Source organism: Halichoeres trimaculatus, unplaced genomic scaffold, assembly GCF_033239565.1.
Source record: "Halichoeres trimaculatus isolate MK-OKI-2021-1 unplaced genomic scaffold, fHalTri1.1 fHalTri1_scaffold_11, whole genome shotgun sequence".
In the NCBI taxonomy this organism is placed as follows: domain Eukaryota; kingdom Metazoa; phylum Chordata; class Actinopteri; order Labriformes; family Labridae; genus Halichoeres; species Halichoeres trimaculatus.
This window is the reverse complement of record NW_027437189.1, coordinates 10,758,463-10,991,026: the sequence shown is the minus strand read 5'-3', so window position 1 is coordinate 10,991,026 and position 232,564 is coordinate 10,758,463. Positions and strand designations below refer to the sequence as shown.

Genomic DNA, 232,564 nt, shown 5'->3' with positions numbered 1-232,564 from the left:
GAGAGGATAGACTATGATGGCAGTGCAGAAGTGCACCATCATGGTCTTTGGTGGGTTGAACTACTTCGGCTGCCGCAGGAAGTACATCCTCTGCTGGGCCTTTTTGGTGAGGGAGGTGATGTTGAGCTCCACTTGAGGTCTTGAGTGATGATAGACAGCATGGAGCATGCTGATCAGCTGTTTACGTCAACTGGCTTTGATAAGACAATAAACCAAACTGACATTTTTAAGCAGTGCGAACACCTCTTGGACATATGTTTACAGGTGAGAAGCGATTCAGTGCAGTGCAGCAAAGGAAAGGTGGAGAAATTTTTATATTTTAACTGGAGAACAGGAAACATCTTTTCTTACCTGCTGGTGCAGGTGTGTAAAATGCAAGCTAATGCCTGCAAACAGAAAAGACGACAGTACCTCTGAACCTTTTGGAATCAAAATGTACCAATAGTTAAAGGTCCCATATTATGCAAAAATCACTTTATTTAGTCTTTTAGTTAAATTTGTGGGTCTTTAGCTTTCCTCCCAGCCCACAAAATGTGACATTTAATTACAGAACCTGTACTCAGTAGTGCTTGTGAAAGTAAAATCCTGACCTAAAACAAGCTGTTTGGAATTTGGGGATTTGCTGACGTCAGTGATTCCCTTTTTTGACCAATCAGGAGCAAGTCTGACCTGATTGGTCCACCTGAACAGATACCCCTGCCCCCTCCCCGCCCACTCCTCTCCCCGCTGCTGGAGGAGAATGCTGAAGTTGAAGGGCCATCAATATTCTGTTTTTGAGATTGCTGAAGTTGAAGGGCCATCACTGCTCTGTTTTTGGCTGTAAACAGCCACAAAGTTCCATGCTCAAGCTTCCCATCTCGGAAGAAGACAAGGCTAAGTGGCTAGAGTTCATTTATCAAGGAAATGTGCCAGCTACACTCAGTAAAACTGTGCATGTGTGTGCTTGTCACTTCACAGCCGTCTGCTTTTCCAGCTTTGGACAGTACAACAGAGCCAGCCAATAGACTGGTCCTGAATCCAGGCACATTACCAATCATCCGCCAACAAACCTCAGACCCAGGAAATGTGAGTATTTTAAATGCTGTGTGCTGTGGAGCAGATATAAGAGCTTTGCCTCAGTGTCCCCCCTGATGTGTGTTAGCTTCAGGATGCTAACTTTAGCTGCGGTTAGCCTGTTGTTTTAGCCCGTAATTTTACGCTAAACAAGCTTCACTGTTTTCTAAACATTGTGCACTCGGACCTCAGTAGTCATGGATGTGGCGCTGCTCTCAGTGACGCTGAAGAGCGGGGCAGTATCAGCGGTGGCTCATTTACAGTTGAAGGTCATGCCCACTGAAATAGAGCGTTCTGAACAGAGGGGCTATGAGAGCCTGGAAACAATGCTGCTGTGCTCTTATTGGCTTTTTCGACCAAAACTTGTTACTACCATGAAGACATCAATGATCCATATTAAACTGCAGAAAAAGAGCAGAATATGGGACCTTTGAGGCTTCAGTGTAAAATGTTCACTGCCAAGATGTTGTGAATTGTTAGACATGAAACATTCAGAGTACAATGGTGAACCCAGAGAGGGAATATTAAAACACTGCAGTATATTCAGCCTGTATGGAAACAACACTGTGTGGTTATGTAGAAGTCTGAGTTCAGGCTTGGTTTGTAGATGAATGGAATAAGATTACCTTCTATATGTGGTTCACTGTTAATCTGGGTAAAGATCTTTTGAACTTGTCCCCCTTGGTTGAAAACATACTGCAATGCACAAAGGGTAATACAGACAACACACGTTTAATTCATGCTGCCCGAAACTTTATCTGCAGCAACACCCAAATGAAGATGCTGAAACCTATCAGTGTTCACCACAGTGAAGCAAGTGACTAGTTCTCTATTCCTGTACAGGAAGTGGTCGCGACTGTTTCCTGACATGTTTGTGACTTGTAGTCGGCACGTCTTAAGGGTTTCTGTCCCCCAGTTTCATAGCCTGTGTTTGTTGGCTTGTTTTCTTTTAAAGCTGTCTCTAACGAATGAAGAGAGAGATTACTTTCAGAGCCATTTTTCTGAATGGTATGTGAACATGTCACACCCTGGACTCACTGAGATAAAAATTCTTTGAGTCACCTCAGAGAGAATTTCATCACAGAATCAGTGGATGCATGATAAAGATTATGCACTTCACTGCACCATAAACAATGCATTACCAGGGATATCATCACACAAAAGAAGAAAAAGAGGTCAGATTCAACTGAGAGGACTGATTATCCACTCATTACATCAATTAGAATCGTTGAGCTGGATATAATGACATGATTTCAGGTCTGTAAGAGTGGAAGACTGTAATGGCCTCAGAGTTTTATCGTCTTTGGAGCTATTAGTGTGAGGAAAACCCCTGACTTTTCCCTCTCCCTGAATTCTTCTAGCACACCCTAAGAGAGGACATAATAGTGTTAGATTACAGATCTGTGGAAGCTGCAGTGATCTCGAAGGCCAAGGTAAAGTTAAACATGAAAGCACATTTGTTTTTAAGCGTTTAACAATAATCCTGTGATCTCAATAACTCTGCATTCAACTAAAAGATCAGGGAACAAATTATCTCAAAAACATGCTGAATAAATCCCAAGAGACCTGTTTTTATGCTGACAGAGATGTAAATATACTCTGAACGCTAAACTGAATAATGTTCCAACCTGATAAACTGAACACTGTCTACTCTGAACCACCTGAATATGCCATTAAACAGAGCATCTAACCCTCTCATCCTCTTGTATGGGAAAATGTGATGCGATATAATGTGACCTGGCAGCATCTAAACTGAAGGGAACACAGAGCAGTTTGGTATAACTGCATTCACAACAGAGTGAGTCATTTGGCTGGTGCATAAAAATAAAAGGTCAAGTGAAATGCAGCAAAATAAAACCCTCGGTGTGCAAACATTACTTAGAAAAGCACTGTTTATGTAAGATGCACAAACATGTCTGTGATAGAACAGCATCCAGTCATTTTTCAGCAATGCAGTTAAAAAGCTGCTGAACCTCAGAACACTTTTTGTTTTATAAAAGATGTTCTGAGGTAAATAATAAATACTGAGGCCCATCTTGTTTAGTTTGTCCTATCTTTTCTTTTACTGGTGCCTTTCTATCTCAAAACTCTTGGAAACTCATACAGCTTCTATACACTTTGTAAATTTAACACCACAGCCCACTATCTTCCCACTTAACCTTAGATGAGCCAGTATCTCTCTTTCTCTCTATTCTCTTGCATTTCCACTCTTATATGTTCAAGCTCAGTCACCTATCACCTCCATTTCTATCTTATTATTTTCCCATCATCCTTTTCTACCACCCTCTGGATTCTCATCTTTCACGTTGTCTTCAGCACCATCCAGATGCCCTGCTGTTAGCCCTCTGTCGATACCTCAATAGGCGTTCTCTCTACAGCAGTCAAATATGGATGTCTCTCACTGTTTCTTTATTTTTTATATGTTTCCTTCTTTGTTGTTTTTTGTTGTCTCGACTGTAGTAACAAGAGTTGTGAAATGATCTGGGTGTTTGGGTTGAGGGATGTAGGAAGCTGTGAAAGTATTGCAGCAATGACTCTGAACAGCTGGCTGGTCACTCTCACCTCTCTGTGGAGTGTGTCAAAAGCGAAAACTCCTCCTCAGGGGTCACTGCAGCAATAAATCATTTAGATTCTGAGCTTCTAGCAGTGAGGTATTAGGCTTGCAAAGGGCTTTGTCCAACACTCTAGCTTGAACTAAAGTAGTAGCAGGATGATTAAATTGTATTAAAAAGATTTCATTTCTGTTGTGACTGACTCTAGCACTTCTGGTTAGCCTTTAGCTCCAGCTTGAAACAGCTTAGAATTTGCCTCAGACGGCAGGCTCATGATCTGACCGCTTAGGTGCTTTGAGACTGATGGATCCTCTTGAACTTATTTTTCAGGATGATAAATAGAAATATATTTAACCTCTTAAACCCAAAGGTCCCCCAATTCAGGAACTTATAGGTCACTCTGCAACAAAAGAAATAAAAAGCACTTATATACAAAGTTAGTCACACTGCACATTAGATTTAATGGGAGACACTCAGCTACAAACACCATCAAGTCATACTTCAACCAAACTTTCTGTTCGTTTCAGTAATACATGAGTTTTCACTCTGAGCCAATGATACTGACACCTCTGAACAAATTTCACAAGTTTTCCCTTTATTGTGACACCAGAATGATTCAAATAGACCTTGTAGATTCAGTGATGTGCTCTTTTCAGTTTGAAAAAATCATTTTTCTAGTACAGACCCAAAAAGAGGCCAGGGCTTAAGTGGTTAAAGCTAAGGACAGACAGTCAATTCAGTCTCAATAATTAGTGGGAACATAACAGCAAAAAGTCAGAGAATTTAAAACATTACTTTCACCTACAGTTAGTATACTAGAGTTACCCAGCTGCAATTGAAAACATCAGTCCCCTCTAAAGTTAGCATAGTAGCTTACAAAGAAAACTCATCTTAAAACATTAACCATCACTTCCAAATACAGTTCACCTACAGTTTGCATTTTTGCTTATAAGAATTACCCACATCAAAGTAGTAAACATTACTTTCACCTACACTAAGCAAACTAGCTTACAAAGAAAACTCAGCTTAAAACATTTAATGTCACTTGGAAATACAGTTTACCTACAGTTGGCATACTAGCTTGGCATACTAGCTTATGATGATAACATACCTCAAAGTGGTTAACACTACTTTCACCTGCAGTTAGCAAACTATCTTTTAAGATGTACCCAGCTCAAAGTAGTAAACATTTCTTTCACCTACTTTTAGCATAGAAGCTCACAAAGATAACACACCTTAAAACATTAACCATCACATTCAACTACAGTTCACCTACAGTTAGCATCCTAGCTTATAGGAATTACTCACCTCAAAGTAGTAAACATTACTTTCACCTACATTTAGCATACCAGCTTACAAAGAAAACTCACCTGAAAACATTAAATGTCACTTTGGAATAAAGTTTATCTACAGTTAGCATACTAGCTTATGAGGACGACCCTACCATAAAGTACTATTCACTACTTTCACCTGCAGTTAGCAAACTAGCTTGTAAAAATTACCTAGCTCAAAGTAGTAAACATTTCTCTTACCTACTTTTAGCATAGTAGCTTACAAAGATAACCTCCCTCAAAACATTAACCACCACATTTAACTACAGTTCACCTACAGTTAGCATTCTAGCTTATGAGAACTATCCACCTCAAAGTAGTCAACATTACTTTCACTTACATGTAGCATACTAGCTTACAAAGAAAACTCACCTGAAAACATTAAATGTCACTTAAAAACACAGTTTATCTACAGGTGTCGTACTAGCTTCTGAGAACAACCCTACCATAAAGTACTACTCACTACTTTCACCTGCAGTTAGCAAACTAGCTTATAAGAATTACCCAGCTCAAAATAGTAAACACTAGGGTGGCTGACAGTTAGTGTACTAGTTTAAAAATCTTGCCCAACCATATATGTTAAACATTACTTCACCAAAAGGTAGCATTCCAGCTTACATAAGTTACCCAACAACAAGTCTAAAACATTTGTCACCACAGCTGTTAGCGTACTATTTATAATAGTTGTGCTCATAGAGAGCTTTTAATCAAAGTACTCTAAAAAATAAAATCCAAAGTTACCCTACCAAAGAATACATCCCACAGAGTAGAAACCTCAATTTTAACCTATAGTTAGCATTCAGTCCTTCTAGCTTATAAAGGTTACCCAATAGCACTAGGCTGAGCTAACTTTCAGTTTTCAGTGTTACTAGAATAGCTCTGTCTTTGTTTTGTTTCTCCTTCAGTTGCTTGAGCAAAATGTATTTCACTGGTGACAAATAATGAGAGGGGTATCCTCTATCACCTATAGGAATTATAAACAACTAAATCAAAGATGGTATTCAGTCTGGTTTACTGATAAAACATAACTGTAGAGAAAGTTTGCTGAGATGACTCACTGTCTCTCACATCCTCTGAGGTGGGGGGAGAAACGCTGTGCATCCGAAACTTTGTGCACTGCAAGCTGTGCACATCTGGAATGGCAAGGTGGGAAAGATATGCTTGATTAACTCAACTTCCTGCTAAAATCTCATTCTTCTTACCTGCCATCCATTTCCTATCTCCTCCTATGAGCTACAGGACCAAGATGGGAAACCTCTTGCAACAGAACAGCGCAAGGGATGTCTGGAGAGGCCTGAAAGCCATCTCAGGTCACAGCAGGGGCCCCGGGTGGGGACCTGAGGCAGGAGATCAGGAGTGGGCCAATGAGTTGAATTTGTTTTTCAATAGATTAGACTCTGCTCCCACTCATTACCCCATTCTTCTGAGAAATGACCAGTCTGCTTCTTCTTCTTTACACCATCTCAGCTCTTCATCACCCTCACCCCTCACATCCTCCACCACCACCCTTGCCCCCGGTCTCTCCATAACTGCAGACCAGGGCAGAAGTGAGCTGAGGAAGATCAAGGCGAGGAAGGCCATGGGTCCTGACGGCATCAGCACTAGACTCCTGAAGGACTGTGCAGACCAGCTCTGTCAGGTGCTGCTGCACATCTTCAACCTTGTTTGTGTCTTTAAGGGAAAGACAGAATGTGGGGGTGGAAGCTACCATGTGAAGTTCTCAGAGCTATTGATAGACTAGATTTAAAGATCTTAATATAAACAGACTGTTTCAGGGGCGTGTAAATGCCTAAAAATGGTTTTGTTTAAGGATATTTTCTTTGTTTAGTTTCCAAAATGGAGCTTGTTTTGCAGGTTTTGAATGACTCATCTAACTGTGTTTCAGTGGGCTTTAGAATAAAAAGAACAGAGGGGATGAAAATAATTACCAAGCATGACTGGTGCTGTGCAGCAAAACAACTTGCATCAAAAACCCCACTGCATGTTTGTTTGTATCACAACAGGAACTTACCAAGGACACTTAAGAGAGGACACCTTCAGTGTCCTCCACTCAGACCTGCAGCCATATGTGGCCTGGTTGGAGCGGTGGAGTTGATGGGGCCCTCCTGCTTTACTTAATTACCTGCATGATGGAGTGGTTCCCCCCAGCAGAGCTGCCGTGGCATACTGTGTCAGGGGCAGTGCGGACACACAAAGCTGACCGGTCACACCTGCATCACCTTTCTCTGTTTCACTTGTCAGGTCAGATAGAAATAAAATAGCACAGCCCTGTATTTTTTTCATCACCTCATCATTGAGGATGATGTCATTCTGCAAGCAACTTTTTTTTTTATCCCTTTTTATTGTAGAGGCACTATTGACAGGCCTTTGTTATTGAGCTTTTGGGTTGTTTATTCGATAGTACAGAGTGCTCAGGCCTGGGCAGAGGATTAAGTGGGAGGAACTGAGAGTCCTAACTGTTCAAGCCTTTTACCAAGCCAGACCATATTAACTGTTGCTGTAGCAACAGGAGAGAAAACCTGAACACTTTAGACGGAATATTTTTTCAAAATACCCTAAAACACTCTGTATCTCGTCCTTTGTTTCCCTCCTTCTTGCCCACATTTAAGTGGAATCAAAAAAGTTCTTGGACATTGATATTAAAGAATCAGAAGAGGTAACATTTGGCATTTCACTATTAGGAAAAAAAACCCCACAAAGCTACTGTGAGGAGTTTTAGCTGACACAGAGAAAGGTGTTTACCAGTTAACTGTTAGAGGACAGCAGACAGGAGTATCAGGTGATTCGTATTATTCTGATAAAAAGATAAAGAGGTCAGCTAACTCGTTTATTAGGTAGCTGATTCTATCATCTTGGAGAGGTAGTTCATTCAGTTGGGAAAGGGATATTATATCAGGTAACTTACTAATGTGAAGTAGGTGCCTCACACTGTTAGACAGTTTACTCTGTTTATTTTGTCAGGTGGGTACTTAATATACACCAACTGAAGCTCATTCTGCCAGGTAAGGCAGCTAATCGTGTCAGTTTAGGTAGCTCATACTGTCATGAAAGTTGCTCATTCTGTCAGGTAAGGGATTGAGGTAGCTCATTGTGTCAGATAAAGCAACTACTCTGTCAGGTAGGGTGGTGACTTTTTCAGGTAAGGTAGCTCATTATGTCAGTTAAGACAGTACATTGTGTCAGATAAGGTAGCTCATTCAGTTAGGTAAGGTGGTAGTGCATTCCTTCAGGTAAGGTAGCTCATTCTGTCGAGTAGCTTTTGTGAGATCGTTCGTGTTCTTGAATAGGTTTTTTGTATAGCTGAGTACAACATGTATAACATACGTACATGTTCATATGTATATTTTTTATGTCCAGGAAATGCTTCACACATTCTCCTTTTGTTAAAAAAAATTCAGACCGGTGATTCTGATTTCATCATTACTAATATTGAAACTCCGTTAAACCCTGTGGTAATACAAGCTGGTGTTTCCTGCTTAGCTTTCTTGTGAAACTTTTCTGGGAAACAGAGCTGTTTTAATTATATTCAAATCATCAAGGCCAACATCTAGTATCTTTACCACGAACCATGCCAACCTGTGACACAGAAACAGAAAGGGAAGTGAAAAAGTACACTTAGGAGCAACAGGACTTGAGACAAAGTCAAAAATAAAATTATCTACACAGAACATCAATGAAATGAGGTTTGTGATGCAAAACCACCCCTTATACAACAATCCCCTATCATGAAGTGTCAGTCTGACTCATTTTCCACTGGTGTGGCTCAGACAAACATCCTGTATCCCTTCACATGAGCTGCACTGCCTTTCTAAACCAGCAGTTATTTATTCAAAATTCTCTTTTTGACAATATTTAATGCCTCGTTTGTTCTTGTGTAAACACAAACTGTCTACTTACAAAGCTAGAGGTCTATAAGATCCAGGGGTGACCAGGGGTGATCATGCCACCCTAATGTTCTGATATGTGCTAGTGGCCAACCCAAAATCTTAAACTATGATGAGTCCTGTGTCTAAATGTAGTCAATTCTTAAACTCATATAACTTCTTATTAATTTTAGTTGCAACAAGTGGAAGCAGCAAATTTTAATGCTACTATTTGTTTGTGTTTATTTCATTTTATTTCATTTTACTTGTTTATTACCTCCTCCAAGGAGGTTATGTTTTTGGGAGAGTTTGTTTGCCTGCAAACAACATATCACCATCTGGATCCAGGATTTTTTTAAAGGAGTCTTTATGATTGTGAGATAGGGCCATATGTGTATATAACTCCACGATAAATGGTCAGGTTGCTTTGCAAAAGAAAACAAGACAAGATCACCATAATTTCTGACAGATGTAAAAGTAGGATCCAGATCCTGCCATTCTGGATACTAAGATCCAGAATATGAAATATGTACTGGGTTATCATGATTTTCAACACTGTCAGGTAACAAATTATCGTACAAACCTGCAGCTAACACCAAATCGTAGCAGAGAGTCTGCTGAAAGGGAGTATAACATTTAAGTAGGACTAAAGTGTATGCAATTGTGCTACAGTCACAATATGCTTGGCGGAGATGCTTTTCTATTTTTTTTTTTTTTTTTTTTAAGTTAAAAAAGAAAAAAAATATAAGTATAAAACATGTTTTGGTTACTTTCATGGCAGAAAGCCTTGTTAAAGTCTGATCACGTGATTAAGGAAACTAATAGACATTTTACTTCATGTGCTTGTACAGCCACCCCTGCAAGTCAGTACCAAGTTTTGGCCACCCCACTTAAAGTAGTTTGGCTCCGCTCCTGTTATCAATCAGACACTCTACGTCACTGATCTGTTTTTTTTTTTTTTTTTTTTTTTTGCATGTTTTTCACCCTATTAGAAGTACCACTTCCTTTTAGGATCTAACAGCTGTGTGGAGTCCTGCTCACACGAAGGCTACTTCACTGCTGCTGTGGTTACATCGCCCTGCTCACAGAGCGCAGCTGTGGTATGTCACTCGACCTGACCTGGTGTAATCCACAAAGTCATTGGTGCTTTTGTCGACAAGGTCTCGGCCGACCACTTTATCTCTCTATCCTCTAAAGGGCTCATCCGTCTCTCGCGCCAGAGCAGCCACCACCACAGCGCGCTGTCTGAGGGCTCACCGAAGAAGTAAACGATATGGTGAGAAAAGCATTGTGGGAGGATTCCGTGCATGACAAGCTGCACCCGGAGAGATAGAGGGGCGCACACACACACACACACAACGCACGAGGCTCACTCACGCAGGATTTCAGTTGCCGGAATCCCGACGTGTTGTTTACCCTGTACCGGGCACAGAGGAGCACCGTTGCGCAGTCTTTACGCACATCCAAAGAGCGGACTTGGGGGTAACTTGCCAGTCAGCGTGATGTCAGCGGCTACAGCTTCAATTTCAGATGTGTCCAAGTCAAATTTCATCAACCAAGATGACGGACGTGACCGGAGTGGCACAGGTAGGAAATAATATTGCACCAAAAGGTGCTCGAGTTGTAAACAATGATGTGCCCATGATGTGCAATAGTCCTTTAGGGTCTCACAGTACTTAGTGAGATTGTAGTCTCCCAACAATTGCCTGGGGATTAAGAGGCAGGGTATATAATGTGATGCATCTGCAGATTATGGAGTTATATCAGTGAAAACATCTGAGATGTTTAAAATCTCGTTGCTAAACATACCTTACATCATGCATCGTGAGTTTAAACCAAGTGTAACACGTTATGTACACATTTCATCAACGTGTCATACATCTATTTGGATGCAGCCAAGCACAAGTGAAAAGGGAAGGCAGCTGTTTGTGGTTTAACGTCTGAAACTCCTCTGCAAATGCTGATGCGCAGCTGATCTTCAAGTAGCCACACACTGTAGTAGTACATGCACATAGACATAGGTTATATAAAAGATGCTCCCTGCTTATCCTCAGTGAGATACGTCCTTGAGTTATATAAACTTTGGTATGGTGATCAGATGTGGCTAAAAGCCTCAGGGGAGCAGTGGGTCTAAAAGCAGTGGCTTTCCTGGTGTTTTATAAAAACATTGAGCAGAAGTCTGTGAACTTATTCTTTTAAAAAAAAGACCTCCTTATTCATCTCACTTTCTCTCTGTCATTAAAGCATAAACTTTTAGTGAATGTTGACGCCCCTTGTGGTAATAGAAGTGCATCACATGTTTTTTTACTGGAAGTGCTCAGCCCATATCACATTCTTGGATGTTTCCTCCATCTTATTAGCAACAAAGAGGATCATTGCAAAATCCCTGTTTGTCACAAATCTATTGTTCTCCGTGAAAAATCAGAAGCAGGTGTTTCTCTTCAAACAAGCTGCTCCTGATTCTTCCTCAGCCTGGTCACATGATCAGTCCTGGAGGAAATCACTGGTTTGATATCACTGTGTGTTTATTTGCATTCCTCCAGCTTTTGTCATGATGAACTCTTATGTTGTAGGTTCACAGTGACAGGCTGCTGGCTGACAGTAATAGACCAGCCCTCCTGTAATGTGCTGAGCTCTGTGCTGCTGAGCTGTATGATAACCAGTTGTTTCGCGTGGCTCCAGATGGCCCATGTGTTTCCTCCAGGCTTTGCGTTTAATGATTTATCGCACTTCCTGTTTCGATATTGTAAGAATTTGATGCAGTAGGCTGTAACAGAGAGGTGGTATTTTTGTCATGCAAAGTCATGCAGCTCAGTTAAGAGCTGATAGCAGTGGAATGACTGTCTCATCCCACTCTAAATCTCACTGCTAATTCTGAATGGATAGTATCGTGAAAACAATTGGGAGGTCGTGACGAGCTCATACATGAGATCACGCTTTTGAGGAACCTCATGTGTATCTAACACACAACATATTGAGTGTTTTTATGTTTTTCGTTTAGGTGCCTCCTGGGCTCAGTGTGAACCCAGGTCCTTACCAGCCTTGGGAACCCAGTTAATCATCCAGGGAAATGGCACCAGCGTGGGTACAGTCCTTTCCCTGCGGTGTCCAGCAAAACACAAACTGGTGGGAGGTGAAGTGATGTGTGTGCTGCTCTCCAACAGCACCCAGTGGGTCGGCGAGCTCCACTGCAAGCGTAAGTAAGACCTCCTCTTGGGAGTTCAGTTAAAAACAAATGATACTCTCTTTGTGTTTCTTCATGCACCAAGCTCTTCACACATTATAACCAAAATGTGTGTGTGCAGATTTGATAATTCTGGATTTTTTTTTTTTTGGAGAGGTTGCAGCAGCTGAAAAACCTTCCCCTGAACTATACGTCAGTTCATCATGATAAAGAGATGGAATCTACACTCACCGGCCACTTTTTTAGGGACACCTTGCTAGTACTGGGTTGGACCCCCTTTTACCTTCAGAACTGCCTTAATCCTTTGTGGCATAGATTCAACAAGGTACTGGAACATTCCTCAGAGAGTTTGGTCCATGTTGACATGGTAGCATCAAGCAGTTGCTGCAGATTTGTCGGCTGAACATCCATGATGAGAATCTCCCATTCCACCACATCCCAAAGGTGCTCTATTGGATTGAGATCTGGTGACTGTGGAGGCCATTTGAGTACAGTGAACTCATTGTCATGTTGAAGAAACCAGTCTGAGATTATTCCAGCTTTATGATATGAAGCATTATCCTGCTGAAAGTAGCCATCAGAAGATGGGTACACTGTGGTCATAAAGGGATGGACATGGTCAGCAACAATGCTCAGGTAGGCTGTGGACTTTAAACCATGCTCAGTTGGTACTAAGGGGCCCAAAGTGAGCCAAGAAAATATCCCCCACACCATTACTCCACCAGCAACCTGAACTGTTGATACAAGGCAGGATGGATCCATACTTTCATGTTGTTGATGCGATACTCTGACCCTATGATCCGGATGTCGCCGCAGAATTCAAGACTCATCAGACCAGGCAACATTTTTCCAATCTTCTATTGTCCAATTTTGTTGAGCCTGTAAGAAATGTAGCCTCAGTTTCCTGTTCTGAGCTGACAGGAGGGTCACCCGGTGTGGTCTTCTGCTGCTGTAGCCCATCTGCCTCAAGGTTGGACTTGTTGTGCGTTCAGAGATGCTCTTCTGCAGACCTCGGTTGTAACCAGTGATTATTTGAGTTACTGTTGCCTTTCTATCAGCTCCAACCAGTCTGTCCATTCTCCTCTGACCTCTGGCATCAACAAGGTATTTTAGCCCACAGAACTGCCACTCACTGGATATTTTCGCTTTCTGGGACCATTCTCTGCAAACCCTAGAGATGGTTGTGTGTGAAACTCCCAGTAGATCAGCAGCTTCTGAAATACTCAGACCAGCCCGTGTGGCACCAACAACCATGCCACGTTCAAAGTGTCTTAAATCACCTTTCTTCCTCATTTTGATGCTCGGTTTGAACTGCAGCAGATCAAGTTGCTGACATGTGATTGACTGATAAGAAATTTGCATTAATAAGCAGTTGGACAGGTCTGCCTAATACAGTGGCCGGTGAGCGTATATTAAACATTATGAATTAGACATAATATGGCTATGGCTGATGATGTAGAAAAGAGGGGGTTGTTTGGTTAGGGTTGATGAATTCTTCAAGAGATATAAAAGAGAAAAACTGCTTGGGGAATAAGCAAGTGCTGAAAAGTGCCTAAAAGTCTTCAGGATGATCATCTCATAGTAATTGGGTTGGAAAAAAGAGCAGGATCTTAATTATGTGTCAGGTTCAATCATCTTGAGAGAGAAGAAAAAATGATTTTTTATTTCTTCTGTTACGAAGTAGAAAATGATCTGTTTGGAGTAAAAATAGTAGTGTATTCATGGCAAACTCCTGTCATTAAGAAATAATGATAAAATCTGTCATATTTTTTTCTTCAACCCTGCAGCTCTGTCTCCTTTGGACGACTTTGGTTTTCGTGTGGCTTTACTGGCATCCATTGTCAGCTCAGCCATCATCTTCTTCATGTCTATTATCTTCATCACCTGCTGTTTGCTCGACTGCATCAAGGAGGACAAAAGGGAAAAGCAAGAGAGGTGAGTGATAAGTAGTTATGCTTAAAACTAGTGCCTGGTGGAGATACTTCATAGTAATAGGCTGAAAAAGGTTTTCTTTGTGTGTAAGTGCTTTAAAAGTATTTTTCTTGACACTGTAGTCAAAGGTATGCTGTGAAGTTGTGAATACAACATGATATAGGTTACACTTGGTACACCTAAAGGTCATTTCAGGCGGATTCTTGAAATGCTTGTCCTAGCTGATTGCTTCACATACCCTTGTGTTTCCGTCCCTCATGTATCTTTGTAACAGTGTGACTGCATCAGCAGGGCGTTTCTGTCTGTCGTATACGTCAATGAGTGTGATGCAAGTGTCGAACAAAAACAGGAAGCAACTCAAAGAGAAAAAAACATACATAGAGATTATAAGCATCACAGGGAAACCCTGCATTAAGTAATGCACATGGTTTTAGTGAATCATAATTAATATGTGCAAAAGTGAAAATGCATATGTATGCCTGAACTTACTATGACTGTTTTACTTTAGAAATGTCTTTCATGCTCCTGTAAGGGAACTTTGGTTTGAATTGATTTTAGCGCCCTCCTGTGGCCAGACAGTACATAGCTCTTCCCTGACATTCAAGAGTAGTGTTTTTCGTTTCTAATAAGAACAATCATCCAGATTTCCTCAGACAGTCATTTTTTTCATAGTCCTTGTTTCATAAAATGTAAATAGTTGCTGAATCCAACAACACAGATGCAAATGCAACAACACAGATGCAAGAGCAAAAACCTGAATGCAAAAGCCACAACACAACAGAAGTGCAGCGACAAAAGTTAAGAGGACAGGTATCCTAATGGAAACAGAGAAGTTGTGAAAGTGAGTTAATGATTGTTTTCTTTTTACCTTCCGCTATGATAAATATAGCTTGGTATAGCTGAATTAAAAAATAGAAGTACCATGCTAATACAATGTGAGACCCCTAAAAAGCTTTATTAATCATAGATGAAGTTAAAAAAGGTAATCATTCATTTAATTTTGCAACTTTTCTGTGTCAGTTGGGATAAGTAACCTCTTTTAACTTCCGTTGTGGTTGTACATCCGTTGTGTTGAGGTGTTTACATTTGTTTTGTTGCTTTAGCATTTGTGTTTTTGCTTTTGCAAATTGTCTGACACCCACCAGCCACCATACCACTGGCATTAAATATAACAACAAAACCAATCATTCAAAAATGCCCTTGTGGGTCATATTTAGTTTGGTTAAGTATTGTTTTCAAAACAGGCAGTTTTATCAGAATAAGAATCAAGTTTTATCGCCAAGTCCATTTGCTTTTCAAGGAATTAGTCATGGCGTGTAGGTGCTAAAAATTAAGAAAATAATGAAAGTGCAGATAGAATATAAAAAAGTTAAGATATAAAATATAAAAATGTGCAAATATATCTATAGAAAAAATAATACTAAAATGGAATAAAATAAAAATTAGGAATATTTACAGAAAAACAAAATAATGATAATTATAATGAGAAACAGAGGATACAATCCTCCTGGACTTAAAACAATTATTTGCTGGATTTTGAAAGAGGGAAATGTAAAGTGAAATTGAGAACTTGGAATCCTAAACAAGATTTGCAACACTTGACTTGACTCTAGAAAGACTCTGCACAGTGTTTACTTCAGAACTTTTTGCCATCTTTTGCTGACTACTCGTATTATTTTTTTTGTCGAATAATAGTCCATAGAGCATCTAACCGTGTCCAATGAAGCACGTATCTTGTATTAGAGGTTATACGCTGTGACTTTCTACCGTTAAGGTGGTAGCGTGGAGAACCGAGAGAATTTTTTTTTCTTGTGTTTTTCAAAGTAAAGATTGACCTGCAACGTTTGTACGAACTTTCTTTGAAGGGATCAAGATATGTGCCCGTGGATGGAACAAACCCAACAACCAGAAGACAACAGGTCCCACTACAATCATAATGGCAGGAACAACAACAACAACAACACTCAGGAGAAGATGATTTCTCTGTGGGACACTAGTGATCCAGCTCATTGTGACAGCATTCAGGCCTGCAGGTGAGAAAAGAGGCTGAATCAGGCAAGATCCAGAGAGATCCTGTTAGAGAAAAAGAAAGACTGATTTTTTTTTTTTCCTCCACAGGTATCATCAACAGTACATCTACGGTCCGACAAACACCTGTGGCCCATCTCATCTTGTTTCTGCTCTCCCTGGCTGTGACTATGACCAGCCTCTCTTACCCCAAAACACAGAATATTCACAGATTAACAGGCAGCCACCTCAATATGCCAGACTCCCTCAGGCTTTTTTCCACAGTGGGAGTCAGTATGGGGGACATCAGAGCAGTTTGTCGGGAGTTAAAGAAAACAACACGAGTCATACGAAGAAAGAATTTTCAATCCGGATTATATCTGTGTGAAGACCCAAAGCTCCGTCTTTGAAGACTTTGCTTACAAAGCAAATGTGTGCAAGAGTGACAACAGTATCACTGAAGACTACAGGATGTGATAAAACATTCCTCATCTGCACAGCATGAAGGCTCGCTATGCATTTACAGACCTGACTCAGTGTGTGCCTTCTGTTAACTATAATGGCACACTGCCCCCTGCCTGATGAGGGGTGCCATCGTACTTTCAGGACTTCAGCTTTGTTGGAGGAAACTCCCTGTGACTAAAAGGTCAGAGTACATTCATGCCCTTAATCGAGCTTTACTGACATATATGTAAATGTTTGTTGAAGAGAAGTTTTGAAATATTTTATATCATCGGCAGCTGAGAAAGTTTAATGAAAAAAGTCATCTCAAGGATGGGCAGTCCTAACCTGTGGGGAGACAGAAAAGTTTGTAAATATCATGTGAAATAGAGTTGAATGGAAGAGATCAGAGTGTTGTGAGACACCCTCTGATGCATGAATACCAGTGACTTTGATTGTAATGACTTGCTTACACAAGACATCACAAAGTAATAAATAATGTGTTTCAAAAATGAAGTTGTGCATCGAATAGAATCATTTTGTCTTGTATTATTTTTATTATCACGACACAGTCATTTCTTATTGAACCAGTGCAGTCGTTACATGACAGAAGGAAATGAAATAAAGGGATTAACAACAGCTCTATGGTCCTGAGTGTGCAGCTGAAAGCAGATCCTGTTAATCAGCCGGTCAGGTCAGTCCACTGTCGCAGTCTGCGGACTGATACCGACCATGTGGTGCTCAGGTCAATCCTGTGGCCTCATGTGGCGCAGGGCGGCGCTGTGTGCTGGTGTAAAATGGGACAACAGAGAGAGAAGCATCGGAGGGAACGGGGAGCTTTCCGGAGAGGCCGTGGATGTGAGGGAGCACCCACCGTGTGTTTGTCAGTATGACAGGTTTGTGAATCAAGGGTAAGATGTTTTGTCTTGTTTTGGATTATGTAAAGTAATCTCTTCGTGCTGAAGTCTATGGGTTAGCCAGTGGTTCAGAGGGTCAAACTTAATCTCAAGCTTTGTGTGGTTGTTTTTGTAGCATTTTGTTATATCTATAGAAGTGTTTGGACAGTGTGATCAGTTCAGCAGTTAGGCATTTTAATTTTGTAAGCATATTCTGTCAAGTTAAATTCAGTATGCTTAAAGCTTGCCAAACCTTGTCAAATTCATACAAGTAATAAAAATTAATTCATGTTGAATTGTGTTATTCATTATGGTTTACACAGCTGTTTGTGTATAACCTGTTTTGTATTCTTCACAAGCTACCATCTGGATTAAATAAAGCCTCATTTGGCAGCAAAGTTTAAGATTTTCATAGAATTTGACTCTCAGCATTAGGCTTTTCAGCTTTAGTCTCCCACAACACTAATTTTGCTGGTTTGGAAAGTGTGGCCCATTCGACCTTATAAATAAGAGAATAAACCTCTTAGATTTTTATTTTCAGTGCTGAAGCAATGCCAAGACCAGCTTACTCACAAACGTCTTAAGGCTAGACATTAAATCTGCAGGTATTTAATTGGAGCTTTTCTGGAGATTTCTAATTGTACGGGTACATGACCTGTTACTGACCTTCTCTCTGCATGAAGGTGCAGAAAAGCTTTTGGATCCTCGATGCCTTGATGATTTTAAGGTGTAACATGCGCCTTATATAACCTTGCCTCTTCTCATTCTTGAAAGACATTTACGATTGTCCTGAAAAGCTCCAGAAGGACGCACAATTCCTGTGCTCGAATCAGAGGATGGATACAGAAATGGTGGACAGACTGGTGCTGCAGTTGAACAGGATCTACCCCCAGATCCTCAGCGACAAGGAAGCACACAGGGTCAGTACAGATCATATGTTGGTGGAAGAAGTACAGTACAAATTCAACCAAATAAGACTTAATTCAGTGTGTGTCTCCCTGCAGTTCAGGAACCTGAGTGTGCCCACCAAAGTGCGGTTAGCAGAGCTCTTGACACACCTGTATTTGAAGGGGGAAGAGGCCTGTCATGAGTTCTACAGAGGACTCCACATCCACGCTGAGGATGTCTACACCAGCCTTCCCACCAGAGTCACCCAGAGAGGTAAAACCACAATTACAGACATTTTAGTGGTTGACGATTACCAGGCAAAGCTGCAGTTACCATCTTAAAAATGTAGTGCCAACTCGCACAGACAAAATGTCTTTTTGAGTTGTAAATTCTGGCAGCGACTGTGAAATAAAGGGATGGCAGAATCAGAGCAGGATTTGTGCAGAAAACTCTCTCAAGTCTGACAAGTGGATCATTGAAAATGAAGGCCTGTCAACATCTGCTTTCTGAATTCTTCAGTTCATTCAGTTCAGTTAATACACTGACACACTTTTAGTTGGCATTAACCTAGGAGGCCTCTCTTCCTGTTTACGCCAGCCATGTTATCTGTTTATGTACAAAGAAATTTACGCTTGTCTTACGTGTTTGAAATTGTACTGTTAAGTATACCCAATATGTCAGGCGGTGATGACGCAGATCCCAAAGCATACTGTCCAAGCATGGTACACCCCCTGCTGTGTAACTGCCCTGTGTGTCCTTTTGGAGGCTCATCCTATTAAAATTAGGGAGAGAGGCCATTGTGCTGCTGGCACGCCATGTCAGGTGAAGGATTGTTTGGTACAAATGCTGTTATTTATAGGGTGGAGTTAACCTTGTGAATAATATTTCATTTCTTTTCTAGATATGGCAGATCACAAATGGACTTATAACGTGGCCAGCTACCAAGAGCGATACGTGCTCACCGACAAAGGTGAATTCTTTTTCACATTTGCAATTCATCTGTAGTTTGAAATGTTACAGATGTCAAAGAAGATTGATTTGTTGTCCTGATGGGTTTTAGTTTGAAGCCAGTACATACATTACCATGGAGGAAGTTAAACACATTAAAGGTGTGTAATCTTTGTTGGGTTGAGGCCTTTGATAGTTTTTCAGAGGTCATAATGAGGTCTGCACAATCTGAGAACACTTTAGGATGTGGGTTAATATTTTTGCTCTTCATTAAAGATAAAAATTGCGACTAATGAACAAAAATGAGAGTGTGTATTAGTTTTACAAAATATCTGTGTTTGCAATATTTGTCTCCTGAATGTCCCCCAAAACTCCAAGAAGTTTTCCTTTATAATCTATGAATTGTTCCCCTCAATCCAGGTTGGCTAATGGCAAGTTTAGCCTCATCTGAAGACATAAAACAGTGTAAAGTTTCAGTTCAACTGTTGAAGTGTATACATCCTGAGAGAGAAACAATAATTTAAATTTTAATCAGTTGTGATGTCCTTACATCAAATGCTAATATTCAACAGCAAAAACTTTGCCATCCCTACACATGTTCACATATAAACTAATTGGATTCTGAGTTTTTAGAGTTCATAACCCCTCATAAGGCGAGGAACTATATCAAATTCAAATTCAAAAACCTTTATTTGTCCTTGGGGGTAAATTGAAGGCCCATGGAGCAGCAAGTAAACAATGTAAACACTGTAACAACTGCAGACGAAGGACAAGAAAGTTTTAGTCATTGTACAAAATGTAGTCTAAAATGCTTAAATACTAAATCCAGGAAAACAAACAAACAAACAAAAAAAAACAAGCAAAAAAATAGAAACAATTAAAAAAATACAAATTTCTTAAATACTAAACACTAAAAATCCTGAGCATTGGGAATCAACCTGATAAGTGCAATTTGAGGTATGAGGTAAAGTTCATTAAAGATTAGTAAATGTAGATAGCAAAATGAAACATTTTGAAAATTGTTAAAAAGAAGAAAGGTCTTGTATTGTCTTCTAGTAATGATCTAGGGTCTAAATTTAGTATTTAAAAGTATTTTAATGGTTTCCTTAAAAAGGGGTACCCACAAAACCATTCACACACTATTAAAACTGAACTATGTAATGTGTTTGTTTGAAGTCATAACATCTTTTTAGTAACATGTAATTATTTGTCAACCGATGTCAATATGATGCCTATAAAAATTCTCTCAGAACACACATTGAATCCATGGTTGTAGAAGTTTTATTTGGAAACAACTGAGACAGTAGTTCTGAAAACATGGCGGTGTTCCAGTTTATGTGTCAGGGTGCCTCTGCACCCCGCACTGATCCTCAGATAAGCCCCTTAAGCCAAACTAAGCTTTGTTCTTCAGCACATGTAGTTGTCTGCTGAACCTTTTAACCCCCAACATCACAATGTGGGCCCCTTTGCTCAGCAAGGCTTCAACATTTATCATCCCATTGCATCCAGGGCTTTGGTTTTGTGGGTCAGTTAAGCTCACGTGTAAACCCCCAGACTAAAGCAGCCTCCTCTGTCCTGCATTCCTCTGAACAGTCAGGGTCGCATCCACTGGGTCAAAGGTGTGTCAGCAGGGAAGTGGGTCATCAGTGTAGCTGTGAAACACTGACTCCTGTTTGTAATTCATAGAAGAAATGATGGCTTGTGTTGACTGTAAACAGAAAGATAACAGTTTTCACAAAGCAGCTGTGTTTCTTGCTCTCTTTCTTTCTGCAGGTCCCATGTTCTTCCTGAGCTGTTTCAGTTTTTTAGTTGGTGTTGCAATTCTCTACTATTATGGAGGTGAGTCAGAGATGTTTTTATAAAGCAAAGAATATCAGAGCACATGGGCATCAAGAGCTCTTCCAATTTTTTGTTTTTCATATTCAAAGCTCTTACCTTCCACCCTGTTGACTTTTATAATTTTTAAACCAATGGAAACTGAAACTCTTTTTTGCCATCCTCTTTCTTTCCCCACAGAGAGTGACACATTAAAATGCACCGGTCCGTTTCTTCACTGCTCTGCAGCAGCGCTGAGTAACGGTGCAAAAGAAGTCTTAATTTCCTACACTGAGGTTTGAGAACAGAACCGAAGAGGTGCTAAGCATGAAGAACAAGTCCTGTGACAACATCCAGCCATTAAACTTGCCACTTTGCAGTGCCAAACTCAGACCCTTGAGACACAAGAGCTATGGGCTTTTTTTTTTTTTTAATTTTCCTTCTTTTTTTAAAAAACAGTATTTGATTTGTTTGTAGTCCCTTTATGCCAACTGTCTGTCACAATGTCTCACACTTAAAATAAAATATAAACTTGTAATGTAACTTGAAGCTTGCATATGTATATGAGGTTTATCTTATTTTATTTTCTTGTATATGAGGATTTCAGTCCTATTTTCTACCTAACTTACTACACTCAGGTTCGTCAGATCTCTGCTTAGAGTTGAGCTGAGTGGGGCCATGCTGGCAATTACATTATGTCACCAAATGACTAAAAGTATTAGTATGAATAATGAGGGGTTATGTTGTCCCACTAACCTGTAAAACCAACCCTGTGCCCATAATCCTTTTCCTCCCTCTTCCTTGTCATGAGGGCTGCTAAGTGTTTAATTTGCCTGCGGTATGCAAACACACTGCTTCCTTGAAATTTGTTTATTGAAGATTTATAAAACATATTACATGTATAAATCTCCCTGTGCCTTCAGGATTGTTGGTTAGAATATCCCAAAACTTTAACTAAAGGACGTCATGGTATACTTTTGAATAATGGATTTTATGTGCATACCACAAGACATAATTTTTACGACATATTCAGTATGGCAAACTTTTTTTTTTTCTCAATATTTTAATGTCTGCGTATATCTTTTTGAAATGTAAAATTAAAAGAGGAGTCTTCTTTGGGCAACAAGTTAATTTTTTTTGAGTGCACCATTATGATGTTAACTTTGTTCTAATAAAGCACAAAATATTTTAAATACAACCCAAAGTTCTGTCTTCTTTTGGTTAAAAATGGAAAGAAACACATCAAATACATCAAGTAATCATAATACAATGGAGCTGTAATGACAAAGTAGAGCACAGTATGTATTTTATTTGTTATAAGGACAAGACTTTGCTCTGGAGACATGAAATTGAGATTATTACGATCCCTCTTAGAGCATCAATGAACCACTAGAGGGCACTGCTTCTTCATTCAGTGTGGCAAAGTGGAAAATGAGTGGGAACCAAGGATGGAAAATGTTCTGGTGTAGTATAACAGTGTCAACCAACATAAATGAATAATGATAAATTGATTGAATGAATGGAGTGGTCTTAATAACGCCAGCTGTTCATTACTTAATATAGCCCTGCGTGGAGAGGAGATGCATTTTATCTGCACTTGATGCCCTTATAAGTATCATTCTCAATGATGACTCAGTGGGAAAACAGTCACATCAAAGATGTTTTATATACAGCTCTGCTGAAGAGCTGAGGTGTCTCATCTTCAGAGACTTGAGCCACACTTTCCTGCTTCCTGCTCCTTTCCAAAGACAGCTGCAGAAGAGGAGGGAAGGGGGAGGTGTTCAAAGGGGCTGGAAGTGTCACCAGAGTGATTGTCCAGTTTAAATGCCTGGATCCATCGTACCCACTTGAATCCCATTAGGAGTGTTGCTTCAAATGAGCTGAAACTTCCTCTTAATCAACAACATCTTCTGAAGCGAGACACCCGCTGAGCTGCGACTGAGATGGGGCCAGAAGAGTGGGAGCCGCCACAGACATACATTATGTATCTATATCAGTCTACAGATCTGCCTTGAGTGGAGCTGTGTGTGTGCGTGTGTCATCAATCTGGCTCTCAGCTCGTCGGCCTGTTTCCACGGTTACCAATGATAGTTGTGGAGGAGGAAGAGGATCAGATTGTGACGTTGGTTTGTCATCTTTAAGGTGCTTTGTCACAGTCACATTGAAGGAATCATAAAAAGTGTCTGATTTTACTTCAGGTGTTTTAGAGATGATGTAGAAGAAGTTAAACTGCTTTTGTTGAATAGTTCCAGTGTGTTAACTGAGGATTTGCTTCTGCTCTAATTGGGGTTTGGTTGACACGGCTGAAACACGGTCTAATTAGGGCCTAGATTTTAACAAGCACTTCTTCTGGACTCTGCTGTGTCGACTGACTCATCAGATGCTGGTCCAGGGAACCACAAACACATGCTGGCTTTGCCCAGAGAACTGAGGCACAACCAAACATTGTTTTAATGTCATGTTAGGCTCGTGGCCTGTGGTTGCGGACAGATGTGTCCCAAAGGTTTATCCTTCTGGAGTTGGACTGCGCTTTGACTCACTTTTGGCACACCCTCTGCTGTGTACATTCCCTCAGCTGACCTCTGAAATCTCCTGGTCCGCTGTCTGGGCAGGAAACATGACATCTTGCGCAAACGTCATTAGCTATTAAAAATTGAAGCCTGTTCTCCATTTTTGTGTGTGTGTGTGTGTGTGTGTGTTACCGGGCATTTGCAGTCTGGCAGTGCTTCAGGTCACTCTAGGGCAGAAACGGAGACAGACAGCATGAGGTCACATGTGCAGGACTGCTGTTGTCTCCACTTTCCTGTTTATCCATCAGAAACAAATGTTGTGTTGTTTGTGCACCAGACCCCATTGTCCTTTCTGCTGTTTCTCTCTCGTTCGCTCTATTTTTCTGTGTGCCTGCAGCAGTTTGCAGGACAATGATTTTCTGGTAAATGAGCCAGCTGTTGTATTTTTTTTCTTTCTTTTTGTGTTGTTTTCCGGTGGAAAATTCTCTGAGAGCCTGGAGAGGTCAGTGTGTTTGTAGGTCAGGTAGGAGGATTGTGGAGGTTTAGGTCAGGAGAAGTGAGGGCCAAAAAGTGCTGAGTACATGGGTGTCTTTGGAGAAAACTGCACAGTGAGACAGGAGACAAAAACAACTTTGTCCAGAGAGAAAGACAGAGAATAATTGTGATCAAGGGGAAAGCATACCTGTGTGTATCTGCTCAGCCCCTGTGTTTAGACTCCGATGGCTGTAATAAAGACGTTCACAACCACTATGATAAAAACCAGGCATGTGGCCAAGTCCTCCAGGACGTCCAACCTCCAGTGTTTCTGCTCATCATTTAGGTCCCATTTAACTGTGGACAAAACAAGGAAACACTCAATGATTTTTTTTTCATTAAACATCAGTAATCCACTTTATACCGGGACTGCGGCCAACTCAATATACACTGATTTATTGAAAACCACAAAGCCATACATGGTTAGCTCTGGGTGCATGTCCATCAGTGATCCCACCAAAATTGCAAAGGATCAAATGTTACATTCTGACAGGGGCTGGTGGGGGTGAAAGACTGACATGAATCTCTTTTGCAACTAAAACTTTTATATTTTGTCATGACAAAGTATAAGGTTATATTAAAGAGGTGTCTATAGTAGACTTAATCAAATTTATTTTTAGTAAAGGTCATGTTTGTTTATAATAAAGCTCTTTTTAAGCACTGGCAGAGGATGGACCTTATGTAACATCTTACAAAATTACATCAAATGTAGTTTTATTATTAAGTTTCCCTAACAGATACATATATAGAATAGAATATAGAATATAATAAAACTTTATTGTCATAGTAACAAGTACAACGAAATTGAAGTCACAGCAGCAATAAAGAAAACAAAAGCCAGAAAGTGTATAGAAAGTGCAAAAAGGTCCATAAGAAAATAGATGATGACAGTTTGCCCATCATTCTCCAGTTCAGCCAGCCTCCACCTCCACAGGGTCCAGGACTGAGCTTCTTCAGTCGTGCTCTATCTCTGACTCCTGGATCCTGTTTGCTCACAGCAGGTGAAGCTCTTCCAATGTGGTGTTGGTGTCTGATGTTAGCTCTGTTAGCCATGTCTGTGAATAGCATGATGCTACTCTGCCCTCTGGTTTCCCCTCTGTTGCTGGGTTAGCGCAGCTAGCTTGTCCATTTTATTGGAGATAGATCTTATGTTCCCAATAACGATGGATGGAAGGACAGGTCCACGTCGTCACTTCTTAGCTCACACCTGAGAACCAGCACGTCGTCCTCACCTCCTTCTCCTCACCTTGTGGGAGGACATCGGGCCTTACACCAGTTAGCATTGACATGCTACAGGCTGCAAACTGAGTTCACATGTGAACAATGCAGCCATGGTTACATGTAGGATCCCCAGACAAACACAGGAGAAAAAATAGTAAAAATATCACTGAAGCCACAAAAAGATTGGTGTCCATGACCAACAAATGAGCCATACAAAGTAATGATCCACTCCAAATACAAAGGGTACAAAAAAGAGACGAAAAAAACTACAAGAAACAAACAAAAAAGAGAGAGCTGCAGCAAAAGGCCTAGCAATGCCTAGATAGGGGAACCTAGATAAGGGCTAAAGAAAACTATGTACATCTCCTTATTTAGCCTCCAGCATCAGATCCATACAGGAATGGAAAGGCTTCCAGTTTGATATAATTTTTAGATTAAAGTACATGTAAAGTTAATTTATGTTTTGTTTTTTGTTTTTTTAACTAATTGTAAGCATAAAGACCAATTGGTTTGCCTGTTTTAAAAACAAATCAGCCATAACATTACCACCACCTGCTTGGTTTTCCATAGACCAGGTGAGGGTTAAAGCAGCCCAGGCTAGAGGAGTCATGGACTCTCCCAGACCTCAAGGTGTGCTGTAGTATCTGGCATCAATATGTTAGCAGCAGATCCTTTAAGCCTTGGACATTTCAAGGTGGATCCTCCATGAATTTTACTCCAGAAAATCCTACAGACGCTGGATTGAGTTGAGATCAGGGGAATTTGAAGACCAGGGTAACACTGTCATGTTTCCTGAGGCAGTCTTCGTCTGTTGTTCTGTGGGATTCCAGCTTGGGAAGAAGGGTCAGCATGGATGCCTTGACTGATCTGCAGTTACACAGCCCAGTACATGCTTTTCTATCAGATCCAGCAGCTCTTCTTGTGGAACAGACCACACAGGGCCAGCTTTTAGTCCCAAAGGGCATCAATAGTATCACCAGTTAAATGGTTTTTCTTCTTCTGACCCCTTTTGGTAAGTACAGCTCATTGCAGACCAGGATCACCCACTAGAGCTGCAGTTTGGAAATACTCTGACCCACCCATGTAGCTCATAGCAAACTCTCTCAAATCCTAACACATGCTTTCAAACACATCAACTTTGAAGACAAAATGTTCCCTTCATATCTAGAATTTCTCACTCATTATCAGGTGACAGTGAAAAAAAAGATAAGTGATGCAATGTTTGTCACCCGTCAGTGGTAGTAATGTTATGGCTCATCATCATTCAGTTTCACAATGATGTGAAATTTTCTTTTCATGCAGTCTCAAATGCTGATCCTAAATCCTCAAGCAGTTGTTTTCTGCTTTGGAAGTTTCATGAAAGTTTCTTGGAAAAAGGTCGAATCATAGAGTCCAACTCACCTGGATAAAAAGTAATATCAAAGAAGAAAAAAAAAGGAAACTAAGGGGTTAACTTTTTATTTCAAATACTTAATTCTTGAATTACCTTATCTGTGTCATTTAATCTCTGCCCTGTGATCAAAAAGTGACAAACAAAACAAAAAATCTAAACTGTGTTAATGACTCAACTTGTGGTACTTGTGGAACCGTCATGTGTGTGTGTGAGTGTGTGTGTATGTGTGTGTATGTGTGTGTGTGTGTGTGAGTGTGGGGTGTGTTTACAGTGTGACTCTTCAGCCACATGCTCTATGTTTCTATTTGAGTGTGTGTGTGTTTACGCGAGATAACCAAGTGTTAAGCGGTGTAAGGACCCCGCCTGTGTGTGTCTGGGCTGGGGTGGACAGGGGTTGGGGAGGCCGGTGATGGTATGTAGGCCACTCACATCACGCACCACTGACTCCATTAGACAGAGCTGGATCCCGAGGAGAGAGAAGGAGGGAGGGAGCGAGGAGAATTTAGGAGGGGAAGAGGAGAGAAGTGGGCAGTCAGAAAAAAATGAGGAAGAGTGACAAGAATGAGATGTGTTTGATATTCTGGAGGCAGGGAGGTGTGTGTGTGTGTGTGTGTGTGTGTGTGTGTGTGTGTGTGTGTGTGTGTGTGTGTGTGTGTGTGTGTGTGTGGTAGGGGGGCCAGTAGAGACAGGGAGACAGGGGATTTGGCTGAAGGCGGAGGTTTGGCCCTCATGAATGTGTGATGACTAACATCCTGACTGACCTTCTCTCTGACACATCAAGCTTAAAACGCGACACAAAAGCGCACCATTTTCTAGCATTGATTTCTGTAAGACTGCATGTTTTTAAGACAGATGGGATTTTCTTTCCAACGATATAATTTTTTTTTTTTTGATATGTAAAGAGTGCAAAAAAGTAGCAAATCCTGTACCCTGTTCTTGATGCAATTCAGATCAGGAATGTTGGAGCCTTCCAGATCAGATATGCAAGACTTCTGCTTTTAAAGAAAGAAAGCATCAATTTTTTTGTTTTTTAGAGAAAAAAAGCCCTTAAGAGGACACAGGTCCCTGTCCCCTCAGGACAGGATCAGAGCCAGGAACAAAATTTTAGCTGGTCAATTGCTGTGTTTTTCTATTTATTAACAGCTGTTACAGCAGCAATACTAACACAATGGTTAAACAAAAGAAGAAAAAAATCTACAGTCTTTACCAAAATCATACAACAGCCATACAGCATGTGGCAGAGTCTTTCATAACTTGGTTTAATTGTTTTTAATTTAGCCCAACAGGCTAAAAAGATTGCCAAACTGGGCTCATTTTATAAAGCATCCAAAAATAACAAAACAAACACGAAGTGACAAATTTTCACTGTGTTCCTTTTAAACTGTTTGTTTATTTATTTATTTTTCCAAAGAAGAGTTTAAGGTGATTCTTTTAACCCTCACCCACCCTCAAAGTGCTCCTACTTTAGAAAGCCAAATTCAGCTGTAATTATCTTAATTCCTAAAGGGTTCAGTAAAAGATGTTTATCCAAAGTGATGATATAGAGTACTTACATAAGCTTGGGTTTAGTAGGTGCGAAACATCCCAATTAGTTTATTTCAATACAAACCCGTCATCCAGAATAGACCAACAATGAGTAAGGATTTTGGGGTGTCACTTGTGGTGCCCAATCAGATTACAAGGGCTGTTCTGATATGTCCCTTTTTAATAGAAGCAGCTTAGAGAAGTTTTTTTTTTTTTTTTTTTTTGCAATTTTCTCAGCAGATTATTATCATTTTCCAGATGACTGCTGACAGGGAAATGTCTTGTTTTTGTAGTTGTCATGTTTCAGGATACTTAGGCAAGGCCCATGACACACTCTTTATTTACTCCTCTTGCTGGAGCAGGAATGAGTCAGAATGACCTGACTTATGAGCACTGACCTGCTTTTTTTCTTAGTAAGCTGAATAGAAGTTAAACCTGAGACACACCATTTTACCATGTATATATAAACCAGTTTTTAGATGTTTTTTTTCCAACCCCAGATGCTGATTGTAGAAAACATCATCATACAGACATGTGACTGAGAGGTACTTCAAAGTGTTGTTTCTCTCCTTTCTGTCTGTTTACTTGAAGACACATAAAGCATGCACATTGACATATTGACAATTTTCCCTTGACACCCTGCAGCACAGAAACATATTGACCCCTGACCTGAAGTCAGATGAGTTGCCATAGTTACAGCTAGCGGGTAATGAGCTGTTTGTCGGCTGGGAGTGGACTTGACATTGCAGAGGAGAGAAAGGGTGGGGGAGAAGAAACTCAAAAGCAAAGCAAAGGTTGTGATTCTCACCAGACAACAAAGGCACCAAAAGGTCTCAGCAGGCTCTGTTTATTTTCTCACCTATGAAGATAAGCAGAACCCCGACTGTGACCTGCAGACAAAGGGAGATGCTGATTAGGACAACGATGGGGGTGTAAAAAGCGAAGTCAGGACCCTGGTCAAGCACTGCCTTCAGCTGGGAGGCGTTAGCCAGCAGCAGAGCCACATCAAGCATGCTTTGTGCCGCACTCTTCTTATTGGCATAGTGGTTCATGTTCAGAGGGGAGGGGCCGCTGGGCTGAGCATCTGGATGAGAGGCCTGGAGGGAGAGAGGAAAGTATCTGGCATGGAGATAAAACGTTTATGGCTTTGAGATGAGCGCCTGAAAGAAAAACTCCAGGAAATAAACAAAAAAAGCGTGCATGCTCAGTGCTGCTGATTTGTTGTCCCTGCAGAGCAACAAGGCAGCAGCATGTTGTTGATGATAGCAGCAATTTTTGTGCTTCCTGTGCATTGATGCTGAGGATCTGGTTATCATGTTGAACTAATTAGCATAACAAGAAGCTATTAGTGCAGCAAAAGTACACTGGAAGAGTGTCAACAAGCCCTTTCAAATGAGGTGATTGTGAACAAATCATGTGCAATGTTTGAGTCTTTATTCTGGGTGAGGTCTCAGATGATCACATGCACTCTGCAGTAGCCTGCTCAGATGTTTCTGTGCCTTGAAGCAGCATCAAAGAGTGAATTCAGTAAATGAACTGAGAAGATCAAGTGCAAATTTCTGCAACAGCTATAGCTGGCTTCATTTATCCTGCTTTGTGAAGCATTTCTTTACTTTTTTGCTCGGGAGGAGTATTTCAGCTGTATGTCCTCGAGGAGTATTCAACAAGTGATCATTGAAGGAATCAAAGAAAAAAAATAATCAGTTTTATGTTGAATTCTGAAATACGGTGATCCTTGTGTGGGTGAGGATTGTGTAACACAAGCAGAGCAAAGTTTTTTGTGTGTCTGTTTGCCATCCAAGTGGACTCTGCTCGCATAGCAAAAAAAAAAAAAAGAAGCTGCAAAACGTCAGATATAACCTCTTTGAAAACCATGAAAAAAGGCGTTTTCCATTCTGGGCACTGCTGCTGAATGAACATCCACTTTTGCTCACTATTCAGCCTTTCTTAACCACCACCTGAGCACCTTCCCTGAAGGTTGGTCGAGTCAAGGCCTGGTGCTGCATATGCACACAGACACACACACACGCAGAGACTCTCCCAACATGAATAATCAGTAGTTGCTCACAGTCTCCTCCTCGACAGTGAAGCCTTCCTTTAGCTTTTTTTTTTTTACCTCACAACACGCCCCTGCTGCTTCTTCTGCCGCTGAAGGAGCTCAGTTTGTCAGGGATTAACCAAACCACAGAGCTAGTACGAACCATCTTCCCTCAGGGCTGAGACAAAAAGAAGGAAAAGAAGAGCTGCACCCTCTAATTTGCAACAGGGTAGGCTACAGCTGAATTACAATGTCTTTAGTAGAATCACAACAATCACATGGTATGGTTGTGTTGATGTATGAGGGGGAAGTACAAACCACAGAGATAGTGTGGTCGTGGGGGTTGTGCTTACTCGGTGATTATTCCGATTTTTTTCCTAAACCCTGTGATCACTTTTGGACAAGCTGTGTTTACTTCTCTTCATAAGCCATTAGGTCATAGATTACATGTTTCACTGTCCTAGTTCTACATCTGGTGGCACATCCGTTACTTTGGGTTTAATCATTTTGCAAACTCAAAGAACTGCAGCAAAAAAATCCCTATGTGTTTTTGCACAATCCTTATCGCTTGATAAGACTCATTAGACTTTAAAATATGATTCCCTAGATTTCCTGCTCGAAAAGGTGCACTGTCATGACGAGGGTCTCATGCGCAGGCTTTTTAAGGACTTCCTTGTATCCCCAAGTCAACAGACCATTGACACCATGTGTCAAGGATGTTGTGAGATCACTGGATGGAGTCAGAATATCTGCAAAGCACCAAACATGAGTTCTCAACAAAGTTTGACAGTAAATGAAGAAAAATGTGGGGGGGATCTTGTTTGAGAGCTTTGTATTATTGAAGGTCATGACTAAAGGACTGCTGCTAAGTCACACCAAACCTTCTGTAAGGAGTCCCCTGTCTACTTGTGTCACATGACTTGAAGCATGAAACAACTAATTGTAGCAGATAGGTAAAATAAGAAGATAGGGATTTTTTTACGTCACGCTGTTGACATGAAGAGAAAGGATGCATTCAAATAAGGCTGACTGCACTTCAACTTGAATAAAACAACACAAAAGACGATTCACATTTACATATCATCCCCATCTTTTGTTTTCCTATGAGACAAAGCACTTGTTAGTCTCCCAGCTTTTACTATCTGTTGTAATTTTTTCATAATCTAAAGGTTCTCATGACGTCAGTCATTCTGCAAATGTTCAAGGTTCCTCTCTTTGTTTTTGTGATTATTTATTCTTGCTAAACCATGAAGTCCAGTTTGCTAAATCAGACGACATGTTGACGAATAAAAAAATAAACTGTTGAATTGACACATAGAGTTGATTTATGATCATAGTTATGAACTATTAGAGTTCAGATAAGAACTTAAAAACTATTATATTGATACTAAAACTACCTTTTAATAAAAAAAATATACAATTACTGTTTATTTAAGTTAATTTAGATAATAAAAATACAAAAATACATCTAAAATTAAATAAATGGAATATGAAGTTATTTAAAAAAAAATAAAAGCTTATAATGTTAAAAGTTAAGTATCAATCCAGCATGGGGCATCTAAAACATGACTCATTTAAATCATAGAAAGTCTATCATCATAAATAACTATCTCTACATCTGTCTATAAGCAAGTTCTAGAACAGGCTTGAAATCCTGAATTCCTGAGTCTATACCTCAGCCTTTGTTGAACCATAAAATGTTCTCTCATCCAAAGATCAACTAAAGTTTTGGCTTTTTTCCAAGCAACAGAAATGAACTCATTCAACTTTCATGCATAATCCCAAATTTTTGCCCTTTTCCCACATCCTTCACATAACGCTAAGCTAAATACCTGCTTGTCAGCTGCTGTGAGAATGTCATCAGACATTTGTGTTCTGTATCTGCGTGTGGTAAGCGCCATGCAACAAAGCAAGGCATCACTTAAGACCCTGCATGTATAATTTAGTTAACTGGACCTGCTGCTGGTCAACGTCACGATGAAAAGCAAATGAACTTGCAACCGTGAATGCCTGGGTGTGTGTTTCCCATCCTCTTTTGTGTTTTTTTTTCTAATACATCAGCACTTCTCTGCTCTCCATCCATCATGTCCTATCAGCAGCCTGCCTCTCTCACTCACCTCAAACTCTGGCCCTCCTCCAGATGAGGATCGACCCAACTGTAAATCTAATTTCCATGATTCTCTGTAGGGCTTTTAGTTTTACAGCCTTACACAGTCCAAAGCAAACATAACTGTTCTATTCCACTATGGCACTCAAAGAATAAAACATTTTCTGGATCCGGATGTTGTCATCATCATCAGGAAAAAAGCAAAATGAATTTCCTCTGGATGCAATGAAACCTGACATGGGATATGATTTCATTATAAGAGCAGTACTTATATTTAAACGTAAGAGATCTACCCTCTGAATCAAACCATAGATTGATTCCCTTGTTATTGACTCAGTGGTAGGAGACACATTGTAAATGAGACCAGTTGTTCATTTTATTGAGCGTGAGGGTATTACATTCTGCATCTGTTGGCTGAGCTTTGACAATCACAAGGAAGTTATCTCTGGCTGCCATTCAGGGTCTCACTCTCTTCCTCCTCACTTCTTCCTCAAACATGCACACACTCACACAACACACATCCAAATTAATGTCAAACAGACACACACACATCTATCTGAATGTAAATGATGTTGTTAAATCAGTAAATTCACCAGGAGATGACCTAGTGAAGCCCATTCCCCTGCCTTGTAAAACTAGATGAATCTTCAAACTACTGTATTGTAATTACCAATCAAATGGCAGCTTCTGATCGCTACATAAAACACAACAAACAATCATTGTCCTGCAACAATCGAATCATAGCACAGACTTCTGTGACATTATGTAAAAGTAAAACTGCATGTGCAAGTGTTTGTGTGCTCATTTCGGCCACTGAAGTGGAAACAAAGGAGCGCATTCATTATTTATAAGGTCACTCAGGTGCCAACAATGCCTCACTCCTCAACTGATCCAGACTGTCATCTGACCTCGCAGCGTGCTTGAACTAGACACAAAAAATATTTCTTTTGCAATGTAACAAAAATATTGTTTTCTATGAGAATCTGACATAACTCCCTCATTGTTTGTTCTCTGTTATATGGGCACGATGATCTGGAATTTGAGAAGAGACCAAAAGTGGCATAAAAATGCAGGAACCACTGTGAATGTTTCCCAGTCACCTTACAAATACATCAACAACAGCTTTAGGAGTGATGGAAAGAAAATTACAATAGTTGGCACAACTGCTGCAATATTTTTCTTAGAATTACAAAATTACAAACATGCAAATTTGTATTCAGTTGTCCATCTATCTATGAATACACCCATCCATCTATGTATCATTGTATTTCGTAGAAATACACAGAAGCATATGCAGGTTTTACCTGATTTCTATATAAAACGGTTTCAATATCCTACCTCAGTCCCACTCCCCCTGTTGCTGCTGCTGATCATCATTTTCCTCTGTGTCAATGTACTACTGCTACTGCGCCTCAGCTGCAGGCTGCAGCTCCGAGAAATTGAGATTCAAAGTGTCTTGTTGTAGGGAAAAAAGAAGACGGGACCTACAGTTATTTAGCCCGCGACAGTGAAACACTTTCACAAGCAGTTAAAGCTATACCCAACAAAGCTATGTTGAATATTTAATTAAAAAATACCATTGACTGTTTCTGTTCAGCTGTGTGAGAGAGGGAGACACGTGATTTGACGAGTTGGTAAAGGGCGTGAGAGGGATTTTGCAGGCGTTTGCAGCCTCAGTGGAGGGGATGACCATCTAAAGTGCGTTGTCTTTTGCTCACCCTTTTTTTGTCCAGTTTTCCACATTAGATATGTGTCACTCTCGCTGCTGAAAACAGGAGCATGATGGGGCTCTCTGTGGTGTCCTCCCAGCGTGTCGTGTTATTGGACGGTCCCTCAAGTCGTTTCCAGGGGCGTGGAACCAAGCGAGCTGTATGGGAAACATATTTGTGTACCTCGCCGTGGTGTTAACTGCAATGGGGAGGAGAGACGATGACAAGCCAAAACAGTTGTCCGCGTGAATTAATTGCCGAGGGGATGACCGGGGCAAACTCAAATCTCTCGAGTGTTTGAGCGGCCCGAGTGGGCTTTGACTACACGCTCCGCATTCAGCTGCTACGGAGAGACTCGGCATCGTCAGCTGCAACGGATGAAGAAAAGGATGCGAGGACTTCAAAGGATATAAATTCGACACATTAGTCCTTTTAATGCCAAAATGAGGCTTTTTTAGCGGGCAAAGACTCAAGTTGAAACGTAATTTGTTTGCAGTCGTGCTGGTGGCTCCTGTGTGTGAAAATGGGGATAAAACACAGATAGGGCGTTAAATGGTCCACCTTTTCTTTGGACAAACGGCCACGGATAGCGAGTTTTTTCCTCCCTTATTTTACACCTGGCAGGTTTTTCTTTGTCGTTTGTGCTCCTGTGAGTTTAACCGAGCTTGTTTGGTCGGTTTTATTCGCTTTCACGAAGGTAAGTCGTGTCCCATTTTTGTTTAATTTAAGTGTCATACAATGTTTGAACGCCACCTAAAGCTTCTAGAAAGGCGAGTTAGCAATGTGGAACAACCGTTAGCGCTAGAAAAGCTACAAACTTAACGTTAACTGAAAAGCTGCTTGCTAGTTCTTTCGTTCGCATGCTCATTGGTGGCTTCTGCTATGTTAAAACTCGTGGGCTTGTCATCCACCTGCTTTTATTGACTTCCTTAAACTCCCTAAAAGCTGAAGCCAATGAACATAACACTGAAATAAAGTAGCTTAAGTGTTGTCTTACCCTCAGTAAAATAGTGAGTTCTGTTTTACTGACTGGTAACGTTTCTTTTACAGCTCCTGGTTTAAAATGCAATCCACTCTGTGCCATCCCTCCTGGTGCTGTTAGGGGCCTCTGCTGGCGAACTGCGTCACCGAGTGGGCGCTGCAGGTACTCATCTCTGGATCTGCAGCTTGGCAAGTCTAGTCATGGCAAGAATGACCTGGAAACTAAAGTAACTGAACTTTGAAACCACCATGGATCCGGAGCCTAATTCTAACTCCGTAGAACTGAAATATCCATCTGTACCCAACTCTCAACGTGAGCTGGCCACAAATATGTATGAGGCCATGGGTGATGGAAATGTCAATATTGTGGACTCATTAGTGAGAGGTGGAAGTGACCCCAGCGCATATCCTTCTTCAAGCTACCAGAGGAGTGTTCGCCAGAGATTCATAAGGAGGAGTCTGTGGTTTTCGGACACAGATGAGCAGACATTTGAAGCTCCTGAATGTGATAACAGGAGTAAGATCGTGAATATAAATCTGAGAACAATAGTGGACAGGACACGGGGGACTACTTGTGGGATACAAGAAGGTTCAAGCACTGAGAGTCAAGGAGGGCATAAAGACAGCGCAACAGAGAGTGCCAGTGCTGATGAGGAGAAGGAGAAATGTAGAGATACTTTAAATCTCACTTGCAATGATTCTGGTAAAGCTACTCTCAAGGCACCCTGTGAGGAGACAGAGGAGGAGGCTGAGATGAAAGCAGTTTCTACATCTCCAGGAGGAAGGTTCCTCAAGTTTGACATCGAGCTTGGAAGAGGGTCCTTCAAGACGGTCTACAAGGGTCTGGATACAGAGACCTGGGTGGAAGTTGCCTGGTGTGAGCTGCAGGTAAAGTAGTAAAGCTGTCTTTTTAATGAAAGTTTCTCATTGAAACTAAAGCAACCACACACCACCATCCTTAAACCTGCAGAAGGGCGTGGGCTTCCCTTTCACATGACAACAACATCACATACATCTGTGTGTGAGTCAGGAAGGCCTGACTCTAGCAGGATGCCCCCTTTGGGAGCTCCCCTTTCAGTCGAAGAGGCTTCACACATGATGTTAGTATGATAGGCATGTCTTCAGGGAGCTGTCAATCAGCCGGTGTCAAGTGAAAGCATCCAGTAAGTTGCAAATGGGCTACCACTAAATTTTAAATGCTTTACACAGGGAAAGTGATTGACAAGCTGTGGCTGCTGACGTTGAGATACTGAAGCTGAACCATCAGCAGTTTCGTAGATGCACAAGAAGGGCCTATCTTGTCTTGCATTACCCAGACAGAGGAAAATCAGCAGCTTAGACTGTGCAAAGGTATTAACTAATTATTTCCGTCCTTTTGAGACTGCAAGGAGGATAATCTCTCTCTCTCCTTCCCTCTCTATCCCAGGAGGCTTAAGGGGGACTACAGTAGGCATGACTTGAAAAATGAGAACTTGCACTGTGATTTATCATTCTTTCACTACACTGATTGAAATAGCTGATGATCACTTTTCAGTGGTTTATTTCTGTCCACTCCTTTACTGTAGTAATTAGCCAAGCTGATGACGCGGTGACCCTGAGCATAGTAATTAGATCAGACGTTGCACGAGATGCTTATGTGCTCTGTCCCAGCAGTGCTCCTGCATGTTTCAAGCAATCCTATTTCCTACCTCCCTCCCTCTGTGCAACAGGAGGCAGGCAGACAGGAAACAGCTGAAGTGTGCTGTAGCCTGCTGGGTATCATGTGGCGGTCCTTTGGGCTCAATGAAAACCCATCCAGAGGCTACTGGAAACATGCAACATCAGGCGTTTGAGAGAACAGATGATGCTCACTTCAAGAAACAAAGGGCTGAACATGTTCTGAATGACTGGCAGTGACACACTGAAGCCAGAGAAAGAGCTTCCCAGATAACATGCCATTGCAAGGAACAGGTCAAAGATATAAAAGCTGAGAGACACGATGACTTCACTCACATGCTGATGTCATGCAGGCTGATAGTAGCGATGAGCAATCCCACAGGCTCACAACATTGAGCTGCAATAGACTCAGGATGTGGAACAGGAAGCAATCCACTGTGTTTTATTCCCCCTTAGTGTAACATTAAAACTCCCTCTAGTGGACAGTCAGTCTGTAAATCACAATTCAAAGGCTTCACATGTTCCCATGTTGCCACTCATGCAAAGTTTTTTAAATACCAAATTCTTCCATAGACGCTCAATACGTAGCTTAGCTGATCTGTGTGTTTCACTAAAGTGCTTCTGGTTTGTTGGGTTTCTAGGCAGCTCAGGACCATCCATTGTGTATCTGAGTGACTAGGGTTTGAAATAGGGATGCACAAAATCGGTATCAGCTGATAAAAGCTTAAAAACACGTTTATCGGTATCGGCAGATATGAAAATTTCTGCCGATAAGCACAGCCGATAAGGTGCTATTCAGTTAGGATTATTATTATTTTCCATCTGAAAAATAAGCTCCTTAAATAAAATGTAGCACTTCATTTATTTGCACTGCAGAGCTCTGTGTCTGTCACCAGGTTGTTACAGTAGCTCTAAAATAATCAAATGCAACTTGGTTATGTTTAAAAATGCTTTGTACATTTAAAGTTCATGTGATCTAAAGAAATTATTTTTCTGTATTTCAATACTGAATGTCTTGAGTTTGAAAAAATAATACATTTCTTATTTATGGTAAAATCAAATGGTTTTTTTGTCTTGTTTTATGTGTGTTTCTTAAACAAATAAGATTGTCACAATAAGAGTAACATATAAATTCCAGTACAGGATAGACTTAGCTTTCTTTACTTAAAAAAAACCAAACAAACTTGAGATTATCGGTATCGGTATCGGCCAAAAGGGGTTTCGATATATCGGCATATCAGATATCGGCAAAAATTCATTATCGTGCATTCCTAACGTCTAGTTTTTAAAATGTTACCTTTTTTTCAATCAACTAAAGATTTTCTCCATTCCTTTTAAATAATACAAAAAAATATGAAAAAAGCTGTAGTGGCTTTCAGAAATCTGGATCAAGATCATCAGAGTCCTGCAGCAGCTTTTGCAGAGAAATTGCTCCATTCATTAAAAAAAAAGAGAGAGATGATGTTATCAGAATTTGTTTAGCAAAATTTAATTTCTCTTGATTGTTTAATGGATTTACCAGATAATCTGGAATAAAACGAGCAGAATAAATGATAATGGAAATAAAATAAAGCCTGATTTAGTTACATCAAACTAATTCAGTTAACACTGAATCTCAAAGTCTGAGAGAACCAGCAAACAATCACATTTAAAAAGCTAGAAGGAAGATATTTCTTATTAATTTGTTTGAATAAATGATATAGGCATTGGTAATTTTAGTATTAATCTGCAATTTGCTCCTTGTGTTTTCTTGTTTTTGCAGATTTAAATGCTTTTTTTTGCTTGTATTGTGAAGAAAACAGAAAGGAAGGCCTTCATTTGACGTTGGTTCAGGGTTGCCTCATCTCTCGTGTGATGCTTTAAAATGAACACGCCTTAAATCTGAGTAGGTGTAGTAATCTCAGCCGGCAGACTTTTTATTGTAGTGCAGCAAATGAGATGTTTTATTGACGGTCTGAAGGAGAACGTCAGTGTTTGTAACTCCCGAGGGATTCATCAGCATGTGTAATGTTATTTTGTGGTATGAAAGGAGTTGCTGTAGAGGTTGTTGTTCTGATCTGAGAACCCACACTGCCCACATTTATACGGATCATCTCAGTCACATTCAGTGCAGATTTCAGAGTTATTTACTTTGGTGTCACATGTACATAACACCAGCTCTGCTATGCTTAGAATGGCATCAGTGCTGTCTGTAGAGGACCAAGAGAAGGAGATATGACTTGTGATTTTCCACTGTTTTCCTTCCTTCCACTGGTCACATGGCTTTTTTTATGCCCAGATATTTTAATCTCGTCCTCTGTTTATTCTTTCTGCCTCTCTTCCTCCCTCTCTTTCTCTCTCTTCCCTTATTTCCTCCCATAACCATCTCCCCCACATCTCTGTTTCTGTGCCAGGCTGCTGGCGTAACACAGATGGCCCTGGCTCAGGCAGGGATGTTAATCTGAGAGAAAGATGCCTGTTGAGAGTTTTTTTTTTCATTGTCGGGAAGAAACACTTCTATTTTCAACTGCATCACTGGATTAAATTCTTTGAAACTTTGAGAACTACACGTTTCTGTTGGCTGTGGTGTGTGTAGAGATTTATCACTGTGTTGGAAGCTGTGTGCAGACTCACAGAGTTTACTTCTGACCTTTTTTGCAGACCTATCTGTTGTATTTGGCAGAGGGCTTGTTGAACTGTAGATTAATCTGCTTCTCAGGTCGTGAATGCTGTGCTGGCAATGGTACAGAACCAGTGATGTGAAGCTGACGTCTCTGAGTGTCTGCTGATTTGAGCTTCTTGATCCAAATAGACCCAGCAAATGTTTGATAGCGTGAGTCACGAGGTCACTATCTAAACGCAGGACTTTGCCCTGATTGTGGATGAGATACTACCATGGTTTGGGAGCATAATGTTTTCCAAGCATGGTGTAAACCTGAGGATTAACATGGAAAGTGCTAAAAACAATACTTTCTTGACAGCAAGAAGGGAAAAAGAAAGTTAGAGATGCTCAAGTGGGTCATTCGTTACAGGCCATTTGGCATAAGAGGCCCAGGGAGGCAGGAGCAGTCAGACCCAGTGGCTGTAGCTAACAATGCTTTGTCAGTCGCCTCATCTTCAGGCATGCCTGCGCTCCTGTGTCACTCAGCGAAAGAGCCTGAGGAAAAGAGGACAAGCATGTTCGAGCCACAGCAGGTTAGCCTGTGGGATACAGCAGCACAAACAGGCTTGTTGGAAAGTTGCCGTTTAATAGAATATGTGTTGGAAAAATAAAAATATTACGGTCTGACATCAAAATCAACAGTTATGAAGAAGCTACTTTGTGTTTCAAATGCAAAGGATAAGATTCATTATGTCTAAAACAAACACCACTTCAGACATGAGTGATTTAAGTACAAGTAGGCTGTTTTACTTATCGTCTTCATGCTCATCTTCTTCTGCCTCAAAAGTATAAATACCTCACTTCAAAAAGTCAGAACTAAGCACATTTTTCTGTCTTACACCTTTAAAAAAATAATTTCAGTGTATTTAAAGTCAAAAATAAAGCCTGAAAAGCCAATGGGATAATGGTGTTCCCCTAAGTTTACAGCCTTTTTGAGGGGTGGGTTGGGTGGGGGTTCACCTGTTGTAGCAATCTGAAGTTTTATCTTTTTATCTGGACTTAAAAACTACTTCAGCTTTATTAGACTGACTGATGCATGTTTACAATTTGTGTGCTGACATCTTGGCCTGGCCACCCCATCCTATGTCACTGCCCTCACTGTGCCACCCCAGTCTGAAAGTTTGGACACGCCCCTGCACAGAGGCACACAGCAACAGTAGGGGATGAGAGCTAACAGGGTTTTGGGTTTGTTCAGCAACAGCTGCAGGAAAAGGTGCTGGGGCGTTGCCCATTTTATAGTGAATAAGGAAAAAAACCTTATGTTTCTTGAATTGGAAAAATGTCCTTATCTCAGGACACTAAAATGTTTGATTTTCTTTCGTCCTACCCCATTGGTAGACTTTCTTTTCTACTCTTCACAAGCAGGTCTAATTTCTATCGCCCATATCTCAAAATAAGTCAATTTCCTGGACTTGTTGTGTGAATGTGACCTAAATTAGGTACAAACAATAAAACATTTTTTACTAAAGATTAGACAAAAACACTCCCTTAGTTATGAGATTTTATGGCACATGTACCACCTGTCAAATCGCAGAAAAGATGGCTCACTTGCCACCCTGGCATATGAAGTCTGGTATTAAAACTTTTTGAGCTAAAACTCGGAGGGTACAAACTGTCAGGGTGAAGGTTTACGGTACATGTTCCAGATTTCTTCTGCCAGATACCAGTTACCAGTACAGTACCAAACTGATGGAGTGGGTTCATTCATAAGAAAGTTATCAAAAGAGGAAAGTTAAGAATTGTACTACTGGAGCAGGTCTTTTTGTTCATATTGAACCTTCAAGATTTTGATATAATATCCCATTAGTTAGATTTTCTCAAAAAAAGGAAGATACAACTTAGTTTAATTGTGTTTTTTTTTCTGCAGCTGGTATCAATAAATACATTGTTACTTTGTGTTATCCGTCTTCAAAATAGATGCAGATAAAATCAAACTTCTGTTGAAGGACTTTGAGTTATAAATCATGAGTTGTTTATTTTTCAGTAACCTCACATTGATTCTAAAAATAAAAGTAGAAGGAAATTATTATATTGTCTTCATAACAGCAACCAGTGATTGACTTCCTGCACCCCTACAGTTGACTGACATAATACAGCAGATGAATCAAAAGCACCTTCATTCTCCGTCATCCCTCCCCATTAATAGGAAGTGTCACAACGGCTCATTAGGAATGGTAATCTGAGTTGGAATTTAACATGGTTATTAGTATAAAACAACCCTGAGTCCCTCTGCATCCTCTTTAGGCCTCCTGCTTAGGCCCTGTGGTATGAACACAGGGGTTACTTTCCATAAATGCACACTCTAGATGACCTCTGAATCACTAAGCTATTTACATAATAACCACTGAAAGAATAAACGCCTGTACTGAAGCTGTAGTGTACTCAGAGAAACCTTAAACTGTTATTTTGACAGCTTGTAGCATTTAGAGCCTCTCAGGTTCAAGGACTGTTGGGTAGACGAGTGGAGTATTTTTCAGCTTTGTTAATATCACTGCTGAAATTTGTTCTGCAGGATGCTTCGTTGTTTACAGGATTCCTGAACTTTTGACACTGTGTTAGTGCTTAAAACAAAGATGTCTGTCTTACAGTGAGGTAAAGTAGGTGCAATAATTTGACTTTGTACAGGTTTTAGGTTTCATCTGCACTGAGGAGTTGCTGATTTAACCCTTTGGTCATTTCAGGAGATGTAACATCTGCTGATGTTGCAGAAGGTTGGCTCTACTCTAAGGACATCACGTTATGCTCTTCAGGCTCTTGTTTATGTATCACGGACGGTTTTATAATGCACATCAGGAAAACCCCAAAAACCAGATGTTTGCAGTTTTACTCCGTCCTCCCTCCTCCTGTTGAAGTTGTCTGATATTTTCTCTTGTCATGCCTGAACAGTTTGATCCATCTTTTTAGTGTCAGCTCTGATTTTATTGTCCAGTTATGAGAACACTCCTCCATGCTGTCTTTTATCTGCAGCACCCCTTCAGGAGCAGCTGCAGCTACAGTTGGCAGCAATTCAAAAATCAGATCATTCTGTGTAACTGATCACTGGTAATCCGTGTGATTTTTGGTAAAGGGTCGTCGGACATGAAAAATGATAGCTGCTTAAGATTCTCCAAGAGGGAAAACCCTTGTTGTGTTTAGCCTGTGTCGTGTTTAGTCTGGGTCAGGGTATTTTGCTGAATCAAGGCTGTCTCTCTGGCTCTGTGCCCCTCCACACTGCAGCGGCACATAAAATGGTCAAGGAAGGGAGGGGGGTTTAGCCTGACTGCCTAGTTCAGCTCAGGACAGCTCCACCAACACACCGCTCTCCTCCGCCTTGTGTCAGCTCCTACCATCACCATCTGGGAAAAGGGGCACATGTGCATGACTGCCCAAATTCCAATCTGGCTTCCTGGCTCGTATGAGTCCACTCTGGCTTCATTAGGCTTTAGGTCATTTACATTGGCATGGGGCACATTTGTGAATATTTGTCTCAAGTTCAGAGCAACTGGGGGAGAAGCACCCCGGGTATCATGGCACCACAGCTATTCGTAGCTGGCTGTATGAGCTTCTGTACGGTTTTTACAATGGGCAATAAGTGTGTGTTGAAGATGTCACTGCCAGCTGTCGCTCCTCGGGTTATCCAGGACACACTGGTGAAAGCATCTTCTGCTCCTCTGGAAAATAGAAAGCTGAGAAAACATACCCTTAGTGACTTATTAAAGCAAAAAATGGTCATTTATCATTTTCACCAGTGACAAAAGTCACACAAACATTCTGATTACGCCTATCAAAGTTTAAAGACAAGTAAAGAGGGGAGTGTCAAGCTATGAAGGGCGCTTTTAATCTGACTCCAGAACACCAAGGTTTCCAGAAAATGCTATTTATCCAAAGTGATGAGACTAGAGCTGAAACGATTCCTTGAATGATTCGAGGTACTCGATTACAAAAAATACTCGAGTAATTTTCTCTGCCTCGAGGAATCGTTTAATTTTAAAAAAGATCAAAGAGTGGTATTTCAAATAGTGCTGAGGCCATATTAAGAGAGTTTTCAGACCCCTCAAGCTACCACTTATACAAAATAGCAACTAGCAGCAAATCTAGCTTCTTTTCTGGAGTTTGGAGACTAGTGGGTCATTCTATGAAACGGGTGCCATTTGGGTCTGCAACATTTGATGAGATGTACAAAAAACGTGTCAAAGTGTGTTTACAAATTTTGGAGCTACCAAAGCAAGTGCTCTTACTGACATGCTGTATCAGAAAATTCTATTTCTTAAAGAGAAAAATTTTTATTTGAAAAAGAACTGCTCTTTAACTGAACAAAAATGTATTTTATCCGATTACTCGATTAATCCATGGGATTTTCAGTAGAATACTCGAATACTAAAATATTTGGTAGCTGCAGCCCTAGATGAGACATTTATTTTGAAGGGCAAGCTCGTTTTACAAATCAGTCTTTTTAGAGGATGGCTAAAACCGTTCTTTATTTGTTTTGTGCAAGTTGTAGTGTGAATAATGCTTTCACTTTCCCTCAAGGTTTCAGTTTTATTCTATTTTAATAGATGGAAAGGACATTACCCTATTTCTTTAACTTAACAGAGTTTATTTCTTTCTCTATTTGTCTCATTGTAGAACTTTGGAGCTGAGCCAAAAGATTGACAGTCCTGTGTTATCAGCAGATATTGACTTGATTGTTGGAAAGATAAACCTCCAATCAACTAGTTAAAGCAAGTAGAAGATATTAGCGTTAGCCTCCTAGCACTTATTCCCTTGTAAAAACATTATATTAAAACCTTCCAATCCTCTCGTATGATTACAGCCATCACACCCCTTCATAAACCAAATTTGTTTTTGTTAAGAGGATTTGTTCACGTTTCTATCGAGTTTTGGCTCCAAAGCTGAGTGTGTCAGGCTCAAAGCGTCGATTTCCAACCGCAGTTGTCATGGCTATTTCATAAGCAGAATTAGTCGTTTGAGGAGGCGAGTGTATAATCAGAATTTTCTGAGTCTTTGTCTCTGAGTCAAAGAACAGTTTGTTTGTCTCCCTACGCAGTTAGTCAATGACAGGAAAGAGGTTTATAGGAGGTTTGTTGTTTTCCTTAATCCACATTGGCTAACCCCCTGTCATAATCAGCCAGACGTACTCAAACACTTAAACACCATGTGGAAAACACAAGTGCTTTTCACTGGGGTCCATTTACACTTTATTTCAGTCATAAGTGCCAATGTGACATAAGGCTTTGTTGTTATTTCTGTTAACTAAGAGTGAAAGGAGTGTGTCATGCATTTCCTCCTCCTTGGACTCTAATCACATCTCTCCTTTAACATCCAAACATCAGAGAAGTGGTTTGGTCAAACGCTGATTTTATCAAAGCTATTGTTCTGCTATCACAGCGAGTCATCTTGGAGGATGTTCCTGTCTTTCAGGCTCCACCTTGAAGTGAGCGTTGTTTGCGCTCTCTTTCTCTACACCAGCTTTATCTCCGCTTTACATATTCTAACGTGCCAACCTGAGTGCCAGTGTGCCAGAAAGCACAGCTTTATTTTGGACTGCGTGCGTGTTAGGTGGGGTAACACTGAAGCAGTGAGAAGGGAGTGACATGCAAAGCTGTGGGCTTGAATCTCCTGCAGCCATGACTGATGGGACAGAAATTCAGCTGTGGGCGCTCTGCTGACTCATGACTGGCCCTGCAGCAGTTTTGGGTACAGCAGCTGAAGACCTGCGACAGTCATCTGTCTGAAATTAAGGATGGGTGCAGAGGGTGGCCAAATGATGAGGCATTCCTCTCTCAGTGTGACAACAGATGGTTTTCCTCCCTTGATTCCCAACGTCTAATTAAAACATCCATAAAGCAGAGGATGACTTCCATCAAGACCTTCAGTAAAAAGAATAGACTTCTGCGGGGCCAATAAAGCATTCGATGAAGCTTTCATACAAGTATTACTGAACTATACCGAGGCCTTGTGGCTTTGTGGTTTCACTGTGGCAAACTGTGTGTTTGTGTGTGTGTGTGTGGGTGAGAAATCTTTAGAGGTTTCTCTTCAATGTCCTAATGATTCCAACTGAGACTGCTTTTAGTTTGTTTTACACACACTTCCTGAGGAGCAATAGTTCCTTTCTTAATCTCCTTAGCCAAATGTTTTCACACATATTAAGGACTGTGGGTTTAGCTGTCTTGCTTTAACAGTTGAAGTTGTTGACACGTTCTTTGAATATAAATCCCTTTCACACTATTGCTGCTAAATCCAAATGATGCTAATCTGTCCTTTGTTAGCTGAGGATCATGACGTGGTCACTGAAATGAAGGGAAGAGAAACTTTTAATTAGGATCACAGAGCAGTGGGGAGAAACCAAGTCAGTGTTTTTAGTGAGTAACTTGGCTTTGTAATGACTGATGCTGAAACCTGTTAGTTTTATAATGTGTTGTTTTCCCCCCTTGTCTGGATGTTACTGGTTCACTTACTTTATGGATTTGAATATATGATGACTACTGGATTGTTCTGCGTGTCCAAACTCAAGCAAAGAAAATGCACCATTTGTACTAATGGTGAAAAAAATCAATTAGCGGTAAGCAGGAGCCAGGTTAACGCCCAAACACAGTGTCAAATTTAATGGCGGTAGACCCCATCATTACAGGCGCCAACAGTGGGATCACCGCACCCGTTAGGCTGTTGTGAAGATAGCGGACATTGTGCTCATGCGTTACCATATAAAATGAAATATGCTAATAAAATGAATGTTTAGGGATCAAACTAATCCTTTGGAAAAGTATGAGGAAGTCAAGATATACAGCAAATTTTGATTCAAGTGACAAAACATTTTTTCATTTTTATGCAGAGAGTATGTACAATTTGTGTTTGTGGGATAGGGGTTTTCCAGGACATTCCTTGGACATCTGACATCTGGCACCTGCCTTGCTTTCATGGCGCAATGAGGTCATTGGCAGTTGTGCATGCAGCTAACACGTCAAAATCAGCCATTTCATAACGGTACATTATGACTAATGGTCCTGTTTGTGTAATAACTGGAATCACATTCAGACCCTGATTTTTATGGACTAATCCAGGACCAACAACAATATGGTCAATATGCTTGTTTTGAGAATGATAGTCTGTTTTCTCTGCCTCTGGCCCCTTTAGACTAATCATAAAGGCAAATTTGAACTTTGTGACAGCACTAAGAATGCAAATAGTTTCTCTGTATTAAAAAAGTTGCTAACATATATATATATATATATATATATATATATATATATATATATATATATATTCTATAAATTATTTTATTTTATTTTATGTAACCTTTATTTTTTGTATTCTATAAATTATTTTATTTTATTTTATGTAACCTTTATTTTTTTAATTCTATTTATTATTTTATTTTATTTCATTTTATTTTATTTTATTATATTTTATTTTATTTTATTTTATTTTATTTTATTTTATGTAAACTTTATTTAACCAGAAGAGGCTCTTTGAGATTAAGAATCTCTTTTCCAAGAGTGTCCCCACTCTCAACACAATAACCATACCCATACCTCTGAGTTTCAAAACCTTACAACAAACAATTGAGAAACATCTGCAGATATTTATTAGCCTCCAATTCCAAATCATTCAAAATCTCTTTAAAAGCATCCAGTGAGCCCAGTTCACCAAGTCTCAAGTCTTTTTGTTGGTAGTTAAAGGTAGAGAGAGCAAACCTGAAAGCTTTTTCCCCAGGTTCATTCCTGACCTTCAGGACAGACAGTAAGATAATCTTGGGAAGAACAAACATCTGTGCTGTATACATTTGACTTTATGTTGAGTCATTTTCCATGTTACTGAAGACCATTGTTCCAGTGGAGTTGGTTAAGGAGAAATCTTTTCGATAAGTCTTTTCTTTACTCTAAAACTAATAAGCAGTGAAATTAAAATCAGGCTTATGGTAAGTTTTAAAATAAACCTACATTTTCCTGTGTGCAGTGAATTGCTCTAATGATTATCACACCTTAAAATTTAAAAAATTCTTGTATTAAACCAGTTGATCATAAAATGCATGGTTTTGTGGTATCTTGGTCTATTTTCAAGCTCCAGGTCTATCAGAAGGCTGAAGACTTATGTAAGGCTGTTCACATCCTTAATCTGGGTATCTAATTTCAGTTATGCTAGTGAAGAATCCATCTTGGTAAATGTCATGACTGACCTTTTTTGCCTTTCTAAATCAATTTGTTAGTGATGCTAAGAGTGTGAGAGGGAGGAAGAATGCACCGTTTGAAGACAGATGGGAGTCAGTGTTAATAATATATTACCCATGAGTTTTCTGCTACTGAGAAAGTGGATATAAAGTAAAAAGTTTTTCCCTGCTTGAGAACATCTTCAGCATCCATCACCCGTTCTTGTTGGTTTGTCAGACGTCTCTTAGATTGATGATCCAGAGACGAGACCTGTCCGTCCTCCACTTTGAAGTCCCACAGCTCCCCTTCAACCAATTGGGTTGTGATGGTGAATAATCAATAGGAGGCACTTATCCTGCTGTAGCTCCCTTTAGCGCTCTGCTGTGTTTGTTTATCAATCAAAAAGTGGCACCCTGTGTATACGCACAGATCTTTTGACAGTAACCTTACACCATACTCCGGGGAAAAACATTCTTTAGTTAGTGAAACAATGTTTTAACTGGGCCTGGATCGCGCTTGCATACACAGTTACTTTTTGTGATGATTTTATGAGCGCAGCAGTTTGTTTTTGAAATTCCTGTGTAATGATAAATCTATCAAAATGCTTACAGAGCTCTCTGCTGAATTAGAATGTGTGTTTTTGGAGATATTGCTTAACTATTCTCCCATGGTTCATTGTTTGACTGACTTATATTAGGCTGTGCGTGTGAATGAGTGTGTGCATGTTTTCCATGCTCTCCGCAGGAGTATGATAGGAAAATAATCAAGCTTAGTAATTCTAACAACATTACTCAGACAAGCTTTCTTTTTTCATTTCTTTCCGCTGTTTGTTTTGATAACTCTTGGGACTTTTCGTGCATTATTTGAAATAATAGCTCTTTGGAAGGAGTCTCAAACTTGGAGGACAGGACAGAGATCTCACACTTTCTGGTAATCTAGGATGTTATTGTTTCACCTACTAGTATGGCAGTTTTTTTGAAACCCATGGATTGGCTCATAGAAACTCAGAATGTGTGGTTCAGCCATCATCAGGGTGAATTTTGCTGCTTCAAAGTTGGCTTAGCTTGGTATTGTGCTTGCCGTGGACAGCTGGAGCGATACCATCTAGCAGTGCATACCGTACATTCTGCAGCACATATGGGTACAGTGTAATTCAAATACCAAACTCAGGCCATGTTGGTGCTGTGTTCTAGCTGTGAAATCATAATAAAAACTGCATTTTGTTTTAAATCTGTCTGGAATACAGCTAGAGCCTTCACCTTAAACCAATAAGTTCCTCTAATTGAGAATTCAGTCCCTTATAGACCCGTAGATCCTCAGGTTTAGAAGCTGAACTGATCTTCATCTCTGTAGAATAAGGGCACATTCTTCTGAAATGGACAGTATGTCCGGGAGATGACATGTGATATGAGGCCAGGAATTTGATTTGAACACATACCTCTGCAATTACATGGTGCATTAGCCTGCAAAGTTCCCAGGACAAGCATGATAATCTGTTACCTAGGCCTGGGGGATAAATCGATTTTATAGATTAATTCAAGTTTTGTTTCGTTTTATTAAAAAAAAAAAATCCAATTCCACCCCCTCCCAAAAGAGTTCAATGTAAAACTAGACCTCTTATCATTCGACATTCAAACCCCTTTCCTTTAATACTCTGTTTTCTAGCTATCACTTTTTCAGGAGTTTGCTTTAGATCTTTAAATGAAACATTTACAAAGCTGGGACCCATTCAGTTTCACCTGTAGATTATTGATAATGTTACTGACACCTAAAATCTGCTGCTCTTAGTGAAAATAGTGAAGAAATATACATTAGTTTTTCTCAGAAAATCTCCACTCTAGATAAGAAAATCCCCTTTTTCTGGTGATATGGATGGATCATGATTTGTGAAAATATAATGAGGGGAGGGAAACAGGGCAACGATGGGCAGAGCTGAAACTCCAATTCCAGGAGGGTAGTAGAGGTTTTTTTTTTTTTTTTTTTTTTTTTTTTTTTTTTATACATGTATTTATTGTGCAGACTTTAAAAGACATCATGAACAGTGTACAAGTATATCTCCAAGTGACAAGTCTGACATTTTTTCTTTTCAAGACATTTCTCCAAGATCTTAACAAAAGAATACTGAACAGAACCTGAGTGACAGACAAAACACAAAATATCCTCCATCCCCACCAACCCACCCACCCAGGTGTGCTATGCTCACTGTACAAGATAAATAGAAAGAAATGATAATTTAAGGAAAAATGAAGAGAGAAAGAAAATTATATAAATAAAAATATAAATAGATAAATAAATAAAAAAAGGGGGTGATAATAATAACAAAAATTAATATCAGAAACAAAATTAAGCAGTCATAGTGGCAGCAACAAGAGTTAAAGCAGTGAAAACAATGATTGCCAATAAATGAAAGTGATGACAAAACATTTACAAAGTAAAATAAGAATTAATAAATAAAAAGTAGATAAATGAATAAAAAAAAGCGAGAAAGAAGAGAGAGAAGTTGCAGTTAGCTTTAGGAGTCTAGTAAGGTTAGAGAGTTAACATAGGAGGGAAAGGGGTCCCAAGTTCTGTGAAAGTAGAGGTTATTTTTATGAAGTTTTTGATAAAATTGAAAAAAATGTTTTTGACTTGTCTCTGTCACAGCTAGGAAAAAAATGGTGGAAAATGTAAATTAAATTTTTTTGTAAAAAAATCAGAGATTTTGTTTTTAGGCCATATCACCCAGTCCTGCTCTTCCCTATTCCTTCCAGCATCCACGGACTCCATGAACTGAGTGACCCACTGATGATATCTCTTTAATTACATGTTGAGGTATGAGCTGCAGAAAGCTACAGAACGTCAAAGTCAGCACATTCATACATTATGTTATGGCTGGAAACAGTGGAGCCAACCTGTACAGTGCACAGTCTGTGTGTGTATGTTTGTGTGTGTGTGTGCTGATACCCTGTGTATGGTATTTTTTGTGTGTCTAACCTTTTCTAGGTGGCACCACACTGTTCTGCAGAAGGCTGAATCTTTCTTAAGCCTGGTGTTCAGCCCAGACCTGACAGACATCCAAAAACATACACAAAGAAACGCTAAACAGTCTGTTTATGAGGGTTTGCACACTTCAGGACTCGGAATAATGAGCCAGACCTTAAACACAACAGAAAGTTTCATATATTGATGCTTCCGTGCCATGCAGATCTCACTATCCTGTGCACAAACACACTATAGTGTTGAAGCTACATGCGGCTTCAGGCTCCAGTGTCTGCTGAGAAGAAGTTGGAGAACAAATGAAGGTGTGGATGCGTGATTTGAAGTCAGGGAACACTTTTTGTTAAGGGGGTAGGATAGAAAAAGCAGCATGATTCCTGTTAGATGAGGGTTGAGGTGATGAGAGGGGGGATCAGGAGATAAGCAGTTTAAAATGGGAGGAACCTGCAGGGCCTGAGGGAGAAGGATGCGTTTAGCTCTTTCCTGTTGTCCCCTGCTGCCCCGATTTTGTGACCTCTGTTTTAGGTAAACTTCAGTCCACGTGCTGCTCCTGTGCAGAAAGGAGCACTTGGGGATAACCCAGCCCAACTTAGGCGTCCCAGCCCCAGCCTTCCACTGCTCAGCTTGCCTCAGTCGAAAGGGTTCTCTGCAGAACTGAATAATTCATGGGCCGTTAGAAGAGTGCAGTGAAAATCCCCACCCCCCAAACACTTGCACACAAAACCTGATATGCCACATTCACACACACAGACACACACACACACCATGCTTTATCATCCTACCGGTCTGCTCCTTAACACACTGCATCACATTCCACTGTGCTTGGTTGTTTTTATTTTTAGCTTCTTTCAGGCTGACTTTGTATTTTCTCTGCTTTTACATCTCACTGGGAGTCCACTGTGGTTGAATAATTAAATGGATCAGATCTGGCGAGGTTGTGTTCATTGCATTCCATCAGCAGTGTCATCCATCTCTTCGAGGGGTGGGGTCTCGCTTCCAGCTAATGCTCGATGCTGCGCGTATGTGTGTGTTATGTAAGTCAACGCTATAGTAGATTGAAAAAAAAAAAAAAAAAGCACACTCTGTGAGAAAATCACCTGGCATTACGGAGAGCAAGGTGCCGTCAGAGTGGTACCAAGATGTGTTTGTGTGTGTGTGCAGGAGACGTTTGGGAGTGGCTGGTGTTAGGGGTGCAGAGAAGGAGACAGATTGCAGATAGGGGGAGGGGGAAAAGGAGTAAAGGTAGTAGATGTGAGTGAGCTAGCATGTGAAGGAGGTGGAAAAAGATGGAGGCGATCGATGACATGTAACCTTTAGCCGCAGTGTGTAGTGGGTGTGACCATGTAAATGTGTGGGCTCATTTCCCCCATGAGCCTCTGTTGCTGTCATGCTCTTATGTAGTCACGTGTTACAGGCCAGAATCTTAGAATATCCTTTAAAGATCAAACACATTCATGTTATCAAGGCTGGTTCTTGTTTCTGCTTGAGAAATCTATTGATGTGGATTCTTCCCACACACAGCTGCTGACAGTTATTAGCTTTGATATACATATGGTCCAATTAGTGATGTGTATATGGCTCAAAGACTGTCCCTTTACCCCACCCTCACTCACTGTTTTTCCCACATACTGTATGCATGATTTAAAATGTGCAGTGAAGTGCTTCCAAGCTGGCGGCCTCTTCCATCTGGCTTTACACAGATGATAAAATAAGTAAGTTATCATTAAGGCTTCATACCTATTTTATTTTCACCATCTCTCTCTCTCTCTCTCTTGTTAGGATCGTAAGCTGTCCAAAGTGGAAAGACAGCGCTTCAAGGAGGAGGCAGAGATGCTAAAGGGGCTTCAGCATCCAAACATAGTCCGCTTCTATGACTTCTGGGAATCTCCCATGAAAGGAAAGAAGTGCATTGTGCTGGTAACAGAACTCATGACATCAGGAACGCTAAAAACGTGAGTGCTAGTTGAAGACTAAGGCCCCATTTACACGACAACCTTTCATCCGAAAACATTAAAACGCAGTGAAAAAAATCTGCGTTCACACGGAAATGCTGAGAACCTGAAAACGCTGTAGTAAGCATGCCAGGTCTGTAGGTGGTGCCATAACTGTCTTGTTCAGAAGCCACTTTTGGCAAATCCTAACCTAAGTAGAGTTGAGCCGATTTTGGGTGCGTCTCAAAGCGATAAAGTTCCATCCTTCCTTCCTCTACTTGTGTCTTGGTCCCTCCCACCAAAGAGGCATGGAAGGAGGAAGGAGGAGATTCGTTTTTAGAGCAATGGGACATCCTCTCCCCAGGGGCTGTTTATGAAGTTTCATGTAGAGAAGTCAGAGCTCCTGCAGCATCCAATCAGAGAGTGATATTCCGTATGGGGTGTGTCTGTCAGTGCTAAGACTTCCGCAAAGCCAGCTCTCGTGCTTCTTCGATTTTAGCTCTTCTGATCAGTCTTCTCCCTCCTCTCTCCTCCGAGCACAATTATCTCTTTGGGACGGTCTTCAAAATGGCGACTCAGAAAGTACTTCCAGTGCCGCGAAGGAGATAGGAGAGAGGGGGCAAGAAATTATCACTTTGAGACGCACTCATGGTGTACTGGCGAATACTAAGTGCAGAAGTGGAGCAACAGATGCACATTTTGTTGAAAGACAGCCATCAGATACAAGCAGAACACGATAGTCCATGACAATTGTAACAGTACTGTTGTATTGAAAAATTCCATTCTGGAGGCCATTTTCAAAAGTTTGCGTTTTAGGTTGGCTAAAACGCAGACTTCTGAAAATGTAAGGCCAAAACACAAAAATAATTTTGCATTTCACCCTAAAACCGTTGTTGTGTCAATAGCCCCTATGAATACACGCCTGAATAATCTCTACATACCTTTCTTCATCTTAAAAAAACAATAAAATATTCTTAAACTCCTATGGTCATTAGTTAATGAGTCTCTCTTCTTCCAACAGCTACCTGAAGCGTTTTAAGGTCATGAAGCCCAAGGTGCTGAGAAGCTGGTGCAGACAGATCCTGAAAGGCCTTCACTTCCTCCACACCAGGACCCCTCCCATCATTCACAGGGACCTCAAATGTGATAACATCTTTATCACTGGACCCACAGGCTCGGTCAAAATTGGTGATTTAGGACTGGCAACTCTAAAGGCTGCTTCCTTTGCAAAGAGTGTCATAGGTAGGAGGTATTGGCATGTCTCTTTGCAGGGTGATGCTTGTTTAAAAAAGGGACTAACCCATTTATCTGTCTCTGATCTCTGTCTTTAGGGACCCCAGAGTTTATGGCACCAGAGATGTACGAGGAGCACTACGATGAGGCTGTGGATGTTTACGCCTTTGGCATGTGTATGCTAGAGATGGCCACCTCAGAATATCCTTATTCAGAGTGTCAAAACGCTGCCCAGATATACCGCAAAGTTACCAGCGTGAGTTCAATTTTCACCAACGCATCTAAAAAATAATTCACACTATGTATTAGAAATATTTAGAGAAAAAAGGCAGTAAAGACAGAAGTGAGCACTTTGTAAAAATACAGGGATGCTCAGTGATCCTGAAAAAGGTGATAGAAATGTTTTAGCTGCAGGACTCCCCTACATTATGCAGTACATCCAGGGAGTTTTTAAATGCAGGGATGCAGCTATACTACAAATCCCCTGTGTTGTTTTCAGCTTGATGTATCCTCATCCTTGAATTTCTAGGGTGAAAAAAACTAATGAGCCATATGGTGTCACAGAGGGAGTCCAGATCTGCTTTGTTTTTTAGACAAAGCCTGAAGGCTGTATTCCATTCCGTTTTCACAGAGTCTGCCTCTGATAGCAAAGCTTAGAGCAAACTGTTTTTAGATCAGGGGGGTGTCTAAAGTCATGATGGACTTCCTGATTTGATGAAAAGTATTGATTTTCCTCTGCTCAGACTTGGCAGCATCAGACTCTGTAAGATGACTCTTTCACCTGCTGTTAAAGAAGAGAAGCCCTCTGTGCCCATATCAGTGGTTGGGCAGCATCAGGGCAGCTGTCTCTGAATGCTGTTCTCTGTATTGTTACAGTATGCATATTAGATCTGCCTGCAGGGACCACTGCAGGATATTAATAGGGGATTGATCAAAGAGAAACCCTGATAGCTTTATACTACTCTCCTAACACACACACACACACACACACACACACACACACATACACACTTTGCACAGCTGTATAATTGGTAAGAATTATAAACCAAAGGGTGCATAAACATTTTATCTTAGACGCATAAAGTGACTCCTAAGAGTGACTTCTCTGAGACGAATAATCTCATGAGTGGGTCAATACCCCAGAAGTCATTTCATTCTTTTCTAAACCTTGATTAATTATCTAAAGGACATTAAGACTTCCCTCATGTCTAATGTTGGTGAAACCACAGACACATAAAACAGATAGAAACAAGACGCAGCATGTGGAAATAGCTTCACTCAAATTGTGTAAAACAGGGAAAAGAAACTTTCATAAGAGTTTGTTCGGGGCATCAAAGGAAAAAGCCGATTGACCAAGTTCAGTAAAAACTTTAGGGACTTTCAGAACCAGAATAAAGAATAAGCCATATAGGATCTATGACACCACTCCAATGAGTGTTTCAGTATTTTTAAAGCCCTTACTGTCAAGCTACCCTCTAACATTATAAGAATGGTTTTCAGAGTCCAGAGGCCTGAGAGTTGAAACAAAACATGTCTATAAATCACGTCATCATAATCTACAAAAGATAAAACCAGTGTTTTAACTATTCTCTTTTGACAAGACAACAGGGTTTATTTTTGTTAAGAAGGCCAACCACTTTTCAGAGAACCATAAAGAAAAGAAAAGTGGAAAATAAAAAGATGTGTAGAGAAGGTCAGAGCACTTGGCGAAGAAGAATGTAGAATTAAGAGAGAAGAAGAATGGGAATGAGTCATCTAACCAAATTTATTGCGCATTAAACTTCCCATAATAAAAACACTGGGAATGTGGCTAAAGTACCTCTTCAGCCACTCTTGCTGTCCCTGTCTATCAATAAATGTGAAGTATCTTTAACAGTAGATGTACTGAAGCTTTAAGATCATCTTTTCAAGTGTTCTTGTTTACTGAGTAACAACAGGAACCAGGACAGTCTCACTGCAGCTATACCAATGCAATTCCCTTTTTGGAATCCAGTGAAACGGACGTGGATTTAAGTAGACCAGCTGCCATCCTGTGTCAAAGATAACAAGTCTGCAGGGTACAAGAGTGCAAAAGGAAAAGATAAGATTTGGGGCATAATCTCCTTAAAAAAAACATCCCCACACTTGTTCTTCCAGATTTTTTTCTTCCATATCATGGTTTTGCATCATCACAGTACCCTGTCATGGTGAGACTTCAGCATTTTGTTTATATTTCCTTTTCCTCAGGGAGTGAAGCCAGCCAGCTACAACAAGGTCATGGATCCTGAAATCAAGGAGATTATTGGGGAGTGTATCTGCCAAAAGAAAGAAGAGCGGTGAGTGACTGTCGCCAGCATTGTCCAGTGTCCGGCCAACAGTGCCCACAAGGTGCCCTCTCATCTTTCAAGCCTCTTCTCACCTCCCCCGCTTCATTGCAGTGGCGCTGACAGTTGGGCTCTCAGCAGCATTGCAGTCTCCCACCAAAGCCGCAGGGTGTTTTTCATTTTTGTTACACAATGGGTTTGTGTACACTGGAGAACATAACCCTTAATTAGCTCCTAGTAGCTTTTTTTTCATTGAAGCAGAGCTGGACTCAGAAAGTGCCTTTATCACACGGTTAATCCATGTGTATGTATAACATGCATACAGAACACAACATACTTGGCCAAGATGTCCTTGCAGCATAGCTTATCTTGATACTTATCTGCAAAGACTGTACACTTCACTTGAGTGGCATGAGTGTGTAGAAATATATATTTTCCACAGTCTTAAGCTTTGGTCTTCCTCTTCCTAGGTACACGATTAAGGACTTGTTAAACCATGCTTTCTTCGCTGAAGACACGGGGGTACGAGTAGAGCTGGCTGAAGAGGATGACTGCAAAAAGGCATCGATTGCCCTAAAACTTTGGGTGGAAGATCATAAGAAGTTGAAAGGAAAATACAAAGAGACTGGGGCCATTGAGTTCACATTTGACTTAGAGAAAGAGGTTCCTGAGGTTGTGGCACAGGAGATGGTGAGTAAATAATTTAAGATTGTAAAATTAGAAATCAGAGAAAATTTAGTCTGAAAGTACACTGAGATATATTGGAATCCTGTAACTTGGATTATGCACACATCCCATTGTCTGCAGTCAAGAAAATTGGCAGTCATCTTATTAGCAAACTTTAATTTTCTGTAAAAAGTTGATTTGACCACGGTGGTGGTAATAATTTTCCCGTTTGGCTTGATGTGTCCCAGCTGTTCCCCAGCCCATATCCTTTCATCAGGAATGTCCGCACATGCAGATTGCTGATGATATCTCAATCTGCTTTGCCAGGAATACACTGATTGTGGTTGTTTTTTTCCCTTGTGTTTACATAGTTTTCTCCAGCTTCTCTGTCCTGATTTTATTGCTTTTCCTGTAAGTGTTTGATATATTAGTGCTCCTAGAGGACTTCTCTCTGTGTGTAGGCCCTGATAATATTTGCCTAGAGCTTCAAAATTGTCAACTTACCCACATTTTTTTAGCACTATTAAATTATTGGAAACAGAAACACGGGATACTCAACAGCTCAACCAAACTAATATTTGTCTTCAGACAGCCTGGGTTAGTTTTTGGTGAAAGTATAACAGGACAAACTCTCAAAAAAACTATCTGTTATCAAGTGTCTGACAGAGATGTGTGCATACGTACAGTATGTTCTTGTACAACAAGATAGTGAGCTGTGTCAGCTTTGAGGTCTCCATGTTAGTCTCCAGACATGCATGTGGTATGAAAAAGAAGACGTCCACATACTAAAATACTGATAAACGTAAGTAAGACAGTGAGTGAAAACCTGCTTACTTGCTTGTTTTTTCGTCTCCTGTTTTCACCAATGTGTTCTTATTCTTTGTTGCAAGCTCTCTGTGTCTCCCACACATCTTTTTGTTTTTTGTGTCTTTCTCTCCCTCCACTTGTCTGGGCTGTTCTGGCCTCCACCAGGCTGTGAAACTCTAAAAAGAAGTCTAAAGGCTACTCTGTAATAACTGGTGATGAGAGAAGACATGTAGACCAACACACATTCATTTTTTGCAGCCAGAATGCCCCCATGTCTTTGACTGCTCATTTACTCTAATGAGTCATTTATCTGCAGACATTTATCTCAGTTTTTCAGAAGTATATAATTAGCTAAAGCTCTGCAGGCAGTTTTTATTTGACTTTACCATATCAGTCAAAAACTGTGAAATATTTTAATGTACAAAATGTGTCTCAAGCATTGTGCCTAATCTCTGTCATTTGCAGATGTTCCCGTCTTTTTTGAGCAGTGAACAAAGCTGCTGACGAAAGGAACACCCTCCCACTGCTCTGATGCCCCTTAAAATAGATTTTCTGTTCCTTCCTTCACTTGCTCTTCTCTCTACTTTGCACACTCCCCCTTTTCAGTGCAGCCACTCGTCTCTCACATGCTCCATGCTAAAAATATCCCGGAAGTTATATTCTTTCCTCTTCTTGTCAGGTGGAGTCTGGCTTCTTCCACGAGAGCGATGCTAAGACTGTGGGAAAGTCGATCAGGGATCGTGTGGCTCTGATCAAATGGAGAAGAGAGAGAACCGTGTCTGCTGCAGTCGCAGCAGATCAAGGTGAAGGGGGACCTAGGGCCCAGATGTTGTCATGTCAGGGAATCCCTGCTGGGGCTGCACAATTAGGACAACCTTTGCTGGAACCAGAAGAGCCAGAGGTAGACCAGCATAACAGGCTGCGTAACCTACCAGCTAGTGCAACCTCAGTGACATGTAAGAGATACTCCTCCTCTCCACTGACAGAAATGAGATTCATCTTTGATTTCTTTATGAGTGTGTGATCTTCATCTCTTTGCAGCAGACAGCACACTTGACAGTGGTATGGGCTCAACTGTGTACTCAGACTCCCACAGCAGCCAACAGAGTGTCCTCTACCAGTCCCTGCTGGAGCCCATTACTATGGCAACACAGCAGGTCTGTATCATAAGTATACACACCCAGGTGGGCCATGTACATTTAGACTTATTAAAGTAAACAAGCTGTATGAAAGCATTCAGTGCTCATGTAGCCTTGATACTGAACAAAGGCCGGCATCCATACTTAGCAACAGCCACCTGCACAACTTGTACATTACACTTTTTAAATCAGACATGTTCACTCTCATTTCATCATGTGTTTTTCTTTGTATTTTTGGTTTTGAGACTTTTATTTTAAGTAACATGTGTTTTGCTTTTGGGTTGCATTTCGATCAGTGCCAGAGTGGTATGCCCGTCCTGACAGATCGACCTCGTTCTTGTGAAAAGGGTGAAGTATGGGGGGCGACACTGAGCCCAGAGCTCAGGAATCGTTTGGGAGCTGCAGCCCGAAGAGGAAGTGCCCCCGTTATTGACACCCGCAGTGCAAACCATGTTTCTGGACTCCATGCCCAGTCCACTCATTCTCAGAGATCAATGAGTCTAACCCTGACTGAACCAGAGGTCCAGCCTGTTCTTACCCCGTCTGAGCCTGTTCTTAGCCCCTCTGAGCTTCACTCAGAAGCCGAGGATGGGCTCCCCTCCCAGAGTACTCCGCCTGTTCCGCAGGTGTCCCCTGTCTGCCCACATACAGAGTACCGCCGGCTCAGTGATACCAGCATCAGACAATCATCAGAAGCAAAGATTGAGAACTTTCATGCACATGGTGGTCGCAGACACTCTGACCTTAGCAGTCTTCTGAGCTTGTCTTCCCACCACAACCACCACTATGCAATGCATCAAAGCCAAGTGTGCCAGGCCTGTCTCTCTTTGCTTCTTCTAAGGCCACGAGAAGGCAGTCACTGTCGCCCTTCTGTTGTCATTCCAGCACACCTCTGTCCATGTGACTTTAAACAACATCCGTTCTGTAGTGCCACAAGAACAACTCCAGGTTACGGACGCCTGAAAAATGATTGTTCTGATTTCTCACTGCTTCAGCAGTCGCTGTTCAAAATAATAAGCCGTAAAGCAGCACCTTGTCAAACAACAGCTGCCCACAGGCTTTCCTGCAATGACGGAGACAGCAGCCTGAAGAGTCATCTCCCGGGTTGCAGTTCAGTTGCAGAACAAGATCCACGTCAGAACTGCGAGGATAGATTCTGTGCCGGAGAGCAGCAAGTTACCAGGGCTGTGGGAGTGGTAGGTTATAACAGCAGTCAAGTCGCTTTAGTTACCCCTTTGGGGTTAACACCTGCTTAACTTAATTTTGCCCTGACTGTAGCAGTCACAGCGTTTTTCTGCATGGAGCCGTCCTAAGATCCTGTCCAATGTCTGAGTCTGTCTGCCTGCGTAGGCGTTCTGAGCTGATCGCCCTGTTAAAATAATAAGCTTGCTCCTGTCCGGAGACAATGGCACAAATCTCTAACAGACTGTTTTTCCCTGCTGATTAACCAATCCCCTCTAGAACTGACCTAGACTTTTAACATTTTTCCTTCCTGCTTTACTGGCCCAATGCAAAGGCCATCTTGCACCTCAGCTTGGCTTGGAGAGACGATCTCTAATTGAAGGAGAAGGGGCAGCTGTCTGATCTGCGTCTCACTGCCTCTTTAACCATTTCTCATTTATTTTCTTATTTTAGCACCCACCTGTCACCGCCTGCTCATTGCTGAAGCAGATGTTTCAATACCTTATTTTTATCCCTCATCCTGTCATTATAATTGCATCCTGTTTGACGTGTAGAAGGCACAGTTGTGGGATTTTAAACTTGGCCCGTTAAATTTACTCACAGGAAACTCTAATATAATTTTCTCTTTTTTATGTCTTCAGAATAGTTCCATAGGTCACCAGAATCCACCCTCTGTACAGGGCCTGCCCTCATCCAGCGCAGCAGTGCACTCAACACTACAGTACCTCCAGCCTGGACACAGCTACCCTACTGCTCCATATGCTGGCCAACAAAGTGTTCCAACTCCAGATCCAACTAGTCTAAGTTCATTCAACATCCAGCAGTCAATCAGTGCTGCTAGCTTCACACCTCCAAGTGTGCAACAGACACAAGCTTCAGCATCTGCCGTGCCACAGCATGTTGCACAGGTCTACCATACACAAAGCCACCAACAGCATCAGGCAGCAACAGCAGGCTCTTTGACCTGCACAATGAATGTCCAACAAACTTGTCAGAATTGTGTGGCTCCATCTCAGCAACAGGCTCCGTCTGCACCAGGATATCCCTGTGCAGTTCAGCAACAGTCTGCAGTTGCAGCAGCAGCCACGCTGCCAATGCAGCAGCCAGCACAAAGCTTTTCTGTTGCACCTGTAACCCAAACTATTGCAGCCACAGCCCAGTGTCATCCTGCACAAGCTCCCAGCACACTACAACAGATTCAGGCTTCAGGCAAACTGCCAAGTCAGCAGTCTGGTCAGAGCTCTTCCACACCAGCACTTTACAGCCAACAACTACACATTCAGCAAGAGCACCAACAGCCCTTACCGCAAAATACTCAGTCCAATATACAACTAACGCAACACGCTGGGCAGGCTTTTATGCAGCCTCAGCTGCGGCATAGCCAAGAAGCTCAACATACTGCGCACCAACATATGGCTCAACAGCCGACTCACCATTCTCTAAGTCATCAGTCTCCTGTTCTGCAACAAGTACACACCCCACCTCTGCAGAAGCACAGTCAGACCACCATAAAGGCTGCAGAACCAAAACAGAACCAGGATGTTTCCCAGTCCACAGTTCCAGCTTCTCAGTCTCATCCTACATCAACCCCAGCTGTGCAGGCTGCTGTCACACAGAGTTACCCTGCTCCACCTGAGGCTGCTTCTCAGAGCTACGCCCATTCTGCCCTCAATCTGCTGCAGACGCAATCAACCTCTGGTCAGAGCCAGTACCTGCCTGCACAGTCTGCTGCGGCTGCTGCACAGAGCTATGGAGGAGCTAACCAGGTGAGTGCATAATGCTGTGATCAGTATTCAGTACATTGTTAGAAGCCTGCCTTCAAAGTGCCCCACTTCTGAGTTTGTTTATGGTTCCCCCTCCTGACCTCGCCCTGTCTTTATTTCTCATCAGTTTCAACCCTATCTTTGTGCTGCTGCTTTCCTGAATCAGGTAGAACATTTTTGTCTAAACACACTTTGTCACTGTGAGAGGGAGAGGAAATAATGAACCTCAACATTCTAATATTGTTATTAATGGATATGCTAGGGTTGAAGCTACTTATAATCTGGTGCCCGGTGCAGCTGTATTGGAAGCAGCTGTGTTGGTGGACATTAGTTGAATGAAAAAAATCAGCCGTCCAATAAACAGGAATTTCCCCGGACATCAGCCAACAGAGAGATAATGGAAACAGTCATGAAAACAATAACAGTGGTTTTAGCTGCTGCATCCGCCTGCCCTCTGTGGCCTACTCTGTGTCTGTGATACACGCTGCTCCTGTATGTGCAGGAGACTCAAACTGATTCCAGACTTAGGGTCAGGATGGAAAATGTAAGCGATTCTGATCTGGGTCAGTAACAGGAAATGCAGATTTCCAAACTGGGGGATGAAACCTGAATCCCTTCCATTATTAAACTCCTTCCCCTTTTTTTCCTCTCTGCTCTTTTTTTTGTTCCTCTGTAGAATATTCAGGCTGGTCAGAATGTTTCTCAGGTTGGACAAGATGGCCAAGGCCTTGGGCAAAATCTAAGCCAGTCAGCTTCCAGTTTGCCGGCTCAGGCACATCCTCCTCAGCAGTCTCTTGCTCAGGCTGCTGCACATCAACAACTTCAACCTCTGCAGATTTCAAACTCTCTACCAGCCACACATTCATCCCAGGTAACACCATTTTATTCAGTGCTTTCACAAAGTCTTTTCTGACTGTTTTATTTCCTGTTCATTTCTGTACTTTTGCCCACACATACAATCTCTTTTAAGTTATTGTATGTTCTGCAGTTTCCCTTTCTTTGATTATATTTCGACTATGTTTCAACATGGTTCTCTAGATTATTTGATTTTCTTCTGCTTCTTCCTTTTTTTTTCTTCTTTCCTACTTCAGTTTCCCTCACAGTACCCCACAGTCCAGGTGATGACAGCTGTGACTGACTGTGAAACCTCCTACCCTCACTCTTCAGCTTCCCCTTCTCTTACCCACATCTACCTTTCTCCGGGACCAACACTCCCTTTGACCCCCTCTGTCTCCCCCCTTTCTCCTTTGCATATTGAAAACGCATTAGTGTCACCAGTCCCCATGTCCCTTTTACCTTCACCGTCACACATGTTGGGTAAGATGGGACCCACGTCCCCCCAGCACCAGCCTACTGCTGCTCTGCACCACAGTGTTAGATCTGAAGCCTCTCAATCACAACTCGCATTTATACCCGCTTTGGCAACCCACCCCTTACAAACACACACTGCTACATCCCAGAACACACACCCACCCACAAATGGCAGCACTCAGCCTCTAAAACAGGTAATTATGATGGCTACAATGGAGTACAGATGTTTACCAAGAGGGTGTGAGCTGAAGCCTTTGATTGTTATATCTGTCATGATACTTTCAACTTCTTGTTTGTATCACAAACAACTTGTTTTTAGAATCACTTTGCTCCCTCTCTATGTATAAAGAATTATGAACTTTTATATTTTAACCCTTTAACACCTGAGCCTCAAAATGTCTGTCTGGACCTTTTTGCTGATTTTGACTATAAATTGGTCAAAAAAAAGCCCTGTGAATAAATGCTTTGGCCTATTTCTCTGAAACACTTGAAACTTTGAATATCTAGAGTTACTACCAATTTACTGTATGTTATATGAGAGTAAAATGGTTAGTAATGAAGACAAAACATAAACAGAATTGGATTTTAGAGGTTTAATGAAGGTAAAAACGCAGCAATCAAACTTTAGGAGCAACTTTTACAAGATAAACTTAAGGTGTGAACATTGATAAACACATTAACATTTCTGAGCATTGTCTCTTATTTTGTAAATACAAAAAAGGTTGCTGACAGCATTGCAGAAACTACCGAACTAAAAAGGTTATTACACATCATCAACAATGAATTTTGCTCTTATTTTACAAATAAAACTGTTCTAAAAAAAGTCACCACACAAAACAAGCCTCAATCTACACTATAGTTAGGTATACCAAGTAAAAACTAGATAGAGAGAGCTTCATTCATCCCGAAGTTTATCCCACGTAATGTTACCTTTTTTTCACATGAAGTTGCTCCTTCAGATGCTCCTTCAGTCTCAGGATCATGCAGAAACCTCAGTGGAGGTTCAATAACCAAGGATGATCTTTTTTGGGGAATTTTTAGGAGAATTTAGCTCTGTTCTCTCTGTGCTCCTGTCATCCATCTGCTCCACACTCTTGTGTGTATCCCGGCCTTCCTTAAATGCCTGAGTGAAATTACTGTAAAAACCACATATCAGCTGAAAAAGCAACGTCTCAGCTCACAAACAGTTGAATTTTTTTTCTAACTGTGTAAACCGTTCAGGTCCTTCAAAGTGCGATGTGTCGGCACTGACACTTCTAGTGTTAAAGGGTTAAAGTCAAACTAGTCAAACATTGTATCTGGAAAAAAAACTTGTGTCTCGTAGTTTCCTTTGGTGCACCGCTCTCTGTTAATAAGAGCAGCTTAAGTGTTTGATATGCTGCTTGACCAATCAAATTTTTTTTTGGGGGGGGGGATGAAAATGAAAGGAAAGGCAATATTAACATGTTAAAGTTGTGTTATATATATTGCAAATATTAGCTGCATCAGGCAGTAATGTCTGATTATAACATTATTACTTCTCATTGTCCTCAAAGGGTTTTGTGAGAATAATGGTCGTAATTTATCTCGTCTTTTCCTTCAGGTCCTGGTCCCCCATGCGGAGTGTGTTCCCTCAGCTCACCTCACACAACCTGCAGTCTTCTCCTCGACAGTGCAGAATGGATCGAACCCTGGCACAGCCACCACCACGACCCAGCTGGATAGCAAGAATCAGTGCCAGCTGCCCCCGCAAGGCCAGAATCAAGTTCAGAGCCAGATCCCTGTGCCGCAGCATTCTGACTCTCAAAGAGCATCATCTGGGTCTGCCAGTTCCAGTGTGACTCAGCAAAAACAGCCCAGTACTCTCACAGGATCTGCAAGTCTGGTTCCAACTGAGACCAATACAGAGGTATGGTCATCAATTCCTCAGCTATGAGTGACTGCTGTCTCTGTTGACCTTACTTTACGTACATACATCAATGCTCACAGATGCTATATCACCTTACCTCTCTGCCAGTCTAAAGTGATAAGCTTTAACCATGGTACTCTTATTTATTCAGTCTCTCTGGTTGTGTCTGTGTTTGTGCTGTCTGCAGGATCAAGCCTCAGAGAAACCCACCGGAGGACAGAGCTATGACAGGTCCCAGCTTATTGCCTCTCAGCTGTCTTGTCAAACTCAGTGATTTAAACATTTAAACTGAAACACACAGACATGAAACATTCTTTTATTTTTAAAACACTCCAGAACAAAGAGATTTGGGCTTTGGGTCACTTGAAAAATGGATACTCATTCTACTTTCCCTTTCCCACCAACACCAGTCTGAACTCTGATGCCACATCAGGAAAGGAGATGAGTGATGGCTATGAGGGGACGCACGGAGGAAGAGGTGAAGGGAAAGCCCGCAAACACCATCGCAAGTCCTCACGCACTCGTTCTCGTCAAGAAAAGGTCAACAGGCCAAAGCTGCACATGCTAAATGTGGGTAACCAAACTATACTCCAACAAGAAACTTTATAATTCAGTTTTTAGTTGAAGAAATCTGTAATGATCCACTTTGCGTTACTGTGTCTGCTTGGGTGACAGGTTTGTAACACAGGGGATAAGATGGTCGAGTGTCAGCTGGAAACTCACAACCATAAAATGGTCACTTTTAAGTTCGACCTGGACGGAGATGCACCAGAAGAGATTGCTACATACATGGTATGTAATAAACACAGGCTCTGACTCGTCTATTGTTGTATAAGTTTTGAAGTCTGATTTAAGCTGGGCATCGCCTGAGATGCTTTCTTATGGCTGAGAGTTCTGAAACTCCCTGTGATGCTATTCTCAGCTGCAATGCAGTAAAAATTTTGGCTGTCTCTCTCTTGCTCTGTCTCTCCTTCAATCCCAACCAATTCTGCGATGATCAGATAGCTGAATATTTATAGCAAGACAACTCTATCAACTTATAAAAAATAGAATGAGGGAGTTCATTGCAAATACCTACATAAAACACTTGCTAAAGAAATGCATTCCATTATGTTATATAATATGAGAGCTCGACATTTTCTCTTTTGCAAACATAAATAATGCAAAAGTGATTCATTGATTTAATAAGCTAGAATGTTGAATAGTGATAAATGAGCTTTATTTGGATGGTAAAATGTGAGGAAAGCACACTCTTTTAAAAGTTTTCTTGTTCTCATGATTATTTATCGATTGTTCCTGTCATGTTTTTTTATTTTTCAGCATCACTTGATGAGCTAAAATGCTGCTTTTGTATCCGCTCAATGTATTTTCAGGTTGAGAATGATTTCATCCTGCCGTCAGAAAAGGAAGTGTTTATTGAGCAGCTGAAGGATATTGTGGATAAGGCCGAGGACATGCTGAGTGAGGACACTGAGGGTGAAAGGAGCTCAGCTCAGGGAGGCAGCCCTAAACAGAATGATGGAGCTTGCACTTTGGGAATGGAGGTGAGAAAGGAACTGTTGACAGTTAGAAGTTGTGACGGCGGAGTCTGACTTTGGGTGCCTCTGCCTTGACAGCCTCGGAGGCCTTTCTAGATGAGTTTACATGCAGAGTTGCCTAAAATGTGGATTCTGCTTTTGTAAAATATAGATATGAGTTTGTGTCTGAGGTTTTTCGGCTGTACAGAGAAACATTTTAAATTCTTATTTAGATGATTCACACATACTGAACGTTCTTTTTTCTTTAGGGACTGAAGACCTCCACACCCAGCAGCCCACAGCTAGTGTACCAGCAGAATGGTAAGATTTCCAACCCCCTTAAACTTTAACACGCTGCTCAGTTATCATTATATAATCACTGACAAGTAAATGGATTTCACCTGGAGTGGTCAGTGCCTACCGAAGTGGTCCAGGAAAATACCAGCAACCGAATCATTTGCAGCCAAGGCTTATCAATACTAGAGAATGGAGGCTGACCCTTGAGGTTGCATTTATCAGAAGAGCTATCAAAGCTCAAATTGCTGTTTCTGATCAAAAGATGTCAAAGTGCATCCTAGGTTGTTGCATATTGTTGCTGATGAATTTAAAAACTATATACACTAAGGAAAAATAGTTACTTTTGAACAATATCAAACATACCTGATCACAAACTAACTATATAAGGGTCCTGTCAATGCTTGGCTCCTCTAGAAAATTTGTTTCATGCATGATGTTATATTAATTTTTTGTCCTTGACAGTCCTCCATACAGGCAAGCGCTGGTTCATCATCTGCCCCGTGGCTGAGACCCCTACTCCAGACAAAGAAAAGACTGCACCTCACTCCTCTTCAACCAAGGGTAAACTGCACACTCAGAAACAGAGATTAACACTCATGGATCCCTTGTGGTTGTTTTAATACCTACTCAGTGAAAATCTCTAATATCAGGCTTTCTCTGTCTCTGCTGGGAGGATTCGGTCTATAGAATAAAATGCAAATTTGCTGCTGCTGATAGTGAAGATGCCGTGCATGCATTAGAGTGCGTCTGTGTGGTTTATCCGTTAGGGTCAGTTATATAAGTGTGCTTCTGCAGTGGCTCTAGGCAGAAACCAAGTGCAGGATTTATACTCCAGCTGACAGAGCCTGATGGGGGAAGACAAGCAGTGATGTAACACCATGGCACACACAGGACCCCGGTCCTTTTGTATCAAAGCCTTAGCTCTATAACTCCTGATCTCTTCTGTTCCTAATTAGCCTTTTGATTTTTACAGAATCTGAAAGCTCTGCCTCCTCGTCAGCCCGGCCCAGCAGCAACACATCCGCAGCAGCAAAACCAGCCACGGCTTTATCAGCCCAGACCAGCTCCTCCACCCTGCCACCTGCATCTCAGACTTCAGTCACACCTCATGACCAAACTGTTGACAAAACCCGCACACAGCAGACTCCACCCTGTGTTGGTAAACATGACTCCTCTGCTGGTGGTGGCACGGGCCTCCACGGCTCTCTTCCTGTGGAGGAGCCTTGCATCTCTGCTGTCTCTATGGTGACGGACATGCCTTGCTGTGCTATTGTGCCACCTGTATCCCTGGATGTTAGTGCTGTGGATAAAAAAGCAACTGGTGGTGTGCCCTCCTCTCAAACCATTCAGACTAATCAGAAGTCTAGTCCTACTGGAGAACTACCCCCTCAGCTCGCCCCTCACCAGTCTGTGGTCATGCAGCAACCCTACGCCACACCCATGCAGCCTGGGACTGTCACCTCCCAGCCCCAGAGTCCAGCACATCAAACCCCACAGAACTCTCAGACGTCCAGCCACCAGCAGCCAGCAAGTGGAGGGCCAGGAGAGTCAGACAGTGAGGGACCAAAAAGGGTGGAATTTGTAGACTGCACCATTAAGACTTTGGATGAGAAGCTAAGAAACTTGTTGTACCAGGAGCATGCTCCCTCACAGCCCTCCAACACTGCGACTGAGATCCTGACTTCCAGTACCGAGGGAGTCACCACCCCTCCAGTGTCAGAAGGTCAAAGCACTGAGGGTGCACTTACAAAGAAGAAAGGAGAGCCACTGGTAAAACACCATACTATGTCTATAAACCTAAGCTTTCAGTCATACAGTAGGAGGTCATTTATGGCAGGGTCATTGAATTGTTTCCCTATACTGTGTTATTGATTCAACTGCTGGATGAAAAGATCAAAACCTGTACTGTGTTAAGAGTAGGAGGCGTGTAACAAAGTAACTACGATTAGCTGCAGCACAGTGATTCATCATGATCTCCCAGCCTTATGGTGTGTATTTTTTGTGTTCTACCTGAAACAAATCAAAATCTGACCCTATCAGACAAAACTAAGGACAGGAGAGTAGAACTTCAGATGACTGCAGCTTTCCTCATACACCTTTTTTTTCCCCTGTGTTTTTTAGCCTCAGATACCAGAGCGCACAGATAGTGCTGGTGCATTAAGTGACTCTGGAGTAGCAGGTGGGTGTCTTTTATCTTATCTCTCCTCTATATCCCATAGTAATGCTGATAGTTTGAGGGTTACTTGTTTTGTAAAACCATCTTTCTTGTTGTTAGCCTCAAACAAGCTTTTAACTGGACAAGACGCAGCCACTGGCCCCCGCTCATGTAGCTCCAAAAGCCGTTTTCAAGTAAGAGTCCTTTCCCCTTACTATGGCACACACTGCTGCTTAATGAAAATGTCATTTACGCTTATTCTACACATTGTTTGTTTTTTGCCTTTTTTGCTCAGATAATTAACAAAACATTACATTTTCCAATTTAAGCAGACACCATTTTGTTCTTTGTTGTTTTTTTTATTAACTTCGACTTCTCTTCTTCCCAGATCATTCCCACTCCTCCTGAGGTTATTTGTCGACTGGAGAAAAGCAAGACAAGCCACAGCTCATGCAGTTCCGCAGCACCCTCTAGTGGCTCCGGTGGGTCTCACAGCCAGTTCCTAGGCCATGGCAGGAAAGAGAAGGACTGTGTAGCTGTAGGCAAGCCCAGTGTGACAGCTGCAGCTGATAAAGAGATGGCTGAAACATCAAAACCTCACAGCAGCAACCGCTTCTCTGCACCCCCAAACTTCTACCAGGGCAGCTCCATTTCCAGCCCCGACATCACACCACACCACATCCCCCGGGCTCAGACAGTCGACGCTCCAAGCCACCACCTCTACCACCAGTCTTCTCACTTATACTCTGACTCAGCAGACGAGGACAGCAGCAGCATAGCCCTACCCGCAGCCCAACCTGCTCCCCCGGCTCACACCCTGTCTGAGCACAGTGGGAGCGACCTCATGAAGAGAGCGGTGGCTTTCCTGCGTCGCTCTGGTCGGAGCAAAAGCGAACAGAGCTCTGACACACCTAGTCGACATCCCGTGGCTATGAATGGTCACGCTCCGACACCTGCTGCAGGACATCCCCACTCATCGTACATCAGCAGTGACAATGACTCAGAGTTTGAGGATGCAGATATGAGGAAAGAACTACAGAAACTGAGAGAAAAGTAAAGAAACAAGCACACAAGCACTCACCAACAACTGTCACATTCAGCTATTTACCATTTCTATTATACAATCTACAGCAGAGCACAGATGTCATACTGAAATACCTTAATCCCTGAATTCCTGCTCTTCTCTTTATGTTACCTTCTTACTAGACACATGAAGGAGATCTCTGAGCTGCAGGCTTTTCAGAGGAGCGAGATTGAGCATCTTTACCAGGAGCTGGGCAAAACGCTGCCCCCCAACGTTGGCCTACTTCATGCTGCACCCCCAAGTGGCCGCAGGCGCAGAGCCAGTAAACACAAGCTAAAGGCTGGGAAACTGCTCAATCCAATGGTGCAGCAGCTCAAAAACAATCTCAACACCTCCGCAGAGAGGAAAGGTGTGTAGGCTGGGATGGTTGTGTGATAAGTGGTTCATGATTTGAGAGCATGAGAGAAGATAACACACGAATGATGTCAGGTTTGAAAAAAAAAACATAAGAGTGTGATTCACACTGTGATTCACTTTGACTCACATTTTTCCTTTTTTTATTTTTCCAACATCCAGGTGACAGTGGCGCCAGTTCATCCAGCTCCCCAGCTAAGAGCTCCATTCTGTCAGACGGCTCTGCCCACTCCAGTGGCAGCTCAAGCTCCAGCAGCCAGCCACACTCCGCCCCAGAGCAGGTCCACACCCAGCAGCCCTGCTCTTTGAAGGGCTCTTTTTCCTCTGACAACATCTATGCTGGGCGTCACGGGGATCGAACAGCCAACCAAGCTGGCCCCGGGCAAGGTACACACTACACTTTTCTGAGTATACATTTACGTGTGTTTGTTTGTGTGTGTGTTTGTGTGTGTGTGTGTGTGTGTAGGTGTGTGTGATGTGACATGCCATTGAAAAAGGCAGTCGGTAGTTCAAAGATTAACACTTAAGTGTGTAAATGTTGTCTTTCTATCCATGGGCAACATTTTGATACCAGATGGATTGAAGTCTTACCTTGGAGAACACAGACAGGTGTATCAAAAATATGAATCCCAAAATGGTAAACATACACATTTGTAATGTATCAGCTCAAATCACTTCGATTGAGAAAAGGAGATGTGCCATCCTTGAACCAATATGCTGATGGCAACTTTCTGATTCATGAATTATGAATCATGATTTTATTTATGGGTCACTTTATTCCCTGTAAGTTATGAAGAAATTCACAGCTTTTAAAAAAATAAAACTATCTAGTCTCTAAAAAAGCAAATTCTTCCCCCATTAAAGTGGCCATCACAACTACTATCAGATAGAAAATAACAACATGACCAAAAGCTTTTGATATTCTAACCATATTCTATAGTTACTGATGAAAGCAGAAAAAATGAAATGACCGAAGTAGCATTTTTTGTAAAAATGTTAAGCAACCTCTCTAAATCGTGGTATGTTGTTGGAGTCTGATTTAAAATTTTGTTTAACTTCTAAATAAAATCAACATTTATAATCTGCAAAAAGCTGTTTAAGTATTTTTTAACACTTTTCTGAAAATATTTGAGTGCAGGTCTCAGTCAAACTGTCCTCTGTCTGTGACTGGCTGATTTCTTGCCTTTGAAATATTTCTGTTACAGTGCATTTGGTTTTGAATTGAAGTCAAACGTCCTCAGTTAGTATACCCAATTTCTGATGTTGATGAACTAAATTTTTTTATTTTTTCTGAGCAGCATGATTTCATTTTCTTCATCTTATCTTTTTTGGTTACAAAAGCACTTGTGCGAGCAGATCTTGCCTATTACTGGAAACTTTGAACACAATTTTCAGCATCCTATGATGAGATCAGAAAACATCATTGCTAAGTTAAAAGGTGAATTTTATTGGATCCAGTAGAAATCAGAACAGTGTCGACACTCCTCGTTTTTTGATTGGCTCCTGCGATAAAGCCCTGTGTTATCAGTTGTTATTACTGACTCAGATTTCTGTGCATTTCTGCTTAGGACCCATTTCTGGTGCTTTTGATTGTGGGGGTTTCTCATCCCAGTTTGTTTGCACTTTTACAAAGTGTCTCTCTTGTTTCTTCTCTTCTTCCCTCTTATATTCATTTTTGCAGGCTGGACGGTTTACCACCAAACGTCAGAGAGAGTCACCTATAAATCTAGTAGCAAACCACGCACTAGATTCCTCAGTGGACCTGTGTCTCTGTCCATCTGTTTGTATTTGTTCTTTTCTATTTCCCCTCACTCATTTCCATCCTCTCTTTATTTACCTGGCTCTCTCTTCTCTCAACCACATGTTTTTTGTTTCAATGTAATCCAGTGGATCTTCTATTCCACCCTCCTCACAGACCTCCTCACCTGATGTACATGACCCATTTTTCTTTTTCTCCCACTCGCACTCAACGACCTCTAAGCTTATGTTCTTTATCTTTTTTTTCTGACCACCAGGGGTTATCCATCACATGCACACACAATGTTGGTACTCAAAACTGATATCACTAAGTCAGCTCAGTATGTACCAAACAAAGGCAGCACCACCAAAGTCCCAATCAGGATTTGTTTCCTTTTCATCTTCAAGCACTGCAGTGTATGAACTCTATGTAGCTGGAGGCTTAGCTCATGTGTCTGATGTAAGAGTTTCAGAGACCATGTTTAGAGCACATAAATGCAGATTACAACCAAACTTTAATCTATATAGTATTTGTTTCCTCGTATAGTCTTCACATAGATTGGTTATATACATATGAGACATTCATCCTGCTGCACTGATAACTTTTTATCCAGTTATTGCAGCTAGGTTAATAATCTCTGGTGCCTTTTCTTCTCTTACATTCACAAACAACAGTAGCTTTCTGTTCTTACTTGATGAATACAGGTCCTGGGTAGTTGATCTTCTTGCTATATGTATGCAAATTGCAGCTTTTAAAGTGTTCCACCCCCCTGGTCTGCACTGCTCTTTCGTCCCTTAAACAGTTGTGCAAATGTACATTTTGTGCTTCGTTTTAAACAATTATATGCTGTAAATATGGCAAAGTGCTATCCTATAACAGCGAACAGCTAACTTAGTGTCTCCTGAGCAATAATTGTTATGTAGTTTTGCAAGGAGGCATCTAGGTACAATGAACACAGAGTAGAACAGAAGGAATTAATGGACCTAAAAGTCTTCCATACCTTCACTTTGTGCTGTGAAGATTGAAAAAGAAACATTTCCAGGGTGTGCATGCCTCATACTGATCCATGTGTGTGGCCTTTAATACCTATGGTTCTAGTGTCTTTATTAAGCTGAACTGCTGGCGACAATTCACAGAACCTCAGTTACATTCATATCCATCTTTTTATGGATATAGTGCCCCATCCACCTCATACAGATGCTTTGTGCAGTGCTGCTGGCTTAAAAAAAAACAGTCTCCATGAGCACAATGGGGTTAGTTCTGTCCAAACATGGGCCTGAGGTCAGATCTTTAGTGTGCGTGTGTGTGTGTAAATGTGTGTGTGTCCATGTGTGAGAGGAATACAACACCATTAATTGTTGTGAATTTCCATCCACCATTAATTTTGATTGTGTAACATCTCCCAAGTGAAGGCACCCTGCCAGCTCAGTGGTCCCCTGTATACTAACACCGAGACCCCAGCACCCCCATTCCCATCCCCATCCCCAGCCCTTACCTGATAGGCAGGGCCCTTTGCTGAGGTAGAGGAGAGCCCTCTCTGTCCCTCATGTTTGGACGGAGAAGACGTGCATGGTGCAGGCGCCAGGCAGGGCACTGATGGAGACTTACTCCGCCATATGAAGGGCTGTATCATCAATATTACTACCTTTTTTTGTTTTGTTTTGTTTTTTACAATTTCCTTTCACCTCTCCCAAGTTACCTGCATGTTTCTGACCCATGCTGACTCTGATGAGCTCCAACTATTATCTGTGTGCTCTATCAGTTTAATGTTTTGTTTTTGTTTTCTTTTTTTATATTTTGATTTCACATTTTGTTTCACAGGCAGTCTCACATCGACAAAGGGATCTCTTTTTTTAATTCAGGCTCCAGTCTTCCACACTTAGGAAACACTAAAATTTGTTGTGGTCTTTTTTTAGACTGATGAATCATCACCTTATATAAGCTAATTATTTGACATTGATTGAAAAGTCTTGGGGTGACAGACTTTCTCTCACACAGTGTTATCTGTGTTGACAGGTTGATTTATAAGGCAACATAAAATACCAATGGTCTTCCAATCAGTATGAAAACTACTTAACACCCAATATCACATTTCAAAGCTTCTTCTCTTTAAATCTTGTCCGGGACCATTTCTTGTAGTCAGCTTGTCAGAAGTTTCCCACTTCAAAGAAAACATGTTAGGCTCCTTCCTCCAGTCCTCCTCACTGATTTTCAACCCTCCTGTCCTCCTTATCCTCTTTCTCTCTCCCCAATTGTTTTAATAGCTGATTGTGCTTTTGAAGCAGCTTGTCCACATACGTGTGGTGTGCAGTGTGTCCTGGCCTAACTGTTTCTGTCTTGTGCTGTTTTACCTTTTTATAGGGTCCACTCTGAAACGACTATGTCTAGGCAAAGATCGCAGTAGTAGTAACTATCTCATTTACTTTCTTACTCTCTGTCTTTCTTACCTCTGTCCCCCCTAATTTAGTCCTCCTTATGTTTGTATGTGCACTTATTTAAACCTATATAAAAATGTGTATTATAAAAATGTGGAAACACTACAAATTCTGTTTTTTTTTGTTTTGATTTAGTTTTTTGTGTTTTGCATGGCAGTGTCAGTGTCTCGATTGCAGAATATTTGTCATTGCTTGCTTACCAAACATGTCATTTGTCTATAATAACTTGTGAAAGTCATTTATGTTGCAATCTTTTGGCTGCTTCGTTGGCAGAATATGTGCAACAGTCAATAAGTTGTAAACACATGAACACATGAAACAACTGCCATACATCAGCCAATTGATTTGACCGTCTTTTCTTACTTGAATTGCCTGATTTGTTAACATCTTTGTGTCTTTTTAGGGTCTTCTCTCAACACCAGTGCAACTCAAACAGCCACCAGTCAAGCACAGCCGGCACTCACCACATCCACACCCTCGCCGTCTCCTCAGCCAATCACACGGCTCGCTCAGGTCCAGACCAACAACAGCAACAACAAGAGAGGCACGTTTACTGACGATCTTCACAAACTGGTGGATGACTGGACAAAGGAGACTGTAGCTGCTGCCAACCAGCCGCGGCTCTCCCTGAACCAGATCAAACAGCAGCGACGGCAGCTGGACCTGGAAGGCAGAGCACCGCCCAGAGGAGCAGCTACCCATGAGGTACCGAGGATGCCAGGGATGGATGGATTAGAAATGCTGTGTTGCTGTTTTAATGAAAGGAGTTTTTCCTATTTGAAAGTACTTGGTGTTTGTTCACAGTTAAGATCAGGTACAAGGAGTGTATGAGAAAATTACAACATGGGGCTTGTGGAACCTTTTAGTACCTTGAAATGTAGTTCCAGGAACTATAAGTCCTCTTTAACCATTTGATGTTATTCTGTGACCTTCTGTGCACAGTTTGGGACTAAGTCTCTTTTCTGTTTTCAGAAAAAGTGTCATGTTGGTCCCAGCAAGTTCCAGTTGCCTCTCTCCTGCCCCCTGACTGCTGCTTTAGGCCCGGGCATGTCCACAACACTAGCACCCAACTCCTCAGCGATGATCCCCCCTGGTTACATTTCACCTGTGGGCTCTTATGGTGGGATGGTTCCTGGTCCTCTTTACCCCCAGCAGTGGTCTGGCTTGCCAAGTCCTGTGGGTTCAGTGGGTCCTGTAGGCCTGCTTGGTGCTTCAAGAAATATACCCTATGGCACAATGGGAAACCCAGGGATCCAAGGTTACCCTCGGGCCTTGCACGACCCTGAAACCGGCCCCTGCCTGAAAACCACTAGGACTACCTAATCTCCACCTCGGCTCTGCTGTGCTCAGTGGGCCCACATGTGTACATAATGTGACCTTGTAAATAACTTAAAAGTGTTGGTATCATTTATACAACACCTTTATCTGTAGTTTGTTGTGTGGGAGAGTGTGTGTGCTTGAATGTATGCGTGTTTCCTTTATATTACATGTTAGGTATGTATGTCTGAATACCTAATGCTTCTTGGCTTTAGTCTTGACTTAACTCAGCCATACAAGACATTTGGTCTGTGGTCACAAAACATATTTCACTTTATTCTTTATTACTGCAGTTTTCACTCTGATTTTGCCTTTTTCTCTGTTACACATGTTAAACACTACATTGGAGTCCAAAAACCAGTGGTTGGAGATACAGTAACAGGACAGTATTTATGATGAAGACCTCTGAAAGAATGTAGTGCCTTGATCAATGATTTATGGATTGTTTTTCTTCTTTGTGAAACTACAGCATGTCTGCATCCAAGTTATTTTCTTTGATGGTAGCTTGAGTGCAGTCGCTGATTTTTTTTTAATGCATTACAGACACTTTTCTTTTTCGTTTACATATGAATGCCCTTGTAGTACTGCACTATTAACACAGTATATGCTCTTATTTAAATAATAAAATCATGTTTTAACCCTTGTTTACTTTTCACCTATGTGACAGGTGGAATGCCATAGTGGTGAGATGTGCCGTTGCCTTGCAGAAACAAATGGTTAATATGCGACTGACAAGAAAATAAATGCCAGCAGCCAAAATCCACTTTTTCAGGTCAAATGGTTAGGTTGGATGCAGCCTCTTTTTGAAGTGTTGAACATCACAAGTGTTTGCAATGTTGTAACCTTGTGCTCAGTGAAAAGGCAGTGTCCAGAGCCATAGATACTGGACATAGTTCTTTTTACAGTATATGCCTCTGGTAGTGATCAGAATGTAGCAGTAAATACTCGAAGGCTTGAGGCTTTTATTAAAGTGCAATTTAACCCCTCCACAAAGCTTTGATCGTGGCCTTGCCACAAGCCTTATCTCTATGATGTGTGCAACAGGAGCAAGCTGATAAGTTGAACAAAGTTATAAAAACACAAAGAAACAGACAGAAGTTACCCGGCAAAGTAAACGCATATAAACCACAAACCAAACTGAAGTCAATACTGCTAAATGTTCTTTCAACTTGGCTGTCCTATTACTCAGCATACACTGTATGTAAAATGTGTGCAATCACAGTTAGGTCTGACTTTTTGAATTATTTGATGTATAAAGCTTGATTTATTTGATGCTGCTATTGTCTGAGATTTCACTGTACAGTTTCGCATTTTAGTCACAGAAAATGGTACTTAAAATAAAAACAAAAACTCCTCAAATTAAATAAACAAATGAGATGCTCACAAAGCAGTGTTTTTGCCTTGTTGGGCTTTTATTTTTGTCTATATTTCCCAAGTTGCTTTTGTTAACAGCCTTTTTTCAGTAAGATATTGCAAAATTTAAATAATACTTGATGCTGGAGATTTGCACAACATATACTTTCCCTTAACCTGTGTTTAAACGTTTCTTACACTGTGTGAAATGGGTTTTGCAGCCTTTACTTTTTCATGTCACAGAAAAGCATGGCCAACTTCCATGTTCCACAACGCAAAGAGAAATAAAAACGGCTTCTGTGGTCAGAACTTTCACATCTCCACAACACATTTGAAAGATTTTAGCACCCCAATCCTGCCAAGCTGTGAATTGTACAGTTGTCTTGTACTTTATATTTGTACATTTTGTTTGTCTGACAGTGAAATGTGTGTATGGTGGTGGTGGAGGTGGAGGGGTTGTTTTGATGTATATTAATCCATCAATTCGGTTTGAATTGGACTTTTATAGGATATTATGCAGAGTCCTCTGCTTTGGTGAAATACTTCCAGTAGTAAGAGATTTCTGTTCTCTGTCACTTGTATCTGGTATTTTTTGTTCTACCTCCCTCACTGCTACCTCTTTGGGAGCAGATGAGGGAATATCTATTAACTGCATATTCATTTGGGTGCAGTGATCAAAAGGAGAGCTGAGATGCTGAGAGGAGGAGCAGTTCTTCTACTTTTGAGCATCTCACTTCTCTAGAGAAGACAACATTGCCCCCTGGTGAATATGCCCTGGTTGTCAAAGGCTTGTATTTAAATTGTGTGGGATTGCTTCTGCCTGCTGATTGTCCCACTGCATTACCCCACCCCAAACCCTGCTGCACTCTAATCACGGACTGTATGTTGAGAGAGAAATAAATATTATTTTGTGCTCGATTGTTTGTGTGGTTGGTTTCTTTTAATTTCATAGTAATTTCTCAAAGATGAATCGATGGCATGTGATTTATTTTTTTAAACATATGCAAAGATATATTTTTTAAAAATATATATTTTTAAATATGAACATTTTTAAATCAGCTGTGGCTCTGGCTTATTTTGTAGTTATATGAAAATGTGACATGTAGTGAAAACCGATGTCTATGGTGAAAACTGAGTCCTGGTCCTGTGTATTTTCATGCTCAGCCCCGACATCTTTTAAACACAGTCGCACTTTCGCCACAATCAAAGTTAAGTATCCTCCAGGAAATCGCTGCCGCGGCAAATGGAGATAATAAATAACCAGATGGATTATTACACAAAAAATATATAATGTTACGTCAGTTAAAAATAAGATGAGGATTTATATTAGCCCAAATCCGAGAAATAGACCCTGCTCTGTGTGGCGAATGTGTCGACCGCCGTCTGCGGCGCAACGTTACAGCAACGGTTACCCCTTTTGTTCAACCGAGTTCCCGAATAATCCCAAACACAATGAAATGATCGGGATATTAAATTGTTCCTTTGAAAAACACCGTACCTACATTACAGGTGAACTCATCTGGGACTATCTGATGAACTGAACAACCGATCTACAGCCCGTCCGAGATGTGCGGTTTCCGAAGCAGGCAGTCTTGAGGAACGTGGAGTAGTAAGTGCTTACAGATCTGCAGCGTTAAACGGCTTTGTGGTAAATTGGGTCACATTTAGATAATGTAACCTAAATTGTAGACGTGAAATTACTTTTCATTTGATATACCACCGTAACCCAACGTTCCTCTCAAAACACAGAGGTCCTATTGCAACACAAGGATGCTTGAGTACCTTCCTTGCATTGCTTAACATTTAAGGTGTATTTTTATTCAGAGATGAAGAAGCTATTGGTTGTTGAATCTTGGTTTTTAATACGAGCCCTTATCTGACATGCTGTAGTAATGTGTTAACCTGGTCAAATCAGACGTTAAACAGTATTTGCTGCACAGTGTCTGGGATTCACGGGGTGAGGTCATTGTGGAGGGAAACACAGCAGGACTGGATGGTCAACCAAGTTACAGACAAATAACTTAAAACACCCTTACATATTATATTTGTTTAACTACACTGTGCTGAGATTTATATCACGTTAAAAGTGTTGTATCTGTGTGCAGCTAACGACTATGCAGCTACAATGATGTGCGCGGATTATCATAACCTATCAGAGAGCTGAATAAAAGACTGAGTGACGGTTAAAATGATACATATTAATGTAAACAGATACAAGCTACAGTGTAACGTCAAGTTGAGAATAGTGAATTAGCTGTATGCTATGTAGCTTTTATCCATACAGTATGCTGTTGTCGTTTGCTAGCTGCTGTTAGCTTGGTGGCTAACAGCGTCGGGCTGCAGTTTCTTTTCATTGTTTGAGGAGGAAGCATTTGCACGAATGCTTTTGCTGTAGTAAAACATTTAAAACCAGACACTTCGCACTCAGATATTCAAATTTAGTTTAGTTTTTTGCTCTGCTGTTCTGTCCTGGATAGTTTCCAACTGATAGGATGTAAACAAGATTGGCAAACTGTCAGTCAGGCTATTGTTATTCTTTTTATTCCACTGTCCGTTGACTAGATGTAACTGTAGTTTGCAAAGAATTAAACAAACATGTTGATTCAAACTGCACCTGCTATTTGGAATCTGAACATAAATGTGTCTCCCTGTGGGAATTTGGGGCATCATCACGTGACTGCATTGTAACAGGTGCATTATGTGCATGCACGACTTGTCCAGTCTGTTCTTTCTAACTGCTTTCATTGAGTCACAGCAATTAATTGTGTGTCATATATTCATAAAGAATATATTGGTACTGATGACACTTTGCTTCCCTCTTTTTTTTTCAGATGTAAACTTGAACAGCATCTGTTCCAGCAGTGACTGTTGGCACAATGGGGCTGGACTTTGATGTAAAGACGTTTTGTCACAATCTGCGGGCAACGAAGCCCCCTTATGAGTGCCCAGTGGAGACCTGCCGCAAGGTATACAAAAGTTATAGTGGGATCGAGTACCACCTTTACCACTACGACCATGACAACCCAACTCCTGCACAAACAGTACCTCAGAAGAAGAGGAAGGGGCGGCCTCCTCGTGCCTCACTGGCTGGGTCTGGGGATACAGATGAAGGTGGAAGTAATGTAGGTGGAGGACCTGGGCAGGAAGGGAACACTCCTGGAAGCCCAAACCGTTCAGAGCAGTCTCACTCCCCAGGTAGAGAGACTATGACATATGCCCAGGCACAGCGTATGGTGGAGCTAGAGCTCCAGGGGCGGATCCACCGCATCAGCATTTTTGAGAACATTGATGTGGTGTCAGAGGAGGACAGTGATGTGGAGGACGCCCCTCTTGCTGGCACTGGGGGTAGTGGTGGAGGTGTGTGTAATGGTAGTGATGGAGGAGGAGGTAGCGAAGTAGGAGGTAGCAGCAAGGACCGCCCAGATATCCCATCCTCTAATGGGGGCAAGTCCACCCCAAAGTCTGGGAAGCATAAGAGTAAGGAGAAGAAGAAGGACAGCTCATCTCATCATCACAGCTCTCAGTCTGGGCCTGCGGTTAAGCTTCCTGAAGCAGTCTTTAGGGAACTGGACCAAGAGAGACCTGATGCCCCTCCTCGGCCTTCATCGTACTACAGGTCTGCATGAAGAATTGTGATGTTGTCTATTTATTATTACACAGCAGATTGACATTCACAGGGAAATAACTGCTTTAAATATTAATTCTAAATACACATTTGATGACTTTTTTCCTCTTCTGCTCCTCAGATACATCGACAAGTCTGTGGAGGAGCTGGATGAGGAGGTGGAGTATGACATTGACGAGGAAGACTACATCTGGCTTGACATCATGAATGACAAGCGACGGCGAGATGGCGTCACGCCTATCCCTCAAGAGGTCTTTGAGTACCTCATGGACCGCTTGGAGAAGGAGTCCTACTTTGAGAGCCACAACAAGGTACCTGAATTTGGAAATTAAAGGGAAATACCGTACCTCAGAGAAACATGTTGAAATGCATCCAACACTGATTTCTCATTATCCTCTCGTCTCCCAGGCTGACCCTAGCACCCTGATCGATGAAGACGCTGTCTGCTGCATCTGTAACGACGGAGAGTGTCAGAACAGCAATGTGATCCTTTTCTGCGACATGTGTAACCTGGCAGTGCATCAGGAGTGCTACGGTGTGCCCTACATCCCAGAGGGACAATGGTTGTGTCGACGCTGCCTTCAGTCGCCAAGCAGAGCCGTGGACTGTGCTCTCTGTCCCAACAAGGGAGGAGCATTTAAACAGACAGATGATGCTCGCTGGGCACATGTGGTGTGTGCCCTCTGGATCCCAGAGGTAAAGCGATACACTGCTATTAGGATTCTTAATCAGAGATGTGATACACAATTCCTTCAGTTTTTACACCTTAAATTTAAAGTGAACTTTTTTTCTAAAATGGATGTGTATTGATTGCAAATCTTGTGCTAGTTGCTTGTTATGTTGTATGTGGTTTCACTGATATCATTTTGTCTCAGTCACAGCCAAGCTGTTTGATTTTTGCTACAAACAGGTCTTGATTTTTTTTCTTTCCTTTCCATAGGTCTGCTTTGCTAACACAGTCTTCCTGGAGCCCATCGATAGCATCGAGCACATTCCTCCTGCCCGCTGGAAGCTCACCTGCTACATCTGCAAACAGCGCGGGTCAGGTGCCTGCATACAGTGTCACAAAGCCAACTGTTACACCGCCTTCCACGTCACCTGTGCCCAGCAGGCGGGCCTCTACATGAAAATGGAGCCTGTCAGAGAGACCGGAGCCAATGGCACCTCATTCAGCGTACGCAAGACGGCTTACTGTGACATACACACGCCCCCAGGATCGGCCCGACCTTTAGGGGGTGTGGGAGGCGCAAGCATGGGTTCTTCTCACAGCGAGGGAGAGCTGGAGGAAGATGATGAGCCCAGCATCGGCCATGACGATGATTCCAAAGGCTGGAGCTCTGAGCGAGCCAAAAGGGCAAAGGCTAAGTCGAGACTGAAGATGAAAAGAGCGAGGAAGATCTTAGCTGAGAGGAGAGCTGCTGCACCAGTCGTGTCTGTGCCCTGTATCCCTCCCCATAGGTACACTGAACAAAAGCTCATGTTTTACCTCAACAATCACATTTCTGTTTATATTTGTATCGAAAACAGTATTTGGAGCAGCTGGTCCACCATGCAAAGAAAATTTTACATTTATACGAAGTTTCAACTTGTGTTCCTCTTCTTTAGGCTGAGCAAAATCACCAGTAACTTGACAGTACCCAGAAAAAGCCAGTTTATGCAAAGACTGCACAGTTACTGGACCCTGAAGAGGCAAAGTCGCAACGGCGTCCCTCTGCTACGTCGGCTTCAAACCCATCTGCAGTCACAGCGACATATTGACCCCGTCCCTCCTCAACCTCCATCACAACTCCCTCCGGTGACTTTTGAAATTGTGCGGCAACTTATTTAAGTATTATTGTTTCATGCAATTTTTGTCATCTTATATGACTTTTGTTCTGTGCATGTTTGTGCTGCAGAGGGACAGCGAGGAGAAACAAATGGCACTGAAGGAGCAGCTGAAGGCGTGGCAGAGACTCAGACACGACCTGGAGAGAGCCCGGCTTCTGGTTGAACTCATTCGCAAGAGGGAGAAACTCAAGAGGGAGACAGTGAGATCTAGCTTTTTGTTGTTGTTGTTTGTGCATAAAAAAACCTTTAACTCCAATCCTAGAATTCCTTTTCTGAGCACACTTTATTAGATCTTTTATTATCAGTCTCATAGCTGTTTTATCGGTTTTAGTCACTTATTTTCTGTTTTCATTCTCTATGCACTGCCTCGGTCTTTTCAGTCAGAGAATTTATTTGTTGTGGTCAGATCTTGTTTGTGTGGGAGGTGCCATTTAGAAGTGCTTATGAGAAGCGCTGACACATTTAACATCAGAGAATCTGCTGCTAAACATAAACAAGTACATTTAGCTATTTTTTCCAGTGCACTGATCAGTTGACTAACAATCAGTCCACAGTTTTTCATTTTGACCCATACTACAGTTTCAACATAGAAAAAAACAAACACTTTTTATACACTTCCAGATGCTTAATGCAATGAGTGGGTACAGCTCTGTACACACACGCACACAAACACATAGTAATGTAACACAGAATCTCTCTGTGTCGGATTAATTAGTAAATGTAGATGAAAAAAACTCTGTTTTTCCAGATTAAAGTGCAGCAGATGGCGCTGGAGATGCAGCTGACTCCCTTTCTGGTGCTGCTGAGGAGCACACTGGAGCAGTTACAGGAAAGAGACACAAACAACTTCTTCACTGAGCCTGTACCGCTGGCAGAGGTAAACACACACATTCACAAACACACATTCAGCAAGTTATTTACCTTTTTATCCATGTAGTTTTAAAAAAAAGCTTCAGACACATTATTTATAGTTTTTCTTGGGTTTCTCTTTGAATTGTCTTTGTGTAGTTTATTCACTTGTAAAAAGTTTGATTCTGAAGCAATAGTTGTCTTTTTATTTGTTGATCATTTGCTTTACTCTGTAAAGTCTGACCCATCAAAAAAATGCCTGAAAGTTCTAATTTATTGGAACTGAGATGTTTATTTATCCTTTTAACAAAATCCACATGAAATACTGCTGTGCTATATTGTTTTTAATACTCTTTTGTGTATCACATTCGATAAATTGGGCAGTTTTGGCAACTTTTATAATAAAGTTTTTATTCAATATGCATTCTTTCAATGCCGAAAAAAAAAAAAAAATATATATATATAAATATATATTTTAAATTAACTATTTAGATGTTATTTTTGCCACAACTTCCTAAAAATTTGCAAGTTTTTCCTTTAAAAAAAGTTCATGAATGATTTTATCAGGACAGCCAATTTGAAAAGGGCAAAAATACAACTTCAACTGCCTGTAGTGGTATGATAAGAGATTATTTTACATGTTTTAAAAGGTTTTTAAGGGAACTATTTATCATGTTGATGAGATAGAGGTCTGTGTAACTCATGTACCAAATATGATACGTTTGGGGTTAAAGGGTAAAGATGATGCATAACTCCATGTTGTTAGTGGTTATGTGATAGCATGATGAACACTGACTTTTCAAAACGACTCAGATCTCATCAACACCCAGATTTCATTTAATAAATCTGAAGTTAAGAGCTTGAATTTTGTCCATCTGCAAGATTATCTGTCTGTGCTATTGTCAAGGTGCCGGATTACCTGGACCACATTGACACTCCCATGGACTTTCAGACCATGTGGAACCTGCTGGAGTCCCACCGCTACCTCACCTTTGAGGCCTTTGAAGCTGACTTTGGCCTCATTGTCAACAACTGCCTGAAGTACAACGCCAAGGACACGGTCTTCTACCGCGCTGCCCTGCGGCTCAGAGAGATGGGCGGAGCCGTCATAAGGACTGCCAGGCGGCACGCTGAACGGATAGGCTTCGACTACGAGACCGGCATGCACCTCCCAAGAGAGCCGAGCCCAGACAGTCAACGTGAGCTGGAGAGGGACAGGGAGAGGGAACGGGAACGGGAACGGGAGCGGGACAGAGATAGGGATCGAGAAAGAGAACGTCTGTTGTCATCAAATGAAGAAGGTGAGTAAGACAGAAAACTGCTGGTGAATACTTTGTTGGCCCTTAATTTGGATAACCCTTTAATTTAGGAGCTTTTTTCCAGACAAAAACTAAAAAAAAAAATCCTAAGCGTCAGCTTCATTTCACATGCACTCCATGTGCTTAAGTGTGATTAAGTGTTAGTAGAGGGGCAGCTCCAATGTTGTGTTTAGAGTTTGTTTTGACCCTTTTTTTAAGTACTAACAGATGAAAATAGGAAATTTATTTCAGCTCAGTTGCTTTGAGTTTTTAGCCTTTACGGCTAATTTCTGGCTGTATTCCTCGGCTAGTATCGATTTACATTGCAATACTTTGATATTTATGATTTTTGTGATTTTTATTTCACTTTTTTAAAACCAGACCATGGAAAAAGTTAAATGATGATGATAATGTCTGCAGGCTATATCAGCAGCCATATTTTCCCACAAAATGCAAATCACATGAGTCAGAGAGAAACATTTCACCCTCTGTTGGAGTGGTAACTTTTTTCCACTCCAGTTTATAAACAAAGACTGAAATGAAGAATTTGAATTAAAAAAGATTGTTTTGTTGGACAAAGAATTCCGATTTTGATGTTGTCAAACAAAAAAATGCCGATATATCAATTTTCGATTTTTTCTCACATCCCCTACTCAGTGTTTCCCCTATAATTGTATAGGGGGGGTGGTCTGCCCTCCCAACGAAGGCAACCACCCCCCTTGGAAGTCGAGTTAATTTTATTTTCCATATATAACCAGATCACAGCAGAAGTAATTTAAAGTCACCTCTGTCATAAATCAGGTATATACGTTGTTTTTGACTAAGTAGCCTTATGTTATTCATCTAATTTACATGGCAGGATGACATTTGTACATCGTCGCGTTGACATTTCTCATTGCGCTGGTTCACGCACTGAGAAGTTTTGCCCTAACACGTTCACAGACACATAAACACGTGCACGCATTTACACACACAGACAAGCACATTCTGTATAGCAGACAGGGAAGTCCACCACAAGAGACATCACCCAGTGCCTGTGAAGATGCAACACTCGCATTCCTGCGCTTGCACCCGCCACCCACCTACTGCCGACAACGTCACCCCCCCCCCAGGCTGTTAACCAAGGGGAAATACTGCTACTATTGGATCAAAACAGTTCACGCAGTGAAGACAAGACAGAGACAACAAGGGGGAATAAACATATTACACAAGGTTTCCTGTCTGACAGTGATTAGTGTTTAACTTGTAGTCGTCAGCAAGCCATATTTTAAGATGAGAAGTAAAGATGGAGTATCTATGTATCTCTTTGATCGAGTTGGACCGTGAATCTCAGAAAATGATTGCTGACCAAAAGTCCTCTTTCTAAGTGGACTGGAAGGTCACCTTTTTTGGTGCTCCTAGTGATCTGGCTGCTTTTATGTTGAATTGTAAATTAGTTTAAAAGAGGAGGATGAGCACTCTTACTCTTTTGTGATTTCGTGTTTTTTTCCATAAAGCCTCAATAAATGTCTTGTCACAAGCATAAATCACCAGTAAACCAATTAGTAAAGGAGAAATTAAGTGTTGAGAAATGAAAAGATCTTTTGCTTCTTCACCAGTAGGTGGCGTATGACAGTTGTCACACGTTCTCATTAACAGTCTAACTTCTCTAACCGCTTCCTTTTTATGAAGTTGATTCATATTTAAAGTGAGATCACTTTTTGAGATATTCTGCTTTGGTACAGCATGCACTGCAACAATATTACAAAAATAGCATCATGTGGTCCTCGATGTAGTATCACAGGAAACAGCCCACACCCTCCCTCTGGCAGTTTCCACTGAATTTTGACATCTTTCAGAACATTCTAACTTGTTATACCTCTATCATCCTTTTTATCTCCTTTCTCTCCTCAGACCTCCTCCTGCCTGAAAACAGGCGAAGACTGCCGCTGGAGGAGCAGCTACATTACCTGCAGACGCGTCTGGATGAGGTCAGCTCGGGAAAGCACAGCATCGGTCAGTCTCGTCGAGCCAAAGCTCTGAGGAAAGAAATAAGCGTCATCAAGAGGAAGCTTGCACACCAGCGGGAGGGCGGATCAGGACTGGGAGGGAGAGAATCTGTCGGAAGTGGAGACCGCGGTTCTTCTCTCCCCCATCACCCGTCTTCTGCAGGCCACCTGGATGAAGGGGGAGAAAGCAGCAGCCAGGAGATTGGTGGGAAAGGTGTGCTATGTACAATTATGAAACTGCAACATGTAATTCAAAGAAGCAAATCAAGGAAAGTTACAAATAAACCTTTTTGTGTCTTTGAACTCTCTCTCTGCAGATTTGAATGTGTCCTCGTCTGCCCTGGCTCCAGAGGTGGGACGGAGGACTTCTGTCCTCTTCTCCAAAAAGAACCAAAAAATAGCTGGTCCTCCTAAAAGGCCGGGACGCCCACCCAAGAATAGGGATGCAGGGTATGCAGGAGTAGGGGTCAGCCAAAGCCCCATCGGTCCTCCGCAGCTTCCCCTGCTTTCCTCCACCAGGCAGAGGAAGAGGCCCCGCAGCCCCCACAGCAGCTCCAGCTCTGACAGCGACAGTGACAACGATGACCTGCTCCCAGGTACAGAAGACAAACCTGGATGAACTTAAAACCAGGAGACACTAAGTCCCACACTCACTTCACTCCCGATCCCTGTCTGTTTTTCCCAGGTTTGCCAAGTAACGGTTTTGATGGTGGAAACCAGCCCGTAACAGAGAGCTTCCGTGTGTACAGGAACGACACCCGTCTCCCTCGTTCCAGCTCGGACTCTGAGTCCACAACCAGCAGCAGCAGCAGTGCAGCTTCTGACAGAACAAGGTGATTATAACGTCCGCCAAAAAGTTTATGTTTTTGGGGGTGTTTGTCTTTTTATCTGTGAACAACATAACTTAAAAAGTATAAAATGGATCTTGATGAAATTTTCAGGAAATGTTCAAAATGAGATAAGGAAGAAGTGATTAAATTTTGGAGGTGATCTGGATCACCATCTGGATCCAGGACTTTTTTTAAAGGATTCTTTATCATTGTGAGATAGGGCCGGTTTCACCATATGTGTATATAACTCCACAGTGAAGGGTCAGATTGCTTTGCAAAACAATACAAGACAAGGTCACCATAATTTCTGACAGATGTAAAAATACAATCTAGATCCTGGCAATATTCTGGATATTAAGATCTGGAATATGAGATTTGTACTGGATCATCATAATTTTCAACACAGTCAGGAAACAAGCTATCGTACAAACCTGCAACTAACACCAAATTATAGCAGACAGTCTGCTGAAAGGGAGGAGAACTCTGAAGTAGGACTAAAGTGTTGCGTGACAACCACAATATGCTTGGCGGAGGTCTGCGCTCTCTGAGTGCTTTTCTAGTTCACAATGAAATCACTGGTCTGGTATCCTAAAGCCCCTTCACACAAAAATGATCTTTGCAAGCAGCTTTTTTGTGCAAATACGGTATGATTCAGTGGCTGATCAACTCTCATTTTCCACAATTGGAAATTAAGATACAGCTTTCCCTGAAAAGGCATTTTGTACTTTCAAATGAGAGTGGAGAGCTGTTTATTGAAACAACTGCACAGTTAATTTAGAGGTTCTAGTAGCTCATATTTATTGGTATATGATTCATAAGGGTTTTCATAACTGCTTCATAGATGTTTAAAAAATCTCTGTAAGAACTGAAAAAAGATGCTCAAGCCGTTTGGGATACACTTTTTTTTCATTCTTGCAAGAATAGAACACAAACATACATCTGAGGATACACGGATGTGCTCCTCGATCACAGGTTTATACCGTCATCTCTACTCCACTGGGCGTTAATCTTCCAGTACATTTCAATTTCATCAGTGTCTGGAAAAGAAGCGGTGCTTCACTCCTTCAACTCTGTTTTTCAGTTCCTCTGACTCAAGCATCTAAGTTGTATTCTTCCATCTCTGGCCAAAAAATAAAACCACAAAAAGATCATTGGTTTACAAAAGTTCATGTAAAATTATGGAACTGTTGGGAGCTGTATATAAATCTAATCTTGGCACCAATATTTTTTCCGATCCTGTTTGGATGTGTATGCAGTTGTGACAAAGTTGTTGCTGACAGTCCTGCTTCTCCTCTCTCCTAGTACGACCCCTTCCAAGCAGGGCAGAGGAAAGGCCTCGTACTCTCGCTCCGCCTTCCAGGAGGACAGCAGCGAGGAGACTTCAGGCACCGAAAACGATTCCTACTCAGTGGGAGGATCACGGAGCGTTTCACACTGTAAGCACAGAGTAACGACACACACCCTCTGTCTTGTGTCAACACACAGTTCATTTCTCTATGAATGATGTTGCATGTTTTGTCAGAATGATCATAATGTTAATTAGATTGGTGATTCAGCTGTGGTAAATAAAATATCACTTGTTCAATTTCATATAACTTGAAGCAAAGTGTTGTCACCACACTAATCAGAATGAGCTCATGGTTCTTACTCTGCTATTAAAAAACGATCAAGCTAACATACAGTGGCCTGTTAAAGTTTGCTGTGAAAACTACAATTTTAAGAGTAGAGAATAACTAGTAGACAGATAACATCAAACAGTCATTTATATGGTTCAACACCCAAATCTATGAATGTAAAACCGCTGTAGTGACAGGACAGGAGAGAATAATCATGGTAAATACTCGTCACCACTTTTTGGGTTTAGGGCAAGGAAGGCTTGTTTTTAAAAAGTGCTTAGCGCCAGATTTTTATGCACAATGGCCTACTTTAGTCAGCAATGAGGTTGCACAAAGATGACTGTCTTCCTGTTCCTGTGCTCCTTACCGTTAGTGGTGCGCGGTCGAGCAAGGTCAGGATGCTGGATGACTTCTGATGACTATTCTTCTCTTGAAGCTCTGGATCTGGTGTGGGCCAAGTGCAGAGGCTACCCTTCATATCCTGCTCTGGTGAGACTCAACTCGAATCTGCAAATTTCACAAACATGAGTGTGAGGAACCTGTCCCTTACAGTACTCTACAGGTTAGTGAGTGCCTCTAATCCCCCTTTGCCCCCCTCCCTCTTTCCTGCAGATAATTGACCCCAAGATGCCCAGAGAGGGAGTGTTCCACCGAGGCGTCCCAATCCCTGTCCCCCCTTTGGATGTGCTCAAACTAGGGGAGCAGATGACCCAGGAAGCCAGGGAGCACCTGTTTCTAGTCCTTTTCTTCGACAACAAGAGAACTTGGTCAGTACCCTAGGTTTTTCTGGCTCATGTTTTTAGTCTCCTCTGTTTTTTTCACATCACGTCTGTTTTTCACGACAAAATGATCCGGATCTGTAAAAACAAAACAACAAAAAAAAGATGTCAGCACAAAATTCTGATGTTACTGGATGTGTGCACACAAGTCAAGCTGTGGCATTAGTTCAAAGGAAGCTGTGCGCCTTGTTCTAAAGTGCAAGACGGCAGAATATAGGCAAAAATAGGGCAAAGGTGGTTTTGAATAGACGAGTGAAAGGAAACATGTTGTGTTTTAGGTCACAGAGTGCTGCAATCACCTGTAAGCAAGTTGCTAAAAACATTTGACTGATGTGTTTTTATTGCTGCACTTTTTATGTGAATTTGTAGTTTATTATTTCATACTTACATTTTGGAAATTAAGTCACTTCACCTCTGTTTGTTTGAAAAAGGCTTTTCTCTCATGTTTTAACATTTGTGTATCCAGGCAGTGGCTGCCTCGCTCTAAGCTTGTACCGCTCGGGGTCGACCAGGAGCTGGACAAGGAGAAGATGCTGGAGGGCAGGAAATCTAACATCCGCAAGTCAGTGCAGGTGGCCTACCATCGTGCCATGCAGCACCGCAGCAAAGTGCAGGGAGACCCCAGCAGTGAGACCAGTGACAGTGACTGAACACACACTTTACCGGTGGTGTGGAGCGTATGTTTCTCTATCAAGAGCCCAACCCTTCAACCCTTCATCACAGAACACACAGAAACAGTGCCGGTTGCAAAGAGTGGAATAAAATGATCCACTACATTGGCCCTTAGACACACACACACTCTCATGCACACTAAGCGCCGTATTTAATCTGACATGTAAAATATTGTATTTAAGAGAATTGAGAGAAGGATATGAATAATTATGTTTGGAAAATATGCTTTGTTCAGAATCATAAATCCAATACGGGCTCGACATGTTGAACAAATGACTCAATGGTTTACAGACTCGAAAAGAAGATACAGAAACACTTTGATAACTTTGCATCTCCTTTCATCATGACACATGGGATTTTACATTTGGACTGGGGAAGGCATGCAGTGATTATCAAAACACACATGGCTCTAGATTTCAACAGTCAAGCACATCATGTTCCCTGAAAAAAGAAATTGCCATGATACAAATGTCCTGTCGTTCGTCAGTACAGTGAGGCACAAGAAGAAACTCACTCAACTAATTCAATGTTATTTATTCTGCTTATTCCTTATCAACAAATTCCACAGCTGGTTTTTATCATGGACTACTTCTTATCACCCAAACTGCACAAGACAACGTTGTGTGGTCCGTTTTTTGTCTGTGTTCATCGTGTCTCCTGTTTTTATGGTTTGTTAACGCACCACAGTGGTACTCGAGCCACTGGAGTAATGATGACTAAACTGAAACACGATTGCCTCACTGTCTGTCTTAGTCTCAGGCCGATGGCTTTAGAACTTTTATATATACAGATTGCATAAAATAGAAGTTTAATAAAAAAAAGATTTGAGTTTTTTAAACATGCGGCTTGTGTTGTGGTCACTGTGCGTTCGTGCATGTTGGAGCAGACTTCACTTGTGTGTAGAGAACATCCCCGTCTTTACTTGCCAGTGAACTCCTTCAAGAGAAGTTCTCTCCAGAAAAGATGACTCATGGTGATTTAGTGGTGTTTGAACAGCATGAGTGCACAATACATTTGGATCTGGCTTTTTAATCCTCAAAAAACACAAAGCCATGCCAGAGATTTTTGAATGGGTGAAATATTTATCTGTGTATTATGGGGTCGAAGAAACACTGTGTGTCTAAACTTGAACACAAAATACATCAGTAAGCCTCCAGAATTTCATAACTCATAACAGAATTGACATAACTTATGAAGTTGGATCATAGGAAAAGGGGTTAGAGATTTTTTTTCTGATGGAGTTAGAATTACAACAAGGGATTGATTACAAATGCTTTCTTCTGGTTTGTCTGGTTTCTCGCTTTGTGCAGTGTGAAATGGTAACAGTAACAGAAGACTAATGTGTACACTGTGTACACTGGCTTAACGGGTCGGACAACCACAACTGTATTTCACAATCGCACCATCAGAGAGTCTGTATGAATTCTTTACTTACAGACAGGTCAAGGAACCCTATAGACTATACCTTATAGAGACCTGAAAAATAAACTTGTTGGTAATTCAATACGCATACAAACTGTGCAAAACAAAGTCAGAATCAGAGGCTCCATATGTAATTTATTTCTTGAAATGTCTTAACTATCTCACTGGGTTTTTAGGTGTTCATTAGCATATTTCTGATGTGGACTAGCTGTTTACATTATTAGTTGCTAAATGAGTGAACGGGATTTTGATGACAGATATCTCCCCAAACATATGATTAAGTTCCCTGGTTGTTTTCACTCATTTGCTTTTTGCTTTTTTTGCTTTTTTAAAGATCCCCCACCCAAAAGAAACGCCCACTCACAGCATCGTCAATGTAGGCAGATACGCAGCCAAGCACTTCACCCCTTTGAGTAACACTGCTTTGCTTCCTGCCTGAGCAATGCTCAGAATTGGAGTGGAAACAACTGATAAGCATCAGGTGCAGATGACACCACAGTTGTCCTTGTGATGACTTTTTAAACGTGCTATAATTTCCACCTCAAACACTCACTGAACTCTGCACCAACTCAAATTTTACCTTCCCTATATTTACAATGATTCATTTAAACGTTTTATTAACACCTGGGCTAACCATATGAGGTTTTAGAAACCAAAATGTTTTCTTAACTTCTGACTCAAAGCCACCTTTGGCAGATAAGCAGCTAAATACACTCGTGGAATTCTCTCTACAATGGAAATCAGAGTTCTGGGGAACAGGAGCCATGGATCATAACATGAATGATGAAATATTTGGATGCACAACAGCTCAAGGCTTCTGTAGAATTTCATCTGGAAGATCCAAGCTTAGGGGTCACAAATAGACAAAACCCTCTCACACACACACAATCACACACAAGTATTCTCTCTCTGATCAGTGTCAACAAGAATATACTCTAAATTAGTGTTGAAATTTCCAAGATGAGTGAGTCGTTCACAGGAAAAAATAAGACTGGGTGAACTGGCAGTGAGATTTAAGTTGTTCTTTATCATCATCATCATGAATGAGACACCGCTTCCTGGCAACTGAAATATTTTAAGATCATTCCTCTTACGCCTCTCTACAACAAGTGAGACACTTTTCTTCCGTGGGAGTACTCTTTTCCTTTGCTCTAGAGTAAGTGGCTCCAGTAGCATAAGAGACGATCTTTGACTCAGTGAGCGGTCATGGGCGGAGCTGACGTTGTTTTCATTTTAAAGACGCCCACATGGTTTAGTCACTCCGCAGGGTGGAGGAACGAGAAGACTACTGTGTTTTATAATCCTTCAAGAAAGTTTTCACGTATAGAGTCTGACATGCCTGTGGATGATTTTTTAAATATATTTTCGTTTTGTGGGGGGTGAAAAGAAACTATGGATTCTAGCCCATTCAATGCAAGAGTTTATTGAACTCTTCCAGTCCAAAATGCGCCTTTGCACAACAGTGGCAGTCCTGGCCTTCGTGGTGGTGTTTCCAACGCCACTGGAATGTTCAACATGTCAGGTAAGCTCAACGCAGAGCCTACTATGTGATCAAAGTAAAAGTTTGGGATTGTTGATAAAAGTAAATGAAAAAATTGAAATTTGAGTAGCTATTGTGACCCGAAACACTCATTTAGCATTTTGGTTGGCTTATTTATACGCTTTGTTTTGTCATCTGATATTTCCCTAATATCTACCTTTCTCCTTTTTTTCTTCAGAAGGGAGAACAGAACGGTAAGACTTATAATTTCAATCCCTTATCTTATCATAATGCCCCTTGCATGTGGACCCCCAGATAGCATTTATTATTGAATCAATGTTGAATAAACATTCCATTGGCAACGCTAGATCATTGAATCAATGTTAGTCTCTGATGTTGATTCAACATCATTCTTGCACCCAAATTTAACATTGAAACAACGTTGACACTTCTACCAGAGCTCAACAGGAAATCAATGGCATTTCAATATTGAATCAATGCTGATATTTCAACTCAACTGCATGTCATTGCATTTTCAAAAGGCAGAATTTTAAATAATCCCCAGTAAATATATCCTGCTTTACTTAAAGCCAGGACTTTGTGGAAAGTATCCCAAAAGATGTCCCCCAAAACTAAAATAAAATAATCAGACAATATCATTTAAAATATTAAAACTCTTTATTAATTTTCAAATAACCATTTACTGAATCATTAATTTAACCAATCAACAAAACAACTTAACAGTCAGTTCTTCAGGTCCTGAGTTTCCTTTTGGGCTTCTCTGCCCAAACCTGCAGTCCAGTCTGGGGTATACCTCAGCCATTTTTGAGCAGCCTGAGTGAATCCATATTGGGTGGGTGGCTGTGTTTTTGCATTAGAAGGGCATCTGAAAGGAGAAACGCAAAATTAGTATTTCACTCAGTTAAATGTCAATTAAGAATCTTTTTACATTCAAGAGCTTGGCTTCACATATCAATCAAACTCTGGATCGGTCAACTGGTGGGGTAAGATATCACTAGATAGATATCCCTCCCCCTTGAATTAAAGTGCCCTCCACAGCTGCGAGTGAGACTTCATTTGGAGTGACACTGCTCACATTGGGTAGTGACAGTGGAGACTCCACACACACACACTCACACACACACACACACACACACACACACACACACACACACACACACACACACACACACACACACACACACACACACACACACACACACACACACACACACTGATGCTCACACAAATAGCTAGCAAGATAAGGCGAAGATTTCGGACGGAGCTCAGATATGCTAGCGGACACGCTAAGATCATTGGAGCACCATAACGAATGTTGCCAGCAGCCACGGCCCGCAGCGGGATGGAAAAGGCGGCGGAAAAGATGACCCGGCCCCGCTCCCCATTCGGGACCAGCCAGTGCGACCCAAACCGCGACCCAAACCCGCTCGGAGCGGGCAACCGGCAGCTGTCGGCGTACTCAGTACTCCCTACAGTTTGCCTCGCATCGAACAGTTTACACAAATCAAAACCGAAACTGGATCACAGATTTGTTACAATAACCTCGGCCTATGCATAGAAATTCCCAGATTCTTCAACAATTATAAATAAATACCTAAAAATAGATGGAAGATCGTCCGTCTGCTTACCTGGTTCGGGCGATGATCTCTGATGGTCTCCCGCTCAACCATACGTCACCTATTTTTCGATCAAATTTCCCGGGCAATCCTCTAGTTTCCCGGTCAACCATAAATCGATGTTTTTTCAACCAACGTATTTTCGAGGTCAACCATTCTTCAACTGTTTATCAACATTGGCGTCATCGCCAAATTGACCATAAATAGATGCTAAATCAACCACAGCAGGCGATCATAAATCAACATTGTTTCCATGTCATAGTCATCAACATCAGGTACCATCTAAATTGCAATGATGATTCAATATTTATTTATGGTTGAAAATTCGATATCAACCATTCTGACAGTTCTGATGAAATATCAACATTTATTCAATGTCGTCTTGCTGTCTGGGCCCCAACTAAAGCAAAAGTCTATTTCAATTAGAATTCAACAAGAACGTCCGGTCCTGTCAAAACGAAGACGGGCATCATGTTTATAGAAGCGCGCGCGCGTTTGGCTTAATTTATTAAACCACTAACCAAGGCACTGCTGCCTAATTAAACAGGTCAACAGTTGTTTACAAAATTTTCTCTTTATATTGCTGTAATGGTTAACCATTAGCTCTTATATCAAAATAATATCTCTATTTATTATTATATTAATATATTTATATATTATTATTGTAATTATTGTTGTTTTCTATGACTTTTTGAATGCATTGTTAACATTAAAAAACAGCACATTAATATTGTTGGATTACATAGTACTAATTGTGTGCATTCCTGAGCACAAAATTTTGTTTTAGCGTGTGTTTTATTCTCTCGACTAATTTCTGGCGTCTCCGAAAATTTCATTGTGCTGGCTCATGAACTTTCTGAATAAAAGCGTGAATTCAGTTTGGAATTCCCCCTTGCTGACCCACAGGGGAGTAGGCAACTTACTGAAAGAGAGTGAAATAATGAACTTTGAAGCTGGATGTTTTTTTTCATTACAGGTATATTTAACAACATAGACGCATAACATTTCATTAAAGAGGAACATGCAGTAGACATTATCTCCTGAAGTACACAAGGGGCTTCACGGTCCCAAGCATCAGTGATTTTGTGCTCCCAGATGAAAGAATGAACATGAACAAGCCCGTACACTTTTCTTTTCTTAGACATCACTATTTGTGCATGTTATTCTTCCCCTAACCTCGGCTCACCCGTGTCTTCATCTTCTCTCGCTGTATCGCTTGATTTAATTTTCGCTCTCTTTCTGATTTCTTTTTGTATGTCCCTCGTTTCTAAACTTTCATCTGCGTGCAGAGCGACTCTGTTGTGTAGCAGAGATTTCATTGGCTATGAAGCGTCACGTGGGGTAACTAACCCGGAAGCAATTGGTTTGTGCGAATCAATTATTACTGTAAACACCGGGAAAGCAAGCTCAAATTTAAAATCCTCGCAGTTTATTGATAGCAAGCCCAGGTCCAAATAGAATGGTAGGCTGCTAGTTAGCAACCCAGCGTACTTGATCCAGTAATGGCATTTTTTTTAATGAACAGACTGCCCAGTGAAACTGACCTCAACCCCATTCTTGAAGACTGGAGGGGAGTACTCTGAATCCTTCACAGTTACAGTTTTGGCGGAGGCTTTGGGTAAGGACTGGAAGAGCAAGACCATCAGCATGGATTAGTTGTTTCATTTATGTTTTTGACTGGGGGGGTGGTATCTACAACCCTTAACTTCATAAAAGTTAGGATGCTGTGTAGGAGGTTGATAAAACTTCATCTAAAGGCTTGCAAAATAGAAAATGGAACAAAGACAACCAGTTAAATGTTGAAAAATTATATATTTTTTGTGAGTAATACATACACATTTTATATATGATGCGAGCAACATCAAACCAAATGATTAGGGAATTCTTTGACTATGAACACTATTGTTTAAAGATTTAGAGAATCTTTGACAAAAGAGAGATACACATCAAACAATTCTAGACAGCTGTCAAAAGTACTATCAGACATGACTCTGTGGTGGAAATCACTGCATAGACTCAAAAACTGATCTAGAAACCAATGTTTGGTGCTGCATCCACAAATGTCTGTTAAAACTGTAGATAGTGGAAAATTGTCTTGTGGTCCACCTGGCTTGTTAACAGATGGTTCAAAAGCCAGAGTTAAGGTTTTGGAGCAACTTGTGCTGCTATCCAGTCTACAAATAATGTCTTTTACGATTAAAAACTTGGTAAAACTACATTTTGCAGGTGTGAAAGCATGGCTCTATAATGGAAAAGGCCCGGCACTAATCTGGCAGGCCTTGATTAGCTGAAATCCTGTATCTGTCAAGAATGGGACAAACTCCATCCATGTATCATCTATTTTCTATTTTACATAGCATCCTAAGTCTTATGAAACTAGGGTTGAAAGTCAACTTCACACAGCCAAAAAACAACCTTTGATCACATTTTCAATAACAATATTTCTCAAAGTGTGATACCTTTTTGTTAAAAATAAGCAGAATGGGATTTTGTTAGAGAAAATATCAATACATGCCCAAGATATGAGCAAAGATATACAGATTGGTTCACAGGGGGCATCAAAGTAAACATAAACCAATTCAAAATTTGTTCTGCTCTCTTTCAGATGAAAGTAAGGCTCCAAAGATTGACATTATCAAACCACAGATTAAAAGACTATATCCTGGAACAAAAGGATATAAAGTGAACAGAAGAAAAAACAATAAAAATGTAAGACTTGTTCACCTTTCACCTGCCGTAAACTTTGGATAAATAGTTTTGTCATGAATTGATGCAACAGTCTAAAGTATTTATTCTCTTTCCCTCAGTGGAAGAATGTCATTACAGCAGATGTGGGAACTCTTGTCTCTGTAATGTACAGCACAGCATTAATGAGTTGCACTGTCAGCTGCACAGTATCAGGTAGTGTATGAAGAATGGATCATGCTTTGATCACATATGTCTTTTCTGCTGAACTTTGATGGACTTGGGGCTTATTTCACACTTTACCGTCATTCCTTAATAAATGAGGTAAAACAGTGATCCCAGCATTAATAGCAGCAGGTTATTCATTAAAACATTTTCCATTAAAGGAAAGGTCTCTAAATAACATTATAAGGTACCAATCAATCATATCTTTGACATACTTAAGAGACAAACAAGAGAAACCTAGATTCTTTATGTCATATTTAGTGAATTGTGAACATCTGTGTAAGACTTGTTGCATGTAGTAGACTTCGCTTTCCTATTTCCTACCACTTTCATGGTCAGGTTGGGTGGCTAAAATGCTATCATAGAGTGACAGTGATGTGTAAAGGCTTAAGTCAAGTTGAGGAAGTCAGCTTGACAAAATGATCTTGCTGCTTTAAGAGCTTGACAGACACCTGGTCTGATTTGAAATAAACCACAAATTTAATAACCCATTTGTGTCCCCTAAGCAGCATATGTTGGCATTCTAACCAAGCTAACTCTGAGCTCCTCAAGACCAAGAAATTGTCTAAATTACTACAAAACACTTTGTTGGTTAAATGAGAATCACTGGTAAAAACAATAGTTCAAGTTACATTTTGGGCACAATAGATTGACATTAAAATAGCAAATAGCAATAGCTTCACTTCTAGGGAATGGCTATAAATGAACATAGCCATGATCTGAATATAGTATACTCCATTGCATAATCCACTCATACTACATACTGATCAGTTACAAGTGTGATAGTTTTTTTTAAAGTAGTTAGTTCCTGACTGATGCCATAAAACATCCTGCACATCTTGCCTTGCATGTTAATGTTTTGAAGCTGAAATATGTGTATGTCACTTTTTAATACTGGTATCTCTGTGTTCACTCCAGCTACTATTCGCATATAATCAGCCTTGAGCTCAGATCTGGCGACTGAAAATTCATTAGACTTGAAAAAAAGCTTTTGATTAAATGCTGAGTGACCCCATGTGTCTTGTGCATGGCACATGCGATGCCAGTGGAACAAAGTGATCCTGTCGAATTGTTTAATTAATTCGATTTGCATGCTTCTCATCTTACTGCTCCTAAATTGTTTGCAACTCACCCTCACTCCTTTTTCTTCAAATTATCTTTCCTGCATGTTTTGGCCTGTGATTATATAATTTGTGTGTGTTTATGTTGGATTTAGATCCTGTCCCAAACTTTAGCTTGTCTGTGAATCAGTCATCTAAATCCATCAATGTCACAGTGGATCCTGGACACCAAGTCAAAATCAGATGGTGTTACCTAAAAAATTCAGGGGGCTGTATTGCCCCTAGTGGGAATTCTCCTCACATTGTAAGTATGGCTTGTTCTCTAATTCCTTTTCCCGTTTTATTATTTGCACGCAACAGAACATGAGCAAGTAAGTCATGTGAACTAATGTGAAGTATTTTTTCAGATTGATCCATCTCAGTCTTTGTCAGCTGTTCTTAACTTCCCATACCTCCTGCCTTGTGTCTGTGTGGAGGTAATTCAATAAGTCATTTATCTTATACATTTCATTATGGATTTGTTGTATCAGCCTGCAAGTGACTCCTTTGCTTGTTTCGTCCACATTTGAAGGGTTATTACACTCACAAAGATGCACGGCGACACAGGAGCTGTCCATTTCAGCATGTCAGACTTAAAGGTAAGTGATAATTCATGCCGAAAGCAGATTGTATATTCACACACATCATCACATATGTATATCACATATTCATATACATATGTACAGTTCATATTTTTCAAGGACTACATGTTTGAAAGGGTGACCCAAAAGAAGCTATTCATAGCTTTTAGCAGGGGACCAATTTACAAATACTGCAAGTTACAAAAAAAAAGGAAATTACTAGTTTTTTTTATTTTGAAAATTGCTTTTTTATTGTTTATTGCAGAGAGGTACAAAGAAAAATCAATGTCAGTCTCACTCCAGTACACACAGGTCACTTGACACAGAGTGGCCCCTGTATTTGCTTTGCAAAAACACTAGTTTGAAAGGGAAAGCCAGCATGGCCCTCGCTGTTGAAAATAAAATCCATCACTTCTTTCAATGATTTAAACATCACATTCAACTTTCTTTTTTGGTTTACTTAAAAACTGGAATAAAAAATGCTACTTTACTGTTACAGGTCATTAACAGGACATTTTCTTGAGATGAGTGGCTTCCTTGATTCTTATCATTCTGTGCCAGGAAACCAAATGAGATATCAGGAAGTTGTGGTCCTCTGGGCCAAAAAAACAGCACCAGTACGTAATCTGCCGTAATACTCAGACAGGCCACAGATTACCTTGCGGTTTTCCTGCTGAGCTGTGCAAACAGTCACCTGACTCTAGGTCCATTATCAACAGCACAAGTCCAAGTTCTCTCACGTGTTGGGTTTTCTTCTGTCTCGTTTGAAACAGTTTGAAATTATACCCTATTTGTACGCTGAGTCTGGATTAAGGAACTTTGCTTTCACAGTATTTTCAACAACTTTCACGTTGCCTTTACAGATGTCAAAGATGTGTGGCTCTCCTCCAACCTCACACCATTCAAATCCTATTTGAAATGGAGCTCCAAGTGTCCGGCCAGTTATCTGCAGATCTCTGCCTCCCTCTGCTGGAAGCAACATAAACACCTCTGCACACCTGTTCTCAACCTCACACTGCTTGAGTCAGATGATGGAAACCTGGTAAGTTTTTACTTGTTGTGTATGACTTCTTGTGTTGATGTAAACACAAAAATGTCTCTTTCATACCAGTTTATGTCTCCAAAAACAGAAATACAACACATCTGCTGTTGACAAACACCCTCAGATGTGCGTGCAGGTGAGAATATGCTAAATGTATGTGCATGTCAGTAAATCATATTGGCAGCAGATTTACACATTTGTGTTTGTTTCTGCAGCTATCTCTACAAGGCAGCTATAATATCTCTTGCCCTTTCCGCTCAGGTGAGTGAAGCAGCACAACATAGAATCTGTTTTGCTCCTAGCTGTGTCAGATCTCAATTTATCCGTCATTTCTTCCTATTCTTGACACCCTCTTTCCTTATCCTGTAGACGAGTCTTCATGGGAGGTAAACTTCAGAGCTGGAAAGCACAGTGTGTTTTTGTATTTTACCTCTGGTGTTCCAGCAAAGTTCTCAGCTCAACTTTGTGTCCTAAACGAGAGGGGATGTACACCTGAAGGCCAAGTCCATTTTGCAGCCATGGTGAGTACATGTGTGTTTGTGACAGAGCTAAGTGAAGAGGTAACTAAACACTAAAATATGGGTTATCATATGACATTTGTTTAAACTTTCATACAGGAGGAGAATAATACTGAGACAAGGATTAATTTTCCTCTGCACTCCCTTGCTGAGAGGCCATGTGTACAGGTGAAGTACATGCCATTATCCTTTGCCCTGAAAAAAAGCTATCTGTATATGATGTGCTCCTTTTTTCCTTTTCTCATGTGTACATTTCACTTTTCCACAGGTATGGCAGTCTGAACCTGCGCTTTCTGGTAGAAGAATTCTGTGTCCTGATTGTGAGTGACAAACAAATTTGAACACAAGAGTATCAGTTCAACAATGGATGATTTTATGTGTGCACATTCTCCCTGACAAATAACACAACAGCATGGCTCTATGTGAATTTTCAGACACGCACAACAGATGGGGGATGTGTGCTTTTGCTGCTTTGAGTGTTGTGGTTCTACTTGTGACGCTTGGAATTTTCATCTACCGGATCACCAAAAGAGGAGCGGCAGGTGTGTTGAACTATTTTGTTAAAAACTTGTCAAAGGTAATGTCTCAGGGGCCGTTCACGCGACAACGGTTATAGAGTGAAACGCCAAAGTTTTGTTGCATTTCAGCCTCGCGTTTACACGGAAACGCCGTTTCAGCCGACCTAAACGCAAACTTTTGAAAACGGCCTCCAGAGTGGGATTCTTCTGAAACGCTCCCGACACTGTTGCCATGTCAACAGTACGTTTTCGGTGGAAACGCTGACGTCGCACTCTGCCTCGCGCGCGCGTATTCAACAGGACAACAGTACCGTTGTTACGATCGTCGCGAACTACCGTGTTGTGCTTGTGCTGCTCAATCTGCTTTATCTGCTGACTATCTTTCAACAAATGCGCATCTTTTGCTCCACTTTTCAACTTAGTATTCCCCAGTACACCAGATGACCGGCTCAACACTACTTCGGTGGAGATCTCCCAAAAGCGGCTTCTGGACAAGACAGTTATAGCACCACCTACAGGCCTGGCATGCTTACTACAGCGTTTTCAATCCATCAGTGTTTCCGTGGAAACGCAGATGTTTTTCACTGCGTTTTAGCGTTTTCAGATGCTGTCGTGTGAACGGGACCTCAATGACGCTTACAGTTTGGGCTGCTTGCTTCAAAATAATGTGTTATAACTGCATCATATGTCAGGTATTTTCTCCTGTAGCAACTCTTTAGCAGAAAGGGGCATTTCATTAATAGACCCGAGTGTTAGGCAGTTCTACTTTTTTTGCCAAATATAGTCCAATAAACTTGTTTTTTATTTGGGTCAATATCAATAATGCCTATCACATTCTTCGCTATCTATTTGTCTCCACCTTCAAATTTGAACTGATTTCTATGATGTTGTTGGACTTAGATGTGCTTAAAAACTAATTATATAAAAATAACAATTGAAATTTAATCAAACCTCTTAACCTCTATCTTTCCCTGCATTTCCAGGCTGGCTCTCCATCCAGAGACCAGTGTTGGTGATCTGCTCATCAGAGCAAGCAGACCATATTTCTGCAGTGTGTGCGTTAGCCTCAATCCTGCAGGGGGAACTGAGTGCCACAGTGCACATGGCTCTGTGGGCCCAAAACTCACAAACACAAGCCGGAGCTGCAACTGTCGCAGATCTGGGTCCACTCCCCTGGTTGTATGGGCAGTGGGAAGCTGTGCGCAAAGCACATGGAAAAGTGCTAATTGTCTGGAGCCCTGAAGCAAATAGGACCCATGAGACGTGGAGGAAGGAGAGAGCAACTAAAAGACAGGACAGGCAGCTGAATGGAACAAGGCTTGAACCATGCAAAGATGAGAAAGCTGGAAGAGAAAAAGAAAAACAATGTGATGATTCAGACTTCTATTCCCAGAAGGAGCCTTCTACAGTGATAGCACCTGTGTTCACGGCTGCTCTGGCCTGCCTGGAGGGGGCGCTGCAAGGGTGCAAAGGTCATGGAGTGGCTCTTGTTTACTTCCAGGGACTGAGCCATCGTAAGGACATCCCAAAAGCCTTCAGAGGAGTCCCTCGGTACTGTTTGCCACAGGAATTCAGGGGTTTTATACAGGAGCTGGGGGGAATAAGGAGGCAAACAAAAACGGATAAACTCTGGTGGCACTGCTGGCCCAGACTCCTCTCTAAAGTGTTGTCTGTGTGGCTTACACAGCAGCTGGCACAAAGACTTCGAACAGTGTTGCTTCAGACACAAGGGAAAAACATTCAGGGGCGGAGTGTCCCGTGGTCACCAAGAGAGAAGACAGATAAGACGCAGACCAGACTCAAGTTACCTCGGGCAGCCAGTACGGCTGAGCCAGGGACCACGCACGAGCATGAGCCTCTCCACGTGTCGCCATGGAGAGTAGAGACGCTTTAATCTCGAGTTTCTGCCAGGGATAGACTTTTGTTTTATTGGACACATGATACAAGTGTGAGACACAAGAGCTTGTGTTACACTTTGAGCACCTCAGGCCCAAACGTTCCTAAACAGCTCGTCATTCCTCGGTTGCATCATTTAAAAAATGCATGTTGTGAAATCCTCTGTCTTATCTTGTGTTTTCTGCCTCCAACAGAGGTTTTACTTCTATCACTTTCTTTATCATAGTTTCATCGAACACCTGTCTTCCCTGTGAAATTCGCTACTGCTATGCAAATGTCATCCCAATTCATTTATCAGTGTGTTCACTGTTTGGAAGTGTTGTGAGTACAAATGACAAACTGTCCAACTACTGTTTGCCCAGAAAACATTTGCATAGGATTTTCTTAATAGGCGCACCGTTCCAAAGCTGTGTGAGGATTCCTAGTGTAACAGTATGGTAGACTATTTGTCAGTTAATCCTTTTGCTGGTGCATTCAGGTGTTTTACATAATTATCCCACAAACTTATGAGCCAGTATTGTTTTCTTTATTGAAGACTTTTTTTTTCTGCAGCCCAGGTGTCAGACATTTACATTTATACTACCTCTTAAAACAAAACCCAGATTAGTTTACTCCAAGTGAACAGTACTTTTATATACAACCAACATTTGGTTGCAACTTAAAAACAGTATTTGTTTAGTGTCTGTAAAATGTTTAAGGATGTCTCCATCATGCTTCAGTGGAAAAATGTTACAACATGTGTATTTTAATTGTTTGCACATTAAATGGTTATTTTTATGAAAGTTGTTTCTTAGTGTTCATTTTTAGAATGCCTCATGTATTTTTAATCTGTTTACTTTGTTATGTAACGCCATAAGAGCAAAACATTGACAAGAATCCAGCATTTTTGGGAAGATTGATTGACCTGCTTGACAGCGTTTAGGGGGAAGTTAATCACACTTACTGGAAGTGATCCAGATTAAATCCTCAAGTCAGATTTTTACTGCCAAAACATCAAGTCCAGCAGGTTATTTTAGTAACGTTACATCCTTGAGTGACTACACTGACTTGGGTGGATTTTTTTTTTTTAATTAATATTCAGGCTGACGTGAAACTCAACAATACATCCAAGGTAAACACCAAGACAAGATCTTTTATTAGATCAGCTGAAAACTTAAAAAGTTGCTTCAAAGAACCGGATCGTCTGAATAGCTGAGTTCATCCTGAGATCTTTGATTTCCAATGAAGTTGCATCAACAGAGGTGTCATACAGAGAATACACTAATGTTAACATATCATAATCAAAACACAATGTCAGATATAGGTAAAAGGATCTCTGTAACTTCCTCATACAAGGAGGAGCCATACATGCATATATTTGAGAAGAAGGGGAGTCAATTTCACTAACTTCACCAAGTCATGACAAAAATGATCTTCAGACACTGTATAAGAAAGGCAGGAACAGACAGTACTCTCCTTGTTTTATAAGAGCAATTCCAACTTAAATATTGTTAATATAAGCAAGACAGTTGAAGTAGGCAATCCACAACAACACGCGACAGAAAACCACCTGTCCAATCAATAACCAAACTAGCAGGTCATTTATCAGTCTAAGATTGGTTTTAATATGCAATGAAATGAAGAGTTGAACCACAGAATTTGGGAGCACATCCAAAAGCTGTTTGGTTATCATAGAAGCAGCCATTTAAGATCTACATAACGACATTGAGTCTGAACTGAACTAAAACAAACCGTACAACAAGACCACAGCTGTTCAGGCTTCATCTTATACTGCTGATAAGCAAGCATGTAAAATATTATCTAAAACACTAGATTCAACTGACCTACTTCACTGGGATAAGAGTAAATGATTAAACTGCAGCCCTCTAACTGAAAACATGTCAACCATGGACTGTTAGCATAAAAACTGAGTGCAGTGCTACTTTCTAGTTGTTTTAACAATGCCTACAAAATGCTTTGTATCATACTGGTTGACCATTACTAAATCTCAGAGTTAGGTTACAAAAAGGGGATTTGAACACCTAATGTAATCTTGATGTTGTTGGTACATACCTCCATGTTTCTAGGAATGTCTTTTAGTTTTCACCCTTTGGTCTAAGGGGTCTAAATGTCTTGAAAAATAATCCAGACATTTCCAGCTCTGGAACAGCCCTCCCCACTGTTATTTATTTTTTAGAGACATACCTTATTGACAGATCACAAGCTGTAAATTATAAGGCATGGGCATCTTCTTTACAGGCTTGGGATTTCCTTGTTTCAACTCTTTCAGTTCTACTTTTTCTTGAACAAATATAACCAGTATTATAAACAGAAACTTAAACCTACACTTTTTGTGAGATTGTTTACTTTAGTCTTTATTTTATTAACTTTTTAAACTGGTAATTTGCTTTAGTTTTATTTATTAAGAAATCTGTTAGCTCAATTTTGTGCACGTTTGTGCCTTTGTGTAGTTTTGACTGTTGCAAATTTTATTAATAAATTTTCTTCATCAAGGCAAGTGTACAGAAGGGCATAAAGGGCAACTGGGGAACAAATTAAAGTCCATTTTTTATTTATTCTGAGGAAAAAAAAGTCAGAATTCAGACTTTTGTGTAAAAACATCTTACTAAAACTAAAACTAAAATAAATAAATAAATAATAAGTTGATCAAAAAAAGGAGACTTTGTTGGAATATGTGTTGAGGCCCTGTTTCCCTGTTAAATTAACTTGTGTAATTTACATGGGTATTTTTTTCCCTTTGAAGTGAAAAATAAATAAATAAATAAAATCCAAAAACAGTTTATTTTTACAGTTGTTTTGTTTTCAACGTCTACCTGTCTTGAAAAGCCAAGCAGAAACTTGTCAATAATGTAGACTCACAAAGCCAGTCCGTCGTCACGCCCATTTCTCGAGCTGTGGAATTATCAGGAAAGGTTAAACGAAAACCCGGGAGGAGCGAGTCTCACACAGACGCGTGATGAGTAAAACAAGCCATGGGCAGCGCTAGTTCCTCTAAGGAATTATTGCGGCCATGCTTTGCTGTTACATTGTGGATTTTGGGGTGACGGGCTTTCTGGGTTTAAGCGAAGGGAGTGGGACACACCTGGGGAAATGGCTGCACGTGCCTCTGTCCCACCGCTGTCACTGCTGGTCGTCATGCTGGTCTTGTCCGCGAGGGCGCTGGAGATGATTGACAGGGATGTACCCGACCTCACCTGCAGCAAGGTAACATATCACTAGGACTGACGTCTTGTTCTTATCGATGGCTATAAGAGCATTAACTTTTTTTTTTTATTAGGCTGCTTAGACATTCAAAACTTTTTCCCCACATTTTTTTTGACAATCAAGCCTTTCTGTTTTTATGGATAACATAATATACTGCATTGGATGTATTTTCAGGGCAGACAAATACAGACATCAGAGTTTGATGTCAATTATTTATTTATACTGGCATGAAAACATACTCCATTCTTCCATTCCAAGGGAGGGTAGTAAAATTCCCTTGAATTTTGAGTAAACAAATAAATCAACCTGTCACAACATCAAAAAAAATGTGGTAATTTACAACTGGTAATAGTGAGCATAACGTTGGGCAATACCACTTGTTATCTTGCTTTTTACAGTAACTACATCAATAAAATAACAAAATAAAAGTGTGGGTCTTTAAATTAAAGTATTTATGACTTGTCGTGGCAGGAAATCATCAGGTAAGTGATCGGAAGATGTGAGTAATATGCTTCATTTTAAACTTGTGAATTGAACTGTGCTAAAATCTAATCAGACTCTTCTCTGCAGAAGAAACATGAATTCAGTTTTACAAGCTGTTGCGTTTCTTTTATCTTGCAAGGGATCTGAGCACCTGAGATATCTGCATCTAGTGTCTACAGTACCTGTGTTTTGTATGGGAAAATGGAATTAGTTTGAGTCTTATATCTACATCTTTTTCTCTCTTTAGGGTTTGACTGACTGCACCATGAGCTCAGGTATAGCAACATGACCAACACAAGCGTATCTCATGTCATGCCAATAATGTCTAAGTCTAATAGACCTGTACTCTGTCTGTCACTTCCACAGACTCTCTGTTTGCTGCTGCACCACCATATCCAGATGATACCACCAATGTTACGCACATGCAGCTAGAAGTGTTTCTGTGCTGTTCTGCTGCACAAGACTGTCAACCCTGTCTGCAAATCATCATCACTGTCAAAAGTGAGTATCATACCTTTCATACCTTTGACTGTCAGATTATTTTCTGCTTCCTCATAATTTCTTATCATGAATTAACATCTTTGTTCAGGCAGCATTGTTGTCAGAGTTTTTGAATAGTTGTGCCCTGTGTCCTTATTATACTTGTTTGGCTTGTTGCTGTGGTGTCAAATAAAAGTGTTTTCTGCTTTAGTTTTTACTAATTGTGATTATATTGCACATGAAGTTGCAGAGGATAACATAAAGGAGTCTTCTGGACAGTCTTCTGGTCAGTATCATTTTAATGAGGACGTCTCTGGCATGGGTCAATCTGAGGATCCAGAGCCAAGAGGTAAGCATCATAACCCAATTTTAGCCAAAATGTACACAACATTTCATTTCACTTAACATTTGTAAATTTCATCGTCTGTTTTACTCTCCGCTCCTGCTTTTTGTGTAACAGCTTCAGTTAAAGTGTGTCACAGTTCTCCAGGATCATCTGAGATCTGCAAGGTGCTCGAGTTTAAACCAAGTTTGGACCAAGCATCAGAGCAGCACACACTCAAGGTAATCAGATAGAACTGAACAAGTGTGACAATGTGGCTCATGTAGATGTTGTTTAGGATCTTCACTGATAAGTTTTTTATTTGTTTGTTGGTCTGGCATCTGAAAGAGACAAACCTACTCGCGTGAGGATTAAAGATTCACTAATGTCAGACATTGGATAGATTTTTATTGCAATTTGAGTATGTTTGCTTCATAGCGCTTTTCTCAGACATCTTTCCCCCTGCATGTTCAATGTTGCTTGGATGATAGGAATGAAATGAATGATTTGAATGCAATATGAATGTACAGGGTGTCCATAAAATCTCTTTACAATTAAAAAAATATATAGAAGTTATTAAAAAATGAGGGGTTGATATTGAAGTTTTTTTATTTATTTATTTATTATTAAGGATACCTGAAATACACAAATGCCAGATATAAATCTTTGATAACTGCTGAGTACATACAACAAAACTGTTTAAGATATCCTATCAATTACCTTTGTAATATTTTTTTTTTTGATCGTAAAGAGACTTAATAAATACCCAGTATTTTCCTCCAAACACAGCTGCTGCTGAAGAAGAACGTGGCGTTTGGCAGCTTGGTTGTGGTCAATGCATTTTCACTCTCAGAGGGAACAAGCGGCATTCAACATGTTACGATTCCATCTTTGAAGCAAGGTGCGTTAAGGTGCTGTAAATAAAGCAAACTACAATCAACCTGTTTTATTGAGCCACTCCTCCTTTGTTCCTTCAGTTTGCTCCATGAGACTCGAGGGGGCTGTCAACGACTGTGATGGTAAGAGATGCTGTAAATTTAGACAAAATCTGCATGATTAGAAGGTTTTTAGATACTGTGTATTAGTATTATCGCGTCTGAGCGCACACAAAGCAGTAGAAGCAGAAACTGATCTCTTACTAAGTGAGTAAATTATCCCTGTGATAATTATTTTGTGACTCCATGTCTCAGCTCCTAAACTCCGAGCTGAAACTGATTTCAAGAGAAATAAGTTCCTCCTTCATCTGGAAAATAGCACCAGTAGATCACAAGATGAGGTCATGTTGCACATGTTCTGGCACAACGTATCCAGAGCGGATCTTGCATGGGTGAGTTGCAAACTACTCAGCTCCAAACATTCAGCTCTGATTTTCAAAATAACTTCTTTGTGTTTTTACTTTTACTTGTTGCTGTTGCAGCCTGCAAACAAGAGGACAATTGCCATTCCCCCACAGTTAGTGGCACCATGTCTGTGCTTTCAGGTAGCTCATGTTTTCTTTTTAACTGACACATATAAAAAAAAGACACACACACACACACACACACACATATATATATATATATATATATATATATATATATATATATATATATATATATATATATATATATATATATATATATATATATATATATATATATATATTTGGAACAAAAATTATTCTTAAAACTCCTCTGTAGGTGTGGTGGAAGAGGAAAGGACTCAGAAGAGAATTCTGCCCTTTCAGAGACCAACAAGGTAAAAAGAGTTGATGCAGTTTAAACTGTGAGTGGGATAAATTCAAGTTGAAAATGATTTTGCAGCACAAAAATATTTTCCCATCAGAAACCCAGGAAAAAATGCAGCAGAATGTGTCCATATCTATGGCCGAGTCTCAGATGAGGGAAGGAGGCAGGGGGCTGAGCTGGAATGTGACCGCCCCCTGCAGGCTGGAGGGAGAGGTGTGGCTGTGCAAGAAGAACCCAGTAGGAGACCAGTGCAAGGAAGTGACGGGCTCCAGACAGAGACTGCAAAACCATGAAGAAGCAGGCTGGAGGGCAGCTCGCAAGGGACACTGGGTAAGAAGAAGAGCTTAATTATGTAATATTAATATGTTGCACATGAAAATAAAAGATATAAATCAAAAAGCAATATTTAATTATGAAAACAGAAAACTGGACAAAGAGCACTCTTGGCCCAGATGCTGTTTGAAAGCACTGACCTTATAATCCAGTGTCCAGTATTTCTGTGGCAATTTGATGAAATGATAAAAGCATGTAACTAATTAAGACTGTGAAGTAAAGTAAAAATGAAATAGAATAAAATAAAAAACCCAATAAGTTTTGTAGGATTAATTGATGAAACACATTTCTTCCAAATTGAATTAATGAAAAACTGTTTTTAAACTCAGAAAAAAAACTAACAGCGCTCAGAGAGCGCACACCTCCGCCAAGCATCTTGTAATTTTCACGCAACACTTAAGTCCTACTTAAATGTTATTCTCCCTTTCAGCAGACTGTTTGCTACAAAGTATCCAGAATATTTGCAGGATCTGGATTGTACTTTTACATCTGTCAGAAATGAGGACCTTGTCTTGTATTCTTTTGCAAAGCAATCTGACCATTTATCGTGGAGTTATATACACATATGGTGAAAATGGCCCCATCTCACAATGATAAAGAATACTTTTAAGAAATCCTGGATCCAGACAGTGATCTGGATCACCTCCAAAATTTAATCACTTCTTCTATATCCTATTTTAAACATTTCCTGAAAATTTCATCAAGATCCAATTGTAACTTTTTGAGTTGTGTTGTTGACAGACAAACAGACAAACCCTCCCAAAAAAACAACCTCCTTGGCGGAGGCAATGATTTCGTGAACTCAGTCATCTCTCAGTGTAAGCTGTAGAAGTCATTGGTGACACTGAAGGTCTAGTGATGAATTTTTAGTTTCTTCTTTCTTCATTTCCCTCCAGAAAACAGGAGAGTTCAACACATCATCTCATCCTCTGGTTTGCATCCAGGTAATCATCCCCTGCATACCAATGCCATGCCCTATAAACATGTTTTGCTGCTGTGCTGACCTTCTCTCTGCTAATCATTTCTTAGTTACAGATCCATGGAATGAAGTCATACTTTCAGCCTCATTGTCCTTTCGCAAGTAAGGATGTTAATTATTATCCAGATTTTCAGTGTTAAAATTTGATACACGGAAATAACACAACTCCTTTTCTTAATCGAGTGTTGGAGATAAGCTATACCTTCTGTTTTATAACAAGTTGATGATAGTTTTCTTTAATGTTTTTTTTTTTCCAGAGTCTCGATGGAGATGGAGTCTGCCACTTCTATTTGCTGTGCTACTTATTTGTGTTGCTATATTTGGAGCTTATTTCATACAAGGAGTCCTAAGAGGTCAGTTTATCATCTGTAGGTCACTGAATATTAAAAGCACAGAAAAAAACAAACTCATGGTATAATTTCATTTTAGGTTACATGTGGAGATGGTTGAAGGAAGATGATGTCAAAGGTATGAGGAAGCTAATCTCTCATTTTCTGCTTCTAGTTATACTTTTTGAGAGGTTTATCCACTTCCAAGTCCTTGTGTTTAAATTTTGATTTGCATGTTGCGCCAATTCCCTTAACACTACTGTATATCCTCTTTTACTCAAGATAGCTAATGCTAGTGTAACTGCTGCTTGGTCTTCTTATCAGTCATATAGAGCCTTGAATTTCTAAAAGTCCAACCTTTTATTAACAGATCTTTTGTAGGAAATTAAATGATATATTCTTGATATCTTTCTATGTAAATATGGCTAAAGATTGACAGTTAGCTTAGCTCATCAAGAAGTCAGGAAGCTCGGTAAAACAGCTAGCCTTGCTGTTCAAACTGAATTAAAATCTGCCTCTAAACAAAGGCAAATATTTCTGGAATAGGCGGATTGTTAACATCCCAACCATAGACTGTAAAATAAATGGATGGAGTTTCCTCAACATCACAGGTCTGTTTCTGAAACGGATTTTAGTGATTAGGACAGGAGACGTTTTTTGAACCAGACTGTTAATAGGTTTATTTCTACTGTGAAAACTGCTTTTTTTGGCTTGGTGTGTATTTGAATTCCAGTACTTCTGGAGCCAGCCTCAGTGGACACTGGAGAAACAGCAGAATTTAGCACTTCCACATTATTTCATGTTTTTCAGATCAAAGGTTGCTGCTTAATCCTAACAGAGAATGTGTGCTCAGCTAAGCTAAGTTCTTGCTATAGCTTAATATAAAGGACAAAAATGAGCTTTTAAACTATTATCTACCAACTCTGTGTTTCTAAAGAAATATTAGACTATTATTTTGATCTTTATCAAAGGTTTTAATCTCTTCCTGTTTCAGGAGCTGTGGGTGGTGGTCATGTTGTGTTGCTCTACCCACCTGGTGACGATCCGGCTTTGCTTGAGATGATGAGTCACCTGGGCTCATCCCTCCAGGCCCTGGGTTTCAGTGTGTCTTTAGACCTGTGGAGTCAGACTGAGCTAGGTGCACTGGGTCCTGTGCCCTGGCTTCACTCACGGCTTGACCGACTCAAAAGGCAAGGGGGTAAAGTGGTCCTGGTCCTTACACAAACTGCCTGGATCAGGGCTGAAGAATGGGGAGCTCATAGATGGGAGAGAAACACTCCAAAGAACAGTGACATGAAAGAGCAGGAAGAAAGAAACGAGACAGCCTCTTCTCAGTGTGCTGACGTCTTTTCTGCTTCTCTGAGCTGTATTCTGGCAGACTATTTACAGGGTCGTGCTGGCGAGCGGTTCATGTTGGTGCAGTTTGAATCTCTTCCACCTGAGCCCCCTGATGGGTTCAGGCTACTGCCAGAACTTTTCCGTGGTCTGCATGTTTATAGTCTGCCCTCTCAGAGCTTGGGTTTTCTGACTGAAGTGGCAGGGTCTCGGCCAATGGCTACAGCATCAGCGAGACGGAAAAGGGCAGGGGGCCTGAGGATAGCATCCCGAGCACTGGCACAAAAGCTGTCGGGGTTCACTGCAGGGACTTCTGTGTTACGTCTTACAGGGGTGCCTCAGGGCTGTGTTGGGGTTGGAGATGTGGACTCTGCAGAGACAGTACCTTTGAAACCATGCCTTATTACACCTCCCTCCAGCCCTGACTCAATCCAAAAAGGCGGTGTAAGGGAGTGGGTCTGACAGTAAGAGAGGGTGGCACACTGTGCTGGACTTGAAGAGCCAGTAATGACTCGAGAGTTGTTCAGATAACACTATGTTATTTTCCAGCCAAACATCTGAGTCCAAGGGGCTGATGGAAGAAGTGTCTTTCAAGTTTTTTGTTTTTCTTTTCAATTTCAGAAAGAAGAAAAAGCATGTTCTTTTATCAATAAAAAAGCTGGCTTGCTACAGCTTGAACTCCAAGAAATGAAATTGCACAACATAAACCTCACACAAGAAGACTTGGTTCAAGGAATGGTGCAGCAAAGACAGTTTGAAAAGTGGGTTTTCTCCACAGCTTAGATCAGACTCTTTTCTCGTCTGCTCTCCAAGAGCAACAAATTTATTATAGGTTGTCAAAAAAAATCATCATTATGCATGAAATCAATCCTCTATGGAATTGACTCGACCTGTTATACTTCTGTTACAATCAGCATTTTTTTTTCATTACCCTTTCTATTTGTATTTGTGTGAATATTAAAAGTTATTTACTTATTTACCTTGTGCTATATTTGCATTGTCATATATTTTTCTTGTGTATACTGTGTGCTTATTTCCTGAATTTTATTAAATTCACTTAAAGAAATCTAATCTTTGACTTTTGAACCATATAATGAATTAAACACAAACCATCTGTTTTTGTATCAGGCTAAGTTGTAGTAGAGTATCAGAAAGACATTGAACCTACTGGAAATTTATTGAACTGCTTATTGCAGACAGCCTATTTTTAAATCCTTTACACCATTTTTACCAAGAGAAATTATGTCAGTTTTTACCGTCATGTGCTGTGCTTTCAATGTCATCAATCAAAACATCATTCTTACGATACATGATGAACATTTTGGATTTCTGCAGAGGAAAATATCATTTTCATAAAGCTAAAAGCATTAGTTACAATTTAAAATGTGTTATAGATAAAATAAAATACTCTATGGACATATTGATTTTTTTCCCCTTTGGAAGCATTAAATTAAAACTATAACTTCTGAGAAGTGGACAATGGATATCTCTGAAATAGGAGTTATCCCAAGGAAAATGGTTGATATCTAAAGGGTTAATTAGTTAGATTAAAGCAAATATCTAAAATCAATACTCAATGCTCATGAAAACTTAAAGTTGATGACAAGCCACCAGTATTTTAATAGCTCAACTCAGTATTGAAAAAGATATACAGTATGTAATTTAATTCCTCCTACTTGAAGGAGCATAGATTTTCTCAATGAAATTTTTAGTGTCATACCTTTCAGGTATCCGTGATGTCAACCTGTGATGAACATTTTACTTATAGGCGTACTCTTAAATTTACAAACCCTGGCAGGATTTGCTAATAGAATCATTCATTTTAAATGTCTTTAACAGAGTTCGAACACTACTGATTGGCATTTGAAATCTTTGGATATCTTTTAATATTGTTTTCCTGGTCCAGGTCTTTGGACAGTTCTTTTGTCTTCTCCATGGCTGAGTATTTAGAAAATCTGTGAAACTCTAATTTAATATGCACAGCTCTCTCCTGAGCTCAGAAACTCTTGTACAGAGATGCTTATCACAATCAATCAAGTCACAGGTGGACACTTGTTCGTGTCAACTTGTGTGATTCTTATCAGGCCAAACATGTCTCCAAATTATTGGTGAAGGCCATTTGGGTGGCTTCAGTTACCATTATGATCTAAAAAAAAAAAAAGACATGCACATTTCTGTTATGATGGCTTCACCTGACCACTATATATCTTGATAAAAGAAGTTATTTGCATGATAATGTTTGCTTATTGTAATATTATCCAAAAAGGCCAGTATTTCCCATTCTTTTATTTATTGATTCTTTAATTTTAGATCTCATGTAGCCAGTAATTCTATTACAGATATCCAGACTGTTCAAAAGTAGTATTGTGACTCCCTTTATTTGCAGATACTTCTTGGTGGTGACAGACAGTTGCATGAATATGGATATTTAAAGAGTATTCCTGGTAGTATTGTGTTAGGATTGAATTTGTAAACAGCTTGCCATACATCGTTACCATCCTGACCATCTGTGTAAAATTTAGTGTCGACTGATTGGTTAAAAAGAGAACTCCCAGCGGGGCTGGGCGGTGCCATGATCTCCTGTGTGGCTCGAACAGCTGCTGCATGGAATCAGAGAACAAACTGGAAGCTGCTCATTGATTCACCCCAGTCAGACCAGCCCTGTGTTAGCTTGCAGGAGCACATCCACTGTTAGCGAGCTAGTCGTTTGCCATTGCTGCGGGTTTCCGATTAAAATGACAGTCTTGAAGCTTAAGAAGAGGCAGCTCAAAATGTGAAACTCTGCCTGCATTGTTGAAACTAGAAGGGAATCCGACAATCACCAGTGGTGCAGCAGACGTGGTGGCTTCGCAATAAGGTAAGAATTAGCCTGCTACCTTTGGATTACAAGCAATGACTGTTACTTTAACGTCAAAGGGAACTTTGTTGACGCTTTTGCTGATTTATATAGGCTTTAGAGGTACTAAATAACACACAGAGAGACTTTAAAAGACAATGTTAGCTTGTGCTAGTAGCTAGTATTGACCTTAGCCAGCTGCTAGTTGGCTAATTTTTGTGGTGCTGATGCTGAGGTGGCTAAGCTAACGATGGAGAGGAGCATCCCAACCTGGACAATCTGTGAATTATGGCCCTTAAAAACAACAACAAAATAACTTAAGGATTGTATTATGATTTACTGAAAATGGTTTGTTTATGTTACCAAATTTAATAAAAAATAATAGAGTCGGATTTCTGTAATAACTGTATTAACTGTAATAACTGTATTAGGGTTAGGGCAATATACATCTTGAACGTTACATAGGTTGAACTTAACAGGATAATAATAATCAAAATAAAACAAAAGTGGATTCATTTATGTAGCACTTTCCAAATTAGGGCTACAGAGTGCTTTACAAAATACCAAAAAATGAACAGTATAAGAGAAATTTGAGGATAATCTTAAAACCTCAACATAACATAAGAGAATCAAACAATATAAAATAGGCAAAAAAAAAAAAAAAAAAAAAAAAAAAACGCACCATCAAGAGAATATTAGAAAAATAAAAGATAAAAGATTAAAACATTTAAAGCAAAAAAGATATAGCAACATGCTGTCTGTGATACTGCCGGAAAAGAACAAAATATGTATTTCAAGGCTCAAAGTGCACTTGGATAATGTCTCCTGCAAAAGCTTATACATAAAAAATAAAAGGTTTTTAATTCAACCATTGGTCCTCAGCCTTGATTTTGGGGCTCAAGACCTCTGGTTAAGACCAGGCATGTATGGACTGAGGAGATCAGAAATGTACTTGGTTGCTAGTTAAGCTTTAAAAGTCCACTATCAAATCTTTAAATCAATTCTCAGTAATAATGCAGTCCAGTTTTTCTTTTTTACAATAGCTTCAAAGTATATTACTTCTGAATCTATCAGCACTCCTACAATGCCTCTTAGAATGCTCCTATAAACACTACAAACACTAGAGTTCATGTTGGCTTTATGGCATGGGAAGGAAAATGATAGCTTAATGCTTTTAAAAGGGGTGATTATATCTAAATCTACCTTCAGTATCAGAATGCAGCATCCAGTGAACATGGGTTATGGCAGGATATCTGTTAATTCATAGCAGGTAAAGCTTTTCTGGAAGTTGAAGTGGATTTTCTTTAATAAGTGCTTAGATTTAGATTGTTTACAGGCCATTTATCACTTGTGTGTGTATGTGCTTTTGTGTTTTCTGAAGGATCATGTGGTGGGCCTGGCCATTCCTGCCTGCCCTGGTGCTTTTCTCAGAGCTCTCCGTGGTGAGAGTTCAGACTGCACCGTGCCAGACCTGCCGAAAACTCACTGAGAGTTTCATCAAGGTACTGTAGTTCAGTCAGTTTCCATTGAATTGTCAGTGCTTGGCTGTCTTTGAGAGTTTTTTTGCAGTCTTGAATCCTCTGACTATTTACTTATTTTAGGGCTTTGAGAAAACGGCAAACAAGAACTTTGGGGGAGGTAACACTGCCTGGGAGGAAGAAAAGTTGGCCAAGTATGCACGCAGGTAAGAGAAACATAATAGAATTACAATTCACCTTATTGAGTCCATTAAAAATTATTATTATTACCATTGCAATCCAGAAAAATGTGATTACATTGTCAGAATCATTACATTAAGGTGTATTTTAATTATGTAGTCTGCTTAGGGAAATAAAACCTTTTACTGGACCAAATCGAGGCACTTCTGGTCTTTGATGGGCTGTGAGGACTGTATTTAGGCTTTTTAAATTGCATCTCTGATTCTTGCTTTTTATTTCAGTGAGACTCGACTCCTGGAGATTGTAGAAGCTGCTTGTGAGAAATCAGATTTCGAATGTAACCAGCTGCTGGAGCAGATAGAGGACCAAGTGGAGACATGGTGGTTCCACAGGTAGATGTGATATCCTGTTGTTTAATATGTTTTAAGCTTACATTTATTCTTTAAATCAAAACTGCTTGGGCAAAAATTGTTGTGTTAGTAAAGATGTGCAAAACCATATATTTGTCTTGCAGGCAGCAGGAGGCTCCGGACTTGTTTGAGTGGCTGTGCATAGAAGAGTTGAGACTCTGTTGTTTACCAGGACGGTTTGGTCCTGACTGCAAAGGTGAGAAAAATCTATGGCTGACTGTTCAAGTATAGATGACCGCTAAGTGCGTGTTTGTCCCAAATGTGAATTCTTTAAAATTTGGAAAAAACAAGAGTTTCACAGAGTCATTAATGCCATATTTATCCTACACAAGAGTGTCCGTCTGGCCCTGGTGGTGTGTGTGGAGGTCTTGGTCGCTGTGAAGGAGAGGGGACTCGCCTCGGAGATGGAGAGTGCGTCTGTGATCCTGGATACTCAGGAAGTCTTTGCCAGAGCTGTGCTGATGGTTACTTCAGGGAGAAAAGCTCCAACAACAGTGCAGGAGCCTGTGCAGGTAACTTTGATTGGTTTGACAACTGTTTTAACCCCCTACAGCTGTTAAAATGTGGTCACCATCTTCTCATTTTTCATTCTGGTTAGCTTGCTACCACTCGTGTAAGAAATGCACGGGGCCTCAGGACTATAAATGCCTTGACTGCAAAGCTGGCTGGATCCTCCATGACAACAAGTGTGTGGGTGAGTGTGGCTTTTGGATTTCATACGTTAACATGTTGCTAAAGCTGTACTAGTTTCCGGTTCTTTGACTGAATTTAATGTGTTTTAGACATTGATGAGTGTGGAACAGAGCTGGCCCGTTGTGCCTCTAACACCTACTGTCACAACACCGATGGATCATATGAATGCAGAGGTAGGCTGTCAAGTTCTGTTGCTGATTAAATACCAATATCAGCTAAAACGTGTAGAAAAGATGGTGTCTTCATAATTTTTTTAAGCATGGCTTTCATTAACATTCACAAAACAGCTGGATTAAGTTTAAATATGTTATATCTCACCACAGAATAACAATGTTTTTCTTTGTCTTTTTGTAAATTGAGGGATTTTTCTTAAATCAATTAGTTTTCACACCGTCTTGAATATTGATTTTTTTAACACGTCAAAAAGTAGCTGAAAAAGCTAGATGTCGCCATAAATTTGGCTTCAAATAGCTTTTTTCTCCCTTGTATTCAGGCTGTGATCCAGCATGTGTCGGCTGCATGGGTAGTGGTCCTGCTCGCTGTAAGAAATGTTCTCGTGGGTACAGACTGAAAGGAGCTAAGTGTCTTGGTAAGAATGTTATATATACTTGAAGCCTACATTACGACTCTGAACCTTTGCCTGACCGTCTTTTTCCTCTCTCAATCCCACAGATGTTGATGAATGTAATGAACGTGCAATAGCGTGCCCAGGACTCAATGAGGCCTGTATCAATGAGGAGGGCTCTTTTCACTGTGACTGTGCTGAAGGATTCATTAGAAGAGATAGCATATGTGTGGAGAACAAGCCTCCTGGTAAGTAGCCCTAATAGGACTTATATAAATGTGTACTTACAGCGTCTCAGAGCCATCAGTACATTCTTTTTTCCTCTACCTTCCCAGCTGGCCCAGAAAAAGGTCTGTTTGACGACATGACGGATGACGAGGTCCTCGTGCTGCAACAGATGTTCTTTGGCGTTGTAATCTGCGCCCTTGCTACACTTGCTGCAAAGGGTGACATGGTTTTCACAGCAATTTTTATTGGGGGTGTGGCTGCTATGGCTGGATACTGGCTGACAGAAAAGGGGGACATGATGCTTGATGGATTTCTGAAGGGGCGCTAGACTATTACCAGCCGTAATTCTGAGAAAGGACTTCCAAAAAAACAGCCATCCAAAGGGCATGAGCATATCCTTACTATGCTGGATTTTCAGGGATTTATTTGGGATTCGGGAGTTACTTGAAAGGGCTTTGATTCATTATGTTTGTAGGAAAATGCTGAAAGAGCGAGAACTTGAAGGCTATGAAGCCATGAAGAGGAATATCAAAGCACCACTGCACTGATGTAAAGGCACTGAACTGAATGCCCTACCTCAACTTTGTTGGGATCAAAGGGTGACATGAATACCGTGACTGATTGTTAAAATCTATTATGCATTTTGATGTCCCATCTGGTGTTGATGTTGCTCAACAATGATGTCATTTACTTACACACAATCATAGACTACAGTCATTTTGTCAGTTTTTTATTGCGTCATCACTTTGAAGCAGAGGCCATCGACTGGTAAGTGTTGGCTGTGTCAGATTACTGAAACACCTCAGCTTCTTGCTACAGGCATGGGAAAGTTAAGGGAACTTCTTTTGAAACTCTGGGATGTTTTCACATGACACACTGGCTATTTATGTTCACTGAATGACTTTTTACCTCCTAACTTACTGAATGAATCTTTCTAGTAATAATGCATGAAAATAGGATTTGAAGTTAATGGTACTTCACTGTATGTTTGTATTTATTTACTGTCTTTATTTGGCATGGAACCACACTGACCACATCAGGATTTTGTGAGTGAATGTGCTATACCAGCTTTTATCTTTTATCTTGATGATTGCAGCCATCCTCTGTAACTTATTTTAAAAGCAATATTTATTGAGAAGATTTTTATCATATTTTCTTTGTTTATTGTGGATTTTTGATGCAGTTTCTTTTATCAAAATGTTTTATTCTCATTTTAGAATATGTTGTAGCATCATGTCATTGAAGCATTGTTTATTTACCCATTTGTGTCCTTTATTTTTTCTATTTTTCCTTGACAGGAAATTTGTCCACATATCCATCACACATATATATGTTTGCTTTACAATAAAATGTCTGACACTGTTGATGTATTTTTTACAGTAACATGTTGTATTAGTTTGCACGTTCTTTCTCTGGATGCTCCATCCTCATGTGAAAACATGCTAATGAGGCTGATTAGTCACTGTAATGTTAGCCCTGTGATAGGTTGGTGACCTGTCCAGAATGTCCTCGTCTTTAAGCTGAGATAGTCCCCCATAACTCGAAGGAGAATTGGTAAGGTTATAAAGGAGTGGATGTTTCATCATAGTTTACGAGAGATACAGGAAGTTGGTGTCTTGGGGATTTTCTTAAAGAAAACTTCCAGTTTTACTCAATCAGAGTGCTTTGTATGCATGGGAAAAGAGTTAAATGGAGTATGATATGCAGAAGCAGAACTCTAAAACTGGAAAAAAAACATCAGGGCAGTGGTTTAGACCAGCAGTTAAATCACACAACCATGTACAGAGGCAATAGTTTTCAGAGAAGGCAGCCTGGGGTTTGCTTTCAGCCACGTCATTCCCTACTCTCTCTTCTCTTTGTCCTATGATCAGCTGTCCTGCCCCATCAAGAAAGGCATAAGAAGGCCCAAAAATCAAGCTTAAGAAAGAGCAAAGTTACAGCTGTTTACAATGCAAGGCAATGCTGTTTGAAGACCTCTATTGATGCTCTTGATTCCTTCTTGAGGCTATTTCCTCGAGGCTTTGTTAGCAACTAGCGGCATAGAACGGCTGAATATTCAACAGACCCTTTTGTTGATGAAGATGATTTTAAGTTCTGGAGCAGGTTTTGAAAAATGAGACAGTAAATCTTGACCATCGACATCACTAAATATTTAACACCGGCAATGATCACATCATCAGCGGCTGCAACTCTAAGCATCATTTCATCAGTTTTTGATTTATCTGGAATACTGATTCTGAATTTCCTGCTGTTATTGGTGGGCTGAAACTTATTCAGGGATCCCCTGTTGACAAACTCCCCTTGAGGGCCATTAGTGTGGGAGGAAATAAATAGGAAAGGGCTTCAGAGAGAGGAGTTCGTAAAATTAGAATGAAAGGAAAGGGGATGGATAAAATTTGAAGCCTACCAGAAGAGGTGTTTTGGTGTTGAGGTGTTGAGGTCCTTGGAAAATCTTAAAACCTACCTCTCTGTATTCGCTCAATAGTTAGTTATTAACTGTTGCAACTGACATGTTATTTGAAGGATAATTTGTATGTGTCATACCATTTTCATGTGGCACTTGTGCATACCCAAGTGTTTCACACAGATGTGAAAGTTCAGTCTATTTCAGTGTTCCACTCCAGTTAATGGGGTTAAGGCACAGCAGCTCTCGCTCCTTCAGGGCCTCCTGGGAGCGTGTGAGTGCTCTGTCTCTCCAACCCTGTTCCATTAGCTGTGCACACACACACACACACACACACACACACACACACACACACACACACACACACACACACACACACACACACACACACATACACATACACATACATACGCACGCACAGGAAGAGACAAGAGAGAAAAACCTCAAACACTCCCTTTATTGTTGTAACCTGAGAGCAGCATGTTGAAGCATTTTCAGGACACCATTGTTAAAGGAAGCGAACACTGGAGCATTAGCAGGGGATGGGCGTGTGGGACTTTACCTTCTTGTTCTCATCTCTGTATGCAGTCATCGCTGTCCTGTGCTGCATCCTTTGCTCTTTCTCACTGGACAGGGCGAGGCGGTCATTCTCTCTTAGATACTCTGCCTCCTTGACTCTACCGGCCAGCTGCACTTTCAGTGCTGCATATTTCTCCTCCATTTGTCTTTTCAGGTACTCCCGCAGCTCCCTCCTACAAAGACAAAGCCACCAATAATTAAGAAGTAATATATTAAAGTATAGTCTGTAATTCACAGTTTGAAGAGCAACTTCAATGTAAAGGTAAAGTTTTCATTGCTTTTACTTGTAATCTTCTCTCTCAACGCTGGTTCCATAAAAGGGTTTTCTCCACACTTGATGATATCTGAACCAACAAAGGAAGATAGCTCAGTATTTTTTTTACCCAGAATTCATAGCAAAGATACCAACTGTATCTGTAGCTCTGAATGAAATACATGTAGGTATGAGAAACTGAATGTTCTACCTGTAATGCTCTCTCCTCTGCATGATGAGTGTCCTCTGGTGGTTGTGATGGTGAACAGCTGGTGTCTCCAGACTGACGGTACGTTTAAGGACCAAAGGGGGGTGCAAGGGGTTCAGTCTTGGAACACTCTATCGAAAAGATTTACCATAATTTTTTTCTCTTTTTAGACAAACACTGTCCCCTTGTGATGCAAGAAAACAGTCAATGATTAATGAACTCACAGTGCATCCTTGCTCACCTGAGTGCTTGTGTACAGTCGAGCAGAGTCTGAGATGATGGGAAATGTCCTGGGTGGGATCACCAAGACAGGACTCTGCCGGACAGGAGGTGTGTGTTGGGGAAAACACACTGGTGTGGGAGCTAAAGAGATGGCTGCTATGGTAACATGAATCACAGCACATGTTAATCATATTCACCCTGTCTTAAAACAAACAGTAAATAGAAAAGTTGTTTACTTACGGAGTCTCATTTTGTGCTTCAAGCTGTTTCTGCTCAGTGCCGAACAGAAAAATCCAGTCTTTGTGGAAACTATCCAAAATGCTAAACCTCACAAAATTTAACAAGCTTCTTCAAGTTGCATCTCCATTGGCAGTAAATTAAAACCTCTTGATGCAAATAGAGCAAATGACAGCACTCAGACTAGTTAGAGATTAAGCCGTGACGTGCCTGTGCATTCACTGAGTGTTGTGCAGTGGCAACAGTTGCCTTGGGAATCAGGTTACCCTCCCCACAAAAGGAAAAGCTGCTGCATATAGTGGAAAGTCATGCATCGGTGCGTTCAAAAAGGATGATTATCGGGGTGTGACGGGGACCAACCAGATACTGTCAGAAGACGTCTCAAGACGGCACAAGACAACATGAAGTTGGACTCAATAATTTACTAAAATCATTTATATTCTCAAACCACTTAAAACATTTTATTTCACTTAAAAAAAAACACCTTTAAAGTGAGGAGAACACTGATTTAGTTGGAGTATGACTTCAAGCAGTCCAGGCTATACATAGCTAGTTTATCATAATACTAATTTTTTAACGTATATATGTTATAACTCAGCGTTAAGAACAAGTAATCTTCATTACAGATCCTCATGCATAATGTTTTTATATTTCCAGCTTGTCATGATTCTCCCACAGCCAGGCGTGGTATTTGTTTAACATATGGTCATCAGGCGTCACCTGGAACAAAGAAATGTGAGTTAATAATCAAAACTGTCTTTAGAATAAGAAGATTATCAAAACACTTTAAACTCCTACACTCACCTGTCTCCACTCTTCAACACAGAAGATCCTGTAAGAGTCGTTGCCATACTTCCCAATACCGTGAAGCTCGATAGGATAGCGCCACTGTTTGGTAAGATATTCATCTGTATGGGCAGATTTTTACATTTTAGGTTTTACACAACTTCTTGTATTCTTAATTAATCATACAGATTAATTAGCACAACACAGACACCCTTTAACTTTAAGAAAACAAACTTTCAGTAGACAGGAGTGGATGCTGCCATCCATCACATTCAGCAGACGAGCACAGTCACCTGAGAAGCGGACGAGTGTTTTGGCTCTCAGCTCATAAAGGCCTAAAGGCTTCAAAAGCTCAGACATAGGCTTCCAATCAGCTTCTCGTGTCACCTCTGCAGATGGATAACGCTCAAAAAACTGCCACAGCACTGGGATAGCCATTTTTCCTGAAGGTTGGGATTATTCAAAAATGAATTCAACGATAGATATATTAGACCATAAACCAGCCGGCTGTGTCTGCAATGCAAAATGTCTGATTTGGAACATACCGCTGGTCTTGTTCAGAAAAATAGTGGCCACTAGAAGCTTCCATGGGTTGTGAAAAAGTGTTTCCTGAACGAGGTTGTAGGGAGAGCGAGGGGGGGTCCACTTTTTAAAGGCCTTCCTCCTGGGTGGGCTAAGGCCTGAGGAGAAACAAAGTAAATCTCTGAACAGGCCACACACAACTTTATTCCATACAATAAATACTGAGTTATACTTTATGTCACACTGAGGAATACAAACAAGCTATCCTCTAGTTTCACAGTTACCATCTCTGAGGGGTTTCCTGCTGAAATAAGGGCTGGTTTTCCGTTTGTCTTCCACACTCTTGGACTCTAGGTGGATAAAAAATATTTATGTATGAGAAAGAAAAGGGGGTATTTTGTTGGCCACATACAGAGTGGAATGAGTGGGGAGTACAAAAACCTGCTGAAACAAAACCGTTTTAAAGAGGAGATTTTTTTTCTATTTGTTTATCAAAAAATCTGTCAACCCAAACAACAACATTGAAATAAAATTTATCACGTTTTTGGCTGATTGTAGTTAAATATAATACTGTATAAGAATAGAAATACTACTTCTGACTTATATTATTTTCTTTGGCTTAGTCTGAAGCCAGGGGTGAACTGTTGGTTAAATACATTTATGGCATTATTGCAAAATTGCAAGAATTTAGGTTCTAAGTAGAGCTTCAAAATTCAAAAGAAGAAATGGGAGGGAGACTTAAAAATCAGTGAGCAATTCACTGAAAACAGTAATTAAACTGAAATAGACTGTTTATAAGACCACAGCTCAAAAACCCCTTAAATAGAAACAAGCGTTTCCAAAAAAGCTCCAAGTGGTTAAGATGGCTTCACAGATAGCATCCACTGTCTGGAACTGATGTATATTTTTGTAAACTTCCCATGCCATCCGTTCCCAAATGTTCTCAGACTGTTTTAGATCAGGGAAAGACATAGGATGGTCCAAAAGAGTGGGTTATTCCTCAGGAAGAAGTCCTTTGTCAGACAGGCATTGTGAACTGCAGCGTTGTCCTGTTGAAAAACCCAGTCATTACCGCACAGACCAGGGCCCTCAGTCATGGAGGATACCCTCTACAACATCTCCACATATTCAGCTGCTTTTTGAAGAACCTGAAGCTCCATTACTCTTTTGAAAGAAAAGTACCCCAGATCATGATGGCGCCCCCTCCACTGTGCCGTGTCGAAAACGTCTCAAGTGGGATCTCCTCATGCCAGGAAGCCACCAAGACCGTCAAGGGTAAATTCTCCTCTGAGAATAAAACTTTCTTCCATCTTTCAATATCCCATGTTTGGTGCTCTCTTGCAAAGTCCAAACTGATAATTTTATTGAGTTGAAGGAGACAAGGCTTTCAAGACATTTTTCGTTTTCAAGTCCTCCTCAGATGCCGTCTTATTAGGCTGCAGTCTGCACCGGTAACGGCCTTAATTTAGGTAAAGGATAGCCCCGTGTCTTGACGGACAGCACATTAGATCAGTTGCAATCAGAAATTTTGGGGGTCTTTGCCATCAGGAGGTCATGACAATGCAAATACCTTACAGAAGATGACACTGAATCCACATATTTGTGCAGATTTTGTCTTTTGAAGGCTGTGGTCTTAAACTTGAGATGAGTTGATGAATGGCCCATTTCACTTTAATGGCTGTTTTAAATAAATCGCTTACCCAATTAGTTTGTCTCACTCCCATTTCCTCTGTTTGCATTTTGAAACTCTACTTAGGACCTTTTTAAGATCCAACAATGGAAAATGTAAATTTGTGTAATTTTTTAAATGGTCTTAAAATTTGGTTTGGTGTGTATAGCTGACCTGTTTCAATGTGTAATGTCAATGAAATTGTACTGCACTGTATATAATGCCGCAAATAACACATAGTTAAACAAATACTTTAAAGGATAGAAGAGTCAAAGTAAAGTGACTACAACTGCAGCTCTCACCAGCTAACAGACAGTGTGAACACACTTACTATTCTGGGATTCTCTCACTTCTGCGCAGCTCTCACCACTGATGTCAGGTAATAACACCTCCGGTTCAGGATTGGGCTTGTTGTCACCTTTGCTGTGAATCTGTATCTCCTCTTTTCCTTGTTCATCATCACCCTCGTTCTCGCTCTCAGTGGCAGGTTCAACATTCAGAGTTGGGATTGAAGGCTGAGAGTCTCTGTGGGTGTCCTTGTGAGTGAAGAGATAGTTTTGTTGGCTGCTGGAAGGAGCCAACCTGAGAAGCTTCGCCCTCAGTGAACCAGAAGATGGAGGGCTGTTCGGCAGTTTCAAATCATGCTCCGTAGTTACATGTGCGGCTGGTCCAGAGCACTTATCGCTGTCATCAGTTCTGTCACTGCATTTTGTAATATGTTCATATACTCTTTTGACATCATTAGTATCCCTTTCTTTCTTTACTTTTTCTTCTTCAGCATCTCTGATCAGGGAAAGGGCTCTCTTAGATTTACTTGGAGGTGGACCATGTCTTTCTATTGCATTGTTTGTTTTGCCCTGCTCTCCATCAGCATGCTTTTTCTTTTTTCTTCTCTGTTTCCCTTGGGAAGAAGTGATGACACCTCCATCATTGATTACAGAGAAATCAAAAAGGTTTATGTCGATATTTTGTTCTCCATTTTTTAGCAGAAAAGAGTGCAGGGATGCTTTTGACCGGAACTTTAACCCTTGGGGACTGGAATGACAAAAGATCCATTAGACAGTAATCCAACTGAATCTTCAATGCACTTTGTCATGGTGTGAAAAATGGAAACAAGAATAAACGGTGTTACCTTGTAATGTAGACGTCTAGCTTCCCTGCTGTCTTCCCTGCTTTTCTTTCTCTCACCTCTCTGATCCAGCCAGGGGGCATTGTGGAAGTGTGGTATGAATCATCCATGTCCTTGCGACTCTGGTTATTTATGTCACCATCTGTCTGGAGCTGGACGTCACAGCTAGATGGATACATTTCAAGAGGTGTGCTGCTGTTTCTGGGCTTGGCAGATACAGTTGCGGATGCAGAAGTGGAGAAGTCATCGTTGAGGGTGACGGGCTTCAGATCAGTGTCCAGTAAATCACTTCTTTCAGCCATTCCTGCTGATCCATCTCCTCACAGAATCTAAAGCATAAGCTTGCAGTTACATCGCAATACTCGGATATTGCTATGACGAAGAAACAGATATAATTGAAGCGAAATGCGTAAACTAGGTTTATCTTACAATACCGCCTTCTTTTCAAAACTAGATGTCTACCCCTTTATTTCCTGTAACTCCATAATGTCAACAAGAGCACAACAGTCATGCTCGTTCTGCATGCAGGAAGTGGCGAGCAGTTTCGAGTCTGCGCAGTAGGATCGAGTCAGAAACCTTTTGGATGGAGGGGCTGAAAAAATCAACAACCTGTTGATTCACAAAAACCTACCTCGATCTTTCTTCAGCAGGTGAAAATGAGAGCAGTTCTAGCCTGGAAAGAAAATGTTCGTGAACAATGGTAAGAGTCTTTTTGCTTATGTTTACACTATCAACCTATGGCGATGCTGCAACGTAACGCTAGGTGGTTAGCAACGGTGGTTGCTATGTAAACTTGTGATAGCTTGCTAGCTACGTTAGGTAGCATCTGCGTCCAGTAGACTTGCCACCGCCCATAAACGATAGAAGCATTAAAGTTTCGTGCTTGAATAGCATATTTCTTCCCCTTAATCACTGAAGCATGTTGCATTTCTTAAATAACACGGTGTGGAGCACGTTTAGAGCTAACGGTAATGGTAAGCTAGCTTGCTGTCCTTGAGTTGTTGCTGCAAATCACTACCTATTAAAAAAAAATATGTTTTCATGTAAGGAGCTACTACTATCAGCACAGTTGAAAAGATATACGAATCAACATTCATCTGTGTACATGCAAATGCAAAGATCTCCTGAATTTTATTTTATGAAACATTCTTTTTCAAATTGATTTTTCATAATTTCATTTAAAGAACCCGTTCTATAAACAAGTCCTTCCTACTCTTATGATTGTTTTACATAGCTTTCAGCATTTTAAATTAAACTTTTTCTTCCAATCACTGCCAAAATCAAACAAATTCATGGAACCTGTAAATTTTTACGTGCATTTTTTTAAAGGTTAGTTTTTGATATTGGTATTTATACCTTTCTGATCCTTTTCAAAACCCAAATTGGTTTTATTTATATTTATTTCCTTTTAATAAAATCCATATAAATAAGGTATCACAATAACTTAAAAAATAGATTTAAAATTGATTATTGCTGTGTATGTATGCCAATAACTTAACCAAAAAGCATGTTATCATTTTATGACCCTGGTTAAATGGAAGTAACATAGAGTCAACAATTTAAATCAGCAAAAGAAGTTTATGCAGCAAAACAGGAGCAATTGAAGAGACAGTGAAAGAAAGATGTATGGCTGATGCCATGAGGCGGATCTGTGTTGCAGTCAGGGACAGGATGGAAGGAGTTTGACAGAATCCTCTGAAGGTGCCAGGGATCAAGAGTTGGTGAGGTATGGAGGTTGGAAACTTCCTTAAAGAAATGAGAATCATCTTTGTACATAACTTCTGTCATTCTTACTTACAGCGTTTATGACCTTGCATTCAAGCCAGATGGAACCCAACTCATTGTTGCTGCAGGCCTTCGTGTCCTGGTAAGATTTAAGTCACTTACTCTGGAAAAGGCACAAATCTTAAGAATCTGTGTATTAAAATGATGTATATGTTTTGTGTATTTGTTGCAGGTTTATGAAACAGCTGATGGAAATATAATCCAGCCTTTAAAAGGACACAAAGACATAGTGTACTGTGTGGCCTATGCAAAAGATGGTATGCAGGTGTTTTTCCATTTGTTCTATTACATTTTTTCTGTGCCACTTCTTGTTGCTTTTCTAACCACTACATCCTGCAGGTAAGAGGTTTGCCTCGGGGTCGGCTGACAAAAGCATCATCATCTGGACGTCTAAACTGGAGGGTATTCTAAAATACACGTAAGTTCAAATTTAGTTTATCAGTTCAGTCTTGAGGAGCTAGAAGAGAATTCTGAGTGAACCTGTGTGCATTTTGAAAGAGCTGTTGTATTGCTGAATGTGTTCATTTCTGACTGGAAAATTAACATCTTTGGCCTCTTTGTATTTCTTGATGTGTGTTCAAAAACAATAACATGGGTAAAAATTGAAATATTTGGAAAATGTTGATTGAAAATATTAAAAAACTGCCCAATCAACCAAAAATATCACTACTTCCTGCGGTATCTCCACTGACCCCCAAGGGGCCGCAGACCTCGTTGAAGACTTCTGCCTTAACCCCTTCCTTCAAAATTTGTTTCCTCAGCCACAATGACTCTATTCAATGTGTGGCCTACAACCCTGTCACTCACCAACTTGCCTCTTGCTCATCTGGTGACTTTGGTGAGTAGAGCATCTCACTTTATGACCTCATTAATAAAACCTTTCAAAATGATATTGTTCCTTTTTCTAGTTTTAAAAAGAGATTTTCTCTATGGCGCACTAGACATCTTCAAGCAATATGCTTTACATTCTCAGGTCTGTGGTCTCCAGAGCAAAAGTCTGTAAACAAACATAAAGTGAGCAGCAAAATAACATGTTGTGGGTAGGTAAAATGTTCTTATGACACTATCTTCAATATGAGTAACGTGATAAGATTATGCTAATGGCTGTCGTTTGGTTGAAGTTGGACAAACGATGGCCAGTACCTTGCCCTTGGCATGATGAATGGAGTGGTGAGCATTCGCAACAAGAATGGAGAGGAGAAGGTGAAGATAGAGCGTCCAGGGGGCTCCTCCTCTCCTATCTGGTCTATAGCATGGAACCCATCTAAGTAAGTCTCTCTAAGTTATTGTTGTATGAAACAGATGGAAAAGTAAAGCAGTACTGCTTTGGTGACCTGCCGAGTGACATTTGCACTTCTATGCACTGTCAACACAATAAGCAACACCTTGGTTAATGATAGCAGAATGAGTCAGTGCTCTTTGAACAGTCTGTGTAAGACCAGCAGGGGGCAGTGTGCAACCAGTGAGAGTTGGAACAGTTTTTTTTAAAGGAAGAGGATTATGATGAGATGAAGAAGCTGTTGCCCCTCTTTGAAAGCAGGAAGCTGAGTTCTAGACCTCTCACAGGACTAGTGAACAGGTAATGTGGGAGTGGAGGACCAGGCAGGAAGTTAAAATTTAGCTTGAGGAAGGGTAAGGTGGGCAACATTGAGAAATACGATGCACCTGAGACAGCTTTATCAAGTTGCTTCACAGATTGTCATCGCTGAGAATTTGTTTTCTTGCTCGTGGATACTTTAAGAGTGTGAATTCATCTTAGCACAAAGCTTTAAATTCACGGGTCACATAGGCTCACTGTGGATGATGATAAAAAATTAACACAACGCTCTCTCCTTCTCTGTCCACAAGCAGTATATTACTGGGGAGTAAAATCAAGTTAAAAAAATAAATAAATAAAGCCTAACATGATAAAAAGGCTAGTCCATATTCCCCCCTTTTTGAAGGGTAATCCCTTGGCTTGGATTTATGTCATCTTTTGATAAACAACAAACACATCTGCAGTACAGCATGTTTACAGAAGTACTCAGTGTAAGTCTAAAATATTTTTCTTGTATTTTCAGAGATGAGCACAACGACATTCTGGCTGTGGCAGACTGGGGTCAGAAGCTGTCATTCTATCAGCTCAGCGGGAAGCAGGTAATCATGGAACAGCTCTTAAGAAGAAACCTGAATCTCAGACTCTCATACACTATGCTTGAACATTACAGACAAAGTGACTTGGCATTGTACATACACGCACACACTCATTGAGTTCTTATGCAATATGTTCCAATAAAGAAACTCGCCAGCCTCTTCAAACTGTGAAAAGGGCATTTAGGTGACTAAACAAAGGCTGTCTCATTAACTTGCATGGTAAATACCAGAGCACTAATAGCATTTTGAAACACTGTCAGCTCACTGCGCTGTATGTGATATGAATTTCTATAGCAATAATAACAAGAACACTTGACTCAGTGTGCCTGCTCAAAATATATGTTACTGCAAACACTTGAGTGAGTTTAGGAACAGTTTCCTGTTGTAATCAGCCTGTCAGGGTCTAATGAAAGCATTACAGTACATTTGAAGTGATCCTGCTATGCCTAAATGGCCCTCTCACTGTCCCTCCTTCCTACTAAATTCCCCGTGGGCGATACCGTAATTATGGACAAATATGCACTGTTCATTACTCTGCCGTTACGCCTCAGGCTCATATATTGTCATTGGCCCATTCATCTCTCGCAGTGAGCATTCAGTTTTGATTACAACACTAGGGATTGTTTGAAATGAAAGAAAATAACTTTGTATTGTCAGGGATCTGAGTGAGGAGAAACAGATGCGCAGAGTTCGGGAATTAATATGGTGTTGTGCAAATGCACTTTGAACATTTATACAATAGAGGCCATTTAAATCAGAGGAAGCCTTTCTTTTCATCAAACACTCAAAGGGATAGTTGAATGTGCCACGGACTTTGATGTGTTTAAGCCCCAGACAGTGGGAAGTATTGGCCCAGGCCTCTGGGCAATAAATATGAGAAATACTCTTTTTATTCTGGGTTTAATGTCTCCTTCTCTCTTTGTCTCTCTCAGATTGGAAAAGACAGGACTCTCACCTATGACCCGTGTTGCATCAGCTATTTCTCCAAGGGGGAGTATATAGTCACAGGCGGCTCTGATAAACAGGCCTCCCTATACACTAAAGATGGAGTGCGGCTTGGAACCATTGGAGAGCAGAATGCCTGGGTGTGGACGTGTCGTGTTAAGCCTGACTCAAACTTTGTGGTGGGTCCACAAATTGTTAATAAAAAAATAATTCTTGAGATGTTAAATAACAGTGCATGAAGTCAGAGCAGAGCGAGGAAAATGTAAAACAAAACACTCAGGCCTGAGATTCAGACTGTCAGTCAGCATTTGAGTTTTTGTTCTCATCACGCAAACATGCATGCAGTTACACCTCAGCAGCTCTCACCTTGCCCTTCTTAACTGTAAATGACGATACATACACGGGAGAATTGGCAGATCGTCTGGGTTGCGCTGTGTAGATACTTTGACAACAGGAACATTTTCTCACTCTCGCAGTCTTTTCTTAGAGGTGTTAATAGGATGTACTGCTACATTGTTATCTCTTATCTAGGTGCTGGGCTGCCAGGATGGAACCATTGCCTGCTACCAACTTATCTTCAGTACAGTTCATGGCCTCTACAAGGATCGCTATGCATACCGAGACAGCATGACTGATGTCATCGTGCAGCACCTCATTACAGAACAAAAAGGTGCACTTTTGCTTCAGAAACAGGCTATTAGCTTCAAAACATCCAGGCTTATTGGACTGCAAATTCAGATGTGTAAACTCTTCTGATACACTGAACACAACTCCCCCTTCATTTCCTTCTCTCTCTAGTGAGGATCAAGTGTCGCGAGCTGGTGAAAAAGATTGCCATCTACAGAAACCGCCTCGCAATTCAGCTGCCAGAGAAAATCCTCATCTACGAGCTCTATTCAGATGACTCCTCAGACATGCACTACCGCATTAAGGAGAAGATTGGCAGGAAGTTTGAATGCAACTTGCTGGTGGTCTGCTCACAGCATATCATCCTGTGTCAGGTCAGAAAAATGGGGTTAATTTTGCTCACTTACAGCTCATTTTCAGAAGATTTCTAATGGCAATGAAACAGATGGAAAATAACAGAGATGCTACTTTAACCTACTAAAGCAAATGAGCCAATTAGTGAGGAGACTGACGGAATAGTAAATTTCAGTGCCTGTTATCACTGAGGAGCAGGACTTTTTATTTTTACTGCAAACATTTATTATAAATATGACTGCTAAAGCAAACAGCATGAGAATTTTGTGCATAATGCTACATACCATGAAGGGGTGACATAACCAACATACACAAGCTTCAAAATGTCTCTTATGCTTCTTAGATTGAATCCTGTTGACCTGAAAGAACACTCTTTGTTCTGTAAATAGCACCAATTCACACTTGACAGATTAGTAGAAAATGCTGTAGAGACATTTGAGCACTATTAGCATTAGCGTCTAGCCATGCAGTGCTAGTCCAAACAACCCAGAAAAAATGATAATATCCTGGAATTACAGCTTTCCCAGATGTTTCTGCCTTGATCGCAAAAAGCTCCAGCTGTGCATGTGCTCTGCAGGCTCTGCCGCTCCCTCCCCATATCAACCCCTCTTCAAACTGGATCAAGTGAGACAGCTGAATGAAGGGGAGGGACCACAGTGTGTTGAACCAGTGGGTGTCCCTTGGGGTTCCTCTCTGCTTCTCGTCTGTGTGTGTGTTTGACAGAGGATGGTAGGGAGGAGGAGCAGCCATAACACGGAGGTTATTTCCCTTTAAATCTGTCTCTGTGTGACAGAGGTGCTTCAGATCTCTCTCTTGGAGGCATGCTCGTGTTTCATGCCTCAGACAGCTTTTAGACGGTATAAATGGACTGTGATCGTATGGGCTGTGTATATCTGTGTCAAATCAAATCATTGTTTACCTTTATAGCGTTGCTGTCTGAAAGTAAGTCACACTTTGCAGTGTTTAAAGGAGCAGCAAGCTGAGATCTGTTACATGTTTTATGAGAATGTTTGAATAACATAAAGGATGAGATGTAATACTTATCACACTTCTCACCACTTTACAGGAGAAGAGGCTCCAGTGCATGTCTTTCACAAGTGTCAGGGAGAAAGAATGGGTGATGGAGTCTCTAATTCGCTACATCAAAGTGATTGGTGGTCCACCCGGCAGAGAGGGGCTGTTAGTCGGGCTCAAGAATGGAGCTGTGAGTAACAAACATCCCCACATGAAACCAACATGAAAACTAACTGATGCTTTGTTTGGATTATATTTTCTCATCATTATTTTTTTGAATGTAGATCCTGAAGATATTTGTTGACAACCCATTTCCAATCACACTGCTGAAGTTGTCAACCTCAGTGCGGTGTCTGGACATGAGCGCCTCCCGTAACAAACTGGCTGTGGTGGATGAGCACAATACTCTCCTGGTTTACGACATCAACAGTAAAGAACTGCTTTTTCAGGTCAGCAGCTGAGGAGAGTCAAGTGTGTGATCAAGGAACTTTGAAGATGTGCAAATGCAGTTTAATGTGGTGGAATTAAATCAAGCGTGAATGTATGGATAATGATGTTCATTTCTAACACTTACAGCAAGGTTACACATCTTATTCTCCTGCTTCCCTCCTTCACCTGCCCCCTCTTTATTTTGCTCGCCCTGCAGGAGCCTAATGCTAACAGTGTTGCCTGGAACACCCAGTGTGAAGACATGCTGTGCTTCTCTGGCAACGGCTACCTTAACATCAAAGCTAGCAACTTTCCTGTACATCAGCAGAAAATGCAAGGCTTCATGGTCGGCTACAACGGATCTAGGATCTTCTGTCTCCACGTTTATTCCATGTCTGCGGTGGAAGTGCCTCAGGTGTGTTGGATCTTGATTGCCTAATTTTGGTCCTGACCAGATGATGATGGATAGTGTATATACAAGCTTGAAAAGAAAAGTCGAATTTGCTAAATCTCCTTTCACACAAATACTGCATCTCCTGAAAATTCCCCAGGATTATCCAGGTGGGCTTTGTATTTGAATGCAAACAGACAAATTTTCCACACGGGCCTTTTTTCCTGCCAGCCTGCTTGTAAAATCTCCCCAAACTGATGTTTGGACACAGCAGGTGATAGCCTGGAACATTCACAAAGAGACAGCAGACAGGGAATAACATTGTACTTATTGATCCAGTTTAGACTTTTTAGTGTGTGTAAAGGATATATACACTCACCAGCCACTTTATTAGACACACCAGTCCGAATGCTCGTTAATGCAAATTTCTAATCAGCCAATCACATGGCAGCAACTCAATGCATTTAGGCATGTGGACATGGTCAAGACGATCTGCTGCAGTTCAAACCGAGCATCAGAATGGAGAAGGAAGGAGATCTAAGTGACTTTGAACGTGGCGTGGTTGTTGGTGCCAGATGGGCTGGTCTGAGTATATCAGAAACTGCTGATCTACTGGGATTTCCATGCACAACCATCTCTAGGGTTTGCAGAGAACAGTCAAAAAAAGTGAGCAGCAGTTCTGTGGGCTAAAATACCTTGTTGATGCTAGAGATCAGAGGAGAATGGACAGACTGGTTGGAGCTGATAGAAAGGCAACAGTAACTCAAATAACAACTTGTTACAACTGAGGTCTGCAGAAGAGCATCTCTGAACGCACAACAAGTCCAACCTTGAGGCAGATGGGCTACAGCAGCAGAAGACCACACTGGGTGCCACTCTGGTCAGCTAAGAACAGGAAACTGAGGCTACAATTTGCAAAGGCTCACTGAAATTGGACAATAGAAGATTGGAAAAACATTGCCTGGTCTAATGAGTCTGGATTTCTGCTGTGACATTCAGATGGTAGGGTCAGAATTTGGCATCAACAACATGAAAGCATGGATCCATCCTGCCTTGTATCTACAGTTCAGGCTGCTGGTGGTGGTGTAATGGTGTGGGGGATATTTTCTTGGCTCACTTTGGGCCACTTAGTACCAATTAAGCATGGTTTAAACGCCACAGCCTACCTGAGTATTGTTGCTGACCATGTCCATCCCTTTATGACCACAGTGTACCCATCTTCTGATGGCTACTTCCAGCAGGATAACGCTTCATGTCATAAAGCTGGAATCATCTCAGACTGGTTTCTTGAACATGATGAGTTCACTGTACTCAAATGGCCTCCACAGACACCGGATCTTAATCCAATAGAGCACCTTTGGGATGTGGTGGAACGGGAGATTCTCATCATGGATGTTCAACCAACAAATCTGCAGCCACTGCATGGTGCTATCATGTCAATATGGACCAAACTCTCTGAGGAATGTTTCCAGTACCTTGTTGAATCTATGCCACCAAGGATTAAGGCAGTTCTGAAGGCAAAAGAGGGTCCAACCCAGTACTAGTATGGTGTACCTAATAAAGTGGCTGGTGAGTGTATGTATTGAGTCAGTTGTGTGTTGAATGTCAGGTATGCAGTTATTTTTGTGGTCGTGTTTTTCTCCGTACAGTCAGCACCCATGTACCAATACCTGGAGAGGAAGATGTTCAAAGAGGCCTACCAGATTGCCTGCCTTGGTGTGACGGACAGTGACTGGAGGGATTTAGCCACCGAGGCCCTGGAGGGACTCGACTTCGACACTGCTAAGAAGGCCAGTCACCCACAAGTTGCTTTTATCAAGATCAGTGTCACTGACCCACTCATTTCACTACTGTTATGACCACAGGATAGTAAAAACAATACAAACAGCAGCAACTCCCACACATGTGATTACGGTCCTCCTCTCTTTACTCATACTTGCAAGTCATCTGCAAACACTTACCGGCAGTTTACAGCATCCACACGATCCAGGCAGCCAAATATAAACACGGGAAATGTTCAAATCAAAATATTAGAAGGAAGGATCTGTAAAATGCTGCAAAGAAAACACCAAAAACAGGCTCAGAGAGGTTAAATACTTCATTTTTTTCAGGCGTTCATCAGAATCAGGGACCTTCGCTATCTGGAGCTCATCAATAGCATTGAGGTAAGATTTTGTCTTCAGAATAAGGAAAGGATCTCTTACTTTTCAAAGGTAGGTAAGTTTCTTTTTTTTGACGCAAGCTGACATCATCATCATCAGAGTTAGACACGGCTTGAGAGAAACTCAGCCAATCACTTTTTTTTTTTTAAATCACGTTTATACACTTAATTGCTCAGCTGTGCCTCAGGCTTCACTTTAAGAGAAGTCAAACAAGGGAGGATCCTGTACCATGACCTCTTGGGGTTGTGTCCACACACACACACACACACACGGTCAGATTTTACACACAAAGAGCACTCATACATTCCTTTACAATATGCATGAAGTCCAGAGGCGAGTTCTTTTCGACTTGGCTACTGACAAGAGAGTTTCTGCTGGTTTATTTCCAAGAAGAATGTTTGCTCTTTGATAGGAATTAATTTCATTATAAGAAGCAATCTTTAACTCTATTGTGACTGATTATAAAAGACTCTGGTTTCTTCATTGAGCCAGCCAGCAAGACAAAAGTTTCAGTTTGACTGTGAGTGTGAGAAGGGTGCCTTATCATTGTGAGTGTGTGGACATGCACACAAGTCTTAATCTCTCCACCCATGCCAGTGTTCGTGTTGACTGATTTGCAGGAGAGGAAGAAGCGGGGTGAGAGCGACAATGAGCTGTTCCTGGCGGACGTCTATGCCTACCAGGGGAAATTCCATGAGGCAGCCAAGCTCTACAAACGTACCGGTCATGAATCCCGAGCCCTGAGCATGTACACTGACCTGCGCATGTTTGACTACGCCAAGGTGATTAAATCATCGATTGACAAAAAACACATCCCTGTATAAACCATAAATTTGTATCATAATGGACGGAATAACCTGAAACTTGCAGCATTTTTGAAGTATAGAGAACATGTGTTTTTCCTCATCGCGCGCAGTTATGCCAAGTTGGGGCCCTGCGCTGCGTTCAAATGGCCCCCTTTACCGTCTGTCTTTCATCTCCTCATACATCACAAGAATCTCCACATATATCATCTGATCAGTACACACACGTTGTGCTTTTACATACATATCCCTGAACACATGGCTGAGCAGCTGGAAATGGAGCACAAATGGAGAGAAAAGTGTTGAGTGTCTGCTCTTACATGAATACTTTGATGAGGAGGTCAGAGGGAGTTGAGGCGAATTCATGCTTTATTATGTTTACATGAGGAGACACTTTGATCAGCAGCATTACATTCACAATACTGGAGCAGACGACACAACCATGACTTGCTTATGTATATTTGTGTGTGTGGATCAGATTGTGTGTGTTTGATGTGCTTGCTGTATATTTATGTGGCTGTGGGGGCCATCTGGTCCTAAAGGCTGTTTGTTTTAGGTAGGATGGACACCGGAGGGAAAGACCTTCCAGCAGCCGGGTGTTTGCGTGACTCTCTTCCTCCTCCTGTTTCGGCATTGACCCTCATGGATATGGCTGTCTGAACTTGACTCCTCTCCTTCCTTCCAGAAAAAATGACCTCTGGCGGTTTATGTGACTTTCTTGCAGGAGTTTGTCGGATCGACAGACCCTAAGAGCACCCGGATCCTGATGACCAAGCAGGCAGACTGGGCTAAGAGCAGCAAGGAGCCTCGGGCAGCAGCGGAGATGTACCTGTCAGCAGGAGAACATCTTAAAGCCATAGATATTATAGGCGAACACGGCTGGGCAGACATGTAGGTGTCAGTCACTGTGAAAGCCTCTTAGCACTTACAGAAACACTCTTACTTCTCTTTTTTAAACTTTTCTGAACTGCTAACTTGATGTTCCAAAATACACACACACCCTGGGATACTGTTAATATGAACATTTTCTACTTTTTAACTGAGCAAAAGACAGCTAAGTGGTTAGAAATGTTCTACACAGCAATTTCTGTCTGAAATGACTCAATTTAACTGTCAGTGGTGTGGTTTGCTCCATTTTCTCTCAGGACATTGATTGAACCTTACACAGCCCTATAACACAAGTGGAATGATAAAAATATAGTGTTCACTTAGAGTAGTGGAGTGAAACTGACGAAGAACAGAGACGGGGAAAAACACAAACATTCAGATTCAAATTCTAAACCTCTTGATACAGAACCACTCTTATGTTGCTTCTAGGCATGCGGGGCAGCTGCCTAATTTACCACATTTTTAGTCCCTCCCCCAGTGAAATACATGTTGCAAATTGCTGCCAAAAAATACTTCATCTTACCAAGTGTTAGTTAGTTTGTTAGTTTAAAGACAAAAATGAGGCTTGAATTCTTTATAACTAGTAAAAAAAAAAACCTGCCAGTGGAATAGTCTAGTTTTAAGCAAACTTTTTAGCATTTTTTTTCTTGTTCCATTAGCAGTTGTTTTACTTGTTACGAGCAATTCAGACCTTATTTTTGTCTTTAAATAATTTAAAACAAGATATTTCTCAGATCTGACCAGTTCAATGTGGCTCATATTGAGTATAGCATGACAATTTTTTACTTAAAATAAGACAAAACACTTAATAAGATTCCAGTTTTTTTGCAGTGTACTTGTACTTTTCTTTTACTTTTTGCTAAGGATGGACGAGTACCGATACCAGGTATCGGTATTGGGCCGATACCATCCCTTTTTCAAGGTATCTGTACTCGTGAAGGCTGCAAATAACAGCAGCAGATACTCTTGGCAAGAAAATCTTTCGCCGAGCAAGTCCTCCTTGCCACTAGTTGCTGCTAATTGCCGCGGTGTAACACCACGGCTAATGTGCACCAAGTACTGTTCAGATAACATGAATGAACTAGGGAGAGTAACTGTTAAACTGTTTTATTTTGGACTTTAGTTTACTTTAAAAATACTTAAACTCTGACAGTTGTTCGTTTTATTGTGCACTTTTAATATATATATTTTTTTGATATTTCTGAAACAATTCTAAACTCAGAGAGAGTTGTTTGGACTTAATGGCAGAGTGACTATGCTGTCTTTGGTGAAAACAATTTGTCACTGTTAATTGAAATTTTAAGTATCAAAAGTACTAGTAGTATCGGTACTTGGTACTCAAGAGGAAGTACTCGTACTGGTATCGGTCTGCATAAAAAGTGGTATCCAACATCCATACTTTTTGCAGATTAATGTTAAATGTTAGCTTCCTGCCCATCTACTGAGACAGAGAGGTTTCCCTATCCTCACCCAAAATCAAAGGTTTATGTTTCACGAGCAAGGTTTGGTGACACCATATGTTAAGAATCCTGTCTTGGTCCTGCATGCAACCTCCACAAGTGTGATACAGAAAACATCCAAAGATTCCTGGATCCTCCAGTGAGTGAAAAAGTGCAGATGTATTTTTAACTAGCTCTGCTAAGTTCATCTCCAGTAAAAACAGATCAGACATAAATTGGCTTAAAAGATGCTTGGAAGAAATGCTTAAATTTTAATCATTGTTGCAGCAGAAGAAAAAGAAAGAAATGATTAGTATCCAGAACATGTTGCACAATCAGAGAATTCTTAGAAGGTAAATTCAACATGGATATGAATGTGTGCAACACAAACCAGGCGAAGAGTTAAGCCAGAAGTCTCCTCTGCTTCCCTTTGACCTGTTGTGTGTATGCTTTGAGCCGCCTGTGGAGCTAGCAGTGGGTCAGCTCAAAAAACACACACTCCAGCTGAACTCCAGATCTTCAATCTGACTCAGAACCAAACAGTGACCCTTAACACCCATTTGAGGTCACAAATAGAACTTTACACAACAGCGTTCCATGTATGGGTTTATCTGCCCTCACCTTCTGTGTGTGTGATCACTCCTCTCTCCCCTCTTTCAGGCTGATCGACATCGCCCGCAAGCTGGACAGAGCAGAAAGGGAACCCCTGTCAAAGTGTGCGCTTTATTTCGAGAAGCTGAAGCACCACGGCTACGCTTCTGAGACTTATTCCAAAATGGGGGACTTGCAGGCTCTAGTGCGGCTGCATGTGGAAACCAGGCATTGGGAAGAGGTCTGACACACTTATGCACACAGGGGCACAGCTGCTCTGTTCATCATGGCTTATATATAGTACTCTGGGACAATCACATCAATAAAAAGAGAGCTAGATAGGACTGAGCTAAAACAACTTCTGCAGAGCTCAGAAAGAGTGTCCTGTATTTGCTGAAGTTAGCACAGCTGAGTGCAAACAATAAGACAATGCATCTGCCTAATGTCCTCATGCACTAAAACTTAAACCACACACACACGCTCCACAGCTAATCATCCGGATTTGGATTTCTCTGAATCCATGCCCACATGATGATTAGAGAGTGAGAAGCACAAAGCACTGAAAGAGCATCAGCTTAAAGCTCTATTCTGCTTCCAATCAAATTCCTCCATCAGGGCTGATCATGCTGCACTCACAAGAAGAAGAAGAAGAAAATATTGCATTTCTTTAATCCATCTGCAGTCAGTAATCGAGTTTAAGGCGTAACAGAGATGCATATTGCTGATTTAAATGCTGAAACAGAAGATCCAAAAACAGAACATCAAATACAGCTCACATGGTTCTGCAGTTTTGTCTGAGGAAGTCTTCCTCAGTTTTTATTCAGTCCTCAGAGAGGAATGGAAAGAGAAAGCAGGGGGAGGCAGAGACGAAGAAACTGTGGAGGTTTATGTCCTCCACAGAGGGAGGTGGACAGAGCAGGACAGAGCTCATACAGGGATTGTGAATGGGACATATGGATACTATTCCCTGCGCACACTCCTTTCTAGAAGTATTTCTTGAAATGATTTTCAGCCCATAGGCCTGAGACACACACTCCTCCCTTGCTTTCTCTTTTAAAGTGCAGTGTGTGTTTCTTGGCTCAGATTTTACTACAAGACATTGAAATTCATCAGTCACCTTGACAGGCAAATGGGTGTCCACAGGGCACTACAACATCTTTATGTCCTGTCATTCAAACAGTGCATGAGCTGCACTTTTACTCCTAATTGAGTGTGAAATCAACTTAGCTCAAAAGCTTGTCTTTGTTCTGAACTTATTAATAATGCTGAAGTAGTGTTTGGACAGGGGGTTAATGTGTGTTTCTTTGGATTTCTCATTTTCAGGCCTTTTCACTGGTGGAGGAACACCCCCAGTTCAAAAACAATGTCTTTGTGCCGTACGCACAGTGGCTGGCTGAGAATGACCGGTTCGAAGAGGCACAGAAAGGTGAGTTTTCATCACCGACCACCGCACATTTCTGTTTTCATAGTGTATATCTCCATGTTTGTTCCAGTGAACACTAAGTCTGGAGCTACAGACTCTGTTTACATATGGAAGTGATAAAGCCCCTGCCAGCTCTGCTTAGGACACAGACATTTTTCTCTCCCTCCTTAAGATGCTCTCTATCCACTGTAAAACATGATCCTCTTTGCTGGAGCGGAGCAGAACAGAGCTGGGCTGCCTGTTAACTGAATGACATGCATGCATGCCTCTAATCACCAGAACTACAAGCGGCTCTGATGATGATTACCAACTGTAACCATAGTTATAATCAGCTCATAGATTTATAATTATGATCTCAGCAGGCATATTTCCTCGTCTACATAATCTTCCTCTGCCTGTCTCAACACGGGATACATGACTGAACAGGCCTGATTGTACTGGAGCTTGCTTGTCTCATGCATTTTGCTGATTGTGTGTACTTTAGTTTGGCAGTAACGCAGTATTTTGTTACTAATGATTGTAATTGAGCCCGGTTCTGTCCCTGTCCATGGTACTGGTACTCCTAGATGGAAGCTTTTATAATGTTTACCATTACCTTAGGTGGTTTGGTTAACTTAGTAGCTATCAGAGCTGCAGTAAAAGTTTTTAACGAGTTTGTAATATTTCAACCATTGCAAAGTCTTTTTGACTGTTCTGTAATTTTTTTGGTTTTATTGTTGTTGTGTTAGCTCAAAAGTAGAAGTCTTTTTGGAGATGGAAATCTCTCCCGCTTCAAGCTGCTGCAATGAACTTTGTGTTTGTGTTAATGCTGGCGCCCCCTGTGGACAAAGTAGCACATAACTCTGTCTTATACACATTTGAGTTGTTACTCATCCATCATCATCTTTAAAAAGTCAAGTGTTTCACTTATTGGTACTATTCCCTGGGTAAAATATAACTAAATTATTTTTCTACAGCGGTCTGTTTTACTCATATGACCCCTACCCTGTGGCAAAAGTTAGAGGTATGGATGCACTGATATGAACATTTTGGCCGATACCAATGTCCAATATTGATATTGCTGTTATGACCAATAACCGATATTTACTGATATCAATATTGGGGAAAAAAAATCTGAGATGATGTGTCGAGATAGTTCAAAGAGAAAGAGTGGAGCGATCAAAGGATGGAGCGCCTGAGATGAAAAGTATGTTTTGTAGGTCTTTGGATCAAAAAAAGGAAGAGGGACACAAAAGAAGGTCCACTCTTCTTAGGTAGTTTTGATGTTTACATAGTCATAGGAAACAATGTTATTGGGGTCTTGAAAGATTGTTCAAGATGCTCTGAAAATGGAGCAGCTAATGAGTAAATATCGTCCCACTTTTACATATCGGCTGATGCCAATCTGTTAAAAAAAATGACTAACTTCGGCCAATACCAATATTGATATCAATATATTGTGCATCCCTAGTTAGAGGCGTTAAAAATCTCTTCGAATAAGTTATCACTCATGGTTTTGGTTGTTTTTGTCCTCCATATAAAAGCCTCAACACAAGTTTCACTCTGTTTTCTAACCAACTAAGAACTCCACACAGGAGCTTTGACTCTTTAAAACCTGTTGGAACATCCGCGCTCCCATTTTTACTCTTTACATTTTTAAATTACCGCAACTCCTTAACCATTTGGGCTAGCAAAGAAAAAAATTCTAACTGCTCTTTAAATAAGTAGAAAAGCACTCAGAAAGCGCAGACCTTTGCCAAGCATATTGTGATTGTCACGCAACACTTTAGTCCTGTTATACTCCCTTTCAGCAGACTGTCTGCTACAATTTGGTGTTAGTTGTAGGTTTGTATGATAATGTGTTACCTGACAGTGTTGAAAAATATGATGACCCAGTTTATATTTCATATTCCAGATCTTAGTATCCAGAATATTGACAGGATCTGGATCGTACTCTACATCTGTCAGAAATTATGGTGACCTTGTTTTGTATTGTTTTGCAAAGCAATCTGACCATTTATCGTGGAGTTATAAAGTACAGATTGAGTCCAGTTGGCCTGTTTGTTACTTGGGTGATATAAGGAAAAATGACGGTACAGATCCACTTGAGTTTTATCAACATAGGATTAAAAACTTGATGAGTAAGATTTCTTCTATATATAAAGTGAAAACATGTTTGGTGCTGGGATGGAGACCCTTCAAAAATGACCCTACCATATTGATTGGCTGTTCTAACACTGTACTGTTTCTGTTAGTATATGGGAACAGCAAATCAGAACCACAGACACACTCTGCATATTTTACAGCTTGTGTTTTTGGTTTTCTGTGAGAAGAAAGTGATGTCGCTAATTCCTTGCTTTAACCAGCAGCAGCTGAATATGGTTTCTCTCTGGTTAGGTAGACTGATAAATATTTACTGCTAAAATATCCTAACCCCCACTGAGGTTGCAGGGATAGGGTCAGTGGAAGGGTCGACTCCCTAAAGCTGCTTCTAATTATCCCTGTGATAGGAACATGAAGAATGGAGCTCAGGATTATTAGAGCTATAAAGGTAAACTGCTTGGTGTTTCATATTCAGGAGCAACTCATAGCTTTTAAACTGCCTTTGTTGGTTACTACATGTAGACAATTAAGGTAACCACGTCTTGTATCCATTTAGTTCAAATTGATCCTGGCGTGTAGGAGATGTGTGTTTTGGTGTGTGTGTTTTTGTTTGTCTTGTTGCCTCCAACTTTTCCTCATTACATAAGATTTTCCGATTGTTTGTTGGAGGTTTCAGATGTAATTTCATTTAAAAACACTTTCTCTTCTCTGGTATCTCTGGTTTCACAGCATTGAGTTGACCTGACAAAACTGCCAGCACTTCCTATTCCAACAAAAACTCTAATTAAAAGCAAGAGAGCCCCCCATTGTGAAATAATTTTCAATAAGTTCAGTGCAGAAACTAGCCAACAGCGACTTCAGCAGGAAAGGTGTCACCACGAAAATAAATAAATAAAGCAGCATGTTTTCGATTGGCACTTCAAATACAGCAGTGCCCCGAGACTCAACAGTTTTTCAAGGACACAAAATAACGATCGGTCCCTCACCTCGTCCTTTTTTCTGTCTCTCCCTTTTTTTTTTCACTCTTTAGCATTTCACAAGGCAGGGCGACAAAACGAAGCTGTGAAAGTCTTGGAACAGCTTACCCACAATGCCGTAGTTGAGAACAGGTTCAATGATGCAGGGTATTATTATTGGATGCTGTCGATGCAGTGTTTGGACATTGCTCGAGGTGAGACCCAATCTTTTATAACACGGTTTGTTTTTACCGCATAAGAATCCTTGTTGCATTTTCACTCGTCGTTTTGCTCCATGTCTCTCCCTGAAACAGAAAGTGAAGAGCAGAGGGATGAAATGCTGAAGAAGTTCGAGCGGTTTCAGCACCTGGCTGAGCTCTACCACGTCTATCGCTCCATCCAGCGCTACACAGTGAGAACACACTGCTTTTGTCAATCCTACTCTTTAACATCCAGACCAGACGAAAGCAGGAGGAGGCCTCAGAAATCACCAGGCTAGAAAAGATTGGCTGTCAGTTTGAAAGCTCTGGAAACATTACCTACTCTGTGGTCAGGTTTCTGTTTAGGCAGAAACACATTCCTCTTCATCTGGGAGGTTTTTTTTAGGTATGCTGACAGCCTGTGTGCATTTCTACCCATTTTCTAGCTCTGCAAGATGATGTCAAACAGAAAAGGAGTCAGAGTGAAAGAGAAATTAAAAGGGCTATGAGGAGTTTGAGAGTTCACGTAAAATTAAAAGGTACCATGTTTAGGTACCTAAATGTATCCTTGTGACTGTGAGGGAGTGGAAGAGTAGGCGATTTTCCATGGTGGACATGAACACAGCATTGCAAGGTTGTATATTGAAGAATGGATGTGTTAAATTGAATTTTTTTTTAACTTTCTTATCAAACAAATTTATATTTTTTTTACCTCATAAACACATAAAAGTACCGAAATTTGGTACTGTTGAGTACCTGTACCAATTGCCAGGTACCGGGCATCTGTACCGTATCGTTTCAAATGTGAAAGGTACCCATTCCTACTTTAAAATGAGATTTTCAGCGCCAATATTGCTGGTAATAGGTTATTTTAAATTGCTACTTCTTAGCTTCCCGATCGGGTCGATCAGGACCAGATTGATTTACGGCGTGTCTACATCTCTATGACAACACCCCGCCAGCTGGCAAAGTTTATTTGTAGTGATGGTGGACACAGGAGCCTAACTGTCAGACAGAAAAAGGACAGAAGAGCAGAAGAAAGCTAAATGGGAGAGTGATAGAGCCTGAGCTAAAGGCTAATTAGCCTTTAGCACAGGGGCTAAGCTGTTTATGATAATGTCCATTCCAACCCACATACAGCAGTTATTCTGCAGTGGTCTGTTCAAACTTGAAAGTCTATCAATAAAATGAAGAGTGAGGTTATGTTAGCTCTATTTGGTAGATGACTGGCAGAACATAGCTAACCAGGATTTACTAAGGTGTCTGAGAGCAGCGGACTGCCAGCTGCGCTAAACATAAACGGCTACCAAACTACTTAAAAACTCACAGTGTTTACTTGCCGTCATGTTAGCCTACAGATACGTTGGAGCACCGGGCTTCTGATGTCGCTAACATATAGCAGGCTACTAGAACGTTTGCTTGATGCCAAGTTTCAAGCCGTAGTGCTACCTAACTGTGCTGTTTGGTTGACTTACCTTGGCACGGTGTATCCAGTAAAAAGTTGCCTTGAACAAAGAAGATTTATTCCGATTCGATCTCCGTTTAGTTCCAAAACAAACACACACCTCACAAAAAGTAATTTACAACAGTGTGTGGAGACAAGGTGGTGGGGGTGTACAAATAAAACAGATCCTCATAGCATCTTTAAGATGAGCAAAAGAGTGACGATAGAGAGTCAAAGCTACAGATCTGTGAGTTATGGAGGAATTCCATCAGCTTTAACTTGTAAAAAATCACAACTGTTAGACTTTTTTGACCAAATATTCATCGAAGTTGGCAGAAAATAAATTACAGTTGAACCTGCTGCTCAGATAGATGAGGGCTTTGGGCAATCACAACCTCTTTGACCCCTTCACTATGGCAACCATCTGCCTGATTGATCATGATGACGGCCTAATCAGTGGTCTTCTCCAAACCCCCCACCCTAACGTACTTACACGCAAGTAATTCCTGGTTACGAGCTCTATATGGGTGAGCTGGCCTGTATCAGTGTCCTCAGTTTGTTGTTTCAGCTCTCTGCCCGGCTGTGGTCATACTCCTGCGAGCAGCGAGACGTCTCTGTGATCCAGACCAGAGCAGGAAACCTCTATATCTCACTTTAACTCCCCCTGGGCAAGAACTATAGATTCCAACTATCAACTTCTGGGTTGAAGTGCTGTTAGCGATAGCTTTAGCAGATCTTTCTTTCCTTTGCAGGGCACGGTGAGGTTGGATGACGCAGGGCAAACAGTAAAGGCTCTTTAAGACAAGGTTAAATGGAAATGATGAGTTAGTCAGAGCTTTTTTTAACCGAGAATCCTCTCTTTTTTTTAATTCTGTGACCTTCCTCTTGCATTTTTTTCTCTTTTTTCGCAGGATGAGCCCTTCAGCTCCCACATGCCAGAGACGCTCTTCAACATTTGCCGGTTTCTCCTGAGCAACCTCACCAAGAGCATACCACCAGGCATCTCAAAAGTGTATCCTTCCATGATATAAGCAGAATTAACACAGTGCTTCCATATCAAGCAAATATTTTTAGAATCAAGTATTGTGGGGCCTGTCCTCTTTGGAAAACTCTCAAGAACAGACATACAAATCTGAAACGAAGACTGGCAGAGACAGCAATGATAAAGTGGTGGAAAGGAGATAGAAATAGAGGGAAAACGGAAGTGTTGGCGCCACAGCGGAAACCATGCTGCTCCTGAGAGACAGAAAAAAAAAGACGATGATGAGAAGGAGGAGAGGATGTCAACAAGAGGCGCATTCTCCATCGTCTAAACAAATGCTTTGATTGCTGAATACTTAAACATACACAAACACACTAAACAATGTGCTTAAACTTGGGAAAATATACACAAATCTGCCCACACAGACAAATCCATGTGGTCTCACACCACGGAGGCAAAGTATGAGGAAGGAAAGCCTGGCCTTTGAGGAGGAAATGAGGCTGGTGTTCCAAAAACTTTGAACTCAGGTTTATAGACTTAGCCGGGACTGTGCAAGGCTCAGTGTGAACAATTAAACACATTGTCACAAAAGAGCCACACTAAACAAGCCACACAATGGGAGGACGTGCGTTTTATCAACAGCACCGGCAGTGGAGCAGAGCAGGGTGTGTGGGAGGAGCTGAGTGGAGAGGAGCAATGTTAAGTTTAAGGTGATGGAGGTATGCCAGCATGGAGCTGCTGCAGCTGTAACTCATTGACCTGTTACTGCCACTCTCAGCTCTCTTAACAATCTGTCTCTTCATAAACACAAATAAGCAACAATTTCCTCCACTCACACAGAAACAGGCACGCAAGCTTGTTTCAAGCACACACACACACACAAAACCACCCACAAACAGCCAAATCGAGGTATCACTTTCAGGGCATTTAGCCAGAGCTGCTGGCTCAGCACAGCTCGTGTTGGAATCATTCAACATACAATCATGCTTGTTTATAAATACTCAACAGTGTGAGCTCTAGATAGATAACTAATCCATAACGTCAGCTGGAGTCAGACATGTCTTTGTTATTGTTTTAAGACTTCCTGTTTCCTTTAACCTGATAATTAGTAACACCTTGTACGCGCTGGCAAAGCAGAGTCGAAAACTGGGTGCCTTTAAGCTTGCCAGGTATTCATACGAGAAGCTCCAGGAGCTGCACATCCCCTCCCGCTTCCAGGAGTCCATAGAGCTGGGCAGCCTCACCATCCGCTCCAAACCGTTTCACGACAGTGAGGTGTGTTGTTCGACTTTCATACACTAATATTTGTTACCCATCATTAGATAGTATTGAGTTATCACTGCCTTCTTGTTCTTCAATGCTTCCTTCTTCACTCAAACCTTTGCGACAGGACCTGATTGAAGGCATGATGTGCTACCGCTGCTCCACCAACAACCCCCTGCTGCTCAACCAGGGGAGTGTGTGCATCAACTGCAGGCAGCCTTTCATCTACTCTGCCTCATCATACGGTCAGTGACTCAAAAAAAAGATGGTGTGCATTATGTTTCCCAGGGAGGAGGCCATTTGTGTTTTTAATGTAGCGTGTCTCCTGTGTGTGCGCAGAGGTGTTGCCTCTGGTGCAGTTCTACCTCGAGGAGGGCATCAGTGATGAAGAGGCTGTGTCTCTCATTGACCTAGAAGTTCCTCACACAGATGAGGCGGATGCGCGCTGGCAGGATGTGGACAATGGTGGTATCCTTTGGTTTTTACAAAATGTAACTGCACACACACACTCAGACAGAGGAGCATGATTCACTGGCTTTTTATGAATTATTAACTCTTCACTCTGCTGCCCTTGAGTCTGAATCCCTGCCCGGGCACGCTGCCTTTCAGAATGAAGCACGTGACTCCCCTCTGCCCTGTGATACTTCTAAGAAGCTGTTTAGTCTGCGTTGGCCTGGATTCTGTGCTGGTGGGTAAGCTGTCAAAGCTAAGTCATCTTAGCTCTCTAGCTAATAGGGTTAGCGAGGCTCTCCTGTCTCATCTTAATGACACTAACCCTCTGCGAGCTGTAGCCACAGCCCTGGTGCAGGGATTAACCTGCATTAGCCGACAGACACTCACTCAAGGGCATTGAGGTCTGCCCTGTTCCTGCAGAGCCACCATGTGACTGGCAGGCTACACTGATTGGCGTTTTGAACACTCCCACTTTTAGATTAGTCCCACAGGGATAATTTTAGCACTCTTGAAGATGTCGTTTTAAAAAATCATATCAAGTAAAAACACGACAGGAAGATGTGTGATCCCTGAGCAGTGTTGTTCTTAATTACAACAAATCAGAGCCACAAGCGATGAGGATTGATGACGGTTTGGATGATGCAGAGGAAGATCCATTTACAGCCAAAATGAGCTTTGAGGTAAGAAAGGACAGAGGAGATGAGGCGATTAATATTCCACCTACTGGGCAAACCAGCTGGAAAGGGTAAAAGGACAGGGTCCATAATAGAAAGTGTGTGTGTCCAAACAGCAGGGGGGCTCGAACTTTGTCCCAGTCAAGGTGGGTCGCCCGTCGCTGCGCTCTATGAGCAGGAGGGACGTGCTGATCAAACGCTGGCCAAGGCCGCTCAAATGGGAATACTTCCGCTCCCTGCTGCCCGACGTGAGCATCACCATGTGCCCCACCTGCTTCAAGGTAGAGCGTTTATAAGACACGCAGCTCTGTCTCTCACTAATGAGGCCTTTTTACTCTTTTCACTCGTCTGTTCTTCTCACGATTGTTATTTCCAGGCTGCTCTAATCTACATATCTTTGTACTCCCTCGTAGATGTTCCACAGTGAGGATTATGAACTGCTTGTGCTTCAACACAACTGCTGCCCGTACTGTCGCAGACCCATCGATGAACCAAATTGATGCACTCAGTATCGGAGCAGCTCTTCTTTTTTTACCTTCAAGTTTTTCACTTTTTATTGTCCTGTAACTGTTTTCTTCTAACACCGCTGTCACTGTTGGTATAGTGAAAGCAGCCCTGTCTGACTGAAGCCATGCCAGCAGTGTTTGTGTATAAGCAAAGTGCACCATCAGCCAATCAGGACAATTGGATTATTTGGATCAGATTACTTTTGGCTGTCACTGATTACATTATCACTTAAAATGGACCGTTGGTGCAGAGTACAGAGTATCCTGTAACAAATATTTATTTTAAACAAAACTTTTAATGTACGGAAAACATGAATGTGTTAGGGTGTCTTTATACCAATAGCACATAGATGCATCTATTGTTAGTCAGAATGTGTTTTATATTGTTATGAAGGGAAAACAAATCTTTTTCAATAAAGTATTTTCTATTTTCTAAGTCTGTTGCTTTTTAAATGATGTTTCAGAGGTATCCTGATTTTAACTTCTTACTCTTGCAGATTGAACTTTTTGTCCGTGAAGGAGAGAGCCGGAGGGAGAGTGCGTGCTCCGAGGGGTATGCCCCACTGATTCTGATTACACTTAAAGCTATGAATTGAGCCCTGCATTATGCAGTGGTTGGGGATTAAGCTTTCACGGATGCAAATAAGTTGGATTGCTGGAGAAATTTCATTTAAGAGTGGACAAACTACAAATAGGCTGATTCCCTCTCAGCCTCCCCTCCCACTCTCATCTCGGTGTAATGATGCATTGATGAGCTTGACAGTTTAATGACGGGTTTCTGATAGCCATCGCAGCAACCTCTCACCTTGAGAACGCTTAGCATACTGCATAGCTATTTCTGGAGTTTTCTCCTGAATGTGCGTGTGGAAATTGAAGACAGAGAGGGAGTCTTGAGATTGAGAGTCTTAATTCCATCTCTGCTAACACTTTACTCCATGCACGTCCCCTAATCCTTTGGCCTGTTAAAAAGGTGCTGCGCTACTCCAGGGGGCTGCAGAGCGCATCTTAACTTCCACCAGACATCCTCTCTCCCCCTTTTTGCTCCTGATAGCTGCACAACAAGACTCCTTCACTGTGTTTGATTTTGAGAAGAGGCACAGTGTGTTTATCCAGCGTCAACACCTGCAGCCATGAATGGCACAGAAGGACCCAACTTTTATGTCCCCATGTCAAACAAAACGGGCTTGGTTCGCAGCCCGTTTGAGTACCCTCAGTACTACCTGGCTGAGCCCTGGAAATACTCCCTTGTGGCTGCGTACATGCTGTTCCTCATCATCACTGCCTTCCCCATCAACTTCCTCACTCTGCACGTCACCGTGAAGCACAGGAAGCTGAGGACCCCTCTGAACTACGTCCTGCTCAACCTGGCCGTGGCTGATCTCTTCATGATCATTGGGGGCTTCACGGTCACGCTCTACACGGCCCTGCATGGATACTTCAGCTTAGGGGTCACCGGCTGCAACATAGAAGGATTCTTCGCCACCTTAGGGGGTAAGATGAGTTGTGTTGAATGTTCCAGATTGTTCATGGTTGATTTTACGTGACATTTTTGTGTTTTGGAATCTAAACACACCAATCTGGATGCTTAGAATTTCAAAAAACTGCTTTTCAACTCTTGATACTGAGTTAAAGTGTCTTCCTTTATGCCTTAGGAGAGATTGCACTCTGGTCTCTGGTGGTGTTGGCTATTGAGCGCTACATTGTAGTCTGTAAGCCAATGTCCAACTTCCGCTTCGGGGAGAAACACGCCATCACTGGGCTGGCATTTACATGGATCATGGCCTTGACCTGTGCTGCTCCACCTCTGTTTGGATGGTCCAGGTACTTGATGTTTCCACATCTAAAAGAACAGAAAACCAAACAAACCATGTGTTGATGCTTTCAAAGCACCTCAGAGATATATATTTTTGTTCTTTAAAAACAAACACCTGCTTTCAGACTCTGGTGTGATGGTGTTGATGAAATCTCTGAGATTTATATTGTGTGTGGATGCAGGTACATCCCAGAGGGAATGCAGTGCTCCTGCGGGATTGACTACTACACTCCTAAGCCTGAGATCAACAACACCTCCTTCGTCATATATATGTTTGTCCTCCATTTCTGCATCCCCCTCTTCATCATCTTCTTCTGCTACAGTCGCCTGCTCTGCACTGTGCGAGCGGTAAGACGGCGACAGCCAGACATGATATTAATAATAAGGATGCAATACCTTGTTTGTCTCTGCAGAGATACTCTTTATTTTGTCTCTTTTTTTTTTTTACCTGCATTGCCTCCGCAGGGAGGTGGAGCAGCATCACAGAGCAGGGTCTCAGGAGATGTGAGGGGATTTAGTGGCTCAAGGACACTTCAGGAGGGCAGATCACTGCCAACATGGCGGCTTAGACTCAGCTCCTCCAGCTGGGGGGCAGTCTGCCTGCTCGCTGTGATGCCCTCATTAATAATAATAAAACAGCATTGATAATGTATTAGCAGTCATTAACAGCTAGAGAAAAGTGTCGGAAATCTTAATTTCAGAGGGTTTAATTTGATTTTTTTCACAACGAATCAAATGTAGGACAGAGTTTATGGGCCACATTGGAGGAAAAATCGAATGAAAGAAAAAGCTTATATGATGAGTTATAATTTAATCACTGCATACTCAAAGGCTCGTAGTATCATTAAATAAAGCACTTAAAGAGAATAGACAAAGCCTTTTGAGAAGCCACACCAGACATTAACGAAACCTTCAACATTATGATAAAACCAACATACCAGAGATTTGACTGTTTGCTGTTAGATAAATGATCTGTCAGTCAGAATAATCCTTTATTCTTTCAGATGATGGATTGAACACTCTGTGTACACTAAAATCAGAGATTATCCCCTGAATAAGTGAATAACCTGCATGTGTCCGTGCTCAGGCTGCAGCTCAGCAGCAGGAGTCCGAAACCACCCAGCGAGCGGAGAAAGAGGTCACACGCATGGTTATCGTCATGGTGATCTCCTTCCTGGTGTGCTGGTTGCCCTACGCCAGCGTGGCTTGGTACATCTTTATCAATCAGGGGGCTGAGTTTGGACCCGTGTTCATGACCGCTCCGGCTTTCTTTGCCAAGAGCGCTGCCCTGTACAACCCTGTGATCTACATCCTGCTGAACAGACAGGTGGGTGAAAGAAACACACTGCTTTGATTATTTTCAGTTTAAAGGGGAAAGTTCTGCCTCATTTACAATTTCAGGAAGCTTAAATACTTTCTTTAATGAGACTTTATACTAATGCATTCCAGAGTCAGGGTTATATCTGAACCCTAGCTTAAAGCTTTTTAGCTGAAAGGCTCTGAATATGAAATAGATGGCCCCTGACCTTCCTCGACTTCACAACAAAAGACAGTAGTTTGTCTCATTTTAAGCATCTATACTGCCAGTGCTTTTCAACAGTGAGAACTTTCCCCAGGAACTAGACGCCTATTGAGGAACTCTGTTTGGCTGCAAAAACTTACAAATCTACAGTATACTAAAAAACCCCAGACATCCTACTGATCCAGGAAACTTTCTCAGTACACAACGGATTAGACTACCTGGCATACTGTTTCCCACAATGCACGGTACTAACGCTGTTTGTATATGCAGGTGGCAGGTGTTGGTGAATTACAGCGATCTACTGAAATTAGTCTGCATTACAACTATAATACAACAACACTAACCTTAGGACATCTGTGAGATAGACGTGAAGTGATGCGAAAGAAACACCAGTAAATCTTAGTGTGTACTTCTACAAATTCATTAGCTCATATAGATCACTAAATTACTTTTTAAATCATACATGGATTATATGGAAATAGGTTTTCCATCAGCTATGAAAATAAAAATCTCTTTCAGATTTTTTTCAATAAACGATATAACTTTTATAAATCAAGTATGATGATTCTGTATGATATGATTGACAAAAAAAAATAAAATGCAGAGATCTGCCCATAGATTGTTTTGTACATTTATAATAAAGGCAAAAAAAACATACCTGTAGCTCCGTAGTAGTATACTACAAAGCAGACCTAACACAACAGCCATACTACATACTACAAGCAAAAGCAGTAGGTTGTATGTAGTGCGTATTACATACTACATTGACATGTAGAATGTAGTATGTGGAAGGCGGTTTGGAAAACAGCCTTTGTCTCAACAGCAGGAACCAGACTGAGAATTTAGTTCAGGAGTAGTAAATCTCTGCCTCTACTGAGGTGGGTAGCACTTTGCAAAGATCCAGGAGCTTCCAGGTGCGAGGTCTAGAATGTGGGACATTTCTGATTGGTCGAGTACCCACATTATTATGATTCAGCAGCTAGCCACAATAACGTTACACTCAGTTGATTCAGTCACCTTGATTTAATAACAGTCGTCTTATTCAGTCTGGTAACGATGAATGTGTCTCTGCAGCTTTTGGTGTTGTAGTTTGAAGTGTGACCTTGTAAATCTGGTATCTTTCATCTGAACCTATTAGAGAATAGTGAGTTTACAACAGCGGTTGAAACATTGAAATGTATCCTTCTTTTTCTTTTTTTTTCATACAAATATGAGCTATTTATGGCTCAAATGTGATTTCTGAATCAGTTTTCTGAAAAAAAAAAACAGTGAAAGACACAAAAATCAACACTTGGTGCCAGGACAGCACGGCGGTTAGATCCCCCCCAGTGAAGCTAGTCCCATGAGAGGTCATCTCAGATCCAACCTTTCCCTCATGTCACACTGTCCTCTCTGAAAAAAAATAGTCTGGATGGATTCACTAACTTTACAAAAACTTTGATTACTAAATTGATGACAAAGGAAAACCTTTTTTTTTCTTCATCCATACATCAGTCACATGGTTGACCTTGTGATATTTTTTCTCTTTAGGCTGCTGTGAGAATACCTGGTGTCCTAAACAATGTTGTACTTTATTTTGATTTAAACAATGTATACAGTTATCCATCAGCCACAATAACCAGTTAAACATCAGCATTTACTTGAACTTTTTAAAGCTTTGAAAACATGTGTTTTAATTTCTTCTTTATAATTTTGATATTGACTTCATGTTGATGTATTGATATAGTCATTTTTGTTGTTCATATACATTCGAGTTATTGCTCTGCATATCATATTCTGCATTTAACGGTTGATTCTTCGAAACTTTAAGAAAAGGGGATTTAAATCCTTGACCTCTACATATATTCAATCAATAAATTGGGCTAATGGTGAATGTGTTGGTACATTAACTAAATGTTCTGATGACTTCTTCCACCTCTGAGTGACTATGTAATGCAACGTGTGATTCTGACCTTTTCTTCTTTGGCCTCCAGTTCAGAAACTGCATGATAACCACAGTGTGCTGTGGAAAAAACCCATTTGGAGACGACGAAGCGGCAGCCACTGCCATCTCCAAGACTCAGACTTCATCTGTCTCCTCCGGCCAGGTGGCCCCTGCTTGACCTGTCCTCCCCCTCCTTCCTAACCAGCCCCCTTCCCCCCTCCTGAACGCCCCATCTGTCCCTACACACCTAGGGACCCACCACCGCCAAGCAGCACTACTGTTCTCTGGGCCAATCCTCTTGACTTACCTCTCCATGTGTCTCCACTGCAGTGGCACCGACAGACTGATGAACTCAAGAGCCAGCGTGTGTATTTTCAATCCATTTAATCATGGAAAGTGTTCAGCTGGCTCCACGGAGTTTAACCCGACACTGAGGCTGTATTTGCCTGTGATATGATCCAGCTGAACACATTCCAAGCTCTCAACTACCCAAAAAAAACATGTAATAGGTAAAAATCGAATTAGACAACCCATGCTGGGTGATTTCAACCACATCAAATCCTGTTTGAGTAAATGTAGCAGCTAGATATCACTGAAATGAGCTTCAAACGTGTCTTCTGTTTGAATACTTAGGTGAAATTAGTCATGATTTTGTTTAGGAATCTCAGATGGCTTCAGACGAGGCTGTCCTCTGGTCTTTGTGGTGACAAAGCTGGGGTTGTTAGTTTGTTTTTTTGGCCTCGACTGAAACATGAGTGTAAACAGATGGACCTGGAAAAAGCCTTTGCAGGGAGAAGGCGCCTCCTGCGTGAGAGCTGATACGTGTGTCTGTGTGAGTGTGTGTGGATGGATGTAGGAGAGGATATGAGGAAGATATGTTCGTTATGTAAAGGCTAAATTGATGTGGAAGTTGTTCTGTGTCCTGCAATAAAAAAAACAAAGCTAAATGTCTGCAAGCCTTTTCCCTTATCCATGTTTTTCATGAGACTTTTTTTTTTTTTTACAAGCTTTCTGAGACGTTCCAGATGCTTGTTTGCCGGCTTTAAGGTGGCTGGCCAGATCCTAATGGCTCTCAAACGCTGTTAACTTTGTGATGCTGTAATGCGTTTAGAATGAAGCAATTTAAGACTTAATACAATAAACATGGACATGATTGGACGCACTTAAAATCCTAAATACTGTAATTTATTTCACAAACTCTGACAAGTCATTTGGCATCACAAATACAGTCTCTCCTCAGGTTATATTGAGCTCACATTTTTTTCTCATAAATGTAAATTTCCCTCTTTTAAATTGGTCAGAATCCAACATGAAATTCATTCGTTTACAAGCACACACTGATCAACACTTCTATACTGCTGCAGCTCTTCCCAGTGAGCTGCACTACATCTGATTTCATATATTTCACTCATTTAAATTCTTCCCCTCCTCTCCTCCCTGACCCATCATCAGCCTGCGGAGCACATTAGGTCCGATTGTTCAAAGCACCGATGGGACTGAGTCACCCATCTTCACCGGTCACACCGGAGAGCGCTGCAGGCTTTAGGAGATGAGAGGAGCTTATAGAGGTCCCTCCTAGTCATCCTGATGAACAGGCCACTTTAAAAGAATTATAACACATCTATAAATATTGCTATGGACATTATAATACAGTACAGTGCATCATTGGCTCGTTCCCTTTACGTCAAGGGTTCAGTGCGTTAAGACTGCCACCAGGGCTTATCGCAGGTTCCAGTAGCTGCAAAGACATCCAGAAAAAAGCTTCTTCTCCAAGCTTCTACACCTTCCCTCTAAAGCATAGCCGAGCCAGACTCTCCAAGTCTCTGGGATAGATTCGGGAAGATTGCTTTGCATTCCCAGATCCAAGGAACAAATGCATGTTTTGTGTCACTGGCAAGTTTCAAGTTCTCTGCCACTTTCTTATGCTTTGAAAAGTCCATGTGCACATGAATGATGCTCATGAAGGCTTACTCTTCAGTGGCTGAGCTTTCCCAAGAATAAGGTGAAAGGCAGCTCTCAGCAGGAAAAAAGAGATGGCGAGTAGAAAAGAAGACACCGGCAGGTTCAGGCTTCACTGCAGCACTCGTAGATGTTGTCTTCGACCAGGGCGATGACCTGCTCGAACTTGTGGTGCAGCTGAGTGCGACGTGCAGTGGGATTGGACTCCAGAGCGCTCACCACCTGACCAAAAAGGAAGGAGACAAAAAAAAAACAAACAACAAAGGTGACTTTCAGTGGCTGTCAAGCATTCATGCATCCATCAGCCACCTGCCCGGACATAGAAAGTTGAAGGAGAGAAAAGCAGAGCAGCAGAGGAACGAGTGAAGTGCTTCTCCAGCCTTCACGCATGCCTCCACACCACAAAAGCCTTTGCTCTTCACATATTTACAAAACCCACATCTGCTCTCTTATTCAAGTCCAATAGATGTCACCGCGTCAGTGGGATTTATGGGCTCTTAGCAGCAGTGTGCTACCAGGCAGAGAGAACTGAGCCGGGGCGAGAGAATAGGCAATCAGAGGGCCATTCACAGAGTGCTGTGAATCAGTCTAAGCTCCTGGCCCACGTCAGTACAGTAGCATGACAGAGGAAAGCAGCTAAACGGCATTATCATGAGGGTGCTCCATTAAGGCACAGTCACCGCTGACTAAAGCCTCTCCTAAGAACAGTCACAGCGGTGAGGAGACATGGGGGAGGACAGCAGGGGCTGGAGGAGGGCTTGTTCAAAGAGAGGAGCAGATATGAAGCAGCAACTTCACAGGGTCATTAAGCAGATAGGGGCTGTGGATGGAGTGAAGGTAAACAAAAGTTGTTTGCTTAAAGTGAAAGCTATCTGAGGGCTTCGGGAGGAGTTTGAACACTTTTAATGCTGGCGGCTGCTGGACGGTTAGTTCATATCTGATGATTCCTGCCTGGATAGAAAGTAGCTATTTGGCGCAGATATTTGGTGCACCACACGGCAAATGAGAGACAGGTTGTTTACAGCGGGCTCGATTTCTCAAAGTGATCTTCCACGCTGATATGTCACGCTCTGATACCCGTTTGTAGAAAACCTGAACAGCAGAAATAGCGAAGCAAGGCTGCAGCAAGGGGCCGGTTTCAACATGAGAAACACATTTTATCTGATTTAAATACAGAGAAGTAACTGAAGACGTCTCCTCTTACCTGGTTTCTGTATCTCTTGGCATATTTGTAGATTTCTGACAAGGCCAGGTTGGTGTTGAAGTCATTTCTGTATTTCTAAAAGATGAAATTCTTGATTAGTTTCTATTCAAAAATAAGATTTTCCAGTATGAGAGGATGTTTTTACTCACTCGTGATTCCTCTGCTAGGTGAGCATTCATCTCCTGCTCACTGAGAGGTGCCATGTCTTGGATCTGCTGGTAGTAGCACTGCACTCTCTTCTTATACTCAGGGATCTCCTTGGCATACAGCAGCTTGTTCGTAGGAGAGTCCTAAAAGAAAGAATAAGAAATGACATCTGAAGTTTTAACCATATTCCACCGTATTCCAGCAATATGAAATTTAGCAGCAGGTCCATGCAAGGAAGCAGATAACTGGCAAGCACATGTTTTGTTTGCTTGAACAGATGTGTGTGGACCCCCTCCTGCTCGGACAGATTTCCATCTACCCTGATTCAGGTCGGGCAAATTAGAAGCATTTATCTAATATGGATCTAGTTTCAGAGGCTTCGAGGCATTTTCATAAATAACCAAGATGGCTGCTGATATGTTGGCTACAAAATCATGTCGTGCTTCACGTCAGTGTATTATGTTCAAGAAGGAGCCATACGAGCTGGATGTATGAACGAGCTACCAGGCCAAGCAGTAAGCTCTGGAGTTGGAAAAAAAACATAAAGATGTACAAGAACTGCAGAACCCTGAATGTCCACTTAAAGCGGGCTCCAAAAGCAGAGTGAGATGCATAATCACCCATGTTATTACTTTTTTAAAGTTATTTTTAAGACTTTTATGCCTTTAACTAGAAAGTAGAGAGGACAGTGAATAGAGCAGGAAACAGGGCAAGACTGGGGAGAGACATGCAGGAAAGAGGCCACAGGCTGGATTCAAACATGGGCCGCCTGCACGAGGGCAAACCTCAACCACTAGGCCATCTGCGCTCAAATACTTAAAATTAATTTGTCTGTTTAAATAATATTCTGATGTATGTTCTGCATATTTTCGCATAATGAAGGGTGTGGCTTAGCTGACTGACAGACAGTGCATTCCAGCAGAATCAAAACCAAAAGTCTGGTTGAGGCATGGTTTCGAACAGGGTTGCTGGAAATTTTCCATGGGAGTTTTTTTTTTTAAAGAAATTAATGGGAATCAACCAGAATTGACAGGGAAATTTGAGAATTTTCTATTAATTGCATTTACTTGGTTTATTTATTTTTTCAGAAAAAAATTTAAAAGATGTATAAATGTTAATACATTTGGTTTGTTATAAGCACACATGCATCCAAACATGTCTAAAGTATGATTTTTAAATGACATTATATATAAATTTTCAGGAATTTTCCCAAACTGAGTACGTGTGTGATGCAACATTAATAGATTACACTAATCACTTTTTGGAACAATTTTTCTGAAGATAAACAAAAAACCATGAATGGTGAAAAATATAAAAAGATTCAGGCATTAATAACAGCCTGGACATTTTCCTCATGTCAAGACCTTGAAGAAAGGTCCCATTCGCAAAATGTCAAAATATTTATTTGAGCTTCTTTTTCAGGCTGTGCTTTCTGCTTATCATTGATCATGGACCTCATCACCTTCAATGGCTAATGTCTCGTTGTGACTGGTCGTCATCTTTGATGTCACAAGACGGTTTCTTTCACAGAGCAGCAAAAACCATGAATGGTAAAAAAAAAAAAAAAAAGATAAATAAATAAATAAACAAATAAAATACAATAAATAAATACATAGATTAATGAATAATGAAAGAATAAATAAATTTTTGGCAATCAAATTTTTAGAAATAATGCTACAATTTGAAATTCCAATATACCAGAGACAAAATTCCCTGAAGTTTTTAGCAATCTTTCCGGAAAATGTCCATCCCTTTTAAATTCTAACTTCTAATATAGGGACTGTCATCATTTAACTTAAGCTTAAGTTTAAGTTATTTCTTTGAAATAGGGACATGTACATGTTAAAATGCAAGATTATAACCAATGGCTAATTTCCATCTTTAGTCCCTTTGGCAGGTTGATGTCAACAACATAAAATAATCAAATCAACAAGTGGAACAGTTAGCCAGTAGGCAGGAGGAGCAACGCAAAGAGAGAAAATGTGTCCTTAAAAACACAATGGGACAGAAAATAAAAGAGAAAAGCAAGAGCGATGAAAAGCATAGTGGATCATGAAACATACAGGCCAAGGTTTAGGGGACCAAACGTATTTCAATAGTGTTAAATGCTAAAATTAGTAAGTGCAGTGCAGAGAGCTGAAGTGTTAAGGTGTAAGGTGCATAGTAATCTTGCAGATTGGCCAATGAGGCAGCAAACAGAACTAAACTTTATTACAGCTCCTCTGAAACTATTTGGTTATGTCACTCAGACATCCATCTTTCCTACAGTCTGAGGAGTTGATGCTTTATAAAGCTTCTCACACACAAGTTCTCCTCTGTGACCCATTTCATAACTCCCTTCTGGACTTCAGCTTTCATCAAAGATATTTGTGTCGTCCAAATAAGGAGCTGCTCAATAGACTGAATGCCTTCTGTTGAAGGCCAAATCCAAGCCAGCCTAAAAGGAGACAATACTGGAATGGGAGCAGTTTCCTCTCCACAGAACAGGGCACTCACAAACTCCAGAGCAGGAGAAGGAACATTCCAGACTCAACAATACTCCCTCATACCTCTGTCGCTCGCCGCGCAGTCGCTTCAGGCCCTCACACTGCTGTTTGTTCATGCAGAAAGAAAAGTGGAAGGGCTAAGAGGTTGTGGGCACACTCTGGTTTTAGTGGCGACTACTGTTGCGAGCGAGTGTGTGTAGTTCCTCGTGAGCTTTGTGAGTGTGGGTGAGAGAAAGGGACAGCGAGGAAAGTAGGACAGGAGGGAAAAGAGACGGCCAGCCTCAGCTTTCAGCATCAGTGAATGTGCTTACAGAGCACCTTAATATTTCTGCGTGTCACCACTTATTTGTGTCAACTGATATATGTTTGTTTGCGTGTGTGTTTGTAGGTTAGGGGGAGGGGACAGGCCATGGTTGTGGTTGCCCCCCTCCTATAGGGAACCCTCGCGCTTCCTGTCCGCAAGGTCACTTCCTGCTGCTCACCCATCTGCCAGGTAACCCCACTGTGACCCCGTGGCCCCTCGGTGTCTGAATCTCGCCAGATAAGAGGGTTTCCGTGGAAACAGCAAGCGTTGCTTACTTTCCTAACCCCTCTGTCTCATCCCTGCTATGCTCCCGATAACCCAGACGCAGAATCCTGCACTGCCCTGTCCTGCGGCAGACTCACACACTCGTACAAATCCAGAATAAACACCTGAACAAAATGTAGAGGTGTGTCATGCCAGTCTCCTTGACCTGCAGGAGAAATGGGACCTTATCCTTGATGGTGACTCCACAAACTGTGCACAGCCAGATGGGACATGTTAATGAGGAGGCTGCAAACACACAGTGGGAGAAAAAATCCCACTGCCGCAGGTTTTATAAAGTCTTCACATCCGAACACGAGGAGGTACCTGGCTGCATATACACGGGATACTGCCACTGTCTCCTTGGCACTGAAGAGGAGTATATAAATCAGAGGGTTTCTCAGCGAAAGAGGAGCATTATTTGATGAGTCCTCCGTCCCCTCCAGGGAGGAAGCCGGTCAGAGAGAGACAGGAAGCAGAGCATGCTCAGGGTCATGGTGTTCGAGGGATGAGACGGATTTGTGGGCAGCAAGGACATTGACATGCAAACACACACACACACACATTCAGACAAAAGAGAGACAGACAGATGGATGTGAGAACGGCTGAACACAGACACACGGGCACCCTCGCACAGCGCAAAAAGAGATCCCTGGTGCTCATGACCTTGGATCAGCATAGTAGACTGAAATAACACGAGGAGAGGTAGATGGAGCTGACAGGCTGGGGGCTGAGGGACAGAGGTTCACAGGAGGACTCAGAAGGTGTGAGTCTAGATAAAACATGGATGGACAGCTAAGCTGGCATATAGACAAACAGATAGGCTTATACTTGAGTGGAGCGCCTTTATCTGATGAGGTTATTAATTAGTGATCCTCCTCAGAGGATGTGAGGCAAAGATACAGCACTTTTCACGCCTTATTGAAGTCTGTCTGAGTCAGTCCTACTGAGTCAAATCTTAATGCAGAAACATCACCAAAGAGGTGGATCTTTATATGATCCAAAAGCATTTCTTTCAACAGCTCACAGTTTGACTTTTTTTAGATTCTTAAGGCCTTTGCACACCATCGGGGACGTGAATAAAGGGCACGAAATTGTAAACATTTGGAGGTGTTGTATTCAAACTCCACAGGTATTCTCCTCCATACGATGTCTTTGTAATCAGAATCAGAATCAGAATACTTAATTGATCCCGAGGGGAAATTTCATTTCAGTTGCATCCCTTTCAAGACATGTAAGAAAACAGACAGTGATATGGAAATACAGAAATGGGAGAAACCTAGGAGCTGCTACCTCCTAGGCGTCCAGCGCTCCTTTATAATAGACATGAAATAAAAACATTGGGAGAAGAGAGGGAAAAAAAAGGTTGATTCCAGACTATTCCCCAACAACAGGGCAGGGGCAATCATTTTTTTTTTGTAGTTTTTATGTCTTTTATCGTAAAGAACCCGATGCTGGGACACAAACACAGTCAATGTTGAATATTTTGGTAGGTGATGAGTCAACGATGAGCATTTTGATTGAGGAAGTGTACTCGTTGCAAGCGAAACTTTGGAAAAAATCATTCGCAAAACATTCGCATGAAAACATTCAGGGCTTTAAGATCATGATTTGATTTAAAATTGATTCTTGATACACAGTCAGGTTCCACTTTTGCTGATTTCAGGATTTAATCCACGTTACGCACTAAGAAAAGTACAATAACAATTCCTTATATGACGTACAGACACAGAAAATGTGTCGGCTTTTACATCTCAGTAACTTTTTATCAGCTGTTGCAATAATGTAATCACACAGAGGCAAACCTTCAAGGACCGAGAGGACTTGGAAAGCATGCTAGGCAGGTTTGGAAATTTTCTTTTAATTAGATTTAATTAGAGCTGGTGTTGTTAACTTCAACATTTAAAAAAAAAAAAGTAACTTCTCACTGAGTCCGACACAGAATATTTCTGCAATTGATTGATCAAAGATAATCTCACCTTTCCGAGCTGCAGGTCAGAAATGGAGCAGGCGTCGATGAAGGCCTGGGCGATGACGGACAGACAGGCATCCATGTGATCCGTCTTATCGATGTCAAACACAAACTGAGGATTCTTCAGGATGTTCACCCAGAAACGCAGAGGTAAACTGCACCAGGAGGAGGAGGGGGGAGAAGTTTTTAAGGCTGTTCTCTTGGAATGACCGAAGCGGACTTTGATCACAGAGTGAAGTCGTGTACCTGTTGGTTTTCCAGATGTGAAGGACGTCTGGGTCCGTGATGCCCCGTTTGTCAGCCTGCTCCTCCAAGAAGTCAAAGAAATATTTGACAGCCAGAGGGGGGCGGTCTGCTGGGATGCTGAGGATGGCTTGAAAGAGGTCATCCAAGAACTTCTGAAGAGTTCCCTGTGGAGGAGGAAGAAGGCGGCTCGTACATACGCAGAGACATGGTTTCATGGGATGTGGGAATTACTCTACGGCCTCTGAGGCTAATACAGGCCACAAAAAAAGACAGATGACTCTGAAGAAACGCTGTAACGTAAATCTCTTTGTAGTTTTCACAAAAGATCTATTGTGTCTTGTGGTCACCTTTGTGGATAGAAGGCGTGTCAGGTAGATTTCAGGCAGGACTTTTTTGCGGTGGCTCTGCCTATGTGACCTCTTGGGCTCCATTAGCTCATCATGAGGTAGGACCTGGAGGAAAAAGGGCCAAAGATCAATATCCTGCCCATGAGAAACCCTCTCATGAGTACCTTAATGAAAGCTCTCTGTCAGTGCTCTCTCTGTTGTCTGAGGGGGAATTTTCTGTTTCTTGCATTAGACACATGATCCAGAAACCACATCAGGGTATTTTGAGGCACTGAATCATACACAAAAATGAGGAAGCAAGTGGGAATTGGGAAATTTTTCATGCTCTTCTGTGGTTGCTGTGTACAAGATCATATTTCTGACTAGCTCAGACAGGTCTAAATCAGGGTGAGAAGAAAGAAGCAGCCAAAATCCACCTACATGTGTCAAAAAAGAGGGCTACTGAACTGTCCAGCAAAACTAACTATTCACCCGGCAAATTGCATTCTGGGGAACTCATTATTCTAAAGTCAAAGGTCCCATATCTACGCTGACGTTTATAAAAAGGCTTAAGCGGCATTAGCGCTGTCATGTCCTCTCAGCAGCTTTCCTTTTCACCTCCATTCACCCCTTCCTCTCCCCGTCAGGCCTGCTCCAAACTGTCTAACAGTGGCAAACACAGGAAACGCTCTGGAAATAAACTCACTTAGGGCACTTACAGAAATGTTCTGATTGACCAGGAGGGGATACTTACCAAGTGTACATACTTCTCTGTATCCAGATCTTTAACTACGGAGACAAAAAAAAGAGAAACACACAGTGTGAAACAATGCGCAATCAGCGAGGTGGAGACCTGAGAGAATGAGAGGAGACAGGAGGAGTGTGACACAGAGGAGTGTGACAGATAGGAGGGAGGAAAAGAAGGGAGATTGACAGGAGAGCAGGGGAGATAGAGTACATGCGAGAGGAGAAAGTGATTAAGGTGGACGGTGGGCAGGTAGGGGAGGGGAGCTGTCGGAGAGAATGAAAAAGAAAGATTACGAGTGAAAGGAAAAAAAAGGAAAGAGAGAGATTAACGGAGGCAGACACACGGCGTCTGTGATTGGTTCTGGAGCCGGTGTAATGAGATGGTAATGCTCGCCCAGTGCTGGAAAGAGCATTAAAACCTTGCTGGTTTATATATAGAACTAAACACAAACACACACTCATACACATGCATGACACGTATGAACACATGTGGACGTGTGTCCAACACAAACTGAAGGCAGACACAAACAAATATGGTAGATTACCGTTCACAGGAACACACAGCAGAAAAACAAAGGCAGGCATTGGCAGACCCACACACACATACACACTCAAAACAATATAGTGAGTGTGTTCTCATTACAGCCTCCTCTGCCAGAGACGCTCCTGCCCAGCGGGCCTCAGGCCAGACCCTCACCACTGATCACAGACAGGCAGGACAGTGTTTTATATTAGCCAGGGAGCACTACAGGCTCATAACACTCCCTCAGTGCTTTGAAGCCAGAGCCAGGTTGGTCTACATAAGCCTATTTTTGGCAGAGTATGAATGAGAGGAGGGGGGGCTTTGATGGACGGAACCTGAAGCTCTGGTCTGGTACTGATTATGTAAGGTGGACCCCAAGACAAACGAATGGACAGGCCCATTAAAGGCTGCATGTAAACTCATCTGTCAACAGGCCGGTCTGTTGGTTGGTTACCCAGTTGAGGCTGCACAGTCGTCTGACTTGTGTGTGTGTGTGCGTGTGTGTACAATTTTTCCTAGAAGCCCGTGTTAATAATGGAGGGCAAGTTTTGAATGAAGCTGGAGGATCGGTCCCGTCTGAAGCGGGACAATGAGAGCAGGATTTATTAGGTGTGAGTGTGTTTAGATGTCTGTGTCCCAGGGGGCGAGGGTGTGTGGTTTCATGCATGTTTACAAGAGCGTATCATGTTCTCGTGATCAACTAAGCATGTGTCGTTTCCTGGGATAGAGTGAGTGAGTGTATTTATCCAAGTGTGGGTGAGTTTGTGTGACAAAGCAACAGAGAGTGGGTGTGTTTAAAGGTGACGTACCTCTCCCCAGGGTGTTCTCTTTCTTGTCTTTCATGCTCATAGCCAGCGATGCCCCCTCTGGGATCTGTGGAGGTAGAGAAGAAGGAGGGAGTGAGGGAGGAAAGACGAGAGAGGACAGAGGGCGCGGGGTCAGGGGTGAGCCAGGGTGCACCAGAACAGCATCATTAAGCATGCCCTCGAGGGGAGAGTGGTGTTGAGAGGTGTGCAAGCGCGCGTGAGTGTGTGTGTCAGACGTGTGTGTATCCAGAGTGGTGGTGACTCTGTAGGAGCATGGCTGGGCTCATTAAAGTCAACCTGTGGTGAAATGGATTGAACAGCCTTGCCAGTGAACCCAGACTGTTAGTACACGCTGCAGCTCGCTGCTTTCACAGCTCCGTCCCAACGGCTGAGCTAAAACTAAACAGAGCACTTAACAAGTACAGGTAAAGGGTCAAGGGTCGGAGGTCACTCACAAACTGTTTACTTAAGAATAAGTGAACTCAGACATAAGCAAACACACATTTACACGTTCAGTAGCATAATACACAGAATGTTTTTGAGTTATATATTTTATAAAATCTATTTTACAAATGAAAAAAAAAAACTGAAAAATGTCAGAAAAAAGTCTGCCGTTCACTCTGAAAATTAAAGTATTCACTCAGGTGAACCTTTACAAGTTTTTAATTACAGATGTAGTTAGTGTGTCCGTAGGAGCCTTTGCCTTGTTAACTGTTAACGTTATCATACTGTTTGTTTAGTCATAGCTTCCTAATATCACACTGAGTTGAAATGGATTTGACTTTTAAAAGTTTTCTACAAGGTGCCGCTTTACTTTTTTATTTAATAAACACAAATTAGTATTTTGAAAAATAGAAAAGGTTCAAATTAAAAGTAAAATGTGAAACAAACTGATTAATCTGTTGAGGATAAATAAAGCTCATTTCTAATTTAGTTTAAGAATTGCAAAACAATTTCTCTGCTCGTGAGGCTGATTAAAAAATTAAAAAAAAAATCCTTTTAATTAATTAATTTATTCAATTTACAGGGACAATGCATATTCATTAACATTTCTGTGAATATGTCAGTTAGCCAAAAGGCTAGTTTCCATCTGTAGTCCCCATTCAGATGTTAAAATAGGCAACTTAATAGGCACAAAATAAAATATAACATAATAAAATAATATCTGCAGACACAACACGCAGCATCGCCATAAATGTTGTTTGTTTTATCTAAATGACATCATTTGACGTCATCCTGATTGACCACATATTAAATAAACAGCTACAGGCTAATGTTTAATACAACAAATTTTATGATGTGTTAATTGTTGCAGTTTGCTCCTGACATTGAAAACCTTTAACTTGCAGCTAGAGCAATTTTGAGTCACTTTATCTTATTGAAAATATGAATATAACTGACAATCTTCTACAGCTTGACATATTTTTTCTGATTCTTGTGCCCCAAACATTAAAAATATACAAAAGTAACTCTTACCTTGTATTTTTTTCTTGGAGTTAAAGTTATGTTCTCAAGACTATCGTAAGTATTCATAACTAATTAAAAAGCCATCTTCACATGTTGCTGGCCAAAAGAAAACAGATATATTGGATTGTAATGAGCGCAGAATAATTGATGTTATTATCCAATTGTTATTTCTTTATTATATGAAAAAATAGATAAGATATCGTCAGTAAATATAAGCCATTGGCGTACTTACTCCCCATCAAGCTGCTTCAGTTTTGGCCATTAAAAAACAATATTGGTTGAACACTTTTAAAGCGTATGAATACTATAATAATGATTGGGTTATTTGTTGTTAGATGACAGTTGCTTTCAATTTTGTTTAATAACAAAAATAACTAGTGTAAAGACTTTGATAAAAACATATTGTATGCTGTTTGTCTGAATGTATAATCTGCAAAAACAACACAGGCTAAAAGCAGCAGCTCCTCTGTAGACAATGATCCTCACAGAGGCAGACACATCACACACCAGCAGACAAACATGAACAAAAACACCTGAGCCTAACTGTGTGCAGCCACAAAGAAACACCCAGCATCCTCCCACCCATGGACAGACACTGACACCATTTATAAGGACTTCTCACCTCCAACACCCCCGCTGTAGCTGTTACAATATCTGGGATATACAGGTGCACCATGACAACACCCACCACAGTGGTTTCTCACATACACACACAGACATACACACCTGGTAATGGAAGACCGTGTTGAGCTTCTTCCTGCCATCCTCCATCACAGAGGAGTTATCCAGGTCCTGCAGAAGCTTACTGTTGCTGCCAGAGTCGAACCACTCTGTAGGAGAGAAATGAGACCAGAGGAGGGAGGAGCGTGATATTAGACAATTTCATCCTAAATTTGGAAAAGAATATGCGAGACAGAGAGCAGTCGTGCTCTAAATCTCTGTGTCACGACCTGTGGAAATATTCTTGGGCCATTAATCAAATCAGCTCTGCAGGCTGCACAGCTTTGGAAAGCAATAACTCTTTGTGATTATGACTGTACACTCTCCTCCATGCATTCTGTCATTTATTATATTGCAGCCTCAGGTTAGTTGGGCTTCATGAGAGGAATTGACCTTTTGCAAGCAAGGGAGATTACTTTATCCCGTACGGTTAGGAAAGGAAAGGATGAGAATAATCAGAAGAAAATGTGCTCTTACCCAGGTCCACATCCTCCGCTCGGGGCCACTGGGAGAATGGCAGGTTTTTATAAAAGGCCTCTAGGATTTTTTCCTTCACCTGGCAGATTGTGTCTGTATTCATGACCCTGACCGGCAGTGAGTCCATGCCACAGCCTTGGAAGGACACATTGATGTTCTGCAAAAGGACGGCACAGATGTCATACTTTCAAAAAGAGGCTGGAGGTTTCAACATTCTGCATCTATGGAGGTTTCTTTGGGTTGACTTCCTCAAAAGCAAAACTGAGGATGTGAAAGATGAACTGAAAGTGAGATATCCGACCTGTGGCTTGGCCTCCACATTCTCCCGGAGTAGCCACTCCTCATTGAGGGTGTAGCGGGCCTTTCCAGTGATGGCGTCTATGGAGCCCTTGTTGATCTGCTGCTTGATAGCGCACAGCAGCAGAAAGAAAGGCTCACCCACTGTTTCCTGGAGAACATGAAATAGAGGTGGAGTCAAACAACACAGCTGTTGTGATTCTTTTAAATCAGAAAGGTTTCATAACTCTTCCTCTGTTTTTGTGCTCCTGCTCCTCACCTTGAGGTAGCTGTACATGCAGATGGACATCCAGTTGGTCAACATTTTCTCCACGACAGACTCAGTGCGGCGAAGCATTAGTTTTGGGTTCTTGGAAGCTGAAGCATCAATAAGATCCACAAGCAAATCTTTCATGATGCTTGTGTAGTACTCCAGCTTACCATGGAGGGCGATGGTTAGCAGAGACGCCAGGCTGCATCTGAACAGAGAGAAAAGAGATTAACAGAAGAGATAGATGTGAAAAAACACACTCCTCCACACTTCCTGTCAATGTGTGGCAGAAGGAGCTCACAGCAGAAGCCACAACAGGTCGCAGCACCTGTGACGGCAAATCTAAAGAAAGGTCTGATCTAATGCAGGGAGCGTCTGGGTGAGTAAGTCCAGAGGTGCTGGGGATTTCCCTAACAAAGCCCCTTTAAGCCAGGAGGAAGGGGCCACATCAGTTAGTAAGCGCTGACTCTGAGCTGGGACAGGGATGTGGTCATGCCTCTGTTTTTTTTCTCCTGTTCCCCACAATGATTGGCAAAATTTAGGACATCGGGACCAAAACAAGAGTTGCTGACAAATGAACAAGTGTTTACAAAGCTGGTCAACCACTTTTCTAAACATGAAATTTATCTTTATGGAGCACATAAAGACAGTCCTGCATGAAAGTAAATAAATGTGGTTGAAGCTTGAAACATAGACACCTTCTGTATACAGTGTGATGTATTTAAATACAACATTTAGAAAATGAATGCAGTCATGCAAAAATCATGTCATTCGAGCTTTTTAAGTCTCCTGGCATGATTCTTGGACACATGAAGTATTCTGTTTTTGATCCTTTTTTTTTTAAGGAAATCTTAAGAAATTAAGGAAACTGCAGAATCAGTTGAAAATTCTGTGACTTTGATGCAACATGACATTTTTTTCAACATCATGGAGTTGTTTGATGTCTCAAAAAGAAAAAGAAGATTTAAAAAAAACTTTAAGATGCTATGAGGAGGATCTGTTTTGATTGCACTCCCTCGCCACCTTGTGGAATGGAGTCTCAGCACACTGCGGTAAATTACTTTCAGTGAAGCGTGTTTGTTTTTAAATACGATGGAGATTGGCTTGAAAAAAAAAATCTTTGTTCAAGACAACTTTTTATTGGATACAATGTGCCGAGGTAAGGGACTTATCAGTACAGTTACGTAGCACTACGGTTTGAAACGTGGCACCAAGCAAACGTAGCAGCCAGCTAAATGTTAGCGATGTCAGAAGCCTGGTGCGCTGACGTATCTGTGGGCTAACAGGACAACATGTAAACACTGTTAGTTTGTAAGTAGTTTAATAGTAGCTTATATTTAGTGCAGCTGGAAGTCTGGTGCTCTATGACATGTCCGTGATGTGTAACCCCAGTAAATCCTGGTTAGCTATGTCCAGCCAGTCATACCAAGCAGAGCTAACGTAACCTCACTCTTCATTTTATTGATAGACTCTCAAGTTTGAACAGACCACCTCAGAATAACTGCTGCATGTAGGTTGGAATGAACATAATCACAAATAGCTTAGCTCCTGTGTTATAGAGTTAGGGTGACCATATTTTGATTTCCAAAAAAGAGGACAACGGCACTGGCCTCGAGGCACAAATTCAGACAGGCTTCTTATATTCTTAATATTTTCACTGCCCCGTGGTTACTCCCGTCTGTGGAAACACCACAGTACTGGATTTTTTTAGATGCTTCATGAATGACTTCAATAGAATGGGGGGCTTTTACACCTAGAGATGGGTACTGAATCAGGTACTTCAAAAGGTACAGACCGAATTCTGTCAAAAGTACCGAGTACCGATTCATGTAAAATCAAAAGGTACCACGTTTGGGTACCTGAACACATCCTTGTGACTGTGAGGAAGTGAAAGAATAGTCGATTTTCCATAATGGACATGAACACAGCATTGCAAGGGTATGTACTGAAGGATATATATGTTAAATTGAAAAAAAAATATATAATATTGTTAAAGAAATTGAATTTTTTTTCACATAACTACAAAAAAGTTCCGAAAATTTGTACCGTTGAGTACTGTTACCGATTGCCAGGTACCGGGCATTGGTGCCAGCACTCCTAAACTTTTTAGCAACGTCAGAGTCAGGAAATGTCTTTTTGGCAAGGCACTGGTGCAATCCATGGACCTGTAGCTGTTGTGGTGTTTAACAGTATGAAATGTCATTGTCATATCATGTTTTTCGGTGTCCATGTGAGCTTTGAGATCTCCAGCACCTTTATTGGACACTGAGACATATGTGCCAGCTTTGCACACGGTTCACTCTGCCTCCCACTTGTCCCGACCGGGACGGTATGTCGGAATCTTTTTTTTGCATTTCATCTGTGAAGCTGCACTTACGCTTAGGCATCTTCCGTGCAATACAGCTCCGCTGTCTAAACAACCCCGTCTTCTCCGCTCTCCGTCTACGTCTCTCTCTCTCTCACCTTCTCTCTGATCCTCTCACTCTCTATGCGTGTGTGTGCACGCGCAGAGCAGACCTGCCCACAAGGCAGCCTCTCGGTAAGTGATGAGCATGATGGTATTGTTTGCAAGCGCCGGTCAATGTACGGACGCGCGTAATGGTCCTATGAAAATCAGTGAACACCGGACATTTTCGTGAATTTATTAAACCCGCCCGGACACCCCGGACAGGACGTAAAAAGTGGACATGTCCGGGCAAAAGAGGACGCTTGGTCACCCTAATAGAGTGATACAGCCAGAGCTAAAGTTAGCCTTTAGCTCCAGCTGTATCACTCTCCTGTTTAGCTTTCTTCTGCTCTTCTGTCCTTTTTCAGTCAGACAGTTAGGCTCCATCACCACAAATAAGTCATAGAAATTGTTTTTAGCAGAAAAAAACACAGATCTCTGTGTTTTATCTCTTCTCACTACTAAACTTCGTCAGCCAGCATGGTGTTGTCATAGAGACCTAGACGTGCCATAAATCAATCCGGTCCTGCTTGACCCAATCGAGAAGCTAAGAAGTGGCAATTTAAAATAACCTGTAAGCAGCAATATTGGCGCTGATAATCTCATTTTTAAGTGTGGATTACGATCAGACGTAAATCTAGAAGGGAGCCTCCTCACAGCCTCACAAGTACCCACAAGTAACAACTTGTTGTTACTTGTGGGTTATGCATTTATTTGAGCATTAGGCATTCAAACTTTAAGCTGCCCTTATTTAAAAGCCTAGAGTCAATCTAGATGGATGCTTTTTCTGCCAAGCACTTAACAGCTGATTAATTTACCTGTCTCGTACAGCAAAGTCCTTCTGCTGTTCCAGAGCGTGCACGAATGTGATGAGGAAGTGCTTGTTATTGAGCAGCGTGGAGAACAGAGTGATGCCCTCCTCCACGTTAGGCCTCGTCGTGTTGTTGGCCTGCAAACAGACAGGGAATGAAGTGGTTATTTCTCTGCGTGATTTCACCTGGACTGCATTACACACCTGCTGCAAGCCCTCTAATGCATCTCACCACCTCGTGTCTCAAGTGACCCATCTAGAGAACAATTCATCTTTCCATCACGGCTCATCCTCCTGCCTCTCTCCAGGCCCCGCCCTCCCTGGATAGAGTCGGTATCTCGCGCTCGGGTCCCTGACTGTGTGTGATTGTCTCTAAATGTGCCGAGTCGACTTAATGAGTATGGTCTATCTATGGGTGCGACTAAGCAGCAGTGTGATGAAGTCTTCCCTCTGGACTGCAGCCATATGGTGTGGTTTGCAGCCTGACAGAAGGAGAACAGGGGTGTCCATTAAGATAAATGCCCGCCTGTGAGATTTATTTGCTGTGACCTGGAAAACACTTCCTGGGAAGACGATGTGGATCCAAGGCACTTCATCACGCTTAGACAGGCTCCCCCGGCTGCCGACCCAAAACTAGCGCTGCGATCGTTACTTTCTCTCTTCCCAACATGCACACGCACATGCCTTCATTTGGAGTATGTATTCACACAGAGGTGTGTGAAAGTGGGCGCTGCCTTGCCCACTTTCTCTTTATAACTCATGTCTGCCCCTCCATTACACACAACACACACACAACAAGGGATGGTTTTGATGAAAAGCATACTGTTCGGTTGTCCTCCTGCCAGTGGGAAGTGTGTCAACAACCTGCCATCAGCTTAGTGGGCAGCGTGTTTTTTGACAAGCAAATTTTTTGTGTGTCTCACTCAGTGGAAACCGCTGCATGACATGCATTAGTATTCATATTTGCACGCAGGCTCAACACACCTGACACACTTCACACACACGCACTTTAATAAGCACAAGACGGCAAAAGTGCACTATATGCTTTTCTCTACTCCCCATCAACAACAGCCCCACTGTGAAACCTTAATAAGCTTTGGTGTGACCCAGTTGAGTGCGATGGGAGTGAGAAAAGGATCCAAATCACGGCACTCTGGGAAGAAGAAAGCAGCCTAACCTAACATTTTAATGGCTTAACCCTTCACCTGCCAGTCCTGTAGAAGTGGGTGGGTCTCTGGCAGCGCTCGAGGGCCGTGGGCATCATTCTCGTAGATGGGCTGGACGAGACTCTTCTCGTAATCTGAAAACATCTGAAACACACATAAACACAGGAACGGAAAACTGTGACACAAAGTCGACTCTCATTGCAAAACAGGAAAACAGAGACAGAGAGAGAAGGGAGACAAAAGGAGAAAGCCCTGGGCTCTGCAGTCTGCAACCAAAGGGCAAAATTTCTTTTCCGAGGCTCTGTCTGACCATGAAAAGGGAACATGACACTGTGACACAAGCGTCATGAGCCTTAATGGCTTCAGAGGCTAACTGACCCAGAGCCAAGAGCCAGCCTTTCAACACAGCCTGTCATTTCAGGGCAGCTACATTTGTCTTGTATTATAACTGTGTCAAAGTCTGTGTTTGATGCTGTTTTTTTCGTGTGGGTAAGTTTGTAATCTCAAAGAACCAGAAGCTCTCGTGGTAAAACGCTAACACAAAGGGTCGCGGTTGGTGAGTTTGCTGTCTTAGCGGAAAAAGACCTAGACAATACTAAAGCAGCAACACTTGAATTTATGTTACTCTCAGTGTAGCTTTTCATCACTCTACATAGTCACTTCCTTTCCTGCAGAAAACACTGTCCAAGGTCCAAGTTGCGCAACACACCCTATGCTTGCAGAAGTGTGTGGGTGTTTGAGCAGAGTCAGGAGTGTTTTGAGAAATCAGGGGCGAAAGTTCCCTTGTCTCAGTGCCTGCCATTGTTCTGTCTCCTTGAAAGTCCATGCCTGTGGTTGGAAGACAAAGCCCACTGAGTTGTGTCTGTCTGTATCAGTGGAAAAAACCAAACACACCCGCCAACCGACAGACCCGCTGTCTACCATCAGGGTGGATCACAAATCAGAAAAGCGCTTACCTATAGAGAACACATTAAGTCGCCTGCAGGGTGCCACACTGAGCTACACTTTGCCTAAACTGTATGTTTAAAAGTTCCAAGGTGAATTTGGATGCTGCAAATTACAAGCTGTGGGAAATGTGAAATGTGAAATGCAGGGAGAGGAAAAAAAACAATATTAAAACCCCATTGAGAAAAATGGTATTGTCAGAGTGCCAGTGGAAATCAGATAGCGGGCGGAAAAATTGGTTTTCTCACCTTGGGGAAGAACGTGCGTGTTACAAACTGTTTGTACTCCAGAAAAGGGATGCCCTGGCTGCGATTCAGCTCTTTGGTCAGGTCTGTCATGTCCGTCTGCAGCTCGGCAAAGCCTAAGAGAGAAAAAAGGAATGACCCAAAAAAAAGGGTTGAATCATGGGAATGTTTAAGATCACAGCCTCGTTTCTGGCTCCTCATGCCTCATTTGTTGCTCAGCAAAATGAGTCAGAAATCTGTTCACAGGCTAATGCAATAACCCTCATATCCTCTGAGGACCCTGTGGGATCTGTAAGAATCAAAGATCAAATTAAAGAAAAGTTAAATCAGAATTGTATCATCTTATTTCGCAATGTTCTGGTTGAATACTAAATACACCAGCCACTCATCCTCTGATCTCTTTCCAATCTTTGTCTTCATCCTTTTCTTTGCCAGACTTTGCAGTCCAGGCAAATATTTACCAAACAACAATGAGAGCAGCCAAATCCAGTCTGAGGCCCTCATCCAAAACATGTGTGCGCAGGCTGCCGGAAACAGTATCAACATCTCCAGATGCACACTTAAAACGCATACTAATATCGTAGCCACTTTATTGGGGAGCATGTTCTTTGAGAGGATGATGTTCTGCTCTAATGAGACGCTGGAGATCCCTTTATGGAAAAGCTTTTCCTGTTGCAGGATGAGAGACATATTGGGGTTACAACGCCAGTTTTTTCACGCAGTGTTTGTGTAGAAAGAGGGGAATACTAGACCTCAGGGATTATAGTCATATTTCATTACTCCTCCAGGTTATTTATCCTCCTGCTCAGGAAAGCGTTTTCAAACCACCAGTCTGTTCACACCATTGGCTGATGATTGGAAGCAGCAGGCCTGAAAACCAAAACACCTTTCTGCCAAAACCTTGCTCTGGAAAATGTCAATTTCCCATCTTCCCTTTACTCCCCATTCTTTGTTTTTTTTATTATTTCATTAATCTAGGCAGAACTATCCCTCAGTTTTTGGTCTTTCACCCTGAACTCTTGCGCAGATCTGTCTGCGTCCTCTGACTGAGTAACCTCTCCTCCTCCTCCCACACTTTTGCTTCTTCCCCTGACTCCTACTACTATCTTTTCCTCCCCCAATTCTTCTTCTCTATCCATCCCCCTATCTCTGTGCCATAAATCTGGGCGCTCAGACGTGGAGCGGCCTTCACACAGCTTTACTCTAATGCTCTAGACTCACACACACACTCACACATACACACACATATATATGCACAGGAAAAAAAGATACAAGGCTCCAAACACAAACACGCACACACAGACCTTGTTACTACAGAGTAGACACAACAGAAGCGATGCGGCCACTAAGTGCGTCTTGTGTGTGACTGATCATTTGTCAGACACTGTGTTTCATGAGTCACGCTTACTAGGCACAAATCTGTCAACTGTTGTATCACCCTCCCACTTCAGCCTAGAAAAATAAACTCAAACATACACACACAGATGTGCACAAACAAACACACAAATATATGTGGTCAATATTTCTTCCCGCAAGCTCCTTTTTCATGTCAATCGACACAAAACATCATTTGTGGTCTGAATCACCCTGATATCAGAGCTTGTACAATGGGAGAGGGTGTGTGTGTGTATGGGTCGTTGTGTAAACACACCTTTGCGGATCTCCTCTCTGATTTGGGACTCCATTTCCTCCATTTGGAGCAGAGTTTTCTGCCAGTAGCGCTCCGCCCTTCGGCTCTTTGTGCAGTACACTACAAGGGCTGAAAAAGACAAAAACGCAGTCTTCATACAAAACGTTTCATCACTGACAGTCTCCAGTTCATCAAACACAATAAATCAGATCAATAAGATGTGTCTGAAAGACCGTGAGGCTGTGGAAAATATTTTGTAATACATCCCACTGCAAGAGCATGAAAATGAAATTTCCCGAGAAAATTCAAGGGTGTGAACTTTTGGAAATAAAATTTGTGCGCATATTATTTCAGACATTATATCACCCACAACAAGGGCTCTGCAAATGAAAATGAAGAAACAGGGCTCTGTGAACATCTGAGAACAGATCCAATGAAAGAAATGGTGTGAAAATCCACAGTAGCACCAATTTTCACCCTACACCTGCCCTGTACACATTCATGCTAAGATTACAGAATGAAGCACACACGCTCACACAGAAAAAACTCACACACACACACAGCTCTGACAGCAAGGGGAACAGAGGGGTCTTTGTGCTCCGAGTACAGAAGAAGGATGGAGCAAGTGCAGAGAAACTATGACCCACAAATTCCTTTTATCCGTTTCACATCTGGAGCATCTGTCGCTACAGCAGTCACACATCCATCATCTGCCGGTGAGTGTGTGTGTACACAACTTACCTACAGTGCACAGCAGCAGCAGCACACAGCACACAACAATGGACACCACGATGGCCAGCTCGCTACCGCCAAGCTGGACTTTGGCGATGGTGTGACGAAAGTTCCCAACTTGCACCTGGAAAGAAAAATAACAGAGTATTAATACATTTCACTTCATCACCTGTCTCTTACAGTCCTCATTATTACCTATACATCCCACAATGTATCCCATCATGTCATATGCACTCTTTCATATCTGTGTGATCAAGTGTTTGCTTCCCTTTTATCACAGTTGTGGATATTTTTTGCACAGTCCACATGGACTCTAAATATGCTGCTGCTGCTGCTGCAGAGATGAAATTTGTCAAAAAGAAGATAACATCTTACAAAGAACCTTATATAGTAATAAAAAACTGTCTCTTCACCTTAAGCACTATAAATAAAACCTACCACAAAAAGCTCCCTCTCTGAATCACAACCAAAGTCTTTTATAACATCCGACTAGACGCTGACACAAAAGATGAAGGACATTTTAATATTGCTTTTAAATCAGTATGTAAAGAGCAATAAAATACACTTATATCATATAACAAACACAGTTCCGTGCAGGCCATTAAACCTCCCCTTTTACTGAAACATAAGTAACACAAAAACATGAACTGTGACTATCCTCTCCACCAGAGAGACGAAACGTTAAATTTAGATTAAACGACCAACACATAGAGATTTGTCCTTTATGAATGGGTCAGATACACTTTTTTGTGTATTGAAAAACAGATGTGTTAAACCAAAAAGGATTAAATCCCACAAGTCAAGGATGTCGATGTAAAATACTCCAACAGTAGCTTCCTTTTAGTGAGCTGTTTACAGACATTATCATAAGCCAAAGCTGCGGAAAAGATGCGAAAACCCGGAGAGAAGACACAGAAATCTTTCCCAGAAAATCTGCAACTGTTAAAACCTCAGTTGGTACATGGCTGTGAATATAATCCACGTTGTTTACCTAACGAAATCAGCATAACAGCACTGCAAACAATGTAAATCTGTTGTGGTGATAATGTGCTATAAAATAATCATCCAGTAAAGCTAATTGGGTTTAAGGGAAAAGAGACAAAGACAAACACAAAGACTGAAGCAGAGGGTGAAGTAAGAAGAAGAGATAGCACACGCTTAAGTGTTTCATCCGCCGTGCAGTGTAGAGATTCATGCAGTCGAACACAGGTGATTCTTAATGGGAACACAAAGGCCTGCACACATCATTTTCGTGGACACAGGTGCAGAGACAGTGAAAAAATAACGGGTTGTAGCTTTTGAAAAATGGTCTCTCTCCACAACGAGCGGGAGGAGTCACCAAGTTCAGAGTAACCCAGATGTGACAAGAAAAGGACTTTCACTTCTGCCTTCTGATTAGTCAGCAGGGTCTCTGTGGTCCCTCCTCACATCTCTTCCTTTCCTTCCTCCAATCCGTATATACTTCATAAGAAGAGCCTTGGATAAAAAGCCTCATATCCACACACCAAATCCCTCTTAGGCTGGTCTTACTCTGAGGGGAGACTCCTGCTCGCTGGGCCCACCACTCACTCTTCTTGCTTCTTTTTTACATTCTCTGTTTCTCTTTCTGGTCCAAGCATTCATCTTCTCAGACTGGGGCGAGACGGCCTTCTTCTAGAGACTGAACAGCCCAGCCTGGTGTAATGGAGGGGAAAATGCCATTGTTCCATGTTCCTGTTTGCTCGGGGTGCAAAAAAACATTGCTTCGACACAAGCACTTTTGCGGCTCGGCTTCACTTCAGAGCCAAGCAAAACACAGGCATGTAAAAATAGACTCGCCACCAAAACTAAGTGAAGACACACAAATGGCCCTAAGCTATGCAACATGTATACGTTTATTCAAATCTGCACTCTGTTTATACCCCAGACGAACATGCCCACTAATCATCCTCACTCCTAAAGTGCAGGCAGCCCACCCGTTTGTGTTATGACATCTCATGTGACCCCTGCCCCTGCTTTTATGTAGCTGCTAATTGCCTGTGTTTATTCCCAGACATCCTGAGAGACTTACGGGGGTGCTGTAGTAAGCCACAGGTACACAAGACGGAGAGAAGGAGGAGTAAAAAGAGCCCTCTTTCTATTTCTGTGTCAAAGTGGAGGATAGGCTCTTATAGTGCAACTCCGCTGATAGACCGAGACAGACTTACATATGTTTCAGAGCTATTTCAGCAAACCACTCACAGTCTGGCTCGTATTTAAATATAGATGAACGCTTCCCCCTCTTAATAAAGCTCCATCAAAACAGAGCAGGATGGACGGCAACAGATGGGGAACGTGGGTAGAGGTAAGAAAAAGTCCGTTTTTATCAGGACTGTGCAGGGCTCGACCATGTCTTGATTAAGACTCCTAATTGTGATGGAAGAAGAGCGGAGACAAAACAAAAAACAGACACAGACGAGGAGTGAGTCGGAAGATTTGGATCTTACTGCGAGGAAATAAGTGATTGTGTAGGTGACGACAGACGGACAGATGCAGGATTAAGGAGATAAAGGATAAAAGGTAAACATTTCTGTGTTTCACCGAGGCAATGTGGCGCAGAGTGACGGCTCACCACCCCCACTAAACTGCTGATTCATGGTGGCATGCTCAGAGACTGCAAACCATTTATAATGCATGGGGAGACACAGAGGAATCGGTGACCGTGCGTGGACCTGTGCGCATCAAATCTGCTTCAGTGATCATCACAGATGGTCTGGATGCTGACTAAATGTTTGCTGTGTCACAGATGAGTGATATCCTGAAATAATCAGGGTCTCAGTCAGCCTTGATTCTGACACAAGGTTGTACCGTTATTTTACTGTTGTGTCTAACGTGCTTGCTTGCGTACTCACAGTGACAGGCAGCTCTCTCTCGCTGGAGCTGAGCAGTTCGTTGATGGTGCAGTGGAACAGCTGGTCGTTATGGAAGCTGATGTTACAAGGATACGAGCCAACCATTACCGAGTATTCCTCCGGCATTAGTTCCAGGTCGCTCGGCCCTTTCTGTGCCAGAAACGAAGGAAAACAGCAATCAGCCGGTCAGTTGTGAGACGGTCTAGTTTGACCAGGCATAGATAACATTCATAGCAGCTGTAACCCACACATACATCAGGCACATATGCAGCTTATCCACTCATACACACAGAAACCGAGCCGCACAGGCATGTCACGCAGCTGTCACACAGAGGAAGCCAGAATAAAACTCATCTAGTTTGGGCTAGAGTTCAGCTTAAAGCAGCAAACATTCCCGCTGCCTCTCTCACATGGCCATGGAAGTTTCTACAAACAAACCCGCTGACAGTCATCCCTGCCTCGGCCCAAAATAACATTCTCAGGGCCTTTACAGGAGCCCGCTGGAATAAGCTGCGCAGTTTTTTATCACTCCAGTTATGTGTCAATCTTGGCCCCAGTATGCGGGGCTAAGATTAATTAAAGGAGTGTTCAAACCATTTCTTACTCATAAAGCTCAGTTCATGAGTACTTAACCTGTTGTTCCAATGTCAAAGCAAACACGAACAGTCAAACAGTTGCAGCATCTGTTGTAGTATAAAAGGGAGTTCATGATGCCTAAAAGGTAACCCCAGTGTCATCCTGATTTCAACAAGAATAATTTAAAAAAATAGCCTGTGGGTTATGAGTTTGGAAAACTTTTCGTGAGTGCTTGACAAAAATTGATGTGAAGAGGTAGAAATAGGAATATTTAGGAGAATTAAGCAAACTGAAGACAAAGTGTGCAAAAAAAATTATTTATATGCCATTAAAAAGTCTCTCACCACCTAAAGACATGAGAACTTAGCATCTAAAGCAGTGGTTCTCAACTAATCTGGCTTTGGGGCCCACCATCACCTCTTAACAAAAAATGCAACCAAAATCAAGAAACGGATCTTTATGAAATTTTCAGGAAATTTTCAAAATGGAATAAGGAAGAAGTGGATTAAATTTTGGAGGTGATCCGGATCACTGTCTGGATCCAGGACTTTTTTTAAAGGATTCTTTATCATTGTGAGATAGGGCCTTTTTCACCATATGTGTATATAACTCCACGATAAATGGTCAGATTGCGAAACAATATAAGACAAGGTCACCATAATTTCTGACGGATGTAAAAGTACAATCAAGATCCTGGCAACATTCTGGATACGAAGATCTTGTATATGAAATATGTACTAGGTCATCATAATTTTCAACACTGTCAGGTTACAAATAGTCTTACAAACCTGCAACTAACACCAAGTTGTAGCAGACAGTCTGCTGAAAGGAAGTATAACATTGAAGTGACTAAAGTGTTGCGTAACAATAACAATATGCTTGGGTGGAGGTCTGCGCTTTCTGAGTGCTTTTCTAGTTCTGAACCTGAGATGGTACAGAATATCCCAGAATGCCAGTTTATCAACTGTATTCTTTCATCATATCCCAACACCTCGCTACACAAAACACTGAGGTTTTATCCTCCCTAGTCCTCAGTTCAAGAAAGTCCATGTGTAATGTAGCTGTTTTCATACTTGCAAAAAACTTAACAATTCTTCTTCTATATGTGGATAAATAGCAGTTGTCAAGAAGCATTACAGGGCATTAGCCAGCACTTTGCTGCATGAAAAATCCCCTTCAAAATAAAAGTCCAGAATTAGTTTCTCTCTTTTTTTTGCCCAGACAAAATCAACGACCCACCAAAAAGGGTCTGTGCCCCACTTTTGGATCACGAACCACCAGTTGATGTGAGTACAACTGATCTAAATGACTTCTTTTGGTGTCCACCAAAGAGAATAAAACCAACTACCCGACTAAATGTTTTGAGTCTATCTCTGTTTACTTCTCTTTTCCCGACTTTCAGTCTTACAAATGGTCCAAACAAGCAGCCAGCAAAAGTGAATAATTTGATATTTACAAATATTTGATCTAATCACGAGGCGATGCGGTCAATTAACTCCATACGGATCAGATCCAGGCTGTGCATAGCTCAGCTCCTTCAGCTTGTCTGGCCAAATGACTTGAGTTTTGGATCCCTGTTAAAACTTCTTGGTTCGTTACACTGTTTGTTATGCTTCCAAACACATAGCAACGCTTGCACTTTTTCAAGAATTGTTGGCAGACAAAAGCAGCAATGGGGCATCAAGACGCATTATAGAGTTAATAGAGAATCATAAATTAGCCTCTAGTGTGCACTGGACTTCATTGTGCATCAAGTCCCATTGGATTTCTATTAATTAAACTCCCCTCACTTCATTACAGTCGAGAAATGTGCAGTTATAACATTTTACATTATGTTGACAGTCTTATTTTAGGGATTATGCCTTTGTTTTTACTTAATGTTTGCAACATTTATTACAAAATCAGTCTGCAAACTCTGAGTATATCTGAATCATTCAAACAGACAGTCTGGGCTATGATTTCATGTGACATCTTTGTTTTTAACCAAAAAATCTGGCTACTTCTGTTTTTTTTTTTTTTCTTTTTAAACCATCCATCTGATTTCTCCCTTTTCACAGTCAGGTTTTATTTTTTTATTTTGATTTTTTTTAGAGAGATGGAGAAGAACTTACTCTTAATTGCCTTTGATTGACTTGTTATATATCATGTTACTATTTATATCACAGGAACGCCTGCCTGCACTCTACAAATAAGAAACAATCTGTATGACCTGCAACTGCAATTTCCCTTTATTATAAGGATGACAAGTGAGGAAGTGTATGTGTGTGTGTGGCGTGTGTGTGTTTATCCCCAGTGTGCTTCCTTGCTTTGATTGAACCCTTAGGGCCCTGTCCTGTCCCTACTGCAGGATGCCACCCCCTGGGTCTCTGTCAACAAATGCTTCCTAACACAGACTCAACACACTCACACACACACGCACACATACACACTTTTAACACACACACAGACACGCAGAGCCTCTAACTATCCAAGTATGGTATAAAATGTTGAAACATTGAGCATATTGTAAAATAAACTGTTTAACCTCAGAATACAACACAACATTTTCACACTAATCTCACTGGACTAAAACAGGGGATTCTTAAGGCCAAGACGGGATGAAAGCAAACAAAAACCCACCCACATTCCAACTCATGTCCTTAATATAGGATCTGGCTGACTAACAAGCTCCCTATGAAGCAAACACACACATTCTGTTTCCAGACTCTCTGCCCCCCTTCAGGTCCACCACAAGTGGAATCCACCTTCCTAAAGAAAACAGGAAACAACAGAAGAGTCGCTCATGTAGACAGGCTGAGGCAGCGATTCCTGCAGGGGCCTCTTCCTGACACACAAACACATCAAGAGGAAGCTGCATCCAGTTCAAACTTCCCCATCCCTGCTCTTAGCGTGTGCATGTCGCACAGCCAGCAGGCCTTTAGGGTGACGAATCCGTGCCGACAGGTGCCTTGATCAGCCAGGACACGGGGACATGGGGCCTCCCACTGAGGTGCCACTGCGCCCACCCATCCCCCCACAGACCCCCAACAGAAATCAACACGTTTCAGTGGCCCATGCCTTTGATGTGTTTTATGTGCCTGTGGTTTATGTGAATATGAATAAAGGAACATTGAGCTTTTTCTGTTGCTCACAGTGGGGGCAGTCGGTTTGCAGCAGAGGTGTTATATTTAGCCAGGAAACAAGCAGCCTTTAGAGAATAGCATCACTTGTTCTATTCACAAAATGATTATGTGTTTTTAAAAACCTTGATTAAAGAAAACTAATTGTAGGTTATTTGGTTTATTTGCCTGACACTGCCAATATCAGATCACTCAGGAAACAAATATCTAAACTACTAAACAATATCTATTTGTAAATTGCACTGATGTTACCGACATGATGCCTTTTAGTCTCGTCCAGTGCAACAATCATGTGATTATAACAGCTAATGGCAGGGCTGTGTCTAAAAGGGTGGCCAAGATGGCACAGGCCCCTCTAAAATCTGATTGGCTGCAAGGTGCTGACACAAAAACCTCAAATATGATTCAACATTCACTTCAGGAAGGATTTCTGTCAAAATTGTGATCTAGGCTGTGTTGCAACAGACTGCTTAGAGTATTCTCAGCTCTCGAAGATAGTGCATGTTGCATTGTGAATTGTAACTTTGGACAAATTGGTACATCCTTTTTGTTCTCTTAAAGAATAAGATGATAAATGGATACAGAAAGGGGTGTTGACGCACATGTTCTGTGTTTCATGACAGCTCTGCATAAGGCGGCACACCAGTTGGGCTATCTATGTCAAAAAATCAGGACCCATCTGGTTAGCAGCACCACTCTGCCCAAAAAAGTGTTGCTTAACATGCTGAGTCTTGTTTAGATGAGGATTGGAAAACTGATTATGATCATTTTTAAGTTAATTATGCTCCATTTCTGGATGTGGTTACAGAACAGATGGTTCTTTACACTCTCCCTTAATCAGAAAAACACTATGTAAGAAATGCTCAGCTAATTCCTCACCCAATTAGCAAATACTGTGTGTAATCCATTTTAAACTGAAGCTGTATTTATAGATTTCTTATGTTTATTTCTTGAATATAATCTTTAATTTCAAATGTAGTTTACATGCAAGCCAGGTCTCATTAAAAACTTTTGTGCCACAGTTGTGATGATCTGATCTCAAACGCTTATAATAAAGTTCATATTGTGACTGAATATTTTACGATCCACTGACAGTAGCATTTCTCATGAAGGCTTTCTAATCACGGACTCATTGAACCTGAACGTTTGTTGACTCGTAAAGAAACCAACACGACATTGATGCATTAATCTGGACATCCTGTGTCAGCTGTGTCACTCACATTGATGATGAGCGTCAGTGGCTCCCCTGGATGGTGTTTAATCAGCTTCTCTTTGTTGGCAGTGAAGAACTGAGGGTCCTCCACGTACTCCAAAATGAAGTGATCTTTAGGAGGCTCCCCCTCTTCTTCCTCTGCGTCAATGTCGGAGGAGTAAGGACTGTCGCCCATGTAGGGGACTTCGTTCAGGAAGAACTGCACTGATGTATCTTCAGACTGGCTGGAGGCGTGAGATGGGCAGGTGATCATGGAAGAGGAGACCACTGTGCATTGCTGAGGAGGGACCAGAGAAAACAAGGTGGCTTCAAAAAACACCAGAAAGCTTCATCTGTTTAAAAACATTAGCTATCTAAAAGACAAGATTATGTCTTTTGTATTTTCAGAGATCAATGAAAAGAATGATAAAAAAAAGATACTACCTATGGAAAATAAAATTTGGAGCGATTTGTGAGGCTATCTTTGTTTACCTTTGCTTTGGACACAGCTAAACTAGCAGTAACCATGCCAAATCCAATCTCCCTGCTAAGCTAAAGTAAGCTTAGAAACTACTGGTTGAAAGAGAAAAGCAAACAAACAAAACATGGGTTGTATCTTTCCATTCCTCTACGATCTGCAAGAGAGCTAATCAGCATAATCCCCAAGATGTCCAACAGTTAGAAGCTGAAACACTTTTTTCATTTTTTTTCCTATTTCTTTATAAATCCCCACACACTGATAAAAGTGTTTGAAAACAGTTTTATCAAGCAAAAAAGGAAACCATTCATGTGATTACTCACTGTTTGTCCAATTCCCAGCACCTGCATGGTGACACTCTGCACCAGATCAAAACCCTGGCCTGTCACTGTGATGGTCCTGCCACCACTGTGACACACACACACACAAACACACACACAGAAACAAAAACAAAGTGTCAGAGCTCAGCCATGACAAAAATATGTCACATTCCCACTGGTATGCTAATACTTGAGAGAAACTGCACCAAAAGAAGAGAGAGACAGGGGACCAGATAATAATGCAAAGCAGTTCAACTGCAGTGAAAATCCCCACACGTCATCAAAGACACGCTGCTGCCCTGTCACACACATGCTGTGCTATTTAACACACAATGGGGAGAAAATGCTGCACATCGGGATGACATTACGTTAATGACTTATGTCAGAGACTCTGGGAGGGAAACCACAGAGTCATCCGGCTTATGTTTCAGAGATTTTGGTTTTATTGTTTGTTGTCTCTGTGCGTCAGTTGGCTTACCTTAGGAAGCTCTTTTTAGGGTGGATGAAGCTGATGGTGGGGTTCTTCTCATAGGTGTACGTGGTGCTGAGCTCGGCACTTTGACAGGGAAGGTTTTCAAACTCAACACACACTGACACTGACTCTGTGTGTGGCTGCAAAGCTGGGGGCATGGTGCACTCAATGGTTTCATCTGTTTTGCTGAAAAATGAGGCAAACATCCATCGTTACCACAGAGCAGTTCCACTTAAATCAAAGCAATGTTTTCTGCAGTTTAGCAGATTTTCATTTAAGAACTTGTTAGCGATACAAATTTCTGTTGCAACATGAAGAACTGCTGATTTCAAACATGACACTTGGACCTGAGTCAGGCTTATGTCAGAAAATGAGGACTTGAAACTTGACTTAAACTAAACCAAGGAAATACTTTTTGATGTACTGCATAAGAGAAATCTTCATGCAGGCCTTGCATAGCCCCACAAGGCCCCACAGCTGTTGAATATTTAATCACTGGGTCCATGCATTTCCAGCACTTGGTGCTAAGTATGGAAAAACAAGTATTAACTTGACCTGGGTTTGCATGAAAGACTTCAGAAAAACTTAAAAAGCACTCACTCTGTGATGGTACATTGCAGTGTGTTGTTGATCATAACTTTGATCTCAGAGCCGATGTCCAGGTTTTCCCCCGTGATTGACACTCGGGTTCCTCCAGCACGAGATCCTTTCTTTGGCTCCATGGAGATCAGCTTTGGGACCTGAATGCAGACGAAAGATCCAGCACATGACTAACAAGTTCTTAAATTTATCACCAGGCGTCTGACAGCCTCTGTCACTGGGAAAGACAGGCTTACTCAAAATGTGTTTTGTGATCTTTGATGCCTTTCTTGACACCAAATAAAATCTTTCCTCATCCTTTGAGGCTCAAATCTGTGCTCTTAAAGGATCAGCTGAGACAGCTGCTGACTACACAAGTAAATTAGTGAAGAAAGAGTAAAAAAAGACAAGCTGTGCTGCAGCGAGTTAAAATGCATATGGGCCCTAGGTTGCAGGACCTCTATACAGCAGGATAGAAATGTATAAGAAAAGGTGCACGCACACATTTCTTGTTGCACATGCAAACACACACATGCACACATGCACACACATAAAGGCTCCTTGGGCTAAGATGAATATCCTCATCCAGCTCTGCTGCTACCAGCATCAGCATTCCTGCTCTTTCCGAACTTTCTATCCCCGCTGTGAACTTCGCCTCAAGGGAAGCCTCTTATCCTCACTGACAGGATTCACTTCCTCAGTGTGTATGCATGGAGCAGACCTATTGTGTGTTCTGGTCTAAGGGTGGGCGCAAGGAGGCAGATGTTTCCGTCTGAAGGTTTGAGGAAGGAGATGCAGTAGATGAGCATATCCTGTCTCCAAAACTGTTTTCCCTTTCTCCCACATCTTCTTCTCAACAGCCTGAAGAAAAAACTCGATTAAAGAAGAGGAGTTTTGGACTTTCCCCTTTCTTTTGTATTAAGGATGGGCCTGATCAGAGTGATTTCTCTGGAGGGTGACTCACAGAGGTAGGTGCACTTAATCACTGACCGTTCCAGGACTGATCCAAAAACTCTTTGTCTGAAAACAAAAGACTGACATGTGCGTTTCCATCCCACCAATCCAATGGGAGAGTGTGGGTTGAGGACCAATCATACAACACTGGCTAGCTTCTCCGGCCGAGACATGAATCCAGGGTAGAGGGACATTCCAACAACCGCCATATTTGTTTTTGCTGGCAGCTAACACAGGATGACAATGGCGCTCAGTTTGCTGTTCAGATAAACGTTTGAAGATTCCCACACATTCACATTCCTGGGAGTCATAAAACGCATCTGTTAACACTCAGCCGACACACTTGGGAGGGCTTTCCCAGTGGGGAACAAGGAACAAGAGAACGTGGATGAAGAAGAATGTGGAGGGAGAGATGGTCGGCAGCAGGGTCGACGTCTGGAGAATACTCACTAAGTATGAGAAGCTCTCCCTGGACGTTCCTGTCCCACTCTGGTCCACGTCCACTTGAACAATGTCTGTCCTCTCGTGTGTGGACTTCCCGGTGATACAAAGCAACCTGGGAGATCAAAAGAGGAAGGGTTTGTTTGATTTTCTTATTACTACAATCAAAAATGAGTTAATAAAACAGAAATAACTGATAAGGAAACATAAATAGTGGTGTTATTATTTGAAGTCATTTGAATAATTAACAACGGGGGCTGTGTAACTCATATTGCAAGTAAAAGGAACCAGATCTTGATCATGGCTGCTCAACAAAGACTCATAATTAATCAAGGAGTATGATGGCTATGAACCAATTCATCAAACCTCAATGCATTTACATATGGAATCCAATAAAGCCTTGAGATATCAGATATATCAGGAGATGTAAAGTTCAAAGCTCTCTCAGACCAGATGTGCCGAACCACAGAGGAGATTAAGGGGCTGCTGAGGCTTGTTCTCTCGCCTCCTGGCTGTGATTAAACCTGGTGTCATCAGAGCACACTCTACAGGGACGTCTCATATTAATGACACGGTGGTGTACTGAGGCACAGGGATCTACTGTTCAGGGGCCTCACTGGGATAAAAGTACTGGGGGGGAAAGACAACCTTTAACACCTCACATGATCCCCCTTCTGCTTGACACCCTGTCGGTTTATTTAGTCAGGTGTGTGGTGCTGCAGTGGTTAGACAGTCTCAGCGAGTGATCAGATGATTGACAGAGGGATTGTGGGGAATTTACATAAGCAAGAAGCTGTGTTAATGTAGGCGGGCCTGGCAGGACATATGATGAAACCGTGGCTAGACAGATTTGAGGTCAAAATGTCTAATTTAAGTCCAAAGAGAAAGACATGTATGTGTTTTAATTTTTATTTAATGTCTTAAACAGCTTCAACTAATTCTCTGTTTTCACCGAATCCAAGCTTAAGCAACAAAAATGTCTTTAAAGCACGTTATTTTCTGAGAAATCTGTCAGAAACAACCTGCAGTCTCAGCCATCTGTTGATAGCAGGGTCTATTTTTCTTCTCATCAGGTAAGGAATGTTGTTACACCCAAATTACACTCCTGTCAGTTACGTGCCACTGGGGCAGAAGCACACCTGTCTGAAGAAAATCTATCATTTTACATACTCTGATTTAGAAAAGAAAGGGGGGAGAGAGGATAAATAAAAATGAAACAGGACTATTCAGACATTCAAGCCTGAGGGAAATCATCAGAAAATTGAAGAAAATCAATCTGAGCCTGTAGGGGAGCTTCAGGCTTAGCTGGACTCAGTCTACAAATCAAACTGATACCACGACAATACATCAGAGTGCATTGAAACATTATGTCGAGGATTTTCCTCTGCAAAAGTAAATCGTCAAGCCAATATTTCTTTGAGCCACAGACGAGTTCATCCTCCACTGCTTTGATTGATTTGTGAGGGTTTCCACATGTCTCATCAGTTTAAGATGTTTTAACTTCTCATAAAGACGAGCTTAACAACTACATTACAGTTATTTTGATGATGACATCACATGTAAAAGAAACCCCGTAGGGATGATGTGATTGCTGTTATTTGGCATTATCAGTACTACTTGGCAGGGGGGCGTCTGTGAATCATCAGATATCTCCCAGTTTGAAATTTATCCAAGAAAAAGCTTGAAGACACATTTTCTGATTGACAAATGAACAGTCTGTAATGACTAACTTATCACTTCCTCTAACTTTTTAACACATCATTGCACAAGAAAAGCACTCAGAGAGCTCAGACCTCCACCAAGCATATTGTGATTGTCACCAACACTTTAGTCCTGCTTTAATGTTATACTCCCTTTCAGCAGACTGTCTGCTACAATTTGGTGTTCGTTGCAGGTTTGTACAATAATTTGTTTCCTGACAGTGTTGAAAGTTATGATGACCCAGTACATGTTACATATTCAGGATCTTAGTATCCAGAATATTGTCAGGATCTGGATCATACTTTTACATCTGTCAGAAATTATTGTGACCTTGTCTTGTATTCTTTTGCAAAGCAATCTGACCATTTATAGTGGGATAATATACACATATGGTGAAAACAGCCCTATCTCACATTGATAAAGAATCCTTTAAAAAAATTCCTAGATCCAGACGATGATCCAGATCACCTCCAAAATTCAATCACTTCTTTCTTATCCCATTTTAAACATTTCCTGAAAATTTCATCAAGATCCGTTCGTTAGTTTTTAAGTTATGTTGTTCACAGACAGACAGACAGACAAACTCTCAAAAAACACAACCTCTTTGGTGGAGGTAAAAATGACTGTTAAAGCATACCATCGATAAATGTCATATTCTTTTTTGTACTCCTTGTATTTTTGACCAACATATTCTGCTGCCAACAGAATGCACAGTCCTTGCTGTGGGCTACACTGCAATAAATAAATCTAATCAAGTGCTTTTGTCTTATTTCAAGTAAATTTGTCATATAATACTTAACATGAGCCACATTGAACTGATCAGATCAGAGAAATATCTTGTTTCAAGTTATTTAAAGACAAAAAATAAGGCCTAAATTGCTTTTGACAAGTAAAAAAAACTGCCAATGGACCAAAAAAATTACTTGAAAGTTTGCTTGAAACTAGATTAATATCTTAATAGAAGAAACTTTTTTCTTCTTCCTTTGGCAGATTCTTTTTACTTGTTACAGGCAATTCAGACCTCATTTTGTCTTTAAAAAACTTAAAACAAGACATTTTCCGGCTTGGTCAGGTGAAAGTGGCTCATATTAAGTCTAAAAAGGCATTTTCTACTGAAAATAAGATAAAACACTTGCTTAGATTTCAGTTTTTTTGGAGTGTAAAGCAGCTGAAAAGGTTCACTGAAACCCCACACCCTAAATTCACTTCTGCAACAATCACGGTTAAAGTACAAAGTTCAATTTTCTATGACCCCACAGTGCCTGATTGTCAGCTATCTGAAACAAAAACACACCAAAAGACTTTGGATAGAGAAACCTTAGACTTTTTAATGCTCTCTGAGGCTCTATAATGTGTGTATATGGGTGCTTACAAGCCAAATGTAATGTTGATGCACTGTCACAGGAAACAGGCGGACAGAGCCTGATCTGACCCTGCTCTACATTCCAGCAACGCCCCACAGTGATGATATTATGGGCTTCAGGGGACAATATTTTGTCTATTTTTAAAGATGTTCCTGATCATTTCCCTTGAGTGGATGATAACCATCAGTAGCAATCAGGTCTTCGTGTGCTTGGCTGCGAGCGTTGTGTATGGTGCAGCTAAATGGACAGGGCGAAGGCCACTCAAGGGGTGTATTAAAATGAATGAGAGGGCAGCATGGAGGACCTGAGCTTTAAGTGCTCCAGTAAATGAGGTGTGTCTGGACTGACTGTGCCATTAATTAAAATGTTGACACCGGGTGAGTGCAGCGCCGTCTCTCCACTGCAGCGCGTTTTCCTTTTGGCACACAGATGTGAACTTTCACCTTCCAGCACACGAGCAGACACCTGTCTCAACAGCCTCGGTAAATGAGGTCATAGGCACAAGTGTGTTTGTAGCTGTGAGAGTGTTTAAACAGCATTTCTTTAAAGAGTTTAGATCTTCTCATTGAGGATATTATTTTATCGCCTCTTGAATACGGTGGTTTTAATTAGATGTAGATTCTTTTCCAAATTAGCTTTAAAGGAGGATAAGATTAAACGTTAAAGGGTTTAAGTTAAGAGGATGAGATGAGATCATGTTTAATCAAATATACAGAAGGTCCCCACAAGGAGAAACATAAACATGTAGGTGTGTTCATGTGTGCGTTTGTGTGTGTTTGCAAGTCAAATATGCTGACAATGTCAGATGCACTGACGTGTTATGATTTGTCAGTGCCTCCTCCAGCTTCTAGGATATGCTTCACTGTCATAACAACCAGCCTCAGGAGCCAATGAGAAATGACGGCATGAGACGAGAACACCCCAGGAGTGAAATGCGATTCGCTGTTTTGGACGTGTGGGTTTTTGGGGAATGTGTCAGGCAACTGGAGTGACAGGTACGACCCGCAGGTCACCCTCCAACTGGTCTTGGCACAATGACTGGCTTCAGTGGAGCAAGACCAGATAAACAGTTGCATTCAAGGAACATTACAGATACTGAATGGAAGTTTGGATGTAACTGTTGAGTTACTGACTTCCTCTGAGCTCTGTTATGCCGGTGTCAACACGGGGTCCTGCTGTCTCCATGGTGACAGTGTGATGGTCCCTGAGCCACAGAGGGATGGCGGTGGAGTCACTTAAAATGAGAAGTGTGCTGCATAATAATATTTGTGAAAATTAGCCTCATGAATGCATGAAAAGGAAACTATGCAGGGATGGTTGATGTCCTATTTACTGGTGGACAAGTAAGCAGCCTATAATTTGAGAAAGGAACATTTTTTATTGGACACATTTAGAGGAGGTTTATGTCTGCCGTACCTTTCAGCTTTTAATCAGGTTCTGAATAGCTTTTTATGGTTATGTCACAGGTGTGTGTCTTTACTGTTTATTTTGAATGTTGTTTATTGTCTGTTTGGGACTATGAAGTGGCAATAAAAATCCCTATTGTCTGTTTTAAACTGTTCATTTTTGACTTATCTTGTTTTCCTCTGGATAAAAAACTTTATTTTCCAATGAAACCCTAAAAAAGGAACTGAATTAATTTATTCTACTTCCATCTACCTTATACGAATGTATGAAGTAGATCAGGTTGGGGGCCAATTACACCAGTTCTTTTCATGTATTGTCTTTTTTAACATTTCCACATTATCATGTGTTAAAATATTCCACCAAATAAGTTTCCATCTTTTGTAACAACTTCTGCCTACATTACCCATAATGCAACAACCCAGTTTGATTTGATATTCAGCAATATTGCAATAGGAATGGCCCAAACAAGCCACAGATGTCTGCAAACTTTGTATCCCCCAAGAAGTTTTGTTATTATTATTTTTGTTATTATTATTATTATTATTATTTATTTTTGAAAATCTTTGTTTTTTTATCAGTCATCAGCATTAAAGAATGCTGCCGTATACAGTTCATACTGTAAGAACTGAAGGTCTTGTAGTGATGTTATGCAGTGGAAAACAGACTTTTATCTTAAAAAAATATACAGTGGTGACCCTCTTTAGATAGATTACAGCCCCTGGAATGTATTCCTTTTTCTTTTCCTGCACATGAGATCTCTAGTTTGAGACATCTAACCTTCTGCCCCCTATATACACTGTGAAGTCTTCAATTTTCACTGGTGGAGTCCTGCACATTATGTTCACGGCTGAAATGTTCATGACAGGGCTTATTTAAGGTTTATTAACTGTGACAAGGCTCTCCTTGTTCCCTAGCTTTGTCCGCTGTTCAGTTACCTGCACGAAAGCACGTCAGGCTAACATTACAATGGTTTATTGAAGACAGTCCCAGCTGCAGCGTTAATAGATTTTCTCAGGATTTTAAATACAAATACTGTTTAAGACACAAGTACCTAAAATGATTAGATAAATATCACACCGTGCACACTGCAATGCTTGAGCAAGCACTGCTGCTCAGTTGACATAAGCCTGTATGTGCAAATTTGTGGATCATTATGCAGCCATATGTTATAGTACTTACTTCACAGAGACTGTGTAGAGCTCAGGCAGGATGGTGCATGGCACATCTCCAATAGAGACCTTTACAGCGTCAGCCCTGCGGCCCAGGTTCTTGCCCTGTATTGTCAGCAGGGTGCCTCCCTCCACTGGACCCCTCAGGGGGGAAATCTGACAAAGACAAAGGGATGTAATGAGCAGGGAGAAACAAAAGCCTCTGAAAAAAAAATCTGTAATATGAACAATAAATTAAAGCTCATCAGGAGATTATCACCCTGAAACTGTTCCACCAAAGCCGAGTGGTAATAAACGTGACGGAGAATTAAGAGAACGGCGATGGTGCCTCTGATGTTGACATGGAGTGTGTCACACAGGGAGATAAGGACAAGTGGCCTGTGTAAGTGTTCTTCTATTGAAGACTGTGATCTAATAGAATAGACACACAGTTTAGGTATACACAAACACAAACCCACACACGCACACGCATACGCACACACACAAAGGAGACACTTAACTGTGCCAGTCTGAGACTCTTCAGCCTCTAATCCTCTACAGCACATGCAAATAAAGAGCAGGCTAAGAGCCCCCTTCACATCCCACAAGAGACAGGCGGAGTGAGAGGGAGAGAGAGGGCTGGAGAGGCGAGGTGGAGAGCACAGCAGAAAGGTGGATGAGTGGGGAGGCAATTTAGGGAACTGAGTGTCGAGAGGAGAGTGAATGCTGATGGTGGTGGTGAGAGAGCAAAGCCTCAACAGGGGAATTAATGCACAGTGCTACTCCCTTTCATCTGTTTTCCTGCGTCTGCTCTGTCAAATTCCTTAGCCCCATTTCTGCTGTTGTTCACAGGCACACTCTCATGCATCATTTCAGCCCTCGCCTTTGGTCCCTTAACTTTCCACTCAGGAACACCGGAAAAGAAAAGGAGAGGACCGTCACTTCTCCAATCACCACGGAAACACAGCTATTTCAGATAGCATCTCTGTCGCCCAGACAGAAGCAATCTACCCTCATCTTGCCACTGTAGCATAGCTAGCCCAGCAGCGTGCATGCTTTTCTTCAATGACCCCCTAGCTGATCTGAGGTCAGTATGACCCCTCTGCGTTATTAGCCCAGCCTTGGCTCTATTAGGGTGACCAAGCGTCCTCTTTTGCCCGGACATGTCCACTTTTTACGTCCTGTCCGGGGTGTCCGGGCGGGTTTAATAAATTCACGAAAATGTCCGGTGTTCACTGTTTTTCATAGGACCATTACGTGCGTCCGTAAATTGACCGGCGCTTGCAAACAATACTATGATGCGCGTCACTTACCGAGAGGCTGCCTTGTGGGCAGGTCTGCTCTGCGCGTGCACACACACATAGAGAGTGAGAGGATCAGAGAGTAGGCGAGAGAGAGAGAGAGAGAGAGAGACATAGACGGAGAGCGGAGAAGACAGGGATGTTTAGACAGCGGAGCTGAATTGCACGGAAGATGCCTAAGCGTAGGTGCAGCTTCACAGATGAACTGCAAAAAAAAAATTTCCGACATACCGTCCCGATCGGGACAAGTGGGAGGCGGAGTGAACCATGTGCAAAGCTGGCACATATGTCTCAGTGTCCAATAAAGGTGCTGGAGATCTGAAAGCTCACATGGACACTGAAAAACATTAAAAAGCTGTGCGAGGTGAGAGTTCTTCTGCAAAGTTGACTGAGTTCTTTGTTAGACCTGGGCAAACAGAGGTTGCTGTAAATGCAGCGGAGGGTGCAATGGCATTTCATATTGTAAAACACCACAACAGCAACAGGTCCATGGATTGCACCAGTGCCTTGCTAAAAAAAAGACATTTCCTGACTCTGACATTGCTAAAAAGTTTAGTAGTGTTCGCACCAAGACTGAAGCCATTGTCAATGGTGTTATTAGGGATGGGTACCTTTCACATTTGAAACGATATGGTACCAATGCCTGGTACCTGGCAATCGGTACAGGTACTCAACGGTACAAATTTTCGGTTCTTTTTTGTAATTATGTGGTAAAAAATATCAATTTCTTTAACAATATTATATATATATATATATATATATATATATATATATATATATATATATATATATATATATATATATATATATATATATATATATATTTTTTATTTTTTTTTTTGCCTCGAGGCCAGTGCCGTTGTCCTCTTTTTTGGAAATCAAAATATGGTCACCCTAGGCTCTATCAGACACTGAGCTTAAGAATGAAAACAGCACTTCTGTTTGGTCTAGGTGAGAGGACAAGGCTCGGCTCTGCATTCAGATAATTTGAAGCCTGCAAGAGTGACAGCCCAGAAAAATAAACCATATACTTCTCGGCTAAAAATGGGGGATGTGGCTGAGTAAAGAAAGAGTGTATTACTTTTAATATCATGTGAAAACAAACTGTTGGAAACCAAACCATTACTTGCACTGTTTTCGTGGGATCTACACCACAGGAATTGATGCAAATGTTTTTGTAGTTATATTAAGCTCTTGGATATTAAGTGCTACCACCTTTTGCCTCACATATTCACCTCTCTTGACAAAAACACAGCTGCATTCTTTCATGCACGCACAGAACATAAATTTACACGTGAACTCCTATGCACAAGCATGTCAGACATGCATATGAAAGCACCAAGAGCTCAGCAGTGAGCAGAGTTATTTATTATCACTTTGCATCTTATAGCGCCGAGTGTGTCTCTGTGGTGCCATTGAGCATTGACATCAACATCAGCTGGCATGCAGTTCATTTACACCTCTTACAAGTCTGTGAGTCTTGATTTACAGCAGAAACTCTGCCAGGCCCCCAGGGAGATCACACGGTGTGAATGTGCCTGAAAAAACCTCTACGAGGAACATTGAAGCCGTTAAATACGTTTGATTTACTCCACATCTCAGTATTTCAATCAAACTATTCCAAATGTGCTGCAACGACTTGTACGAAATACATCGACTAACTTATAAAACCCATATGTTGTTGTGTATGCTTTGTGTTTTACTTTGTTGTGGATGGGTCACTTTGAGGCCACGGCTTTCATCTCTCCCTCCTCTCTCCAGCTCTCCTGCATCACACTAATCAAGAGGGACGTGAGGACAAAAACAGGAAAAGGCTTCTCACTATACTGCAACCTTCTCCACCCTTTCTCTGTCCAAATACATAGCCCTCCATTCTCTCTGCCTGAGCATTCACATCTCACCCAGATCCCTCTGTTCTCACTTTCTTTTCAAGTCCTGGATAAACTATGTTTGGCAGTTCCTGTTTTCGACGCCCAAAGTACGCTTAATCAATGTTTTTTTAAACTAGCCCACACGGCACATAAGAATAGAGGGCCCGTGCAGATAACAAATGTCTCCATTGTGTTACGTCACTGCTCTGAATTAAGAACATCTTTCACAATTAGGTTGTGTGTGTGTGTGTGGTAAACATAGTGGAGTAATGAGACCCTCCTACATAATATTGATATTTTGGGTGTCACTATATTGTGATAAAGATTGCATGTGACAAAGCAAAGCAGGAAAAACGCATATAATTATCAAAGCTGCTCACACAGTCCCTAAGACTATAAAACAAAAAGCTTTTGCTGTACGTGTGCGTGTGAATGTTTACGCAGAGCCGATCTTTTTCCTCCATAAGCTGGGAAACTGAGGCTCAAACCCCCGCGGATTCACTGGGAAAACATGGCTGCCAAAGCGTTGCATCATACACCCCACAGAACCACAGCCCCAGTATCCTTTCCGCAGCCTGCTCTCCTGAGGAAGCCAGTGGGAGTGAGTGAGTGAGTGTGTGTGTGTGTGTGTGTGTGTGTGTGTGTGTGTGTGTGTAAGAGAGAGAGGGAGAGGGAGAGAGCACTACAACAATGGTCAACCCACGCAAACGGCATCTCAACCCAGCTAACTTCAGTCGCATAAGAAGTCCAAACAAGTTTGACTCTCACAGAGCATCCTGTTAGTCACACTACGCTGACAGCTACAAAGAAAGCGGGATGATCGTGAAAGCTTCAATATGGCCTATTTGCGAGACGCACACTTTGCCTCAATGTGTGTATATGTGTGTATGTGTCTGCTTGCTTTGTTCTGCTTGCTTATTCTCCTGGGCCGACCAGGTTTTATCTACAGGAAGTTCAGGCCGACTGGGTCTCATGTGAGCCGTGCTTCCCATGACCGCCTAACGTGGCTGTGCAGATAGAGGCGTACGGTAACGGAGGAAAAAAGGCTCGGGAGCATCTAAACATTCCAGTTGGACGAACAAATGAATATGATTATTTAAATAAGCTCTGTAAACAGACCCTGACAGGTAATTAAGATGACCATTGTGACATGACCGCACTCAGATCCTGTGTTAGATAAACATTTTGTTTTTCCTTTTTACCACAGTGGCTTTTCTCTCATTGCAGTCACAGATCTAAAACCCTCATGGTTCTTATTTGCTTTCTTTTCCGAGTTTCTGCAGCTTTTCTCACAAAGAGCCTGACACATATAGCTCTCTATACATACTGTAGTTACACAGGGCAGAAGGTGTTCCCATGGCCTCCTGAGTGATTGCAGATCACCCCCCCTCAACCACCCCCTGTCCCTCCAGGGCTGCCGCTAAGTGAATGTTAGTGTTATTACTGAGTGAACCGCTTTAATGAGACTCTATTCAAACGCTCCCTCAGCAGCTGACACTGAACAGATAGGGCACAAGGGCACAACACCATGTGAGTGACCCCATGATTCACCATTTTATAGCCTGAAAATAGAGTCTGGAGGCAGTAGAGCGTGCAGGGAGATGAATGCAAACACTTGTAAGCTAAATGTATGCATATTTAACTGGTGATCTTACCATGTGGATGTCAGGAGCTGGACACTGCTCGTTGATGGGCTGGCAGTCATCTCTTGGTCTACAGCTATTTTCACACCAGCCACAGAGGTGACCCTGGTCCTCCCTGCCCCAGCATTGGGAACAGTCTGAACTCCCCACCCTGCAGTTGTACACCTCCACTAGAGGGAGATGAGAGGTGTGGGAAAGTCAGGACAGCAGTTTTGACTTAAAAGCGGCATCTCTGACTGTTGTTTACCATATCTTGTAAACATAAGGTAACATAGACTTCTACCTCATATGAACCTCATGGGTGCACGATGTGAATGAAAGCATTTGTAGAGTGATAGATTCATGGCTATAAAAATAAACCATGAAAAAAAAGGAGAGCTAATGGAGTCAGGGAGAACAAAGCCAGCGAGAAACAGATGATTACAGTCTTGTTCCAATGTGCCTCCCAGTGTGCAGTCCCATTTGTATCCCTGCATGTGCATCTGTGCATGCTTTTGTGTGCATATTACAGTGTGTGCGTTTTTTGCGTTTGCCTGCATGTGTGCGATAAATTCAAATTTGATGACTCCGCATGTTATGAAGCAACCGTCATGTCCGTTAACAGCTAACAGAGAGTCTGGCAGTAGCTCAGGGCTGTTGTTCACATGCTAGACACATGGACTGTGAACAGCACATCTGGGACTGGGATAGGCAAGGCTTGGCTTGTATATGCACTGGAACAACATGCCAAGCTCAACAACATGCACGCCATTTTTCATTATCTCACTGTTGTCATGGAGTTCTCTTTGTATTTTGAACAATAGATGAGGACACAGCCTGTGAGAGCCTTTGCTAACACCTTAAATTGCAGCGTCCCAAGTTCTATAATCATTATGTGAAATTAGCCGGTAGCAGAATGTGATATTATGGGAAATTACTAGTTGTTGGCAAATTATGTGTTGTATTACAACAACTACTATTATTGCAAGTGAAAGGTAGTCTCACACTGTTTGTCCCCGTAAGCGTTTCTTTATTTTTCTGCAGGTTTAATTAAATCCACCAATCTCATCAGAAAACATTTGTGCTGAGGTGAAATGCATTCTGGGAGCAACAGTGGCAGCTATGTCAGATTTTCCTTGTTTTTTGGAAAGTGTCTAATTACAATGCAAATACAGGAGAGCTGAGCAAACAGCTGAAGCGTGAAAGATGATTTTTCATTTGTTTTTTTTTCTCAAGTCGACATTATTATGAGTGCCGTGTCGTACCTCTCAAGGGCTGAGGGCTGTCGACAAATATATCCTCCTTCTGTCCACCGAAGTACCCTTTCCTCCGCAGGTTGAGGAGATAAATCTGACTCATTTGATTGGTAGAGAGCTACATGGACAGAGGTGAAGAGGAAGAATGGGACAGGTTAAATGTATGTCTTTCTGCTCTTGTGGTTCTTAATCAACAGTCATTACGTTAAAAAACAATTTGAGGTTAAGTTTCAATCCATAATAGTGAGCAGAAAGAAAAAGTTAAGCAAAGTGGCTGCATAAGACCTGTACTTACTGTCACTCCACTGCATTTGATCGTTGTGTTGTTCAACCATACAGCCTCATATCGCTGCTCTGTCCCGAAGTCACACTCCAGCTTCTCCCCCTGTGATGCAGATCACTTTTTAAACCAATATTCAGCATTTCTTCAACAGCAAGCAAGTTAATAAAATGTTTTTCTCAGAATGAGATAATTGCAGCTTTAGTACTCAGAATGAGAGAAATAGAGTTGGCGTCTGCAAAGAAATGCTATCTCAAACATGTCTGGTAACAATTGACAACTTCCAAAAGAGAACCAGGAAACTCAAATAACCCACCATAATTGTCCCTGCCAGGGAAAGATGCAATCTATTCAAAATTCATATTCATAAACATCTGGACTCCCACACCTTGGCGAGTCATCTGGGAGCCATGGTAATGAATATGAATTCATTCCTTCTAAAATCAGAGCCCGGAGTTTAAATGAGCCAGGATAATGTGAAGACCATAAAGTAGCTCAGATAGCTAAGAGCAGTAAAAGATAAGTGCTTAAAGTGGGAGAAATCATTTGTCTGTGAATCCAGCCAGCTTAAATTGGTCTACTTTGATCGCCCTCTCCATGACTTTGCTATTTTCTGTGCTTTTTGACACCAGAGAAGCTCTGTTTTTTTTGCATCTGGCAGGTTCCTTCACCCTGGAGGACTCAACAACTAACACACTTTAATATGTTCCCTGAACAGTCTGACAACTGCTTTAATAGAAACTGCAGGATAAACTCAAGCATCTGCTTGTTACTAAATGTTTTGGGATAAATGTTTATCAGCTTAGAGTCTAAATAATTTATTTCAGTTTTTTTCCCCAAAGTGTGGGAACCAGAGCTAAACTCACCACAAGTTTCCAAGGGGTCAGAGAGATGGTGCTGCTTTTGGAAAGCTCCAAAATGAGTGACACCACATTTCCTACGTATTGACTTTCTGACAAGATGAAGACATTATCCAAACATCCTCAGCTAGTATAAACTTTCATCGCGAGGAGAAGTATGAATCGCCAAACACTTCCAGGCTGTCCTGAGAAACTGTGTTTGTGTGTGTTCGTGTGGTTTTGTATGTGACTCAGTGTCTGTCACCATAGCAACGCTCTAGGAGAGGGCTGGAGAGGCCAGCCGGGGTTAGGCGTGTGACTGACCACGCCTGGCAACCAGTCAGCACAGGAATTTCTGAGGATCCCAGCTGAGTCCTTATCAGTGATGCAGGATCAGCGTCTGACTCACTGAGCGTGGATTAGGGATGAGAATAAGGAGTTTAAAAAACTGATCTGGAAGGACTAAGCAAATTTAAAACCAACATGAGCAAAATAAAGCTCCTGCAGCGAGAGTGCTGCCTCAGACCCACTGCACATTGTACTGTACGCTGTGCTGACGGAAGCACAACTCAGCCAGTCACAGTTTGATACCAGATGCATGGTGGGCCTAAACAGCTGAGCAGAGAGCAACATAAGCATAAAGACACACACTCATTCTTCACTTTCATATCTGTCTCAAAACACGGGGATCACCAACATTCAGGTTTCGCTCATTCATTGACCTGAATAACAGCACACAAATTTCCATCTGTGTTTAACTCAGCTTGAAGCGAACCCACCATATGCCTCTGTTTTATACCAATCATTTTCACAACATGCAATTTGGACAAAGTCCAAGTCCAGCTCCATAGCTGGAGGGATGTCTGGCGTACCTCCTGGATGTTGCTGAGGGATAAGGTGAAGTCTTGAGCCATTCCTGACGGTGATGGAGGAACATCTAACGGGACCAGGCTGGGACAGGAAGCTGCATTCTGTGGTGAGGTGGGGTTAAGGGGGCAGGAAGTGACATATAGGAATTAAAGAAAACAATGGCTCCAGAGCGCACATCCGCAACCCAAAATACCTGTCCTGTTTATGTGGAGGAGGAGGAAATGAGGGGGTAAAGTCTTGCTCTGAGGGAGACAACAATAGCTTCAAATAGGGAGACGATGAGGGATTAGAAAAACAGACCCACCGGACACTGTGATGGGATCAGCAGAAACAGGGAAACTCATCTCCTCTCCTCCTTATGACCCACATTACGATGACTTAATGGAGTCTTTTCTTATCCAAAAAGAGTCCAAATTTAAATAACAAAAAAGTGTCTAGAAAAACATGAGCCTCTTGCGCTTTAATATGTTTGTTTTTGTGTATCTTGGGATCTTAAACTGCACGCTCGGCTAGGTTTTATTTGCTTCAAAAACTCCAGTGATATCTTTATTCCAGCAATTGTTTAACAAAAACATCTCTTTGTCTTTCCAGGGGGGGTCTTGTGATGCAGCTGGCTGTAAAACACTTCAACACCAGAGCAAGACAAGTTAACCAGCAGCTGACCAGAAAACCATGAGTCACATCCTCTTCCCTCTCACTGGGACCAGAACTGTCAGACCCTCTTGTCCTCAGGGCCAGGGTCTGCTGGGAGGATGCCTCCTTACACAGGTCATGGGACCTGGCTGAGTGATAAAACTCTGTAGGGGATGGCAGGAACACAATGGCCGATACAGTCTGGTGCTGCCAGGAGCATGCTGAAAAGACAGTAGTATCTGGGGGGTTGTAATTTGTTGCAATGAGGCTATTCTTGTTGTGGATAATTTTCCCCAGTTCCACAGCCTTTTCATGCCAACCCTTTTACACTATTTGGTTTGTTTGCTTTTCAGAGTAGTTTACACCCTCATGAGGCTCTATAAACATAAATCTACATAATCCATTTGTACAGTCACCTACTTAAAAATGAAGGGTTGTATGAAAGCGAAGCTAAAAATGTAGGTGTAGATTTATCACTTCTCTGGCAACTAGCAGCCTTGACATTTAAATTCCTTTTTGAAAAATCGGGACATTGTACCCTTCCACATGTGGGGGTATTAAACAAACTGCCAAAACTTTATAGGAGGTCTGAGGAGCTTTAAATGGTACAATAGCCAGTGAGGAGTCTGTTAAACTGAAACCTCCTGAGATTTTATAGAGGGTTGCAACATTTCGACATACTGCAGTTGAGACACTTTAAAACCTCATGCTGAATTACCACGAGTGCTCTTGCTTAACCCGCCTGGACTCAGATCCTTACAGTACACTTGAGGATGTAGGACAGAAAAGTCTGGTTTGTGTCTCAGACTCTCACTAAAGGGGTCTTAATAACACAAGATCCTCGAGGTGTCTGTTTGGTTTATGGATTATTAAAAACCAGAGGATTACTCACCTCCAGCAGGTTGGGCTTTGATTCATCTTTATTGGAAACACATAGGTGGTTCTCTTGGTCCCAGAAACACTTCCACCTGGTGCTCAGGCAGCTCACACATCTGAAACAGATAAACACAAAAACACAGAGAGCGTTCAGAGACAAGGATCAAATTCAGCCTGTTTCTTCCCCTTTAATCTGTTCCCATGCAGTGATAAAGACGGTTATTTCAAAAGTTGCTACGTCTGATTAATTCTGTGTCACACAACCTCTGAGGGTTGAACTGATTACAGGCTTCAAAATTTAGCTTTAATAAAAGGAAATAATGATTAGTCACAGTAGCAGACACATTCATTCCACAGTTACAACATAGCCAGCCGACCAGAAGGTCAGACTGGGCCAAATCTGCAGAGATGAAACAAAGCACCTTTCTATAAACACCCAGACAGCTAAATGATGATGTGTGTGAGCGCTCTGTCTCCTCTATTACTTTCTTTGTAAGCATTATTTTGAGCTTGTGAGGTCGTGTTTTGGAAAAATTTCAAATTCAGAGAAGCTTACAGATGTGAAAGCTAAAAAAACACCTTTGCTATTATATACTTTAGGAAAAGTAAGAAGCAAACGCATTGTTGCTCAAGAGATGGTCTGGGACATGTTGATTTTAAGACGTATTTAAGATACAGTAAATGGTGTTAAAGTTAGCTAATATTGGAAAAAAGGTGAGTTCAAACAAAACTAGATGAATCTACTTTTTTAGAAGCTCACCTTGTGGGCTTTCACACTGGTCCGTTTCTGGTTATGAAACCAGTTCAATTCTGGATTCTCGGAACCTCAATGCTTGATGCTCAACACAGAATTCAACACAGATGTCACGGGTCCCAAGACGTGAACCAACATTTTTCAAGTCTTAACACGCCTTTGACCACTCCTGTTCAAAATTTGTTCAGGAAACCGTAACTGGCACAAAGCTGTACTGGTGTAAAAGCCCTCACAGTTCCTCTGAATAAGGTTGCGATCATCAGGAAGTCTCTACTTTCAAAACAAAAGCCAGTTTTAAAAAAATGGGTGAATCAACCATAATTTACTGCAGGGGTGGCCAACCTGCCGCTCGCGTTCCACATGTGGCTCTTTGTCTTTTGGTGTGTGGCTCTTTGATCCATTCATTACTGTTATTATGAGTAGTGGTGTACCAATCAATCTAAATTTTTGATATATTGATGTTGTGATCAGTATTGATCAATACTTGGGTGATGAGAATGATACTTAAGTTTCAGTTTCTTTTCTCTACATTGCACATGTGCTCATAGCTATCTAGATGGACAGATGGATGGAACTTTGTCTCTTCTGCTCTAAAAACAGAACCTTGTCTTTGACACGGCTCCAGGTACAAATTGAAACATGCTTACCAACGCAATAAATGTCACTTCAAAATTTGGAAGTGTATTGATTTTCATCTTATGTCCTTTCGTTTATGTGTGAGAAGATGTGCGTGTGTGATGTGGTTTTTTGTAGTCCCAAGGTAGTTTTTGTGGCTCTTGGTCTCTGACTGGTTGGCCACCCCTGATTTACTGCATTAAACAAGTACAGGTTTACGGGGTCTGTCTCTTTTCTAAAGACAAATCATAAATTACTTTATTTGCATCTAAGTTACAAAGCGCTCATATGTCTGTATAAAGGTAAGACTCTCTCATAAAAGTTTTTAGCTTAACAAAAAGTATTTGGTAGCCAACAGAGGGTTAACATATAAGTTTGGTACAATCCTTTACTTTGTAATTGCAAAAAAAATCCAATAAAAAACCCTGAGCCAACAACTCCTCTTTTCCATAGAGCTCCATTGTTGCTCATAAACTATTTTAGTTGCTCATGCTCTCCAACAATGCTGCAGGCAAATTTCCATTTCATGTGATGTAATAATAAACAGAGCATTTGTATCATTTCAGCTTATCTGATCATTGAAGAATGACAGCACGACATGAACTTGTCCTTTAATATGACAGTCATTATGAAAATGGGCATCAGGGATTCTTGTAATACCAGGACAATCCTTTAATTGGAGTGGGTCACAGAAACATTCTTGTTTAAAACCACAGAGCTGAGGCTTTTGAACACAATCACTAACCCCACTACTTTGAGTTTTGTTTTCCAAGCTTGTGTGATATCATTCCCTGAGGTTTGTAGCATCACTTTAGTAAAAATATCTCTGAGACTCTGCTCTTTTGTGATTTGGATGATCTGTTCTTTAAGATTACAGTTATGTGCAAAGTTTGGGCGTAAAGTTGAGAAGATTAATGACAGGGTTTCAAGGATATGGATTGTACCCTATTTATCTGTGCCGTGGATGAAATGCTAATGTGTGTGTCTGTGTGTGTCGCCCAGATAAAAGCCCTTAAGTGGAACACCTCTACTGTACAGCATGTGTGTGACTCGAGTGTGTCACTGTACTGCCTGCAGGAAGAGACAGATGTCCCACACCAGGAGTGATAGCGCCTCCAGTGATAGTAGCGCTCTGAGGGGGTCTTTTGACTGGGAGGGGAGTTGGATAGAGAAGTGTCTGTGTGTATGTGTGTGTGTGTGTGTGTGTGTGTGTGTGTGTGTGTGTGTGTGTGTGTGTGTCTCTGATTAGAAGCAGACGGCCCCCTCAAGGCTCTTATCAGCTGCAGCTTTTCTTTTTTTCCCTGACTCCCTTTTCTGTCCCAGTAAAACACCTACAGCACACACACCCACACCCACACACATGCTCACACACATGTTCTGACACACACACACAAAGATTGTTCACACACTCTTTCTCTCTCCTTGACCTAACACGGACAGTAAATACCCCTCAACACCGCCCACCCTAAGTCATAAGGACCATGGACACACACATACACACACACACAAAAACACAAAATACACATTCAGACTAACACTCTGGGGCCTTTTAGTGGACACAGTGGTTAAGCATACACCCTCAATCACGTCTCTGTCAGAGACAAAATACACAGAGAAGAAAAGACCAGTTTTAGGAGGAGAGATGGAGAGACAGGAGCAAACGGACAGAGACAGATGAGAAGAGGAGACAAATAGAGATGTGCAGAAAACCTGACTGACAGAGAAAGAAGATAAAAAGTAAACAAAACAAAGAAACCTGGAGTACGTGTCTAAGTGTGTACTAGTTTTGGGTCTGTGTGAGGCATTAAGGAGAGTGACAGACACATAGTGAGAGGGCAAGTTAGGTGGGTGCCCTACTGGGCCCTTTGGTGAGACTGGAATGCTGAATGGTCTGGTTGTCATTAACACTCTGAATGGGTCACAGGAGAACTGTCTCATCACTTTCAGTCTCACACACATCAACATAAACTTACAAACATACATGCTAGCTTTCTATGTAGGTGAGGCCAGATTTCAGAACAAAAACAAGGAGAACGTCGTGGTTTGACACATTTTCAGAGGATGAAGTTTCCCTTATGTCACTATAATCTTGATTTATCATCATATGACTGGTATGAGGGGAAGTGGTTAGGAAAAACACTAAAAGTCATACATATGATCTACAAAACCACAGAGGACTATCAGCATTAAGATGAACTGTGTCCATGCTGTTGTTTCTAATGCCTGAAACTGCTGCTGCAGAGTATCTGTCAGACAAAGTGATGGATAACATGGTGCAGAACGGCCTTTTCTACATTATATTTAGCAAAGACTCTCAAAGTGATGAATAACGACAGAAAGAACGAGAGCTAAAAAAATGCTTGCTTGCATGCAGGGAAGAAAATTAGCAAAGAATTCGGAGCTATTGCTTTATCCACAGGGGGTGCCAAAACCAACATGACAGGAAAGTTTGTCACAGGTTCTTTAAAGAGGGTACTCAAACAGTTTAGTTTTGCACTTTTTTCTAGGGTCATTTTGACCCAAAATGAAATCTTTTGACATCATAAACAGGGCACACCTTTTTGTAAACAAGGTTTGTTGGCCCTTTTACCAAAATGAAAGGGAAAAATCATGGTAATGGATTGGGCTAAAGTAATTAAGTTGAAGACTAAAGGTGTATCACAGAATTGATTGAATACATTTTTGTTATGTGCCTTAAATTACAGTCAAACCAGACAAGGTCATTTTGACCCTAAAGGACTGCAGGTATAAAGCAATTAGGAGGACATTTAGGCCCCATTTACACGACAACGTTTCATATGAAAACGCTAAAATGCAGCAAAAACACAGTGAAAAAAATCTGCGTTTACACGGAACAAGGTGGGACTGAAAACAATGTAGTAAGCATGCCAGGCCTGCAGGTGGTGCCATGACTGTCTTGTCCAGAAGTAGCTTCTAGGAGATCTCCACCCAAGTAGAGTTTACCCGATCATCTGGTGTTTTGGGGAATACTCAGTGCAAAAGTGGAGTAACAATGCACATTTTGTACGAAGACAGTCAGCAGATACGGCAGATTGAGCAGCACAAGCATGACACAGTAGTTCACAAGGATCGTAACAACTGTACTGTTGTCCTGTTATATGCGCTTGCATGAAGTGGAGTGTGACTTCAGCGTTTCCTCTGAAAACGCCGACTTACCGTTTACACGGCAACGGTGTTGGGAGCGTTTCAGAAAAATCCCACTCTGGAGGCCGTTTTCAAAAGTTTGCATTTTAGGTCGGCTGACACGCCATTACGGTGTAAACACGGGGCTGAAACGCAACAAAACTTTTGTATTTCACCCTAAAACTCTTGTTCGTGTAAACGGCCACTAAGACTCACAAGAGACATCTTAAAAAGGTCAATATTGACAGAGCTTTGCAATTTATCTCTAGCATAGGAGAAAGCACAAAAACAACTGATCCTTCATTTCCCACAATGCAACTCATTAGTGTCTTTCTTTAGAAAATCCCTGACAGGTTAAACCTCACATCTTTGAACCCTGGTTGACAGAAGTTTGAAGTCTAAATCCTGGGGTGAGATCACTCTGATAACACCACCATGACATCATACGACTGTTTTCTTGAGTGAGTGATCCTCACATGTAATTAAAGCAGAGAGTTCCCATGAGGCAGTTCAGACTGGTCACTTGAACTTCTGCTGGTTTTTTTTTACATTTCTCAATTTAAAATATGGCTCAAAAAAAAGAAAAAAAGAAAAGAAAAGAAAAACACATTCAAATTGTGTTAAGGTACACCAACAGCCCTCCTTTACTACCTAGTCAGAAAACTAAAAATAGCACCAAGAAAGATGAGCAACCCTTTTGATTCTCATAGGTTCCTTCATGTCATTGTTCAAGCAACAGCTGTGAGTGAATATGCTGAACATTATCTGTCACAAACAGAGGGACAGCTCAAGAAAAACAAGATTTGTGTAGTCCAAGTGTTTTATTCTTTTACTAGCTTGTACATTGAACAGTTATGTATGTCAAAAATTTGCAGTATAGTCGCTTAATACCACACTAAATTATGATGGGAATCCAGATTTCCCCTAACCTTATATTTGCAGGAGTTTTAAAATAACTCCCATGTGACCTTGATAGTTTGCCCAGACAGTTACGGTATCTGTGTCTCATTATTAAGAGTTAAGCTCTGATATATGAAAAAACCCTAAGTGCTGGCTTCACACACAAAGCCCAGAACAAAGAGAATTTATCTACTTTCACTAAAGAGGTGTGGCTGGTAAGACTCTTTAGGGATTATTAAGAAAAAACAGCTTGAAGTGATTAAAATCAGATAGAGTATAGCAGCTCCGCAGTTTGCAGTCCATTGCTCATCCTGTGAGAATGGCACTTTGCTCATTATCACCTTCAACAATCCACCGTCTAATTTCACACTCCTGGACCTCGCAGAGCACCGAGGCCACACGCGCATATTGGGTGCAGTCTTGCACACATGTACCTGCAACTGCTGTGTTCACACATCCCGGCTGTTTCAAAACGGGAACAAAAGGGGACACACCCAAACGCTTTTCGATCTGAGGGAATCAGTCAACACACACTCGCACATACAAAACACACGCTGATGCCCCTCTAAGCCTCTGATCTGCCCATCAGATAAAGAGGATCCTCTGACATGGTTCGACATGCAGGAGGAAGCCAGCTGGATTGCCTCCAGCTATGAGAAAACCCTCTTTGTGACCAGGCCATACAAGTCGCAGTCCTTTACAAAAACAAACATCAACATGACCAGTCAGACATACATATCCAATTTCCTCTGGCTTAACGTTTACAGCATATTAATCCCACATTTGATCCTTCACTGAGAAACCCTGAGCAAGCCAAACACACAATAAGCCCTCCAAGAGGATGTGTCGGCAATATTTACCCACTGGGGAATAAATAGAAAGACAGGGAAAAAAAACATGAGAGGAAGAGGTTAGGGACAAAGCGGAAAGGCCTTTGAGACAGAGAAGAGATGCTTTGCTGTTTTTCAGCTTCAAGCTATGTGTGCACATCTACAATGCCACAGAGACTCAAGCTGACATTTGCTATGGCTTGGCAGAAGTCTTTGTTTAGGGATGGATGAAATCACAGTTTATTGGTGTTTAGGATTCATTTCAGGAAGGATTGTATTAAAAGGTTGCCTTGAAATCCTGTCGCCAGTGATCGAAGGTCCAAGCGGTGAGAGAACGACTCAGATTCTGTGCTTAGGAAAAAGTTGCAATAAAAGCATGTAAATATAATCCATTCTAAGTACGAGACATGCACTAAAAATCCTGCATGAAATGTGCAGAAATATTATCAGCAAAATGCACTTGTAAAGTAGTCATTCTGCAGAAAAAGTGCTGCCTCAGACTGACATATTTTTAGTTATTACATTGTTGTACTTTTAATACTAATGTACCAACGAGTAGGCAGAATTTGACTGTAATAGCCTGGCAAGGCACTGCTTTTCGGAGAGTCAGGATGTTTTAGTACAGCAGTTTTTAATCTACATGACAGGCCCCTCCAAAAGGCCAAAAGCAAAACCCTCAGAGGTCACTAGATAATTGATTTCCTCGGAAAGAAGAAAAAATATGACTTACAAATTTATGTTGATGTTTCAGGGCTTTTTGTGGGGAAATGGACTGAACTTGAGTCTTAATTTTCAAACTTCTGTTCACATAAACCATCTAAAAACTCAAAAGCAGTTATATAGTAAGTTGTGGAAGAACTTCAGACACCGTTCAGGTAGACACTAGAAAAATGAGGTTGAGACCATGTTTTGTTGAAAGCAGTGGCAAAAAGCTAAGGAACACCATCTTCTACTGTCTCTGATGAATTGGTGCTATTTCCAGGACTTGGTTGAGATAAACCTTGTCATCCTCCTCCGCTACATGTAAGTGAATAAATTTAGGCGCAGAAGGATCAGCATGAAGCTTGGCCATGCAACTGCGATACCAAATAACCAAAGATTTCTGGGCAGAAATTGGTAACAACAAATATGTGACTCACGATGTCTTGGGGTGTATCGCTCCAGTCCTCTCACAGTCGTAGATGATGAAGCTCCCAGATACCACAGATGTACCATTCACTTTTATTGCCACAGAAACAGTCAGATGATCTGGAGAAACAAAGGAGAGTAAACAATGCCGCATGTGTCAACCATTCGGGACGTTATCTCTATCACAACACAAACGAGACAGCAAATATCCTCATGCCACACTGACTTTTCAAAGACAAAAGGGGAAATTACATTTGCTGTAATACAGTTCAACACCATGTTAATGAAAAAATGCTTCATTCACTATAAATACATTTCAGAGGTGGCACACAGCCAAATGAATGCCTTTGTTCAGTCTCACCTGTGCCAGGGAGGATTGGTTGGTAGTTCTCTCGTGGGAGGAGGGGGCAGGTCTGGATCTGAGCCGGTCCATAGTCTAGATGCACTGTGGCAGCTGTAGAGACACCAGGCGCATATTCACACTGCACTCGGGAGCCGACCAGATCTGGGACACTGCCGTTTATCAGAATACCAACATCCTATGACAAAGACACATGGTATAGCATATAAATACAAAACTGCCAGCCTCTTAGACCGCATAATGACAAATTTAATTCAACCTTATTGACACAATCACCATTTTCCTGATTTCATTCTTAGAGTGAGGGGATGCAAAAGGTTTTTGCTGTCCTGTTCCAGGTTGTGAATCGGGATACATGTTTTCAAAATACTTCATCTTAAGAGCAAAAGGGGAAAAGTCTCTAAATTTGGACAAATATCAGGTTCTATTTCAGTAAACCCACATATCTGAAAACCTTATGGCTACAGTTAAACAACAACCAACATTAGCATTGAAACAGTCATGTGCTAACACTACATTTCAAGCTAACCTTGACTATGAAGTGACTTTGATTACAGCCTTTCTTTTATTTTCTAAAACAGCTCTAACTGATAAACCTAGCCTTCAGCCACTTGCTAGCTTACTGTGATATTAGATAGCAAGTGACTGAATTCTGATATTAGCTTTTGCCTGATAGAAGCCAAAATGTGCTGTGTTGTATTGAAACAAATTCTTGCTAACAATATATTTCAAGCTAATATTGACAATAAAATGACTTTTTGAATCTAAATGGGGTTTTTTCCCTGTTACTAGCCTTTGGTTACTCCCAAGCCAACTCTGGTTTTAGCTAGCAAGTGGCTAAATACAAGCATTAGCTTTTGCCTGATGGTAGTTAAAATTGCACTCAAACAATTCTGTGCTAACAGTCAATTTTAAGCCAACCTTGCCTATAAAATAACTTTTATAACAGCTTTCGTCTAATTATCTGTAACAGCTTTAGTTGATAAATGTAGCATCTAATCACTTCCTTGCTAGCTATGATATTAGCTTAGTAAGTGGCTGAATCCTGAAATTAGCTGAAGGTAGCTTAAATGTTTTGAAAAATACCTGTTAGCTGCTATGTGGAGTAAAGTATCCAAGCAGTTAAATAAAGATGTCCTTAATATAATAAATAAAAACAACTTCCAACCTGGAACACACACACTGCAACACTAATACAGCATCTGAACACCAGTCTTAGTATGATGTAGGAGGAAAATGGCCACTGTATAGATATGGTCATTTAGACATACATCCAAATTTAGTGTATGCACCGTTTGGTGTTGCAACAAGGTTAAATGGCACTGGCATCACTTCAAATTTATTTAAGAGGTGGAGAAAAGAGAAAATAATGTGCAATGAAGAAACAGATGGGGAAGTGCTACATTCTCATCTAATCTGGATCCGTGATGAAGTACGCCAGACATGTAATGAGAAAAATAACACCTCACTGACATGAATGAAATTCAGTTAACTGAATTCAGTGTGAGAAACGTTAAGGTGGGAGGCCTTTGACAAACACTGTTAAGCAGTGAGGAAGAGCGCGATGACATCTGCAGCGGCTCAGCAGATGCGAGCTAAAGTGGCCGGTGACATGCGCTAACATGTCTTGAAAATCCTCTCCATTGTTCGTTGGAATTGATCATTTCCTGGCCAAAGCCCTGACTTCCTGCCTGCTGCTTCCTGTTTGGGGAGACAACCTTGAGCTGAGTTTCCTGTGACTCTAAAGGAGGCCTGTGAATCTGGCAGCTGGTAGATCTATTACAGCCCAGCCAAAATGACCCACATAACAAGCAAATATCCGCGATTAATGAACCAATTAATGGCCTGTCTTCTCTGAGCCTTGTCTAATTATGGGCTGTAATTAAAGGTCAAATATATTCCAAGTGTCAAAATTCAGTGAGCTAATTATCATAGTGTTATTAGGCTTCTCTTACATAATATACTGATGGGATGTAATTATTGAAAACAACAATTTACATGTCTTACCCTGTCTATAGTGAAGTCATACTTTTGTGTCAGAATACCACATCCTGCCATCTTTCATTGAAATCAAACCGTTGCATCATGTGCAAACTCAATATCTAACTGTTTCTTTGTACTGCAAATAAAACTAACAAAAGAAATTAAAAAGTGTGTTTCAGGGATCTTGTAAACCAGCGGTGGCCAACCTGCAGCTCACGAGCCACATACAGCTCTTTGCCTTTCGGTGTGCGGCTCTTTGATCCATTCATTATTGTTATTATGAGTAGTGGTGTACCAATCAATCTAAAATATTGATTTATTGATGATGTGACCATTATTGATCAATACTTGGGTGATGAGATTGATACTTAAGTTTCAGTTTCTTTTCTCGACATCGCACATGTGCTCATAGCTATCTAGCTAGATAGATGGAAGGAAATTTGTCTTTTCTGCTGTAAAAACAGAAATTTGTCTTTGTCACAGCTCCCCGAATAGAAAAACTCTTGCAAATGCAATAAACGCAGCTTCAAAATTTGGAATTGTATTGATTTTCATCTTATGTCCTTTCATTTATGTGTGAGAGGAAGTGTGTGTGTGGTGTGGCTCTTTGTAGTACCACAGTAGTTTTTGTGGCTCTTGGTCTCTGACTGGTTGGCCACCCCTGTTGTAAACTGATGCTTAGAGCAAAGTGAGAAATTTGACATTCATCAAGAGGCATCCTCATGTTGATTAGAAAACCTTTGTGTGAAAATTTGGTCAAATATTAACTTTTTTTCTCCTAATTAGCACGTCAGAAACAGCTGTAAAGATTTGATTCAAGGGTTATTTTTCTCTGTAAAAACAAAGAGCATAATAAAAGTTATTTTGGGGGTTTATGTCAGGAGAATGAGTGGAAGACTAACATGTAGGAAAGGGGCTGCAGGTTGGTATTGTATTTCACTTGACTGTGGTCATCGATTGAATCGTATAATATTGTATCCTTTAGTATAGTATCATTGTAATATTGCATTATTAATTCTATGTGATCGTTTGTGTTGTATCCAACCCATTGCGCTGTACCATGTAGTATTAAACTGTAAATGGGGTGCATGACTTAACCACTTTCAATTTGAAAATGACATGAAAGTAACAATGAATTACAACACTTTTTAAAAACATTTTTTTTTTTTTTGAAGCTAGAGGTCTGCAAAGCCTTTGGCCCAACCCTGTTTTTTTAAATGTAGAAGTAGATTGAAAGATTGTCTTACTGTCCATTATTATCAACTCAACCTGAGAAGCAAAACCACCAGGTTTCTTTTTGAAGCCAGTGAACCAGCTGTACCTGAGTAACTGTCACTAAATAGTTAAAGCCACAGCTCTTGCATGTAAGAGAGAGACCAACAGCTATGTATGGCATGCAGTTTCATGCTGTGCCAGCGGTAAGCTGTCCTTTTCTTCACAGCTGGTTTGGTGTTTTACAACTAGCATATACACGCAAATGCAGCCAAAGCGTCTGGGTAGCAGTTTGTCTAACAATGAAAGAACATGTATGTGTGATCAGGTCAGGAAGACGATATAAAGATATTTTTAGCAAACAGCTGTTTCCTCACACAAACAGCATTACTTTTAATTCAGAGACATGTTCAATGTGTTTGGTCAATAAACCAGAAAGGGAGATGTATAAATTTGCTCTAAGTTGCTCTCAGTGTTTGTCTGCTGTTTGATGCCAAGCAGGTAGTGTACAGTTTTTGTTTCTAAAACTACACCAGTGTCACACCTGTGCTGCTAACACACACTATGAGGCTATAACAGAGAGAGTGGAGGGAGCTGCTGTGTTGGCATGACTTTATCAGTGGAGTAATAATAATAGCGAGTATAATAATAGAGAGAGGTGTCAAGTTGTGAAGGTGGTCATGAGACTTCCAGATTAAACAGCTTTAAATAAACTGCCCCCATTACAAACATATCTCCACAGTGAACAACTCGGACTGTGTGACTCTTTAATTTGGTCTGAAGGACAACAATAAAACTGAGGGAGTCAGTGGTACCTTGATGTCTGCAGAGATGCTGATCTCAGGGGGCGTCAGAGTCATGGACGGACACTGCTGAGGACCTTCTCCCATGCTGATCCAGGAGCGTGCCAACAGTCCCCGGGCACACTCCTTTTGGATGGTACATCTGGACAGAGTGAAAGAGAACTACTTAGTGGAGAGATCACATTTGTCATGACACAAAACTCTATAACGCTGGGGTGCAGGTGAAAAGTTTCAAGAACACTTTGAGTTACTATTCCAATCAGCATGTCTCATTCCAAAATCTGATCACCTCACAGATAGTTTCTGCGTGTCGACGCACCAGGCTGTAACTGAGAGCCAGTCAATCACTGGGCGGCCAGGCTAAACTTTGAGGTGAACTTCTTCTCCTTTGTGAGAACAGGACAAACTTTTGTGTTTACATTTCATTCCTGAACTTGAAGAATTCTCACCATTGGGTTTCATGGTCTGCTTCCCACTGATTTATGAGGTGCTCTTGTCTCCTAATGCCACTTTCAGACCTCGGCTGTCAGTTTGTCTGGCGCAACACAAGAGACTTCTTGACTCTAGGTCACGCACATTGCTATGGCAACCCATCCTGTAGGCACCGAGGGGGCAGTTATGGGTTGTTGAATGAAAATACGCCCAATTCTCGATCTGTGTGGACCCACAATGCATCTATGAACGTGTTTGTGTGCACACACACAGAGCGTAGAGTGTGCATGTGCCCATCTGTGAGTATAATGAATGTCTGGGACAGAGGAATTGTAAAAGGGCATTCAACAAGCAAGGTGGCCTCACACTCTGACTTCTGCTTCACTAATGAACTTCACTGACGGCTGGCACAGAGCTCAGTTCATCTGCAGTGCAGACAGAGAGGACAGAGTGACCTTAGAGTGAGGAAAAACCAAAGAGGCCACATTTAGCAATGTCCTTACACGCTACATAATGAGTTTGGCACATCCCACTTCCCTCTCACACTTCCATAGTTGTTTTAAAATAAAACATGTATCTGTGTGCCCATATGCCTCTGAGCGTTAGTGTTAGTGTCCACAGAGTGAATGTCCAGATTCTCAGTCCCTTACTGCCAGAGGGACTGAGAGGGGCCATGGGGTCTGAACTAAAAATAGAATTGAGCGTCTCTCCAAGCCCCGCAGAAATCCCCCGGATCCAAACAAGCTCATAAACACACTCTCAGTTAGCTCAGCAGCCACAGTGGATTAGTAAACTGATGTAATGTGTTAGAAATTAAAGACTCTGTTGTATAATGATTTATTTGACATCTCAAAATTACTCTGAGGCTAGCTGGTTGCTTCTTTATTTGTTGTTGTCCTTCTGTCAAGGTGACAATCAAGTGTAACTACTAGTGATGGTTTTGATAATTTACTTGGAGGAAATTTGAACTTCTTCTGGTTTAAGCTCAGAAGTCAAAGCACATGCTCCATATTCTGAGGCCAAAGTCCTTGTCAATCTGCCTGCTAGTTTGACTTCCAGCCTTGGCCCTATGCAGCTTGCTAGCCCCCTCACTGCTACCTACATGAAGGGAAAAAATGACCAAAAAGTATTAAACAATACCTCTATATCAAGACATGTTATCATCAAAAAGTATGACAGACTTACATGGTCCTAATTTGATAGCTAACATTGTAAACACGTTAGCAACATCACATTTGCACTGTCATTGTCAGAACTCTGCATGCTAGGTTAGCTGAAAGCTCTGCAGCTTTGCTGAACTGTTAGTTTAGCTGAAGAATTACGCATCGTCTTATCTTTTCTACATAATCTGTTTTAGTTTGTTAGACTAGCATACCAAATCCCTTTCATACTGCTTTTTATCATGTAGCATGAAATAAGCTGACTTACACATAGCGGAAAAACATACCTGGTCATAGACGTCTTAAACTGTCAGTGCTAACTCCCAGTGGTACAATACTGTTACTGTACAGTGACACAATGACTTAGGACGTGTGTTTGTTTAGTTTTAAAACGACCCAGAAATGGCTCAAAATGTTCCCCCCTTGTTTCCTAATCTTGAGTAACATTTCCATTAAAGAAAGTAAACTCTAGATTTTATCTTTAAGAACTAAATACCTCATAATTACCAGTGTGTACAAACCAAAGCAGGCATCCAGGAAACTTCTTCTTCTTTCAATGTTAAAGGAAAAAACATGCAGGCTCAGATAAGATCAATAAACAGCGTTTGGTTTGAAACAAACTGACTTTAAACTCACTAAAACATGTTATTTTCAATTCTTTCTTAAATTTTATTCATGGCTTTCCCGCTGATTGAAACGGCAACATTAGTCAGTGCAGCACCTGCCTCTCGACAGCACGCTGACTTTTAAATGTTTCAAACAGCTCCTTAAAATAACCAGAGTCAACATATGCAGCTAAAATATGCCCTGAGAAAACTCATCACCTCCAAAGTGAGTGAACGTCAGATAAGGTGGCAAAGCAGTGAGACTGTTAAACAGCAGGAGAACACACACAGATATGCGCACACACTCATGCAGTCCTGGTTAGACACGCACATGCAGATAAGCATGATAATTTGTGAATAGCAGCGACTGCACATGACGCATAATTTGATTCAAATAAAGATATTTAAGTGCCTTTGTGTGACATGTGGGAGATTAAACAGGCTCCAGCTTGAAAAGAGTGATCAAGGACTGAGCTTTATCTCTGGTGAGGAAACTAGCTCTCTTTATTTCAGACAACAATAAGCCAACAGACGTGTGTTAGTGCTTTCTTTACATGCAGACGTGCAGAGGGACGTCAGATCCATGCATAAAATCAAACAGACGCCCATAGAGACAGTGGTGGCCCCACAGATTGCTAGATAGTCTTCCAGTGGTCCTTTTATTTTCCTCTTCTGTAGCTGCATAAGACAGCGTGGTGATGGAGGACCATCCACCCCCACACATCAACCCCCTCTGATCCCCGGGGCTCTGAGGCCACAGCGCCTGCCCAGCGGCTGGCATGACTGGCCAAACAGTGCATCAAACACACACACACACTCATGACATCAGCTCCCTGGCCTCTGAAAGCCAGACAACGACACACACTCATGCTGACACTTACACACAGGCTTACACACTTTGACATTTCCCTGTCAAAAGAACCAGTGTGCTCTCTCCCTCCCACCACCATCATCACAATCAACGCTCCTTTGTAGAGGGAGGGAGAGGAGGACAAGGGCACTGGGGGAGGAGGAGGAGGAGAAGAAGACTTGTAGTAGACAGAGAAGGAGAGCTAAATTCTCAAAGCTACTGGAAAATAAGAGGGCAAGAAAGGAGGCGAAAAAATGAAGACAGAGCGAGAATCACGAGGGTAAAAATAATGCAGTGAAGCGAGAAAGGGACTGGGATAAAGAGACGACAGATAGATAAATAAGCAAAAGAGACAGGGAGATGACAGCGGGACAGTCTGACCATGCATACACACACACACACACACACACACACACACACACACACACACACACACACACACACACACACACACACACACACACACACACACACACACACACACACACACAAGTCTCATCAGTTCCACTCTTCCAGCTCTGAATGGCCCCTGGCAATGCCAGAGCCTCCAGAGCTGCAGCTCAACCCATCACAAAATTCAGTATCTCGTCAGATCTGTTTTAATCACCAAGCAACCGACCAATGACACGCACACACACACACAAACAAACACAACCCGACACCACACATATTCTTCCCAAAAGCTAGTGAACGCAGCCAGAGAGCCGGTCCTGACAGAGCCACATTAATCACAGTGTATTCTCGCTCTCAAGCTTGCAGTATCACTCAAGCCAATTCAGTCCTCTGCCTGGTGCTCCTGGCCTGTTATCCCCTCCTAAAACCCATCCCAGGGAGGCAGGGGACCACTGCGAACAATGATGTAGCTCCCCGATCAGAGGCCTAATGAAAAGCAAATCAACTCTCACTCCATCCAACAGCAGCCTCCAAGCCCAAAAAACTCACTCTGTTCCTGCCAAGACTCATCCAGCCGAGAGATGTTTTGAAATCGAGAAAGAGGATGATGAAAACCAGAGCATGAGTCTCGGTGGTTTTATCGATTCAAAAGCTTAAAACGACAAGCTCGAATCATTTTGTTAAGCCATCAATCTTTTCTCTCAACGCATCAAAATGAGCGTTAATTTCTATCAATCACTGAGCTAAGCAGCTCCTGCTGGATCAATGCTGAAAGACAGACGGCAGACAACTGTGCATTATGTCAACAGATCACGTCAATAAGCATGTTGCATGTGACAACAAAGCAGCTAATAGTTTGTTTAGATTGAATTATTTCTACTGGCAACAGAGGAGAGGATGAGGGGGAGGAGCAAGTCTGAGGACAATTAACTGGAAAGATGGAAAACCAATAGACAGAATACCAATTAATTAAACAGTGTGTGTGTGTGTGTGTGTGTGTGTGTGTGTGTGTGTGTGAGTGTGTGTGTTCCTCACCGATTCTCAAGGGTACACCAGCCACAGTGGGCGTCGCCTGCTCCCAAACAGTCACCACAGCTCCTCCACTGGTCACACTCTGCTACCTTCACCCTGAGAATCTGAAGGCCAAGACACAGAAAACAATCACACACACATACACACACACGCCATTTAAATCACAAAATAAGCTGAACATTCTTCAAGATCTATGACAGATTTTTAAAAAAGACTAGTGTTGGGAAAATCCGTGAATGTGCGACACAAACAACAAAAACAGTCATGATTCAGCTTTTTAAAGTGACAACAAAGTGTTTTTTTTTCTTTTTTGTGTATGAATGAAAAGTGCATGATGAGGGTTTTTGGACTGCTGGATAGACAGGACAAGATGCAAAGAAGCAAAATAAATTCAAAACTACATGAAAATTTCACAGTTTTTTTGCCATTTCATACAAAGTGTATCAAACTGTGGTATACGAACAGAAAAATCATGGCTACAAAAGCACAGTTATGTTGCTTTTGGGACAAAAGATAAAACATATGAATCCTAGTAGCACAATTGAACCATGCTCCCTTGCTTCTTATAATTTTTATATTTTAAATGACTTATTAAATGATAGTCACACCAGCATAGTGTGTGCAGATAGGAAAATAAGCTAGTCAGACCTAAACTATTTTTTTTGTACCAGGTTGTAAACATGTTTTTCCGTAAAGATTGGCTTTATGAATTAGTGTCGGTTTTTTGCATTGATGTAGGAGCCCGCCTCAGGTGGACACTTGAAGAACTGCAGTTTTTAACACGTCCACATTGGCTTCATTTCTCAAGCCTAGTGGTTATAGCTTGGGAAGAAAAACTGCCTTCCAATAAGAGCCCCAAAAATACTTTTAACAAACACAAAACATAGAGAGAGTTAACCTGAAGAGTGGGTTTATGTCTTAATTGTGGCAAGTCGATTTTTTCTGCTTTCTTCTGCTCTTTTAGTCTTTTCTGTCTGATAGTTAGGCTCCTGTGTCCACCATCGCATGGTGTCCACCTGATCGGTGAGCTAACAAGTAAAAATTTTAAGTAACCTGAAACCTGTCATATTGGTGTTGATAATCTTATTTTAAAGTGTGGATTCCAATCAGGTTTATATCTAGAAGGGGGACTTTTTTAAGATCACTTTCAAACTCCTCACAGCCCCTTTAATGTTTGAGTAGAACTTTCATAAAGTTAGCTACATTTTGCGGAGGAGTTGACCCATCCTGCAGCAGCTTTTAGCCTAGCTTCTGCTGTGGGTCTCCAGCCACTTTTTTAACCCTATAGGGCCCAGTATAGCCCCAGTTCTACAATTTATTTGATAAGTTTTGATTAGCGGTAGATTTGAATCTAGTTAAGATAGACTGATCATTCTTTTTGCATATAAAATCTGGGGAATTCATTTTTATGTTGCCATTTCAACATGTCCCAGAGCACTTTTTTTCTTCCACAAATGTGATTGCAGAAATCCAACAAAAACATCAAGATCCAGACTGGGGTTGTTCAAATTGCTTCCTACTTTGAATGCACATCATCATGTTTTTTAAACTTCCATTTTGAGGGACACAGACATGACATTTCTGTAAAAAAAGAAAAAAAGAAAAAGAACAAAAACGTACATTTTTATTTTTTTAAATGTTTTTTTGCCATTAATGTAGCTAGTCTGGACATAAATATAAACATTTTCATAAAGTTTTGGAAATAAGTGTTGCATTGATGTATCGCAAAAGTTGTATGCAAAAAAGAACACCACAGTATTTAAAAATGTTAAGATATGCTCTGGCAGACTTTGCATGCTAGGTCATTAAGGGTTAAAAAAGGGGCTGAGCTGACCAGGCTCCTCTGAGGGTGAGATACTTAAAAACTGAGGGTGGCAGTAATGTAAAATTAAGGGTGCAAGCTGGCAGGAAAACTTTAAAGAAGAAGCATCAGCAGGGTAAATCAAATGCTTATGTGTGACCAAGGGATTTCAAAGCTGCTGTTTCACTTTTAAGTCAAGTCCAGGCATGTCAGATGCAAGTGAGAAGCGGCTACGTGAGAGGGATGCCACACAACGGTCACACCAGATGCATGATGCAGGCAGAGACAGCAACAGCATCAGCTATTTCTATTTTTTCTCGCAAATCTCAGGTGTAAGAAAATTACTAGATGCTTTAAAACTTTTACCTTGAGGTATTCTTGAAAAGTTGACCTTCACCTTTGATATCTTTACTTTTATATTTTCATACTTGTACTTTATCCACCACTGCATTAAAGTGCATTACATTGTGCTGTATATCGTGCTTATAGATGTCGCATGCAATTGGAAATCACAGCAGGCAATCAGGTGCATCAATGCTGCTTGAGGCTCAACCACATCCTGTCTTATACTCGACTCAACAAAACACTTCGGCATCAAAATGCAGCACCGAAACTAATTGAAGGTCTGCACACGTGGCTGCAAATATGTGAGTTCTCAGCGAGATTCAGGCGAGGAGGGACTGAGTGGATGTGAAAGGAGGTCTGATTGATGACAAGAATAAATCAGTGACAGAGTAAACAGACTTTTCAAGGGAGAGACATTCTTACATGGTGAGAGGTCATGAGATAGAGGAAGTTTCTGTCGTTGGGGTCGAAGGTCATGATGTGGTGAACAGCCTCACTGGCTGGCAGCTTCAGAGTCCACTGATTGGCCAAGGTCATGTTCGCTAAGAAGGTCAGCTGTGAGAGACGTCAGAGAAAAAAAAAAGGATGGATCAGGTGCAGAACGAGAGGATCAATATTTTCTCAAGGTTGCTTTAACATTCTTACCCACATTCATACAAAACACCTCTTCAAATAGAAGAATTTCTTATTAAAAATAGAGTTTTCTCTGTTGATCAGGCGGCTGAGTTAAAACATATTCAGGGCCAGGCGTCTCGCTCCACAACACCTCAGAAGAAGCAGCTTTTTTATTCACTTCCTCCACCCTTATTTGGCAGCGGTTTCGCGCCAGCAATCCACATCATGATCACTGCTGGAACTTGGAGGCGACTTCAACCGAGCAGTAAGGTGTTTCAGAAAGATAAATATATTCTTAAAAATGGAAACTTTACTCCCTCTGAACCTGACTCCAGGCAGAACCAAAAACTTTCCCTTTTATTGAAATAAATGAATGTATGAGCACACGAGAAATGGCTGCCAGATTTTTATTAAATGTGTGTTTATTTCTAAATCACATATTATCTTTTCAAATAGCTCTGTGTAACCCTGAATCACATGCTCTGTTTGAAGGATGTTATTAATCTTGTTTTGTCAAGTAGTGATTAATCTATGCGCTGGCCTTCCTACATCTCAAGATAATGAATCGGGTGACACACACTCACACACATACACACATTTTGAGCTGCATGGAAAACAAGCTGTGCTGAGTGAGACTTCCTGTCACGCAGACAGTGAAAGCTCTTATTTCTCCGATTTTGCCCAGCCTCCCTTCAATGGAGACATCCTGCCATCATGAGGAACTGGCCAACTGACCGGCATCTGGTCACAAGCAACGCAGTGTCACTTCTCCATCCGCTGAACACACAAACACCCTCTTTCTGACTTACAAACACATACAAGGACACACTCTTTAACCACCACCACCCACTGAGACGGGCTGGTTAATGTAAAACCAGAGCAGGCAGAAGCTCAGTTTACCATCAGCTTAACCTGCAAATATCACCGCTGTTTTTATAACACCACCCACCCATCTACACACACTGGTTGTTATTCCATGGAGATAGTAAGCAGCTGTGCTATGTCTTCACCCCCCCAAATGAGCCAAGTGACTACAAACACACACGCAGAGTGACACACTGAGGAGCGAGTAAACAGCAGCCCACACACCTGGACAGGGGAGCAGAATAGGATAGGAGACGAGGAGAAATAAGGAGAGCTGCACCACCAGGTCACTAAACAAAACACCTGCTGTACTGGCAGGTCGCTCTGACTCCATTCTCTGTCTATCTGCCTGCAGATGAAAGGCCCTATTCAGCCACCGAGTGCTCAGCTGCTGTCCGCTCATTCTCTCTCTGTATGTCTGAGTGTGTTTGTGTGGACGTGTACCTGGCTGTAAAAAGGGGAATAAAGATAGACAGACAGAGGTGGGGCAGGAGAGGTAGAATAAAGAGAGGGAGAAAGAGATAAAGTCTGTTTGTTTGCAAAATGAATCAAAGGGGCTTTTATAGTTGAGATGCAGCGCGACAGAGAGGGGAGACAATGAAGCGATGAACTGAGAAGTGGAGGAGTGGACAGACTAAGGGAGTAAAAATTGGATGAGAGTGAGGGAGATAAAATGCGGACGCTGCGAGAGGGAGCAGAAAATGGAAGTCAGCTGTAATGGGGAGGGAGAGACTTCATTAAAAAATGCATGTAATTACAAATTACTTCACTGAGGGCTCTCTCCAAGACGGTAAAAGAGGCCTAACTTAATCTCAACCACTGTTCCCCTGTGTTTAGTTGGAGCCAAACTCACAGTCAGAATCACATTACACACACTAACAGCACCATTAACCTCTGTAACAGCTCTATCCTCAGGGCACACACACACAGACCCAAGAACACACACACACACGGACACACACAAACAATAAAAGACACAAAAAGCTAAAAAGCACAAACTAAGTTGCAAGGTCACAGAAACCCATTCGCCCTCTATAACAAGGTTGACACACAGACTGTGAGGACACACACATATAGCACATAATCACAGGGTTCATCTGGGTAAACACATGAAATCACCAAACCACTCTCACTGGGCCCACAGACAAAGTCAAACACCTAAAAACACAGAGAAACCTGCAATCACGCACAGAGACTTACACAAACACGCTCATGTACACAGCTGCTTACACCATCCAAACCAATGTTTTGCGCCTGCTATCCAAATAACTATTACTGCACGCTCAGCAGGGGCTGGAACAAGGTCTACACAAGGAGAGAGCCCAAAGGTAGCACACCTCCAGCAGGATGGGTTTAATGTGGTAAAAGGCACCAAACAAAAGCTCCCAGTCAGTTTTTGTTGTTTCTGCTTACAGCTGAGGAGCAGCTTGTGGCGCTCGCAGGCAAAGCTGCTGCTCCGTGAGCTCAGTCAGGGGTGACTGGGAATGAGGCTGAGGCAGAATTAAGGAATGCTCTTAATTGGACGGGAAAGGTTTTCACAAGCTGGACTTTCTGCAGATGTCGTAGAACAACGCACGGCAGGACTGAGTCATGTGTCGTCAACCTGTGTAGTTAAACACTTTCTGGTGATCGCTCAGGCGGTGAGCAGGTCTGAGGAACATTAGAGCATATGATTAGGACGACTTAATGGGCCGTGATGGGTCATTGATAAACCAGGAGGTTGAGGGGGTGACAATGCTGGGAACCTACCGGATGAAAGCACACATTCCTTGGTTGCTTTGTCCAGACGCTGAGTGCTTCATCACACACCTGAATGGTATTTATTAAAAGAGTCAGCAGCCACATCAGAGCAGAACTACGTAACCGTTACTGTTATGGTTTTTCCACCCCTCAGGGCTCCATCACATCAAAAAATATAAACCATTATCGTCTACACCTGTGGGTCAGGGGTGTGAACGGACTTTTATTTGGACCAGGAATGGATGGCCAAACTGGGGCACTAACTTATGCAAGGTTAGCATGAAATATGTGTGGAAACACATGTCAGGGCATTATTAATTTATCATGTCTGTCTAGACTAATGATATCGACTTTGAAAGTGGCTGTGAGGAATTTTTGCTGCTTATAAAACAGACTTATATCAATACTACCATCTCTTTATAGCCTTCAAATGAAAACAAGGCCATTTGCTAGAAGATCACTTATGTTTTGAGTAATTTTGATGCATATCATATTAGCTATCAAGTTGATTTCATGAGAAGCATTTTCTTAGAAGTTACTTTATCTACATTTTCCAAGCAAAAGATAGACCAAGAGTTGCAGAGAGGATGGTTGACGACAGCAGAGAGGTTGTTTTAGAGGATACAATTGACATAGGTGCTGGACAAAGAGATGGAGAGAACTGCTTTTTCCACAGGGGGCGCCAAAAGCAACATAGAATTTTGGACTTTAACCATTAATATTCAGATGTTACATGTCTGTTAACAGTTCTTTAAATAAGTAACAACTGAAACACCATAAAATCTATTAGGAGCGGCATAGACAAAAAAAAAAAGCTGGATTTAATCATAGACTGAGTATTACATTGACCGCCACTGTGACATCAGACATCTGCTTTGAATATAAACTTTTGAAGCCCATGGTTGACAGAAGCCATCGTTAAAAAGCTTGACTCAACCTAACTCTGTTCGAGGTATGATGAGGTTCGAGGTAAGGTAGGCCTTAAGTCCGTTTATGGTGCCCGCGTGTTAGTTAAGTTAACCATGCCCTTGAGTAGGTTAAAATCATAATTTTATTAACATTCATTCATTTTCTGAACCACTTATCCTGTTCAGGGTTGCAGGCAGCTGGAGCCTGGAGCTGTCATTGAGCAAGCTGGATTCCCACCTCACCAGTCGATCACAGGGCTGACACAGAGACAGACAACCTTTCACACACTCACCCAAGCATGCAAGGGGAGAACATGCAAACTCCACACAGAAAGGCCCACCAGCCAAGCTGGGAATCGAACCGTTGACCTTCTTGCCCAATAACATGTTACAAAAAAAAAACAAATTCACTCCTTGTGATAAAAAAATAAAAGATAAAAAAAGTTTGGCTATTTTTAATGGGTGTGTATTTTGTCGTTTCCAACAAGCAACAGGCCTCAAGTGGACACTCAGTGAACTGCAGTTTTTACACTTCTGCATAGACTTTATGCTTTAACACTGGAGGCTGCTGCTTAGTTTTAACGCATTCAGCAACCTGCTTTGTAGAGAAACATAAGGCCAGAGGTGAAGTACCTAAAATTGCAGTACCTTAAGTGTCCACTTGAAATTGGCTCAAAAAGCCAAGAAGACCCCATTAAAGCCCCTACAAAAATGCTCATTTTACAGCAGAATTTAAAAATTGAGCTCCTTAATAGCTATGGTTCAATTTTATATTATTTCTTAAATAATCAATGGCTTTTTTGTACAACTGACCAAATTTTATTATACTGAAACTGAGAGGGCTTATTCGACACACAGATAGCAATGTAGATGTTTGCCAGGAGGCTTAAGCCCAGCCTCACTTCCACTTATTTCCTGGTTTCTAGATAAGCCAGAAGTTAATTAGAGTTAGCATTTCTAACATGACAACCCTTAATGATCAAGATTTATTGGCTCCATGTTGAAATATAAGTTCCACCTCTGACAGTCAGTCTCCTTGTGGACAAACCTCTGTTGACTTTATTTGAACAGTATTAATTGTACATGTGTGTAGTTGTTCATCATTGTCTCACCTTACGGAGTCGTCCATTACTGGTTCCCAGAAAGACCACAGTGTGGTTGTGCACGTAGTCCACAGAGACTGAACTCAAACCTGGGTATTCAACAAGAGGAATGGCCCTCAGGGACCTCCGTAGAGCCAGAGGGTGCTGTAGGTGGGCCGCTCCACAGTCCAGCTGCTCAGGCAGCAGCTAAAACACAGACAGAACAAGGGGAAGATCAATGCTCATCAGGAGCCCTCATATGGAAGCAGTATGTACTGATTAGAGGACAGGGGAGAACAGAGAGCGCTGTGTGATGAAAGTGAAGTCAAAAAACAAGAGCTGATAGCAGCTATCACAACCAAACTGCTCATTCTTCCAAATCACTTTTTAGACAACTCAGAGAGCACTTGAAAAGGGCTTACAAGGGGTCTTCAACACTCATCAGGCTTCGCTTTTGTCAAAACCTCGGCGGGCAATGATAAAACACTATTGCCACACTTGGATGAGCACGAGGACCTATTGGGAATTCTCTGCATATTTTAGAGCATGCACAGGCGAACAAAAAAAGAGAAGTAGAATTAAGCACAGTGGATATTTGTAGAGTCGTTTCCCACGGGCCCTTCTGCTTGCGGCCTCATCTCTCTTATCATAAATTGTGTCTGGCTTTCCCTCAGTGCTGGCCTTCAGACTGTCGACTACAAACAAGATCACATTTCAGCAGCCATAGCAACACAAATGCAAAACTTAACAAAGACTAACTTTATTCTGAGTGGTGAGTCGATTGTGTTACGGGCAGAGGAACACTTTGAGCTGAGCGCTTGTCTGCCTCAATTGAGATAGTACTCAGAAAACTAGTCACGGGAGAAGTGGCCCCGGGGCCACAGACGACAAGGCAGTGCCAGGGAGGAGGGCAACTCTGTGACCTGACAGCAGAGCGGCCGCGGGACAGCCTCCTTTGACCCCCACCCTGTCAGTCAAAAACAACACAATGAAAAGCTGGGATTTCTCCACATTCCTGTGAAATTGTGCAAACCTTTCTGCGCCTTTATCATTACACACACTTTCACCACAGGGAGAGCAAACACGGTGTGAAATAATGAAGCTTCCTTCAGGGCAAATATTTAGTTATGGTATGAAAGGGTAGACAGCACGTTTTTGTGACAGAGACACCGTTTAGTCTCTTCTACATCACCGTAAATGTGCGGTTAGGTTACAGTTAGCTGTACACTGTCAATTACAATCGACACACTCTTAAGACAGACACAGTAAACTATTGACCCCGTCCTGACTTCATAGCTGTGGAGACAGGGTGCTGCTGCTGGATGTGAGAGGAGTCTCACCCTTCCCATAACCCCCAGCGTGGCTCTGCAGCATCTCTCCAGCTATCATGACCTCTACTCGTGACTTGGGAGAGACCCCTCCTCTCCAAGTCATGAGCCTCAGGGCAAGAGAGGATAAATGCTGCAAGCAAAAAAACATGAAAACTGCCAGTGATATACAGCAGTCATGAGGGTGTTTGTCTTATTTTGAAGGGTTAGGACAAATGAGAGCTCTCAGCTCTCATGAATCTGATTTACAGGGGTATTTCAAAGGCCCTGTGGGGAATAGATCAGTCAGATGTGCTTTTTTGGCTGTCAAGTAAAGGTTTGAGTAAAATAGTTCATGTAAAATGTGCAGAAATAAAAGCAAGACATGATTTCAAAATAAGCTAGTCCAATAAACTGGAAAGCCTTATTGAGATGTTCATTATTTTGTCTTGTTATGAATGTGGTCCGCCTTGATTCACCTCAAATATCAGGCTAACTGTAGCTTTTTATGCTAAATAAGACTTTCAGACCACGTGGCTAGCTAAAACAAGGGAAAAAATGCTCTTCAAACTGGCATAAAATTGATAAAACTTAACTGTTTTTTAGTTTAATATTAAATGTTGGTAAGAAAATGTACCCATACGGCCTTACCACAAGGTTTGCCTTCTGGATGCAGTTTGCCCCGGAGCCCTGGATGACGCTGTCCAGCACCTGCACGGCGCTGCTGGGAGAGTTGGAGCAGTTCCTCCGGCCCTGTCTGATCTCTTCCTCGATGTCTCCAAACTTGAATGCGCACAGAGCAGACTTTTTATCCGCCTTGGAAAACACACCAAACAGATACGGCTCTGGGCTCCTCCCGTCCTCTGCCTGGATCTCCACGGGGTAAACGGACAGCAGCCGGTTGTAAATGTTCCCGTTAAATCCGCACTGTAGGGGCATCTGGATGTAGGACTCGGTGAGCTTCCTGCTCTCCGGTCCTGTGGGTTTTCGGGGGTTTTCAGTATCAAGACAGATCCTGGCGAGGATGCTGTTGGGCAGGCTCTCCTTGTGGCCCATTTTGGCATCATTATTAAAGGCAATGTAGGAGTAAGTCTTCTGTATGAACGCGTGCACGAAGTTCAGCTTGTTTTTGGTTTTGTCCTCCTGTTTGATCTTGAACACGTTATCCTCCGAGGGGTTAATGTCATAGGTGAAGAGTCGAGATAAATCCTTGATGTTCAAGGAGCGTATCGCAATCTCCGGGGTGTTTTCAAAGCGCAGGTCCTCCTTGCTGTGGTTCTTGGGGAAAAACTGGGTGCCAGCCCCCGTGTAAGTGGCCCCGACCAGCAACCGGGTGTTTCCCCCGTGGCTCTTGAAGATGAGACCCACTGTGGACGCGTTTGGGTGATTAGCAGCGATGTTGAGCATGCTGGGGAAAACAGTCTTCTCGCCCTGGGGTGGGAACTCCACTGCTATCTCGGAAATATTATCCATTTTCCGGAGCTCACAGAACCCCTGATACACAGATCCACACACCACTACGACCCCCTGCTCCCGGTCCAGCTCCAGCAGCTTGTTGTGGTTATCTGTCAGGGATTTGGGATGCTCGCACGGAGCCTGGGGCAGCTGTGGCGCATGGCACAACAGGTTGTCCTCCACCGGCCCGGTCCTCTTCTCCACCTCCATGTTCAGGGTCCCGTTCAGCTGATAAACCGTGTTGACGGTGGCCAGGTAGACTTTCCTGGAAACCGGGTCCACCACGAAGTTATTGGTGTGATTTGGAGACGCGAATGCCTGTTGGATGTGCAGCGCGCTGGCACTCCGGCGCGTCTCCAAAGCCAGGACGCCGAGGAGCAGGACAGCTATCTCTATCGAAGGAGGCATTTTTCCTTCTGACCGGCTTCCGCGTGTTCTGTGCCGAGGGGTGCATTGAGCAAAGACAAAAATGTGTGTTTGTTCCTACTGCGACAATCCGAGAGGAAAGGCTGTTTCCTGCTCAACGCCTAAACCCAGAATGACGCGATAAGCGAGTCGTGCTTCCTTTTCTGGCTGCCTCCTCTGTCCCTCTCTGCCCACTGTGCTGCTCAGCAGCCTGTCTGCTGAGCCACACTGAGCCACAACACCTCTGTCAGATTTTTATGACATTTTTACAAAAGGAGATTTAAGACAAATAGTTAACATTGCTATCTTTTTCGTGCGCAATTCCCGAAAAATGTCACGTCCGTGGATGGGTGATAAAATGTACGGAGTCATTGGGTGGTCCGGCTTTCCCAAGAAGTCATTCATAAATAAAACATCAGTAAAGTACATATTAAAGGACGCTTTGCTCTGAGCTGGGAACTGGGGCGTTGACTCACTAACCCTAAAGAGAGTAACTGCCTCACATCTCCACTCTGTCTGCTGTGATTGATCCTGGATCACTTTTTTATTGAGCCATCTAACTTAATTTGTCCTTTTTTTCAACTTCAAAATTAAATTTTATTTTTCTGTTCTTTGTACAACATCACAAACTTATGATAAGTTAAGAAATAAATTATTTAGCTTGTAATGTGAGCTCACAGGATCATTAACTCTTCCTTTCAAGTACGGACCATTATGAATCTCCGTCCCTGCGTGGTTCCGCTCATCTTAGGGTTAATGACGGGTCAACGTCCCACCTCCTGTGCTCCCCAGTCCCCCGGCTCTCAGATTAGTTCTGCAGATCCGGAGGGTTCCGTTCTGGGCGCATACGGCACGGTAAGCACCGTGAAAGTGCTACCAGATGGGCACATCAGCACACCTTTCCGGGCTCTGACATTCACATCTATCCCACATAGCTTTCTTGCGCGCCTGCCTCATAAATATTCAGGCGCAACACATGCGCCCCCACTCAAAAATGCACGAATATGGTTAGCATTTTTTGTCTCTGGTTGGTGTGTGCATATGCTCACATCTCTGAATAGAAATGAATGATCTCTAGTAGTGTCAGACACTGCATAAATCAGTTTGCCGGCGCGCCCGAGAAGTGTTATCTCTGAATACATGCAATAATTAAAGTTGATGCCAAATCGTGCGGAATCGCTTCTGCCTATTTACTGTGGACTCCTCTGGGGACAGAATCACTCTATCCTCTCTCGGCTCCCTCCGTCACCACTCGCAGCTTTCAGTGGGGCAGATAAGTGCGCTCCGTGTTTACCTTGGCGCACAGCCATGCGCATCAAATCTGGCAACGTAGAAAAGGAGGAAAGTGCTCTGATAAAGTGCTATATAATGACCCCCACCGACTGCACGGCACAATGAAGGAGCCACCAACAGCCTGAGCAGGACGTGCCTGCGTGCGTGCGAGCCTCAGCAGGCAGTGACGGAGCGTACACGAGGTCCTGCAGGGATACGACTCAGTGTGGGTCAGAGCTGTCAGCATCAGATATCACCGCTGAGCTGTGACTGACTGCTGCGGTTTGGTGCACCTCAATCAAACACGTAAAACATGGAATTAAACTCTGTGTGTGTGCGTGTGTGGACGAGAGAGTTAACGCTAAAATGAAGTGGGGCAGACGTGCACTCTCCTGTGTTTATAATAAAAGATACAATCCCTTGTGGCCCACTCTTTTGGCAGCAGGGCTGC

General features: G+C 41.6%; 12 protein-coding genes across 26 annotated transcripts; 9 read left to right on the top strand and 3 right to left on the bottom strand.

Annotated features, from left to right (window-relative positions):
* The first annotated feature begins 9,789 nt into the window (after positions 1-9,789).
* Positions 9,790-16,756, top strand: susd3 (sushi domain containing 3). Of its 2 annotated transcripts, XM_074680592.1 has the most exons (6): positions 9,790-9,899; positions 9,997-10,386; positions 11,801-11,995; positions 13,771-13,918; positions 15,781-15,948; positions 16,034-16,756. In XM_074680592.1, the coding sequence occupies exons 2-6, from the start codon at positions 10,107-10,109 to the stop codon at positions 16,308-16,310; spliced, it is 1,068 nt and encodes a 355-aa protein (XP_074536693.1). In that variant the 5' UTR covers positions 9,790-9,899; positions 9,997-10,106; the 3' UTR covers positions 16,311-16,756. The 2 variants fall into 2 exon arrangements, with proteins under 2 accessions (XP_074536693.1, XP_074536692.1); XM_074680591.1 differs by having other exon boundaries at positions 9,858-10,386.
* A 228-nt stretch (positions 16,757-16,984) lies between these two features.
* LOC141798766 (caspase recruitment domain-containing protein 19-like) lies at positions 16,985-21,951 on the top strand. 2 transcript variants are annotated; one of them, XM_074680593.1, is made up of 6 exons: positions 16,985-17,259; positions 18,034-18,179; positions 18,264-18,420; positions 19,049-19,117; positions 20,869-20,934; positions 21,112-21,951. In XM_074680593.1, the coding sequence occupies exons 1-6, from the start codon at positions 17,253-17,255 to the stop codon at positions 21,210-21,212; spliced, it is 546 nt and encodes a 181-aa protein (XP_074536694.1). In that variant the 5' UTR covers positions 16,985-17,252; the 3' UTR covers positions 21,213-21,951. The 2 variants fall into 2 exon arrangements, with proteins under 2 accessions (XP_074536694.1, XP_074536695.1); XM_074680594.1 differs by having other exon boundaries at positions 16,985-17,274.
* Positions 21,952-22,333: 382 nt separating this feature from the next.
* Positions 22,334-35,064, bottom strand: LOC141799710 (ninjurin-1). 3 transcript variants are annotated; one of them, XM_074682031.1, is made up of 4 exons: positions 34,944-35,064; positions 28,952-29,189; positions 24,103-24,251; positions 22,334-24,021 (listed from the first exon to the last, which is right to left on the bottom strand). In XM_074682031.1, exons 1-3 carry the CDS (start codon positions 35,028-35,030, stop codon positions 24,130-24,132), a joined length of 447 nt encoding a protein of 148 aa, XP_074538132.1. In that variant the 5' UTR covers positions 35,031-35,064; the 3' UTR covers positions 22,334-24,021; positions 24,103-24,129. The 3 variants fall into 3 exon arrangements, with proteins under 3 accessions (XP_074538132.1, XP_074538134.1, XP_074538133.1); XM_074682033.1 differs by lacking the exon at positions 34,944-35,064 and adding an exon at positions 33,956-34,063; XM_074682032.1 differs by lacking the exon at positions 34,944-35,064 and adding an exon at positions 33,576-33,671.
* LOC141799709 (serine/threonine-protein kinase WNK2) lies at positions 33,998-77,717 on the top strand. Of its 7 annotated transcripts, none has more exons than XM_074682024.1 (30): positions 33,998-34,643; positions 34,997-35,815; positions 52,106-52,278; positions 53,279-53,499; positions 53,589-53,746; positions 55,717-55,805; positions 56,264-56,483; positions 57,946-58,222; positions 58,311-58,423; positions 60,229-61,353; positions 61,478-61,516; positions 62,027-62,221; positions 62,442-62,855; positions 64,244-64,549; positions 64,737-64,780; positions 64,960-65,119; positions 65,225-65,341; positions 65,923-66,093; positions 66,336-66,387; positions 66,826-66,924; positions 67,337-68,133; positions 68,485-68,542; positions 68,639-68,712; positions 68,907-69,571; positions 69,725-69,951; positions 70,119-70,343; positions 71,638-71,736; positions 74,056-74,100; positions 74,533-74,834; positions 75,102-77,717. In XM_074682024.1, the coding sequence occupies exons 2-30, from the start codon at positions 35,177-35,179 to the stop codon at positions 75,450-75,452; spliced, it is 7,455 nt and encodes a 2,484-aa protein (XP_074538125.1). In that variant the 5' UTR covers positions 33,998-34,643; positions 34,997-35,176; the 3' UTR covers positions 75,453-77,717. The 7 variants fall into 7 exon arrangements, with proteins under 7 accessions (XP_074538125.1, XP_074538124.1, XP_074538126.1 ...); XM_074682023.1 differs by having other exon boundaries at positions 58,308-58,423; XM_074682025.1 differs by lacking the exon at positions 61,478-61,516 and having other exon boundaries at positions 58,308-58,423.
* Positions 77,718-78,075: 358 nt separating this feature from the next.
* On the top strand, positions 78,076-91,121 carry brpf1 (bromodomain and PHD finger containing, 1). Of its 3 annotated transcripts, none has more exons than XM_074681461.1 (16): positions 78,076-78,408; positions 79,631-80,415; positions 80,546-80,735; positions 80,833-81,120; positions 81,365-81,882; positions 82,030-82,219; positions 82,320-82,451; positions 83,000-83,128; positions 84,008-84,401; positions 86,292-86,600; positions 86,704-86,982; positions 87,072-87,219; positions 88,519-88,652; positions 89,206-89,321; positions 89,445-89,599; positions 90,078-91,121. In XM_074681461.1, the coding sequence occupies exons 2-16, from the start codon at positions 79,676-79,678 to the stop codon at positions 90,259-90,261; spliced, it is 3,906 nt and encodes a 1,301-aa protein (XP_074537562.1). In that variant the 5' UTR covers positions 78,076-78,408; positions 79,631-79,675; the 3' UTR covers positions 90,262-91,121. The 3 variants fall into 3 exon arrangements, with proteins under 3 accessions (XP_074537562.1, XP_074537563.1, XP_074537561.1); XM_074681462.1 differs by having other exon boundaries at positions 82,030-82,234; positions 89,269-89,321; XM_074681460.1 differs by having other exon boundaries at positions 82,030-82,234.
* Positions 91,122-92,960: 1,839 nt separating this feature from the next.
* On the top strand, positions 92,961-104,103 carry LOC141799848 (interleukin-17 receptor E). Its single transcript, XM_074682241.1, has 16 exons — positions 92,961-93,227; positions 93,424-93,439; positions 96,348-96,440; positions 97,428-97,531; positions 97,630-97,723; positions 98,949-99,097; positions 99,201-99,269; positions 99,365-99,431; positions 100,277-100,455; positions 100,544-100,591; positions 100,671-100,716; positions 100,825-100,976; positions 101,073-101,141; positions 101,242-101,293; positions 101,408-101,515; positions 102,475-104,103. Exons 1-16 carry the CDS (start codon positions 93,117-93,119, stop codon positions 103,383-103,385), a joined length of 2,268 nt encoding a protein of 755 aa, XP_074538342.1. The 5' UTR covers positions 92,961-93,116; the 3' UTR covers positions 103,386-104,103.
* A 2,168-nt stretch (positions 104,104-106,271) lies between these two features.
* On the top strand, positions 106,272-113,506 carry LOC141799849 (interleukin-17 receptor C). Its single transcript, XM_074682242.1, has 16 exons — positions 106,272-106,591; positions 107,322-107,349; positions 107,441-107,575; positions 107,799-107,903; positions 108,015-108,118; positions 108,666-108,777; positions 108,854-108,895; positions 109,067-109,203; positions 109,294-109,356; positions 109,556-109,613; positions 109,701-109,933; positions 110,833-110,880; positions 110,966-111,017; positions 111,173-111,268; positions 111,345-111,383; positions 112,239-113,506. The coding sequence occupies exons 1-16, from the start codon at positions 106,478-106,480 to the stop codon at positions 113,039-113,041; spliced, it is 2,169 nt and encodes a 722-aa protein (XP_074538343.1). The 5' UTR covers positions 106,272-106,477; the 3' UTR covers positions 113,042-113,506.
* Positions 113,507-115,150: 1,644 nt separating this feature from the next.
* On the top strand, positions 115,151-120,232 carry creld1b (cysteine-rich with EGF-like domains 1b). The gene is made up of 11 exons (XM_074682537.1): positions 115,151-115,436; positions 116,797-116,917; positions 117,017-117,099; positions 117,355-117,465; positions 117,588-117,679; positions 117,816-117,995; positions 118,082-118,177; positions 118,266-118,349; positions 118,670-118,765; positions 118,849-118,989; positions 119,077-120,232. Exons 2-11 carry the CDS (start codon positions 116,801-116,803, stop codon positions 119,295-119,297), a joined length of 1,221 nt encoding a protein of 406 aa, XP_074538638.1. The 5' UTR covers positions 115,151-115,436; positions 116,797-116,800; the 3' UTR covers positions 119,298-120,232.
* A 117-nt stretch (positions 120,233-120,349) lies between these two features.
* On the bottom strand, positions 120,350-127,522 carry mbd4 (methyl-CpG binding domain protein 4). Of its 3 annotated transcripts, none has more exons than XM_074682536.1 (12): positions 127,441-127,522; positions 126,982-127,307; positions 126,181-126,884; positions 124,465-124,530; positions 124,204-124,338; positions 123,952-124,101; positions 123,677-123,780; positions 122,655-123,592; positions 122,417-122,544; positions 122,237-122,296; positions 121,936-122,125; positions 120,350-121,682 (listed from the first exon to the last, which is right to left on the bottom strand). In XM_074682536.1, exons 2-8 carry the CDS (start codon positions 127,278-127,280, stop codon positions 123,518-123,520), a joined length of 1,533 nt encoding a protein of 510 aa, XP_074538637.1. In that variant the 5' UTR covers positions 127,281-127,307; positions 127,441-127,522; the 3' UTR covers positions 120,350-121,682; positions 121,936-122,125; positions 122,237-122,296; positions 122,417-122,544; positions 122,655-123,517. The 3 variants fall into 3 exon arrangements, with proteins under 3 accessions (XP_074538637.1, XP_074538636.1, XP_074538635.1); XM_074682535.1 differs by having other exon boundaries at positions 127,408-127,496; XM_074682534.1 differs by having other exon boundaries at positions 122,655-122,791; positions 122,876-123,592; positions 126,982-127,475.
* A 3-nt stretch (positions 127,523-127,525) lies between these two features.
* ift122 (intraflagellar transport 122 homolog (Chlamydomonas)) lies at positions 127,526-150,958 on the top strand. Its single transcript, XM_074682533.1, has 29 exons — positions 127,526-127,678; positions 128,779-128,845; positions 128,936-129,020; positions 129,103-129,181; positions 129,525-129,601; positions 129,737-129,803; positions 129,885-130,031; positions 130,824-130,899; positions 131,829-132,020; positions 132,373-132,511; positions 132,640-132,842; positions 133,889-134,026; positions 134,121-134,285; positions 134,483-134,680; positions 136,306-136,446; positions 136,768-136,821; positions 137,439-137,600; positions 138,346-138,512; positions 140,609-140,780; positions 141,863-141,965; positions 145,075-145,215; positions 145,315-145,412; positions 147,556-147,656; positions 148,736-148,901; positions 149,017-149,134; positions 149,229-149,357; positions 149,946-150,022; positions 150,133-150,297; positions 150,430-150,958. The coding sequence occupies exons 1-29, from the start codon at positions 127,635-127,637 to the stop codon at positions 150,514-150,516; spliced, it is 3,558 nt and encodes a 1,185-aa protein (XP_074538634.1). The 5' UTR covers positions 127,526-127,634; the 3' UTR covers positions 150,517-150,958.
* A 435-nt stretch (positions 150,959-151,393) lies between these two features.
* On the top strand, positions 151,394-156,731 carry exorh (extra-ocular rhodopsin). The gene is made up of 5 exons (XM_074682440.1): positions 151,394-152,013; positions 152,175-152,343; positions 152,518-152,683; positions 153,423-153,662; positions 155,831-156,731. The coding sequence occupies exons 1-5, from the start codon at positions 151,653-151,655 to the stop codon at positions 155,957-155,959; spliced, it is 1,065 nt and encodes a 354-aa protein (XP_074538541.1). The 5' UTR covers positions 151,394-151,652; the 3' UTR covers positions 155,960-156,731.
* A 253-nt stretch (positions 156,732-156,984) lies between these two features.
* Positions 156,985-231,398, bottom strand: plxnd1 (plexin D1). Its single transcript, XM_074681698.1, has 36 exons — positions 229,633-231,398; positions 227,705-227,881; positions 222,889-223,020; positions 220,323-220,423; positions 215,860-215,989; positions 211,850-212,027; positions 211,500-211,608; positions 204,134-204,233; positions 202,611-202,709; positions 200,915-201,004; positions 200,629-200,737; positions 199,397-199,554; positions 194,601-194,746; positions 188,959-189,064; positions 187,576-187,715; positions 186,982-187,161; positions 186,507-186,591; positions 185,734-186,003; positions 180,819-180,968; positions 177,958-178,072; positions 177,238-177,345; positions 175,590-175,702; positions 174,436-174,540; positions 173,238-173,368; positions 169,983-170,181; positions 169,728-169,874; positions 169,427-169,583; positions 168,956-169,059; positions 166,766-166,829; positions 165,441-165,475; positions 164,708-164,812; positions 164,361-164,524; positions 164,122-164,269; positions 159,094-159,234; positions 158,945-159,019; positions 156,985-157,962 (listed from the first exon to the last, which is right to left on the bottom strand). Exons 1-36 carry the CDS (start codon positions 230,842-230,844, stop codon positions 157,846-157,848), a joined length of 5,700 nt encoding a protein of 1,899 aa, XP_074537799.1. The 5' UTR covers positions 230,845-231,398; the 3' UTR covers positions 156,985-157,845.
* Positions 231,399-232,564: the final 1,166 nt, after the last annotated feature.

Excerpts from the sequence above, each read along its gene's own strand:
- susd3 (XM_074680592.1), top strand. The coding sequence starts at position 10,107 with ATGACAAGCTGCACCCGGAGAGATAGAGGGGCGCACACACACACACAC. Across the intron at positions 10,387-11,800 it reads ACGTGACCGGAGTGGCACAG|GTGCCTCCTGGGCTCAGTGT; the intron begins GTAGGAAATAAT and ends TTTTTCGTTTAG. Across the intron at positions 11,996-13,770 it reads CGGCGAGCTCCACTGCAAGC|CTCTGTCTCCTTTGGACGAC; the intron begins GTAAGTAAGACC and ends TCAACCCTGCAG.
- LOC141798766 (XM_074680593.1), top strand. Across the intron at positions 18,180-18,263 it reads GCGACAAGGAAGCACACAGG|TTCAGGAACCTGAGTGTGCC; the intron begins GTCAGTACAGAT and ends GTCTCCCTGCAG. Across the intron at positions 20,935-21,111 it reads AATTCTCTACTATTATGGAG|AGAGTGACACATTAAAATGC; the intron begins GTGAGTCAGAGA and ends CTTTCCCCACAG.
- LOC141799710 (XM_074682031.1), bottom strand. The coding sequence starts at position 35,030 with ATGGCACAGAGTGGATTGCATTTTAAACCAGGAGCTGTAAAAGAAACG. Across the intron at positions 29,190-34,943 it reads AACTCACTATTTTACTGAGG|GCCTCTCATCCAGATGCTCA; the intron begins GTAAGACAACAC and ends CTCTCCCTCCAG. Across the intron at positions 24,252-28,951 it reads GGTTCTGCTTATCTTCATAG|TTAAATGGGACCTAAATGAT; the intron begins GTGAGAAAATAA and ends TTTTGTCCACAG.
- LOC141799709 (XM_074682023.1), top strand. The coding sequence starts at position 35,177 with ATGGATCCGGAGCCTAATTCTAACTCCGTAGAACTGAAATATCCATCT. Across the intron at positions 61,354-61,477 it reads GCTATGGAGGAGCTAACCAG|TTTCAACCCTATCTTTGTGC; the intron begins GTGAGTGCATAA and ends ATTTCTCATCAG. Across the intron at positions 74,101-74,532 it reads AGGCAAAGATCGCAGTAGTA|GGTCTTCTCTCAACACCAGT; the intron begins GTAACTATCTCA and ends GTGTCTTTTTAG.
- brpf1 (XM_074681460.1), top strand. The coding sequence starts at position 79,676 with ATGGGGCTGGACTTTGATGTAAAGACGTTTTGTCACAATCTGCGGGCA. Across the intron at positions 86,601-86,703 it reads CCAGGAGATTGGTGGGAAAG|ATTTGAATGTGTCCTCGTCT; the intron begins GTGTGCTATGTA and ends CTCTCTCTGCAG. Across the intron at positions 89,600-90,077 it reads TTCGACAACAAGAGAACTTG|GCAGTGGCTGCCTCGCTCTA; the intron begins GTCAGTACCCTA and ends TTGTGTATCCAG.
- LOC141799848 (XM_074682241.1), top strand. The coding sequence starts at position 93,117 with ATGCAAGAGTTTATTGAACTCTTCCAGTCCAAAATGCGCCTTTGCACA. Across the intron at positions 101,142-101,241 it reads CTGAGAGGCCATGTGTACAG|GTATGGCAGTCTGAACCTGC; the intron begins GTGAAGTACATG and ends ACTTTTCCACAG. Across the intron at positions 101,294-101,407 it reads AAGAATTCTGTGTCCTGATT|ACACGCACAACAGATGGGGG; the intron begins GTGAGTGACAAA and ends GTGAATTTTCAG.
- LOC141799849 (XM_074682242.1), top strand. The coding sequence starts at position 106,478 with ATGGCTGCACGTGCCTCTGTCCCACCGCTGTCACTGCTGGTCGTCATG. Across the intron at positions 107,350-107,440 it reads TGACTGCACCATGAGCTCAG|ACTCTCTGTTTGCTGCTGCA; the intron begins GTATAGCAACAT and ends TCACTTCCACAG. Across the intron at positions 111,384-112,238 it reads GAAGGAAGATGATGTCAAAG|GAGCTGTGGGTGGTGGTCAT; the intron begins GTATGAGGAAGC and ends TTCCTGTTTCAG.
- creld1b (XM_074682537.1), top strand. The coding sequence starts at position 116,801 with ATGTGGTGGGCCTGGCCATTCCTGCCTGCCCTGGTGCTTTTCTCAGAG. Across the intron at positions 117,680-117,815 it reads GTTTGGTCCTGACTGCAAAG|AGTGTCCGTCTGGCCCTGGT; the intron begins GTGAGAAAAATC and ends ATCCTACACAAG. Across the intron at positions 118,350-118,669 it reads TGGATCATATGAATGCAGAG|GCTGTGATCCAGCATGTGTC; the intron begins GTAGGCTGTCAA and ends CCTTGTATTCAG.
- mbd4 (XM_074682536.1), bottom strand. The coding sequence starts at position 127,280 with ATGGCTGAAAGAAGTGATTTACTGGACACTGATCTGAAGCCCGTCACC. Across the intron at positions 124,102-124,203 it reads TTTTCTGAACAAGACCAGCG|GAAAAATGGCTATCCCAGTG; the intron begins GTATGTTCCAAA and ends CCCAACCTTCAG. Across the intron at positions 123,593-123,676 it reads GTGTTGAAGAGTGGAGACAG|GTGACGCCTGATGACCATAT; the intron begins GTGAGTGTAGGA and ends TCTTTGTTCCAG.
- ift122 (XM_074682533.1), top strand. The coding sequence starts at position 127,635 with ATGAGAGCAGTTCTAGCCTGGAAAGAAAATGTTCGTGAACAATG. Across the intron at positions 134,027-134,120 it reads TCGGGCTCAAGAATGGAGCT|ATCCTGAAGATATTTGTTGA; the intron begins GTGAGTAACAAA and ends TTTTGAATGTAG. Across the intron at positions 140,781-141,862 it reads AAACCAGGCATTGGGAAGAG|GCCTTTTCACTGGTGGAGGA; the intron begins GTCTGACACACT and ends TCTCATTTTCAG.
- exorh (XM_074682440.1), top strand. The coding sequence starts at position 151,653 with ATGAATGGCACAGAAGGACCCAACTTTTATGTCCCCATGTCAAACAAA. Across the intron at positions 152,014-152,174 it reads ATTCTTCGCCACCTTAGGGG|GAGAGATTGCACTCTGGTCT; the intron begins GTAAGATGAGTT and ends TTTATGCCTTAG. Across the intron at positions 152,344-152,517 it reads CCTCTGTTTGGATGGTCCAG|GTACATCCCAGAGGGAATGC; the intron begins GTACTTGATGTT and ends GTGTGGATGCAG.
- plxnd1 (XM_074681698.1), bottom strand. The coding sequence starts at position 230,844 with ATGCCTCCTTCGATAGAGATAGCTGTCCTGCTCCTCGGCGTCCTGGCT. Across the intron at positions 212,028-215,859 it reads GCATCTCTGCAGACATCAAG|GATGTTGGTATTCTGATAAA; the intron begins GTACCACTGACT and ends TCTTTGTCATAG. Across the intron at positions 200,738-200,914 it reads TCAAATGCAGTGGAGTGACA|CTCTCTACCAATCAAATGAG; the intron begins GTAAGTACAGGT and ends CTGTCCATGTAG.